Source organism: Ictidomys tridecemlineatus, chromosome 12, assembly GCF_052094955.1.
Source record: "Ictidomys tridecemlineatus isolate mIctTri1 chromosome 12, mIctTri1.hap1, whole genome shotgun sequence".
Classification (NCBI taxonomy): Eukaryota; Metazoa; Chordata; class Mammalia; order Rodentia; family Sciuridae; genus Ictidomys; species Ictidomys tridecemlineatus.
In genome coordinates this window covers 83,862,432-84,148,733 of record NC_135488.1, presented here as the reverse complement: position 1 = coordinate 84,148,733, position 286,302 = coordinate 83,862,432, and the positions used below count along the sequence as shown (strand labels likewise).

General features: G+C 47.6%; 4 protein-coding genes and 1 long non-coding RNA gene across 14 annotated transcripts; 1 reads left to right on the top strand and 4 right to left on the bottom strand.

Moving 5' to 3' along the window:
* Nucleotides 1-74,332: 74,332 nt before the first annotated feature.
* Nucleotides 74,333-83,671, bottom strand: Mcfd2 (multiple coagulation factor deficiency 2, ER cargo receptor complex subunit). 3 transcript variants are annotated; one of them, XM_005324491.5, is made up of 4 exons: nucleotides 83,554-83,671; nucleotides 77,972-78,132; nucleotides 77,135-77,294; nucleotides 74,333-75,827 (listed from the first exon to the last, which is right to left on the bottom strand). In XM_005324491.5, the coding sequence occupies exons 2-4, from the start codon at nucleotides 78,118-78,120 to the stop codon at nucleotides 75,696-75,698; spliced, it is 441 nt and encodes a 146-aa protein (XP_005324548.2). In that variant the 5' UTR covers nucleotides 78,121-78,132; nucleotides 83,554-83,671; the 3' UTR covers nucleotides 74,333-75,695. The 3 variants fall into 3 exon arrangements, with proteins under 3 accessions (XP_005324548.2, XP_021581509.2, XP_040126878.2); XM_021725834.3 differs by having other exon boundaries at nucleotides 83,446-83,565; XM_040270944.2 differs by lacking the exon at nucleotides 77,972-78,132 and having other exon boundaries at nucleotides 83,554-83,631.
* Nucleotides 83,672-104,147: 20,476 nt separating this feature from the next.
* Ttc7a (tetratricopeptide repeat domain 7A) lies at nucleotides 104,148-218,004 on the top strand. Of its 8 annotated transcripts, none has more exons than XM_078029248.1 (20): nucleotides 104,149-104,675; nucleotides 111,963-112,126; nucleotides 117,668-117,947; nucleotides 131,670-131,800; nucleotides 134,629-134,744; nucleotides 147,789-147,867; nucleotides 148,669-148,826; nucleotides 149,340-149,403; nucleotides 159,664-159,801; nucleotides 160,363-160,446; nucleotides 164,914-165,018; nucleotides 172,555-172,672; nucleotides 173,922-173,979; nucleotides 175,213-175,285; nucleotides 179,071-179,231; nucleotides 194,513-194,629; nucleotides 197,446-197,543; nucleotides 199,241-199,375; nucleotides 204,321-204,523; nucleotides 215,930-218,004. In XM_078029248.1, exons 1-20 carry the CDS (start codon nucleotides 104,489-104,491, stop codon nucleotides 216,149-216,151), a joined length of 2,691 nt encoding a protein of 896 aa, XP_077885374.1. In that variant the 5' UTR covers nucleotides 104,149-104,488; the 3' UTR covers nucleotides 216,152-218,004. The 8 variants fall into 8 exon arrangements, with proteins under 8 accessions (XP_077885377.1, XP_077885374.1, XP_077885376.1 ...); XM_005324494.5 differs by having other exon boundaries at nucleotides 104,150-104,675; nucleotides 117,668-117,836; XM_021725832.2 differs by lacking the exon at nucleotides 104,149-104,675 and adding an exon at nucleotides 119,422-119,479 and having other exon boundaries at nucleotides 111,986-112,126; nucleotides 117,668-117,836.
* Nucleotides 194,282-196,263, bottom strand: LOC144369382 (uncharacterized). Its single transcript, XR_013428993.1, has 2 exons — nucleotides 196,081-196,263; nucleotides 194,282-194,814 (listed from the first exon to the last, which is right to left on the bottom strand). It is a non-coding gene; the product is annotated as an uncharacterized LOC144369382 (long non-coding RNA).
* An 8,683-nt stretch (nucleotides 218,005-226,687) lies between the features above and the next one.
* On the bottom strand, nucleotides 226,688-269,913 carry Stpg4 (sperm-tail PG-rich repeat containing 4). Its single transcript, XM_005324490.3, has 7 exons — nucleotides 266,290-269,913; nucleotides 264,054-264,113; nucleotides 262,491-262,748; nucleotides 251,336-251,400; nucleotides 250,858-250,912; nucleotides 229,088-229,192; nucleotides 226,688-226,831 (listed from the first exon to the last, which is right to left on the bottom strand). The coding sequence occupies exons 1-7, from the start codon at nucleotides 266,383-266,385 to the stop codon at nucleotides 226,715-226,717; spliced, it is 756 nt and encodes a 251-aa protein (XP_005324547.2). The 5' UTR covers nucleotides 266,386-269,913; the 3' UTR covers nucleotides 226,688-226,714.
* Nucleotides 269,914-270,047: 134 nt separating this feature from the next.
* Nucleotides 270,048-285,855, bottom strand: Calm2 (calmodulin 2). Its single transcript, XM_005324489.5, has 6 exons — nucleotides 285,719-285,855; nucleotides 280,312-280,342; nucleotides 272,809-272,952; nucleotides 272,616-272,722; nucleotides 271,690-271,825; nucleotides 270,048-270,693 (listed from the first exon to the last, which is right to left on the bottom strand). The coding sequence occupies exons 1-6, from the start codon at nucleotides 285,719-285,721 to the stop codon at nucleotides 270,665-270,667; spliced, it is 450 nt and encodes a 149-aa protein (XP_005324546.1). The 5' UTR covers nucleotides 285,722-285,855; the 3' UTR covers nucleotides 270,048-270,664.
* Nucleotides 285,856-286,302: the final 447 nt, after the last annotated feature.

The following is a 286,302-nucleotide window of genomic DNA, read 5'->3' as shown; positions in this document are numbered from 1 at the left end:
ACATACAGAATGCCTAATACAGAGTGAGTGCTCACCAAATGGTGGCTGTCATGTGATTGTAATTTCTACCACAATCTGTTTGTTGGTCTTGCAGGAATTGTTGGAATTTGCCCCATTCTTTTGTCTCTGCTTTCCTCCACTCACCCACTCTCAATATGATGCTATACAGCCTGGAATCTCACTCAATGGGTTGTCTGAGGATCAGACCAAGGACAACTGGCTCATGCTGTAGCAGGAGGTTACATTCAGGCTAGAGCTGAATAAAGGCTGTCTGACATTGAAAGACCCGATGAAAAGAGGTGGAAACCTTTCCCCCAGAAAATCTGTTGGAATATAATAAATATTTTCACAAGCTTGGGCCAGCTCCAGAACTGGCCCATGAGGGGGAAAGTGAGACTTGGTGATCTTTCACTTGATGGCCTCTACAAGCCATGAGCAAGTCAAAGGGCATTTTGATGAGGCCAGTGTTCTCATCCAGATATGTTCTGGCATGATCGGCTCCACACTGACCCGCAGGCCTCCGAGGTCAACATGCTGCTGAAATGCATTCATGCTGCCTGAGAACAGAATGGAGAGAATTTGAGCCTTGCCTGGAACGTGGGTCTGACACAGGCAGTAGATAAGGGCCCCCAATAAGCCTTCCTCTCCAACCCTGGCTGACCCTGTTTCCTCTGCACCCTCCCACCCCTGCTTCTCCTTCCCGCTCCTCTTGGCCCTCACTCCTCCTTTCCCGTGGCAGTGACCTCCCAGGACTTTCTCCCAGGGCCTTCCTGGAGTGACCCTGCTGCACCCAGGGCTTCTGCTCTTACCACACAGTTGTGCCTTATGTCCTATTGACTCCCATTCTCCATTCGTTGTGTTATGCTGGGTCCCTTGCTCTGAACAATTGTAAACAGTACAAAGGAGAAACTTGTAATTTTTTGATGTCTTCCAGGTGCTGAGTTCAGTATTCAACAGATGCTCAACAAAAGCTTTGTGAATAAATGGCCAAAAGGCTCTTACACCACATCTTAAGATGCACCTTTTAAAAGTTATGTTACAATAAGTGTGCACACTCAACTTACACCTTAAGGGATATTACTGAGAAATTTGGTTTTTCTCTAACTCCAGGTTGATGGAGAGTGCAGGAGTGAGGACATTAGGACTATGCCCCAGCTCTACTACCAATCTGTGTATGATTGAGAATAAATCTTGTAACCTATTTCCATTTTCCTACCTGTGAAGCAAGTCGCTACTTAATCTTATACTGTGTTGTAAGCATAAAATGGGACTGTGTTTTTAAAGAGCTTTCATAAGTACTAGTAAATAAAGGAGATCCTTATTCTAAGGGTCTCATGACGATATGTTCAACAACCTTTATTGAAAATTCACTCTGCCTTAGCTCCTGTGATGCAAACATAAAGGTGACTGAGACCTTGTCCCCAAAACCAAGAAAACATTCAAATAGCAACAGATAAGCATGACTGTACAGTGCCAGGAGCAGAGGAAGGAGGAAGGAAAGCATTCCAACAGACCTTAAAAGGTCATCAGATGCTCCGGGAAGAGAGGAGGGTGTGCAGTGGGACATCCCTGACCATGAGCTGAAGGCCGAAGGTGTGGCCAGGCAATGAGTGGTACTTGTGGCTTCAGTGGAAATGATCAGGATGGGGAGCCTACAGCAAGGTCATCAGAGACCATGAAGGGGACAGCAGGCCATGAGTTCTGCTACGGGGTGGGGTTGGGGGTAAGGCAGGGGAAGGTGAGATGGAGCACATGGGGCTGGGGAGAATCTAGAACTCCTCTAAGACTCTGACCAGGTAAATGGATGGATGAGCAGGCAGACCAGATCCCTCAGGACACCTGCTGGTGATGCACAGGACACCAGGCCTGTTCCTTCCAACTCCTGAGGCACTGGAGAGGCAGGAGAGGATGGGTCCAGGGTGGAGGCAGGTCCTGCGGGCAGGGAGTAGATGGAGCCCAGGGCCAGGTTCTCCTGCTCCCCACATACATAAGGCTCTCCTCCCACCAGGCTGCAGGGCTTTCCCTCCCCCTCCAGTTTCCAGATTTGCATCAATTCTGTAGAGGCCCTCCTTGTCCCCAGGTCCTTGCCTCTATCCTCCACTCTCTGTCTCCCTCTCTCAAAGCACCTAATAGTTGTCAGTGGTTTTTCTGGTCCATCTTTCCTCACTAAAGTGTCAGTCCCATGAATGTGGGGACTTCATCTTCCATCCCAAGGTATCACCAGTTGTCCAGTGAATAGTGGGTGGCATACCAAAGGTGCTGAATTACTGAATCAGTAGTCTGGCTATGCAGCATGACCTCAAGAACATCGCACCTAAACACAGCGCCATTCCCAGGTTACAGCTGGGAGCAATATCTCCTCTGGCAGAGATCCAAAACTGGGGTCACATTGTAACTCTTGAAGACAAGTCACATTATTTTTGAGTCCCACCTCAAGTACTGAGCACCTAGGGTGGACCCAATCTTAAATCCAGCCTGGTCAATGGATACCCAGGCTTGCCCCCAAGAGCCCCTCATGGAAGCTCAGCTAGCTACAGAGAACGGAAAGAACAGGCTTCAATGGGCAAAAGCGACCATTTCTTTACTTAGCAACACACGTGTCCTCCTAAATAACAGATTTAAATAAGTAGAGCAAACTGTGAAAATCTGTGGTTAAAAATGAAATGGGAGGGGTGGCAACAGCAAATCTACCAGATGGCTGCTGTGCCTCCTGTGACAGGTGGGACAGAATCAGCTGCGTGAGCACATCTCGAAAGGTCTTTTTCATTGGCACATTTCTTGGCATACTGCAGGATGCGCTCTGCACACACACATGCTGCAGAGTCAGCCCGGCCCAGAGCAGCTCTGCAGAGGAAGACCTCCCGCCTGGCCACAGAACTGCCCCTCACCAAAAGGAGGAAAGGGAGAGAGGGTCGTTCACACCTGGTTAACAGCACGGAGTTCTGACTGTCAGTGAGGAAGGGGCCAGAAACCAGCTCTTGGAGTGGCTGAGTCAGCACCCCACATGCATGTCACCTCCCACCGCCCCTCAGCCTGCTCCCTGTCTGCTCTGCCCACTTACTTATGGCCCACTGCTCAACAGTCACTCTGCTCTCCACGGCCAGGACTGCATCTCTACGGGAAAGATCCCACCTGGCCCACTCCTTGGTTCATGTAGGAGTCTTCCATCGCCAGCCAGACTGTAACCCATTTGGAGGCAGGGTCTGGCCCATATCTTCCAGCATTCTAGGGTGTCCATGGGTCAGTGCCAATTGTACTTAGGCAAATTTCACATTTGGTTTGGGAACAGACCCCCTGGAGGGAGTTACTTGTCTCTCTGTGGTTCCCACTGCATGGCCCATTTGGGTCCCTCATTGGAGGGTGCCGAGGCTGGAAGGCCCATGTGGAGCTAGTGCTAAGTCCATGGGGTGTCTGTAAAGCCTGGGCGATGTGGGGAGCTCACCTGTGAAGCAAATCATCCCCTCCGGGCTGCCTGCCAGTTGTCAGTGCTTGTCTGGTCAGCCAAGATCTACCCTTCAGGTACCAAATCATATTAAATCCTTACGATCACACTATGAGGTAGTGGCATCTTCAAGATCTTCAAGTCTCACTTCATTGAGAAAATTGAGACACGGAAAAGACAAACAACTTTTCTAAGTTCACAGGATTAGCAATGGTTAGCCAAGGTTCAAACTCCACCAAGTCTAAACCCCAACAAACCATACTCATATAGCTTAGCTCACCCGACCTTGCCTGTCCCACAGTGTCACAGGCACCTGTGCAGAGGCCACGGGACAAGTGCAGGCCCCAGCAGGAGACTGTCTCTTGGCAGTAGGACTTAGTCAAATCATTGCCCCTCTAAGCCTCTGGCTTCTCATCAGTAATATAGATGGGTTTTTTTTTGTTTTGTTTTGTTTTGTTTTGCTTTGTTTTTGTCTGTTTGTTTTTTGTTTTTAACCCAGGGGAACTCAACCACTGAGCCACATCTCCAGCCCTTTTTATTTTATTTTTTTAAAATCATTTTTGAAACAGGGTCTCACTTAGTTACCTAGGGTCTCCTCCATAAGTTGCTGAGGCTGGCCTTGAACTTGTGATCCTCCTTCCTCAGCCACCCAAGGCTGTCAACCAGCTTAATATATAGAGTTTTTGATTAAAAACTGCCTCACTGGGTAATCGGGAGAATTAAAGTGCTAGAATTTGTAAAAGGCTTAGAATAGCACCTGGTCCTGGAAGCACTCAACAAACATGCCCCAAACATGGGGTCTGTCTAACCCGGTACCTTTCCAGGAGATTCATGTATTGACTTCCACCACGGGCTCTCTTTTATAATTTCTCTCTCCACCCCATTCTTCTATCTTCTCCTTCTAACCCTGCCTTTCCATTGAATCTGTTGAATTCATTCAAATGCTCAAAGCCCCAAATCCCTGAATGCAACAGATTGAGGGGGCGTGGGCGGGGGTGGAGATTGGAGGAGCTGGTAATAGGACATAAATAAACTTGCACATGCTTCTCTTCTTAAATTACAGTTTCTAACCCATCGTGGGGCAATTTTCTTTTTATCTTCTCTCGAATAAGTGGGAGGATGTTTTATTCGTGACGGTCTCCCAGAGCGCAGCCCAGTAGGGGCTCGGTGAGTAGGTGCGCCATGCAGTGCGGAGCGTGCAGGTGCGTGCACTTGGTCCAGCCTCCGCCTGACCAGGGAGGGGTCACACGCACTAACTCTTGAGTGCTCTGCTACTGCCTTCAAGTCCTGGTGCCTGGCAGATAATAAGAACTCCAATGTCCGGCTAGTGAAGGAAATGTGTTCTATTTCCACCCTCTTAGTGGATACGCGATTTTAACTCCCCAAACTCCATCTCTGAGGCTCATTATTATTCTCCCCTACTTCTGGCATCTTCTCGAAGGTTGAGGAAGGGGGCTTCACATAAATTTCCCGGAGTGAAGGGCAGAGGCTGAGCCCACATCTTGAGGGACAGAGATGTTTCCCTACAAGGTCTGATTGGAGCAATGCAGAGAAATCCCCTGCAAATCGCGGAGGCTTCACGCCTCCTGATCTGCCAGGGTCAGACTGGCCAGGCTCAGTCCTTGTCCTTGTCCTGATCAGGCAGGGCTGTGGGGAGCTCAGTGAGTGGGCGCCTTTTTCACCGACAGCTGGAAGGGCACAGGCCGTGGAGGAAAGAAGAATCTTAAGGGAGAAGAAAGGAAGGAAAGTTGCAGACTCAAAGAGCGCGTGGGACCCGGTGGGACAGTGTGGTGGGCGGAGGTTGGAAAGGGAGGGAGCCGTTTACCGGCACAGTCAACAAACAAGCACTGAGAGCACAGAGCCAGGCATTGTGCTAAATGCTGAGGAAGTAAGAAGGAATTTTTATTTATAATTTATACCCCCACCTACTTCCAAAGAGAATTTTGAAGGTGACTCACAATGAAAACCACATATGTAGGAAGATCACTAAACTAGAAATAGAAGAGCCAAACTCTATGGAAATGAAGAAAGGAAACCAACATTTCCCATCCCCTGTGTCAAATTCGCAAGCACGTGGTCTTTCAGCCCAACAAGCCCGTCTTACAGAGGAGGCAGTCAAGAGCAAAGAGGTCCCCCCCCCCCCCCGACAAGTGAAGGACAAGCAGTCCCCTTTGCACAAAGGGACAGGGAGATTTGCTGTCACTGTGCAGTTGGAAAGAGACCCTGGTGAGATGAGGAATTCTCAGCTTCACACAAACGATGTGGAGTGGGACACGCATATCTACTCTACAATGTTATTATGGGGAAAATGTAGTTTTAACTTTTTTTCTTTATAATTCATCTTTCTGATCAGCTCTGGGTGGGGGACCCCTACATGTTGCCCACTTTGGTAAATTTCCAGTCTGATGGAAGAATGAAAACCATCTTTCCTAGGTAGCTTGGATGACTCGGGCAAGTCTCAACCTTTGGAGACTGCTCTCTGTGTCTTCAATCCCAATGTGGCAGGTGATGACCAGATTCCTACAGCAGTCAGGGACAAGTCCATGCGTCCCTGTTGTGCACCCTGGATCCTCACTGCCCTCAGCTGCGGGGGGCTGACCTAACTTGCCCCCTGAACCTGAACTCTGGGTGGGATGGCCCCATCTTTCTTTCCCCGTCCCTGGAGCCCTGGTCCCTGCCAGCTGCCCCGGTGGCCACTTGTCCTGTCACCAGGTCTCTACCACCATTCTGCTGGTTCTTTTGGCAGCTGCTCAGGTGTTATCTCAGGCTCCTCTGCCTACCACTTCCTGCCCACCATGTGCCATTGTGTGGGTGATACCCCCAGACCCAGCATGCCTGGGTGAGAGCCCTTCTGGCCCAGATGCTCAAGGTCACCGTCATGCTTTGTATATTTCAAAAACTCCTAACTTTTTTTTTTTTTCAAAAGAGCTTAACACATTTTATTATTCTAATTCCTTGGTATAAATCAGTTGTTTTTTTTTTTTTTTCGTTGCCATTTGCTCAACACAAAAAATATCCCAAGATTTACTGGTTGTATACATTGATTGTATACTGATCGAATACTGATTGTATACATTGTTTTATTTAATTTTTAAATTTGTCCTAATTAGTTATTCATGACAGTAGAAAGAATTTTGACACATTACACAAATGGAGCACATCTTCTCATTCCTCTAGCTGTACACAGTACAGAGTCACACCAGTAGTGTAATCATACATGTATATAGGGTAATAGTGTCTGTCTCGTTCTTCCGTCCTTCCCATCCCCTTCCCCTCCCCTCAGTCCCCTCTGCACAATCCAAAGTTCCTTCATTCTTCCCTACCTTCCCCCCATTATGGATCAGCATCTGCTTCTCAGAGAAAACCTTCAGCCTTTGGTTTTTTGGGACTGGCTTATTTCACTTACCATGATAGTCTCTAGTTGCTTCCATTTACTTGCAAATATCATCAATTCATTCTTCTTTAAGGCTGAGAATATTCCATTGTGTTTATGTACCACATTTTCTTAGTCCATTCATCTGTTGAAGGGCATCTAGGTTAGTTCCACAGTTTAGCTATTGTGAATTGAGCTGCTATACACATTGATATGACTGCATCACTATAGTATGCTGATTTTAAGTCCTTAGAGTATAAACTGAGGAGTGAGATAGGTGGGTCAAATGGTGGTTCTGTTCCAAGAAAAACTCCTAACTTGCCAGGATGTGCTCTGACCTACCAATGGGGTAGGTGATAATGACAGTTCTCTCTTCCTCTTCCTTTTTTCTTTCCACATTCCACCAGGATATAAAGGACAGGCTTTTCCCTAATGCTGAGAGCTGCTTATCCAGGCCTAGCTTGTGTGTGTGTGTGTGTGTGTGTGTGTATGTGTGTGTGTGTGTGTGTGTGTGTGTGTGTGTGTGTGTGTTGATGCTGACTGACCAAGTGCTCTGCTTATTGAGCTACACCCCCAGTTCTTTTTAATTTTATATTGAGACAGGGTTTTGCTAAGTTACCCAGGCTGGTCTCAAATTTATGATCCTCCTGTCTTACCATCCCAAGGAGGGATTGCCACCGCACCTGGCTAAGGTCTAGTTCTTAACATGTTAAATGAGAATCAAAGTAATTTAGAAATCTTTTTCTTTCTTACATTTATAAGAAAACTCAGAAGGACAAAGTTTACAGGATATGAAAACTTATCTCAAAATAATTCCAAGAAATATAACCCCATTGCAGAAACATGTGAGTTCAACTAAACTGATGTTAAATTAAAAAAAAAATGTATTCTTTGGATTCTTGTGCAGGACACATTGAGTGGCATGATAAATGCTATCTTCAGTATTTACTTTGCAAACTTTCTTCCCTTATTGACATCAATGCTCTATAAAAACCAGGCTAGAACTTTAGGAATTTCTCTGATGAGGAGGCTAAACCTGGTGAGACCAGTCAGGCTGTAGCTGGTGTTTGTATGCCTGGATGGAGTTCAGACACCCAGGGAAACCAGCATAGAGCATAGCAAATGTCACTTCTTCCAGGCAGAGTTTGGATGTGGGACAAAAGGAGCCGTCCCTGTCTCCCACCCTGAGAAAGGTCAGGAAGCCTTTCAAAAAAGGGATATGAATAGTAATCTCCTAGTCATAAGAGTTCTTCTGAAGATCAGTCATGATTCAGACAGTGAACCAGAAATGGTTTGAGAGTTTGGGGAAGAATCAAGTTTGGGAAGGAAATGACTCAACAAATAGAAAATGTTGGAGCAATAAGACTCCAGGGTCTTCTAGATTCAGGCTGCAGACATAAAACTATCAAAAGTCATACAAATTATGATTCTTATCTTGAACCAGGAGGAAGATTCTAGAAAGCTTTGCCTGGAAAGTTTTCTTCCTTAACATAAAGGATGATCATGAGGAAAATCAAGAGCTTTGCATTGAAAGAGACTCAAGATCACCTTGTCCAATCTCTGTCTTTGAGATGTAGAACAAAACAAGTTTAGTTGTTATTGCTATTTCTGTCCTCATTGTTCTGGAGGTCCTGCTCATTTCAAAAAAAGAAAGAACATAGACATTAAGGGTAAAGACCAAGAAAAAGAAAATAAACTTTAAATATCTACAGCTATTATTGAGAGAATAGAAAATCCAAGAGTTTAGAAATATTATTAACCCAAGTAAGAGTTTAACAAGATTTCCAGGTATAAAATCAGCATGCAAAAAATAAGCTTATTTCAATATATGAACAGTAACCATTGAAAAAAATGAAAATTTTAAAAGTGATCATTTTCAACCAAAGATAAAGTATATGACAAAATTTTAGCTAGGGATCTATAAAAATTATTAAATTTTATTAAATGACACTAAAGGATGCGCTCATAAATAAAGAGGTATACTATATCCATGGATGCCTGAGTCAGTTTCCCAAAATTTGTCTATAGTTTCAATGCCTCTCAATAGAAATGGAGACTTATAGCATATTTAATGGCTTCAGGAACAGAACAATGCATTCTGTATTTTGAGTGTTCCATCACATCTCGGTCTAATTAAACTGTGGGGACCTGCCGGCCACACAGAGACTTCAACTTCCTTATAAAACTCTCAGGCGGGCACTGATTCCCTCTGTGTTGTGTAAACAGTGCCCCAGGAGCTGTGTGAAGAGTGTGTTCTGAACCCCCTTTGCCTGGAAGGCCGTAGGAGCAGTGGGCACAGCTTGACCTAGAAGTGTAGGTTGTGGGGAGGCACCGCATCTCCAGGCTGGTCCTCAATGAACACTCCCACTCCCCACCATGGAGAGTGAACACTCAGATGAGTGAAGACTGTTTTGGGAAACAGTTTTTCTTCCTCACTCTCTTTCCTTCCCTTTTCCTTTCTTTTTGACTGTTTTTCTCCCTCCCTTTCTCCTTCCCTCCTCTACGTTTTTCTCTCCCTTTTTGCCTCCCTTGCTTCTCCCCCAGCCTTCCTCTGTCCCTGCTCTTGTTCCTCTCTTCCTTAATCCCTCTCCTTCCCAACCCCTGTGCTTAGTAACTCTTTGGTCCTTATTTATATTTCTTCTTTTCCATCAGATGGGCCAGTGAAAAAAGAAATCGAAACATTCTGGTTGTCCTCCCCTTGTCTCCCTGCCCCAGGAGGCCAGCTCTGGTTGTGGTTTCTAGAAGACTGAGTTCCCCTCCAGACCTTCACCCCAAGGACCTTTATCCATGCACTGTCCACCCCGCTTACAGCCCACAGACCCCTTTGGGGGATGAGGAGACTGCTCCACTAGGTGACCACGAAGCCCCAGGCTGACCTAGGAGCCTCGACCAAAGCTGCAGCCAGAGACAGGTCCGACCTTTGACTTTGAAACTTATTCATCCTTAGCTCCACGAGCAAGCATTCCCCTGCCCCTCCCTAGACCCCACAATAGAAACACAGAGTTTGGCTGCCCTTCTTTTCACCCCAAGGAAGGGCTGCTTTTGCAATAAGGGGCATTAGAAGATTGTCGTCTGCCAGGAATGCATAGATTTTTTTTTTTCTTTCTCTCCAGTCTGGGCTGCTTTGACCTGATTGACAGGATTGATAGAGAATGTGGGAGGAGAGGGAGGGGAATGGGAAGGGGCTGCAGTAGGCGGAGGCTGAGAAAGTAGAAAGAGGCTGAGGGAGAAAGATCAAGTTCAAGAATTTTTAAACTGGAAAAGGAGAAGGAAGAGAACCCTAAAGGACCCAACACACACACACACGCGCGCACACACACACACACACACACACACACACCACTCATTTCTTAGAAGAGGAAACAGAGGCCTCAAGGACATCAAGCTCTTTGCTCCTGTCCTGAGTTGGTAATTGGCAGAGGCCAGGCTATCGGGCAGGTCTGACGCCAGCCCAGCCCATCGCCGCCTGCTGCCTTATCCAAGACAAAGTGACTTGACAGTCTTGGCAGCAAAATGAAACTTTTTGATTTACGAGGAATTCTGAGATATCTTCCAGTTGACAGTCTTTGGAGAATTGCACAAGCCCACACTTTTGTGGGGGCAGCACTTAATGAAACGAACACATGAGTTATTCATTTTTCATTAAGGATGACATGCAGAGTACATATCAGAATGAAAATTAGGTCTTCACCCCGGGCTCTGTGGTCCCATGGTCAGGAGCAAGCAGGAGAGTCAGGGAGCGTCCATCTCAAGGGGTGGGAAGGAGAGGAGGGAGAGGTGATACCTTCCAGACCCTGCCATGTTCATTGTCTTGTGTATTCTCACGGGGACTTGGAAAGCTACATACTATGGCTTCAGTGTTACAGATGAGAAAACCGAGGCTCAGAGAGAAAGCAAGTAACGTGCCTCGAGTCACCCAGCTAGCGAGTGACAAGTCCAGGATTCAAATCCCAGGATATTTTGGCTCAGCTTCAGTAGCTATCCATGCAGGAACAGGAGGCCAGCTGTGCAGAGCCTGAGGTCCTATGGTATAGAAGCTCAGAGTGGGGCCCAAGCTACAGGCACTTACTCCAGATGAATGTTCCAAAGACAGAGGAGCCCCAGGGTCTGGCAGTGGGAACCCTAGGCTTTAGCGGTCAGGCAGGTCTAGCTGGATCATGGCTGAGCCTATAAAGTCTCGGGAACAGTTGGGCCCTAAAAATGATGCCCAACTATCTCTGGTTTTGCTGCTTTTCCTGCTCCTCAGCCTAGAAGCAACCCTGTATCCATATTAAGAAGCCCTTTGAGGCCCCTTTTTTCAAATAAAGTGTGACAAGTGTGGGCCTGAGAGCTAGGCAGACCTGAGTTTGAATCCTGAGCCTGCTGCTGTTGAATGTCAGACCTTGAAAAGGGGCCTCGACCTCCCTTGAGCCTCAGTTTCCAAGGTTCATTTACATAACACTTACATTGTGCAACATTTACATAACAACACCAACCTCTCAGAAAGTCAGAAATATTTGAAAGATATTCTTATTAATTGCAGCTAAATAATAAGAATTAATGTATATCGAGTACATGTGTGTACCATGCATGTTAGGAGCCCTTTACCTACATACCTTATAAACAACCCTCAGAAAGTGCTACCGTTATCAGTTCCATTTAACCTACCAGAAACAGAAGGTCAGAGAAGTTATTCGCTTGCCCAGGACACACAGTTAAAGTGACAAGGTAAGAATTGGAACCCAGGTCACTAACACAACTTTATAGTAAAGTACAGAATGTGTAGCAAACTGTCAAAAAAAATGGGAGTGAGTGACATCTTTGTCCTTTAAAAGCCCAGGTTCTTGCAGAGCCCCATGGGATTTGCTTTCCAATTTGCCCACATGGAGTTTTCTGGAAATCAGGAGAAAGCTCTGAGGGTGCTCTCCGGATCCAGGACCCCTCCCCTCCCTCAGCCTGCCTTCCTTTTAGGGTTTGGCAAATGCAGCTTCACTCCAGGCCTCTTGTGGAGCTGGAAACAATGCAAGTTTATTTTGGCACCCGAGAGGGCCTGACTCCCCTCCTCTGGACGCCTCTGTGGGAAGAGCACTAGAGAATGTGGTCCTGGCTCTGTCTGTCCCCAGGACTCTCCCCAGCTTGTCCAGAACACAGTCATAGCTGACCAGGGAGCTCTGACAAGGAAATGAGATAAGAGCTTGCTTTCCACTTTGGGCAGATCAGAAGATTTGCCCCTCCCCTCTCCGTGCTCCCCTTCAAAAAGCAGGGGACCCGAGGCCACGTGCTGCAGTTAACCTGGGCGCTTTTTGCTGATCCCGCAGCCCCAGGAGGTGAGGGACCTCCTCATCTGGGTATTTGGCTTCCTGTGGCAGATACCACACAATCAGGGCCCACGTCCACCTGGAGTGGTGATTGAAGTCATAGACACGCAGAGTTGCAAGGACCAGTCAGAGCCTTCGGGTGCAGGTTTCCTCCTGGCTTAGATTCCTTCTGGCTTAGGTTCAGCCAGCTTCAAATGCCAACCCAGGGCCAAGGCTTCCCACCTTTTATTTCACAGTTCAGAATCCTCATGACCACCTCTTGAAAAAGGCCTCATTTTCCCGGTTTTACAAATGTGGCTCTGATGGCTCAGAGGTTAAGTAGTTGGTCAAGGTCAAGGAGGAAGGAAGGCAGCAGTAGAACCTGTACCTGGTCTTCCAGTTCTGAGAAGCTCTGTTCCCAGACACAGGAGGGGTCTCTTCAGCAACACTCTGAGCACAGGTTCATCTAGACTTGGTTTGATCCCTCTGGTGTTCCTGAATTCCAAGGAAAGTCTCATCTAAAATGGTTTTAGGGATCGAGCTAGAACTTACCTCCCTTTTACCCAGGGATTCCATAAGTCTTCAGTCTAATACCAGGCAAAGGGCAGAAATCTGGAACTCTGCCCTTGGCCAGGTCTGTTCTTCATCGAGGGGACAGTGGCCTCAGATGACCATTGGCCATCCCTGTTCCTATCTCCAGACTGGTGTGGTGCTCTTGAAGGCCTGATCCTGCCACTTCTTAGCCATGGGGCCATGGACACATCTCTTGGCTTCCACCAAATGGAGCTGATCATATCTACCTTGCTGGGTGGATCAGGGATTCAATGAGAGGACGTCTAAGGAGCCCTTCTCCCAGTGCCCTCCCATAATCAGCTCAGTCAATGGCAGCAACTATCATAGTTTTGTCATCAATATTATTCAACTTGCCAAGCTTCAGCGCCTCCTCTATGGGCTACTTCAGTTCCCCCAACAACCGTGGGTGTTCCTGTAGTGCCAGCTTCATGTGTTTGGGGGAGCAAGTGACCATACAGAGGAAGGGACACATGCATCAGTGGAGCTCGGGCACCCAGGTTCCCCTGCTCAGGATCCTGCCTCCTGACCTTCCAGTTCTTTCCCCAAGGTTTTCAGGGGTATTATGTTTCACTCTTACAAAGCATCTCTCTGGACCCCAGCCCCCTTTAATAACTTTTTTATGCTAAAGGAAAAAGAAAACGTTGGGGCCCAGAAAACAAGACACCAAAGTATGACAGCTTGGAAAGTCAAATGCTTTGCCCTGAAAAAGAACCAAGGTCTCTCTGACCTGCTGCCCCTATCTCTTGCCCCCCCTTTCCCTCCTGAAGCACAAGGAGGGGCTTTCTCTGAGGTTCCCTTACCTGACTAAGGAAAGTTCCTTCCATAGGAAGGAATTGTCATGGACCCTCTCCCTGGTATTGCATTCAACTCACAGGAAATGGAGACCAAGGATACCTCACCCAGAGACTCACCACAGGCCGCCATCTATTCTTATGAGGACAGCCTTTGTCCTTCTGGGCAGCATTTCCTCTCCTCACCCTCCCTTACCCTGTCACCACCTCCCCCCCAGATACCCAAGCCCCTGTTCCTTTCCAAAGCTCAGACTGCTATTTAAACTTCAGCCATCTGGCCCTTCTCTGAGCCTCATATTTTGTGACTTCTGTGCGCTAGCTCATTTGCTCATAATAAACTCATATGCCTTCTCTCCTGGGAACTGTCTGTTGTCAGTTTATTTCAGCAGACTCAATGTCAAACCTTCAGCCCGGGGGGAGGGGAAATGATCTTCACCCCTACATTAGGAGGGCATCTTTTGCCACTGCCCATTCCCTGGGGTCAGCTAGAGTCTCCCAACCTTCGTAATATTACAAGAGTGATTCAAACCTCCTGCCCTAGGGGTGGCAAAAGTGAAGAGACAGCTGAGGACGGAAGACGGGTGGCACACCTCTCAAAGACAGGCAAGCAGGGCTGGGGTGGTGGCTCAGTGGTAGAAGGCTTGCCTCGCATGCGTGAGGCACTGGGTTCTATGCTTAGCACTACATAAAAATAAACAAAGGTATTGTGTCCATCTACAATTGAAAAAAAATTAGGAAAAATAAACCAAGACAGACAAGAAGAGTAAGGCATGTGGGTGCAGGAAGGACTACCGGGGCCCACAGGGAATCCAGGGCTGCTGACCTGGAGGGCAGGGGCAAGGTGGGTGGGAGTCAGAGAGAAAGGTGGCCCATGCCTCAGCAGGGACACTCCTACTGGAGAGCAGAGGGTCTCTCAGCAAGCTGTGCACAGACACGTCCACTTGAAATCCAGGGAGAGGGTTTCAGGAGGCCAGAATTGGTGTCATTCTCCAAAGCTTTCACATTTCCCCCGTAGATTCTTTTCTGGAACAATCCAACAGGCCTGCATGTTTGGGAAGGAAATTAAGTGTGTCTTTCCTGAGCTCCTCAGCAGCACCAGCACTAATATTCTTGTGGCCATCTCATGAACCCTCCCAGCCCCACTCTGGGGCAGAGAAATCCTTCCTCAGGTTGGCAGGCGAGGAGACGAGGGCCTCGAGACAACTAGTTGGGGAGCAGAGCCAGGACATGCAAGCCTGGACTCCAATTCCGAATCCAGTTTCCTTTCTAAGCACCTTCTGCTATGGAAAGTTCAAATGGAGTGGAGAAGGCAGCAGCTGGGTCTACCCCGGGACCTGTGATGGGCAGGCTCAGCAAGGAAAATGATTCATTGATTGATGTCTTGATTGATGGATGGATGGACTGAATCATCAAGGCGTCATCCCTCTGAGCCTCATCAGGCCCTTCTGGGTTCTCCATCCTGGAACTCCAAGCCCCCTCCCACCCCGGGGAGGCAGGTGGAGCAGGCCAGGCAGCCTTCCACTGCCTCTTCCTCAGGGGACCCTTTGGATAGGAGGAGACCAGACCGCTGCAGCTCCTGCCCAGGGTGAGGTTGAAAAACTTACGGTTCCTATTTAAAACCGCGTCTCATTCATCATTTCAGCACCAACCAACAATTAAACCTGATTCAATCAAGCGCTGACAACACAATCGCCTGTCACTGGCTATTTAAAACTCTATCCCAGCCTCTGGGGCCTTCAGAACCAGGACTGTTTGTCCTGCCAAGAGCAAAGCCCCACCCGGGAGCCTGAAGACATGTGTAGGGTGTAGGGTCTGTCTAGCATCCCTGCTCAGAGCGTCTCTGGCTAGCTTCACTGCCTAGCTTCCTGGCTGAGGCAGGGGCTTGGGGAGGGGTGGGGGATGCCGGGATGAGGGAAGCAAAGACCAAAATCCACTTAGAAGGTCAAATGGGAGGTCAAGTGCACACACTTGTGGTGCTTTGTTTCACTTTCTTTGGGCTCTCAGCAAGTACCCAGCCTGAGGAGCGTCAAAAACAGGGCTGAGCCCTGATTGCAATCTATTTACTGGGTCTGTGACCTTGGCCAGGTCTCTTGACCTTTCTCGACCTTGCTTCCCTCATTAGTATAGTAAGAAGAACAAAAACAAAAGAAAACAAAACAGAAAACCTCTCCTCCAACCATCTGCCTCAGTGGTAAGTCGATCCCCAAATCCAGTGATTCCAGTAGAAGCATTTGGGAAACCATAAGTCCCAAAGCACAGGAGTCAGGAGCAGCATGAGCTAGGGGTGGGGGTGGTGCTGGGGGCTGTATGGCAGATGCCAGCCCCTGTCTGACATCCCCGTGGCTCTCTAGAACTGACAACACAGCAGAACAGTGCATGCCCACATTGCAGAATACAGGCGCCTCCAGGCTTCGGGCACCATGCGGACCCGTGTGGTCAGGGAGGCCTTCCTGCAGGCAGTGGACTTGAGCTAAGTTCGGAAGGCTGAGCAAGCCTGAGAGCCACTTAGAGCTAGAAAGAGCCCCCACAGCCATTTCCCATTTAACCCTCAATACCTTCTGGAAGGAAGAACATGTACAAAAGATACAGTTTGAGGCTGAGAGATTAGGGAGCAGATAAAGAAGAGGATGTGACAGTCACTCATCCTGTCACTGTGAAACCTGAACTGCCCTGACGGGTCTCCAAGCTCTCCATGGGCCAGAAGCACAAGTCACTGCTCTGTGGCTCCAGGGAGAGGAGTTAGGTCTGGGGAGGGAGGGAGGCAGCCCAACGCCATATTTGGGTGTATTCCTAGGGAACCTGGAGAACCGAGGGGTGGGCCTGCAAGGGGCTACCTCCCTCTAAAGTCCCCAAGGCTTCCTCCCCTGCATCCCTTCCTCCTGTGGTTTCCTGGGCCCTACAGTCAGGACTATCTGACTGCTAGGATTCCAGGGTCTCGCTGAAGCAACCAGATTGCAAGCCCCTCAAGGGCAGGAAGGGGGGCTGACTGGGGACTAACTTCTCCCTTACTGGCCATGTGATTTTAAGTCATCCAGTAACCTCCTTGAGAGTCCCCCTGCAACAAAGATAAAAATAGGACCTATCTCACAAGGCCACTGAGAAAAGTACAGGAGTTTATCAGAGAAGTGCTTAAGGAAAGTATCTCCACTTGGTGCTCCCAGAACACTCGCACCAGCCTCTGTATGTAGCAGGGGCCTGACTAAGTCTTTGATTAGAAGCTCAGGACATCAGGCACAACAGTGGGGACAGAGACCAGATGGGCAGCGAAGCTCCCTGATGGGAAGGGATGATGACAAAATGCAGGGCAGGAGTTATCTGGGAAATTTCCCTCCTGTGAGGCCGCAGGAACATGCCAGTCCCCTAATGCACCTTCCTGGGGATATCTGTGCCCCCATTAATCCTCAATACCTTCTGGAAGGAAGAACACATACGAAAGGTACAGTTCGGGTTTTTCCTGGGACTCCTTGGTCCCTGCCACATGGTTGTTGGGGGACAGGGGAACCAGGAACAAAGCCACTCTCCCCTGGCTGAAGTTTAGCAGACAAAACCCTGGGATGTGGGGCTGGGGATATAGCTCATTTGGTAGGAGTGCTTGCTTCGCATGCACAAGGCCCCGGGTTCAATCCCCAGCACCAAAACAAACAAACAAAATATATCTGCTTATTTGGGCTGGGGATGTGGCTCAAGCGGTAGCACGCTCGCCTGGCATGCGTGCGGCCTGGGTTGGATTCTCAGCACCACATACCAACAAAGATGTTGTGTCTGCCGATAAATGATAAATATTAAAATTCTCTCTCTCTCTCCCTCTCTCACTCTCTCTTTAAAATAAATAAATAAATAAAAAATAAAACTGTGAGCCCCCAAATAAACTTAAAAACCCTGGGATGAAGGTGGGTTTACTGGGTGGGCGATTGGGGGTGACAAGGTCTGGTGGGAGACATGGAAAGGAGAATGGAGGCCCTAATTCAGGACTCACAGAAGTTGAGTGAGGATTCAATAGGACACCCTAGATCAGCCACTGGGCACTCTTTGCATGCTTTCTGTGGCAAAGAACCATTTTAATGGTTAAAAGAACCAAAGAATCAATAAATTTTTAACCATTAAAAATTTTAATCATTTTTCTCAACAATCCTGCCAGGTTAGTTTGTCTAGTTTAAAATGAGACATCTCAACTCTGTAAGTTTCTAGAAAGAGCTAAGCAGCCCTGAGGGCTTTACAACAGCACCTCCCAAATACTGGTCTGCACCAATGTCTTTGTAAGAAAGCAGACTCCAACCCCACATCTGGATTTTGATTCCAGAAACCTGGGCCTTTCCCAGGCTTCCCAGATAGTTCTAAATCTTAACTGACTGGAGCATTACTCTCCTGGTGATGTGAGACCTGGAGTCTTACAGCCTGAGAGGGAACTCCAGAGAGCCCCAGGACAAGCCACCATGGGAAGGTACTTAGGAGGGAACTTAAGTAATCTGTGACATAGCCACATGATGGAATATTATGCAGCCCTTAAAGTATGGGGCATTTTTATAACATGGAAACGTACATATGTTAAGGAAACAGGTAGGTAAGAAAATCACACACATTTTTTTGTTTGTTTGTTTTGCAGTGCTGGGGATTAGACTCAGGGCTTTATGCATGCAAGGACAGTGCTCTACCACTGAGCTACATTCCTAGCCCCTTACCTGTACTGTTTTATCTCAACTATGTAACAAAACTAAAAGTAAATGTTTTTTTTTTAAAAAATGACTGGAGGAAACAAACACGAAATGTCTTATCGGTCATCTCCATATGAAGATTACATATGATTTCATTTTCCTTATTAAGACTTTCCTACACAGAGCATATATAACCTTTTAAAGTAGCAAAGCACTAAGCCATTTTTTTTTTCTAAAGAGAAAAGTCTGCCCTCCTCTCTGCCACCCCAGCCAGCATGAGCCGACTCTGACCCTGGGGTAGGCAGGTAGGCAGGCCTTGTGGGGACTATTTTTTTTTTCTCTGCTCTCAGGCAGGAAATAACCATTTCCCACCGGGTTTCCTGCAGGAATAGGGCCCAGAACAACTCTGGCTGGAGACTCCAGACAGGTATAAACACACAGGTTCCTTGGGAGTGGCTTTTGCTCTTCTCTGCAGCTTCATCCGACCCCCCGACCCCCAGATCCCCAATCACTTGCTCAGGTATTCCTTTCTAGAAAGTGCCTCTAGACCTTTCTCCAGCTGCACCTTTACCTGGAAGGCTCCTCCCAGCTTTCCCCTCAGGCAGCGTGGTAGGTGGTCGGGGGTCCTGTTCCACGAGGGTCTTCCCAGACACCACCCCCAGGAACTCCCAGACCCTCTTCTCCCTATAGAGCTCAAGTCATGGTTGACTAATCATGGGCTGCTTCTGTGCCACCTGTCAGCCACGAAACTCTTTGAGGGTTTGGACTCCTCATCCCCAGTTTCAAAAGAGCCTGGCACACAGCGGACACTCGATGGACGTTTACAGAGCGAACAAAGGAACCCTGCCTCAAGGTCCTGGTGGCCAGGCGTCACCCCATGGAATCTCCCAGAACCCTTCAGAGGCCCCAGTAGTTCTTCATGCATGAAACTGCTGTGGCTGGTGTCAGGAGATCAGCAGAGCCACCTCCAGGACCTGGTCCAGCAGATCAGAACAGGGACCAGGGCCCCAGTCAAGGGAGCTGGCAGGAACCTTCTTGGAAAGAGGGACCTCAAGGGATGTGCTGTCCTAAAGACCGCTGGGTTTCATTCAGGCTCTTGGGGGGAAGCAGAGCCCCTTCCACCTTCCCACGCCTGAGAACCCAGGGGCCCTCCATCTGTATCTTCTAGACAAATAAAGGGCCTGCATCAGAGTGGGGATGGCCATCAAGCTGTCACTCTGGCTACTCACTGGCCACCCTAACGGCCACTGTTCTCAGTCAGGGGCCTGGCCCAGCCAGCCATGCCCAGGTTTTAGGGCACCATGCCCAAGCTAGCACATTGGCAATGGCTGTTGAGTTCATTGCCCTGCTACCTTGTCCCCTGCCCCACTCCCTGTCCCCACAGCCCAAGGTGTGGAGACAAGGAAACTGTGACTGCCTCTCCCTCCCACGCAGGGTGTCTCCTGACGGAGAAAAGCATTTGGCATGTGGCGCACTCAGGGCAGCGGAGTGGGCTATCTAGGAGGAAGAGGAGGAGAGACACGTGGCTATTGGTGCCAAGACAGGAGCTTGGAAGCAGGGGTCCCAAGACGGCAAGGGAGGGCTTCTGGGGCCTACAAGGGGCTGTCCCATGCTTGTTGGCAGCAGTGACCTTCTAAAGCCAGCCCTTAGGACATTGGCAGTGGAGTTATCGTCCTCGTCCCCACCATCTTCTCCAACCCTCACCTCCTGTCCCCTCTTCGAGGATCCAGCGTTCTTGTGGCTCTGGCAGCCCCATGTTCCAGGACAACTCAGACTTAAAATATTCTCCCCCACATCAGACCACATGTCCCTGTTGGCATGGAAGGACCGTGCTTGCCACATCTGTCCACACTAAGGAATTGGGAGCTGAGGGTGGCTGGAGCGGAGGAGGGGGTGTAGATTAAACAGAGGAAAACGAGAGAGAGGACAAGAATCTCACACGGGTGGGTCAGTCCAGCCAGGGAGGCAGAGCAGGGGCTCCGCTCAGAGGTGACCTCCTCACCAACAGCAAGGCCTGCCTGGGGGAGGGAGGAAGGCCCTTGGCCACCATGCTTTGAAAAACAAGCTGCCCCATCGTGGCAGAGGTGGAGGGTCCTGAGCCCCGTCCATTCTAGCTCCTGCTCTCTCATCTCCATCTTCACTTAAAAAAAGTCGCCTTTATCTCCACACTTCTTGGGGGGACCTCTACCTCACTCCCAGGAGACCTCAGGGCCTGTGCAGGGGACCTTGCTGTGGACACTGACCTTCCTGAGCCCATGTGAAGGGGCCAGGCCTGCCCTGTCCCGTCCCCAAAGGTCTGCGAGTGGCTGCTTGCTTTCCTCCCCTCCCCTGGCTCCCCAGCTGTGGGTTTTCCTGTCCTCATCTCCCTGTGCCACATACACAAATACAGTGTCCCTTGCCCTGCCTGGTCCAGGACAAAGGTCCTCTAGGGCTGGGCTCCCTGGGTGCACGGAGAGGCACATAGAACTCCCTTTCCAGAAGAGCTGCCCCCTGCCCTCGGGCCAGCCTGGGATTTGCTCTCAGGGAAGCGTCTGGTGAGCACTTGGTTGGTGGGTAAGCAGGGTCCACGCCTCTGGCTCAGGAAGACTACGCTCCAGGAAAGGAGGGTGCCCGGAGCTGACCTTCTGACATTCTGAGGATGTGAGTGATTTCTGGGCCTTTATGCTCAGCCCTGTGGTCCTTGGTTTTGACCCCATTCCCTCCCTACAGCAGCACATCACTGTGACAGGCGCATCCAAAGTGTTAGGCAATGTGGCACTGCTGTCTGGTCAGCCTGGGGGATCCGAGGGGCCCCATCCCCAGCTTGTGGGGACCTTTGACCTGTCAGCTAGGACCTGGGGACCTGCCGCACTCTCCCTTGGCCCTGATCCCTGACCTAGAGGTGAGGAGAGGGCAGCCAGATAGGAATGTGGGCGACCCAGACACCAGTGGGTGGCTCTGCCCTGGTTCTGTGGTTCCTCCTCCCTTGGGGTGGCCTGGGATGGGACAAGAGGCCCCTGAGACAGGCAAGGCCTCTGTCTGCCTCCTGTCCCCCGCCCCTGGCTCCTGGCCTGGCTGCCTTGCTGCAGGGAGTCTCTGCTGCACTTTCTAGACCCCCTGGTCTCTCTGTCTCTCCCTAGGGATCCTCACTTGGGGCCCCTGTTTGCTGCCTCTGGCTTTGTCTTTTCCTGGGTCTACACTGTGTCCCCCTCTTCTTGCCACCCACTGCCCCCCTCCACGCTCTCCGCCCTGACCCTGACTCTCCTTACCCTCCCTGGATCTCCCTGGCACTCATCCCTGCGGGCTGTGGAACCCGCTTGGTAGTCTCCCCGGAGGTAACAGAGGGAAGAGAGGAGAGAAGAAGAAAAAAGAAAAGAATAGAAAAGTCATCATTTTTTTTTTCATCAGTGCAATGAAGCCCATGTGGCTTTAGAATGCAGCTGCAGGGTCATCCACCCTTCCATGGCATCCCCCCTCCTCCAGGACTGTCCCTGTGTACCCAGCAGAAGACAGGCCCCAGTGTAGCTTGTACCCAACTCTTCTATCAGGCCAGAGCAGAAGACTGCCAGCCACACTGAGTGCACAGGGACAGGACAGGGGCCAGAGCAAGTCTCAGATGGAGTCAGAAGTCTGCTGTGAGCTGCACAGTTGTGTCTCCCATCCCCTGGCGGGAGAGGATCTGGAGAGGCACCTTTGGGAGGTAATTAGGTTTAGATGAGAGTGGAGCCCACATGATGGGATTAGTGCCCTTATAAGGAGGGAGAAACCAGAGCACTCTCTGCCATACCACGTGAGGACACAGCCAGAAGGCAGCCATCTGCAAACCAGGAAGAGCTCTCACCAGAAACCGAATTAGCCAAACCACTATCTGGGAATTCCCATGTTGCAGAACCCTGAGGATGAATTCCATGCTGTTTAAGCCACCCGACCTGCAGTCTTTTGTTATAGCATCTGGAGCAGACTAAGACAGCCTTCCATCCACGTTGGCCCCTCTGTGGGGTGGCAGGCTGCACCATGGCTGACCCAGCCCTGCACTCTGCAGCCTTCCCTGCCAAGCCTTGGCCTGGGTCATGATGACAGATGCTTCTTGTCTTTTGGTGAGCATCTAAAGTGTGTGGGAAGGTACAGGTTACAAAGGGCTTTCTCTTGCTTCATCTCATGGAATCCTCGCTGTATGACTATTGCTCGGCACATCTTACAGAGGCCAAAACTGGATGTTAAATGAGTCCATGCTGACCACATGATCAGCACAGGACTGAGCCCACTGCCAGATTTAAGACTCAGCCAGCCTGTCTGACCAACACTGCTTGGTCAGGACACCCCAGTGGACTCTCATTGCTTCCTGTCTCAGAAGCTCTGTTCCCTCCCTGCCTGGAATGCCCTTGCCCAGTTCCTCTGCTTACTTAAACCTCACCCGTCTTTCCCAGCTTGGCTCATGCCCAATCTTCACTCAAGAGCCTCCCACTATAGGGCCATGAGGAAACAATCCATCGCATAGCCCATGTTGCACTTGTGATCAGCACTGCAAAGTTTAATAATCGTGGCAGGGTCTGTTACTCATTCCTCTCTAACAGGACCCTTGTATTGTAGTAGGTCACATGGTATCTACAGAAAAGCTTGTATTTTCCAGGTTTTTCGAATTAGATATAGTCAAATTCTGGCCCATGGGATATACACAATGTCATTTATGACTTTTGAGAAGTAGTAACCAAAGAAGAGAGACATCTTTCTCCTTCCATCCTTCTCTATTTTCTGACAGCTAGAATGTAAACATGATGGCTTGAGCTCAGGCAACCATCTTGGGCTATAAGGTGGATGCCATAGGTTAGGATGGCAGAGCAACAGGACTAAGGAACTCAAGACTCTGATGATCACGGAGCTGCCCTACCATCATTGGTCTGTTTACTTCCACATGCTGCTTACCTGAGGGAGTAGCCAACTTCTATCTTGTTTATGCCATTATTATATCAGCTCTTCTGTCACTTTAGCCAAGCACTATCCTCATTATCCTAATTGGTTAAAAAAAAAAAAAAAAAAAAAGGAAAGAACACAAAAACAATAAGTCAACATTGACAGTCCAGAAAGAGAAACAGACAAGTCAATGGAAATAATGCAATTTGATGATAACATTAACTGTGTCATTTTAAGAGGGTCATCAATTATAAAATGCACTGTTATTTTATGTACTATCAAGAAAAATAATACTGCCTTTAAACTGAGTCATAATGCCTTAAAAGCAGCCCCCCATGACACATGAACCAGTCACACCAATCTCTCATTAGTTTGAGATTATTTTACGGTTGATTCCAAGGGATTTCACAATGTCTCTGGCCTTCTTTGGCTGCCTTGCTGGCGACGTGACGGGCCACCTTTCAAAGCATATCTCAAAAACAAAACCCAGCACAGCTTCTTCCCCTTTCTTCTTCCTGTCCTGCCCCCACCAAGTGCTCTGGGTCGTTACTTTGAAGAAACGGATTCTGGTTACTCCTCTGATGACACATCGTTGCTTCACTCATGTCAAATCTGTGCCCTGCCACTCCATGTCCTGTGTGTCTTCAGATTTCTTCCCACTCAGTGGTTTGCCATTGCTCTGTTGAGTCTTGGCACCTCCAAGTCACTTCAGATGGCAACTAATGCCAAATGAGAGATGCCTCCCAGGGCACAGCGCTCAGCAGAAGGGGACCCCGAGGCTGCGCTCCCACACACAGGGCACCCTGGGCCGGCCACCTCAGAGATGCCATCACAGGATGCTTTTGAGGGCGAGTGCCTCTCCAGCCGTGAGAGGGGACCATGTGGTTTTGAAATGTCCTCCCGATTCTGGGAGAGGGAAGAATGGGGAATGACGGCTTCATGGGCCTGGGGTTTCCTTTTGAGATGATGAAAACCTTCTGGAACTAGATCATGGTAATGTCTGCATGGTATTGTAAATGCAATAAAGACCCCTTTTTAAAATGATTAAAACAGTACATTTAGTGTTATATGTATTTTATCCCAATTTTTAAAAATGTATGTTTTCTCTCTTTTTTATTTGTTCTTTTTAGATACACATGACAGTAGTGTATATCATACATATCATACATGCATGGAGTATGACTTCCTGTTCTTGTGGTTGCACAGATGTGGAGTTACATTGGTGGTGTATTCATATGAACACAGGAAAGTTATGTCTAGTTCATTCTACTGTCTTTCCCATTCCCATCCCCCTCCCTTCCCTTCATTCCCCTTTGTCTTTAAATTTGATGATTAAGATGGCTGTTTCTATTTAAAAATTGTTAAGTTTCAAGTGAAAGAAGCCACTCTATATAATGTTTGATTCCAACTATATGACATTTTGGAAAAGGCAAAGCCATAGAGACAGTAAAAAATCATTGGTTGCTGGGTTTGGAGAGGGGAAGGAGGGATTATAGGCAGAGAACAGAGGGTTTTTAGGTCTGTATAACTATTCGGGTTAATAATATAGTGGTGGACACAGGTTGTTTTATTTTTTAAAGCCCTAGAATACCCAACACTGAGAGCCGTAAGATAAACCATGAACTTTGGGCAGTTACCGCGTGTCAGTGTCCACCGGTCAAGTGTAATTACAGCCACTCTGATAGGGGATGTTGGTGATGGGGAAGCAGCTGGTGGTCTAGGCTGCCACCCCACAGAGGGGCTAACCGACATGCAACACTGTCTTAGCCTGGTGTTCCGTTCTTGTAAATACTGGGTTTCCAGTATTTTCATGATAGCAGCACAAACTAAGATATGCATATACCGCGTTTTTCTTATCCCCCATCCATTGATGGATGTTTGGATTGCTTTCACCTCTGGGCTGATGGGAATGCTGCTGCTATGAACATGAACTTATAAATATCTCTTCCAGACCCAGCTTTGGATTCTCTGGGGTTCATACCCAGAAATGGAACTACTGAATCTCGAGGTGATTATAAGTTGAGGATCCACTGTTTTACATAGTGATTGCACCATTTTATAGTCCCTAGTGCACAAGAAGTCCAATTCCTCTATATCTCTGCCCAAACTTGCTATTTTCTATTTTTTAATAGAAACCTTCCATATGGGTATGAGACGATATTTCATTGTGGTTTTGATGTGCATTTCTCTGATGATTAGTGATGAGCATCTTTTCATATGCTTTTGGCTATTTGTAATAGCATCTTCGGAGAAATGCATGGTTAAGTTCTTTGCCTGTTGTTTAATCAGGTTGATTTTTTTTCCTCATTGAGTTGGCTAGGAGCGATGAGAGCAGGCATCCTTGCCTTGTCCGGTGGGGGGAAAGCCTTCCTTCTCTCCCGTTAGCTGTGGGCTTTTCCTAAACGACCTTCATGAGGTTGAGGTAATTTCCTTGTGTTCCTAGTTTGTTAAATATTGTAAGCTCTGGGGGTTTTATTGTGCAATTTTGCATGGCACGGTGATTTCTAGGCATGCACATGTCACATTATAGCAGAATCGACTTCAAACAATGAGGCCATTTCCAAGTTAACTGGGAGGAAACAGTCACAGGGACGTTCAGCAGCTTGTTCAAGATCACACAGTCAGGGGAGGCCAGGCTCTGAACCCAGAGGCCACATTTTTTCCCACTTAAATCTGTTTTTCTTATACTAAAACCTAACCTTAAAGGTATAAATAAACTTAGGATCATCTAGCCAGAAATAAGTGGCCCCAGATATTCAGGACATGATGGGGATGGGAGGGACAGAGAGGAGGTGGGGGAGAAGAAGAAGAGGAGGAGGAGGAGGAAGAGGAGGAGGAGGGAGAGGGAGAGATACAAACAAACATAATTTAAAAGATCTCATGTTCTCCTGTCTTCTGTTTCTCTGTGGAGGGAGCTCCCCAGCCTCCCTGTCCCTTGCCCCTGGACAGAGTGCCCTCCTGACTGGTGAAGCACATTCTCTCCTTGCCTTTCTTCCTGAGCAGCCAGACTCACCTACCGGCAGCTCCTCTGCACCACACAAGGCTTAGGGAAGGCCTTGCCTCACTGCTGCCCAGGACAAGGTAAAGCTGGATGCACTGGCAGGTGCTTGGGAGCTTCTCAGGAGGCTGAGGCAGGAGGATTATTTGAGCCGAGGAATTTAGGGCCAGCATAATGAAACCCTGTCTCTTAAAAAAGATGAGGTGGGTAAACTTGATTTCTGGGTGGAGGACAGACACCAGCCCAGCTAATAGTCAGCCTTTAGCAGTAGCAAAGGTCACTTTCAAATCTCCCTTTTTCCTGCAGTTGACTGAACTCTGCACACTGTACACTTTGCAGTGGGAAAATGGTCAGTTCCAAGACAGTGACCAAGAGGTTGGAAAATCCCATGCTGGGACATAGGAGGAGCTGTGATACAAAGATGAGTCCCCCAGAAGGACCAAGAGGAGCAGGCAGGTCTTCCCAGAGGTACTGAGTGCCAGGTTGGATTCCACAGGGAGGGAAAGGATGGAGCCAGGGGTGGGGAGCCAGCAGAGGTTTCTCAGCCCCACTGCGTCTCACGGCTGCAATTACCGGTGGTCGAGCCCCTGATTCGGGGACTCCAGCTACCACCTCCAGGTCCTGGTTGACTCCCAAGCCCACACTCTCAAGGGACCCAAGCAGATGGGAGTATCTGGGATTGGGAGGAAAAGAGGATCCCAACATCCCTTGGCTGCACAGAACTTCAGCCACACTCCCCTTCCACGGAATGAGTGGCTGGCCACCCCACCCCTTCTACCATTTCTTGTTGCATTTTAGGCTCCAAGAACTAAAACCAAAGAAAGCTGCTAACAGAGGGGAAATGAGTGCTGAGGTCCCTTCCAGCTGAACTTTGTGATTCAACTCACCTTCTCTGTTTTAAATAGGGAGCTACTGTGCAGCTGAAGCTGAGGGTGAGCCTGTGCTGGCTCTAGGAGGGACAGCACCAGCACAGAGGAACATGTGGCAGTAGATCCTGAGCGGTGGGATCAGGCAGGCCTGGCTTCCTCTCTCTTTGACCACTTGCTTTGTGACTTTGTGACTTGATCCCTCTGCACCTCAGTTGTCTCATCTGCAAAATGGGGACACTGTACCTGCTTTCTGGTTGTCAAGGAGATCAGGTGAGGTCTCTCAGGCCCACACATGACTCTTGGGAATCATGACTTTGTTGGTCCCAGAATCCCTTCTCTCCATGTTGCCCCAGATAGAGCTATGTACTAGGAAACCCAACTCTGGTGAAATCACAAATAGGATGCCAGGCATGGTGGCACATCCCAGTGTCTCAGGAGGCTGAGGCAGGAGGATCCTGAGTTCAAAGCCAGCCTTAGCAAAAAGTGAGGAGTTAAGCAACTCAGTGAGACCCTGTCTCTAAATAGGGCTGGGGATGTGGCTCAGTAGTCAAGTGCCCCTGAGATAAAATCCCTGGTACCAAAAAAAGCGGGGGTGGGGGGGCCTGGGATTGTGGCTCAGCGGTAGAGCGCTTGCCTAGCACGGGCGGGACCCAGGTTCCATCCTCAGCACCACATAAAAATAAAGGCATTGTGTTCCCTTTTGGATAATGCAGCTTTGAAAAACACTGTTTCGGTCCCATGAAATAGCCAAAGCTTCCATTTCATTTGGAATTATAGCTCCTCTCCCGGCCCCCAGCTAACTGCTTGGCACCTGGGAAGAGGGGCACTGGCTTCCTCCCTCCCGCTTTCTTCCTCTCCGGCTCCCTAGCTATTGTTTGTGACTCCAGTGGGGAATGGGAACATGGGCAAGGAGGACAGATGGGGGGTCAGGATGATATGCAGTTGGCTGGCGCTATCCTCATGCTCTTTGGGCGCAGCAGATGGTTCCAATGACTTTCTCATGAGGGAGCTTTTATGGGCTCCCCTGGAGATGTCCCATCACTAGGGACCACAAATCCTTCCTAGGACCTGAGTAAATTGCCTTAAATACCACGCTCCTCCGCCCTCGGCCTCAAGGCATTTGGTGGCCCACTCTGGTTTCCGTCTGCTGAGGGTCTAGGGTGCTAACTCTCTGGGCAGCTGTATCAGACAGAAGCTGGACCTTGTCTGGCTTCCTAGAGGGGCTATAACAAGTGACCACAAACTGGGTGCTCAAAACAACAGAATCTGATTCAGTTCTGATTCAGTTCTGGAGGTGAGATGTCTTAAATTCAGGTGTCATGGGGCCACACTCCCTCTGACCACTGGAGGGAAGGAGGGTCCCTCTCTCCTCACTTCTGGTTTTGCTGGTGATTCTTGGCACTGGTTGGCTTGCAGCTGCTTCTGCTCCAGTCTCTGCTTCTATCATCACATGGACTCCTCCTCCATCTCTTTGTGTCCCTGTGTCTCCCAGTTCCCCTCTCCTTAAAAGGACACCCATCATGAATTTAGGGCCCACCCCAATCCAGCATGACTTCATCTTAATTTGACGGCATCCACAAGGACCATTTCCAGATGAGGTCCCATTCAAAGATACTGGGGATTGGGACTTGAACATGTCTTTTTCAGGATTGTTGTTTAACCCCCCTCAACAGACCTGCTCTGCTCTGTGGCTCTCGCCTGTCCATGGGATGCAGTCAGCCATCCTTCCTCCCAGAAGATTCGGCTTGATCTTAGTTCAGCCACTCCTCTTTCAGCTGGACGGCCATCTCTAGTCCTTAGATTGCTCCGGTAGGAGTCAGGCAGAAATCCCAGGACGTCATAGTACAGGGATCCTGTATTCAGTATTCATCTCAGAAGCTCCAACGAAACTCTCCTTGCAGGTTCACTGTGAGATTCGGGCACCTTCCACTCCTCTAAGGAAGCAGTGTACTATGGAGTGCTCAATGAATACATCCTTTCCCAGACCTTCTCCCATATCTCCACACCACCAACCCACAACTGCAAGAGCCGTAAGAGAAGAAAACCAGCTTTTAAATATTTCCTTATCACGTCTGCACCCTCTGGGAGCTGATATCTGTCATCTTAACATCTCAGTTGGTTAACACCTGCCATTCCCTTTCCTCAGGCCTGAGGAATCAGAGGCCAAATAGCCCTTTATAGATGACCTCTGCAGCTGGTCAAGTCAGGCTTTTTCTTCAAAAGAGACACCTGGGGGTGCCAGGTCCTGCCTGCTCTGGGACATTCCTGTTATAATGCTGAGTGGTGAGGAAGGGAGCCATGGACCTAGTGTATGGTCACTTTCTTGCTCTGTGACCTTATATAAGCCATTTACTTCACTAAGCTCCATTTTCCTCACCATAAAATGGAGATTCAAATGTGTGTGTGTATGTGCATCAGTCCCAATCTCCCAGGACCATGATCAGAATAAAATGTATTTTATTCATATTTCGATGCAAATGGATACAATGAAGTCATCTGGTTTCCAGAGAACAAGTGTCATTAAAGCCTCCCAGGCAACCCAGGGTTTCAGGGGAGAGAAAGTGTGGGTGTCTTGCCCTCAGGAGCTCACCCTCTACGTGGCAGATAACACGCACATGACTCAAAACAGAAATAGCCACTTCTATCACGTGACAGCCACAGGGGAGATTTCCAGGCTGGCCATAGACACCTTGTCAAACCAGAGGCCTCCTTGGACCTCCATGTGGATTTGGAGGAAATGAACAATCTTGACTCAGAGTGACTTCATAGAGGAGGTGGGCCTTGGGCCAGGACCGAAGACAGTAAGATTAGGCTACAGGAGATGGAGAAAGAGAGCAAAATCTCTCCCCATGGGTCTCCTGTTGAGACAGGGGCAAAGGACAGATACTCAGAGTAGATTATTTATTTGGAGACAATAAATGATTGGTCAGAATGATGGGGACTAATTCAAAGAAAAGAAAATGTTAGCACCTCTAGAGTACTCTCCCCCCCCCCTTCTACTAGTTACCAAGGTTACCAACACCTCCAGGGAATTGACCCTCTCAACCCAGGGAATTCTGATGGGTACCCCTGGGTGGCTCTTTTCCTGCCTTTTGGTCACTAAGCAAGAAAGGAAGAGGGTGGAAGGAAAGGAAACCTGGGATTTTTAAGGAACAAGACAGAGCCACTAGCATGAGCACCAGCTCTGGGTCCCCTTGTCTCTGAAGAAGTCTATCTCTGTTCTCTCCCTTAAATAAAACTTGCTTTCTGTGCTTTGCCTGGGTGTTTCTCGGGTGTTTAATCTCCGACACCTGGGGAACGAGGACCCGATCCTGATTTCTAAGACCAGTATCACAGTGAAGAAGGCCTGGACCCGTGTGCGTGGTGCACAGAATCACACATTCGATAGATTTTGGAGATTCTCAGCCTGGGCTTCTCAATTCAATCACTTGGGAGAGCTTTAAGAAATACTAATAGGGCTTGGGGTGTAGCTCAGTGGTAGAGTACTTGCCTACCATGCAAGGCCCTGAGTTAGATTTCCAGCACCACCAAGAAAGAATGAAAAGAAGGAGGGAAGGAGGGATGTAAGGAATGAAGGAAGGAAGGGAGGGAGGAAGGAAGAAAGGAAGGAAGGGAGGGAAGGAGGCAGGAAGACTGATGCCTGGGGCCTTCCCAAGAACTCCCAAGTCATTGGTTTGGGGTTTGGAAAAGCAGCCCAAGAGATTCCAATGGTTCTCAGGGTTGAGACCATTTTCACCTCTCAGATCTCAGCAGGAGCAGTATGGCCTCTTAAAAAAAATCACCTAAAAGAGAGAGCAACTTTATTTTTAAACACTAACTTGTCAGCAGCTTGGTGGCATCAGATCCCCCCACCAAATTTGCCCACCTCCAGCCGCTGCTCCCACATTCTTCCAGCTATTCAAGCTCTAATTCCACACACTTCTGCCCCCTCCCTGGGGAGTTCTGTTCCCAGGAAGCGCCCTTCTGACTGCAGGGGCATCCTGTTCTTAGGGCTCTGCCCTGAGTGTCAAAATGTTCTGATCCTCCAACACTAAGCAATTTTGCTCAAATGTCATCAGGTTGCAAAGAATTTTCCAGAAGGGTCAGAAGAGGCCTTCCCAAAAGGCCACTGCAGCAGCAGTGCTGGTCTTGGAGCCAGGATCCTCCACCCAAGTGTTGCTCACTGGCTCCCCACTCTGTGCCTTAACTTCCACATCTGTGAAATTGGGGCAGACCAGGTAACCTCTGGGGTTCCCCTTCTCCCTGGCTCTATGAGACGTTAGAAGCTGTTCCAAGCTGAACACAGCTGGGCCTGAGGTGGGGCTCACCTCCAAGACCCTGCTTCCTGGGGCCTCAGCCCAGCTCCAGGCTTCCTGCTGGGTGAGCCTGGGCACAAGGGGCCTTCACAGAGCCTCTGCTTGGTTTTCCTAAGGAGCAGGGGTGGGAGGAGCCAGCTAAGCTAACAGAGGCTTCGTCTGTGTCTGAGGCTGAGGGAGGAGTGGACTGACCACCCTGTGGGGACTCTACCTTGCCTCTGGGTTTTTCCATGGCTTTTTCAGAGCCTTTCATTTGATCATCAAATTAACCCCTCAGCAGCAGAAATAAACAAGGACAGTTAGTTCCGTTTTACACAGGAGGCGGATGAGGAGCTGGGGTGGGAGGGGTGGAGTACCTGCTACCCTGATGCTCAGCCTCAGTTTCTCACCTTAAAGAGTAGATATTGCACTTGACTGCTCGGGGAGGCCAGTCCATGTTCCATGGAGAGAGGGCCTCAGGGACGCCTTCAGGCACAAGGTGGGATCCAAGGGCCCTGTCAATGTGGAGGCAGGGCCTTGAGGGATCCATGATGGGCCAGGTACTGTTCTGGAACATTCTGTATAAGCTCACAACATTCTGCCCCGTTTGCAGAGGATCAGCTGGAGGCTGAGAGTTCACCTACAGTCAGGGCCCAAAGTCAGGCTCACAGGGGTCCCTCCCCTCCCATCACTCTCTGCTGCCTCCTTGGGTGTGGGGTTAACCCTGGAGGATTAAGAGGCAAGTTGTGATTCTGCATTAAATCCTCCTTCAGATGCCAGTGGGTCACCTTCGGGCTCCAGCCCCAGTCACTGGGACAGGCAAGGAAACGAACAAACAGAAACTGCAGAATTTGGGAAACTCCAGCTTTGAAATCATCCCCTTCCTCAGACCAGGGGCAGTTTTCTTGGAGAGATTTACGTGGATTAAAGCATTACATACTTTTAAAACACCAAGGCAAAACTAAGACATAGAACTGAGCATTCATCAGGTCTCTGGAGGGAGAATGCCTTGTATTAAACTTAGAAATGATTGATGAAATCACAAAAGGAAGATTAGCAGACCTGACCACAGGGAGATGCAAGTTTTCTGTATTAAAGAAAAAATTGCCTGAAAAAAGGGCAAGTGAGGTGAATAAATATCTGCATCATTTAAGATTGATCAAAAGTTATTATCTCTTTTTATTAATTTGCCTTCTGTCTCCTTCCTAAGAATTTTTGAGGGCAGAATATTATATCAGGAACTCATATAAACTGATAATTATAAGCAAAAAGCCTTGTTTATAATAGGAAAAGGGCATTATAAAGCAATTTACATAAAACAGATTATAACTAGTAAACAGATTTACAGAAAAATGTCTTACCTTGTTAATCACCAAAGTGCTTTTGAGTAGAAATGCTTCTACTCAAATGCAAATTTGAGTAGAAGCATTTCAACTGACACCCAGTGCTCATGCAGGTGTTATAAAATTGTTACAAATCTCAAGGAACGCAATATGGCAATAGATACTGAGAACTACAAAAATATTTGTTCTTAATAACAGAGTAATTTTGCCACTGAGAAATTTTGTCAAATATTTAAAACTGTGGAAAGAGATGTGCACAAAAATCGTCCTTGCTACATTTAAAAAACAAGGGAAGGATGTGAAAATTAAAAACAATATAAATGTCCTAAACTAGGGAGATGGTTAACTAAAGTTTGCCCTATCCACCCAATGGATAAAAGCAGCCTTTTAAAAAGTTTATAAAGACTTAATGGCAAATAAAAATGCCTGTGACAAAATGTTAACTTTTAAAAAGCAGGATATACAGTTGTAGGTTCCATGACCTATAACTCTTAGTATAATATAGCTATGCAAAAAAATACATGCATATAAATATGTGAGAGGTAGGCCTGTCCCTGGACACTCGCAGGGTACAGAGACCATGTGCCAAGTGCTTAAATATTACAAAGTAATAATTCAAGCTAACCAACTGTCAAATAAAATCCTTTATCCTCTTACCTTATGAGAAGATGCATATTGTAACCCCTAGAACAACCATTAGGAAAATAACAAATACAGTTTAAAAAGAAACAAAGAAGTTAAAATGGTTTGCTGGAAAAGTATCTGTCCCAAAGGAAGAAGGCAATAAAGAAACAACAAAGGAACAAAGTAGACGCCAGACATATCAAAATCGGGGCAAAATGGTAGGTATGAATCCAGTCATACCAGTGATCGCTGTTCAGGTGTGCATCTATGAATATGTAGCCGTGAGTTCCATCATTATGTACAACTATAATACAGCAATTTTAAAAATGCAGAAAAAAAATAGTTTCTGTTCAGGACTGAATGTTTGTGTCTCTCCCAAATTTGTATGTTGAGGCCCTAACTCCCAATGGTATGGTATTTGGAGTTGGGCCTCTGGGAGGTAAGTGGGTTTAGAAAAGGGTGAGGCTGCATGACACTATCAGTGACTTTATAAGGTGAGCAAGAAAGACCCCTTCAGTCTATTTCACCATGCGATACCAGAAAAAAGGACCTCACCAGAGTGAGGTCACTCAGTCCCAAATATGTTAGTCTTCACAATTAGGAATGAGCCAGGCATGGTGGCACAGTTCAAGGGAGGAGAAATAACTTCGCTTCTTGATGGAAAGAGGGACATGGCAAAGGGACACTTTGTGCAGGACAAACCATTCAGGCCATCTTCACAGAGGGTCTTCCCTGGTGACCTCAGGCTGAGGCACATGTAGAACACGGAATGTATGTCCTTGTTTTGGTCAAAGATCTTGTGACTCCCCAAAAAAGACTTTAAAAGTGCCTCAGGGAATGGGGTCTTCCTTTTTCAGGGTATGTATGCCATACGCTGCACCAAACAGGCTGCCAGGAATGAAGCAGTACCTGGGACCAAGCACTCTGTCTACAGGGCCTTATCATGGCATGTATTTCCTTCTACCAATTGGCTTCAAAAGCCTGCTTGCTCACAATTTCTGCTGGCCCTGAGCACCAACCGACAAAAACTTTTGCCTCCTGGCCCTGTTGCTAACTGGCTCGGGTTCTTTCTGTTTCCCGATCCGGGTTCCAGGAAACGACCCTGACAAGACCAGTTTATATGATCAATCTGGGCCACACTGCAGTTGGTGGGCCAGCCTATAGGTGGCTGTCCTGAGCTCAGGTGCCCACATCCCATCCAGTGACCTGGGAAGGTGTGTGTGAGGAGGCCACTGTAGGAGATCAAAGAGTGACCTCTAAAAAGATATATCCATATCCCGATCCCTAGAATCTGACATTGTGCCCTCATGTAGAAAAAGGGTCTTTGCAGATATAATTAAGGATATTGAAATGGATCTTTTGGATAACTAGGGTCCCTAGTGGGAGACAGGCAGAGAGAGACAGAGAAGGCCATGTATAAATAGAGGCCAAGGTGAGGACTATGAATATCTGGAGCCACCAGAAGCTGGAAGGAGGATTCTCCCCTAGAGATTTCAGAGGGAAACAGCCCAGCCAGATCTTGATTTCAGGCCTTTATCAGAACTGTAAGAGAATACATTTCTGTCTGAGGTCTCGATTTAATATATGTGTGCCCTACATAAAATTAACAATTTTTTAATGGCCTCTATTTTGTCTGGACATGTTATAAACCACCTCTTCTACTCTCTGTCCCTGGGCCCTTACCCTTCTTCTCTAAACGCAGTGGCTTTTGAGCTCCTTGTTCTTGCCAAATGCAGCTGAGGGCAGAGAAAAGGCCATTGTGCTGAGCAGCCTTGGAAACGGTGCACCAAAAGGCACACTGGCCCCAAGAAAGCAGGACTGGCAACATCCCCTCTTCGCCTCTGCGCATCCCTCTGCTTCCAGAGGGGAGCCCCGGGGTCTTGGTTTTCCTGCGTTCCTCTTCCTACATAGTTCTAAGTTAGATTCTGGCAATAGGAAGCTTTGCACAGGGTATGGAAGGCTGGGGACAAGGAGAAGCCCTTCTCTAAAGTGGCATGTGCAGAGTACTGTTACCCTGGAGGATGGATGAAATCAAGCAGAGCAGTGGCCCCAGCCCCAGATCGTGGAGAGCAGGAAGTAGTTTGCCCTTGCTGAAGGTCGTCTTGGTTACTTTGCTGCCTCTCCCTTCCTGACCCTCCTAAGCCTCCCCACCCCACTCTGGCATCCTATTCCCTCCAGTGACCCCTGGGTCACCCCCACTGCCTCAGTGCCCCTCCTTGTGTCCTGTGAAAAAGCATTTAGGTTGATGAGGTAGGGCAGGGACAGGAGTCTGGAACCTCCTACCTCACCCTGGTCATGTCCCTCTCTGTGTACATGGAAGGCCAGGCCAGAGTTGGGAGGACCCAGGGGTACCCATGGGAACTAGTCCCTATCTCATGACATCTTGGATTCCCAGAGCAGGGACAGAATCCTCAGAGTCCTGTCCAATCTCTTTACTCTACTAATAAGGAAACCAAGGGTCAAAGAGGTGAGGGCAGGAGCTCAAGGCCACAGTGTGCACATCGGCCCAGAGCCCCACACCCAGCCAGCAGCTCTCCCCCAGCCTCTGCCTGCCTGGCAGCGATGCATCTCCTGGCCCTGGCACCCAGCGAGCCAGCACCTCACATATGATTACAATTACCGTGGGCTTGGCCTGAGCCCAGCCACGCTACAAGCACATCCAGAGCCCATCCATGCTTGGTTGCCTGCCAAGTTTCCATCTTGGTAGAGAAATGAAAAGGTTCAAGGGATACATGTTAATCCCAAACACACCCGTGGGAAGAAGTGGGGTGAGAGGGAGGGGACAGCCATGATCTCTGAGGGCTGCTGCAGTCCACCTCCAGACCCATGCAGGAGGTAGAATGCCCCTGGGAGGGCAGGGAGTAGGCTGTTTTGTGGTAGTAACCCCTGCCCCGTCCAGGGCCCAAGTTCATACTCGGTTGTGAGAGTTGGCTGGTGGTCCCGGAAACTGTCACCTCCTCAGTCGGCTCCAGCCTAGTGCTATTTATTTTATTTTATTTTTTATAATCCTGTGTTTTGTTCTTTACTTCAGCATCACCATCTTCTTCCACAGAGAAGGGAATTGAGACCCAGAAATGAAGGGACTGGCCTGGGGTCAGGTGGCCATTAGGGAGCAGAGATGGGCTAGAACACAGGCCTTCCAGCCTGGCACACGGCCGCTCTCCTGATGATTTTTGGTTCCATGGAGCCGCTGGAGCTTTGCCTGAACCCTCCTGCTTCCTCCTCCCACCGCTGTGCCTGGTCTGATGAACCGACAAACTACCTCTGCCCTACAGAGCACACTGCAAGGCCCTGGTAGGATTTCCAGATTCCACCCAGGCTACCAACTTGTGCCCTGTGCTGTCAACATCTGACATCCTAAAGGCTACCAGACTAGTGGAGCGTCCTTCCTCTTCACACTCTCCCCTGGGCCCACGGATTAAGGTTCCTTCTCTTCTCCCAAACTCAAAACGTTCCTGAGTAATGCACCTTTTGAGCTTGCTGAGCTTCCAGGTACTCCAGGGACAGGCTGTGCTTGCAATGAGCATGTGCAACTTTGGGGCTTCATAGCAGCCTGGATAGGTATGAGGACAGCCACTGCTGTCTGCCTTGGGGGCAAGAGAGTTAACTTTTTTTTTTTTTTTTTTTTTTTTGCTGGAATTCCAACACCATGTGATGTGCTAAGAGTTCTATGGAGGACAGCAGCCATCAATTACATATCCAATCTCAGGTAGGGAAAGAGCTGATGGTTGATGCCCCTGGGGGGATACAGTTCCTCGGAAAATGAGGTCTGTCTGAGATAAATGTGCTTATTTACACCAGCTTCTAGCCTGGCTGAGGCCCGCCCATGGTCTGCAGCCAGGCATCTGAGCACCGGGGGTGAGTTCCAGAGTGCAGCTTCTTGCCGACTTGGGGATTTACAAGCTTCCTGGACAGGCTGAGCAGCCTCGGTTTCGAGGCCAGCAGCTGGAGCCAGGAGACTGGCCAAGGTTTTCTCAGAGGCTTTGCAAGCAGTTGGGTCCTTGGGGAAAATGCCTTTGAAACACAGGGGTGTTATCTCATCTCCCATCTCCTCTAGAGCCAAAGCCAAAGAGAGCATTTTCCTAACGGAGGGGAGCTGGGAACCATGGGGGTGGGAGTCAGAATGCGGAAATGAAGCATTATTCTCAAAAGGTCATCTCTCTCTTTCTGCCTTCAAAAGACCCAAATGATCACTTTGTGTTGAAGCCAATCCTGCTTTTTCAAAGGACCGAAGAAAGGAAAAGATATTTTTTTTTCCCCAGGTCTAATTACAAAAGCCATAGGCTGGAAAGATATGGAGAAAATATCTCCTGGCTCTGCTTCTAATATAAATGGACACCTGAGCCCCTGGGCAGGCATCCTCTGGTGAATAACCCCTGTGGGAGACTGTCAGCAGCCCAGCCTTCTCAAGACCTCCCCCCCCCCCAGCCCCAGCCTAGTTACTTCCCCGTTGCCTGAGTTAAAATCCAGTTCTTCCATTTAGCCTTCTTGGGAACTACTAAGTGGCCAAGAGACTAGAAGAGCCAGTGAGTTGGGTCCTCCTGGAATCTTAGAGGAAGCAGGGTGAATGAAGGTCTCTCGCCCAAGAGCACCCAGTTGTGCTGACTCAGCAGGGTGCTGGGGGTTCGGGGGTCTTCCTAAGCTGCCTGTCAGTTTTCTTGCTCTAACCAAATAAAAGAGAGTGAGTGTCCCTCCATGTCCTGTTTCAAGTAAGTGCCAGTTGGGGGAAGTTGGGGACTGGAAGAAGCCTCTGTTCCCTCCTCCACCTATCAAAACTACCAATCTCCTAGCCCCCAGGGTGAGGCAGAGGTGGCTGGGTGGTGGGCAGGGAGCAAAACTTCTGGCAGGAATGCTGGCCTCCAAGAGCCCCTCCAGGTCTGGCCAGCTATGAGTTGTGAAGGCAGGACGTGGGGGGACCCTGTCTCCTGTTGGAAACCTCTTCTCGCTTCCCTAGGTACTCACAGCCCTGACTGCTCAAGATGACATTTTCGAAACACTGGAGCCAGAGATAAGGAACAGATGGGGAGGGAGAAGGCTGGAAAGCTGGGAAAGGAGCTGGCCCCAGGAAGGACAGCTGTCTCCCTGCTTTACACTGCACAGAGTTGGGGATTCAACACAGTAACTAGAGCCTGACCCTTTGGCCCACTGGTCAGAACATGCACACCCTTGAGTGGTCCATTGCAGGTTCCTTCAGGCCCCTGACAACTGGATTTTAACTCCACATGGTCCAGAGAGGGAGTGTGGCAGAGCAGACTCTATTGACAGATTGAATAAAGCACCACACCTAGACCTGGCTGGCACAGGCCTTTGGGCACTTTCTGCAATGATTATCTGCAGAAAGAACTAAGCTCTGTACAACTCCTTTGGAAGTGAACTGAGTAGCTGGGACCAGGTCCCCAGGGATGGAATTTCAGAGGCAGCAAGGACAACCAGTTGTCCCTCAAAGTAAACACAGAGGGACTTGGTTAGGTGCAGGCAACTTACATGGACCAATGTGGAGAAGCTGAGCTCTACCTGTCTGGGATGCTGCCAGGAATGTCACCTCATGATCACAATAGCCATAACGGAGGTGCCACCAGTTCGCAAAGGAAGGGGAGGCTCTTCTGTCAGGGGCTCTGGAGAGTGGCTTTCAAGGTCACTTTTGGGGTTCCTTGGATCTCCAAAAAAATTATCAGACTAGCCTAGTGTGAGTCTCTGCATCCCAAAGCCCTTGAAAAGTACATCGGACCCCTCTTGAATGCCCACTTATGTAGGCAAATAGCTGGTGCCAGGATGATGGGCTTCCAGGAGACCCTTCTACCTCGCACATTCCAGGATGATCTCTGGTTCCCCTCTCAGCCTGGACAGAGTGAAATACAGCATCCGGCCGACACCCAGCTCAGCCATGCTGCTATCTTGGGGCAGAAACCTTGAAAGGAATCCCAGCTCCAGCCAAGAAAAACATGAGCCAAGTCAGGCTAAGCCAGGTGGCTTTTCTCTCCCCACCTTCCACCCCCACTTCCCCAACTCTGGAGCCAATGAATTGTTTGGGTAACCCCAAGACCCCACTCCCTCACAGCCTACAGCCAGCAAAGGCATGCCAACAGGGCTCTAGAGCCTTGCTCTGGCCTTGGGTCCCTGCCTTTGAAAGTGCAGGATGATCAGCCCAACTAGGGAGGGATACAACACTCACCGTGGCCCTCCTGCCTCCCACCTGCCCAGTTCTTCCCTGGGCACGATCCCTTTAGGGACAGTGATGGTGCAGGAACAGCACTGGATCCCTACCCCATGCATAAAGGAAGACATTTCCTGATCTCTTGCCACCCAGCCAGGGCCTTCTAATATCCCACCAGTTTAGCCCCAAACTAAAATGTTAATATGAAAAGCTGCTCCTGTCGTTGCTCCTGGACTATATTGAAAATTCTGTGTTCTCTGGCTCAAATGCTTCTCCACTCTCCTCCAGATGAACAGCATGAAGTCCCCCACCCAGGGGCCCAGGAGCTCATGGTTTTGATCATTCTAGTATGGTATATATAGCCTAAGTGTTTTACCTATGCAGATTAATATTTCCTAGCAGCCACATCTTGTAAAAAGTATAAAGAAAAATGTGCATTTAGTTTTAGTAATATTTCACTCAACCCAATATGTTTATATTAATGCAAATAAATATTATTGTTTTAACTCTTAATTCATATAAAAATTAATGAGATATTTTTTCATTTATTTTTTTAGAATGAATGTATGAGTCTCTGAAGACTGCTGTAACAAATGATCAAAACCTAGGTGAGTTACAAAAGTGACTATCTCGTTGTTCTGGAGGCTGGAAGTTAGAAATCAAGGTGTGAGCAGGGTTGTGTTCCTCTGAAGTCTCAGCAGAAGCAGCCTCAGGCCTCCTCCTAGCTTCTGCTGGCTGCTACAATCCATGTCATTCCTCTGGTTGTCACTTGGTCCCCCCAGTGTCTGCTTCTATCATCCCATGGCTTTCCTCCTGAGCATCTACCTTCACATGGCCTTCTTATAAGGACACCAGTCGCTGGATTGATAACCCAATCCAGTCCAGTAAAATCCCATCCCAACCAATTATACCTGCAAAGACCCTTTTTCCAAATAAGGTGTGACCTTATTTGGAAAGTGTTCTGAGGTTCCAGAGGGGCTTAGCTCAACCAGGTACACTGTTAGAACCAGCTTTGATCTGGGGTGAAGCCAGTGACCTCTCACACATCTGATTCTTGGCTCCAAGACTCTGTCATTTGTTCTCCTATTGCCTTTGTCCCTTTACTTCCATTTTGTGGGCTTCAGGGTGGGACCAATATAAAAAGAAGTGAGATTAATTTTAATAACATATATTTTATTTAGCCCCAATATAACTCAAAACTTATCACATCAACATGTAACCACTATAGAAAATTATGAATGATGTACTTTTACACTCTTTTCCATACTAAGCCTTCAAAGTCCCTTATTTTTTGACCCTTAGAGCCCATCCCAATTCAGAATGGCCAAATTTGAAATGCTCAGCAGCCACATGTGGCTAGTGGCTACCTTACTGGACAGCACTGCTCACTAAGTTAGAAAAAAGTGGGGCAAGTTTTCTGATGATGTTGGGGACACTCCTGGGGAGGCCAGTGGACCCCAGAGGGTGGCATTTACCCAACAGTTTCACCACACCACCTCCAGGGCCCCTCTGTATTATTTGTCATCTGGGACAGATGGTTGTCCTATGGAGTAGAGGGAGGGATTCACGAGAGTCACGCCCACAGGACTGCTGGATCAAACCAGAAGGTGGTTTTGTTCACACATAAGAAAGATGCTGAGGCTGGGGATGTGACTCAAGCGGTAGCGCGCTCGCCTGGCATGCGTGTGGCCTGGGTTCGATCCTCAGCACCACATACAAACAAAGATGTTGTGTCCGCCGAAAACTAAAAAATAAACCTTAAAAATTTCTCTCTCTCTCTCTCTCACTCTTTCTTTAAAAAAAAAAAAAAGAAAGAAAGATGCTAAGCAGGTGGCTCCTCTCTCATCTGTACCTGTAGTCCCCCTGTGTTGAGGCGCAGGCCTCAGAGAGCCAGACCTAGGCAGCCGGACTCAGAGAAAGGGCTTGTCCTGAGAAAGAGTGACAATCTCAGGCAGCAACTGTAAGGCACCTGCCTCCCCAGCAGACAGAGACCCCTTGCTGGAGGCGACAGCCAGCCTCACTGTCTGCAGTGTGGGATGTGTGTGTGTGGCCACCCGCCTGGGGACCAGCTCTTTTCTACACCTCCCTCGCAGACCTGGTCACTTTACACTGACATCTTTTCCCTTCAGGTACAGCCAGCCTGAGGCCCATTCTGTCCCTTTTGGGGATGACTTTGCCTCTGTCTGCTTTGATTTCAGTGTGTCAGTTTCATGACTGAACTCCAAAGAACAGCCTCGTTCCTCCAGGGAATGGGCTTCTGGAGGAATGCCCGCAAGTCTTTACTCTCCTGGACCCTGCTGGACATCTTCTGTGTTTTTTCTGAGAAAACCAGAAATAACCAGAACCAAACCCTGGCAGCTGGGCTCCAGACATGTCTTAGGCAGCCCTCAGGCTCTGGGACCTACATGCAAGAGAGGTGTAGCCCCCACACAGGAGATGCATTCTGGGAGAGGGACAGAAGCATCTCCACCCGCCTGCCTGTCCTCAGGCCTGAAGACAGTGTTCCTGAGCCAGGGCAGCAGGATGACAGATTAGGCTTGCACTCTGGATCAAGAAGTCACTGGATGGAAAATGAAGTAGGGAGAAAGAAGGAGCACGGGGGACGAGGAGTCTCTGATGTTGGTCCAGAGCTACCGCCAGTTCCTTAAAGCTGCAAATGACATGAATCAATCTCTCTCTCTCTCTGCATCTCTCCCTCTCCCATCTTGAGAGCCTTCCAATTTTTTATTTTTTCCTCTGCATGGACCTCACAAAAAAAATGACTCAGCCTTACATAAGAGATGGGAATCAGAGGGGGACCAAGAGCGAGATGACTCATTGCCTTGAAATTTCCAGTGGGTTACACATGTTTTCTTAGATGATTTTTAAAAAATTTATCTTTAATGGTTGTCAAAAAAAATGGTCTGGGAAGCAGATTGGGGTGAAGATACTGCATCAGAGCAGGAAAGAATATTTAGAATGAGTAGGACAGAGGAGGAGGCTGAGGGCAGGGCCTGTCAAGTCATGCCTTAGAAACTTCAACTGAGCATCCAGCAAGACCAGAGTTGACCCCACACCCAAAGCCCAGGCAAACCTTGTCGCCGGCTGTTGTCTGTTCTTTGGCCCCAGTCATCTCCCCTAAGAATCGTTTACTCTTCCTCTAAAATATCCTAGAGCCCCCACTTCCATCTCCCCTGTGAAAAGGGTATTTCAGGTTCAACCATCTGGCCTTTCTTTGAGTTTCACACTTCTGGCATCCTTGCATGTTAATAACTTTGTGTGCTTGTCCCCTGTTTATCTGTCTCTTGTTGACTTGTTTCAGCAGACTCCATTATCTCATTTTCAGAGGGTGAAAGGTAAGTGCCCTTAACCACTATACCTCATTAACCCAACCCTCTAGTTGATGCTCACATTTTTATCAGCGATTTTCCAAGGATGATAAAGCAAGAACCACCTTTGATCATCCTTTCTTCTCTCTCTGTTCAGAAGAGCTCTGTAGTTTTTAGAGTGTTGTTTCCTAAAGTCTATTCCATGAATCTCAAAGTTTCACGATATATTAATCAGTGTTATGCATTTTTTAAAAAAAGAAGTCTACTCAGGGGAAATACTAGATTTTAAAGATGAACATGCTTTTTTATTACATGATTCTAAGACTCTTCTGGAGGATACCAAGTAGTATATCAGGGCCCAGACTTTAGAAAATTCTGCCTTTGTTAGGCTCAGCCTAACAGAGGTTCTCACCATCCTGTTACCGGGGTTGTTAGACAGAAAGGTCTGTAAAGCAAACAGCAGCTGATGTCATGCTTGAAGACAAGGCTCTTCTGATGGTGATTCCTTACCATGGATTCCACATTCGGCAAGCCAGCTGGTTGTACTTTTCAGGTGAGCGCCAAGGTCTTAAGAGAGCTTTCCTGGTCCTCAGAAGTCCCTCTGAATGATGACGCTGTAGCCCTTGGGCATGTGCTACTCAAAATAAATCAGGAAAGTCAAAGCTTTCCATGTGAAAGGTGGTCAAAAACAGTACTTAAATCATCTCAGCATTCTAACGTCATGTAGCTTTTAAATGATTCCTAACACATAAATACAACAGGAGTGATTTGTTTTGATGTCACAAGAACATGAAATATATCCCCCCGCATCCCCACAAAACTGCACCTTTGTATCAGACCCCATGTGTGAGACTTGGAGGGATCGCCCTCTGGAAACTGTGACATCCCACTTCATCAGGCCCATCAGTGAGCACCTGGCCTCAACCACTGGACTTCAGAATACGCAGATACCTAGAAACTGACAGCCACTTTGAGAGCTTGGGCCACGGCAGGGCTGCACTCCACAGCCTCCCCGAAGCTCAGGCTTCAACAGGTCTGCACACTCTTATCTCTGAACATTGAAGTCTCACCCTCCAGCACAGGAACCATGCTTCAGCATGAGGGGACTTCACGAGTCCTCATCGAGTTCCCCGCTGTTGGATACTGTTTCTGCCAAGAGCTGCTCATATAAAAGAACAGCTCAGGCTTTAATTAGACTTTGATTTCCACAGAGGCCTGCTTCCATCCTAACTGAGCAACTAATAGTTTTGGAACTCACTGATGAATGTGACTAATGTACCTTGTCTATTGAGGAAAACTAAGGAAAACTCGTCTTTGCTTGGCAATAAATCATGCGATTTGCAAAAATCTCCCTTCATTGGCTCCTTTTTCTAACCATACACAACAACTGAGATCTGCGAGGTGAAGGAGAAAGGAATTGAGTCGAAAAATTTCGAAAAAAAGGAATTGAGTCGAAAAAAATGAACCATAAATGCCATGAATATTCAACAACAGGAACATGATCAAATAAAAAAAAAAAGGCACACTGCTTCCGAATACCGCGAGACTACTCGACACATGGAAACGTCATCATGACATAATAGGAGAAAAGAGGCCACATCGCAAAAAAAAGGGCTATTGTTATTTTACAAGATGGTGGTGGAGTATCCCAGAGAGAGCCTCCATCTGGCCTAGTACCAGGAAACCTCTTCAGTTTTTTATCTTTTGGTACCAGGGATTGAACCCAGGGGTGCTTAACCACGGAACCACATCCCCAGCCCTTTTTTTTTTTTTTTTTTTAGTGACAGGCCTCGCTCAGTGGCTGAGGCTGGCTTTGAACTTACAATCCTCCTTCCTCAGCCCTCTGAGTCCCTGGGATTACAAAGAGACCACGGGGCCTTCTTTGGATGTGAAATGTGAAGCCCCCAAGGGATGGCCTTGGGTGGACTGAAAGTAAAGACAAAACATGGGAGGGGGTCCTACAGAGTTGCACAGTACAAAAGAACTAGCAGGAATGTGCACATTGGGGCTGCGGGGAGCCGCGAAGTGGGGCCTCCAGGTGTTTCACTGATATCTGTGTTAAGGAATTGCCTTGGAGGATGCCCCAGCAGAGGACCGTAGAGGTGAGGAATATTCTGTCTAATCCTGTGCTGCATTGTCACATGAGTCATCCCCTTCTCCAGCCTCATGCCTTTAGTAAGTGACCAGGGCAAAGTTTTCCCTTGCAGGGAGCCAACCAGGAGTGGCTCCACCCCCACCTTGCAGAAATCCTCACCACAGTTGGATCTTTCACCAGTAGAAAACCATTCTCTCAAAATGGACCCTGTGAACTGTGAGTTGAATAAGGAAACTATTTACAAAGGCTTGGGAAAGCTGTGGAGGAAACCACAGAGGTCCATGGAACCCAGAGGCTGGGGACAGATCCCCACTAGAACCTCCACTGGGGCCTATGGGAAGAGAACAGGTTGCTAGCTGCTGGCCATAGTTGTGGGGGCTGAGTTAGTTCCCCAGATCCATACAGTGAAGCCTTAATCCCCAGCACTTTACAATGTGACCCAGACACACACAGAGACACCAATGTCAGTCTCCCTCTCTCCCTTTCCCTCTCCTTCTCTCGGTCTCTCTCTCTTTCATATGCGCGTGTACACACACACACACACACACACACACACACACACACACACACACAAAGGTGATGTAAGAAGTCAGCCATCTGCAAGCCAAGGAGAGATCTCAGAAGAAACCAATCCCACTGACACCTCGATCTTGGGCTTCCAGCCTTCAGAACTGTGTGAGATAGTGACTATCACACAAGCCCCCAGTCTGTGGCCCTCTGTTATGGCGGCACTAGCTGACAGACGTGAGTATCCAATCTCCCTCTCCCTCCCCCTCATTGCCCTTGTCTGCCCACATTGACTAAACTCCATCACAAGCCAGAGGGCATGGGGGTGAGTAGGTACAATCCATAAGGGTCAGCCTCTGAGGTCCAGAGCAGGCAGAAGGTAGAGAGGACCAGATGGGACCTGTCTGCACACCTGGGAGGGGCTTTGAGACAATTTAATGCAGCACAGGAGGGACAACGGAGGCTTTTGACACCAGGTTTACAAATAGGGCACAGGACAGCTTGGTGAAAGCAGGCCATCACTTCAGTCCAAGACTGGAAGAAAATAGGAACAATGACAACGGCTGGTAGGATTGTGGCCGATCCGGCCACCATACACACACACACACACACACACACACACACACACACACACACACACTTTTCTTTACCAATATGGTGATATTGTTTTTAGAGCGGAAGAGGCCATCAGCAGCAGACTTTTCTACAGCTTAATCCAGCTTGGGCAACAGCTCTGGGGGCAGGCAAGCTACAGGGGCAGAAGGGTGGTGATGAGGGCAGGTGGCTTCCCAGGGATATTTTCAGCCCAGCAGAAGAGAGGCACCCAAGCCTTCTGTGCACACTGGCCACTGGGTTCTCTCATAAAGGGTAAATAAATGTGACCTCTTGGGTGTGATGGGTGAAACTGTTATGCTCGACTTCGGGACCCCCAAAGACCACCAGAGACCCAAGATCGATGTAAGCAGCAAAGAGGTGTTTATTGCGAGCTAGCTCAGTCCTCCACGCACACACACAGCAACTGGTGACGCTGAGAGGCCCCGAGCCCAGGGTTTGCAGCAGTTTTATACATTCTTGGAAGAGGGCAGGGACTTCACATACATCATAGCAAATCATCACACACCTCAGGAAAATCAAATAACAACTCTAAAACATGATTAGCACATTCACTGGCGGGGTAGGGGTGATTGGTCAGTACAAAAGGGGTATTCATTTGAACTGATTGGTTTAAGCCAAGAGGGATGTACGTGCTGAACTACATGGTTTCCCAACATGTTATCAACCACCATAAACCACTGGGAGGGTTATCTGGCATCCCAGGTATTTCCCTGTCTCATGCTGATTGGTGGCTGCTAGGGGGTTGCTATGGGTCCCCACCTAGCCAGACTGAGTCAAGTACACCTGCCTCAGCACATCTCTCCTGTTATTTGTAGATAAACAACTTAGCAGGGTGGGAATGTGCTTAGGAGTGCTCTGTGGGTCTTTCCAAGGACAAAGGTCATGTCTCTTCCTTGGACAGGCTTTGCTCTGAGATAGAGGCTGGTTTTTCAATACCCCTAACCCTAGACCCCATCTCAACAGGGGGCAGTGCCCAGAGCACAGTTCAGTGAGTTAAAAAAAAAAAAAAAAGCTTGGGAGCTGCCCTAAGTGCCCCTGAGCCCTCATTTCTTCCCCAGAATCCTGGGACCTGCCCTCCATGGCTTTTCTCAGTGTTCCTGCCTTAGGTCCCCAGGCCCCATGGATTTCCTACCTACTGGGTGAAACAAGGGAGGCTGTCTGCCCTGGCCATCCTCCCTCTGCACAGCTGGAGCCCTTGTCTGAGTGCCCCACCATGGCCAGCCAGCCTGCTCTCAGACATAGCTGCTCAGCCCCAGGCTCTCCCAGCCTTGGTCTTCCAGCCTAGGAGGTGCTGGTTGTCCCCATCTGTTCTCATGGGGACCTCAGGCAGGGCAAGATGGGGAGGTTCTAAAAATACGAATCTCTGTGGGGACACATGTTCAGTTGCTCCCCAAACCTCCTCAACCTCTAGGAATCCATCAAATGGAAACTTTAGCACAATACCATCCACCTCACAAGGCCATTGAGAGTGAAGAATGAGAATGAGGCCTGGGGTCAGAAGTCATGGCAGGCAGGCAGAGCTGATGAACGAGGAGAGCTGTGTAGCCCTCAACACAACCAGATTACAGAGACCCCTGGGAGGTCTGATCATTGTGTGCAACGACACATGTCTGGTCCGAATGGTCTCCCTGTGTCCCCTCCTCTAACACTCCTGGCCACTCTGAGACACTGTGATTCTCTCTACTGTGTAGATGAGGAAACTGGTACACAGAGGGGTCACATAGCTAACCTCCAGCCACTCAAATAATAATGGTGCTGGACCTAGTGGCTCCCAGGGGAGTCTCTGTTTTATAACTAGTGGAAACGTGCCTTATTGCCTGTAGCAAAACACGATCTGTTACCATGAACAAGACGAAGCCCTCATGAGAACCACAGGACAGGTCATGTGAAGTTCAAGAGCTCTCTGCCCTCTCCTGGAAGTTCCACCTCTATCCACAAGCTGATGGAGAGAGCAGGTCTTTCTCACCTCACTGGGGCCCAGCTGGTCTCAGCGCTTCTGCAGCCCTATCTACCCCCAGAGAATCCCACATGCAAATTTAGCCTGGGCCTCATGAGCGCCCTAGAAGGAATTAATTGTGGGTAACAATAGAGACCATACATTTCTGACCTCCATGGGGGCTGTTTGAGTTGAGCTTTTTGACCTGCAAGATCCAAACAGAAGCCCACCTGTCCAGGGTGCATTGGTCAAACACAAGGCACAAGGTGGGAGTCCTCTGGGGCAGACAGGCACCCCTCCCTGACCAGTGCTGCACCCCTTCCCCAGCATCCTACATGGAAAAGGAATGGCTTCTCAATGGTCCCTGCTGTCTGACTTGGGAACAAAGTGGAGGAAGGTGCAAGCTTCCTCTTCTTAGCACCAGAAAGTTCCCTCTATTAATCAGTCCCTCATTATGCAGCCCATCCCCCAGTCAAAGAGCTGAGCTATGAGAATCCATTGTCCCTCCTTAGGAAGCCAAAGGACTCCAGCCAGGATCCGTAGAGTTCTCAGTCCTCATCTTATATACATCCAGGGAGCCCAGGACATTCCCAGGCAAACAGGACAGTGGGTACTTAATGCCTCACTAATGTTGACCAACATGGGTTTGCCTGAAAAAGAACTCATAATTCCAATTAATAGCATATAACGATGTGAGGCACTCATAAAACAAGCAGCAAGGGACATTTATCTAATAGGCACTTCCTAAGATTCTTTTTTGTTTTTAATCTTTTCCTATGCATTATCTTTTTAATTTATTCTATTTAGTTATACATGGCAGTAGAATGCATTTTGACACAGTGTACACAAATGCAGCACAACTTCTTCCTCTGGCTGAACATGGTGCAGAGTCACACCGGTAGTGTAATCATACATGTAGATGGGGTAATAATGTCTGTCTCATGCTGCTGTCTTTCCCATCCCCACACCCCCTCTCCTCCCCTCACTCCCCACTGCACAATCCAAAGTCCCTTCATTCTTCCCTACTCCCCCTCTCCTATGCATTATTGTTATACATCATATTGGGGTTTCAGTTTGCCTAAGATCTTTTTCTGTCGGCCTGAGACAAGAACAAACATACATACCATAAGGAGAAAACAGCGTGAGTCTTGGTCAGAAAGGCCAAGTGGTCGTTATGTGAGCCCCCTTGCCTGGCCATCCCAGGGACGTATTGCACCGGGGAAGGAAAGTCTTGCTACTTGGACAGTTAAGAGAGAATGACACCTCAGAGACCCAGCCAGCAGCTATGGGGACCCTTTTAGATGGAAGACAGAACATGCTTTTCCTGCCCTTTTTTCAGTGAACAAGAAAGAGTAGGGACACTTTAAGCTGCCATCAATAGAAAAAACAGATTCCATGTGGCCTAAACAGCAAGACAGTCATTATCTCACACAACAAGAAATGCAAGGCAGACCAGCTCCAGCGATTTAGCTTAAGGTTAATTTGGCAGCTTGGTGACATCACCAGGGACACAGGTTCTTCCCACTACTCTGCTCCGCTGTCCTTGGTGCTGTTGCCAACCTCAGGCCAGCAGTTGTCTGCCTACAGTGGTTCCATGCACCATACCCAGAGGTTTAAAGGGCCATTTCCTCCAGAGAGAGAAAGCCTCACCTGAGCACCCTGCTGGTCTGCAGCATGGCTGTGTTGGGGTCCTGGAAACGTTAAGAGGTGGGGCTACTGGAAGGTAGGTAAACCACTGGAGGTGCTGCTTTCAGGAGGGATTAAAGTAGTTCTCATGGGACTCAGCGAATTCATGTGAGACTGAGTTGTCATACAAATAGCAAGTCTGGCCTCTCTCCATTTTCTGGTTTGCTGCCTTCACCATGTGATTTATTCCATATATATTCTCACCAGTGAGATGCCATCTGCTCTGAGGCCTTCATCAAAGGCCAAACTGATGAGGCTGCCCAGTTTTGGACTTTCAGCCTCCAAAGTATAAGCTAAAAAAAATCTCTTTTTTAAAACAAAGTATCCCCTTCAGTGGATGAATGGATTAAAAATGTGGCATATACATACAATGGAATTTTACTTAGCAATAAAAGAGAATAAAATCATGGCATTTGCAGGTAAATGGATGGCTCTGAAGAAGATAATGGTAAGTGAAGTTAGCCAATCCCCAAAAAACAAATGCCAAATGTTTTCCCTGATATAAGGAGGCTGATTCATAATAGAGTAGGGACGGAGAGCATGGGAGGAATAGACAAATTCCAGATAGGGCAGAGGGGTGGGAGGGGCAGGGGATTAGCAAGGAGGGTGGAAAGTACATGTATGAAGACACGAATTGGTGTCAACATACTTTATATACAACCAGAGATATGAAAAAGTGTGGTATATATGTGTAATATATAAGAATTACATAATACATAAGAATTGTAATGCATTCCACTATCATTTATTTTTTTAAAAAAATCATTTAAAAAATAAAATAAAAAAATATTTTTCAATAAAAAAAACAAAGTATTTAACCTCTGATAACTTGTTATAGCAACAGAAAACAGACTAACACACACCCCTTATAAACTTCCTGTTATATCTCACAGGCCAGAGTGGGGTCATGTAACCATGCCAATCACAGGCAAGAAAAATGGGACCACTGTGATTAGCTTGAGCCAATCAGCATCTACCTTGAAGGGCTAGGGATAAAGAGATGGCTGGGAGAAGGTGGATGCCTGAACAAAATCAGGCTCTGTTAGTGAGAAGATGGTAAACTCTGGCTGAGCAGGCCAACCCTGGTGTTGGCTTATACCAGGCACCAGATCCACTAGTCATTTCCTAAAAGGTACAGAGCTTTAAGTACAGAGCTGGAACACAAATCCAGGGAGAGAACAAAGATGCTAAACATAAATTAGGGACAACACAGTTGTTATGTGAGCCCCCTTGATGGAGGGATCTCTTCTTCTGGGGAACTAGCTATTCTGTCATCCTGAAAGTGAAGGGACAAAGCAACAGCTTTCTGAGTCGGAGACCCCACACACTTTGTTGTGACCCCAAGGAATCTTGCCTCTGCCAACATCCAGTCAGCCTGGCGATCACATCACAGCTGCATTTTTCCACCTCTCCGTACAAAATAACTCCCCCAAGTTTGACAGTTTTTCCTCTGTCCACATTTGATTTATGACTGCAATTATAAGCTTGCCTTCACACAGTCTGCGTGCCAGCAGATGTCTTTTACAAGTCAGCAGTGCGCCATCCCAGCTGCTCACTCAAATCCCCAGCATGTTTACTATGGAGGACGCTTCTCTCCACACTCTCAGAGATGCCAGGCCCGGCCCCCTGTCCTACAACTTGGCTGGGCCAGGACTGCCTGGGGTGTATCAGAGTGGGCAAGAGGTTAATGCTCTGTCTCAACAGAGGCCCTGAAAGACAGGAGAGACCACTCCCTCCACTCAAAACCCATCTGGATGACTCTAACAGCACCATTGCAATTGGAAAGTGACTTGCCCTCCTAGGGCTTCCTCTCAAATGAGATATTTGCCATGTTTCAGCAGAGATTCCCATCCCTTAAGAAAGACCAACCTTGGGCCACATTTGATTATTACCCCAGTTTTACTTCTGCCCGTTTTTACTACTCTGTTCTAAAAGAACCACTGGAGGGTCAACAGTTCTGTGTTCAAATCCTGGCTCTACTCCTTGAAAAAGTTAATTCTCAGTGTCTCAAGTTCATTTTGTAAAATAGAGATGATGATCTACCTTGGTTTGGACTGCTGTAATAGAATACCATAGTCTGGTATTCAAAAAATGTCAATTTCTCACAGTTCTGGAGGCAGAAAGTCCGAGTTCAGAGTGCCAGCATGATTGGGTACTGGTGAGGGACCTCTTTCCGGTTGCAGACAGCTAGCTAACCTGACATGGTATCCCCAGTTGACAGAAAGAGAGCTAGCTAGAGCTCTGGTCTCTTCTTATAAGGGCACTAATTCCATTTGTGAGGATTCTACCTCCAGGACCTAATCACCTAATCCCAAAGCCCCTCCCCCACCCAATACCAGGAGTTAGGATTTCCACATGTAAATTCTGGGAAACCCAGACTTTAAGTCCATTACAGATAGTACCTACCCCATGAGGCTCTTCTGAGTTTTGTTTTGTTTTTTAAAAATATTTATTTTATTTAGTTGTAGTTGGGCATAATACCTTTATTCCATTCATTTACTTTTATGTGGTGCTGAGGATCGAACCCAGGGCCCCGTGCATGCTAGGCAAGCGCTCTACCGCTCAGCCACAGTTTTGGATGAGATTAATGCCTTAGCTTAAAATCTGGCATGTAGTTTGTACTCTCTCCATGCCCGTTTTTATTATTCCTAGCATTTCTTTTCTCATTGCCTCACACTGAGCATATAATGCCCACCCGTCACTTCGCCCAGTAGCTCAGTGATCCTCACAATTCAGGCTCAGGGATCCAGAGCCATGTCCAAGGTCTCACATGAGGAAGCAGGAAAGGGACACTGCAAGTCAGAGCTAGATATGGAGTGCACGTTCTTCACCATACCAACTGCCCGGCAAATTCTATGTAGAAATTAGGGGTACTCTCCGATGTGACAAAGGGGCACCACCAACCGGGACACAGTGCTATGATTCCAGAGCTCACCAGGCATCTGGGGCCTCCCCCAAGAAGGAAAACTGTTGTGGTTGGATCTGGAAGGTCCCCCAAAGGCTCATATGTTGAAGGCTCGGTCCCCAGAGCAGCAATGTTCAGAGGTAGGGCTTTGGGAAGTAAGTGGATCATTAGGGCTCTGACTTCACCAGTGGATTAATTCATTAAGGGCTTCATAATTGAGTGGACGATTGTGAAGTGGTGGAGACATTAGGAAGTGGGCCCTATTTGGAAAAGGTAGGTCACTGGGGTGCATGCACATGCACCTTTGAAGGTAATGTTTTGTCCTCAGCCCCTAGAATGTCCTCACTCCCCCCAGCTTTCTCTCTCTCCTTCCTGGATGCCATGAGATGAGCAGCCTTTCTGTACGACATCCTTCCTGTCCTCCTGTCCTGCCTCACCACAGGCCCAGAATCAACGCAGCTACGTGATCATGGACTGAACCCATGAGCCAAAATAAACCTTTCCCCCTCTAAGTTCCTTTTCTCAAGTATTTTGTCCCCAGTGATGGAAAGCTGACTACCACAGGGGGTGGGGACTGCAGAACCCTCACCACCTCCCTCAGCTGTGGCCTGTGCTGTCTTCTACCTGGTTATCTATAGTCACCCTAGGAAACCCCACAAAAAGAGAAAGGACCACAGGGCCACACACAAAAGCATGCTTCAGGAAAGGAGAAAAGCAGCCAGGTACGCCAGGGTGAGGAGGTGCCAGTGGGCCTCACAAGGAAAACAGTCCTGCCTCTTCCTGCTCTCCTCCGGGGCCAAACTGCCGATGTCAAGTGGCTCCCTGTGCAGCTCGGCAGGGTCACTTACCTATTTAAACCCCAGTGCACTTGGGCATGACGGTTTTCCGAATATGCCAAAGCCAGGCAGCACGTGGGACTGGCTCCTCAGCCTCACCTGCTTCGCCAGGTGCAGAGGGGAAAGGCCCAGGGAGCCTCTGCCTGAGAGCGGCCTGCCAGGGAACAGACTTGGCTTTACCTTGTCTGAACCCAGGTGGGCTTGGTGGGGGAAGAAGGTGGTACAAGAAAGAGATGACTAGGGCTACCTGCAGACCAAGGGAGAGGGACTCCCCTAGCAAAATACCTGCTCTGAGGCAGAGGCTCCCTGGGCCTTTCCCCTGTGGACCTGGCAAAGCAGGTGAGGCTGAGGAGCCAGTCCCACGTGCTGCCTGGCTTTGGCATGTTTGGAGAGTGGTCATGCCCAAGGGCACTGGGTTTTTAATAGGCACCGTGATCCTGCCCACTAGCACAGGGACCCACGTGACATCTGCAGTTTGGCTCAGGAGGAGAGCAGGCCCACACACTGGGACACCACTGCTTTCTGGTGCTTCTCTTTGCTCACCTGAGGCCCAGGTGTGTTCTCAGGAGGAAGAGGCTCTTTAGTCCAAGGCTCTGGGGCCTGAGTAGCTGAGGAGAAATGTGACCTGGAGCTGCTTCCTAGGCTTGGGGGCCAAGCCCCAGAGAGAGACAAGCTACTCTGCTTTGTATTTGGGTCTCCTGCAAGCTTGCCTTCGCTCATCTCTTCTTATGATTGGTTGAGGGTAGGAAAGATTTGAGTAGTTCTGGACATCTGGCCTAAGGGCCATCCTAAGGCCATCTTAGTGTCACCCCCAACACTGAAAGTACATGGGGGCAGCTACACTGAAGAGAAGGGAAAGGCAGGGCAGGGAAGAAGGGGACCACCTTGGGGTTTCCCTGATGGGCAGCCACTGACCCCAAAGCAGTTAATTAGTAAAGATCAAGAACAATGGAGCCACTGGGGGTTGGAGGACAGATGATAGAGAGGAGAATAGGGCAGGAGAAAGGCTGTGTCTTGTGCTGATGGAGCTAACAGCACAGGACTTAGACCTCTCACATCCTGTCACGCAGGCTCTGACAATACCAGGGAAGCTCCTGACAGGCTGCCTGTGTGTCACACAGAAGACTAGAACCTGGCTTCAGACCTCTGGTCTTTAAGGTGAGGCTGGGTTAGCCAAGGCCAAGGTCCAGCTGGCCGGTGGAAATGTGGGATACTGGGGATGCAAAGGTGGAAGCACAGACTAAGCAGCCAGCGATGGCTGACTGGCGGGCAGAGGGGCGGACCGGGCTCTAAGGGGAGAAGGGAGGGCACGTTGGCCTCCGGGAACACGGTGTGCTCAGGAAACAGCACTTCCTGTTCTGAGTGCTGGCTTCTTGCCCCTGACAGACTTCCTGACTCTCAATGGTAGGGCTGTCAGTGCTGCGCTCTCCTTGAGCAGAGTGTGGGGAGTGTGGGGGGGTGCCACCCATGTGGAAGCCTACTGTGTGTTGGCACCATGCTGTGCAGCACCACCCTGACCGCCCTGGGAGCAGAAGCTGTTGTCCCCTGTACATGGGAAGGTGAGAGCAGAGGCTGAGACTCCCCTCGGAGTGCCTCAGCTCAGGGCTGCCTCCCACAGTGCGCAGCAGAGTCGGAGCTGCAATAGCAGGGACCTGCCATCTTGTGCCAGTAGAGTCACTAATTTCCTGGGTGTGCTACAGCAGGGCCTGTCATTTTTTTTGGGGGGGGGTGCAGGGGAGATTCTCAATTTCCTTGCCTGCAAACAAGGATGTTGGATTGCAGAGGCTCCTTTTGACTTCAGGGTTCTAGAATTCCCCTTTTGGTGCCGTGTTAATAGTTTCCCACGTCTCCCTACACTGGGTTTCTATTTGGGTCTCCTGCGTGCACCCCTGGTCAGAAAGAGCAGCAGTTCTTCTCTGTAAATCAGGACCTACCTGAGCAGAGCCTCTGCCTTCCCTATGGCGGAATCTCCTTCTGCCTCCGACTCAGCTGACATTGACCAGGCCATCCCGGGAGCCTGGCTCTGTATGGTGTTACTGTGGTAGGCCCTCTAGGAATTCCTGGTCTAGTAGAGGAGATAATAAAGCCCCATGGAGAACAGGTCAGGGAAGGGGACAAGTCACCTATCAGAGGAGTCAAAGAAAGTTAAACAAAGGAGATGATTCCTAAGTTGAGTTTTGAAGGATGAACAGGAGCTAAATGCACCAGCAAGGCACAAATAACCCCCAACCCCCAGTTTGGCACTCTTCTGTGAATTGGGGACTCCGTGGCTCTTACAGAAACTTACCATGGTTGGCTCAGTCCCAGTCAGAGCACCGTGGTGCACTCTGGGCTGTTTCGGCCACAATCCAGTGGGTCCTCCCTGCCCTGTGACCTTTGGTGAGCTCCTTCCCTCTCTGTGCCCACTGCCCATTCTGCAAATGAGGTGGTAACCATAGGTTCGCCTGAGGAATCAGCTGTGACGTGCTCACAGCAGGGCCAAGCACTGGGTAAGAGGCAGTGGCCCTTGCTATTGGGTGTCTTCGAGCTTGCTTTTGAACCTGAGAATGCGAGTCCTGATCTTTGGCCCACCTGGGATCTGCTCAGGGCAGCCCCTTCCTGACTGGATCTCAGGCCAGCAACCCCACCCAAGGTGTTTGTTATGCCCACGGGAGGAGAGAAGTAGGGGACAGCTTTGCTGGCCAAAGCTTGCCTCCTCTCCCCCAGCCCATGCTCTGCTCTGAGGAAAGTCACAGTCCTTTGCTCCCAAACACACAGCTAGCTCTTCAGGGGTGAAAAATCTGGCCCTTGTGACTGGTCCACAGGGAAACCATGGAGCTCTCTGCCCAGTCCCTGGAGCCTGTCTCTGTCCCTCATGTCACTTTCCTCTTCCCCTGGTCCTCTTCCCCTCCTTAGCAGCATCATACCCCAGCCCCACTTGTGCCTCAAAAGCACCCACAATTTTCCGCCAGATTCTGGGGCAGAGGCTAGGCCTGGGTTGTGGTGGTCCTTACCTTCTCCTCTGACTGTGCTGTGTGTCTGAAACTCACTTCTCAGTCTCTTGCCACAAGTCTTCACTGGCAGACACAGGACTTCTGCCACCTGACACCAGAACTGTGATCTCTCCCCTACCTTCCATCAGTTTAACCCCAGGAAGCACTGGGTCCCTATTCTCTATCCTGCTCCTGGGCTTCCTTCCTTCCCCGCCTGCCCTCTCAAACCCCTAGCACAGCAATCTTCTTCTTGCTTCTCTTCCTTGCCTCTACTCTGTGGCTCCTGTTTTCTCCCGGAAGTTCCCTTGCAAGAGACTACCTGCTGTCAGGACATTGACTCTAATGCCCACTGGCTCCAGGGGAAGGGGAGGTCCAGTCTAGGTCACCCTAGGGTCCTTGACATCAAGTCTATGAATCTGTAGGCCAGGTTTTTGAATCATCTATTGTTAATGCTGCTTTTGTTAATTTAGCACTTTCTCATCAAAGGACTCATTTTATTCCTTGCAACAACCTGGCCTTTAGATGGGGATAAGGTTCCTCTGGAGTGACCCTGTTGGGAGGAGTGTGAAGTCCCCCCGACTCCTGCTCCCTGATGCCTCTGCCCATCTCAGCTACTGTTTCCAACATTAATTAATTACCATGAAGATTGGAAACAGGAAGGTGGATGAGAGACACCCTGAAGGCTTTCCTTAAAAATGTCTGAAAGGTAAGGACTATATCTCTTTCACAATGGGCCTTGACTTCCCTTCTCCCCTGACCCCCCTCAGTACTCAGTCCAGAGAATCTGAAGGAAAGAGCCTCAGTTGGTAATTTTTCTAGATGAATGACCAGGAGAGCCACGTAGGACTCATTTCCCCCCTCTGTCTCTTTCTCCCAGATAAATTTTTTTATTTGGTTCTGGGAATGGACTGACATTGGAGCCCCGGAGCCTCTCTGCTGGAAGAGAAAGTTATTGAGGGTCAGACAGCCCAGATACAAGACAAAGGTCAAGGGATCCCTGCCACGTCTCCTTTACTGGACACTCGAAAGCAACCACGAGAATTTTGATCTGAGCTTGACCCCAGTCCAGCCCTGCCTTTGTTCCCTGCCCACCATGATTCCTGGAGCTTGGAAGAGACCAGGGTCAGGAGAAGTAAGTGCAGAACTATTACTGCCACCAGACCTGGGCTCCTTAAAAAATATACTGTCTCCAGTGGGTCCCTCCAATCTCATCCTCCTCTGTCCACACTCATAGGTCTGAAGCTAGGCTGTCCTTTAAGGGTGACCTTGGACCCCACCTCCTCTAGGAAGATGTCCCTGAAGCCAGCTACAGTGCTGTTTCCCTTCTTAGAATTCCTGAGGTCAATAGAACGTACTAGAAACCTGCCACAAGCCATGTCCCCTGGTTGAGAGTGGACATTAGGGCAGTCCACAAATACTCTAACCCTCTCTCCTCCTGGGCACTTAAAGGGTGATTTCCTACTCATTTGATGTAGATGAGGCCATGTGTCTTACCTCTGTGACCCCTGGATTAGCCTAGGGTTCCTGGGAATACTGGATGAGCCCTCATGGCAGAGAAGGAATTCCCAGTTTTCTCACACAACTGCTGAGAAGCAGCTTCCTACAAGGATTCAAGGTCCACAGCACCCTCTTTCTGCAGTCTCCAGGCTGAGCCCAAGGCAAGGCAAAGAAGAAGGTGGGAGAGACCCAGAGGGGACAAAGGTTGGTGTTCATAAGACTGGCAATGCCACCGTGCCAGAGATGGTGGTGCACAGTGGCCTCAGATGTCTAGGACCTTTTGTGACATTTAAATTGGAAATTTCTGCTCCCTGCAAGGTATCCTCCCTCCCAAACTCCAACCTCATTCTCCATAGATTCCGGAAAAGATGCCGGGAGCTTGGATTTGGAAAATCATCCTCCATTCTGCGTGCCCAGCATGGAGTGCTTGTTGAAATGTCTTCTTCGGTAAATGCTTTCCTGTGCTGACAACCTAGATGCTGCCACCCCCATTTCCCGGACCGGTGAGTTCCTCTAGGACCCTCCCACATCTCTCCTCTTAGGTGAATGAGCTGCTCTAACTTGGGTGGAAGGTGCAGGCCAGGCCGGGAGACCCCCATCCAAGGATGTAAAGGGACAATAAGATGCTTGCCCTTCAGCAGCAGCACCTTAGGGCCTGCAGGCCTGTGAGTCACAGGCTATGAGTCATCAGCACCCGGTGATGGTACTCTTTAGCAGAAGCAGGGGGACTGCAGAAGATGACTTTCTCCTCTCACCCTGGGTACGCAAGTGTGCACACACTTACGCACACGCCTATGCTTGGGTGCTGGTGTCCCAAGTGTGGACGGGGAAGCATGTACCTGGAATTCGCTATTTCTTAACACAGTTGGTGCAAAAATAATTCAATCACTAGCTTGTGTCTCAAAGACACCAGGATCAGGGGCTGTGTAAGGGCATCAGCTGCAGCTGGAACCATCCCTTGGTGGTTGCCGTGAGGACTTAGGGGCTGTCCACTCAGCAGCTCCCCTCACTCCTGTAACCTGAGAACCACCCTCTGCCACTAACTCACCTGATTACAGCCCTGGGGACCTGAGGGCTTTATCCATACAGTGTGCCCTGCCCCTCATCTGGACATGGTTCACAAGGTCAGGAGTGGGGACAAAGCAATGGGAATGATTGGACTAAGATTCCTCCTCCCAGAGGAGCCTGCGGAAACTCTCTTCCTCCTCCTCTCTCCCTCCCTGCGGCTCACCCTGCTTCCCAGTCAAGTTCAGTGCAGGAGGAGGGGAAGCTCCCGGAGGAGGCCTTCCTCTACTTCCCCCTGGGTCCCTTCCTCTGTTCTTATGGAGGTTAGTTTTGTTTGCTGTCCCCCTAGACTGAGCTCCTTTTCTTGTACTCAGCAGGTGGCGTTGCCCAGAGCTGTGCTCTATGTCCCCAGGGGCTGATGACTCACTAGGCAGGGTCCCACTGCCAGGGTTGACCTTTCCCCTTTCTGCTTCCTGCCCAGATGGGAGGAAGGAGCGGGGTTCACCTGGGTCTCTCCTTCCTCTGTGGAAGCCTGAATTCCCCTGGCCTGGGGCAGTGAGGAAGCTGGTCAGAGGGAGGCAGGAGGGATCAGTGTTCTGCCCCAGGGATGTGGTGGTAGCCAGGGCAGCTCTCTGAGGAGCGTGGATGCTGCAAGCAGAGAGGCCTTTTCTCCCTCCATTGGTTGGCAGGTGTTTGAACACCAGTAACTAATGTCCCTGCAGCTGGTGTGAGGGGACTTGGCATGAGGGGACTTGGCGTGAGGGGACTTAGGGTCAGGAATCCAGGGAGTGTCTTAAACCAGGGATGAGGGCCTCAGAAACCTCCAGAACATTTTCTGTACAAATGTGGGTGTGTGTGAATTTGAAGTCACACTGTATGTTCCCTCATTTGGAACTGGGACTTTCACTCAACAATACATGCACACATTTTTCATGGTAATAGACCAAGATTTCCATTATGATGTGTGCTGGTCATCATTGGTACCAGCACACATCAGTAATAAAAATCTAGGTCTATTACCACTTTGCTCCTGGTTGTGATTCTGAGGGAAGGTCATGTCAGAGTTAGATGCAGGGGCCTGTGGTGGACATTTAGCTTGTCCCTTTTATAAGTAAGTAAGGCTGCGAGTGAGGGCTGCTGCACACATTTCCCCGCTGTCAGGTGAGTTATTTGCAATAGTATCTCTGAGTTAAAGAGTAGGCTTTGCTGTTGCTTTTAATTTTTTTTTTTTTGGTATATAATATCTCCAGGAAGAGACGGTGCTCAGGAAACCCCCTCTCCATTGGCTCAGGAACATGCACACTCCTCCACACCTTCATTGGGTTCTATGATCGTGCCAGTCAGAGTCAATTCATCAGTCAGAAGTCATACATGTTTCTTCTGCTGCTTAAAATATGGCTTCACAAGATAAAGTGCTTAGAGGCACCGACATCCACTGAACAGCAGGAGTCATGCTCACTCTCACTTAATGAGGCAGAGTTATTGTTCCCATTTTAAAGATGAGCAAGTAAACATTCAGAGAAATTGGGTGACTTGTCAAAGGTCACACAGGTAGGAAGTGGTCAGTCAGCTTCTGACCCTAGGTCAGGGCTCATAGACCTTCTCCATATGGCTTCTGGAGACAGAATAATGTGGCCCTAACCCCAGGTCTTCCCACCTCATTCATTCCTTGACCCAACTCCTCACCCACACCAATCCCTTTAGGGGTTACACCCTGTATTAGCATGGGCATTGCTAGATGGTGCATTCAGAGGATTTTGTTGTTGATGCTTATTTATATTTTCTGCTATAGCATTATTTTATTTATTTAATAGAGAAATAGAGGGTATATTTTTTAAAAAATTAAACCTCATTGCCAAGATTCTCTCAGGAGAAAAATCCCCTGGAGAGTTTCCCAAGTCCCCTCACATAGATGCATTGGGGCTGTGACAAATGAAGGCTGGTGGGCCACAGGTTATAAGAAGGAAGAAGCAGAGGACCTCAGGAACAACTCATGACCTTCTGAGGCCAGAAGGGGAGGCCAGGGCCAAGCTTGGCCTTCAAAGGACAATCACTTTGGAGATTGTCCCAGAGCTACTACTGCTCTCCGCCCCCCACCCACACACACACACAGTCCTGACCGCCCCCCACTCAGGTCAGCTGTCTCCAGCATAGACCCTCCACCAACCAGGCTCTGGGGAAATAGCTGGAACCAACCAGTGGCTACTGGCCTTCCAAAATAAACAAAGGAAAGCTGAGGGATCCAGGACAGCCAGAATCAACCAGGGAGTCAGCTGAGGGCGGCGAGATGGGAGCAGAGCCTGGGAACATGTTGCTTGCCAGGGCAGCAGTAGGGGCTGGTCTAAGAGAAGTCCTTTGGCAAAAGGGTGGACACTGGGAGATGAATGGAGGAAAGGGCATTCCACACATGTACAAAGGCACACACTCTTTTGGAACTTCTGCAATATACTTAAGGTTTAGAGGAAATGCAAACTATTTTGGAGGGATGGATGGGTGGATGAGTGGGCAAATGGGTGGATGGATGTGTGGGTGGGTAAATGGGTGGATGGATGGGAGGGTGGGTGGATGGATGGATAGACAAAGCATATGCTGATGGGTAATGAGTAAACATGCCTGGGTTTCTTTTAGGTCAATAATACCAAGGTAAATCAAGAGTCATAAATTCATGCTCATTGGGTCATCCATCCCATTCTTGTTCATTTGTCCAAGGAGATAATCCAAAGAAAGAAAAATTCTGGTTCTAGAAACTTCCAGTGGCTTTGCTTCCAGGACAGCAAAATCAGAGCAGCTTAAATGAGCCATGACCTGAGCTGCTGAATAAATTAGGGTAACATTTTATATTACATGGCTATTCAAGTGATGGCCAGTGTGGCAGAGTAGAAAAAAGTAGCCACATTTCTGAAATAATATTAAGTTAGAAAAGAACTTTAAAAAACCTATGTCGGTAGAGGTATATTAAAAAATCGAGTTTAAAGTATTCTGGTGTAAAGAGCACTGCAGGCTTGAATGTAAAAGGTTTGTCTTCTCTTGCATCGTGGAGAGGTTTTTTAGTGTTAGCCTTGCCTTCCACATCCCTGGGACAGGGACAATCGGCTACCTCCATCTCCAGGCTGGGAGGACTGGGTTAGCCCTTATGGGCAACGCTGCTTGGTAAACTGTAAAGTCCCACACAAATCAAATTAGGTAGCTCTGGGTTGAGATTAGAAGGAAAGTCAGAAAAATAAAGGGGGAAGTGTTAGCACTGGCATTCAGAGAAATTCAGATTAAAACAGAAATATTTCACCCGTATCAGAGAGACCAAACCACACAAAATAAACAAAGAGCACACACAGAATATCCTCAGTGCCTGACTGAATTAAGCCAGGACCCTGGCTTGGGCCGCATGACTGATGCCACCTACCTTGATCAGGCAGAGCTCAGTGTGGACATGGACCATGGGACAGGGAGGGGTCATCTGGAGGCAGAGGTCCCCTGCTCTGTGAAAAAGGACCAATAAATTCAAGTTCACTGAGAATGAGTACCATCCATTTGCCAGCCCGTTCGTGGATGTTAGGATGGTAGCAGACACACAGGTTTTGCCAGGAACTTCACAAATAATTTTTATGGATTAACTCAATTGTCATCAACCCACTGAGATAAAACTGCTATCCACATTTTACAGATGGGAGCACTGAGGCCCAAGATCACACAGCTGGTAACTGGTAGGCTTAGGAACCCTATCACCTGTGCCTGGTCCAACCTCCCACTGTGGTGGGTCCTCCTCACCTCTCTGCCTGACATGTCTACTTCAGTATCCTGAGATCACCAGCCTCCAGCAATCGCAACGCAGGCGTCTCTGCCTTCTCTCCAGGGCTCTTTCCAATGGACAAAAGCTACTTGTTTTGTTAGCATTCAGCCACTTATTCTTGGTGAGTAGGTGTCCTTACTACATTGAAGCAGTGGACCAGGCCTGGACTGACTCCAAGTCCTTGTGTCCTGTCCTCTCTCTCCCCAGGCACACAGCTCCCCCATCCCCAGTGGGGACATCAGAGCTCTGTACCCTGAAAAAGAGCTTCCTAGTATCTTATCTGACCCTGGAGAAGATGGTAGCATACCACTTCTGCACCCCCACCCCCGCCACTCCCGCAAACTCCACTCCGGGATGACCTCTCCAGGAGGCGTCCTCATCCTCCAGTGCAGAGGGCCTGGGAGCCAGGATCATCTGTTGAGCACTAAACACTGAGCCTGGGATAAATGCTTGGAAAAAACAACTAGCTCTGTGACCTTGAAAAATAGCTTGCCTTCTCTGATCCAGGTTTCTTTATCTGTCAGTAAGAAGAATAGATGTTTCATTACCGGGTCTAACTACTGCAGAGGAGGAAGGCAGCCTGGTGAATTACAAATGCCACTCAGCCTGCCACATGCAGGGATGCACCCTCAGGTGGGAGGAGGGGGCCACGCTTGCTCTGGTGGGTGCTGATGAGTGACCAAGGGTTTCTGGGCAGGCAAAGGAGATGGGCCTACATCCCACCACAGTCGTGATCTCAGGCCATAATTCACGCTGCTTGGAATTCAATTCCCAAGTATTTACTCATCTCCTGCTGCAGATAAAATTGTGCGTGGGTTTGGTTCCCCGTGGGGAAGGAGGAAGTGATGGAAACAGGAGGCAGCAGTCAGGTGACCCACTCTGCACCAGCCACTTCCCATCTATCACCTCATCTGACCCTCACGATAACCCGAGACATAAACAGGGGCACCCCCTTTTACAGACTGGACACAGGAGCCCTTTCCAGACTCTTCCTTCTGTTCCCCTGGACATAGCACGGTGAGCAAAGGGCTGGGTCTGGGAGGAGGAGACATGCACCAGGCACACAGGGGCCAGGCTGAGTCACCTGGCCTGGATGTCCATCTCATATCCTCCTTTACTCACTGACCAAGAATATGACTTAAATCCCCATGGGCCAAAGCCACTAAGCACATGAGGAAATGGATAATGACTGACGCAGAAGCTAAAAGCCTCAATTACCCTTCGTGACAGGAGCGTGGGACATTTTTATGAAGAGAGAAATTTTTGCCTCATAAATTATACTTGTGAGAAAGCAGCAGGCGCTGGCTGGTGACCATGGTTACATCTTCTGCAGCCAGAGGCAGCCTTCTTGACAGTCTGTGAGGGTCACTCCTGCTCACACCTGCCCGTGAAGCTCCAGGGAAGTGTTCGGGTGCCAGGGCTCAGGGCTTGGCCAGAGCTGGAAGGGTCCATGATCAGATAGATCCTGGCTCTCAGCCTGGGCTGCTCACAGGGAGCAACTAGGGCCAGGGACTGCAGAGAGGCCTTAGAAAGTGCAGTGGTCTGGGCTCCAACCCCAGAGAGTCTGATGTAATTAGTCTGGATCATGTGATTCCAACCCACAGCTAAGATGGAAAGCTAAAAGACCTTGCCCTGCTTGCCAATCTATCAAACAGCATGCTTTTAGCAAGTGGAAACTGATGGGAGAACCAGAAATAGGACACAGCTTCTGCTAGGAGGAGCTGATAATGTGGCTGATTTACATGGAGCCTGGTGGCTGACCCAAGTCCCCAAGGGTAACAGAGATCCTAGGAGGAAGTCAGGATGCAGGTGTGGTATCCTGGAGAGGCAGCCATACCTGATCCAAGCCCAGAGACCCTGAGGCACCCAGGATCCACCCTGGGGATCTTGTTTTCTGCTCACTGCCCTTGGTTTGATTCCGTTGAGATGATACCTGTTGGGTCACTAATTCATTTTTTGTTTTTTGGGTGTACTGGGGATTGAACTCAGGGACACTTGGCCACTGAGCCACATCCCCAGCCCTATTTTGTATTTTTTTTTTAGAGACAGGGTCTCACTGAGTTGCTTAGCACCTAGCTTTTGCTAAGGCTGGCTTTGAATTCATGATCCTCCTACCTCAGCCTCTCGAGCCACTGGGATTACAGAGCGCATCACCGCACCTGGCCACCAATCCGTTTTTGACCTTGCCCCTCTTTGTTCATTTCTCAATCACTTGTTCCCTTGCTGGGCTGTGTTCACTAATTCTAATATTCTTCACAGAAGTTAAATGTGATTGGAAGCTCCCACTGTTGCCCACGCTGTTGTCATCACAGGTACACAGGTCCTCTCGGTTTGTTTCTCTGTTGTGCACCACTGGTTCCAAAGACAACAGACCACCTGCCCGAGGATCCCGGTCATTCCATTTATAGACATGTGTAGATCACCTGGGGATGAGCAGCTGCTGGTGCAGGGCAATGTGCCCAGTAACTAGGGACATAGAAGCAAACAAGGCTCAGCCCATGCCCTCAAGGACAGGACTTTTCCCACCAAAACTGCAATACTGTCACAGTTGACCAGATAATCAAGACAGCTTCTAAGTGACTAATGAGTGAGTAGCATACACAGAGTGAATACACTGGACAGATGGATGATTTGTCTCTTGAAAACAGGACTGCATGAGATTTCACTGCACTATTCAGAGTGGCACTAAATCTCAAACTTAAGAATTGTTTACTTCTGGAATTCACCATTTAATATTTTTGGGTAACCAAAACTACTGAAATCAGAACCACAGATAAAGGCAGACCATTATGTGCTCCTTGTACAACAATTTATAAAACTTAGAAAAGCTTTCATTTTTTCATTTAGTAGATATGTTCCAAATACCTTCTGTGTACTTAAAGTGGATCTTAACGCTATTAACACATCAAGAAGTACATTAGCCATAGACCCTGTATTCTGCTTATAGGTCACCTGAGTATCATAGAGAAACTAATAACTATGATGACATGTGATTCAGAAAGATAAAAGAAACATGTCACCAATAATCTTTCAGCCCAGAAATGACCAGGGTTCACATTTTAGTATACAACTTCCCAGTATTATCACTATATAGCTTTACATTGTGAACATTCTCCTATATCAACAAATATTTTTAACAAAATGATTTTAGTATTTCAAAATGTGGAGGGATCAGAGCTGGGGTTATAGCTCAGTAGAGCACTTGTCTAGCATGTGTGAGGCACTGGGTTTGATCCTCAGCACCACATAAAAATAAAATAAAGGTATTGTGTCCATCTACTATAAAAAATGTGGAGGGATCATAAATAATCATAATTGTGTAATGTCAAAGACTGAGATCAAAGTCCTTACCTAGCTCCTATCCTGTCGGTGTGTAAGTGGGTAAAAAATTGGGGGGAATATGGGAACTTGAATTGCAGAGAGGTAGCTATCATGGTACCCACATCTGGGGGAGGGAAGGGATGGGAATGGCCGCTTCTACCTTTTCATAAAAGCCCAAGGTTGAGAGAATCCTCTTTCGTTTTTAAGGGGCAGTGTTGTCCCCAGCGGAGCTCAGGCTGGAGCCTTGAACACCTTCTTCATGTGAAGGCTGATTCTGGCTTCAACTCACTTTCCTCGAGGCAGCCAAGCTGCTGCTGAATTTCAACTTCATTTAAACTTTGGAAAGGACTGGTGCATGGTTTGAGTTGGGAGAGGATTTTTCCCCTCCCTTTTAATTAGCTCATAAGTCAATAAGCAGCTTGGGCAATAAAGTTCATACTTTGAGAAACCAAAGGCTAAATCACCATCTGCATTCACACCCAGGGTGGACAGTCTCAGCTCTCAAGAATTTAGTATTTGTCTTGGAGAAAACCGAGAGGCCAAGTGCAGCCTCAGGAATGAGAAAGAAATGCTGTTCAGCCCTGGGTGCTGCTCTCCCCACGCAGCTGCAGTGGGAGAGTGGGACATTGTGCAGTCTAGGGGTACAGGCAGGGGACATCTACATGGCCTTCTTGTTTGCAGTTCTTAAGATGATCTCCCATTGGTTGTGCAAGGAGTTCACCAACCCATCTGCGACGTCTATTTTCATTCTCCAGTGACTCCCTTGGGTGTGTTTAAGTTTTCCAACTAAACTTCAGGTTTTGGCTGAAAACCTTGTTGGGTTTGGGGATTTGGTGTGTTTTAACACCACCCACCACTCCAGGGCTGACCCTCATGCTCTGCTGTCAAAGATGGAATGAGATGGGGGCAGCAGGGGGCAACAAAAGTCTTTGTTCCTGCCTCACTTAAAAGACATCCGACTCCCAGCAAGTCAATTGCTTCTATAAGTCCTGGTTTCCTCATCTGAAAAATGGGGAGTGAAGTATGCAATGTAAGGCTAAGCCATATTAAATACAGCTTACAAGACTCTGAAAGGTTATTGTTATCCTTCTGCTAAATGCTAAGTATCCACATTGAGATTTGAATTACATCCAGAACCATATTCATGGGCTGAGGATAGCTTGATGACAGAGCACTTACCTAGTATGCCTAAGGCCCTGGGTTCAATCCCCGGCACCATAAATAAATAGAAAGAAAGAAAAGAAAAAGAAACAATCATTTCATTTCATTCTCTCCCTGGTAAGTCCCCAAGGAATTAACATTATAGGGAACTTCAGGAGCAAAGAAAAAGAATAAACTGCAAATTGATAGTCTTAGCACTGAACTTGATGCTTACTCATACTTTTTTTTTTTTTGGTACACGGATTGAACCCAGTGCTTAGCCACTGAGCCACATCCCCAGCCTTTTTTATGTTTTATTTAGAGACACGGTCTCACTGAGTTGCCTAGGGCCTCACTAAGTTGCTGAGGCTGGCTTTGAACTTGTGATCTTCCTGTCTCAGCCTCCTGAGTGGTGGAGATTATAGTCATGCACCACCGTGAATGGTTTCTCATATGTGAAGACTTATTTATTTTGTAATTCCATGAGATGAGAAATATAATTATTCCCCTTCATGTGGAAAAAACAGCTCTGAGTGGTTTTCAGTGATATCCTCAAGATCATTCAACTAAGGAAAATTCATGGTTGGTTGTATGCAGATACAATGGAGGCAAGGAAGGAGGGAAGGGAGGGAGGGAGGGAGGGGGCAATGAGGGAGGAGGAGCCTTGATTTGCAGGATTTGCCAATTGCTGTGGTGTAAATACAACCAGTACCACCCCTGTTGGCCAACCAGCACAAGCCAACTTCAGCACACAACTGGAGGAGTAGCCTCAGGATATAAATGCAGGTTTCCTGGTTTGGGGTCCAGATCATCTCTTAAGCCCAAATCCCCTCTTACTCAGGCCTAGGACTGGCTAAATCACCTAAGGTTACCTCCAGACCTACCCAACTAGATCCCCCAAGACAGATGAGCTCTAAGGACTTGCATTCTAGACATGGACCTGGATGTGCACTGGAATTTGGATACAGCCCAACCCTTGGCCACAGAAGTGTTTTGTCCAAACCAAAGCCCTTCCCACTGCTGTCGTCCCCAAAGGCAGTGGAGGAGCAGATGTATCCCAGGAAGAAATGATAGCATCTTAGGTCGCTGGTACCAGGCTTCTGGTTTTGAGCATCTTTGCAGGACTCAATTGTGATGGCGAGTGACGACTGTCTCTATGATTGCACTATCTTCATGACCATACTGTTCTTCACTGAATTCAATATTTTCACTGATTGTAAACCACATCATGATTTTTTTAACCACCAACAAAAAAAGTATTGCCAAATTCAAAGATGTTAAAATAGAAAAGTTCATTTTAGAACCCACAAAATATGATATGGGCTGGGTGTATATACATTCCTGATACTCCCAGTTTCACAATAGCTCATTAAGCATTCCATGAGGGCTGAGGTTGTCTCACTCATCTTTATTTATGTCTTCAGAGATCCAGAAGATTTGGTTGGCTGAGGACACACCCACAAGCATAGCAAAATAGACTATATATTGATTAGTCATCAATAAATACCTCAGGCTTTGCCCTAAGCACTTCACATATAATTTTCCCAACAATCCTATAAAGTGGGTACCAGATTATACCCATCTTGCATGGGAGGTAATTAAGGCTCCCAAAAGACATGAAACTAGTTAAGAACCCTTTCTGGAACTTGAACCTCAGGACTGACTCCATTCACAAAGTCCCTCTCCTTGGAGACGTTCAAACATGGTGGCCAAATCCAATTCTCCAGCACAACCACCTCAGGGCTCAATGATAAACACACCTGTTTGGTTTCTATATGGCACTCATGTTGCAAAAAGACTAATAACATTTTAAAGAGCAGAGTTACCTTATTTTCTCATATCTGCTGGGGTTTCAGCTTCCTCCCACTGGTGACCTCTGGAGGGCTTGCTAGAATCAAACTTTAAGGATCCGTGTTCCAATGGACACACAGGGTGCTGAGCCCTGACAAGCTCTCCCTGCCTCTCTCCTGGCTTTCTTAACCTCCCTAGCTTTCCCAATCCATGGAATCCTGTGCCTCTCCTCTGCCTGTACCTGTACTCACTGAAACCTCTGCACCCTGGAGAGGCATCCTAAAGAAAGGTTGGGGAAATCCTTCTGGAATCAGCTGTAGCCAGGTTGGGATTTGGGGAGGAAACTGAATGGATAAAAGAAAGCACAGGAGCACAGATGGCGGGGGCGGGGGGTGGGGGCAAAACAAGGTTTCCCTCTATACATCTCTATGTCTCCACTGGATGCTTTGGCAAGCTCAGGGTTCAGGGTCACAGAACCACTGTCACCTTCCCATTCTTGTGATGGCTTCCAAGGCTTGCAGAAAAAACTACTTCCCAGAAACTAGTACAATCTCAGCGTTTTTATTCTTTTCACATTCTAATGCCTTTTTGAGTACTTATGTAGTTAAAAGAGTGTGTGTGTGTTCGTGGTAAGGAATTTTTCAGGGGGTCGTTTGACATAGGAAAATGTGAAGAAAAGGCAGCCAATCTTTTTGCCCAGATGAAGGGTAGAGTGGCAGCCAGCGAAAACTGAGTTTGTGACTGGGCTCTGCTGCTCTGAGATACATGGGAGTTGAGATGTCAGCCAGTCTGCCTCTTGGATGAAAAGGTTAAACAGCTTTGATTTTTATCTTGAAGTAAATAAGACAGACAATCCCACATAAAGTATTGTGTTCCTGCCAATTTCAGTGACCTGAACACTACCTATAACGTGGTCTCTCACCAAACCTGATTTATCTAAGAATAGCATGCATAACAAATTTGAGGGCTAGCTTGAGGTTCATTTCTTACTGGAATCATGAATTACATATTTTTGTTTTCAAAATTAAATAATGGCAGTTTGATGGCCCCCTTTGTAAAACAAAGAATATTTTGAATAGATCATCATTCTTAACTGGGGATTGAACCCAGCGGCACTCAACCACTGAGCCACATCCTGAACCCTTTTTTGTATTTGATTCAGAGGCAGGATCTCACTGAGTTGCTTAGGGCCTCGCTAAGTTGCTGAGGCTGGGTTGGAACTCACTATCCTCCTGCCTCAGCCTCCCGAGCCACTGGGATTATAGGCTTATGCCACTAGGCCTGGCCTTAGACCATCATTCTTTACTCTCATGGAAGCTGCTGATTTCCTGTTGCATGCTACCTTTGAGATTTCACCCAATACATACTGCAGCTTCATTGCAGTTCTCGTGTCTGTTACAGGATCTCCAGTCAAAGACCACGGCCTACTTTCTTTGCCTTCATTTTTGGTAGATGGCTAATATCTGGGACATTGATGTATATTCTTTTACCTGAAGCATCTTATGAGATTGAACAAATAGTAAGTACTCAGTAAATTTAGGGAAGGAAATTAATTCTCCATGCAGACAAATCTGGACATTTTGAATGTGACCTTGGACCGTCCATCTATCTACCCACACTCTTCCGAAATTATGCACAGCCTCTCTATTGGAGGAAAAAACAAATGAAGTCATGAAATCCTTGTATTTCATGGTGGGTGGACAGATGGAGAGGGGAAATGAGCTTGGATTTTCCAGGAGTGAAATAGAAGTGACACTTCTAAAAAAAATTGACAGCTCCTGAATAGGATATACCAAGGACAGGAAAGGGCCATTTTGTGGGCCACTGCTGCCATCTAGTGGTGTATCTTCAAATGACAAGCTAGATATTAAGAGTCCTTATGAAGGGGTTTCAGGCATCAGGGTCTAAAATTAAAATCTCAGAATCTTAAAATGTTGGCAGTGTCACAAATGATTGACAATCACAAGCATTGACAACACATACTAAATGAGTACTCCTCCTGGGTTTATCCCTCTCCATGCTCTGGAGGAGGAGTGGTAGAGGTCCCAGGAACAAGAAGAGAGTCTAGTATAGAAACTCACCATCCCAGAGCAGTAAGAGTACAGGGGGAAGAATCACAGAGACTGGAATTTGCTATAATACACATCTATTTGGTTTACATTTTTATAAACATTTATTTATTTCAGTGATGAGTGAATTGTATGTTACTGACCATGTGCCCTCTGGGGCAAGGGTTCTGAACTTCAGGTCCACAACATTTTCTGGATACTGTTTGGGACCCATGAACATGGGTGAGTTAAAAAATAATTACATCTTTATTTTCATGAACTTCAACAAATTTAGTGTATTCTTGAATTATGAATGAGGTAAAAAGCCATGAGTGGAACCTGACTTCATCATTTGTAGAAATTATATTTTCAGAACATAGTATAGTTATTACAGATTCTGAAATCATTTAGTCATCACTACTTTGGAATTACAGGGATTATTATGCCCACTGCAGGATCTTACCATGCTAATTAAGAAGCACATATATTTCTAAATAACTCACTTTAAAAAAAAATATTTTGACACCTGTATTTCAATGATTCATCCCTTTGATGTCCTTTGTTTTTTATCTTGTGCATATGAAAACTATTCTGTAAGGGTTCCATGAGACTCAAAAGATTTAAGACCTCTGCTCTGGAAGTTCAAAGACAGGACAGATGACCATGGTCTGGACCAGGCAGTGAGAGCTTCACAGAGGAGAAGGGACAGAGTTATCTTTTCCACTTGATTAAAAGGAGTCTCTTGGAGCCATTGCAATACAAGCCTCATCTGAGGGAGCAGGGCCAGGCCTTGACTAAAGTGGAAAAATAAGAAGGTTTCTATGACTCTATGTTTAACTCAACAAGGGGTACTTTGGGGAAGAATCTGAGGAGTGACTTCATATAAAAAGTAAATGATTGGAAACAATTTCATTGCAGAAGGATTTTCATTTAACAAAGATTTTTCACTCCCAGCATTTATGAACACAAAAGTCTTACCTTCTGTGGGTGGCATACAGCTGGGGAAGCAAACCAGCTGACTTCAGTCAAGCTCAGCCTGCCTTGCGTCACAGTTCCCCCAACATGCCCAACTTGTCCATATGCATCGGTGAGGTCCTCTTGGATATAAACAACGTAGAAACCACACTGACCGGAGATATAAGAAAGAAATTCAATGGGAGACCACTGGACTCCAAGAAGGAGTAGAGCCATCTGTCAGATCAGCAGGAATGGGATTCTTAGGATTCTTAGCAATAGGTGCCTGGGGACTGTCTCTCTAGAGCAGTGCTTCTCATATCTAAATGAGCACACGAGTCACTGAGGACCTGTTGAAAAGTAGATTCGGACTGCACTGATCTTGGGTGGAGCGGGTGTTCACCATCACGTCTCTACCCCACACTTGAGCAGCAAGGGCATAGAACTGCTGCTTGCATTCCTCCACCCTGCATCTCCTTCCCCAGTCACCCAGTGAGAAGGTGGCTGGAAGTCCATGGACAGCAAATGCCCTGTGATGATTCTGCATAGGAACCTCATATGTCTGGACTTAACATTGCCCTTTTCTATGGGGACGTTTCAGCTTCTCCAGAAAAGGAGCTTCTGACCTCATTCCCATGGCTTGAGCGTCAGACCACAAGCCTTTGGGAGTCACGTGATCACAGGCAGTCCACGGCAGCTGTTTTCTGTGTGCTACTCTGTCCCCTACCCTCTGCTTAGTGTTCCAAGGCGAGAGCTTCTCTGGTCCTCCTCCTTCAGCGTTGACTTCCAGTGTTCTGAGGAGGCGGGGCTGGGTGTCTGGACACCCCTGTCCTGAGCTCCCTACTTCACATCCCTGCCTTGGCACTTGAGCCTTTTGGGAATTCAGGGAACAAAAGAGCCTACTTCCCTCAGGGGCCCCCTCTTCCCTAACTGCCAACCTGTCTACCACTTTTGGCCTGGTCCCCCCTCATGACTGGAGAACTGGGCCAAGGACATCTCTTGGCTACTGAAGACAGACAGGATTTTGTTCTTAAAGAATTTCTACAGCTGGGGATACAGATGTCCTTTTTCTGTCACCTAGTAGCTGCCATTGGTTTTAAAAATCTGTCTCTGTTGCTTTCTTAAACATGTTCAAAGCCCCGTTGGTGAGTGGTAGCAGAGTTAAAAAGCAAGTTCTGAAGCAGCTGTCCTTGGTGGCTCCATCCCAGAGTCTCACATGCTTTCTAGGCCCTCACCTTTCTTCCCCAGACCTTTTTAATGAGAGGACAAAGGTGCTACTACTGCTGGTGACCTTTTTAATGAGAGGACAAAGGTGCTACTGGGGCTGGTGATCGGGTGCTTTCTGTGGACTGACAAAGGGCTGTGGGAGAGAGCACAGCCTCTATAGGAGACTGACAGAAGGTGGCTCAGGAAAGCCAATTGTCAGGAAACCAGGTGAGGCAGAAACTCCCCAGTCTGGTTCCTACTGTAGTGCTCTCCTCACATCACACCTGACAAGTCTCTCAGTTTCTCCCTTGAAATTCACTCACTTAGCATATATATGATAGAAGCAGCAAAAACTCTTTGGTCCCTGCCCTAAAGCAGTCACCAATGTTGTTATATTCCCAGCCCCGACTCTTCAGTGAGGAAGGCAGGCTTTTCAGCCAGACTGAGGAATGACCAAGTAGTCAGCATTTGCTCTGTACAAGCACCACACTAAGTGCCTCAACTTTTTTTAAAAAATTATTTTGTTAATTCTCTTAGCTATTCCTTCTATTATCATTATTTTTTAGGTGAAAAACTAATTTAGAAATGTCACAGCTAAGGAATAGCAGGCCCAGGATTCCCCCTCAGGTCTGCCTGGGTCCTGGGAAGAGCTCACACTCTTCCCTGGGTACATTACTCTTACATAATGCGAGAATGTTCCTTACACATCCTGAAAACTTCTTGAAACAGGTTGTGAGAAAGGCGGCCAAGGCCTCACATAGGGGACACGAAGGAGTGAGCAGGTAAAGTCCCAGTTCCCTCTCCCATCAGAGGAACTATGTGTAGAAAAGGCAGCCAGACCAACAGGACCACAAAGCTAGCACAGAGCAAGTACCAACAGCAGCCAGCCATGGAGGAGGGAGGGGCTCCATCTTGCCTAATTAATAGGGTGGTTCTACCTTGAAAGGAACTCTTCCCCTCCCTCCCTTGCTGCCTCCTTCCCAGCCACCAGCAGTCTGGGGTCCCTCCAGCCATTAACCCATCTCGGAGAGGGGGCTCTGGATGAAGGCGGGCCATGCAAGGTTCAAGGTCTTAGAAGAGAGAGAAAAAAAAGTAATGGTAATTTCATTTCTAACAGGCAGAAGTGTGTCATTTCCAGAATGTCAGGGGAGTCTGTGCATCTATGCTTTAGCCTGAAATGTTTTCAATAAGGCTAATTATATTTTTTGGCAAAGTAAAAACAAAGACTCAATGGGAAAACACTATAAATTCTCCAACTAGAGAATGCTGTCCCAATCTGAATTTGGCTTAAGAATGAAGAACCAAAAGTGATTTCATTTGGAAGAAAAAAATGCCCGAGAGGGGAAAGGGCCTTTGAATACTGAGTCTCTGAATAAGGAGCAGAGAATAGCAGCGGTATTTTCAAACAGGCCTGTCGCATGGTGGAAAAGGCCTATATGGTCTATAAATAAAATCAACTGCACATTATTTTGTCCCATCGGTTTTATTTGCCATATATTCAGAATTCATTATATAAATCTTTCAAAATAATGAGATATTACAAGAATAGTTTACAAGTCAGCTCTGATTGCACAAATACTTGACACAGGAAATCATTTTTACAAATACATAAGTTTTCTTACAAGAATACTTTAATAAAGAAAATAAGTCTCTATACATCTTACAGCAAATTTTATGCATTTTCTTTCCCCCATTCAACCATCATTTTGGGTTTTCTATCACAGCATGTCTACCATATCCAACAAACCAAATTACAGTCTGCAGCTTCTTCTCACTTTCAAATACTGAGATTTCTCACACTGTTGAGGAATTTTTCAGCTTCCTTTTCTAATCTTTCCTGAAATTTAAGAATTCATCCATTCAGGCTAGAAGAGGTAATTTAAACAACATTCCTTTGAAATAGAACTTGGATCAGGTTAATCACTGGGTTTGATGAATGATCTTTTCACTTCCCACCTAGGCTTAAGGCCAGCCAATGGTTTAAACCTGCTGTACCAAGTCCTTACATTCCAAATAGTCCCAAAATTGCAAAAAGGAAACCCTGGAAACAAGAGTGAAATACAAATATTAAGAAAGCTAAAATATTTGCTATTGATTAGAGAGCACCTTTAAATTAAGGTTCCTCCCAAGTTGAAGACGACAGAAAGGAAGTATAAAGGTGTGGCAGTAGTTGTAGAAAATATTGAAAATCTGGAAAGGTTAATTGCTTAGGCCAGTTCTATCATTTCCAAAATGTGAGAGGATACAGAATCCTTGCCTCTGTAGCCAGCTGAACTCAATATCTGACATTCTTCTTAAGTTGTGGCTTTGATACAGCCTAACAAATAGCTGCTTACCCAGAGCAAGTCATCCTGTAGGCCAGGGGAACTTTAGAGAATACTGACCTTGTTTATCCGAAGAGATAGGACCCACCAGGGGAAACATGTGGCATTCACTCCATCCCTTCACTGTCACTGAAAAGTGTGTCCACTTGGCAAAGCTTATTGTCTTTTCAGGTAGCATGAATTAAGATCAAGAATGAGCAATATCCTACAGTTAAGTTCCTGAGTGCTCAGCTCCAATTATTCCATATACTTAAGAGGATTCTTTCATCAAGCCCTTGTCCATTGAGAGATTTAACAGCACTGAGGGACCACAAAATGTCCATTTCTCTTCTCTTTTATTTCTCTTGATTTCTCTTTTTCACCCCAGTGTAACAAATTGCTACAGGTTTTTACCAAAATGCCACAGCAGTAGTTAAAAATGAGTTGTTTTGCATTACCAAAAGTATTCAATCACATTATCACGGGTCACATTTGCATATAACTAGGAGATAGCCAAATAATATTTATTGCAGTGATTTTGCAAATTCAGCATAGTCAATGTATCCATCATTGTTCTTGTCATCATCTCTCAAGACACCATCTATTATGTTAATCAGTTCTTCTTCACTCATTAGTGGGGCCTGTTCACTCTCTTCCTACGAGACATAAATTAGACAGTAATGAGTTGCACATTTACTGGAAGAAGTGCCTAGTTATCTATCGTCCATGCTCACACACGTCTACAGACTCTTTCAACATCATAATACATGGCTACTTCTAGGAATCCACAAACTCATGTATCAATATTCAGTCAGTTTATCATAATCCAATTCAGGTATTATATATGCCAATTAAAAGAAAGATGCAGTCAAAGCAGGCCCTTGCCTATTCCCTCTTAAAGATTACCGTTTGCCCTTTTCTAATTACCAAAGCAATGCATGTTCTTAGAAGAAACCTGGGTCTAGCTTACAAAGAACTATGAGAGTCATAGATTCCACAACCTACACACCCATCCAAAAGAAAAGCTCACAGCCCAAATAAGCTAGCTTTGTGCACAATCTGCCTGTTAAAATGGAAACAGTGACATATTGAATAATACCTCAGGACCAGAACAAGAGGAAGAAGCACTGTCAACCAGCAGAACCTGTTATAACCTTTAGGAGAAAGTATGACTCTACTCCAGAAGCAAGTGCCACAAGGCTCACTGCTAGGTGCGAAGCTAAGGTCAGTCACACCCATGGCTGGTTCTCCCTTTGCCATATGTCCCGTACCTGCCCTTTCTTCTCTGCTTCCATCCACCAGTCTTTGTCCCTTGGCACAGGATCATCTCAAAATGATGCTCTTCTCCTGTGCAAAAAACTGCTAGTGCTCCTTGAGGGCTAACACAAGCTCATTCCTATCATCATGCCTACATCACCAACTTTGCCTCCCCTCTAGTGGCCTGGGGGCCAGAAGGGACAAAATTAGGGACAAAATTAAGTCTGGAGACACAAGATTTTGATTTCCATTTGCTCATCTAGAAGAAGGAAGTAATGCCAGTGCCTGGCCCTGCCTACTCCGCCTGTGGTAAAGAGCTAACTAGCTCTCTAATCTGCTTGAAAGTGCTTCGGGGCACTGTACTGTATCACAGGACACCTGACCTCTGCCACAGCCCTCCATCCCATGGTTCCCACTCACCCTTCTTCTCAAATGAAAACCTCTTCCACCCCCTGCTCTGCACTATGAATGTGGCCTATCTTTTCAGATACTGGCTTAAGATATGAATACCCAGCTCTGGGGCCTCTGATTCAGCAGGTCACCAAGGGAAGGACTGTGGAACAGGGAGAGGCACAACAGAGCAGCAAACAGAAAGGAGAAGCAGCACTATGGAGGCACAAAGATAGCACAGGGCACCAAGACTGGGGACTGAACTACCAGAGGGAGGATTTCCAGGACACACCCACTGAGCCACTGCCTGACCTACCTCCTTATGGACATGAGTGATGGCTGTAGAGAGCTCTAAGCCATCAAGTAAATTATTTCCATCATAATCGTGCATTTTGAAATAATGGAGCTGCAGTTCTTGTGGGGACATCTCCGCCTCTGGTTTGTTGATGACACCTTCCAGATGCTCCATGATATGCCTAAAAACCAACAAATCAGATCATGCTGAAACCTTAAGGGCTCTGAAAAGTTCAAGACCTGAAATCTCATCCAGCTCAGAAAAACAGTGGCAGACCACACTCAAGGCTGATCCACACAGACAGAGCCCGGCAAGGGGCAGGGACAACTTGTCTGTTATGCCTGCAAGATTATGCGTTTGTTTTCCTCTTTATCATTAGAATTTTGTTAGAACACTTTTGGCCCATCAATTTAAAAACATTTTTTAAAAACAATTCAAGGATAACCCAGTGTAATGTGTGAGGCCCACCAGCCCAAGACAAAAGCTGGGACAAATGACTCAACATCTGAATGTGTCAGTAAGAAAAAGCCTTGCCAGAGTCAAGAAACAATTATATTCTGGATTCTGCCACTACTATTGTGTGTGTCTATCTATGCATGTCTGTCTGTCTGCCTATCTGTTGTGAAAGAGAAAGACAGAATTCAGGCAAGTCATTTATCCTATTTGGCCTCAAAAGCTTCCACTTACAAATGAGGATGGAAATAGAACACCTAACAGGTGGCTCTAGAGAATAAACAGCATCCTTGACAAATTTTAAGGAGCCACATAAATAGGAGAAAGGAAAGAGGTGTGCCCTTGCAGCTGGCTGCAGCTGCAGATGTTGAAAGCCCTGGAACCCAGTCCTGGCCAAATACGTACTCTTGGTCGTGCACTGTGTTCTTATCGAGGCCCACGCTGCTGGGATGGGGGACATTGGCCCCGGGCTCCTCAGCCTTGGCACCTGGAGCACAAAAAGCCCAGAGCAGGCCATACAGGAAGGGGCCTCTGAGCAGCTGCAGGGATCTCATGGTCACCGGTACCTAGGAGGTGGGGAACATAGGAGATGAAGGCAGAGTACAGAGCCATGATTTTTCTCGAGACTTGACATAATAAACTTCTGGGAAACCTGGTGAGGCAGCCAGGCTGGGAAAGAGAGCATGTTAAACTGGGCCACACCAGCTCTGTCATTAGATTAGGAGATGACCTTGGGCTCTCCAGGTTCCCATCACTCAATTGGGGAGGGGAATCTGCCAAGATTCCTGATACACTTTCAGAAGGCTAAGCAGCTCCATAAGTGCTCAGGGGGATACAGAGATACATCCTGTCTACAGCCTTCCAGTCCTCCAAGAGAAACACTTGCAACTGGGAGTAGAACTAAGAAAGGCAGAGAGTGCAGTGTATTCAAGAAAGAAAACCCCCTGGGAGTACAGGGCACGAAGTTTCCTTAGATGAAGGAAAGCGAGATAAGGCTGACAGACATGGTGGCACTTCAACTGGGCCTGGAAGGTACAGGGAAGGAAGGGGAACGGTGGGAACAGGGGCAGACAAGTGAAAAAGAAACACAAGCAGCTTCCCATTTCGGGAAGACAGCACTGCAGATGGGGGCAAAGGCACAACAGGCCACACTGGAGGAGGCTTCACACACCAGGCCATGGGGGGTCGACATTTTCTGAGCAACAAATAGGGAAGAACTAATGATTCATGATGGAGAGATGAGATGAGAGTTAGCCTTCAGACTGACTCATCTGGCAGCCTCATGGAGAAGGTATAAAGTGGGGCAGACCAGAGACAGGAACCCTGAGGGCAACGAGGAGGAAGGTCCCCTCTGCAGCAGTGAACATGAGGAAGAGGATGTCAACTCCAGTCTCATCCACCTCCCAGGGCTGTGACTGAAGCAAATGACTTAACTACTATGAGAGAGCATTGAAAAGGAAAGTGAGAAAGTAGTTAGGATTCTGTCACATTCTCCACAGTCTCACTACAGTTGGGATTGTGGTCAACTAGACAACTCAGTCAGCCCTGAGGGCAGGGAGTACTTTATTTGAATCATTATTTCCCACCAAGGCTCCGAGAGGCCTTTGATAACTATTGCAACTGGAAGTACCCGTCCTTCCTGGGGTTAGATACTACCCTTAAAGAGGAAGGTAAAGGTCAGCCAGGAGCCAACCTATAAAAATGAAGAAAAGATCTGATCTAACAGTCAGTTACCAAAAGGCAGAGCCAATTCTGCTGGATAACAAAGGCCAGTTATTCCGAAGAGGCCAAATGCATCACAGCTCCAGATCTACAGCAGGGAAGATAAAACAGAAGGTTCTGGTCCCACCCTTATACACAGCACACTCAGCCTACAGCTCAGAAGCTGTCACTGTCTCCTCTCTGAGCCTGGGGCTGGGAAGGGGAGGTATCATAGCCCTTCATCCATCTTAAAAGATTTTGGGGATAGGACCCTGAAAGTATGCCCCTATGATTAGCAAAATTTCCCCAAACCATTCTGCCCATCATCCGCCAAGATCCTTCCCCTAAGGGAGACAACCATCGCTAGGATGTGCAACTCACAGGGTGCTAAAAAGCAGCATCTAGGCAGGCTTATTGCTCATCGACATTATAATGCAATCTCTCGTGCTATATAATAAGATGCTTAATACAGACTACATGAAAGAACAGGCTGCAAGTTTATAAAGAATAATTCTCTTCTGTCAAATAAAAATATGTATGTATATATACACACACTAAAAAATGACTAAAAAGTGTTAATAAAGACACTCTTGGCTGGGTGTGGTGGTGTACGCATATAATCCCACCTACTCAGGAGACTGAGGCAACCAGCCTCAGTAACTTAGCAAGACCTCATCTCAAAATAAACACAAACTAAAAAGGGCTAGATACTCAGCTCAGTGGTAGAGTGCCCCTGGATTCAACCCCAGTACTAGAAAGAAAGATAAAAAGAAAGAAAGAAGGGAGGGAAGGAGATTATTTAAATCATGAGATTAGAAGTGATTGTGATTTTCTTTTTACTTTCTATTGCTTTGAAATGATACTATAAACATCCTTTTCTTTACAAAAATGTCCTTAATGTAATTGCTCCCATAATTTTGTTCTAATATTAAATGGATAGGAGAGTTTCCAGTTAATACTTTAGTGTGTGTGTGTGTGTGTGTGTGTGTGTGCGCGCGCGCGTGCACACACGCTACGAAGGATTGAACATGGGTATTCTACCAGTAAACTACATCTCCAGCCCTTTTTAAAAACTTTTTTGAGACAGTCTCACTAAATTGCCAAGGCTGGTCTCAAACTTGCAATCTTCCTGCCTCAGACTCCCAAATTGTAGGAATTATAGGCATGTGCCATCACTCCCAACTTCCAGTTAATTCCTATCTCCATAAAATAATCCAGAAGCAACTAAAAACCATTCTTCCAACTTTACCTACTACAAGAGCCCAAACCCTGACAAGGCCACTACCATAGTACCTGGTACCAGAAAACAAGGTCTCAAGTTACTTCTGGCCACTAGCCACTATTGGTCACAGCAGAACAACTTGGGATTCAGTTCCTCCAGAGTCTTTCAGACTTATTTATGACCAACATCTTTTTTTCCCAGCAAGCCCTCTTCACCTCTAGTCTGGCTTAGGTTTTCTTCCCACAAGCTCCCTTCAGAAGGCACCTGTCCTTTGCTGATGACAGCTATGAACACATTCTTGGAAACTGCCTGATTACTTGTCAGTGCCCCTTCCTGGACTGGCTGTGAGAGGTCATTCTTGGCACTGGGCACAGCCTGGCACAAACTGGTGGTTCTTAGCCTGTGTGCCATGGTCCTTGAGAGACTGTGATCCCACCTTTACAGACACAATGCTAAGTTTTGATGTCAATGTAATTGAGGATAAGACTTTGGAGTTACCTATCAGACAGTTAAGCTGAGTAATCACTGAACCCCTGGCACACTTTCTTCTAACTACATGGTTGGATACTTAGTATGTAACATTGGGGTATGTGTATGCATGTGTGGTGGTGGTGGTGTTTTCTATTTAGGCAACACCAAAAAGCAACAAAGGGATTCATAACACAGAAACTAGAGGTCCAAATTATCCCTTCTTCAAGGAAGCATAAAAGCCAAGAACCATTTATTTTGAACTTGTCTTATTTTGGTTTGCTGTTTCAAACCATCAAAACACAAAACAAACTCAAATCTATTAACTTATAAAAGAACAATCTTCAAGTGCTACAATAAGAACAGGGAATCTGGCTGCCACCTAAACAAATTAAATGGCTCACTGTCAAAAGGAAACAAACTATTCTGTTCTGCCCAAAGAACATATTGCATCATCTATACTCCAACTACTTAGCTCAAGGCTATGGGCAAACAGCCTGAAAGATAATGCCCAGGCTGGAAAAAAATCCAAAAAGAGGAGAGAGTTCTGAAGAGACTGCAGAACAAAACCCATGCCTGACATTCCACAAGAGGAGCAGCCTCAGTCCTGGGAGGGAGGTGCTGGACAATTATCAGTAGTGCTGTGACTTGAACCAAGGTCCCCTCACTGTTCTAGCAGCCTCTTCCTGTCCCACTGGCTTTGTTCCAGTGGTTCCATCTGTCCATTCCTTCTTCCTTCTATCCAGGTCTTGTTCAAATGTCACCTGGGGATTCTTCCAGCCAACAACATTTGCTACCTCCTCTCACAACAATCTGCAGCCTCTCCACCCACTTAACCTTAGCATATAGTCACATATTGTTCTTATTTCCATTTTTTTTTCTTTTCCTCCTTCTCTAAGGGTCAGGACCCTATCTTCTTTGTCTCTTGTTTATCCTGCTGAACTGATATGGGGGTGGCATATCTCAATCAGGGCAATACATTTTGCACCTAGGCATGTGATTCCTCATTGCAAAGCTCTCATCTATGCAGGAACTTCTCTATTTAGTCCTCCCACCTCTGGTTTGTGCCTGGTCCACCCTTCCTTCTCATTGTGTCATTAGTCCTATCAGCACATGAGAGTCTGAAGCCAGACTTCCTCCTAGCAGCTGTTGGCAGCTTTACTTTCATGATGGGGGGATGGAGGGCATTCAGCTAAGAATTCACCCTCAAAGCAGTCACTCTTACCAACATCCAGACATCCTGTGCACAGAGTCAATGCTAAAGAAAATTCTGACCAGTATTTTCCCCATTATCACTGCCATGGTCTTAGAAAATAACCAATTTCCTAGGCTAAAGAAAGCTTTGTATGGGCTGAGGGTTGAGAATTGGTTCTGAAAAAATTGGCATTTAATAGTTTGATCTGTTTGTTCATTTGGAGAGTCCAAGGAGCAACCATGCTTCATTTGTACATTTAACTAACATACTAACATCCTGGTAACATATGAACAGGACTGAGGACTGTGACCCAGATCTTTACACAGATCACAGCCAGCTGGGAAGGAGAAGCCAGTAAATAGACCCATTGGGTTCCACAGGAGTCCCAACTCTCACCTGTAATAAAACAGGAATCATGAAAAGGATTATTTCAATCAAAGGATAGTGCCTCAAGCAGAAGGAACAAACTGTAATGAACACTTAAACCCAGAAAGAACTTGGTCCAATCTAGGAACTAAGATTCAATACAGTTGAAGACACAGTATTAAGGAAATGGTTGAGTCTTGAGTAAAGTACCAAGAGGACAGGTCACAGAGGTGCCTGTAAACCTGTGTAAGAACTTGGAAGAGCAATGGAAATTCTAAGAAGGGTAAGGGAATGGGGGAAAGAATCAGTTGATATGTGAGATTTCTGTTCTAAAACCACAGCTTTAGGTTCCTTGTATTGAACAACCTGCAGAGTATCAAGGAGGGATGCAAGGGATCAGTTGGGAGGATGAGGTAGTCCAGAGCAGCGATGGCGGCCTGAACCAGCTAGGGCAGCAGGATGGACTGGAAAAGTGACGTATCCAAAGAGAACTTTGGATGAATTCTATGTGGGTGGGTCAAGGAGTGGTGGTGAGAACTGCGCCCAAGTTTCTGCTCGGGACATCTGCGTGGAAAGCAATGCCAGAGAACTAAAACAAGGAAAATCAGTTTCCCCAGCTTTCCCACTCCGCCTCGGCTCAGCCTAGCCAACCCCTGGGCCCACCAGGACCTGTGCGGGAACCAGGGCAGTCAGAGTAACGCCTCCTGTCCTCCTGCTTTCGGGCTGGCCAGAGACAGTGTCTATCCGTCACAGGTGGCCCCACAGTCAGGTCCTCGGGCCCTCAGGGGTCAGGCAAGAGCACGGAAATCGACCAGACCAAAGCTTCAAAGCCCGGGACAGAAACACAGGTTTCCGCAACGGGAGACAGGCCCTGCAAAGCGTCCAGAGATGGCACCGGAGCCAAGCCCCCCACTCAGCTACTCCTACCTTGATCCTAGGTCCCAGGTCCCGATCCCGCCCCGCTGCTAACGCCTGAGCGTCTCCCACTGACCTCCGACCAAGGGGTCAGGCCTCCGACCCTCCGGGTTCACTCACCCTCACTGTGCCCGCCGCAGACGCGAACCCCTCCAGCGTGAGCCTCGCCAGCCCCCGTCCCGAGAACGCTCTCTTTCGGCCCGCCCCCGGCCAGTTTGCGCACGCGCGCTCCCTCCCACCCGTCCCTTGCGCCACGAGCCACGCCCATGCGTCGGGCCACACCCCCTGTCCACGGATAGCCGCGCGCACTGCTTACGTGAGTCCACGTGTAACGAACAGCGGACGCAGCGCTCTCGTCTTTCTGACGGCGACACCCAGCTCCAGCCCGATTGGGGCCTATGGGAGCTCCAGGTGCCTGGCAAATTGCAAATTAACCCCGAGAGCCCCCAGGAACCTGGTTCGGCGTGGGAACTAGGCTAGCGGATCTGGGCGCGGCGCACTCTACAGCTGGCTCCCAACGCCAACACCTCATCTTTGGAGTCCCCGGGTTCCTCCGACTACAAGTTGAAAAGAAAAATAATAGGAAACCTAATTCCTTTCCTAAGAATCGGCGAGAAGACGCTAGTGCTGGCCTTGAGTCCAGCGTTTCCCAGATTGGCCTACTTTCAGGTTCTGCTTGCTATCCCACAAGCCGCGACAGCCTCAACACCAACTCACATGTCCCACCAAGACTTTATGGGCAACCCAGATCAAATGCTGCTTTTATAATTCTAGAGAAGACAAAATACTTGGAGAAATCAATAGGTATTCATGTGCAATCCTGCCCTTAACATTTTTGCTCCCATACAAGATTGTCTTCAGCGAATATCTATAGGCCAGATGGATAAAAGAATATAGACTCTCGCTTTTTAAGACCCTTGTCCCACTTGTGCCCAGAAAGATACATAATCGGTTTTTCATAGGAGCCTGGATCCAAAATAGGAGAGACAAAAACAAATTAGATAGGTGGAAGATCCCACAACTCCCCTGCAGCCTGCTTTAATAGATCAATTCCTTGAAAGTTGGCCAACGCCAACTGTCAGTGAATGCCTCATTCTCACACCTTTATCTGAGATCCAAATCTGTCAACCTTATCCCAGAGAAAAATTCCAGGATCCTAAAGAGACCTTTTAGTGCCCCTTTTCCTTACTCTGAAGTTTGAGTTAGTTTGATCTAGTTTATTCCAGGTACCCTGTACACACCAGTCATCCATATATCTATCATTCAGCCACCCTTCCATCTACTCATTTATTGATTAATTCAATAACAGGTCTGAGTATCTTCTAAGCACAAGGCACTGTACTAGGAGCTACCAGAGATACAAATAAGACATGACATTTTCCTTTAAGAAGTTCAGTATCTGGAGGAGAGAGGAAAGGGAACTGATGATAGCCAAATTATATTGTTATATTGTGTGCATATGTGAATATGTAACAACAAATCCCATCATTATATACAATTATAATGCACCAATAAAAATGTGAAGGTAAAAAAGAAGAAATTCGGGCTGGGGATGTGGCTCAAGCGGTAGCGTGCTCGCCTGGCATGCGTGCGGCCCGGGTTCGATCCTCAGCACCACATACCAACAAAGATGTTGTGTCCGCCAAAAACTAAAATAAATAAATAAATATTAAAAATTCTCTCTCTTTAAAAAAAAAAAAGAAGAAATTCATTATCTAATAGATGTATAATGTCCTCATTCCATTAAACCGATGCTTCCACTTTTTCTATGGGTATTATTATCCTGTCACTGCTCTTTTGATTCAACAAATGGTCTCTACCAGATCATTGCCATCCTAATAAAAGCTTGTTCTCTAGTTTCTTCCTACCAGTCATTGAAATTGCAGTCTCCATGCAAATCTAGTGGTCTCTTCTTTGATCTTTGTTTTTATTTTTCTTTCTGTTTCAATGCTATTGATCAGGCAGCCATTCCTACTCTGAAAAATTCTCTTTTTTTCTGACACCATACTCTCTTGGTCTTCCTCTTGTCTCACTGGTTATTCTCTCTCAGACTAGAGTTTGCTGGCTTCCCCTGCTCACCATATAAATAAATAAATATACACACACACATAGGGTTCTTTACCTTTCTGTATCTACCCACTCTCCCTATGTAACATCTATTCCTAAGCTTTATATACCATTTAAATATAGGTGACTCCAATATATATTTCTCTAGGGACAAATCCTCCCTGTAAGTGCTAACTCTTTTAAATAACTGCCTACCTGACATCGAAAACTGGTATCTTAGACTTAACATAGTCCCCTCCCCAAATCTGAGTTTTTACCCTTGAACCTGTACCTCTGTCAGTCTCGTCCATTTTAGTAAATGTCACTACTATTCACCCAGTTGTTTAAGATAAAATTCTAGGAGCTCTTCTTGTTTTTTTAAATCCCCTTACCTTTATAATTAATCTTTCAGCAAATTGTCTTCATGCTACCAAAATACATCCTAAGTCCTTTACTTCTTTCAACCTCTACTATCCTACTACTGTTCTATCCAAGGAACTACCTACCATCTGATATAGAACTACTTGAGATAGAACTTCCCAATCTCTCTGCTTCCATTCCTGCCCAAATCTGGTCTGGAAGTGAGGAGCCACCTTTAAGTCACTTAAGGGGGGGTGCTCTATAACTTATAGCTGAACCCATTCCTAATAAGCAAATAATTTGGTACCAGAAATACGGTGCTAAAAAGAGCAACTAAAATGTGAAATTGGCTAATGGGAGGATAAGGTAGCCAATGGCAATACTCTATTCCAAACTGCAAAATCAGTAGTGAAACTGTCAAATGGCTGTCACTTGTTGGACCTTGGATACAGACCATATGCCAACCAAAGTTGTACTCTAGGAGAAATTTCAGGAACTATATAGAACATGAGTGATTGTTGTCTTTTTTTTTTTTTTAGTAGCTTTCAGCAAACTCCTTCAAAAGCATGGGAAATCTACATTAGAAAAATGATTTGAAAGCACTGATTAAAGAAAGTAAAAGACTTGATAAAAGGGTTCTCTTTATCTGCAACCTACAATCCAGATTGTCCAAGAGTCCCACGACTCGCGGCCTTGTTGGTTTGAAATGACCAATTTACTTTGCGTACCCAACCTGAAACCAGAACAAGTGGAGACAGAAGCAGCAGCTGTATCAGGAAATAGGACGAGAGCCACAGGTAGCAAGATGGATTGTAGGTGACATCTTTTTTCTTCAGCTATTATTTTAATTGCTTCAAAACAATGTTTTGCCTATAAAGAAGATTCCAGTGTGAATTTGCCAAATGCCAATGTCTCGGCTTGGCACAGAATCATGAGCCACCACACAGCTTTGTAGGTTCAAACAACAATTCTTTATTCCCGATCTCACACCGCCTCCACACAGGTTCAGGGGCAAATCCCCATCCCCCGCACAATTCACGTCCTAAATACTTTCTCTCCACCAGAACTCTGCAGGAACTCAGGCAGCAGGCATGCCCTACTCCCAGCAGGAATAATCTTCAACCTCCAACTTTTCTAAAACTCCTATTGTCACGCCCTAAACCCAAGGACGGGATAATTCCAGCAGGATACACCCTAATCCTGGATCCACCCTGGTCATTGAGCAGGGTCACCTTTCTCAAACACACAAGCAAGGTCGCAGCAAATTTCCAAGGCAAGTCCATTTAACATGGGGTACGCTGGCAAGGATTACGATGCGTCATTCCTACTTGGTAATGGCTCTCAGCATGAATCAGAACAGGGGTTTCTGACAAGACTGAAAATTTTTATGTTTTAGTATTGCTTTGATTATATGATAATATATTACTTATTTGGAAAAAATAAGTTGGAAATAATAAAAACAACTTAAAAGACTCTAGATAAATTATTTGATTGCAATTCCTCATTCATGGAATTGACCAGACAGTTAACAAATGACTGAGGAAATCCTGTGTCACCAACAGTCTGTTGCTCTTCAACCTATGACAATCCCTGGACCCCAAATTCCCTCTAATAGGCACTGGGATGCAAAAGGTGTGCATTTTGCAAAACTGAAGGACAGAAAAAGAGTGGGGCTTCCAAATGCTCCAACTTTGGATATGGTTTGCTGGCCAGGATATAGCAGGTTTTTGTTGTTGTTGTTCCCTGAATGGAAGTTCTTATTTTTCTTCACATTTTACATTTAAAATGTGTTTCCTTGTAGCTTACACACACCCATATTTTGTTAATGTATAATACTTATAAAGAAAAGTGTATATGTAGAAAAGTATACAACTCAATAAATTTTCAGAATTGAACATGACTATTTAACCAGCACCCAGATCAAGAACTGAAACAATACCCGTATTCTGCCTCACAAACATCATCTCTCCCCCAAAGGTATCTATCATCCTGACACCACAGAGCAATGTCTTTCTCAGGAGAACAGGTTAAGTTTTTTTGGAGGGGTACTGGGGATTGAACTCAGGGGCACTAGACCGCTGAGCCACATCCCCAGCCCTATTTTGTATTTATTTAGAGACAGGGTCTCACTGAGTTGCTTAACACCTCGTTTTTGCTCAGGCTGGCTTTGAACTCACTATCTTCAGCTTCCCAAGCTGCTGGGATTACAGGTGTGGGCCACCGTGCCTGGGCTGGATTCATTAACACAAAAGCTGGTATTATAAAGGTCAGCTCTCATGTTATACTTCTTTCATATGTGCCTGCTTGTCCTCTGCTTTCTGCCATGAGTCAAAGCAATATGAGGCCCTTAGTGATAACAGACTCTTGGACTTTACATAGGCTCCAGGACCAAACCAAAATAAGTCTCTTTCCTTTATAAATTACCATCTGGAGTATTTTGTTATAGTAACAGAAAATGGACTACCAACACCCCAGGAGCTCCCTGTATTCTGCCTCACAAACAAGAAGCCTGCACACCACACAAAGTACTAAGACTCCTAATCGTATATAGGAATTGCTGAGATTTTAGGGTTATCTCCTTTGTGGGTGAGTTAGTACATTTCATGCAAAATGTGTACATATAAAATAAAGATATACCTGAATTTCAGGAACTAAAGAGCTATATAAATCATATGCTGGTCATTATATTGGGTGGTACCCCAGTTTCCATTTTCAAGCCCCTTCTCTCCTTTCCATCTCCAAAAATAAATAGAAGCTGAAAAAATGAAGCCCTCACTATCCCAACTTATTTTGTGTGTGCACCTAAATAGCCATGTGACACAGTTCTAGGCATGAGACATAGGAGAATTTGAGAAATTTTTTGCTTTTCTGATAAAAGGGTTAGTGACTGGTGCAGACTTTTCCCTTCTGAATGGAGATGTAATAACAGTCAACCTCCAACCATGAAGGAAAGTTTAGAGAATTTCATAAAGGTTGTCTCACTGCCATGGAGCTGCCAAGCTAGCAAGAGCAGCTGCTTACCTCTTGTCATGTGGGGAGAACTCCTTCCTATTTGTTTAAGCCACTCTAAAACAGTTACTTGCACTCCAAAGCATTCCTAAGTGATACAGAGGACAAGAAAGATGTGGACTCTAACATGAATTTAACTTATGAATCTGAGGTCATAGGGTGAGAGAGGGGGCTGAGAGAGCAGTTTATGTAGAGAGCCTGCATTGACTTATAATCAGGAAAATAATGTTTCATCCTGACATAAATATTACCAAGTACAACAAGATGTTAAATTTGAAATTTTGATGAAAATGCTGAGATAGGATAGTTACTGAGTTATGAAAGTAAGGTATGAAGCAGACCACAAAAAAGGTAGATTTTTTTCAAAGGAAAGTTTAGAAACCTGAATACCTGTCTCTTCATCTCATCAGGAAATCTCCCACCCAGACAGAGGAAATAAGACACACACACACACTCACACACACACATACACACACACACACACACACACACACACACACACCTGACTGACCATATGGTCTCTGTTGCTAGGCACACACACTAGTCTGGATCTGAGAAAAGTGAGCAGCCTTGGAAGAAAGAAAGAGACCCTGAGCATGAACTACTTGACTTTCCAAGTGCAGGCCAAGTGAGAGACATATCCTGGGGACCAGATAAAGAGGGGGCCAACATGCACCACCTGTGGCCTGATCAAGATGGTGGACTATGAGGACAAGATGATCCAGGGATAGAGGCTGGGTGGTGTGCACTGGCTCCTGCTGGGGAAAGAGGAGTACAATGAAGGAGAGGGAGCTGAGTCAGAGGAGTTCCAAAAGACAGGTGTGTGTGTGTGTGTGTGTTTCAGGACCCTACAAGACCCTCTGTGCATCATCCTGGGGAACTAGAGGTCTTCAGGTGTAGGACCATAAAAACTATTTTAATAGGAATCTTTCTCTCTTCCCTCTCCTCCTTGCCCCATATGTCAACGTTGTAGAAGAAGCAGGAAGATGAGGAGGAAGTAGAAAGAGAAGAGGCTGAACAGAGTCCCACATGGCAACCTTATCTTTGAATGGCGATTTAAATATTGATTAATATATTAGACTGGACCCTTAATTAAGCTTGCATTTGGAACTTAAAGTTTACCTACAGGTGCCCCCCACCAAGTGCAGATGTGCTCGAAAGAATTTTGTATCCATGGCCAGAGAAAGGACCCATCATCCATATTCACACTGAAAGGGATTAAAAATCAATGGCAACCGGGCACAGTGGCACATGCCTGTAATCCTAGCAGTTGGGCTCAGGAGATTGATGCAGGAGGACAGTGAGTTTAAAGCCAGCCTCAGCCATTTAGCAAGGCCCTAAGCAACTTAGTGAGATCCTGTCTCAAAATAAAAAAATAGGGCTGGGGATGTGGCTCAGTGGTTCAATTGAACCTAGCACCCCTGGGTTCAATCCCTGGTATCAAAAAAAAAAAATGTCAATGGAAGATACAACGTGGCTTTTGTGGATACAACTCCCAGGTCCTACGCATACCAGTTATACAAAATTCCTTTCTTAGAAACCATTCTGCCTTGGGCTGGGATGTGGTTCAGTACTAGAGCACCTGGCCGACCATATGCTCATATGCCAGGTCCTGGGTTCAATCCCCAATACTTAAGAAAGAAAACAGAAAGAAACCATTCTGTCAAGTTCCTAGATACTGTACAAAAGTAACACCCAGATGTCATCAAAGAGCCCCTCATTACCTGGAAGTTCAGGTATGATCCTATCAGACCTAGCCAATTCCATAGCCTGGAAGTCTAAGCTTGTCCCATAATTCCTGCTCATTCCCAGTAATTAATCACTCATCCACTCATCAACCAGCTAGGCACAGTGTCACAAGCCTATAATCCCTATGACTCCGGAGGCTGATGCAGGAGGATCACAAGTTCAAGGTCAGCCTTAGCAATTTAGTGAGAGCCTGTTTCAAAATTTAAAAAACGAAAGGGCTAAAGAGGTAGTTCAGTGACAAAGCATCCCTGGGTTCAATCCCCAATACTCTACCCCCCAATCAACATAACATCTCTTAGCATTCTACTCACAGAAGACTCATGCTCACAGAAGACTCATCTCCCACTGAGCATATGTGAGCAAGAAGAGACTTTACTGAAGATTTATCATCTCAGACTGGGGCAATGCTAGATGGCCAGTGTAGCTCCGCAACATTTACTGAGTACCTGCTTTTGCCCAGGTACTGTGTTAAACTCTTTTGTAGGTTCCCAAGCACCTACAGAAAGCAATGGAGATAGAGTAAATGACATCTAAAATCCTCAAGGTTCTTATAGCGTAATTGGGAAGAGAATGTAATATAACAGGTAAATGCTTGTTAAAGACCAGGTTGTGTGGGGGGGTGCTGGGGTTGTGGCTCAGTGGTAGAGAGCTTGCCTAGCACGTAGGAGGCACTGGGTTAGATTCTCAGCACTACATAAAAAAATAAAATAAAATAAAGGTTATTGTGTCCACCGACAACTAAAACAAATATTAAAAAAGAAAAATACCACAGGACATTGAACCTGTGGTGAGGATGAAGGGGTCAAAGAAGACTTCCCCTCTGTGATAAACTAGAGGAGTGCATAGATGAGTTTTCTCCTAAACAATCGTCCAGTTTCAATTTGCCTGGGTTGCACAGAAAACCTCAAGCCCTGATTTTTAGAATAAGGTGATATATGATTGCTAGAGTTCCTAAGCACCTACAAAAAGCAGTGGTTGAAATCCTCACAGAGAAAGATAAAATCATCCTAAGTTTCAAATTTTTTTTTTTTGGGGGGGTACCAGGGACTCGACCACTGAGACACATCACCAGCCCCATTTTGTATTTTATTTAGAGACAGGGTCTCACTGAGTTGCTTAGTGCCTCACTGTTGCTGAGGCTGGCTTTGAACTCTGATCCTCCTGCCTAGATCCGCTGGGATTCTAGGTGTGTGTCACCGAGCCTGGCTTCAAATGAGTTCTAAAATAATTTTTGAAATGCAATGTCCTGTGCAATCAAAGACAACTAGACAAAAGGAAAGGAGAGAGCATGGAAAAAACTAGAAGAAAGAACAATTAATAGATTGCAGCTTGAGAAACAATTATCAGACAGTTTATGAAAACAAATTCTGCTTATTATCTTCAAAAAAAAAAAAGCCAGGTTTGAAAATTTTGACAAGTAGCTAAAAATTATAAAAGGTAACATAGTATATTTAAAAATGGAGTCAAGTTGAAATTTGTGAACTGAAAAATATAATAAGATGTTAAAAACTCAAGGGATGGATTTAACAACAATTTAGGCATATAAAAGGTGAGAATCAGTGAATTTGAAAATATAACCAAAAACCCCTATCTAGAATGAAGTAAAGAGAGACGTAGAAAAGTGAGGGTGAGAGTCACAGAGAATAGAGTGAGAAGGCCCCACTAATGTTGGAGTCTTGCGAGGACAGGAAAGAAGGAATAGACAGTATTTGAAGAGATACTGGCTAAGAATAAGCCCCCAATCAAGAAGAGTGACAAATACTAAGCAAAGTTAATTAAAATAAATCTCTTGGCTGGGATTGTGGCTCAGTGATGGAGCGCTTTCCTCACATGTGTGAGGCCCTGGGTTCGATTCTCAGCACCTCATATAAATAAATGAATAAAATAAAGGTCCATTAACAACTAAAAAAAATATTTTTAAAAAAGAAATCTTTGCTAGGCACATTAAAATAAATCTGTAGAGAATCAAAGAAAAAGAAAACTATTAAAAATGGGAGGGAGAATTTTCAAAGACGTAATAATAGCTGACTTCTTCATAGTAACAATGGAAGTCAGAAAACAGTGTAATATGGCCAAAGTATAAAAGAAAACTGCCGGCTTAAAAAACTATGTCCTGCTAAAATATATTTCAAGAATAAACATGAGTTTTTATTTTGTTTTGTTTGTTTTTGTTTTGTTTGTCTTTTGTTTGTTTTTTTTTGTTTTGTTTTTGTTTTTTTGGTAAAACCCATGGGCTCCATCATTGAGCTTCATTTCCAGAGTTTTTATTTCTTATTTTGAGACAAGGTCTCACAAGATTGCTGAGATTGACCTTGAATTTGTAATCCTCCTGCTCAATCTCTTGAGTAGTTGGGATTATAAGAATAGGCCACCATGCTGGGCCATGAGATATCATTAGATAAACTAAATTTGAGAGATTTGTCTATCAGCAGAAACACTTGATTAATTTTCTGTTTCTGCATAATAAATTACTACAAAGTAAATGGTTTAAGCCAACACTCATTTATTATCTGATGGTTCTATAGATCGGAATTACAGGTAGGGATCAACTAGGTTCTCTGCGCGGTGTATCACAAGTTGAAATCAAGGTGCTAACTGGGGTTGGTGTCTCATCTGAGGCTCAATGTCCCCTTCCAAGATCATGTGGTTGAATGAAGTATCTAAAAAATAGTTAAGGTTTGAAACCAGACAAAGTATATTTTCTGTACAACGCAACTACACTAGGAAAAAAAAAAACCCAACTAAAAACCTCTGAATTTATGATGAAATTAAGAAACACTCTAAATAACACATCAAATAATATATCACAAAGGGAAATTTAACTTTCCTGAGCCAGGCATGGTGACATACATCTATAATACCAGCTACTCAGGAGGCTGAGGCAGGCAGATCACAAGTTTAAGGCCAGGCTTTGAGACCCTGTCTCAAAAGAAAAATTAAAAAGTTTGAGGGCTGGCCATAGTGGTGCATAACCTGTAATCCCAGCGGCTCAGGAGGAGGAGGCAGGAGAATCATGAGTTCAAAGCCAGCCTCAGCAAAAAGCAAGGCGCTAAACAACTCAGTGTATAACCTGTCTCTAAATAAAATACAAAAAATAGGGCTGGGAATGTGGCTCAGGGTAGAATGACCCTGAATTCAATCCCCAGTACCCCCCGCCCCCAAAAAAGTTTGAGGACATAATTCAGTGGTAGCATATTCAAGGCCCTAGATTCAATCCCCAGTACTGTGAAAAAAAAAAAACATTTTGAATTGCATGTTAGCAAAAAATTTATATGTATTAATAATTATGGGATATAACTAGTAAGAAATTTAGAGGCTTAAATAAATATATTTAAAAAATAAAGTCTGAAAATTGGGGCTGTGGATGTGGCTCAAGCGGTAGCATGCTTTCCTGGCATGCATGAGACCTGGGTTTGATCCTCAGCACCACATACAAACAAAGATGTTGTGTCCGCTGAAAACTAAAAATAAATATTAAAATTTCTTCTCTCTCTCTTTTTCTCTCTTAAAAAAAAGAGAAAGTTTGAAAATTAATGAGCTAAGATACAATTTCAAAGAATTAGAAAAAGATATGGGTTATTATTTTATTAGTCACAAAGATTCACTGCCAATTTCTGAGTATTGGAATTAGACTTAGTCATATTTCTTGGTTTGGTTAATGGACTATGCACAGAAGTGCTGGGTCACTAGGCAGAAATTTTAAGAGTCAAAATATATTAAACCATACCATCTCTTTTCCCTCTGTCATAATGAATATCCATGTTCTAGACAATGGCCACTTTATTATGAGTTTGAGCCCTAGAGTGAAGAAAATTTGGAGAACCAGCCAAACTGGGTACCACAGATAGCAAGGGTGAGAAATAAACTATATTGTTGAAAACCCGAGACATGGGGGGATTGTTTGTTACTGCAGCATAACCTATTCTTTCCTGTTACAGAAACACAGAAGAAACTCAAACACAATAAAATAAACAAAATAAAGATATCAGAAGAAATAATGAAATGGAAAATAACATATGCTAGAGAAGATCAACAAAAACAAAATTTGGCCAGGTGCATTGGTGTACACCTGTAATCCCAGTGGCTCGAGAGGCTGAGGCAGAAGGATTACAAGTTCAAAGCCAGCCTCTGCAACTTAACAAGATCCTAAGCAACTCAATAAGACCCTGTCTCTAAATAAAATACAAAAAAAGGGCTGGGGATGTGGCTCAGTGGTTAAGTGCCTCTGGGTTCAATTTCTAGTACCAAAAAAAAAAAAAAAAAAAGAAATGGTTCTTTGGAAAGACCAATAAAATTGATAAATCCCTGGTAAGTTATCATGAAAAATTTAAAGAGAAAAGTAAAATAACATCAGAAATGAAAATTCAGATAGAACTACCAATTCTATAAGCATTAAAAAAATAATAAGAGGATAGTATTAACTTCACATCTAAAATGTGAAAAGCAGATGCAATGGATCTATGCCTAAAAAATATACAACTTACCAAAAAAAAAAAAAAAGACTGACCAAGGAAGAAATAAAAATTTGAAGTTCTATAATTCTTAAAGAAATTTAATAAATATTTTAAAAGTTTAAAATTTTAAAAAATTCCATAAAGGGAAAATAATGCTTACCACATACAAACTCTTCAAAGAATGGAGGGGGTATACTTTCTATTTAAAAAGCTAGCATGAGGGGTTGGGGATGTGGCTCAAGTGGTAGCGTGCTCACCTGGCATGCGTGTGGCCCGGGTTCGATCCTCAGCACCACATACAAACAAAGATGTTGTGTCCACCGAAAAAAGATTATCATTTTAAAAAAAAAAAAGCTAGCATGAATTTGATATCAAAGTCCAATAAGCTGGGGGTAGAGTTCTTGCCTAGCACATAGAAGGCACTGAGTTCAATCCTCAGCACCACATAAAATAAACAAACAAATAAAGGTATTATGTCCATCTATAACTTAAAAAAAAAAAAAGTTTGATCAGTCCGTCCCAGATGAGAAAATTTAGCAATGTCTTATTCATGGACAAAAATTCTAAACAAAATATTGTATGGGTGAATCAAATCAAACAACATATAAAAGAAAAATACAGTGTGACTATTGTAACAAATGGAATAAAGCCTCCAAAGATGTTCATGTCCTAAGTACTAAAATTTTTGAATATTATTTTATATGGAAAAGGAACTTTGAAGAGGTGATGAACTTAAGGACCTTGACATGGGGCAATTATCCTGGATTTTCCCCATGAACCCAGTTACAGAGACCCCAAGAAACAGAAGGAAAGGGATGGTGAGAAGGTCAAGTTCATGTTGTGAAGTGTTGGGAATGATAGGTTATGCTCCAGTAACAAACAATCCCTCCAAATCTCAGGAGTGGGTAGGGATAAAAGACTCCAGATCAGGGCTGGGGATGTGGCTCAAGTGGTATCGCGCTTGCCTGGCATGCGTGCTGCCCAGGTTCGATCCTCAGCACCATGTACACACCATGTACAAACAAAGATGTTGTGTCTGCTGAAAACTAAAAAATAAAATATTAAAAAGTTTTTCCTCTCTCTATTATCTTTTTAAAGAGAGAGAGTCTTTTTTATTTTTTTTAAAAAAAGACTCCAGAGCTCTTATCTCCCAGGCTTGAGAAAACCTACAAAATTCTAGATTCTAAAAGTAACATAACAAATAACTTACTGAGTGCCCCCTCTGCACAAACACAAATAATCCACGATTGTGAAGCTTTTCTGTATAGGGCTTTATCACTCAGTCAAATGATTACACGCAGTTTTCCTGGCACTTGTCAAAGCAAAAGGCTGACCATCCAACCAGACCCTGGTAGAGTTTTAATGTCAACATTTGAAAAGGCTGATTCAGTATTAATAAGTAAAGAAAAACTATGAACCACCAAAGGTAAGAAATACTATAGTCACTAATCATGGTAATCCGTAAGAGTTGGTTTCCAAATGTAAGCATTGCAGACCATGCATCTAGATTGGAAAGGCAGTTTGTCATTCTGTGTTATATCACATGTACTGATGATCTGAGTGGATGAAATGACTGTTGACCCTAGTTACTGTTTGGATTTGAAGCATCCCTGAAAAATTCATGTGTTGGAAACATGATGTCCTATGTAGCAATGTTTAAAGGTGAAATGATTGTATTATGAGAGCTGTAATCTCATCAGTGGATTAATCCATTTGGTGGATTAATATTTGAATGGCCCACTAGGTAGTAACTGTAGGCAGATGGGGTATGGCTGGAGGAAGTAGGTCATTGCTGACCTTGGCCCCTGCCCTAAACCTCTGATCTCCAGCTTCGATGAGTGAGCAGCTTTCCTCTGCCACGCTCTTCTGCCATGATGTTCTGCTCATCTCAAGCCCAGAGCAATGGATCCAGCTAACCATGGACTGAACCTCTGAGACCATGGGCCCCAAATAAAGTTTTCCACCTCTCAGTCGTTCTTGTCAGGTATTTTGATCAGAGTGATGAAAAGTTAATCTAACCCAACCATGAAGAAAGGTGAAAATCACATACAAATTTGGAATTTTTAGGGTGACAGCAAGCCAGGGTATCTATCATGAAAAGCAGAGTAGTGGTCAGAAATCTAGTGTGTGCTGAAAACACAGATTTCTACAGGATCCCAAATGACAAATATGATGGCTCCAAATGACAAGTAGAAAAGAAGAGGCCAGAGTAGAAGGTAGGGAAGACAACTCCTCAGTGTTATTGTTCTTTTTCTGAGTGATTGGGAACATCTGGTGGCCTTCAGCCTAACTACTCACAGCCACCATGACCTCTAGTGTAAGAGTGGTTTGCATCTGGTACAGTGGCTCATGTCTCTAATCTCAGAGACTCAGGAGGCAGAGGCAGGAGGATCACAAGTTCAAGGCCAGCCTCATCAATTTAGGGAGACCGTCAGCAACTTGGTGAGATCCTGTCTCAAAATTAAAAAGTAAAATAAAAGGCCTGGGAGTGTAGCTCAATGGTTAAGTGCCCCTTGGGTTCAATCCCCAGTACCCCTCCTCCCCCCAAAAGTGGTTTGATGCAGGCAAGGAAAATGTTGTAATACTCATACATAAAAAAAAACTAATCTTTAAGTTGCTACACGAGAAGAACAGAAACTGTCTACACCCAAACAGCTTACTGTTGACATTGACATAGTTTTACTATTACAGGAAACTCTTGCCCAGAATGATGAAAGTTGTAAATTTTATTGTTTTCTGTACAAGTTTCAAAATGAAACCATTTAAATGAACTTTGAAAGTTTTCAATAGATAGCATCCAACCATGGCTTATTCTTTGGAAGCCTCCTCTCAAAGCCCTTGCCTTGCCCTGTCCGACAATCCTAAACTATTGTATCATGATTCTTGCTCAATCCTAATCAACCCCCTCTTTGGAAGAGCTGCCTTAAAAGAGTCCCAATACATTGTAAATATCCCAGTTTTGCCTCCCCTTTCTAGAAGCTGCTGACTGTCTCAGCAAACTCAGCTTTGAATTATTATGACAAAGTTGTCTTGATGGTATTTTCAGGGAGCCAACATTCAATTACTGAGGAGCAATTATTGACATCCAATTAAGACCTCCTGGCCACTGCAGCCTGGGTTCCCTGATTCAAAGACAAAGTGCCCCTCTGAGGTCCTTGAGAGCCTCCTGCCTGGGGCTTTTCATGAGAACTTTGCTTAGACTTGTTTGGAGCAGCTCTCCAAACTCTCCTGCTGGGAACTCCAAGTTCATCGAGGTTATAGTTGAAAAGAGACAAACTGCAAAGCTGGGGCCCCTGAGCCATAGGAGGCGCAAGTAATTCTTGCCTCTTCATTCCTAGGCTCTCAAGGGCTTGTCTCAGTATAAGCCACAGGCTGGACTTCTGCTTCTTACATGGGCTATTTGGATATAGATCCAACCCTCCACAGCTTTCTAAGTAGCATCATTCCAGGATCCAATAGTTTTAAGATTGTAGTTTAGAATTATTGTGGCCACTATGAGGAATTTTTAATATGAACAAAATTGTTCATTTGAGAGGTATTTTAGAACAAAGAGGGAACAGAATTCCAAACATCCAAGGGTCTTCATTTTTTTTTTTGAGAATTTTTAATATTTATTTTTCAGTTCTCGGCGGACACAACATCTTTGTTGGTATGTGGTGCTGAGGATCGAACCCAGGTCGCATGCATGTCAGGCGAGCGCGCTACCACTTGAGCCACATCCCCAGCCCCTTCATTTTTTTGTTAGCATGAGAAAGCATCCAAAAGAAATCTGATTCAAAGTTACATCCTTAACAGATCCCTTGGCCAAAGCAAAAAAAAAAAAAAAAAAAAATGTTAACAACTTGCTCAAACCTCTTCCCCCATCCAATATATTTCCATTTCTCTCTGCCCCACCTCTCCCCCTGGCCCATGCCCTTTTCTTTCTGGACTGACAGATACGTCAAAGTTCACTTACCCCTGCCCCCCCCTCCTTTGGATATTTCGGATTGAACCCAGAAGCACTTTACCATTTAGCTAAATCCGCAGACCTCATTTTTTATTTTGAGACAGGATCTCACTAAGTTGCTCAGGCTGGCTTCAAACTTGTGATTGTCCTGCCTCAGCCTCCAAGTCACTGGAATTACAGGCATTGAAGTGGCACCCCCTTTCTCCACAGAAAAGCCCTCTTTACCATAGCTGATTTTAGGACTGTCAGCAAAAGAATCTCTGCGAAAGAGTCCAAGGTAGATAAACTTCCTATTTTCGTGTTGCCCTGTTTACTTGGCCACTGGCCGAGAAGATACCAGCACTCCAGGTTCTGGACACCCCCTAGTTTTTCACAAACATATCCAGTATAGTACTTTGTAGAAATGTGCAAACAAGGCCTCTGGCCTTGAGCTGGGGTTTTACAGAGAAGTCTACATTTTTAAGATAAGTTGCAAATGGGCTCCATGGTAATAGCTGGCAGGAGGAGGAAAGAGAGGGGAGAAGCAGCTCTCCTCTTCTCAGGTGTTGTCCTTGAAGAGTTAACTTGCCCAGAACAGTGAAAGAAAAAGCTGCTTTTATGTGAACTTCTGCAGACTGTGAACTTCTGAGCCCCTCCCCTTACATGCTGGGTATAAAACTCACTGAAACTCAGGGGACTGATTGATTACAGCAAAGGCTGTGCCCTCTGAACCTGGCTGCAGCCAAATTAAACTGTTTCCTGCTGTCTTGGGTGCCTTGCCTCGTTTGTCCCTACAACAGCATGATCCATCATGTCCGGCTTGCTTATCTCTGCTAAATCTCATTCAGAAAAAAATCATCTATGATTGATTTTAAGCCCTAGTTTCATTCTCAGCTGAAAATTATTGTCTAAGACTCTTTGAGGTGTAGATAAGGAAGATTACCACAGAGAATCTGAAATTGTTTTAGGAACCTATATTCCAGAGCAAAAGATATGACAATTGATTCATATGCTAATAGGAGCCTCAGATTCAAAAAGTTCAGTGAAAAAGTCAGAATAGGAAGACCCTCAACAGTGACTGAAAAGATCTTAGAATACATAGGAAATCAAAGGGTTTAGAAAAGTACATGTGTTGGTCAAAGTCTTGAGGAGGTATTCTCAGTCTTCCCTGTGCAAATAGATTGTGCTCTGATTCAGTTTGTCAAGATCACAGTCGGACCCACACTTTGGTAATAGGCAGTTTAGTACCTAGTGACAGTGTTCAGTAGTATTTGATCCTGAAGCAGATGTGCCAGGCTCTCTTCTCTTTTTGTGAATGGCCTTAAGCTAGAAACAGGGGATTTAATACTAGATAGAGTTCTAAATAATAATAGCTAGAGTTCTAAAACCTGGCCAAATATTTTGAAAAGCTCTAGAACTAAGAAACTAAAGAAAAAAATAAGTGAAAAGCAAGTCCCCAGTGAAATCGTGTTCAATTTCCCATTCTACCCACAAACCCACAAGGCGGGGCTGGGGTGTGGCTCAGCAGTAGAGTGCTCGCCTAGCACATTCGAGGCCTTGGGTTTGATCCTCAGCACCACATAAAAATAAATAAATAAAGATATTGTGTCCAACTAAAAAAAAAAAAAAAACCCACAAGGGAATATTTCTCTAGAAATTAAAGGACAACCTTACAAATTTCTGATTGATATGGGTACAATAATATCAATATTATCAATAATATCAACAGTAACAATAATAATAATATCAATAGTAATTCTTTTTCCTTCTCCTGAGTACCAAACTTAAATACTAATCTACGTTTGGGGTCTCAGTGTTTAACAATAAATCTGTGAGGCACTTTCTTTGGTGTCTTTTTAGATCAAACTAATCAATACACTTATTTGACTTCTCTAAGGAAATCAACAATCTACATGGCTGCTGTGCTTTGGAGTTCAGTAAGGACTGAGGTGTAGTCCTACTTTTCTTTTTTTTGGTACTAGGGACTGAACCCAGGGGCACTTAACCACTGAGCCACATCCTCATCCCCCCCCTCCTTTTTTTCTGTTTGTTTTTTAATTTTGAGACAACATTTTTCTAAGTTTATGAGGGCCTCCCTAAGTTGCTAAGGCTGGTTTTGAACTTGCAATCCTCCTGCCTCAGCCTTCCTACTTTCTACAAGTACTCAACCAGGACCCCAAAGGCAGTTAAGTGCCTTATTCTTATTCAACATCTGGATGACTTTTTCTTGTGTCCCACAGGAAAAAGTTCCCACGGTGAACTCCAAGACTAACATCCACCTGCTTACTCTTTTAGCTCAGAGGGGGCCTAAAAATTCCATGGACAAGTTATCAACTTGTCAAAGGAAAAAAAAAATTATCCCATGGAGGTATGTCCCTTACTCTAGACAACCACATGTGCAAAATGTTCCCAGCAATAAAGACAAGTATGAAGATTTCTGGGTCTCACTGGCCACTGTAGGCACTGTGCCCCCAACTTTTCTGAAATTTCCATGCCATTGCTTGATTTAACCGAGACCTTGGTAACCTTATCCCTGAAATGTGAATAGGCTAATCTTGAGCTAAAATTTGCTCTTCAGCACTGTGTTTTTCTGGGCCTACCTACATATTATAAACTTTTCAACCTGTAAATATATTTGAGAGCTCACCAAGCCCTTAACATGAGAATCATCAAGATCAATAGCTTACCATATCCTTTCTCATGGTCCTATGGCAAAAACCTCTCCAACTTGTCTTCTGCTGACTTGATTTTTAGGGTCTGCTTTAAACCAGATGGTGTCTCATGCCGTACAGTGGTTGTTGCTTGCTAAAAATACACATTTCTCAGCAGCTGCACTTGTCTTCTGTGAATTTCATTATGTTCTCGGAGACATTAAAAAAAAAACCTATCATGGCCAAGATCCTTCATCTCTGTTGTAAGCAATAAATTGAGTTTGGTTTCTCACCACACAGCTTTGGTAGCACCTTCAGATCTGGTAGTAGCAATCTTCATCAGAATTTGTCCTAAGCACTCATCTGAGAAGACTTCAGATTATTAAACAATAACAACCATACTTTTTATTTGTACCCACCCCCCACAACTAAGATTGAACCCAGGGAGGTCTACTACTGGGCTACATCCTCAGCCCTTTTTTTAAATATTTATTTTTCAGTTTTAGGTGGACACAATATCTTTATTTTTCATTTATGTGGTACTGAGGATCGAACCCAGTGCCTCACACATGCCAGGTGAGCGCGCTACCACTGAGCCACAACCCCAACCCCAATCCTCAGCTCTTTTTACATCTTATTTGGAGACAGGGTCTTGCTGAATTGCCCAGGCTGGCCTGGAATTTATCATCCTCCTGCCTCAGCCTCTCCAGTAGCTGGGATTATAGGCTAGTGTTCCTGTGCCAGTTTTATTTGCCTTTTTATATTAGCAAATGTTATGGATGCAATCACAGCTGCTGTTTGTCCTTTTCCTAAAATCTCTCACTCCCCTGAAAAATGTTGGTCCCTATAGATCCAGGGTCTTGTCCCTCCTGGAAAAAAAGCTGAGAAGAGGTCAAGTATGTTGAGGAACAGCTTGTTATAAATCTAAAGCAGAAAGGCTGGGTGATGTGGTCAAAGAAACAGGCAGTGATTTCCTCTGTAGTCAGTTCCCTGGTGTTCTGCAATATAGGAAGGGTCTGGCAAAGGAGTGGGGAGAAAAGAGAAGAGGTTTAAAGTTGACTCTCTTTTATCAAACCTGTGATTCATTCCTGCTCCAGGACTGACTCCCAGGAATGCCAGGCCAGGGGCAAATCACAGTGTGTTCTCAGGCTACTCTAATCCAACCTCTCTCCAAGTGAAATTCAGTTCTGGTGACCATCAGGGGCAGCCAAAGGATAACAAAAAAACAGCTTGACAGGAGTAGGCCAAGAGGGGTTTATGAGCTGATTGAGTAAATTGTCTCTAAATTCCAACTGCCAGAGCTGTCCCAATTTTCTTCCATCTATCTCCTGGCTCCTAGGGGTTGAGAGCAGGGCCCAGGATTAGGAAATTCTGCTCCCCAAGCAAGGAATGGAGCTGTACTTGGAACCCTGAGAACAAGGGTTCCTATAGGGTATCTATAGGGGAGCTGGGGCTATAAGTAGGGACAGGAAGACTGTCACCAACTGACAACTCTCTAGAAGCAAAGGGCCCTGTGGTGCTAGATACCAGGAGTCTGGGCTCCCCTTGATAGAACCACCTTCCCACTGTTACAGTTGTCCGGAAACGCGAAGCAGAGAAAGTTTTCTGGTGTTGGAATGTACTCCCAAGAGAGGCGTGGTGAAGATTTCCGAGTGGGGTAGGAAACGGTCACTTTCTAAGTCCTTGGAGGCTGAGCTTAAAAGCTTGCCGTGACTTGTCTTGTGGACACTTCAGAATGGGCCCTACAACATGCGATTTAAGTACAGGTGTTTGGGTTCTTTGGTTCCTGCTGTGGTTACTTGATTGATGTCCTCCATCCCTGCGCTGGACTGTGAGCCCTGGGCGCAAGGTAACCAGTGTTCTTTAGTAATCCTTTGAATTTCCGGGCTCTCCTGGTCGCCGGGCTAAGCCCTGCTAAGGGTTCCACGCAGCTCTGACCACAGTCTTTCGACACCACCATGAAGAATTAAGTAAATATCAGGTTGGAGAAATCCAGGGCAACAGAGATTCAAGGCAGTCTGCTAGTGTAGTGGAGTTCAATCGGAAAAGAGGAACTCCGCAGTTCAGAAAGAAAAAAACTCTCTCGGGGGTCAGAACCGAGCACCACCCGAGCTGCGCGACAGGCCCGCGCGTTCCACAGGGCCCGGCGGGCGTGCGCCAGGCCTGCTCCCGGGGAGGCTCGCTCTCTGGGTTGGGGCAGGCCAACCGGCCTCTCCCAGGATTTGTGACGTGCCGGGGGCAGCAGCGGTGACGGGGCCACCACACAAAGCCAGCACTCTCCCAGACCAAGAGCCCCGACGGGAGGGGGAGGGGGCGGGGAGCGAGGCGCCCCCCGGCGCCCGGGCTCCGCGCAGCATTAAAGTGAGCTCCGACTCCGCGGCGGCGGGGGGCGGGCGCCGGGGAGGCCGGGAGCGCCCGTCGCGCGCCTGGCTGCTGTGGCCGCGCTGGCCGTCCGCGCGCCCGGCTCTCCGGGGCCGCACCACGCCCCCTCGGGGGTGGAGCCTTGGCCAGGGGCGGGTCCGCAGCTGGCGGCGCCCGGGCCCGGGGCGGGGGTTGTGGCAGCAGCTGCAGCATCGGAGGCGAGAGCGGCGCCGGGAGTTGCTGCAGCGGAGGCGGAGGCTCCTCCAGGACGCGTCCGGACCGCGCAGCCGGAGCCCCAGCCCGGAGGCGCCGGGCGGTGCACTCGGTGCTGCTGCTGTCGCTGCTCTCCCGCAGCCACCAGGTCCCCCGCTGCCACCAGGGCCCCGGCTGCCTTCAGAGCCTCCGTCGACCCCGCCGTCGTGTGCGCCCCAGCCGGGACGCCGCCCCCGGCCGGGTCTCCACTTCTCAGCCGCACCTTCCATGACAGCGCCCGCGCGAAGATGGCTGCGAAGGGCGCGCACGGCACCCACCTGAAGGTGGAGAGCGAACTGGAGCGCTGCCGCGCCGAGGGCCACTGGGACCGCATGCCTGAGCTGGTCCGGCAGCTGCAGACGCTGGGCATGCCTGGCGGCAGCGGAACCAACCGACGATCCAGCCCGAGCTCCAGGATCGGCTCTCTGGACACGGGTGAGTGAGGGAAAGGACTGGTTAGAACCAGCAGCACGCGCGCGAAAAGCACCGCCTCCTCCAGGAAGAGCGCCTTGACTGTCCTGGCATGCAGCCTGGCAGTTAGGAAGGTTCTGGTACCCCAGGAGAAAAATCACCTGCATATTAGGTGTTTGGAGAGAAGGGAGATAAACGGCTTTTGCTCTCTGCCCTTTAGGATCGGCGAGTAGTTCTTATCTACAATGAAATGGTGGTAGCTGCGCACATCCTTCCTGTCAGTGCGTGGACAGGACTCTAGTCTCCCCAAACTCTTATCTGGTGAAGGCTGTGTCTGCCCCTCTTTGCCCTCCCCTTTAAACACAGCTCGCTCCACCGCAGACAGGAGTGGAGGCTTATTGAGCACCAGTAGTTTTGTGAAGTGAGGAAGAGGCTGGCGAACCTCAGTTTCCTCATCTGTGGTGAACTCGGACCCTATCCAGCCCAGGCAGTTGGTGGCTTTAGCAGTAGGGCTGGTTTGACTGGGCTGGGCTCTCTTGCTGGGGCGGGAAAGCACCCTGATGGGGTGGCGGGAACACCCCGCCCAGTATCTAACCCTAGATCCTGTTCCCTCTCAGGCCGAGAGCTCTCCCTGAGTCCCCTTCGTGTGTGCAGCCACCTGGGAGCTGTTGATGAAGGAGACAGAGAGTAAAAACAGATATAAAGAGTTTTTAAAGATTGCCCAGCCTGGAGAATTTTCTGTGGAGGAGACAGGATGATAATAATAATGGTTAACATTGATGTGATGCTGTGTGCCAGCCGCTGACCTAAAGACTTTTCAGTCAAATCATTACTTTTCAAGGCAACCCCAGGAGACGTTACTCCTGTTTGCCCCACTTTACAGATGAAGAAACTGAGGCCCAGAGAAGTTAAATAACTCGATCATCCAGCCAGTAAGTTAAGGGAACAAGATTTGAACCCAGGTTCAAAGTACAACCTAATCATTTGCATTATCACCTCTTAAAAATACATAATGCAGAATTCCTACCCTCAAAGAACTTCCAAAGTGGATGGGAATCAAGGAAGTGATGGGTGATTGTGTGTAGGATTGTAGAGCTCAGAGGAGGGTAGACGGTTTTAAGGAAGCAGCAGGACTTGTACTGGCCCCTGTGTTTGGGAAGGGAAGGGTGTGTTTACCCAAGGAGGAAGGATGGGAGGGTCCTGAGGAGCTTAGTGACAATCTGTTTGAGGCTTTGAAGTTGGTTTAAACCTACTTACGCATGAAACTGAGGGCTGGTGGGCAGAGCTGCAGATGTGCTTTGGGAGAAGCTGGTAAGCTCCCCCCTCCAGGGCAGAGTGGATAAGTTACAGGGGCCTCTGTCCCCTCTGTGGGGGGGGGAAGATGAGAATGGGACCTTGACTCCTGGGTGAGGTGTGTGAATCTGAGTGAGGGTGGCACCCCAGAGAAATGTGTAAGGTCCAAGACAGGAACTGGGGCCTCCTTGCATTCACATGGGCCAGTATTTCTAAGCTGTTCCTTAGAGGTCTCAATGAGGTTGCATATTTCATTAATTGGTGTCCCACAAGAAAAGGGTTTAGGGAGCCAACAAGCTGAGAAATTGGAAGAAAATAATTCAATGATGGGGCTGGGATTGTGGCTCAGCCGTAGAGCGTTCGCCTAACACGGGCGGGACCTGGGTTCGATCCTCAGCACCACATAAAAATAAAGACATTGTGTTGTGTCCATCTACACCTAAAAAATAAATATTAAAAAAAAAAAGAATTCAATGATGTTAAACAGACAAAAAAAAAACCAAACAAAAACCCAGCAACAACTGCAGAACCTTAATGTGTCCACCTGCATGTGATGTGAAAGACAAGGCTAGAGGATAAACACATTTCTCAATCTTCGGTTGACCATATTCTATGGATCATCATTGGGAAACACTGGTACAACATAAGCAGTAGATAATATGGTATAAAGAGCTGTCTCTATTTTTAAAATTCTTGTAAACCACTGGGCATGGTGGCGCATACCTGTACTCCTAGTGCTCCGGAGGCTGAGACGGGAGGTTTGCAATTTGCAAAGCCAGCTTAAGCAATTTAGTGAGAGTCTGTCTCAAAATAAATAAAAAGGGCCGGGATGTGGCTCAATGGTTAATCACCTCAGGGTTCAATCCTTGCTACCAAAACAAAACAAAATTCTTGGAAACAGCCCTATGAGGGGGGCTAAGATTTGTCTCTGTCTTAGATGTAGGAACAACAAGGCCCAGAGAGGTCACAGCGTGTCTATGTGGTGAAGACGGTGCCCACACCTGAGTTTCTGCCAGCAGACGAACCTGGGCTGGTGTCACTGTGAGAACGGACCAGTTTAAGGAGGGACACGGAGAGGCAGTGGGGTTTCTCCTCCCAACTTCTGGGTTTGGTTCTGAGTGACTTTTCTCGCACTGTTCAACCCAGATGCACAATCCCCAGCACACGTGCACGCACATACACATGTGCACACATGCAGGTCCACATACACGTGAATGTGAGGAATGAAAACAAATAACTCCCAAAGCCCACGCACAGCGCATTTTTAGGTTGATGGGTATTTGCTTCTCTCTCTTAGGGTTTCTTGGCCGCTCAAGATAATGTGAGCCTATTCTTTTTATTTTTTGGGGGGGGGGGTGTTGGCACTGTCCAGAAGGGAGATTCTTAAAGTCCTTCCTGACCTGTTGGACTCTGTCAGTGGCCTGAAGCTTCAACAGAGTGGGAGGGGCAGAAGGCCCAGAGGGGGAGAGCTGACTCCCATGGAGCCCAGGTCCTGTTAGAGGTTTCTACAGAAACTAAAAGTAGCTTCCAGAACATAGATCCCACTCCAGGGAAGAGGAGAGAATGGAGCCTGGGGGGCCCTGTCGATTGGTATAAAAAATATGAGGAGACACTGAAACAGAACAGTGTCATCCTTTTCCTATCTGAGGAGCAGCTCCTCACCACCCCCCTGGGAGAGGGGAGTTACTACTCTTTTGCAGTGTCTTCAAACTCACATCCCATTTAGATTTGGTTTGATTGGGGCAGGAGAACCCCCAAAATGTGGCCGGTGGTTCTGGGGTTTGTTCACATAAAAACAAAGAGCCCATCTAAGTGGTTTTTTTTTTAACTTTATTATTATAAACAGTTGCCAAAACATTTTAAAGAAGACTGAACCCCACGCATCATCAGCCAGCTTTAGTGATCACGAACTCAGACACAATCTTGTTTGAGCAAAACCTCAGCCCATCTTTCTCCCACACGTCAATATTTCAGTATGTATTTATTAAATAAGAACTCTTTTTAAAAAATCCACCGTGCCATTGCTACCTTTCCAAAAACTCTAGCAATGACATTTCCCAATCTGTTAGGATCCAAGGAAGGCCACACATTGTGTGTGGCTGTTGGATTGTCCCATCCTCACAGCATTTTACAAGAAAATTTGGAACATACAGCAAAGGTCAAAATTTTACAGGGAACACTTGCAACCGCCCCCCACCCCCTGGATTCTGTCATTCACCTTTCACAGCTTGCTTTGTCGTGTCTGCTCCTCTTGTTACCTCATCTGTAGTCACCCCATATTTTTGTTTCGTTTTTTAGCTGGATGATTTCTTTCTCTCCTCCTCCTCCTCTTCCTCCTCCTCCTTCTTCTTAAACTGGAGATTGTTCTGAACATTTCTGCAGTTGAAGTTGGGAGAGGTGTTGGGGGCAGGTGGCCTCTCTTGAGTTTCTGCCTTTTCCTCCCCTGGTTGTGGTTGGAAGGCCCCAGCCCTGTGTGGGGAGCAGCTGCCGAAACCACCATGCTCTGTTTAACTGAAGGGGAAGGGCCTGATCTGAACCCTCCTTCCTGGATGGACTCACATTTCCTAATAACAGATTGGCAGGCTTTGTGGGGGAGACAGTGTGTTTTAAATGAGGTCTGAGCAGGAGACAGGTGGTCTCCAAGTTGGTCCTATGACCTGGCACCCTGAGAGAGGCTGCAAGGGGCTGGGACTGAGAGGACTTAAGGAGAGTAGCTGCCAGAAGCTTCAAAAGGAGAGTAAGGAAATGGGTGGCCATGAAGTCAGACCCCCTCTAGGCTTCTGCTGGAGCCCTTGACCTACACCCAGCAGGGAGTAGGTCTCAGACTGAAAGGATGTTCCAAAGCAATTCCCTTAGCTTTGGGGAGACAAGGATTCCTTTATCCAGCTGGATTCTTATTTTAACAACGGAAATTTAGAATGTTTAATTCCAAAATATCTTTTTGTTCCACCGAGGGGCAAATGCAATGGAAAGAAGAGGGGAAAGGGATCGAGGGGTGGGGCCGGGAGAAGGAGAAAGGAGCAAGGGGACAAAAGTGAATTTCTGATACCCACTGAGAGTCTGCTAAACAAAAAACAAGACTGAGTGGGGAGATTGCAGAGAGGGCACAGACTCCCGGAGAAGGACCTGAAGTGTTCATAAACAAATATTCCGACACTCACAGGTGCATGAAAGTGAGAACAATTCTTCTCCCTGCCCTAGAATTTACTATTAGTTTTTAACCAACTCTTTGCAGCTTGGAGACTGTTATTTATTTTTAAATTACCAGAAGCTCTGCTCTGGTTGGGATGCAGGACAGATGATATTTTGCTTGTATTATATTATTATCGATAGTGACCCTAAGGATATTGTTATCTTTATCATCATCTACAAAGTGGAAATAATATCTACCTCTTAGGGTTGTACAGGTTAAATAAAACTATAATAAAGTGCCTGGCACTTAGTAAGCCTTCATCAAATATTAGTTCCTCTTTTGCAGTAAAAGACACTCTTATGGTTTAGAGCAGTGCTTCTCAAATGGTTTGTGGTGAGCGATTAATATTGTTTAAATCTCCAATCTGCTGTGCTCTGATACTTTTCATAAAATACAATATAAATAAAAATACAAGAAGAAAAACACATAAAGTTTTTTTTAGCATTAGATTTAACAAACTCAAAATGACTCTGTCAGATTTCCACACATGCACTCTATGTTTTGCACCTGTCTGATGCCACCGGGGTTGTATTACTAGCAATAAGCCTGTACCAGCCCAGGGCCTTACTGGGCAGCACCGGTTCAGAAGGCACTCCCCATTATTTTGGGAAAAGGGGTGTGCTGGGAGGGGAGCAGGTTTCTTTTGACTTGAAAGCACTGAGCTAAGGGGCTCTGGGAGTGCTGGGTCTGGCAGGTGAGTGGCGGGCAGGGTGGCCTGGTTGCTGAGCCAGTGCAGAGGCTCCTCCTGGCAGAGGGGTGTGGACACGCCCAGGGGTGGAGCCTGGGGAGGAGCGCATTTCTCTCCAGTTTTGCCAAAGTGAAGCCTATTGGATGGGTGAACCACTTGCCCAGAGGCCCTCAGCTCAGGATGCCACTGGAGACTGGCACTTGCCACACACTGATGGGTAGCCCGCCCTCCTCCTGGCTGAGATTTGGGAATGAAGATTAGCTTTTAGTCCTGGGTTGACTGAAAATTTACTTTTGACTGTGTAATATTTTCATATGCTACAACATGCCCAAAGTACCAGCAAGCGAAGAACAGAAAAACTTCGCCGCGTCTTTGCACCCTGTCGGTCAGCCAGCAAGGTTTTCAGTGTGTGTGTGTGTGTGCGTGTGTGTGTGTGTGTGTGTGTGTGTGGTGTGTGTGCGTGCGCCCTGTCACCAATTTGTATGCGTAAACACATAGTAGCATACGACAGGCACTCCTGTACACTGTTTTCTTACCAGTTTATCTTGCAGTTCATTCCGTAACAGCATACAGAGCATCCTCGTATCTTTGGCTGTATGGTGTCCCTTGTGGACATAATCATACTTTAGCCTCCTGTTTGGACATAAAAGCTGTCTCTACTTTTCTGCTAGTATAAGTAATGCTCAGGAATTATCTTATGCATAGTTCATTTTATACGTGTGCAAGGGTGTCTCTAAGAGTGGAATTGCTGGTGCAATGGGGTTATACAAAAATGATTTTGATATACATTACCAAAATGGTTCTTTATTAGAGGTTCCACCAACCTGGGCCCCCTCCTGTGGATGACTGTTTTACCCAAATACCTTTTTGACCATTTCCTCAAATAGTAATTTTTTTAAAAAATCATGAGGTAAGTAGCAAAGGATCCAGTAGCAGGTGTTCCCAGAGCAAAAGCCTCCCAGGATTTTGGGTCTGAGACTGCTCTCTACAAGGAGTTGTCCCTTAGGAAGTGAGACTCCTCTCTAGAGCCTGTAATTGTGGACTTCTGGCTTTGAGACTGAGCAAACAACAGGAGTGACCCTGAGAGTGAGGAGGGAGTGGGTCCCCTGGGTAGGTCCAAAGACAGCATCATGGCAACAGAAAGAGGACTCCAAAAAGATGGGACTGAGAGCCTGCATTCCTAAAGACATTTGTTGGGTTGGCACTTAACTCCCAGAACCTGATGGCTTCTTCTCTGGGAAGTTGAGAGAATGTGATTGACAAGATTTATTAGGCACTGACATTGAGTGGCAGGTCTAGTCCTATCTCTGGGAGAGGGACACTGAGCATAGCTACTTTAGGTTGCAGTGAAACTCAAACTCTACACAGAGTGAATGTATATATATACCTGGCTTTCATGCCCAAGTCATCTCTGCTGCAGGTAGTGGGAATATGGTGGTCACAAGACTGGAGTTTCCAGTGTGGTAGGGAGAGACAGCAAATTCAACCAAGCGGTCAGGTATGCAAATGAGCTACCCTGTGAGTGACAACTCCTGAAAATGCAAGTATTAAGCATAAGGATTTGCCTTGCTACACAAGTAAATGTGCTTCCCTCTTGAACTCTGCCTTGACTGCTAGGTTATCCCTAGGCCACATTAAAATACCTTAAAAATGGAGAAAACCAATTATGTTTACACAGAAATTAGAAGCATGTGAAAATGAGTTATTAAACCACCTCACATACTTTTCTTCAGTCCTTTGAGATGATTCCTACTTGATTTAAGAACTTAGTACCACATCAGGGCGTGATTTTAGCCTTCATTTTAAATTCTGAAATTCTGAAAATTTGTCTGCAAGTCTTGAGAACTCTGCTGCCTTCTCAACTGCTTAAACCTGGCAGGAAATAAACCCAAAGGGGAGATTTGTGTTGTGATCATGGTAGTATGCACCCCACCACCGCCGCCGCCGTCTTAAAGTCTGTTTAAGTTTATGGCAAATGTGTCTTTATTTTCTCAGACCTGAGCTGTTCCTGTCCTGGGTGGTGTCCTTGGGTGGTGTCCTTGGGTGGGGGGGGGGTCCAGGAGTACCATATCCACATCTGCTTTGTTTAAGGGTTGTGGCCCTCACTACCCACTCTGATCCCTGGCTTGTTTTTCAGATGACTTTGGGAAATTGCTGCTGGCAGAGGCCCTCCTGGAGCAATGTTTGAAGGACAATCACGCCAAAATAAAAGACTCCATCCCTTTGTTAGAAAAGACTGATAGCAGAATGAATGAAGCCAAAGATTACCTGAGCAGCATCCTTAACCACGGGAAGCTGCCGGTGAGTTGTCAACCACAAGCTTGGGCCTCCTTGCCTGGCCTGTTCTTTCTTGTCTCCCATCTGCTGTCCAGACTCCCTGAGTCATTGGGTCACCTGAATAGCAAGTCTCTCTTGAGGTTTCAGTACAAGGGTCACAAGCCACATGTGTTCTTGAGCACTTGCGATGTGACTTGTCCAGACTGAGATGTGTGTGAGTGTAGAACACGTACTGCAAGTCCATTATATAGTACTAAACAAGGAACATAAAAGAGGTCACTCACTTTTTATATTAATTAATTGCTTACATGTTCAAATGAGAATCTTAGACATATTAGGTTAAAGAAAACATTAAAATTAATTTTACTTGTTACTACCTTTTAACATGTGAATGAAAATTTTACTAGAAATTTTTGAATTACACATACAGCTCACACTTGTGACTTAAGTTATATTTCAATTGGACAGTACTTGGTTGATCTAATATGTGCCTGGCGGTTTGGGCTTCTTAAAGGGTTCTTGGGGGAAAAAAATATCTCAGCCTGTGATCTACTTAGAAACAGCAAATAGACAGAGCTGAATAGCAAGAGAAGGCTTCAGAGTAGAGCAAGCCAGATTAAGTCTATGTGCATTTATGAGTGCCTATTATATGCAAGGCACTGAAGAAAGGTGGCAGAGGGGTCATAGCTTTGTATAGACCTTTGCTTTTCAAAGTGTGATCCACCCACCAGCAATGTGGGTATCACTGGGGAAATGGGTGGAAATGCAAGATGTGAATTAGAATCTGTGTTAATAAGAGTTCTCAATGATTCACGTATACATCGAAGTTTGAGACTGTTCTAGATTAATATGTATCCTAAGTTATAATAGGGGTATGCGTATGTCATTAGACTTAAAGAAGAAGTGATTTTTCAAGAGGTATTCCAAAGTAATATATTTACTTTCTTTAGCATTTATTGCGGTGTGCTATGTACAATGTGTTATGCATGCTGAGGGCAATCCAGAAGAATCTAGCATGGACCTTCAAGAAGGTTTCAGGTCTACGGGGAAAATAAGTTTTATGGGTAAATAAGTAGCCTTTGTCCCAGGTGGACTGTGATATATGCTACAGGAGTGTTACACATGAAGAGACAAGTATAAGGGGGACTCTTCCCTGGTATGAGGTAAAGAGCAGACTTCAGATGATGATGGTACTAGAATTGGACCTTCCTAGAAGCTGATCTGGAATAGGAGTCTGGGGTATGGATAAATAGATAGGGCTGAGCATTTTAGCCTAAGGAAACAATTTGTAATTGAAGGGTTCCTGTTATAAAGAATCTCATCAAAGTTGTGAGTTTAGCAAAAATGAAGAAGCATGGTGGGTAATTAGATTGTAAAGGCATATCCAGGATGGAGAGGTTACTAGAGCACCAACTAAGACAGGTGGGGCTTATTTTGTAAGTAGTAGAGGGCTAGAGGTGGAGGGAGAGGGGAGACTGTTGCAAGTTCCCAGTTTCTGCTTCTAGGCAGTAGGAGGTTTGCACTAGGTTAATATAATTTCTTGACCCTGAGCTTAATTTTTGTACAAATGGTTTCATCTAAATTCTATTTTTGTTGTTACTGTTTTAAAAATAGCTTTTTTTTTTTAAATAGAGAGTTGGTGGGGGGGAGAGAGAGAACCTTCCAATATTTATTTTTCAGTCTTTGGCGGACACAACATTCCCGTTTGTATGTGGTGCTGAGGATCGAACCCGGGCCGCACGCATGCCAGGCGAGCGCGCCACCGCTTGAGCCACATCCCCAGCCCTTAAAAATAGCTTTTTAATTTTTTAAAAAAGTTAATATGTGCATTACAGGAAAAATAAGAACACAAGCGAAGAACAAAGTCATCCAGTCAAGCAGCCTAGTTGGACATGCCCCTCTAGGTCATGCATTTACATACACAACATCCCATTTATTAAATGCAAATCTAACTATGTTTTATTAAACAAAGACATACATAGGCACCAGTAACATGGAGGAATTTTCTGTTTTCCAGGTCAAAAACTTGATATTGATTTAAGTAAACTAAAATATTAAAAGCAGTCTGTGGGGAGAGAGGAGGAAGATGGTGGAATGAGATAGACATTATTATCCCTGTGTATGAGTATGATTGCACGAATGGTGTGACCCTATATCATGTACAGCCAGAGAAATGAAAAGTTGTGTTCCATTTGTGTAAAAATTTTTTTTTTTGAAAAATTGGGCTGGAGTTGTAGCTAAGTGGTAGACTACTTAACTAGCAAACGTGAAGCACTGGGTTCGAGCCTCAGAACCACATTAAAAAAAATAAGTAAAATAAAGGTATCATGTCCATCTACAACTAAAAAATTTTTTAAAATTAATTTTTAAAAAAGCAATCTGGGGAATCTCTGTCTTATTCTCAAAGATAAGGTGATTTCTCCATGTGGATTTCCTTGCACCCCAAATAGCTGTGATGAATGAGAAGGGGTGTGGTCCTGAGGCACCTCCACTTTGGATCATCTTTAAGATCCTGTCCAGCAGGCACTGTAGTGCGCACCTGTAATCTCAGCAGCTCAGGAGGCAGAGGCAGGAGGATTTCGAATTCAAAGCCAGCCTCAGCAACAGCGAGGAGCTAAGCAATTCAGTGAGACTCTGTCTCTAAATAAAATACAAAACAGGCCTGGGGATGTGGCTTAGTGGATGAGTGCCCCTGAGTTCAATCCTCAGTTACCCCACTCCCCTCGCTCCGCGTGTCCCCCAAAAAGATCCTGTTCAGCTCATTTGTATCCAAGTAGGTGAAAACATGCCACTTGCTAGATTTCTGTTGCCCACTGAGCTCCAGGCATTGTGGCATCCTATTGAGGCTTCCCGATCACCTTCTGCAATGGTATTTACTTTTGCCCCAGTTCTGAGCCCCAGGAAAGGTGATCCCTACACCAAGGACCACGCTAGCCTAGTAGGTACAGGACTGGAACCGAGGCCCATCTGTTCTGTCTCTGCATCCCAAGCTCCAGTGCTCTCTGTGCCTCCTTGGTGCTGCCTCCCAAAGTATTGGAATAGAAATAAAATAATTACTTAATTTAAGGATTAATTTAAGGATGATGATAGCCCTCCTGCTTTAATAGGTCCCATGTTAGGAAGTATTTCCTCATCTGTTCTTTCCCCCGTGTTGCTGTCTCCATGAAGTCATTCTTCCTTTCATATGGACAGGGAGGATGAGGCACAAATAGAATAGGTGACTGATGATCCATCACACAGCAAGGGACCCCCCCCCCCCCACAAGCTGAGCACTTGCTGACGGCTGCCTAGCCTCCTTCCACTGGACCAGGTTTATGGTTGAGTAACTTTTTTTGGGGGGGCTGGGGGGAGCAGTAAGGAGATTGAACTCAGAGGCACTCAACCACTAAAGCCAGTGTCCCAGCCCTATTTTGCATTTTATTTGCTTAGCGCCTTGTTGTTGCTGAGGCTGGCTTTGAACTCTTGATCCTCCTGCCTCAGCCTCCCGAGCCGCTGGGATTACAGGCATGCACCACTGTGCCCGGCTAAGAGTAGCTTTTTAAGTAGCACACGTTCAGCTTTATGAAACAGTCACTGCATCGCTCCTAATTTTTCCCCAGCTTGGTGGAAGCTCTATTGTAAACTGTCATTGGTCCACTAGGAGCCACCACTAGGCACACCCCGTCATCATGCCCTGAAATGTGTCCTTGTGAGCCTCGCTGTCCCTTCCCCATGTTCAACAGAAGTAGGTAATCATAATAATTACTCATACCCTGTATTTATCTAGCTCCTTTCTCAGGAACAATTCAAAGTCTTCTGGACTTTGCCCTATTAATGCTCTTAGCATGGCTGCCATGGGGTGTGGGGAGTGGGTGCCCTTGCCTCTCCCTCACCAGTGAGGACAGTTAGGACTGAGCAAGGAGGAAATGAGCCCGTGGCTGGAGACCAGTACACAGAATGGCAGAGTCATCGCCTGGCTCAGAAGTGCTGTAGGCTGCACCCTTCTGGGGATGTGTCATCTGTGGCCCTGGCCCAGGAAGTGGGTGGCCTCTTTGGGAAATAAATTCTATGTCAAATGCCCTTGAAAAATTCAGCCTTTGAGAGTTAGCCAGGAGTCAGGGCAGACCAGGGGAGCAGGGGCTGATCGAGCCTAACCTGAAGACGTGTAGTAGGGGTTCAGCAGAAGGGTGTCCTCTGGTGCTTATGTAAGCTTCCCCAAGGGGGTGGGCCTGAGCAAGGCCCAAAGATGGAAGAGGATCTGGGCAGGCTGAGAGGAAGGAGCCCTGAGTGAGCAAAAGCAACAGAGGAATATGTTTACAAAAACCAGAAACCAATAAGGGAAGGAGACTTCGGCCTCCCCGGGGCCTGGCTCTGCCTCTGTTTTCCTTCTCTTTGTTGGCTTCTTGGAGGCAGTAGAGGATGGGAAGTGCTCGAGGCTCCCCTGGGGCCACAGGTATCCCAGCTCATAACTCCTCATAGGGAAACAAGGGAAGGACCTTCCTACCAGTGACAGAGGCCAGGGGTTGGGGCCAGAGCTGTATCTCCAGGGAGCTTTGTGGACAGATTGGTGCCCTTGTGGCAGGGATACTGGCCAGAGCCTAACCCAAAGGGATTATGGGTTGGCTGAGCAGAGGGATAGAGGGAGGGGCTGCAGCAGATGCCTCACGAGGTGGGGGACCTCGGAGTGGGACTGGGCTCATGGCCAAAGCCAGAACCCAGTGCCAGAAGTGGTCCAGCTCCAGGCTGGCTCAGCCTCCCTCAGCCAGCAGCACTGGGCGCTCTCTCTGGCTGTGAACACAGCCTGCACGAGGGAAGGTGTGGTCGAGGCAGACCAGACCTCCTGAGGCCCTTTGGGGCCCTGAGAGTCCTGTAGGGTGGAGGTTTGGGTGCAGGCCCCTCTTGAGAAAGTTTGAGAAAGAAAGCAGGTTTGAATCCAGGTACTTTTGGCCTCCTGGGCTCTGCACTTTGTTCCACTTCTGATAACAGCAACCTGGCAGGCCCTCTCCTGTCTTCTGTCCCACACTGCTGATATGGCTGTTCCTCTTCTAGAAGATCCTGCTGCTGTGGATGTAGGTGTCAGCTTCAAGGGTCCTCGTGGCTCTTTCTGAGGCCTTTTCACCCAATTATACACTTGCATATGTATTTGTATATGTATATAAAGAGGACCCCCAAAATTATAAGCTTCAGGCAGGCCCCACAAAACTTGGCTCAGTCTCTGTGCGCCCTCCCCTCCCCCACTTGTATTCAAGATAAGTGCCTGGATTCCTAAGTGCCAGATCTGGGCTGGAACCTTTGGGTGCTTCAGGAGAGGGAGGACAGGGCCCTGTCTATAGTTGCCTGGAGTCTAGACAGTCCTCTAGCATTAAGGACTCATAATCATTTCCTTAAGAGCCACATTGTGCACAGTGGCTCACAGTCTGGAGGGAGGGGACTGTGGTCATCAGGGAAGGCTCCCTGGAGGAGATGGGGAGTTCTGAGCAGGGCATGAGGCTATAGCTCAATGGAGAATCTTCATCCTAAGATACCTGGTGGGGAAGGGGTGGAAGCTTTGGGGCAGAGCCTGCTAACGTGTCCTTGTCCTTACAGCCACAGTACATGAGCGAGGCCATGCTGATCCTGGGCAAGCTGCATTATGTGGAGGGCTCCTACCGAGATGCCATCAGCATGTATGCTCGGGCTGGGATCGATGACATGTCTGTGGAGAACAAGCCCCTGTATCAGATGCGACTGCTGTCGGAGGCATTTGTCATCAAAGGTAGCTCTGAGCACTGGCTTGGGCTCCCCATCACCATGCCCAGCCCATTCCACTCTGGCCCCCAGGTGTCTGGAGCAGGTGGCAGCTCTAGGGCAGTGGCTACAGTCTCGGGTAGGTCTGCGGGGCACTTTCCAGGTACTGACCCCTGGGTAATGCCCAGACACTGCTGTCCAGGCTGGGCACTGCTGATGGCAGCTGCTGTCCAAGTGGGATATCAGAGAACTCAGGTTCTCATCCTGCCTCTGTTGACAACCAGTTACCCAGTTGTGTGCCCTTGGGCAAACCACCTCTTGACCTTTCTTGGCCTCAGTTTATGTGTCTGTAAGACAAGTTGTTGATACCTGCCTCCCAGGGTTCCTGTGACCAGGAAGAATCAACTGAGTTGTGCAACCAGGTTCAGAAAGGCTAAAAATTGTGCCATTGTGTACCAGGCTGGCTTTAGTGACTGACACTGGCTATACATGGGTGCTCAAGAGTGTAGAGGAGTCTCGTTCTTCAGGTGTTGGACATCTGTTAGGAGCCGCCCAGGGAGGGGTTGCTGGGATCCCGTGATAAACAGTTCCTGCTCTGGAGGTACTCATAGTTTTCCCAGGGCAAAGGGCAGCCTGAAGGGAACTTAGGGACACCAGGTCGATGATACAGGAATTTCATGAGAGGGATTGTGGACAGCCCAGTCAGGGAAGTCATGCCATTGGACAGGCTTGAATGTGCTAAAACTTGCCTGCCTTCAACTTCTAGCCTCCTTCTTCCCCAGATCCATAAGCCCTGGGTTGGGCGTGAAGGTGGGCCTTGGTGACAGTGAGGTCTTAGGAGCCTCACTGCCTAGACTGTTGTCAGGAATCTTGGAGGTTTGATCATCCCCCTATTTCAGCACAAACCAATCCCCAGAGAAAAGTCTAAAAAACCCACCAGTGGTCCTGTGGGGATTTGGGACCTGGCATGGGTAGAGCAGGTGTTACCCTCTTTCTATCATAGGTAGAAACATGTTTTCTATCTTACAGAGGAAAACTGAGGCCCAGAGAGGATATGTACTTTGCCCAAAGGTACCCCGATTTATGGTGGAGCCAGGACTGGAACTTCCATTCTCTGATGCTGGCTTTGGAATATGTGCACCCTGTCCCTGCCCCAACACACCCATTCACTTGTCTCCTTTGGGTCCCAGTAGGCGTGACAGTGACATCTGTGGAGGACACATCCTCCTGGAGGGGCTTTCCTGAACGTTGTTTGTCCACCCTGGGTGCCTCTGTCCCTTCCCCCCTGAGTCCACACTGTCCCAGGAAACCTATCGAGTCAGTCCTGTGGGCAGACCCAGCACCAGCTTGCGGGAGGGAAGGGGCCCTTCCGGGAGGGCCTAGCCTGTGGGGGTCTTCTCCCTTTGCTCACCCATCCCCCTCGCTGTGCCTCTGGCACAGGCCAGTCTTGGGGATGATCTTCTGTTGGCATTGGGTCCTTTGGTCTCTTGGAAACCACTTCTGCCATGGATACCCTGAAGCGAAACCCTCCCTTGGGTGTCCCTTTGGTCCTTCCTCCTGTCAACCTGGCTCAGTACATACGGCTCCTGTCTCCTGCTCTCTACTCTTTCTAGCATGCCTCCAGCTTCTTGGGGGAACACAGTCCTGGTGGTCAGAGGTCCTGCCGGGGAGGTAAGGAGCCGGCGCTGCTGGCAGGGGCTGCTGGATGGCGGGCTGTGCTGACTTCCATCCCTCAGTGACTGCACGTGGCCCCCTTGCCTGCCTCCTCTCTACCTGTCCTCCCTGTCCTGTTGCAGTGACTGCACCTGCTGCTTGGCATGCTAAGGCTCACCTGACCCTGCGTGTGCCTGAGACCATGCACCAGGCCACCAGGGTGTGCATGACGTTGACTTTCCTGGGTTGGGGAGGGTCTGATAGATGTCTCCATGAAGAGAGTGAAAGGCCACATGCAAAAGGGGATGAGGAGAACTGGTCATCGGACTGGCTTTGTTTGAGAGCAGTGACTGCAGAAGGTTCCTAAGCTCAGGAATAATATCCATTAGGCCCTCACTCCAGGCCATGTGTGCCCCCACTGAATCCCCATAGTCGGTGTCCCCTGCATTCCATTCCACAGTAGGGATAGGTGGCTTCTGTGACATCTCATGGGAACACCGGAAGTGGCAGAGCCCATATTTAAATCTAGGCAGCCAGAGCTCATAGACATCCTGTGGTGGTGCTGCTCAGAATTCTAGGCTGAAGGCATTCAGAAGTGAGTAGGCCCCCCTCAGGGTACAGAGGAAGAAACCCGGTGAAGTGCGACTTACCTGGGAGATGGATTGGCTTGCTTTTGGACTGGAATCCTCCAGGTCCAGGCAGCCTCTTAGTGATGGCTCTGGATGGCCTCCACAGGAGCCTCCCTGGCCTCCCAGCGCTCCTGGTCTGGCCATTATAACATGGCTTTGAGACCGTTTTGTGTTGGGTTCTGTTCATGGTTCCATTTGATGCCACCCAGAGGGGTGAAGAGCTTGAGTTTGGGACCCACCTGGATGGAGGGAGAAGACAGGGCCCATGTGCCCTGGGAGAGCGTGAGCGGGCCAGGTGGGGAGGCTCTGTGGGGCCCAAATATGGGCGTCTCCAACTTGGAGTTGTTGTTCTTGTTCCAGGAAATCAGGATCAGGCTCTGCATACCTGCCCCACCTTCAAAAGACACCCTCACCCTTTTTCCCCTTTAGAGCAGACAGACTTGGCAGTGTGACCCTCTAAGCATCACTGATAAGGACTCAGTCTTTTGGGGCAGTGGGGAGTGATGCGCATCCTTGTTAGATCCAAGGAGCTCTCTGACTCTCTGGGAGGCTTCGGATGCCAACCAGGGAGCTTGAGCACTGCAGCAGTCTTGAGATGTACATGTGTAGGTCTGTGGGCTGGAGAGCACACAGTGGGTAGGTTGAGTCCACCCGGTGAAAGGAGTTAGTGTCCATATCACGTTTGTTTAGAAACAACAGAAAACCACGTTCCCCCCAGTAAGATAGAAAAAATAAAATGCCTTTGTGGGAAGACCTGTCATTTCCACATCTGAGTGGTCTGTGTTTAGCACCCACCCCCATTCCCTGTCCCCAAGATTTTAGTCACACCTGGGCTCAGAATGACCAGTTCTTGCCAGGAGTAGAAGGCTAGGTTAGGGCCTCTCTATGGCCCCTGGAGGTGGACTGGGCCCTGTCAGAGGCTTTGGCTTTGGAGGAAACCTGGCTCTTTTCTAGGTCCTGCCTCTAGCACTTCCCAGCTGCTAAATTGTCTGTCACTTAATAATGGGTCCATCCTGTGGCCAGTGGTTCCTAAGTCATCTGCAGGCCTGGGACAGAACGGAGGCCCCTCTACTGCCTGTCACCATCCCATGTTCAATCCTTCACTCCCCAAGTATCAATTTCCCAAGTCCCTTGGGTATATCTGATCTTTGGTGGCATTTCCAGCAACACGAGTCGCAGACTCTTCCCACTGGAAGGATCCTCGGGTGTGCCTGGGGGTGGGTTGCCAGGGACAGGATTAGCACATGTGCTCCACCAAGGAGCATGTTAGAAATGTAGACTGTCAGCCCCACTCAGACATGCCAAATGAGAACCCATACTTCACACCATCCCTCGTGATGTGCATGCACATATGGTTGGGAAACACCACCCGAGACAAGTTTAATGAATGCTTGTTGACTAACCTTCATCCCCACTGTGAGACGAGAGGAGGTTATTGTGCCCTTTATGGACAAAGACACTGAAGCTTGCCTGTAAGTAGTATTGGTGGCCAGATGGATGTCTCCAGAGCTGGGTGCTGTGTGTAACCCAGGAGCCTACCAGCAGGTGATGGGAGAAGATTGCAGTTTCCTCCTAAATAGGCTTGTGCCAATGAAGGCCTTCTCCCCTGCACCTTCTTCAGCCCTGGGGGGAGCAGAAACTGAAGGGATGAAGCTCTGTACCACTTCCCCAGGGTCTGCTTTCCTGAGAGGCGTGTGCTGGTGGGTGAGTTGTTCAGAAAATCTCCTTTTCTGTTCCAATGTAACTCTTGCCATCTTGGGCCAATGTGGAAGCTTCCTGCCTCCTGCCCCATTCCTCAGACCCAGCTGTGGCCCCATTGTTACTTCTGCCACTCCATTGTCCCCTCACCAAATATGTCAGACCAAGAGAAGGCCCTGGGAAAGAAAATATCTCTGGGCTAATTCCAGGAATGGGTTACTGCTGAGGGCCATTTGTGATCTTGTGCCAAGCCGAGACATTGGCATTTGGCAGGTTACAGGAACATATTTTGGATGGAGCAGCCCTACTGTGGTCCTGGTATGTTTGGGAACAGGGAACATCTTTCATTTACTCTGAAATACTTGGGGTTCAGGGCCCTTTCAGGAGAGCCTGTTGGCAGCACACCTAGTTCTTGTGAAGCCCTTGACTGAGCCCTGGGTTCTCAGTTGCAAGTGCCCATGACTGTCAGCCCTGAATTCCTCTGAATTCCTTGAGGACAGCTAGTCATTTCTGCACCCTCAACCAATCTCCTCTCTCCTTTCTCCCCTCCTAGAGCCCCACATGTCCTCCAGACGAGATCTGCTCCTGGTTCCCAACATAATCTGTGGGGTCTTGGCCCTTCTTTTTGTCTTAAGCCATTGTCCTTAATGAGCCTGTCCTTTTTTATTTTGCTCTGCACGTGAATCATGATGTCCCAACTTCCAGTTCAGACCCCTCTGCACCAGCAGCTCCCCTTTCTCGTACCATAGCATCTCTCCCTCCTCCAAGCCCACTTGGACTGGGTACGGTATGTGCATCCCTATTCTTCGCAGTCAGGGGTTAGTGGGCTTCTTCTTCCAGAGGTCTGGCTTCTTGTGTTCTTTCCAATGAGGTCCCTGGCCCAGTTCCCATGGAGAGAGTACAGTTCACAAATAGTCAATTCAGCAAGCACCTGCCGGGTTTTCAAGATGAACAATTAGGGTCCCTTCCCTTGAAGGAACAGCAGGCAGGTGACCAAAACCTGTCGCTTTGTGGAGTTGCTCCTGGAGAAGCAGCTCTTTGGGTGGAGGAGCTAAGCATGTAGTAACTGTGGGCAGAACTTGTGTGGCACTCAAACTTTCTGATGCCACTCTTTCCAATCCAGCCCTTGCATCGATGGACAGGTCTTAGCATCAGTGAGGTCTGTTGTTTGGAAAAAGCTGGAAAATGAAACACCTGAGTGTGTTGCTTTGTAGCATATTACTGTGGGCTGCTGGGCAGGATGTAGCTGTGCTGTGTTGGCCTGCTGACTGCCCCCAGTTTGCTTTATTGCAGGCTCTCAGCGTTTTGTCCACCTGACAGGGGCATTTGTGAAGCGTTCCCTGTGGGCTTCTGCTCCTGGGCAGCCCACCTCTTAGTGGAAGTAGACCACTGGAGATAACTTTGGAGTTGAAAGTTTAAGGCCCTATTTGTAGCTCCCAAGAGCTCCTAGCTGTAGGCCTTTGGGAGCTGAAGACTATTACTCAAAGTCCTTGGCTCTAGATCCAGACCTGAGCATTCTGCCCTCAGTGGGAGGCCTCTTGCCTCCTCTCTGTCTCCAGCCCCCCATTTAATGGGTAGGCCACTGGCTGGGCTGGCGGGGCTGGGGGCACATGCCCTTTCCCTGAGAGCTGCATTTTGTTCCTGCCACACACTGAGAGCCACAGCAGGAGGTCCTTATGAGGTCCTGGGGAGGTGGTCAGGCCTTCCCCAGGCCCAGCCTATCTCCTATTAGGGTCCTGTCTCTCTGTCTTTCTGGCACTCCCTCTAGCAGGGGTAGGGGATTTCCAGTTCCAAAGATCTGATTTGACCTTCAACCGTCTTGGATTGTTGCACCTGGGCGAAAGGGCTCCTAATCCACATCACCAGGCTTTTTAAATTTTTTATTTTGAGACAGGATCTCCCTAAGTTGCTTAGGGTCTTGCTAAGTTGCTGAAGCTGGCTTTGAACTGCGATCCTCCTGCCTCTGCCTCCTAAGCCTCTGGGATCACAGACATGTGCCACCTCACCTGGCTCTCAGGTGTCCTTTGACTGATGTCCTAAAAGTTTGGTCCCCGTTTGCTTCCCCATGAAGTGTTGCACAACCCGTTTCTTGCTCAAATAGGGCTCACCTGGTTGTCAACATGTCTTAGGATCTGGGCCCTAGACCAAGGCTAAGCAACAAATTATCCTCTTTGTTTTCGTGAAAGCACCAGGGGATAGCCCAGCTTTGACAGGCATCCAGGATGCTGCAAGGCCTGCTCTTTCAACATGGCGAGCCTTAACTGGATCAGTCCCAGAAAGCCATGGTGCCACCGTCCACCTCTGAGGGCTGTTCCATGGCAAACGGCTTCCTTCCCCTCCCCTCATGCCTGTGTCCCTTCTGCTTCTCTGACACTTGCTTAGTATGCTGACAATCTGGAGAATGACCTCCACTTCTCCCCACAAGTTCCGCTGTGAGCCTTTCAGGCCTTAGACATCGATGCCTAGTTTGGGGCTTACTGTGGCTCCACAAATGGGCCACATTGGGAAGCAGCCATGCCCTGATTCAGCCTTAGCTGTGAAGAAACACAACCCCAGGTCACAAAAAGTACCGCAAGGAATGCTGGGTGGTGGAACTGCTGTGCACGGTGATGGTGATAAAAGCCAAGTGCTCAGCCGCAGTGGAGATTGTCATGTGTAAATTCCTTTCTCCCCACCCATCAAGGCTTTTTTGCTGTTTTGTTGTTACTCTGTTCTCTATTGGTCAGTGCGACCCTAAGGTATTCTGTTCTCACCTGGGATTTTATGGCTTATTGAGATTTTTAAAAATAAGAACACCAGGCTGCTCCCAGGGCAGGAGGGTGGTGTATTTGGTTTCCATTTTATTTTGTTTTGTTTTTAAGCCCTGGTATGACAGGAATGAGCTGTTGATCTTTCTCAAGGGGTACAGACTGTCTGCCTTGTAGTGAAAGGGTACGGCCTTGGTGTTGCTGCTCTGGCCCCAGAGGCGCTGACCTGCAGCTGGAGAAAGGAGTGGGTCAAAGTTGGGGCAGCTCAGGAGGAGGCTGGGTGTGTTCGTGTGTGCTCACCAGCCTTCACTGGGTGTCCTGGACTGAGGGTTACCAAACAGGACAAGATGCATCTTCTACCAGCCGGGCACTGGAGGCAAGGTGGTAAACAGAGCCACAGGAGGGAGGCCATGGGGCTGGACAGGCAGAGGGCATATGGTCTCCCTGCCTCTCGTGCTGGCAGCCCTCACCTCCGTTGTTGGAGGCTACACGAAAGTGGTCAGGGGAAGTGAAAGGTGCACAGGGGTTTGAGGAGCACATCAGAGAAGCCAGCATCAAGACCACCCATCGCCTGGTCGGGTAGATACCTCTGACTCAGCCTTGGATGTTTACATGAAAGTAAAGAGCCTGACTTTTGGGGACCTCTGTGGGTCTCTAAGGATAAAGGAAGATACCTGGGAGTCTGGGCTTTGTGTCAAAGCCAGAGGACCTGAATCCCATCTTCCCTCTGGCACTCTTAGCTAACGGGTCATTCATTCATTCCAAGAATGAATCTGTTCTCCCTGAGACAGCGCTCTCATCCAGAGCCCTGGGGAAGGTTCAGCCCCTACCTAAGCATTGTGAGTGCATCATGAGCATCAGCAGAATTGTTTTCTAAAATCATGTATTATCTTTGTCATATTTCATTTGATCTAATTTTCATGGCTGCAGTACAAGCTAGGCATTGTTAGTGATCTCATTTTTTGTTTGGGCACACTGAGACTTAGTTCTCTGTAAACATTCTGAAATGTTTCTTTCCAGTCTTTTTTTTCTTTTTCTATAGGTTTATATGGGCTTTTTAAAATAAAAATAAGTTCATAGCCAGTCATAGTGGTGCACACCTGTAATTTCAGCTACTCATGAGGCTGAGGCAGGAGGATCACAAGTTTGAGGCAACCTGGACAATTTAGTGAGATCCTTTCTCAAAATAAAATTAAAAGAAAAAAAATAAAAAGGTCTGGGGATGTAATTCAGTGGTAGAGCACTGGCTTAGCATGTGTAAGGCCCTGATTTAATCCCCAGTATTACAAATAATAATTATAATCACAATAGTTCATATGTTCATGTTTTACCATTTGCTTTTTAAAAAATTTTTTTTAATTGTTGGTGAACATTTATTTATTTGTATGTGGTGCTGAGAATCGAACCCTGTGCCTCACGCATGCTTGGCAAGCATGTTATCACTGAGCTATGACCTCAGCCCGTTACCATTTGCTTTTTAAAGTTAATATTTTATGACTCATTTTTCATGTCTGTATCAGTGTAAGCAACTTCAGAGCATTTCATTGTAAGGATTCATCATGGTTTTGCAAACTGTCCTGTCTTTGGATCTATATACTATATCTCTCTATATCTCTCTCTTTCTCCTTTTTTTTTTTTTTTTGGTACCAGGAATTGCACTCAGGGGCACTCAACCACTAAGTCACATCCCTAGCCCTATTTTGTATTTTATTTAGAGACAGGGTCTCACTGAGTTGCTTTGCCATTGCCGAGGCTGGCTTTTAATTCGTGATCCTCTTATCTCAGCCTCCGGAGGAGCGGCAGCTGGGATTACAGGTGTGGGCCCAGTTTAATCTCTTTTTTTTTTTTACCATCATAAAGGATGCTGCAGTGGCTCTCCTGGAAGCTAAATTTTTGCATTCATTCAAGAAATACAATTACTGGATCAAAGAGTAACATTTTTTGGAAACTTGAATACAGAAGCCAAATTGTCTGCCTTTTTTTTTAAAATTTATTTAAGAAATTGTGTTAAAATATAGATATCAGGGCTGAGGGTGTAGCTTAGAGGTAGGGAGCCATACTTAGCATGTGCCAGACCAGGAATTTGTGTGTTTGTGTGTAAATGTTAAGTGTACAAGTTCACGAAGAACATTATTATGCAACCAACCTCTAGAACTCTTTAATGTTCACATTGTTATGCAACCAATCTCCAGAACCCTTCTTGTCTTGCAAAATGGAAAGTGTGTCCCCATGAAATAACAACTCCTTATTCCCTCCTCCCCCATCCTCTTTTATTTTGGTAACCACCCTTTTATTTTCTGATTCTGTGAATCTGGCTTCATATAAGTAGAATCATACAGTGTTTGCCTTTCCAGTGTCTGGCTTATTTCTCTAAGCATAATATTCTCAAAGTTTATCTGTACTGTAGCGTGTGTTAGAATTTCCTTCCTTTTTAAAGGTGAAGAACACCACATTGGATGTGTATACCATTTGATTTTGTCCATTCACCTGTCTGAGAGCCTCTGGCCTGTTCTACTTTTTTGGCTGTTTGGAGATGCCACTGTGAATATGGATACTCAACTCTCTCTCCAAGACCCTCCTCTCCATCCTTTTGAATCTGTAATGGAGATGGGGTTGCTGGGTCATGTAACTCTTATTTTTTTCCTGTTCTGAGGAGCCGCCATATTGCCCACTTTTGAACATGATCTGTGAGGGTTCCTCCCTCCCTGGCCTTAAGGCTCCCTCCTTGAGGGCTGAAGAACGAATTGTATTTCTTTCCTTCTTCCCTTCACTTGAGGGGCCCAGCTCTGGGTTTAATTCTCTCTTGGGAGCTGGCTGGGGCAGGGCGGGGGAGTGTGTCCCCCACGTGGAAAGTGCAGTTTCTACAGCACAGGAAGATATGTGGCTCCAGGCTCCCAGGCTCCCAGGGCAGGCCTTCTTGGAAGGCAGCTGCCGGGATGGGATGAGTCATCTCTGTCTGAAGAAGCTGGGACCAGCCTGGTGCTGGGCCCTGACGGTGCCAGGATCAGATTGCCTACAAACTGAAAGTGCAGAGTTCATGAAAAAGAGGGGCCTCCTCTTGAAAGGGCCTCTCGTTTCTCATAGGCTTGTTAATCTGGGTGACCACACAAAAAGGCCTCTTTCACAGGTGGGAATCAGTAGGCCATGTGGGAACTTCCTGGCAGCCTGGGCTTACTGCCCACCCCACAGGACTGTGCCACAATTGCTGGGATCCTTGCGAGCCAGGCTCAGGAGGGAGTCTCCACTGTGGACCTGGTGATGTTGCAATACGGCCTCCAGTGCAGGAGTGCTCACGGGGCAGAGGCATAGAAACCCTGGGTATGTGTCCAGTCAGACATTTGTGGGCAAGAGAATGAGCCTTCATAGCAGTCAGAGAAAAAGTCTCAGGTAAAAATGCCTCTCTCTATGGGCAGAACTAGGTGATTGGTGGTGATCCTACTGAGGAAAAGCCCTTGCCATCTTTGGGAACCCTTTTGGTCTTGGGTATGTTGGAATTTATTTTGCAGAGGACCATTCAATGGATATATCCTCTTGACATTGATCTTTTATTTCTCTGGATCACAAACGCTTCCTTTAAAAAAGGCGTTATCTGCCAGGCACAGTGATACACGCCTGTAGTCTCCCAGCTACTCTAGAGCTGAGGCAGAAGGATTGTGAGTTCAAGACCAGCCTTGGCAACTGTGCCAAACTTTGTCTCAAGAAGAAAAAAGGACTGGGGACGTAGCTCAGGTAGAGTGCTCCTGGGTTCAATGCCCCAGTATTATAAAAATAAATAAATAAATAAAGGCATTGTTTTCAGATGAGTTTTCATACAGTGAGATGTGTGCAAATCTTAAGTATTTAATTTGATGAGTTGGCCTAGTGTAGAAACCCAGAGTCCACAGTCTAATAAGGATGTAGGACATTTCTGTCACCCTAGAAAGTTCCCTGAGGCCCCTTTTCGCCACCTCCACCCCCCACCCCAATCACTGATTATTTTCCATTAATATATGTTAATTTGCCTTTTTCTGAAGGTCATGTAAATGAAATTACATAGCATGTACTTTTTACATCTCGCTTCTTTTGCACAATTTCTCAGGAATCCATCCATTTTATGTGTGTATAAGACACACTTATATGCTGCTTTTTTAAAAAAACTGAGTATATAGCCAGGCACAGTGGCACACACCTGTAATCCCAGCGACTCGGGAGTCTGAGACAGGAGGATCACAAGTTCAAAGCCAGCCTCAGCAATGGGTGAGGTACTGAACAACTCAGTGAGACCCTGTCTCTAAATAAAATACAAAATAGGGCTGGGATGTGACATGCTCAGTGGTTGAGGGCTCCTGAGATAAAATTCCTGGTACAAAAATAAATAAATAAATCTGAGTATAATTCTATGGTGAAAATACACCCCACTGTGTGACTTCTCTAAGAACTGCTTTTTAGGGAGAGAGAGGAACTCCACTGGGTTCTACACTCAAGCTTGCCCAAATCTGCCCATTCATCTGGGTTTCTAATCCCTGCCCTTCCTGAACATCCAGTGGTAGAGCACTTGCCTGGTGGGCACCAGGCCCTGGGTTCAATCGGCAGCACTGGGAAGAAGAAAAATGGGCAGGTAGGAGATGCAGCTAATGTGTTCTGCTGCATCAGAAGCAGGGAAATTTGACCAGGGAGGGCTTCAGAGAGGAGGTAGTTTTGCTCTGAGCTTTCCGGAAGAGCGGGCTTAGAATTCTTGGAGATGCATCTTAGTAATAATCCCCAGCAGAGTGGAAGGAACAGTTGAAGTACAAGAAGGCGGGGCCCACAGGCAGGTGTTCCTCACCACTTCACATCTGGGGGAGGCTGGGCCAGCTGCTGGAACCTGCGGGTAGCCTGCATCATCCATCCCCGTGCTGGGCCAGAGGTGGGGCAGGAAGGAACCCAGCCACAGCACCTCTTTCTGAGGACCACTGGACTACTGTGTTAAGCACATCCACTTTACACCTCTTAGAATCAGTTGTGTCCTGCCACCTGCAATTGGTCCAGGCCAGGCCTCCCTACAGGTTGTACAGGCCTCATGTCTGGAGGGGAGGCACTGGGACAGCCCTAGAAGAGAGCAAGAGGGGACTGACCTCCTCCTTGCCTTCTCTGTTCCTCCTCCCTGTTGAGTCCTCTGGAGTGAGGAGCTTTTCCCTCCTAGTTGTGAGTCACTTGGCAGCGGGCACATGGACACTCAGTGACCCAGGTAGCTGAGTCCTTGGGTTGAGCAGTGGCCTTCACATTTTGTGCCTCCCTTTGCCCAGGCCAAGGTGTCCTGACCTTTGGACTTAGTCACACCCCAGCCTGGCCAAGGGCAAGGTCACTGAATCTGTATGAGTTGAAATGGAGCCAAGAAAAGCAGAGATAATTCCTTCCCTGTGTTTGCAGAGCACTTTGTACTTTGTCAGACATGATCAAGCTTGTTTTTTTTTTTTTTTAAATGACAATATAAGTCAATATTGTCCAGTGCCCACTATGTGCCTGGTGGGAGAAGAGTAAACACCGTAAGACCGATGCCTTGAAGGAGCCTGCAGTCTGGTTGAGGAGACATGAGAATAATAAGTGTAAGAACTAGTGAGACAGGAATATGTACAGACCAGGGATCACAGGAGGGAATCGTTGGTTGTACCAGGGTGAATCAGGAAGGGCTTCATAGAGGAGGTATCATTCGGTGGGTCAGAAGGTGAGCAGTACTTTTGGGTGAACTTGGTGGATAGTGCATTTTAGGCAGAAGGAGAAACTGGAGCAAGTCAGGAAGCCATCTCTCAACCAGCAGTCAGGAGCAGGAAGTTGGATGTGGATGTGGTCGGCAGGGTGGGAAATTAGAGGTGACAGGGAATTGGTCTTGGAAGGCCTGGAATGGAGCATCGGAGTTTGGACCTCACAGACAGCAGTATGGGGAGACTTCTACAAAAAGCCCCATGGGGAGCAGTGTGCAGATTGGGTTAGACTGGAGTGAGACTGGAGGCAGGGAGGTCAGTTAGGAGGCCAGTATAGTCATCCACTCAAGAAATATTGCCAAAAATGAGGCAGTAGGAGAAAGGGGAGGGGAGATTGAAAATGATGATGACTTGGATTAACAGTTGGCGCTTGGGGCTGGTAGGGCAGGAAATAATGGAGGATTGCATTTTTAGCATTCCTTTATTAAGTTATCTTGAATATCTGTTGCGTGTAAGGTAGTGTGTGGGGCACAGAGATGAGAAAGACATGGGTTCTGCCCATTGGGAAGTGATAGCCCTGGAAGCATTTTCTAGTCAGGCCTCCATTAACTTCAAGTGACAGAAACAATTCAAATTAACAAAAAGAAAACAAAAAATGTTGGTGGGGGGGAGCGGTATTGCCTCATATACCGGAAAGTTCAGCAGGCTTTCTCTAACACTTCCAGGCTGACCTCTGGTACTAGCTCAACAACCCCAGTGGAGAAGAGTAGCAGTTCCACGATGAGTTCTTATTGGTCTCGACTGGGCCATGTGCTTACTCTTAGCTAGTCATTGTGTCCCTCATCTTTGGCTTAGACCACAGGAGGGGTGGTCGGAGGGAAAGCAAGTGTCATCAATGAGAGACGGGATGTGAATGTCTTTGAGGCGCAAAAGGAGCAGGTGTCCACTACAAGCAGATAGGACCTGGACAAGGGAACCTGTGCAAGGTAGAGACATGGGAAGGGCACATGCAGAGGGCTGTGTGACCTGAGTACCTGCTCGTGGGCGCAGGCTGGGGATCGTGGTGGTCTAGGAAGACTTCAGTTTGCCCACACAGGGCTTTCAGCCAGTGGGGGAGGACAGAGCTGGCCACGGTGACCACTGTACAGCGTAGAAAGATCGGAGCATCTGCAGGGTGGTGGTTTTCTTCTATTCACTGGAAGGAGGCACAGGAGTGGCTTCCTGGGGAGTCGACCTGCAAGGATGGACAGGAGTTGGACTGAGGGTGACAGTGTGAGTCCCCATGCTGGGCCTGGGGGGCCTTCTCCGCCCGTTGCTTGCTCCCTGCTGCTGCTAATACCACCAAGGCTTTAGCTTCTCTCCCCTCCGCAGACCTCCACCTCCCACTGGCTGCTCCAGAGCATATGTCCCCTCGGGCGAGCCCAGCCTGGGCCCGTGGAAGGGGCAGGTCTCAGGGGCTCTCTTCCTCCCGCAGGCCTCTCCCTGGAACGCCTGCCCAACTCCATCGCCTCCCACTACCGCCTGACCGAGCGGGAGGAGGAAGTGGTCGCCTGTTTCGAGAGGGCCTCCCGGGTGGCTCAGGTGTTCCTGCAGGAACTGGACAAGGTGAGCTGGGGGTCACAGCACCAGGCAGTAGCTGCTCTCTGTGGAGCCCCTGTATCTGCAGGCCCACGCTAAGCCCAGAGGTCACCCTGTGCGAATGAGAACAAAGTATCTCCCTGCCCCTCAGGGCAGTCAGCCACCTCGGTTGGAAAATGTAGCATCAAACTTCTATTAGAGTGAGACTCTCGACTGCCGTAAAGTAGGTTGAATAAATAAATGGGTCTCTGTCAGCTGTAAGAGAACTCTGGCAAACTCAACTTTTAGGAGCAAATCTACTTTATCTGGTTCACCCCTATGAAGAGGTCTTCTATTGATCCCTGTTTAGTGGATGAGGTTTAGAGATAAATCAATTGCTTGCCACTGTCCCCTTGGAAGGAGCAGTGTCAGGTTGGATCTTGCAGTTAGATGTCCTTCCCTGCTCTCGGGTGCTGAGAATCACCTTGCCCATCCCCAAGGCTTTCAGAGGTGGGCAAAGAGCTGACTAGCAGGGTGCTGGCAGTGCACAGGCCCTGGGTTCCCAGCTCCCCTGTGGTGGGCCTGTCTTGACTGTCTGCAGGTGGTACATTCCAGCTGATGGAGCATCCAACCCTTCCCCTGCTGAGGGGCTCTGGTTTGGGTTGATGGAGGAGAGGGGAGGCAGGCAGGGAAGAGAGACAGACCCTGCTAACATAAACCACCACTCCTGAGGACCTAACACGCATTCCTTAATTTGACCCTCCTACTGACTGGATGAAGTAGGTGCTGCTGTTATTTCCATTTTACAGATCAGGAAAATAAATCTTAGAGAGGAGTTAAACAGCTTCTGAAAGTTCATGGCAGTGAGTGAGTGGCATTGGCAGGAACACTGAGGCACGTGGCCCTGGCACCTGTGGGAGAGGGGTGGGGTGTGCTGGGCACTCTGCCTCCCGGAGACTTAGATGGTAGATGGCAGATGCTCTGCAGGGTAGGTTAGGATTGGTGCCCCCGAGGAGGAGGTGGTCCTGAGCCGAGAGACACCTGAGCCTCCCCTGCTGTGAGGAATGGCAGGAGGTCAGCCCAGGGGTTTTGGTGATGGTCCTTGGAGGAGTCCACCTCAGGCCAGACTTCCCCATAGCACTGCTGGGCCCATCCCTTGCTATGGGGGCTGCCCTGTGTGTTGTAGGTTCTGGCAGCATCCCTGGCCTCTACCACCAGGTGTCAGCAGCACACACCCCCGATTGTGACAACCGGAATGTCTCTGAAGACTGCTAAATGTCCTCCGAGGGTCAGATCACCCTCTGTTGAGAGCCACTGGCCTGATTCCCTGCCTGATTGGACTTCAGGAGGAAAAGAGGTGGCTGCACATACAGGCCCCTGCATCAGCAGAGGCCTCTTGAAGACTGGGCCTCCACGTGAACTCCTTAAGGTCATCGGGTCACCACTAGACAGCAGTGTTTTAGGGGCTCTTTACGTTTGCATGTGTTTCCAAGGACACTTTCATGAAAAAGATGTATTGCCCTCAGCTGGCTTTGGTCTTTTTAAAGTTGGTGAGCTATGCAGCTGTCTAGGGCTGAAGTCACCACCTGGTGACAGTGAATGGACAAGCAGGCCTCAATAATTGGTATCTCAAGTTCACAGAGGGCCATAGAACTGTGCTTCTCAGAAATGCCTCCTGTCTTCCCGAGACCCAGTCCTGACTTCTGAGATCTTAAGGAACGCTCTTAAATCTACTTTGATTTCTGAGAGCTAAGTTAAAGAAGGGCTTGTTTTCTTTTTTTTTAAGTTATAGATCAAGAAAGGTGGCATACTGAAGGCCTGTCTCGGCAGGACTGGGTGACCCTGTCAGAGCTGAGTCTTGAGTGACACTCAGTTAATAATGTCATTAATCCTGAACCAGGGTCTCAGCCCTGGCATGCGCTGGCATGCCATGGTGTATAGCAGGGACGGTGCAGTGCCAGGCAGGTGGCTGGCACTCCCAGGTGGGATGAATTAACCAATAAGAAGTAAGTGGCCTGAACTCTAGAGCTGGCCAAATTTGAGTTTGAAGTCCAGGCTCACACAGCTGTGTGACCACGGGCATTTTCTCGGCCTGGGTTTCCTCATCTAGTGAAGAACACAGACCCATCCATGGACGACTATCATAAGGCTTAAGTGAGGCTTGTGGTGGCTGTTCCCCTGGTTTCCTTTCCCCCTCTTTTTTTACTTGGGTTCAGGAGACAACCCCTGAAGAGCACGGACCCAGGTGGAGCGACCTCTCTACCTCTGCTCAGGCAGTGGTGCTTGCTCACTGTGGAAGGGGGCCGTCTCTGCCCAGCCAGGAACAGATAGGGGTATCTGCGAGTAGTGAGAGGAGAAGTGTGGGGTCTGAGCCTGACTGCCTGGCTCTGCCACCCACAGGCCGAGTGACTGGGCAGGAGGAGCATCACATCATGCCTCAACGTTCTCACCTTTGAAATGGGACTGAGACAGTTCCAACCCTGGAGCATGGCTCTGAAGATGAAACGAGTTAATGAATTTAAAGCTCTGTGACTGTTGAACAAATCATGTTAGACATGGGGCTTGTGGGCTTCCAGCATATGGATAAGGGGAGGAAACTTGAGACATGTTGGTTTTGTATTTTTGTGGTGTCAGGGATTAAACCCAGGGCCTTGCACGTGCTCAGCAAGTGCTCCACCCCTGAGCTGCGTTCCCACCCTTAGACGCACTTTCAATCTAAGTGAGTTGGGTTGAGTTTTATCTGAGCATTGCATAATGTGCCCTGTAGGCAGCTGGGACTGGGGTAGGGCCACTTCCTCCAGCTGGGCTGTCGTTCCCCAGACCCCTTTGCCTCTGAACTGTGAGACAGCGGCTCTCCCTCTCTGTTCTCTTCTTAGACCACAAACAACAGCACGTCACGGCATCTGAAAGGCTCTCACCCGGTCGACTATGAGCTCACCTACTTTCTGGAAGCTGCCCTCCAGAGCGCCTACGTGAAAAACCTGAAGAAGGGGTAGGTCGTTGCTGCGGCTGAGCAGAACCTGGACCTTTCTCCTTGGCCAGTGCTTTTGATGCTGCCTCAGCTCTGGTCTGACCTCTGTGTGTGTGTGTGTGTGTGTGTGTGTGTGTGTGTGTGTGTATGTGTGTGTGCATGCACACTCTCCAGAGAGGATGGAGCCGGGCTGGCACATGTCACATCTTGTCAGACAAGGCTGTGCAGAAGGGCCGAGCTTCAGAAGGCTGCACGCCCTGGGGGACACCACTGAGAAGGAGGGCAGGAGTGACTGTCTTCAGAGGGGGGAGGGGAGCCAGGCCTAGAAGGTGGTGTTGAGGGCACAGAGGGAGGGAGTCGCTTGGCACTGGCCTGCTATCATCCCTTGTCACCGAGGTATAGGCAAAGCCATTTTACTTCTCTGATCTCAGGTTCCCCAGAAACCAATTGGGAAGGCTGATTCTTGCTCATTCTAGCTTCCAGAGAACAGCAAGGGGAATCATGGTGAAAATAACAAGCCTGGCATCATTTTGGGGTGCCACTGTGGGTGAGGGAGCAGGAAGCTCGCTGCCTGTGTGGTGTAGTAAGGGCACCTTGTTCTTCCCGGCCCCAGTTCCATGGTGCCTGGGATGCCTGCCTTGGTAGTTTGCTGCTGGGTGAAGCAGGAACCTCTCAGTGAATAGCCAGGGGGTGGCTGGAGTCGGGTGCCAGGCTGGGAGTGGTGGTATGTGGTGTGTGGGGGGTGGCAGTGGCGAGGGAGGGAGAAGCTCCAGAATTAGGAGGGTGCTTTGTAGGCAGGCATATCTCTGAGGCCACCCTGCCTGCTGCAAGTTCTCTCTCCAGGCAGGCCAGGGGCTCCTGTCTGTCCCTGCTGCAGGGATTTGCATCCTCCACAGTCACTGCTGGAGGGTGTCACTATCAAGAGGGGGAGACATGCTGAACGTGCCTGTCTCCCTGGGAGGATAAACTTGTCATAGGCCTGAGCTCTCATCATTCAGCCCTCATTCGCAGGGAGGCAGGGTGACCAGGAGGTAGGGTGACCCAGGACATCTGCAATGTCCTTTTCACTGACTGCTTGGAGGTCTTAGAAACCTGGTGGTCATTTTGTTAAATTTCACTTGATCCATTCTTATTGAACCTGCTTTTGAGTTGATGATTCTTATACATGGTTATCTGTGTAGTTGGAAAAAAGAAACTTACTATTTTCTCCTACTCTGTATTCCCAACAGACCCCTCTGTGGCCTGTGGGTTCCCCCTTGCCCACAACCTGTTCTCCAGCACCAGCTAGGAGGGTCCCTACAATTCAGTTTAGTTCCTACACCAACCAGCATTAGCTCAGGTCCCACAGGCTGTCCCACCAGACCGCCCCCCTACTTCCGATGCCAGTTGCCAGGAGCAGGTTACAACCCATGACTTCTGTTTGACTTGGCTACAAATTAGAGGTTTCCACAACTCCTTCTCAGACTCCCTAATTTGCTAGACCAGTTTACAGAACGAGGAAAACAGTTCCCTTCTGAGGTCACTGGGTTCTTACAGATGGTCACAGCTCAGGAACAGCCAGGTGGAAGGCACACATAGCATGGAGGAAGGGGCGCGGAGCTTCCTAGCCACCTTCCCCAAGTTCAGCAAGAAGCCGGAAGCTCTCCAGACCCCATGCTGTGCAGTTTTTATGGAGGCTCCATTAGGTAGGCTTGGTTGATTGAACCATTGGCCAGCAGTGACCAGCTCAGCCTTCAGCCCCTCTGGCTCTCTCCTCTGGATAATCATTATAACCACTTTGATGTTTATCTTTCATATTTCTTCTTGTCTAGTTTTTATTTTTTCAAAAAAAAAAAAAAACCAACAATAAAAAATAGGACATGTTGCTTGTAGCCTGCCCTCTCCTCTGGGGCGTGCTGTGGTCCTCTGGTGACCCTGCCTACTCCATTTCCGCTGGCAGCAGGAGGGCCTGAGCTCACTCCTGAAAGCCATCAGAGGGCTGGCTAGGCCCAGACACACAATAGAAGGTCAAGTTTGAGCTGGGCCCTGGTGTGGTGAGCCACAGGAATCAGGGAGGGGCAGAGGAGTGGGTAAGGACGAGGCATCTGGGTGGGCTGGGATCTGCAGGAGGGGAGGGCCCCTAGCTAAAGAAGCTTGGGAAGCAGGGGGTTGATGCCTGACTCTTTAGAACAGTAACCTGGGAGTGAGGGAAGGTAGCACATCTCTGGGAGGAGCAGGGGCTAGGCATTCGCTAGACTTTGACCTCCTTTGGGGGTGTTTCTAGATGGGCAGGTGCTCCGAGCACAGCAGTCTGACCAGAACCAGGGGTGAGCATTTCCATCCAGTGGGCACCCTGTCCCACCCAGCAGCCTACCCATCAGAGCTGCATCCCTTTAGAGCTGTTGGGGCACACAGAGTTTAAGCCTTCAGCTCCCTGGAAGAGAAGGAAGTGGAGTGTCTTGCCCAGAATTTGGAGCAAACTGTGGTGAGGCCACTCTGGGAGGCAGAGGAGGCTGCAGTGCTGTGGGTAGGCAGGTGGCCTTGGTGGGCCTGTGCCCTATTCATCTCTCTGTTTCTCTAACAGCCCTTATTAGAGGAGGGCTGGAAGGTATGGGGCATGGCACCAGCTGGGATCTTCCAGATGGGAGGCCAGGCATGGTGGCACACCCCTGTAATGCCAGGGGCTCGGGAGGCTGAGGCAGGAGGATTGTGAGTTCAAAGCCAGCCTCAGCAACTTAGGGAGGCCCTCAGCAAGTTAGGGAGACCCTATCTCAAAAAATAAAAAGGGCTGAGGATGTGGTTCAGTGGTTAAGCACTCCTGGGTCCAATCCCTGGTATAATAATAATAATAATAATGTGAGAGGGTCCAACCCTGAAGCAGGCTGCCTTTGCACTTCCCTCCTACCTGGCCAATGAAGAAAGGGAGAAGTGCAGCTCTGGAGCCACCTCTGAGGGTGAATCCCAGTTCTGCTGCTGGAGCCCAAGTCACTGTGGGCAAGTCCCTTGAACTCTGAACCCAGTACCCTCAACTGTGAAGTGGGGCAAGGCCTACTTGGATTGAATCACATGTGAACACCCCCCAGAGCACCTGATATGTCATAACTGCTGAGAACATCAGAACCAGTGGTACTGTCATTTGTTTTTATTATTCTCATGCAGTCCATGACTGGGCAGGCTACAGGCCCGGACACGAACTTTATACCTTTTGCTTTTTAAAAAAAAGTTTTCAAGTGTGATGCTGGCGAGCATTGGTGTCCTTGTTTAGGACCAACCAATGGATTCAGGGGCCCAGGTAGCCAAGGTGGATGAGATTGGCCACAGCCCTGGCTCCTCAGACCACCTACAGCTATGGAAGGACATGGGGCCCAAGGAGCCCTGCCCACATCCAACAAAGCAGGTGATCTTTGTTTAGTTACTGAGCCCCCGTTTCAGACACAGTGGCCCAGCAAAAACAGGATTCCTATTTTTACTGCCCAGGCAGCTCTAGCTGGAACTCTTCATTGCCCTCATCTTGATGTGCCCAGGCGGGAACCCCTCTGTCTGCCAGTTGTGAGCTCCCAGGGATGAATCTGGGGAACACAGATGTGGCCCTCAGCTCCCGCTCTGCAGAGGTTTGGAGGAAGAACCAGGCTGGACCCTGTGAGGCTGTCAGTGCCCTTGGAAACCCACTGTGACCTGTACAAGCTGAACTTGAGCAGTAAGCGTGGCTGCCCTTGTTTTTGTAAATAAACCTTTATTAGAACACAGTCACGCCCATTTACTCACAGATTGTCTTATGGTAGAGTTGAGTGGTTGCAATTGGGATCTTATGGCAAAAGCTATAATATTTGGTCTCTTTATTTTCCCTTTATGGAAAACAATTTGCTGACCCCTGCACTATAGAGCTTAGAAGTCCTCCCTCCCCAGAAAGCACTAGGGGGTGACCATGTATATGGGAACCTTGTGGAGGAGTGTTCGTGGGGAGGGGACCGTTCTAATCTCAATGCTCTGTCCATGCATCTGCTGACTATTTCATATAATAATTCATGCTAAATGAAGTATTATTAAATACTAAATACAAGACACTTGTGAAGTGTTTGCTTGTGTTAGTTCTCCCTGTGAGGTAGGTGGAAAACTGAGGCATAGAGAACAAATGTGAACTGGCCTGGGTGGAGCCAGGATTATGCATGCAGGGCCTGGTTGGCTTTTGGAGGTGGTGCTAAACACTGGGCAGCATTGCCCACAGCAGAAGTCCTCTTACAAGATCTTGCTCTACCCTCGAGGTGCACCCAGCTTAGGCCAGCTTCCTCAAATGTGCTTGTGCTTGGTAGGTGCTTGGCAGGTGCTCCAAGCTTCTGGTGTGAAAAATTGGATGGTTGCCCCTTTACAGCTAGAGGAAGAGAGGGCAGGGCCTTGGAGTTGGAGGCTACTCTGTGACCCTGAGCAAATTCCTCCTCTACAACACTAGCCCAATCCTGTACCAGTCCTGCATGGTGGGGGTTCTGCATGGTGCGGGATGGGTCCAGTGAGAGGAAAGGGATGGAAGTCAGCCTGGGAAGGTACTTCTGTTAACCACCCCCTCTGCTGAAGGTGTTCCCCCCCTCCACCTGTTCCATGGTCTGCAGGTGTAGTGAGGTTAAGGTGAACATCAAGGTCAGCCAGGAGGGAAGGAAGGAGTGGCATGGTGGGTTATCAGGTACCTGCTGGGCGCCAGGCTGAACCAGTGCCCGGTGCACAGTGCTCTGTGAAGAAGGTCGTGTGGTCCTGCTTCACTCACAAGGGGACAGAGAAGTTTGAAGAGTCACTGGCCCAAGCTCACCCACCCTGGCTCCAGCTGTAGGTCTGGACAGCCTTGAAATCCCTTCCAACGTTTTGGGTTTGGAAGGGAAGTTTGGCCAGCCTGAGGGGTGTGTGGGGAGAGACAGGGCCTATGAATGGATCTTTGGGACACAGGCTCCATTCTCTCTTTGCCTCTGCGACCCTGAGTCACCTGAGGCTCCTCTGCCTGCCCTCCCTCCTAGACACCGCCTGTTTCCTCTTGATTCATTCTGTGCACACACACACACACACACACACACACACACACACACACACACACACTTGAGGTGCCAGCCGTGGGCAGGGGCATTAACCAATGCCCCTATAAAAGCCTAAGTAATTTCAGTTGCTTTTCTGTTCCTATGACTCTGCCCCGCCCCTTCATCCTTTTTCTTCCTCAAGCACACATTTCAGGCTTGAAAGCCAAGAAACCGGCTCCACCCCACCCACCACAACCGCAGCACATACAGAGGAATGGAAATTAATCATCATTTCTTTCCAAGTAAACAGCCCAAACATTTAAAGTCTCTGAATGTGAGTGGCAGTCCCCAGGACACGTGGCAGTAATTCAGCCCTTCTGTCTGTTTCCTGTGGTCCCATCCAGCCCACAGGTGGGCCCAGAATGTGACGGATATATAAAACAGGGGTTGCAAGGCCCTGTGCTGCCTGGCTAGGCTGTAAATAGTTTCTCTGAACCCTTTCCTCATAATAGTAGCTAATGTTTGTGGAGTACTTTCTGCAGTGCTTTTCTTGGTAGTTCTATGAGGCAGGATCTGATACAGTCCCTATTTGACTGAGGAAAGGAGAAATGGAGTAATTTACTCAAAATCGCAGAGCCAGGGAGCCAGGCACTGGATCTGGGTCTGTCCAGCCCTGTGACCCAAGGCCTTGCTCACTACGTAGACCTGGCCCAGCCTACTACCTGCTCCCAGTAGGGCTACATCAGTGAGCTCTTGTAATGGCATGTTATTGTCCTGGGGTGAAAGTTATATCTTCCCAGTGGAATCACCAGTTCTGGTATTTTTCTTCCACATTTGTTGTTACTAGGAAGTTAAGAAATAATATAAAGTCTCCTTAGACCGGAGCTTCTCAGCCTCAGCACTGTTGGTATTTCCAGCCTGATAACTCTTCATGCAGGGCTGTCCTAGCCACTGTAGGTTCTGTCAACATCTCTGACCCTCATCCATCAGATGCAGAGCACCCTGACCTCCAAGCGTGATAACCAAAAGTGTCTCCAGACACTGACAAATGTCCTGGCATCAGAGGGACTGCACTGTCTCAGCTTCTAGAAGCAGACATTGAGGGGTAGGCTGAGTCCCAGATACCTGACCTCTCCAGGGCAGCCCTGGCAAGACTTTTAAAGGCTGCGGTGTCACTTCCTGCTGGTTTAATTGCACCCCTGCCCATCTGGGCTCTTGGGGTATTTGAGAAGGTGAAAGAAAGCCCTCCCGCAGTGGGAGCTTACAGCCCGTGGGAGATGAGGACTGAAGGGAGAAAGGCCAGAGGACAGCCGAGCAGTTCCCTCCCCAGTAGCCCCAAGTGCCCGCCTTGTGCCCAGCCCCATCCTTACTTGTGGTGGAACAGGATAGGTCCCAGGGGGGCCTACAGCAAAGAAGTTCAGACAGGGGAAGAAAAGAAGGCAGGGAGGGGGAGGTGTACCTGGGACTGGGTGGGCCCCAGAGGTGGCTTGGATTCACCTGGGGAGCCAGACAAGGTGGAGATGGGGCTAAGGTGCTGCTAAGGGAAGGGAGATGGTGGAGCCTCAGCTCATTCCCCAGGTGTCTGGTGGGCCCACGGTGGGGCCTGCAGGCCACCAGCAGTGTCTGCCCCAGCATCCAGCCATGGCCCTCCTGTGGAGGATTTGACAGAATTTCAAGAGCATGGTCTTGTCCCTCGTGCAGAGTGGGTGACATGTGCCTGAGCCACACAGCTTCCCTTGTAGTCTGAGCTCCCCTCACGCTGGCTAAGTCAGGGGCTGCTGCCCCGTGGCTCAGTCAGTGTGACTGAGGGCTATTAACTTCTTCCAGGGGCCTTGCGCTATCGATCCAGCAGTTAATTTCCGCAGATGACTCCTACCCACTACTCTGTGGGTGATGACAGGGTTCCTAACTGAGTTAAATCTCAAAGGGCTGACCTGAAGGGACAGTCAGGAATTGGGAGGCCCTCATGCAAAGGGTGGGGGTTGGGACACCTGGAGGGTTCACTTTCCCTTGCTGCCACTAGAGGGCAGCCATGGACTCCGGTTGGAACCTCACTCCAGGCAGTTCTGTGGGCAGGACTGACAGGAGGGAGTACCCTTCTGTTGTGTGGCGAGGCAGGGGGACACCGGGGTAATGGCAGCTGGACCCATCTTGGTTCACCTGCATGAAACAGCTCCAGGGGTAGGGCAGCAGGGGGCTGGGAGGGGAAGGAGGGATGTGCCATAGTGAAATGCCAGGGAGGTAGTTTATCCTGTCAGTGACTCTGACCTCACTAGGACTGAATGCCTGGGCATCTGCCAAGAACAGGGCCGTGAGCTGAGTCTGCTCCTTCACCCATCCTAGGCAAAGGGCCCTTTCTCCATTTTTTCCCCTCCCTCCTGCCTACACCCATTCTCTGCAGGGTTGTGGTGCGCGTGGGCCGTGTCGTGTGCCTTAAACCAGGTAGGCAGTATGTTTTATGCTTGTTCTTTAAAAAAAAAAAAAAAAAAAAACTTTTTTTTTTTTTTTTTTTTTAATTAGTAAAGCAACATGTGCTCACTGTACCCAAACCAAACAACAGAGAAGGGAGTGAATGTGTTTTCTAAGGCAGCTTCCTGGGACTAGCAGTTGAACATTCTTCCTTTCCCTGGTGTGTGTGTGTGTGTGTGTGTGTGTGTGTGTGTGTGTGTCTGTGTATGCACGCGTGCATGAGCTTGTACCTTCTGCCCTTGGCAATGAGTGGGAAAGTGGGGAAGCATGTTTGGAAACCCAGCCTGCTGTTTGGTGGACCCCCGTGAGAGTGTGTTCAATAAACAGTAATTTGTCTTATTCTCAGCAGCCACCAGTGCATGCAGGGCCAGGGGAGGGCAGGAGATGGACTGTTCTCAGGGGAGTTAAGGACAAGAATCACCCAACAGTGAAACCTGTGCTGAGTCCCTGTGTTCTGTACCGTGCTGAGGGTCGTAGGGAGACCTCCAGGGCCCATCCCAACCTCTCTTAATGCACACTCTTTACTTATGGTTTGCAGCCACCTGACCCTAACTGCTGCCCATCCCCCACCTCACTGGGAAGGAAGAGCCCATTGCCTGGGCCTCCTCAGTCCTGGGCATCCTCCATCCTGGGCTCATCCTGAGCACATCCTTATTCTAGGGCTAGAGCTAAAGAATTTTAATTTTTGAAAAAAGTGATTTAGATCTCTGGCAGAAGTGTACAACTTGCTAACCATTGAACTTCACCTAACCTTGTCTCGAAGTTCAACCTTCCAGCTTTTGGGATCTGCCAACTGGCTATGCTCACTCTTCTGGGTCTTTGACCAGAAACCTCTTACACATGATCCAGTCCTGAAATGCTGACTTCTGGTAGGGGCATCTGGTTGGGGTCATGTACACCAGCATCTGTTTAGATTCCTTTCAGTGATTAATTCCATGTCATTTCTCCTCTGTTTCAAATCAAAGCAATCCCCTTCAGCAAAACTTCATCAGGCACTCACTGTGTGCAAAACCCTTTGCTGAGCTCCAGGTAAATCAGGAGCATGGCCAACTTAACAAGACTGTGGGCTGCTGGCATGCAAGGCCACACACAAGATATTCATCCACTCGTTCACTCTTAATTTATTCCACAAGTATTTACTGACTGCCTCTTGCCAACGGGGCTGATGAACAGGTACTGGGTATGCAGTGGGCACTTTTTAAAGTAGAGTAAGTTAAGTCCCAGGAGTTCTGGAGTTCAATGGCCAGGAAGGGAGAGTGGAAAGGTTCCAGGTAGAAACACGTTTCAGGTGGAAACACGTTTCAGGGGTTTCCAGGTTGAAAAGAAGGAAAATCTGAGCCCTTGGTGGCTGCTGTAAGCCCATCACTGCCATTGCCAAAGGTGGTGACCTGTGAAGGAGGCACTGTCCTCGATTCACTTTCCCCACTGGGATAGGGGATTTGTTTATTCAGCCATAATTTCTTGGAGGCCTTCTTTATACCAAAACCTTTTGCACTTGTGCTGGAATAATGGGGCCTGCTGGCCTCTCTCACTTCAAAAGAAACCACAAAGACTAAACAAGGGGAAGGGCTTTGGAAAATGCACACCACCACCTGCTGCTGGCCACAGGACTGGAGGAGTGGGCCACCCCCTTGCAGTCCCACCTGGAAGTCTCCCTGAACTGTTGTCCTTGATCCATCACCGCATATACCTATCTCTTTCTCTCTCTCTCTCTCTCTCTCTCTCTCTCTCTCTCTCTCTCTCTGCTCTGAGCAGTCAGGCTTTACTTTAGTTGGAATAAACGGCTTCCTGGCTTCTCCCCACGCAGCCTGTTTCTGGGCCAGGATTTGTTTGAGGCCCTGTTTGGATATTGTTAAAAGTGGGCAGCTTGGCTCAGAAAGGTCAGCGGGAGAGACAAGAACAAAGAGATCTTTCAAGCTGCCCTCTCACGAGGCAGCCAGAAATGCTCGGAAAAGCCCTGGCTCCACCTGGCACAGGCAGCTTTAGGCCTGGGCTGGGATTGCTCAGGCTGGTGGCCATCTGGGGTGCTTGAGAAGCCCCTTCTGGTTTCTTGTTTCTCAGAGGGGTAAGCTGAGGCAGGGCACATTCCCAGTGTTGCAGAACAGGGCCGTGTGAGCTGGGATCTCGCATCTCCCCCATGCAGCCCTGGCCATCGGAACCTCTGTGTGTGTGTGTGTGTGTGTGTGTGTGTTTTCTCTTTAAGGCTATTCAACAAAAACTGGGATTTGCTCAAAACATGCCCCAGGGTGATGGTTTGCTTTGCTGTAGAATTCTCGGGAGCTTATTTAGATGCCAAAATCCCTTGTAAGTTTAAAAATAATGAGACACAACTTTTGGGAAACAGGATCTTGTGCATTTTGAAAGGGAGTCAGCATCCCCTCCCTCAGCCCCCAGGTGGTGCCAATCTGCTGGTACAGGGGAGAGGCTGGTGTAAGGACTAAGGCTGAGATCTCCTGGTAGTGGCCGAGAGAAGCTGGTCCTTGCAGTAGAGCGGGAAGAAGAGGCTGTATCACCCTTGGCTCCAGTCTCCGGTAGCAGCCTGGGCCAGGCTGCCAAGGAGGAGGCTGGCAGGTAGCCCACAGAGTGGAAAATCACCCGAGGGCCAGGGAACTGCCGGCGTCTTCTGGACCACAGGGCCCTGGGCAGCTTCAGGGACAGTCCGCCTCAGCCCGTGGCTATTTGACCCAGTTGCCTGGCGTTGCTATCCTGTGGACTGGGTTCCCATGACCAGCCGTTTTCCCTCTTGGCTGGGAGCTTCTGCAGTCTGTCTTTATTCTTTCCCCTTGTGGTGGCTAGTGCCACCCTGTCCCTACAGCTGACTAGGCCTGGCCTGTGGCCTACTGTCCATCTCTGGCTTCTGGGACTGATGGCCTCCATGGGGTTGAAGGACCTCTACTGCCAACTTGTCCTCTTCGGGCTTGTGGGGGCCCCCAGGCCTGTCCCTGCTCTTGGTTCATCTACCAGGGAATCCTCTTATGGTCCCCTATGGGGCCAGGACTAGTAGGAGACAGATGGACACACAGCTGGGGGATTCCCTCAGGAACCAGGCACTTCCCCACCCACATGGCAGTCATTAGCTCCCGAGCTTCCTGGAAAAATAATAAAAGTTAAAACATCCATAATATAATCTTTAAAATACAAATTAGGAGAAAGGAAAATAATATTTAGTGAGCCCCTCCCACATGCTTGCGGGCGCTGGGGCTTTGCATTCATCATCTTCCTGACATTTTTCTATGAGGAAATGGGGAATCCTCCCACAGACAGGATCTAGGACTCAGAGAAGCCACTTCATGTCTCTAAGAGTGGAGATGTGGCATCTGGCTGCAAAGCTCAGGTTTCCCGTCAGATTGTCCCTTCTGAAAACTGGCTTCTTAGACAAGGAGAACTAGAGGACACTGGGAATCATCTAAGCCAGTGGTTCTCAAACTTGAGTGTCCCATCAGAACCCCCTGGAGACTTGATAGACCCCAAGTTGCTTTTCCAACAAGATCCTGGGACATTACTAATGTTGTTAGTCCAGGGACCACACTTTGAGAACCTCTTATGTAAACTTTCTCAGAGTGTGGGACAGGTACCGCTGATGATTTTAAGTGATAGACACTAACTTTTAAAAAACAGCTCTGTAGGGTCGGGGATGTAAGTTAGTGGTAGAGCCCTTGCTTAGAATGCATGAGGCCCTGGGTTCGATCCCCAGTAATTTCTGTACTTTAATATCTATTGGGGATTGAACCTAGGGCCTCATAAATATATAAAAACCAGTACAACAAAGTCATGATTTCAGGTATTTTTGGTTAAGGTGAAATATATATTCTGAAGTAAAAAGAAAGAAGGTATAAAGTATTACATAAATGATACGAGTGATGAACAGATAATGGGAAAATTGTGACTGCGGAGGCATGCAGACAGCAGAAGTCCTTGTTTTCTAGACAGGGAGACTGAAGCCCCCAGACGCCGACCCGCTCCCTGGGCCACACAGCTGTCTGTAGCAGCACATGGTCGTGAGCTGTTTCTAAGGTTAATGTCCCCTTTCCTGCTCACCTCTCCTGGTTCTTCAGAGCATGGGGCAGTTTGGGTAAGATCATGACCCTGCCCCTGCCCCTGCCCCTGCCCCTGCCCCTGCCCCTGCCCCAGGGCTCATCGTATCCATTCTCAGTCCTAAAAATAAGGCTGAGAATAGAGACATTTATCATGTTAGTCGTTTGCATATTTTTTTCTTGTGTGAAGCCAGAGCTTCCCTGAAGGCAAAGGGCTTGGATCTGCAAACTTACCCTTCTATAGTTCCTAGACCCCAAGCCCCTCAGGAACCTGAGAGAGTTGAGGGGCTCGCCCCAACTGTGAGCAGCTTTGGCTCTGTGATCTTCCCTGTTTGCTGGACTGGCAGCCCTTGCTTTCCCTTTGTGGTGTGATCAGGGAACCCTCTGAGCAGGTGAGCAGGGTCATGCTTCTCCCACCTGCGCACAGGCTTCGAGCAGGGGTTCTGACAGAGCTGGACCTCAGGACCTCATGGGACCCAGACGCCACCCTCAGGAGGCCACAGTGTGCCAGGGTCAGACCTGCAATGACCTCAGGGTTCTGTAGTTACTTCGGAAGAGGAATTAACAGCCAGGCGATGCAGGCTTGGGGAGCAACCTGGGAGGCCTTGGTGGGAGGAAGTGATTCTGGAACTAGTTTCTGAAGGCTCATGTAGGGAAAGGCTGTGGAAGGCTGTGGAGAAGCCATTGCCAACACTTGACGTTGAGAACTGCGGTGGGAGCTGAGGTGGGGAAGATGGGAGGGGTGCCCTGACAGTCCCAGGAGGCTGTGTTGAAGGCCTAGACTGGGGACTGCAGAGGAGGCTAGCCAGAGGAGGAGGCAGATGGCCTCTGTGTACCATCCAGATACTCCAGGGGTGCTGGGAGGCGTTTTTCAAACTGCAGGACACAACACATTGGTGGTTTGCAAGGTGGACAGGTGTGGAATGCAGCCAACAGTTTAAAAAGCAGAGTGGGGATGGGGGTAAAATAGAAGATATCACAGTCGACTGCGCATAGAGGAGATAGGTGTGGTGCCGAGGAACTTCAGTGTCAAGCGAAGAAAGCCTGTGGGAACACAAGACTGCGATGAGAGGTGTCCTTCTCACTGTGGGTCACACTGTTAAACCCTAAAAACCATGTCAGGGCAGGAGGGCTGAACAGAGGGAGTGTCCTGGCTGGCGTGGCTATCAGGCCCAAGGTGAGATGGGCTAGCCTGGGCCTGGTGATGGAGATGCAGAAGTGAAGACAGGTTGTAGCGTGGACAAGATACAGCAGGTAGAGATGCAGAATTGAGTCTGACAATCCAAAGGCACCTGGGCCAAGGTGACACCTTGTTTGTAGTACTCAGCCTTGGAATCCTTTTGGTGGTGAACCAGAACCCCGAGTTTCTGGGGGCTTCGGGAGAGAAGGAACCTCTTTCCTCTTTGCTCGTTGATGTCCAAGGCCTCCAGGGGCCTAGAGTTCCAACTCTGACCTTTCGTGCCAGTAACTGGAGGTACTCAAAGGGAACTCAAGCAGGTAGGCTCCTCCCTGGATCTATAGGCTTGATGAGAATATCCGAGGGACTGAGGCTGGTTATGACCCTGCTTCTGTCTCCCTCTCCCCAGGAACATTGTGAAGGGCATGAGGGAACTCCGGGAGGTTCTGCGGACTGTGGAGACCAAAGCAACGCAGAACTTCAAAGTGGTAACGTGGCTGCTGGCTCTGGCTGTTTTTTTCCAGGGGTCAGTTTCAGTGGGAGACAACAGAAGTGCTAGCAGGCAGCCCCTGAACCAGGGATGGCAGTGTGTCATGTGCAAGGTGCCTACCTGCCCCTGCTCATGGCAGACATTATTAATCAATCTCATCCTCTTCCCACTGAGCCCGAGAAGCACCTCCCTATCCTCTCACCAGAGCCGGGTGATAGCCCGAGCACTGAATGAGAGTTAAAATCTAGTGCCATGCCACCCCCGGTAAAACTCTCCTAGCAAGGCCATATTAGTAATTCTTAGGAATTTGTGTCCTAACAAATGTCCTTGACTTTGCTTTCTTGCCCTGACTCAGGCCTGCCTTCTTTGGCCTTAATCCCTCTAAAGTCATAACCACAGCTGCTCCACTAAAATGTTTGATCACCTGTCAGAATCACAGCCTGGCTTCTAGTAGAGAGGCTGCCTGAACCTGGGGCCTCCTATCCTTCTCCACCTCTTGTAAGGGCTTCCAGGGTGCTCAGAGCTGCACTCGGCTCCCTGGGGTCAGAAGAAGGAGAAAACGAACACCTAGTCTAGGAGAGGAGAGAAAAGATGCAGGAGAGGTACCCAAAGCCAAAGGAAGGGGTGGAGACAGCCTCAGTGCTGGAGGGACTGACCCAAGCCAGGGGACCCCTGAGGAGTGGAGGGGCAGCGCACTGCAAGTCGGGCAGATTGGCTGGACGGTGGGCGGAGGGCCATCGAGGTGAGCCAAGGGAGAGCCCATCATGTGCCCAGGTCTGAGTTCCTTCCTTTCTGCCAGATGGCGGCCAAGCACCTGGCGGGGGTCTTGCTGCACTCCCTGAGTGAGGAGTGCTACTGGAGCCCCCTGTCCCACCCTCTGCCTGAGTTCATGAGCAAGGAGGAGAATTCCTTCGTCACACAGACCCTGCGGAAACCTCACCTCTATGAAGGGGACAAGTGAGTTCCACTCCCCTGCTGGACCACACCACTCTCCCACTGTGCACAGGGTCTGTTTGCACTGGCAGCTCTTCACTCTGCCCTGCTCCCTCCCAGCCTCTCCCCTGCACAGGGCCAGGCAGGCTCTTTAGAGACATGGGTGGATGCAGGGAGAATCTAGATGGCCCAGAAGCCAAACACATGATCTGCCTTCCTGATACTCTTGCTTTTGACACGTGCCTTTCTTATTTGTGCCAATATAGATGGGGTCTGGGGCCAATAGGAAGAGCTTCTTCCTCTCCCAGCTGCTTCAGGCAGTGCAGTGCCGGGGGCTGGAAGGGCCAGGTCTCCTGTGGTCTTTCAGATCCATAACTGGGGCACGTTAAAGAGCTGCACGTGGTATCTGGTTCCTGTGAATTATGCAGGAGAGGGTCACCTTACCAGGCTGGTGCTCACTCAGGGCAGAAGGTTGCATGGTGGGCCAGACCATTGGTGAGGACTGGGCTGGAGCCAGGACTGCTGTTTATCTTTCAGCCTCTACTGCCCCAAGGATAACATCGAGGAGGCCCTCCTGTTGCTGCTCATCAGTGAGTCCATGGTAAGCCCCGGGCACCTCTTGGGGCCTCTGATCCTGGGGTGGGCCTCATGGAGCTTAGGCACAGGCCACCCATGACCTGGCCAAGCTCTGCCTCCCAGGGATGCATCTATGAGGGAGCGTCTTGGCCCTGCTCCCCCGTAAGGAATCTGAGTCTAGCTTCTTAGGCTTAGGTTTGGCCGCACAGGCTGCATTGGGAGGCCTGTCCCCAAAGGGGTAGGGACTAAGTGCACTTCCCCTCCTCTGGGTTTGCAAAAGGTGATTATTACACTCAGCAGGGCGCTGAGTGCTATGACAGACACAGGAGCGATGCAGGCGGGAGCAGGAGGAGCATGTGCCTTGGAGGCAGGAAGCCTGGGTTCAGGTTCCAGCTCTGTCCTTGTTAACTGAGGGCCAGGGGCAAATCTCTCTCTTTCTCAGCCTCTTCCCTATAAGATAGATGACAGTAACTCAGAGGTAAGTGTGGCCTTAACTCATGTGTTCATGCAACAATTCTTGATTACTTGCCTTGTGCCTAGATACCAGAGTTGTTGCAACAACCAAAAGAGAGAAAAGTCAGTGCCCCCATGGGAGCTTACGTTTTAATGATGGGGAGAGGACAGAAGTTAATAATTCCAGCATCCAGGGTATCTGTGTATGCATGCTCTGGAAAAATAAGTCAATGCTTGCAGGGCTTCACAAAGGAGAGTGCATCATAGTTGGATGATTAGGAAGGGGTGAGATGAAGGATGGACTGGACAGGTCTAAGGAGAATTGGAAGGGTGAAACAGGGATCCCAAAAGCCAAATATAGAGATGTATGTCCCCATGGCTGGCTGGAGTCAAGTCCTCCAACTGGGTCTATCAGAGCTGGTGAGGCAGGACCACCAGATTGAGGAATAGGTCTTCTAAGACAATGCATCTGAAAGCAGTGTGCAGAAATGGAAGTTAAGTCGGGCTCAGTGGCACACACCTGTAATCCCAGCAGCTTTGGAGGCTGAGATAGGAGGCTCATGAGTTCAAAGCCAGCCTCAGCAACTTAGCCAGGCCCTAAGCAACTTAGTGAGACCCTGTCTCAAATTAAAAAATAAAAAAGGGCTGGGGATGTGGCTCAGTGGGCATCCCTGGGTTCAATCCCTGGTACCAAAAAAAGAGAGGTGGAGGTTAAGAAACCAAGACCCCTTGATCTGGGTCCCCGAACAACCAGAAATTAATGTTCCTTTGGACATCCGGGAGGGGCGATGCCAGGGCTTGTTTAGGAAACTTGGATGATGAGTTGTGTCTGGTTCCACAGCTCTCCTGGCAGGTAGGTGGCAGGAGGGTTGATGGACCATGGGGCAAAGACACTCCTTCCTCTATCAGGCTGGTCCACTTTGGGTATAGAAGTCCTCATGTAGGGGCATTTTTTTGGGTATTTGATGTGGAGTGTCAGCTGGCCAGCCATCCTGTAGGGTATGCTGGAGGTGTGCTTGTGAGGTGGGTAGGTGCTGCTTAGGGGAGGGAGCCTAGCTGGTTAGCCAGATATGTGGGGATGGAGTTGCCAAGTGCCAGGTCTGATGTTCACAGGAGAGCAGTGTGTCCTTCACAGGAAACATTCAGTTTAATACCAGTATGTTCCCATTTTACAGATGAGAAAATTAAGTGCCTGGGCAGGTATATTTCTTGGTCTTGGCCACATATTAATAAGCTTGTGGTCATGATCCAAACCACATCCATCTCCCTAAATGCCTTATAAAAGTGCAGGTCCTGAGTGAGCTCCTGGATTTCAGTCTTGATTCTATCTCTTGCTACCTGCTCTGATCCTTGTTTTTTTTTTTTTTTTTTTTCATCTATAAAAGGTCCAGAGAGGTAATTTTGAAGATTGAATGCATCGAGTCTTTAGTGAGGGCTTTGTAACAGGGACATGCCATTGTCAGTGTAACCATGGCTATCATTTCTCCAAGGCAAGGCTCTGTCACAACGACCCACTTTCTGTAGATTTGACTTGATCAGGGCTCCCGGGACCAGATCCCTTAAGGTTATTTTGCCCCCTTACCTAAAGCTGCCTCAATTTTCCCAAGTGTAGAGCGGCCTTCTTGGTAAAATATGGCCCACGCTTGAAGCCAGGTGAATGCTTCTGAATAGCTGCTTCCCTCCAAGCAGTTCTTTTCCAGTATTGCAATAGGGAACATGTTTGGCCGAGGTGGCCAGGAGACTCAGGGGTCACAGCTGGTGCTGTCCTGGGAAATGGCTGCAGCAGTTTGCAGGGTGATGGGAGGAGGCACTGACACAGGTTTGTTTCCTCTGGCCCACACCCAGCCTGTCAGGCATGTGGAATTTGGGGGCAGAGCATTGGCAATGGACTTAGCTTTAGTATCTCGCCTACAAAAGCCTTTCTTCTGTTCTAAATCTGGCATCTGTGGCCCAGAGCTTTTTCTCAGAGACCAGACTTGCCTTCCCTCCTGCCTTTGTTTAACATCATCCTTCCCTCCAGTCTCATTCTTGATCAGCCAGAGAGCTAGGTGTGGGTTCCACTCCAACAGCCCCCTCCCCAGGCTCCTGCGCTGACCACCCCCCACCTGTGCTCCGTGCACCTTCAGTCTGGCCTCATGTGCCTGTGGGATTTTCCTCATCTCTCTTTGAAGCTGGCTGGGTTTGGTTGCAGATGACAGGCTTGGGGAGAAACCTCTAGAAAAGCAGTTGGCATCCTTGGCTGCTACTTGGGTTCTGCCAATGATGCAGAATTCCTTTCACTGCAGTGAAAGCTGTTCCCGCAGAGCCAGCTCATAATTGTCATCACTTCCCCACTTCCAGGATGACCAGAGCAGCTGCTCCAGGGGAGGGTGTTTGCAGGCTTCTTGGGCAAGCACCCTAGTTTGTGGTTTGGGACTCAGAGGAGTAACTGTGTGGGATATGGACGTAGGTCTGGTGCCTTGGATATGGTTTTTGTTACGCATAAATATGTGATCAGAATGAATGAGGAAGCTCTTGAGAGACAAAATAAATAGAAACTACAAATGTAGTGGCAGTAATCCCAGCAGCTTGGGAAACTGAGGCAGAGGAGCACAAGCTCAAAGCCAGCCTCAGCAACTTACCAAGGCCCTAAGCAACTTAGCCAGACCCTATTCCTAGATAAGATATATTTTTTAAAGGGGTTGGGGATGTGGTTTAGTGGTTGAGTGCTCCTGGGTTCAATAACTAGTACCAAAAATTAAAAAAAAAAAAAAAAAAGAAAGAAACTGCAAATGCTTTCACAGAAGTGCAGGGATATGAGTTATAACTGATTCAAGGTTTGTGTTTTGGACTTAGTTTTGTGAACATTTTAAAATTCATTTACCCACTATTAATTAATCTACCGTTCTACCCACTCATCTATACATACATACATACATACATACATATGTACACACATATGTACATACATATACCCACCTACTATTCATCTATCCATCAACCCACCCACCCATTCGCCATTTATCCATCTTTAAGCAGCTATCACAACCTGAACCATGCTCAGCACTATAGATAACAATGATGATCCATTCTCGGTCCTGTCCCCAGGATCTTCCCATCTAGTGCAGACTAGAATTACCCCATCAGCTAAACCCCAAATGCAAATGATGGTGGTTTTTTGTTTATTTTTGTAATACTGGGGATTGAACACAGGGCCTCACTCATGGTAGGCAAGTGCTGTTCCACTGAATTACATCCCTAACCCTTTTTATTTTTGTTTTATTTGGACAGGGTCTCGCTTAGTTGCTCAGGCTGGCCCTTTCAATCCTTCTGCCTCAGCTTCCTGAGTAACTAGGATTATAGACATGCACCACCATGCCCAGTTTTTGCAAGAACTATATATCAAACCAGTCTGATTTTCTTTTAATAATTTTTTTAGTTATACATGGACACAATATCTTTATTTTGTTAATTTATTTTTATGTGCTGCTGAGGATCGAACCCAGGGTCTCTCACACATGCGAGGCGAGTGCTCTACTGCTGAGCCACAACCCCAGCCCCAAACCAGTCTGATCTTCTTGGACAGTTGGAGAACCAGGAGATAGGGCAACCTTTGTCTTTTCCAAAATACTGATTCAGAGCTTAAAAATATGTGCCGAAGCAAACTGAATCCTTGGTCCCTTGTTCTCATTCAGCTGGGGAAGAAGTCACTGCTTGTTTGCTCTCTCCGAAACAGAAAGGGCACAGAGGCCTGGTGGCATGGAGCGAGGGTGGGTAGATAGATACAGCCCTGGGGACTGGGACTCTGCCAGGCTTTATGCCATACCCATTGCTGGGTGTCTGTCTGTCTGTTTGATCTTGAATTTGCCATTCATATCCTATGCAGTCTGGGAAAGTTCCTTACCTCCCTGAATTTCAGTTATCTCATTGATAAAGGGGAGCTAACCAGCCTCTCTATCAGGAGTTTGGTCGGATCAAGTTAGAAAATGAACACAAAGATGCCTGGTCCATACATACGTACACACATTGTTTGATATGTGTATTTGTCCTGAAAAGTACTTGGTTCCAATTTAGTTATTTTTTTAGAACATATATGTTCTGATATGGTTGAAATACTGAGGATTCCATTCAATTTGTGGAATTTTCTTTATTTGTGGGATTTTCTTTATTTGGGGGGATTTTCTTGTGTGTGTGTGTGTGTGTGTGTGTTTGTGTGTGTGTGTGTGTGTGGTGTGTATGTGTGTTGTTTGGGATCAAACCCAGGACCTTGCACATCTAGCCAAGTGCACTACCACTGAGCTATACCCCCAGCCTGTGTGTGTGTGGGTGTGTTTAAGGACTTCCTGGGCTTGGTTCCATTTGGGACTCAGAAGATGAGACAGATTGTTCCAAGTGTTGGCGTCTGGTCTGCTGTAGCACAGGCCTTGCTCTGCTGAAGGCTGCGATGGTGAAGGGGCTGATTGGGTAGCAGTGGGAGAGCCTTGATTCCATAGCAGTGGGAGAGTCTCTCATTGGCTGCCAGGAAGAGCTATGATCTCTGCCATGGGAGCCCGCTGCGGCAGGCACATGGGGGCTGGCATGGGCCTGGCCCAGGTCGCTGGGTAGATGGAACACGTCACAGAGCATGTTATTTCTTGGCCCTGTGAAAGCCGGTAGTTATTATGTCTGCTGGTGGGGGACAATAGCAGGAGCGGAAAATGACAGCAACCTCTAAGGAGGGGGAGGCACTGGGCAGGGATGCTGCTGGGCGGCTTCTATCTAGGGTGATTGCTGGGCATGTCAGCAGGAGGTCCTGAGGCTCGCTCCTTGCCTGTGGAGAGCTGTCTCTGAGAATAGGGTTGAGCAGGGCCTTCCACACACTGCCCCAGGAGCATCTTTTCAGAGAAGCAGCGCCTGAGGCCTGACTGGCGCCTTGTCCGCCTGTTTTGCTTTCATTCTTTCTCCCCACGGCCCCCGAATACTGGTGAAGAATCTGGGGCCTTGCACAGGCCAGGCAAGCGTGCTACCCGGAGCTACCTTCTCAGCCTTGCTTTTGTTCTTTCTTAAGCAGAGCCAACCTGGTGACATGAGGGAAGCTATTGGACACTGTCCCGGAGACACCTGGTGGCAGGGAATGTCTGAGTTCTAATCTGGGTCACCACTACCTATCTGTGTGCATTGGTTGTTTTGAGAATGATAGGATGACATTTAGAAGGTTTTCCCCTGTCCTTCTCTTAGACTGGAGCCCTGTCTCAGTCTAGGATTAGAAAGGAGAAACAGGGCTGGGCAGAGGCAAAGGTCAGTGTCGTCTGAGCCCTGCAGCCAGCAGAGGCTAGGAACTGAGCTTACACCTTGCCAGGTCAGAAGGAACAGATGGAAGAGCAAGGGGCAGCTAGGGCTCAGGTAAGTAGCAGGTCTTGGACTGGCCATCAGAGATTGGAACTCAGCGTCCTCATCTGGGAATAGGGGAGCTGTGGCTTTATTGCTAACCCTTTCATGGAATTACTGTGAGGCCAGATACGATGATGGGCATGAGAATTCAGCTTCTAATAGAGTAACATCTAACACAAGCCTGTTTGAACTTGAGTGGCATATGCCTTAGGTTTCAGGTGGGCTGGCCTGGGGAAATGGAGATTCCCGTATTTGTCCCATGAATACTTGTCCAAAGAGCAGATGTGCATCCAGGTGGCAGTGTAAGCTATTGGATCAAGGGGTTTGTGAGGAGGAGCATTGGCTTTCCCTCCTGGGGCCACCAGAAGCTGTAGGAGAGAGTTCTTCCCTGGGAGAACTGTCAAAGGGACAAAGGCTAGGGGCAGGGACAACCGTGGAAGCCCTGCTTGGGGTTAACTGCACAGATTAAAGTAGAGCATTCCCAGAGACAGGGAGCCCGGGTCTGGGCCCCGAGGTCGGGCAGTCAGTGCCAGGTAGGGGAGGAGGCAGGGAGAAACCCCAAGAGCCGAGTGGAGGAAGGTGGTGGGAAGGCAGTTGAGTGGCCATGTATTACTTTAAGGGTGCCAGGCGCACTCATGCGTGACTGCCTTTGATATGGAGGATCTCCCAGTGCAAGCCGGAATCTGAGGCCTTGTGAATAAATGGTGGAAGGGAAGAACCGCAGGAGGAGGCGGGCACGCATTCTGTGCAGGCTGTTGCTGAAGCCTGGGGTCTGTGTGGCGTAAGGGCAGTGAGCCGAGGGAGGAGGAAGTGGGACAACTGGGGACTCTGAGGCCCTGGCAGCTGAGTCTTGCTCCGGGCTGCTGAGCTGCACATGAATTCCTACTCCTTGGTGGCTTCACCCACCAGCCCCCACAACTTCCTCCTTTCTGCCCGTTTCCCCCACCCCACCCCGTTACCATGGTTACATACACAGGCGCTGCCTGGCAACCACAGTGTTTCAAGGCAGCCCTGCCCCAAAGCCATAGTAACCTCCTGGCAAACCTCTGCTTCTGGCTGTCCCCCGGGGAGGCACGCTTCCCTCTTGGCACAGGTGCTGGTTTGCGTAAGATCTGAGGACGCCCAAGAGCCTGCCTTCCCTACTGGCCCCAGAAACCAGGAGGAGGATTTGCTCTGTTGTACTCCTCTTTTCTGTTCCTATTAGTCTGACCTAATTAATGCCCAGTTCTGCAAATCCACCCCTCCCTCCAGCAGCGTGCCCTCAGCGGCCTGTTCTCCTCTAGGCCAAGGTCTAGGGTGGGTGGGGTTTGAATCTTCCTCGCTGGGGAGTTGCTCACTCTACGAAGGTGTATTAGTGAGGTTCTGTGTCGGAGGCTGTGCTAGGGGCTCAGACTCTAGACAGCCATGTCACAAGGGCTGATGAACCAGTCAGGGATGCACAGGGCTCACCCCTGTGCTGGTGAGGGTGGGAGCCCTGGCTTCCGCGGCGAGATGCATTGACTGTAGGAAGGGGCCACCTTGATGGTGTTGTGAGGAACCAGAAGGCGTTCCAGTTGACAGGGAACTGCAGCGTAACTAAATTAGGGCCTTAGTGACAACAGGGAGCTTCAAGGAGCTTCCTGTGGCTGAAGAGGAGCTGCTGGGTGAGCAGTTACGGAAAGGCAGTAGTGGCAGCTGGCTGCTCACAGTCCCCTGGACATGGCAGATCTGCAGAGGTGGATGCATAGGCCCTGGATGTTCCCAGACAGACTTCACACCCCCACCCCCACAAAAAGCCACCCCTAATCAGATATAGTGGCGGTGCCTATAATCCCAGCTCCTCAAGACACTGAGGCAGGAGGGTCACAAGTTCAAGACCAGCTTCAGCAACTTAGTAAGACCCCGTCTCAAAAGAAAATGAAAAATAGGGGGTAGGGCTGGGGATGTAGCTCAGTGGTAGAGTACTTACCTGGCATGTACCAGGCCTCAGTTTCAACCCCTAGTGCTGGGGATAAAATGAAAAAAACAAAACAAGAAAAGCAAAGCCAGGCACAGTGGCACACCCCTGTAATCCCAGCAGCTCTGGAGGGTGAGGCAGGAGGAACACAAGTTCCAAGCCAGCCTCAGCAACTTAGCGAGGCTCTCAGTAACTTAATGAGACCCTGTCTCTAAATAAAAAGTATAAAAGAGGACTGGGGATATGGCTCGGTGGTTGAGTGGTGGCTGAGCGCCCCTGGGTTCAATCCCCTGTACTAAAAAAAGAGAAAGAAAAGCAAAAAGCCACCCAGCCTCTCCCCTTCCATCCTGACTTCTCCATCCCACCAAAATTCTGGTCCGGTTGCACTCAGCATGTGCACGCGGTAGCCCCCTCCCTGGGTCTCCCTAGGGCTCCGTCTCTGTTCCCCATCTTCTCATTGCCTCCCCCCTGGTCGAGGCCCCCTCCCTGGGCTCCGCTCCAGCTGCGAGTGGAGCTGCTGGAGGAGGAGCAGGAGGTCCATTGCTGGGGGTGAGAGGAGGGCTGTGTTTCTTCTCAGCTCCTGGAAAACCTCTCCCCAGAATCCTTGTAGGTGGCTGCGTTGTGGTGTCACTGGGAGGGAGGGGGTTTCTTGGCCCTTTCCTTCCCCACCCTGTCTCCTGATCAGTTCTTATTAACCAGGCTGGCTCCAGTGACCAGCCTTTCTGGGGAATTCCTGGCATTCCATACTCTCCTAGGCATTCTCTGCTGGGCCCCATGTCCCTGGGGAAATGCACAACTCTCACTGAATTTGGCTTGACCGGGCAGCTGTCAGCTCCCCTAGGCACTTGTCTGTCCCCCTGCTGGAAATGCCCCCGTGAATGAGCTGCCTCCTTGGGGCTGGGACTTATGTTGGCTTCCAGGGGCCTCCAGGAGAGCACGCTTCAGCCCAGCATGCCAGTCATGGCCGGAACCAGCAGGCCATGGGGTTTCTGTCTCCCCAGCCACTTGCTCCTGGGAGTCTCGGCCCTGGATCTGTAGGAGTGAGAGGCAGGACCACCTGGGGATGGATGGGAGAGTCCTGTGGATCTGATGATGGAGGCCCAGGGGTTTCGGGGCCTGGAGCTCCTTCCTGTTCTGTCAGGAAGGTGAATCCTTGTTCTTGAGGTGGGGGTGCAGACAAAGGGAGGGAGATGCTGGATAGGACAGAGATCCCTTTGGCATAGAGGAGAGGGCCAGCGAAGGAGGCTGGGAGCAGCCTGCAGGAGCTTCTGGCCAGAGCTCAGCTTTGCATGCATGTGTTTTTGGTGGGGGACACGTGGGGTGGATGTCTTTTCAGACCCCAGAATGTCCTCAGCCTAGTCCCTGCCCTGTTGCTGCTCAGAGCCCCCAATGACTGTGGCCGTTTAGCTGCTCCCTTTCCACCCTCTCTTCTGCCCCTGGGTATGGAGGTGGGCAGGATGTGGGACCACATGCCCGAGACCACAGAAGAAGAATCTCCCCTCCATGATGGGGTTTCAGGCCTGGTGACAAGGAATGCCTTCTGAATTCACTGAACCACGGATTCAAAACACACTTTCCCTCCTCCCCTCCTGGGCAGCCATCTGGCAATGCCAGGAGCCGCTGAAATCTGCAGGCTGGAGGCCAGCAGCAGAGCCCTTGGTGTGGGGAAGCTCACTCTGGGGTGGGACGAGAGGAGCCAGGGGTCGTCTGGACTAGACACAGGAGAGATAGGAAGAGGTGGGGTTGGAGAGGGGAGAAGAGGATATTGAGAGGCCACAGCCCCTAGCTCTCCTCCCAGGAGTGGAGCAGCAGAGCCCCCACACCCAAACTGGATGGTCCCCATGTTATCTGAAGCTCATGCTATGGTTGGGGAGAATTGCAAATTCTAGAAACGGCTCCATACTCATCAACGCCAGTGCCGTGAAAGAGAGGCTGAGGGGGCTCTTCCAGATGAAAGAAGGCTAATGAGCATGGCACCTGGGCAGGGTCCAGGATTGGATCCTGAATTGAGAAGAAGTAAACTCGTACAAAGGACAGTGGCTAAGTGTAACAATGGGTGCATTGAGATGACAGCTGTATGGTTGTGGCACTTTTTTTTTTTTTTTTTTATACTGGGGATTGAACCCAGGGGCGCTTAACCACTGATATATCCCCAACCCATTTTACTTTTTATTCAGAGATGGGGTCTTGCCACATTGCTTTTTCTTGCTAATTTACTGAAGCTGGCTTTGAACTTGCGATCCCCCTGCCTCAGCCTCCTGAGCTGCGGGATTACAGGCGTGTGCCATCGCACCGGCTATAGGTTTGAATTTTTGCAGAACTGCAGATTGCATCCCAGTCCCACCTGGGACTAAGGTGGCATTTCTCTATCTCTGGACCCCTTCATGGGAGTGGGACAAGGTTGCTTCTGGGAGTATGGCTATTTGCTTAGCCTGGGGTGGTGACAAAAGGTGATAGTGCTTGGGCTTGCAAGGTGGGGACCCTGTGGGGACAAGCACCTGCTTATCTCCTGTCCTCACTCATTCCCAAACCACATTCCATCCACAGGCAACTCGGGACGTGGTGCTGAGCCGGGCCCCTGAGCAGGCAGAGGACCGGATGGTGAGCCTACAGAACGCTGCGGCCATCTATGACCTCCTGAGCATCACGCTGGGCAGGAGGGGGCAGTACGACATGCTTTCTGAGGTACGGCTGCCCATGCAGCCCACTGCACTCCCGGAGTCAGACAGTACATCAGGAAATCTGATGATGCCACCGTTTATCCCCACCCCACCCCCACTTGTCACTCTCCTGCCAGGCTGCTGTGCCTTTTTTAGCCCTGTGACCTTGGCAAGTCCTATCAACCCCAGCTTCCTCATCTGTGAAATGGGGGTTGTTGGGGAGAATAAATGAGTTCCTGCATGTAAAAAGATATGAATACTGTCATACATAATAAAAACAGCTGTTATTTTTATTGAATGTATACATTTTGAAAGCATTTTTTGCAAACTTTATTTTATTTGCTCTTCATCATGGCCCTGTGAAATCATTCACAGGTTATGGAAATGGGAACTAAGGACCAGAGAGGTTGAGTTACTTTGTAGGGTCACATAGCATGCCAGTTTCCCCTGGTTTTCCTACAGGAACCAAGTATAGGCGTCCTGCAGCCTCCCAAAGGCAGTGACCTTGAGTAGTGGTTACTCTGAAAGTGGGTGGAAAGGGGAGAGGACAGTGATGGAGAAATGCTGACCATCTCCCCCTCCCCAGTGCCTGGAACGAGCCATGAAGTTTGCGTTTGGAGAATTTCACCTTTGGTACCAAGTGGCCCTCTCCATGGTGGCTTGTGGGAAGGTAAGGCCCAGGGATGCTGGGCACTGCACAGGAGCTCTGTGTTCCTCTGGTCCCTGCCAGAGGTGGAGAGCTGGGGAGCTTCTCTGGAGCCAGGTGCACAGGGAGAAGGTGGGTGGTTGGGAACTGTTCTCCAGCAACTGTCTGAATCTCCAGGAGTGTGGGTGGGGAGGACAGATAAGGGCCCTGAGTGACTCCCACATCCACCTGCAAGTCACAGTGTGCCTGCCCTACATGCAGGTGTGAGTCGGGTGCTTTTCTGAGTGTGGTGTGTGGGGGCTTCGCGGCACTTGTGCTGGTGACTTGGGCATGACTGTGTGGGATGGGCGTGGGGTGTGGCTCCAGGTGAGGGGAACCGTTCCAGCCCACTGGACGAGGCATCAGGAAAGGGCCTGCCTGCGAGTTGGGAACTTGCCTAGGAGAAAAGATGGGAGGGTGAGTGGAGCAGGGCCCCCCCATAGGGAGCCCCAAGGGAGAAGTGTGTGGTCCATGTGGCCAGGAGAGCTGGTGGGCGGGGAGAGGCTGCCCGGAGCAAGGGGCACTGGGGCGGACACTCGGCCCCCGTGCACCCAGCCCCCGTGCCAGCACTCCTCATTTTTCCTGCGATCAGAATTACACTTATATAAGCTTCTATTTTAAGCAATGACATGAAAGGAAAACCTTTCCGGAGATGGGTGCTGAGGGTGTTGGGGCTGAGGATGCTACAAATGCAGGAAGTAAGGTGGCATGAGTCGCAGATGGTTCCAGGAGCTCTAAATACCCAGAGCCCTTTCATGGGGCTGAGGGAATCCCTCGCCCCCCAGCCCATCTGTGCCGCGTTCCATTTCTAGCCCCGTGGCTGTCTCCGAGGAGGGCCCTCCCAGTGTGCCAGCACCGCCTCCACCAATGGAGGGCTGCCAGGCATCTCTGGGCCTCAGGAGAGAGGCCGCCAGGACCTGGCAGGGAGGGGGAAGGAGACCGGGCGCCATGGCCTGGCGCACGGGGTGAGGCTGGAGGCACAGCCCAGGTCAGTGCTGGATGTCATCCTCCTCACCCGCCCTCCCCACAGGGGCCAGAGCATCTTGAAGTCACGTGATCTCTTGGCTGTGGCTTAGCAGGAAGTATTCAGAGCACAGACAAGTCACAGCCACAGGAGTCGAGGTAGGGGGACTGGAAAGATGAGCCCTCTGCCTGGGGGGCTCTGGAGGTCCCCCAGGCTCAAGGAAAGTTCCATGATGGCCCTGGAAGTAAGGGGCTTCCTACCTTCCTCTGGAGAAGCAATGGGCACAGGGAGGTCCAGACACAGCCTGGCACCCTCCCGGCCCGGCCCCTTCATGAACCAGCAGGTGGGCACAGGAAGGAATGAGCTCACAGGCAGGGACTTGGGGTGACCAGTTAATTCCTCATGAGGGAGACTCCACTGGCTAGAGACACGAAGCTGTCCCCACCCATCACTCAGGGCAGTAGGAGATTGTTCTGGAAGGCACTCTCTACCCCCCTTGGGAATCCTGGATACCAAATCAGTCAGCCCAACTGTCCCAGGCAGCTTTCAGAGGAGTGACCCGAACTTGCCTTTGCCAAGGGCCCCTGGTGGGAATCCAGGTTCTGTACCTTCCAGAAGGTGAGACTGGGCAGATATAAATATACCTGGCATTTGAACCCGCAGGAATAACAGATGAGTTGTGTGGCATGATTTAGGTCGTTCCTTCTCTTGGTCTCCATGCGGCAATTGCATTGGCTGCGTTGCTAGGTAACCAGCATGACAAAAAAAAGAAAGAAAGAAAAAGAGCCAAGAGCCGGCTGCAGCCGAGTCCTCGGATGGCTCCTTAAATAGCAGCGTTTTCTGGTCTGCGTGGGGGTGGGGTGGGAAGGGGTGGGGTGGAATGTGGAGGGTCAGTGTTAGAGAGTCCTCCATTGCAAAGACCCAAAGGTCAGCCACCCAGAGGAGGCTGAGCAGCAGCCTGAGGCTGGCCTGGCGCATGGGGTGAGGCTAGAGGCAGAAAGGACCTTGGTGAGGGGCTTGCAGAGGAGGTGGGGCCTGACAGCTTTTTCAAGCCCCTCCCACAGCCTCCCTTGCTGCAGCCCACACTGGTTCCCAGTCTGCAGGAGCCAGTCATTTGTCAGTACCTTCTTGAGCTTGGCCTCCTACACTCTTGTCTCTGAGAGACCAATAGTGGAGGGTAGCATTTTTCTTCTTGCCCTCCCTCTGCCTTTTTGTGAGCTCATTAGAGGCAAGAGCCATTTGTGTCCCTTCTCACAGTGACTCCACAACCCCTAGCCCAGCACTGGACCCAAGGTAGGCCCTCAACAAAGGCACTGCAATTGACCCTAAAAGTCTGAGTGTATGAGTCTGTTTTCTGTTACTGTAATGAAATACCTGAGGCTGGTAAAAATGAAAACAAAAGAGGTTTTTTTAGCTCTTTATTTTGGAGCTCAAAGACATGAAGCCAGCATAGGCTCAGCTCTGGTAAGGACCTCATAGTAGATTATCATCATGGCAGGAATGTGTGTATGTGGGGAAAATCACATGGCAAGACAAGAAGCTTGACAGAGGGGAGGGACCAGCCTTGCTCTTTTTATAACTACCTTCTCCTGAGAACTAAGTAGGGTTCTATGAAAACTAGCTCCATCCTTCTGAGGGCGTGGCCCCAAGGCCCTAGCCACTCCTACTCAGCCCCACCTCTTAAAGGTCCCATCATCTCAGTGCCACCACCTGAAGGACCCAATCCCTCCAGCACGTAAGCCCTTCGGGAACACACTCCAGCCATATCCAAGCCACAGCACTTAAGCCAGAGCCCAGTGAAATCTGTGACAGCTGAGTGGAGAAAAGCTCTTCCTTTGTTAAGTGGTGGGAGGTGGGGGGTCTGGGGTGAGCAAGGCCAGTTTGGTCCCAGCTGGGCATCTGCCAGTCGGCCACACTGTGCTCTGAGCAGGTCAGTCTCCCAGAGCACTTTCTTCAGTGGCATCCCCAGAGTTGCTTGGAATAAAGAGAAGCTAAGTAACAGTGGATAGCTTGGCCACAGTCGTACTTGGCCCCAGCATATGGGAATTGTCCTTGTCACCCACACAGGCACCACCTACCTGAGGTCACATATGTACAGGAGTATACACACCAGGAGGGTAACTGCTGAGCTCCCTGGAGAAGTGTTGGACTCGGAAAGTTCCAGCTCTGAAGGGGGGCGGGGGAGAGAGAGATTGATTGATTGTATGTTAGGGAAACAGGCTTCCTCTCTGGTCTGTAGTGGCCATCTGAGTCATCTGAGGTCATCACCTAGAACCTGCATGAGGTAGTGGTTAAGAGAATTTAGAGCCAATCTTCTTGCCAGGTGCGGTAGTGCACATCTGTAATTCCAGCAGCTCAGGAGGCTGAGGCAGGAGGATTGCAAGTTCAAAGTCAGCCTCAGCAATGGCAAGGTGCTGGGCAACTCGGTGAGACCCTGTGTCTAAACAAAATACAAAATAGGGCTGGGGATGTGGCTCAATGATTGAGTGCTCCTGAGTACAATCCCCAGTACCCGCCTCCAAAATAAAAAATTTGGAGCCAGACTGTGTGTAAACCTCAGCTCAGTCACAGGCTGTGTGGCTTGAATCAAGCTCTTTACCATCTCAGCATTTCACTTTTGACAATTGGTCATAGTTCTTGCCTCATAGGACTATTGTGAAAATTAAATGGCTTCATATGTCTAAAGCACATAAAAAAGGGTGTCAGCAAACTTTTTCTGTAAAGGGTCAGGTAGGGCCATTTTTGACTTTGCAGGCCAATCTCTCTCAAGTATCTCATTCTGTCATTGTATCATGCAAATAGCCACACACACAGGACATAAGGTGCAGGCATGACTGAGTTCCAATTCAACTTTATTTACAAAAACAGGCAGAGGGCCAGAATTGGCCTGTGGGCTGTGACTTCTGAGCCCTGACTCAGAACAATGCCTGGCCCAGAGTGAGATCTGGAGAAGTATTAGCTGCTGTTTCTATCCGTAACATCCTGCTCTCCCCTCCTGGCCCTCCCTCCACAGGTGGCCACCGTCAGCAGGTCCAGGCTGCATCCCTGGATCCCTGGGGAATCCCAGATTCCTGCCTGGAGGTGGTCTCCAGCCCTGTTGGCTTGGCTTCTCCCCTTCTTCCTGCCAGCCTCTGGGTCTCCCTAATCCTGCCACCCACCCTGCCTCCAACTGCCCGTTTAGGGAGCCCTTTTCTACCTCTGAAATTTCTGGGGTTCAGATTTGAATTCCTTTTGCTGTGCTTCCATCTGTTGCCATGTTAGCTCTTGTCTTGTCCCCCAAGGGCAAGGTCGTCCTCACCTCCATTTTTCAGATGAGGAAACTAAGGCCCAGGGAGGGACTTGCCTGGCAGCACCACCAGGCCCCGCTCTGGACCCTCTGCCTGGCTCTTGGGAGGAAAGGAGCAGGGACTGGTGTCTGGGGTGGGAGACACCCTATCTGTGGAGACCCATGTGGCCAGTGATGATGTCCCCTGCTCTTGCTCCTGCAGTCAGCCTACGCCGTGTCCCTGCTACGGGAGTGTATGAAGCTGCGGCCCTCGGACCCCACTGTGCCCTTGATGGCTGCCAAGGTCTGCATCGGGCCCCTTCACTGGGTAAGTGAGCCTGGGTCTCGGGCAGGCAGGGCCCAGGTCCCTTGGCATGGAAGGGAGGGTGTGGAGCCGGAGGAAGACGCATGAGGACCCATGAGCTTCAGGCTTCGACAGCAGTCCCCTCCTCAGGATGGGGTTCCGTTTGCGGTTGAGCCTTGAAATGTGGTCAAGAGTCCAGTGGAGGGAAAGAAGAGGTGCCCCCCAACCTGCCCAGCAGCGGGGGTGCTGGGCGAGACCCTGGAGTTGCCTGGATCCACTTGGCAGTTTAGAAGCCTTGCATGACCTCATATCCAGCATGAAAGGGCGTATGTGATGCTGAGGGTCAGAGTCAGTCCTAGCCCTTGGCAGAGGGGAGGGCAGCTCCTCTGCAGCTGCTCTCCTTCCTCGGCTCCAGCCCTTGGGCCTGGCCTGGGCTCTGCTGCCTGCTCTCTGCCCTCTGCTGAAGCAGCTCAGCTGCTAGGAGGCTGCAGCTCAAGGGGTGCCCTCTCCCCAGCTGGTGGCCTTTACCACAGTCTCCTGGAAACCAGGGCATCAGCAGCTTGGAGCAGTGGGAGAGTACAGGGCCAGGAGCCCGGAGCCCCAGTCCAGGGCTGCTTGTCTCTAGGGCCGGGGCCGCTGGCCCTGGGTGAAGTGCCTCTGCGAGGATGTCTGCTCCCTGGGAGCTCACTTCCAGACGCTCTTGGCATTCGTAAGTCCCATTTAGCCTCCTGATGTCAGGGGTGGTCCTGTTTCTACCCTCTGAGTGACAGAGCAAGTGTCTCATTCCTCCCACATGCTGGCTCCAGTCCCACCTCTCCTCCCTTTCAGAATAAGTGTCCCCAGTTCCTTCATCTGTTCTCCAGGCCCAGGGTCTGCCAAAATGGGTGCTCTGCCTGGGCACGGCCATCCCTGACTTCTGGTAGTCCTAACACCCCCAACCCACCCCCTCACCGTCATGGGTCCAGTTTGTTCAAAGACACCCGGGGCCAGCCGCCATGGGCCTCCCGCAGGTGCCAATAATTAGCACCCTGGACAACTGCCTCCTCCTGCCACTCTCCCCTCCTTGAGCATCCAGCAGTCAAATCACTGGCCTTGCAAAAGGAGGTGATAAGCTCCCTGTGAATTCCACATCCTAACACTGTTCCAGTACAGGAAACGGGCCCTGGCCCTCCCTCGGGTCCCCACCTCACCATCCCCATGAGCTCTGCTTTCTCTCTACTGCAAGGAGGGTGGACAGCAGGGGTGAGGGGACAAGGTAGCCCTTGCCCTTTTACTTTCCGGTGCTCAGATCCTTGTGTCTGAAATGCTGATGCTGGGCCGCACTGTGGGGAGAATGACGTCAGAACCACCCTGTAATGGGTTTTAGGCTTTTAGAAGGCACAGAATGGTGAGGTGGTCAAGAGTTTTTGCTGCCCACCCATTGGGTGCTCTTGAGTAAGGCACGTAACCTTGCTGTGCCTCCATTTTCTCATCCATAAAATGGAAACAATAACAGTCTCTTCCTTGGGCGTTGACATAAATGATATAAAGTCTGGCAAGGGCTGGATGGGCTCGGGAGGCTTCATGGAGGAGGCGGCCTTGAATAGGACTTGGAGGGTAGGGAGGATCCAGGTGGGCCAGCAGCAAGGCCTTCCACTACAATTTGCTTTCCCTGGCCTTGTGAATATCAGGGAACCCTCATGCTCCCCACATCTTTTGGGGAAGGCTGTTGACATCTTATTCCCTAGAGTTAGGGTGCCCTGATGAGCAAGCACTTGGATATGGGTGGCAGAGATTTAGCAGGAGCTGAAGGGTGCAGAGCGAGTGGGCTCCTGACCGTCAGTTCAGACCCCTGTTTGTTCCAGGGCTTCTGAGGGGGGCCTCAAACGTCCCTGCAATGAAGCCCAGAATACCCATGTCTCCGAGGGTGGGGCGGGGGAGGGCATCTGTGCTCCCGAAGGCTGCCAGCTCCAAGGGAGCTGTGGTCCACCCAGCCAACGGCACCCTTGCCAGGAAGCCCTAAATTTAGGTCTTCCCACCACAGAGGAGCTGTTTCCCTCTACAGCATAATTACAGTAATTATGTGCATTCAGATTACATGGTAATAAAATTAGGATCAAATCAGTCCAAATTGAAATCAGATGAGTTAGGAGCAAAGTAATCAATGACAACATAAATAGAAAAGCCCAGAAGGAAGCTTAAACACGTAGACTTGTCATTGGATCAGGGAGAAAGAAGGGCGAGCTGTTGAACCTGGGCTGAGCATGTTGAGCGTTGGGGCGGCTTGGAAGCGGGGTTTAAATCAGGCCCAGCCAGCACAAGACCCTGGTGGGCCAGGGGTGGGCCACTGGCAGCCTCCCTAGTCTGGAAGCCAACTCCTGTATCCCCCAAAACCTTGCTTGCACCTGCCTTGGACATGGATTGCACTGCATTGCGATCTGGTGTTTCTTGGGGCAGGACTGCCTCTCTCACTTCTGAAACGCCACCCACAGTTCAGTGGGTGGTGCTGGTGGGTGGACCTTCCTTGCCCATGAGCACAGCTGTCTCTTCACAAGGAATTCTGCCTTGGATGGCCCTTGTCTTCCCAATTAGATGGGGATCTTCTTTGCTCACGATGTTTTGCACTCTGAACCCCTCTCCCTGCAGAAAATGGTACAAACGGTGGGCGTTACTTCTAATTTATATCAGACTAAGCATGGCCCAGCAAGCCAGGAGGGGCCCAAGTGTTCTGCACTTGGCTCAGTAGTTTCTCCTGCCCTTTGGCTAGTTCTTGCTGCCTGGTTGGCACAGGGCAGGGAGCAGGCTGTGGGGTAGCCAAGGGCAGCCTGTTCTCCGAGGAAGCCAGGAGATGAGCAGCCTTGTGCTCTCTGTTCCCAAGGCTGCAGCAATGGAGGATGGTCTGACGGCGGCAGGGGCCTAGTTGCATGAGACAGCACGCATCCTGAGACGCGACTGACGCCCCTCCGTCTCCTGCCTTCACAGCCTTCTGGCTCACGTCAGCCCCCAGCAGGCCCAGCCATCTTCCAGCCAAGCCCCAAGAGCAGGGGACAGAAATCTGGGGGTGGACCATTTGGCCTGGGTTGCAGGAAAGGAGGCTGAAACTGGGACATTAGGAAAACAAGTTGTGCTAGGCAGGACCAGCCTGGGTGGCCACATGCCCAAAGGGCGGAGCACCTGCTGTCCCTGCATCCTGTCCTCATGTCCAAAGCCAGTGTGGGATGCCCCAGGCCAAGTCTGGGTCTGAGAGCAAGGTTGCCCCCAAGTGGGGGCCGGCAAAGGGACTTGCATGGTCCTGTGCTGGTTGCTGGCTAACGGAGGACTTTGTGACGGGGTAGGAGTTTGCAGGGAGGACTGAGGCTGAGGTTGGTTAAGGACTTTCCCCGGCACAAAACCAGAGAGGCCTGCATGATGTCCTCTGCCTGGGCTTGGCCAGCCTCTTGCCAGGGACCCTACTTTTATTTATTTATTTATTTATTTTTAAAATATTTATTTATTTTTTAGTATTTGGCGGACACAACATCTTTGTTTGTATGTGGTGCTGGAGGATCGAACCCGGGCTGCACGCATGCCAGGCGAGCGCGCTACCGCTTGAGCCACATCCCCAGCCCCAGGGACCCTACTTTTAGAAAAGGAGGAGAAAGGGAGATGTGGATATTTTTTAGTATCCCTCCAAACACAAGTATTTAAAATCCATGTAATTTTAAAAGTTGAAACATTTGTAGGAGGCAAAGAGGACAGGGTGTGCGTGAGTGGTATGTGTCACACAGACAACAGAGGAGGCTGTGGAGTGGAAACGCGGGTGTGCTCACCTCAGGAAGGTATGTGATGTGTCTCCCACAGGGGACACCCATCCCCTGAGGGGCCGTGGGTGTGGCAGAAAGCGCTGGGGTTCAAGTCCCCACCTACCCACACTTCACTAGCTTGTGGCTTTGAAGCAGTCATTTACTTCCCAGGGCCTCAGTTTCCTCATCTGTAATCTGAGAACTGTCACATCCGCTGTGACGGGGAGGCTGTGAACATGAGTGGAGATGGAGCCTGTCCCTGCCTGTCCCTGCTGGTCCCTGGTAAATGCTCAGCATGGCTGTTCTAGCCCCTTCAAGAGCAGGCACTCAGAAAGGATGCACCTTTATTTACATTTTTGCCTTCATTTTTCAAATTTAGGGGTGGGCAGAGCCAGGAAGATGGATTAAGTGTTGACGGCAGGGAGAAGCGAGCACCAGCTCTCCTGCCACCGCCTTATAGAAATGAGAAAGTGTCTTCCCAGGAAGAAAAAAGTGGGTTTTCCACAGAGCAGTGACCAGTAGGCTCCGGGTCCTATGGGAAGGAACTAAGGAGAAACTGGAGATCTCTTTAAACATAGCCCCGCAGGCTCAGAAATGGGCTTTTTCTAGTCCCTAGGAAGAGGGGAGACTCCCAGGGTGAAACCTCTTTGGCCTGCTGCAGAGAGAAGTCAGCCCAGGAAGAGCGAGGCGGTCAGCAAGGAGCGCTGGGGAAAGGAGAACTTGCAAGATCGCAGGAACCTTTCCTTTGCTCATGAAAGCAGAGCATCAAAGCATTATACCCTTCAGTTCATTCTTTTTCTAAAGTGTCAGAGAGGAGAAAAATGAAAAGCTACAGAGGGCAGCCTGAGGTCAGGGGTCCTGGGATGAAAACTCAGTTTTGTTCTTTCTGAGCCTAGGTCATGCAAGTCCCCTGTGCCTCAGAACCTCCAGCTGTTCCACCAGGTGGCCATGGTGCTGTGACATGCAGGGTCCAGGTGGGGGGTTCAGTCTCTGTAGAACCACAGGAGGACTGAGGACTTTCTCAGGTTTTTTTTTTTTTTTTTTTTTTGACAAGGTTATGTGTCTGCCCTGGGTACAAGAGCATTGCATCATGGGGAGGAAGGTTGGCAGGAACACTGGAGACTCCTCACTGGGAAGTATCATGACCAGCAGGCAGGACCCAGAGCCACGCCTGAGCTGTCGCAGAAGCAGTGTTCCCCACAGAGCTGACAGTTGTTAACTTTGGAGGCTGGGGGAGGAAGTGTCTGGAGTTGGGGAAGTATACCTGAGGCACCAAGCAGAGAAGACCAGGGCAGGTGGCAGAAGCTCAGGCACCTGGCAGCTCACACTGTCGGGTTAGAACAGCATTTGCAGACCGCACAGGTGGAGACCCATTCATGGGCTGTGGGCTAGAACACTTAAAAAATTAAAATAGACTCTCAGGATAGGATGGGAAATATTCCAGTGCATAACCCATGGAGGGGGTGAGTTTTGTGACAATGACTGGGTCTACTGATTATGGGAATGTGTGTTCTGGACCAGGGTGGGGTCAGATAACTTGAACAACCTGGCAGAGCAGACTGAGCAGGGCTGCAGAGTCACCAGCTTATCCTTGTGTGGTCACTCCTCCTAACTAAGGGTCAGGCCAAGAGACTGTAATGTCCCCTCTCTGGATTCTAGAGGGCTTTTGATGCCACTTCCTAATTTGTCAGTGAGATCATGTGTATGTACAATACACACACACACACACACACACATATACACATAAATATATATATACATGAGTGCATAGTTGCATTCATATGTGTGTGTGTGTGTGTGTGTGTGTGTGTGTGTAAATAATACTGGTTTGGGAATGTAGCCCATAGTAGAGCAGCCTAGCATGTATGAGGCACTGGGTTCGATATCACACATACAATAAGTAAATAGATAGATAGATAGATAGGCAGGCAAATGAATGCTTACTACAAAATTGTATTTGCTATCTGGTCACACACTGCCCTGAGCATTACCATGTGACCCATTCGGTCCTCCCAGCAGCCCCCTGAGTGACACTGCTGTTATCTTCATTATACAGAATCGGGGAACTGAGGCACAGCAAGAGCAAGTGACCAAACCACGACTCGAGTCCCAACAGCATGGCCCCACTGCTCTGTCCTTGTCACCGGGCTGCCCTGCCTCTTTGCAGAAAGCTAATTGGCGAGTCAGCTGGCTTGGGGTTGAGCGTAATTCTAGCAGGACAGAGCGAAGGCTGGCAGAGTCAGCGTCCAGGGATTCAGGACTCCACTCTTGCTAGTTGAAGGGACTTAAGTGTTATAAAGCATTTCGTTTTTAGTTCTTGCTGCGACAGCATTCTACTCTTTGGCTAACTAGTTAGAGCACCTACAGATGCGGTGTGCTGTTGAATTGTGTATTGTTTGTTTTAATAGAATTAATAATAATATTTTCCTTTATAAGCACTGCAGTGACTGCACATGCAGAAAGCCTATTTTGTGGGGTGGCAGTAGAAATCACAATAGCATCGGCCATGTAGGAACATGGTACATGGCAGCCTTGTGAATTTTATCTCCTTCCTTTCTGCACAATGGTCCCTCTGCTCCTTCAGGGTTTTTTGTTTTACTTTGGTTTTGATTTTCAGTTTTGCACAGAGCTTACCAAAACTGTGCCCAACTCATCTCTTCGTGGCTAATGGTCTCTGTCTCAGGATCCTAATTCCAAACTCTAGGGACAGAGACTCCACCAGATGTGGCCAGTGGTTAAGCCACAGGACACAGAGCTGCCTCTCTTCTGCTGGGGCTGGACCTAAGCAGGGACAGGGCAGGGGCAGCTCTGGCTGTGGTGCCTAAAGCAGCTTAAGTGTGAGTCTGGTCTCCCAGTTGACTGACTTTGCGAGCCCCTGGCTGGGGGAGACACCTGAGGTTAGGGGATGTTGACCTGGGTGGCACTAGAGGGCTTGGGTGTGATATGTTCTGCCCCTTGCTGTGGGCTGGCATGAATCTCAGGGACGGAGGGAGCATCTCTGCCCTCTCTGGAAGCTCATTTTCTCAGAGATGGGAACACAGACATGCTGCTGTGAGAGGGAGGAAGTGTTTTTTGGACGCGTGTGGGCAAGAGTGGGCATGCGGTAGCCCCTGGCTGGGGTGTGCCCTGCCACCTCAGTCTCTGTGGTGGGTGTCCCAGGGTGTCTATGAGGCCTGTCTCATGGACTCTCTCTTCATCTGTGGGTATGTGATGGTCTGTGCATGTGTGACCCCTGCTAGTTGGTCCTTTTCCAACTTGAACAGTCCCCCTGCTGTGTGAGGGACAAAAACAGCCCTAGGCCTTTTTCCACTGCTCAGGGAAGGAGCAGGCCCTGGACTTAGCCAGAGTGGCAGCCTGCCTACCCTGTGGGGCTGCATGTCCAGCATGCCTAGCCCTGGCTCCCCTGTGTCTGCAGAGCAGGGCAGGCGCAGAGGCCACACAGGCAAGGAAGAGCACCCACGGGCCTGCCTTGGGTTCCTGCTCCTGGCAGAGCAAGCTTTGGGGAGCTAGATCTCTGGGGCAAGGGAAGCTTCTCCCAGGAAGAAATGGCATCCTGTGACCAGGAGCACAAGCCCCCTTGGAGGGGGAACAGGTCCAGAGAGTCACTCTCCAGTAAAGGAAACAGCCAGTTCTTCTGCTCAATGCTTGTGTGGCCTGGACAAGCCTCCTGATCTCTAGTCATGGGGCCCATATGTGAGGAATCGCTGTTCTCGTCTGCACAGCAGCGTCCCAGGCTTGTGACTGTGGGTTGCCTGTCATGTCCAGAGCCCTCCCCTGACTCTACCTCTCCTCTCTACAGCTGGAGGAGGCCGAGCACTTTGCTAAGGTGGTGGTCAGCCTCGGTGAGGAAGCTGGGGATTTCCTCCCCAAGGGCTACCTGGCCCTGGGTCTCACCTACAGCCTGCAGGCCACTGATGGTGAGTGCCAGGCCCTGTGAGAGGACATCTCAGGCTTCCTAACTGCCTCCAAGGTGTCTTTTCCCACCAGTACCCCCACTGCACCACTCCCCACAGACACTATTCACATTCTTCTGCATGGCACACGCACACACGCACACAGATACAGATACATGCCTCTCAGTTCCATTTCCACTCTTTGGTTCAGACCGCCTTCATACCCAGCTCTTCCCACACTCCAGTTCTTCCCACCTTCTAGGCCCTGCCCCAGCTCCAACAAAGCCCAGTCTGATCTCCGTGGAGCTTTTGGTACTTTCTATCTGGGGTGCCCAGTATCAGCCCTCCACCCCACGGTGCCTTCATTCTGGTTCTCACAGACTGCTGTGATCTTCTGAGGTCTTTTAAATCCTCCATCACATATGCATGGTGCTGGGCATACAACAGGTGCTTCATAAGTACTCGTGCTTAGTTGATAGGTTCCACTCCTTCCTGCCCAGGCCTGGTGCTCTCTCCCTAGTGCCAACTTTCCCCCATTGATCAGGCAGCTACCCTCCTGTTCTTGCAGCATGAAGGGAAGGGAGTAACAGACCCCTCCCCAGGCCTAACCTGGACTGGGATCTACCTTCACCCACCTCTCCCTAGTGCCAGGCTGTGGGAACAGGGCTGTGCACACCTGGTCTCAGAGGCCCTGTGCAGCCTAGCTTGTCCAAAGAAGAGAAGAAGCTGCCTACGAGAGCCTAGTGCAGAGCCACCTCCTACTGCTCAAGGCATGTGGCTGCAATGTCTTCAGGCCTCTGTGCCCTCCACATGGTCTAGAGGAAGTCCTCAGTCCCTTGGTCACAGTAGGCTTTGATCAAAAGAGCCTCCTAGCCTTCCGATCCTGCCCTGGTAGGGAGTGTTCCTGAAACTTTCAAGGTGAGGAGCTCTGCTGGCTCTCAGTGCAGACCCTGGGGTGGGGCCTGCACAGTCATGCTCACACCACACCAAGGCTCAGGACACCTGCCCTGCTGTGTGTAAAGTTGGATGCAGTTCACCAGAAAGGTGCTCAGCTTGGGGTTCCAGCAGCAGTGTGGAAGCCCACCACAGGCAGTGACCTTTCTCAAGGCTTGGGCCTTTGAGAGTTAAGTTGGTCCAGGGGGCAGAGAAGCCAATGGAGTAAAAGGAACCTGTGTGCCAAGAAACGTGCTAGGAGGCCAGGGCAGCAGAGAGCGTCATCAGGGCTGCTGGCCTCGAGGCCCCTGATGTCTCAGAATCCATCTATCTCCTGCAGCCACCCTGAAGTCCAAGAAAGATGAATTGCACCGGAAGGCACTGCAGACGCTGGAGAGGTGAGGAGATGTCCGCTGGCCTCAGGGGCCCTTTGGGGTATTCTTCCCCTCCATGTTTACCTCCAAGGTGTTCACCCTTATGAAATGGAGGTTTCTATTTCCACTTTATGGATGAAGAAACTAAAACTCTGGGAGGTGACACAGCAAGCAGGGTCAGGCCAGGGGGTTGGGTACACAGCGAGCCCTGCCCTCAGCTCCAGGCCTCTGGCCTTCAATGCTGGTGGAGCCCCGGGGTCAGCTAGGAGCTGGGACTATGGCAGCTACCAGGCTCAGCCCCTGGGGCTCAGGGCTCTAAAATGGAATAATAGCACACTGCTGGGTGACAGTTACACGAGATGAAGCAGGAGGCGCATCTGGTTGCCATGTCCTGCCTTTATCAGGGAGTCAGGAATGGCGATGTCTCCTTTCAGGCTCTCCCAGCCACCGCACGGCTGTGAGGACCTCCCACCTTCCCACAGCCCTCGCAGAGATTTCCTAGCAGCCTGGGGTCAGGGGACAGAGAGGACCCTCTCCCAGGAGCTCTGCTGCCTCAGGCCCACCCTTGCCCAGCCTCTCCTCTGCACCACAGCCCCACCCACCTGCCTCCCTCCTCCCTTCTCCCTCGGCCCTCCCCTGCATCTTCTCCCTCTGAGCCTCCCTCCCGAGCACTGAGGTGGCTGTGTTGTTGGCTAGGGCCCTGCTGGGCCTCCACTTGCCAGCTTTGTTGAAACATCTGCCCCCCTCTGGGCAGATTGTACTCCTACCCAGGGATGCAGCTCCAGGGGGTTCTGGAGCTCCAGGAATAGGAGACTCTTCCCCACCAGCTCTTCATTCTTGCCAGAGAGGCCATTCTAGGTCCTCCACCCTCAGGGAGCCTCTGTCCTTCTGCGGGGAGGTGGAGGCTCTGGCCAGCTGACAGATGCTCAGAGGCGAAGGCCAGGCTGCTGGGTATGGATATACACACTCTCTCCCCTCCCCCTGTTCACTCAGGTCTGTCACCTCAGGGCCACATTGCAGATGGTCCCTACCTCAGCTAGTGCCAGCCCTCCGGAGCAGCTGTCCCCTGCCTTGGGGACTTCTGCCTAAGCCATCATCTTCCAACTGGATGTGCCTCCAAGACAGGGCCTGGCCAAATCCCCCATCCCCACTGTGTGGCCCCACAGCACCCGGCTTAGGGCTGGCAAGCTGGGGTCCAGCTCATATGCTATTGCTCAATCATTGATGACTGACTTGTCACTTCCTCTCCCCATACAGAGCCCTGGAGTTGGCACCTGGTGACCCCCAGGTCATCCTTTATGTCTCCCTGCAGCTGGCCCTCGTCCGACAGGTGGGTTGTCACAGTTCCTAGGCCCCAGATCCCTGGGGAGTGCTGACCCCTTCCTGGCCATTCTGCTGACTAGCTGTGTGACCCTCTGCAAGTGACTGGGCCTCTCTAAGCCTCTGCGTCCTTATCTGTTGTGAGCACCTTTGTGCCCCTCCTTGGAGAGTCCGAGTGAGGATGAAGTCAGTTAATGGGGTGCAGCCCTGGCCCATGGGGGGCAGAGAGGAAGGGAGTATCTCTTGCCCTCACTTACCCTACAACATTTCAGTCTTCTGAGGTGATGAGTGATCACAACAGCATTTGCTTGTGTCCTGCCTCCCACCAACCTTTCCCTGAGAGTCTGGGGGAATGTGGCACCTGGAGCAGTTTCCGGGTGGGCTTTCTGTGTTACCCAAAGCCTTTCCCTGAGCCTCGGCCTTGGCTTCTGGGACCCTCTAGGGGCCTCCTGTCAGCCAACTGCCTTCACCATGCTGGGACCACTGCCATCATCTGCAGCTCTCCAGGTGGACCTACCTTTCCCCAAGCTGAGCAGCTGAGCTGTGAGCTGTCAAGAGGACAGTGGCTATCTAGGCACCTCCCCACCCCAAGCCCTGGAGAATCTCCCTTGCTTCACACACACTACAGACTGGTGCTCTGGGCACACATGCAGCCTCCAAAGCAGGACCTCTCTGGTGGCCTTGGCCTACTGCATATGGACCGTGACACCCACTGACTGCTCAGGCACCGCAGACAAGCCCATTTTCCAGCAGCTCTCGTCTCCTGTGCCTCCGGGAAGCAGGCTGAGCTCCAGACTGCTGGAGCGCTGGACTCGGGTCTCCAGTACAAAGCCCTCCCTGCTCCAGTTAAGAAAACCCGTAGTCCATCCAGGGATGGGTATGGCACCTCATTCCTGGCCAGGAGGCTGGTCTTGCTGTCATGCCTGGACATCGGTAGTTGAGTGGACTTTTTCTCCTGACTCCAGGCTGGTGGGGTTCTGTACTCTCTGCCTCCATCACCCTCCCCTGGAACATGTGTTGGCCTGGCTCCTCTTGTCACTGCATGGTGGTTCTCATTATTGGATCTCTTCCTTCTCACCCCATGCCTGGACCCTTTTCTTGGGTCCAGTGACCTGTCACTGTCACTCTGAGTCCTTCTGTCTCCCTCTCTCTGTCCTTCTATCTCAGCCATTTTCTCCCCTTGGCCCTGCCATCATTCCTGCTGTCCTCCGCTGCTTTTCTCGCTTCCTCTTTTATCCCCTCCCCCGTGAATCACCCCGTCCCTCCTCCACCTCCACCCACCTCCAGCTGTGCCCACGCTCCTGACTTCCAGGCCTTGAACCAGGCACTGGGTCCTTCTGTCTCTCTCTCCAAGAGCATCACTCTCCTCCCAGGAACACAGATGGAAAGATACCTGAGACTGCTTTATTTTTAGCCTTCTGTAAAAGAACCTGGTGCTTTTCTTGCCAATCAAGTTAATGATAAACCTTTGGTGATGCATTTTTTAATCTCTTTAATTATTCACCCATCTCAGATGAACAGGGCCATCCTTCAAGAGAGATGGCCAGCCAGGCCATTGCAGCCTGGTGCCTAGTTTCCCTGGGGACACCGGGTCTCATCAGCCTCAGGGATTTGAGGGCCTCTGAGTGGACTCTAAGCCAGAGCCCTCACCTGCCTCATTCTCTGAGGCTTGGAGCCATCCCATCCTACCCAGAGCACGTCTTCCTGCTCCAACAGTGATGGTTAGGGACATGGGTGCCTAGCCCAGGGTAATGGGATGTGTCGTGGCAGAATTACCTTGGCAGGAACAGCCTTGGGGAGGCACAGACAAGCCAACGTGGTAGCCACAGTGATCAAGGGGGTAACAGCCTCATGCTAAGAGTTGCAACTGGATGAAGCAACAGTTGGAGGGTGGGGTAGAGGAGGTTTGTGTGTCCTGGGGAACTGGGCCAGGATGGAGATACCAACATTTGGGAGGTGAGGAGGACATAGTAGTTAGCTGGATGCCTGCCACAACCCTGGCCCATCCTGGCTGGCCTGGACCTGGGAAGAGCTGAGTGTGGGCCTTTGGCTCACCCAGCAGGGGCTTAGCAGCTTGTGGGAGGCCCAGCTCTGTTGCTAAATAGCTCCACAGGGCTGGACCTCTTAGGGTGAGGACATTTGAAAAGATCAAGGGATGGAAGATAAACATGCATTTTCATTTGCAGAGTTAGTTCATTTAACCCTTCTGAAGTAAGGCATGTGTCTAATTTGCAGATAAGGAAACTAAATTCAGAGAGACTGGAGCTCCAGGATATGGCTAGAACCATTTTTCCCCAAAAATTCACTGCTCTTTCTGCAACACGCCAACAAGCCCAAAAGAGCGTGATCAGTGGATTCAGATGGCACTGCCCCAGCCAGGACTGGAGCAGTTGGCTCGCATGTGTTTGCTAAGAAGGAGGAGATGGTGTAAGGGGCGCAGGTCACATGAAATTGTTCGAGAGCTGCCGCAGGCACCAGGATGATGGGCATCTTTTGAAGAAGACTGTTTACATTGGTGACTGCCAGAATTCTTTTTACTCCTGGATGTTTGTGGAAACTTTGCCCAGCCCCTGCTAAGGGTGTACAGGCCTGGCCACATGGGTGGGGGTTGGGAGGAGCTTTGCTCCCTGACTGAGCAGCAGATGGGTGCAGATACTAAGAGGTGGAATGGGATGCAGGAGATGAGCCTGCAGATGAACCTTGGAACCGATCCTGGGGAGTGTTGTGCTGAGAATGATTTCTTCAGGAGAGAGGAGTTCCCGGAACCACCCATATCCTCCCCAAGGCCAGCTAGACGCAGGGAGCCATCCTGGCAAGGTGGTGGCAGGCAGGCATAAGGTCTTAGCCCCGCACAGTCTCCCTTTGGGTGTGCTAGGAAGTTAACCCCACGACCCTGTTGCTACTTGCAGATGGGGCATGACCACAGCTGCAAATCATGAGTCCCTCAGCAGCTAGATCTGGTAGGGTGTTAGGGTCCCACTCAGATGGGACAATAGAAGTTGCCCTTCCCCGCTGCACCTGCCTCTCCTCACCAATAGGCCTCCCAGAGCCACCAGGGCCTGGCCTCTTTCACATAGAGCTCCAAGAAGAGAAGCAAATCAGGGTTCATCAGCTGGGAATCATGTGGCCCTGGGTGTCTCCACTGTCTTCCAGAAGACCATGGGCCGAGTTCACAGCATTCCTGGGGGCATCCGCAAGGGGCTTCCCAGACCCTCCACGTGACTTTCTTCACCCTGCATGATCTGGCCTCCTCCTACCTGTCCAGTCTTACTTCTGTATAGAACCAGGCTTGAAAATCACTTATTGAGTCGTAAAACAAAACACAAGACTAGAATCTGGCTAGACCCCCCGAATGCCTGCATTAGAAAGCAGTCTTCCCCTCTTCTCACACTAACCTCTGCTGCGTCCTTGTCTTTGGTCAGCTTTTCTCCTGCCTGGAACACCCCTTCTATCACCTTACACTGAGAACCCCGTTTCCATCTGCTGACCCCTGTTGACAGTGCTCTAGGAAAAGGCTTCTGCACCTGATCAGGCTGCCTCTTCCTAGAACTTCCACACTTCCATTTAGGAAGTGCTTCCCAGTGTCTACCAAAATCCTTCATGCTGCACCATGAACCTGCTGCCCTCTACTCCCCACAGGGACAGCAGGTCCCTCCTTGCTGGGCTATCTGGGGGACGTGTTTTCTTGTTGTACAATCCCCATCCCCCAAGGCCCAGGGCTCGCTCACTTCTTGGCTGACACCTGGCCCCCAGAGCCCTGGGGAAGGTCCCTAAGCTGGCCATTTGCTTTGGCAGATCTCTAGTGCCATGGAGCAGCTGCAGGAGGCGCTGCTGGTGTGCAGGGACGATGCCAATGCACTCCACCTGCTGGCACTGCTCTTCTCCGCCCAGAAGCACTATCAGCACGCCCTGGATGTCATCAACATGGCCATCACCGAGTACCCTGAGAACTTCAAGTGAGTTTCCTGGGGACCCTGTCTGGTGGGGGGTGACTGGCCACTGGCAAAGGCACCTGTGCACACACACACACATCCTTATTGCCAGCCACGCACATGGAGTAAGCTCCTATTGCATGCATGCTCCCAGGTGGAGACAGGGTGAAGGGCAGTCAGTGACCCCAGGGCTCTGTACTGGGGTGCCACACAGGGACTAGTGAGCCTGTGCTGCTGCTCAACTTTGGAGGGCAGGGACCGTGGACATGCAGAAGAGGGTGTGGCGAGTTGGGCTGCATGCAGGTGTACCGCTCAGGTACCACCCTGCATGAGCATCCTCGGGGCATGTGACTTAATCATGACCCTCATACAACCAGCCAAGGATGGGATTCTATCACTGGCTGACCTGGAAGAGGCCAAAGGAGCCATTCCCCTGCCTCCAAGCAGCCATTCTACTTACGTCCTCTCGCTGGCCCTTGGGAGGGAGTAGTTATCTTTCTCTAGGGTGGTCCTTTCTGCTCCTCTGTTTACTGCCCCAGCCAGGTGCCCTTCTTGTTGAAGCAGAGTTCACGCTTCACTTGGCCCAGGCAGTGGTGGGTGGGGCAGGACTAGCTCTTCCTACCCTCACCTATAACACAGGAACTACTGCCACCAAACCAGAACATGGGAACAAGAGCCACCCAGCTGAGGCAGGAGCCTGGCTGCTCTGTGGGAGGAAACCAGGGGGAAGACATCTTTTGATTTCTGCCTTCTTCCCCTCAGGGACAGGTGACACTGGGTACAATAGTCTTTGTTTTTCTGAATCCTATAATCCCAGAATGAGGGGCCCCTGAGCTCCCTGACTCCCACTCGGTTCCACCTTGGGGACTGAAGGAAGGCCATTTAGAACCAACCTGAAGCTGTCCCACTGTAGACAGCCAGGAAGAACCTGGGGTCCTGGTCACCCTGATCACTGTGACTCCTGCTGGCAGCATCAATGAGAATTGGCAATGTTATGGAGAATTAGGGAAAATCAGTGGGTACTTCAGTGGTGATGGGTGATAAGGGAAGCCGCAATGTCCCAGCTTGGGAGGTTCTCCTCACAGGGAGACCTGGGCTTCCACCTCTGTCCCATCAGAAACAGGACTGACCACAGGGGTCATGCTTGGCCTTCCCAGTATCCTTGGCCTCCTTCAGAGAATGCTGCAGCTGATTCACTTGTGGCCTCTGCTAGGGTGCTGAGGACTACTGTGGATGGGGTCCTCCTCACCAAGGCTAAAGAGGGGTGCCCCAGGCATGGTGGGGTTTCCTAAACCAAACATCACAGTGGGCCTTGCAAAGAGGGGCCCACCATGAATGAGGCCCAGGGCTGTCAATGCCTTGCCAGTTAGCCTGCTCTGCAGTCCCAGGACCCTGGAGTCTTGCTCTGCCTACCCTCATCCAGATGGACCCCCACCTGCAGGACCCAGGTGGGTCCCAGCTGCTCTCAGGTGTGAGTAGAGCATGTGGCCATCTCAACAAAGGCCCATCCTTGTGTTTAAGGGATGGCCCTGATTCTGAGCCTTGACCCAGCTTTTGAGAACCTGTTAAAATTCTGACCACGTCACTTTATAAGGCAGGTCACTTAGGGGATTCTAAAACACAGATAAATCCGTTTGGACAAGGGATTAGATACCTTATCTCAGTTAATGGCAAATATTATACAGGTTGATAACATTTATGGGTTTTTAAAAATTTATTTATAATGAAAATACACAAAGACAAAAGTTTCTCCAATCCTAGTGCTGCTACCTTTCTCTTTCCAACTCCATCCTCCCATCTACCAGGCCCTGACTCACTGTGGCTGGTGTGCATGTGATCCGTGTGCCTGTGCCTGTGTGTACCTGCACGAGCATGTGTATGTCTGTGTGTGCATTCACTCTTGTCAGTTAGGCCTCAGTGGAGACAGAAATGGCTAAGAAGATCTAGAATCCTCTGGGGTGGTGGGGGTGGAGGCAGCGTGGTGGCACACGCCTGTAATCCCAGCAGCTCAGGAGGCTGGGGCAGGAGGATCACAAGTTCAAGGCCAGCCTCAGCAGCTTAACAAGACTCTGTCTCAAAATAAAATTAAAACAGCTGAGGGCATAGCGCAGGGCAGAGTGCTGGCTTGCCTAGCTGGTTCAAGGCCCTGGGTTCAATCCCCAGTATAAAATCAAAAATAAAACAAAACAAAAAAAAGCAGAATCTTAGGGTGAGAAAGGGGAAGAGACTCCTCAGCAGCTACCCCTGGGGCTGGGCCGTGTGCACCACGGATGCCAGGCAAGGCTCAAGGCAGACAGTATTTTATCAGCAAGTCCTTTTCCAAGTGAATCTCACATGGAAACTGAGAATATGAAGCAGACAGCTGCTCTGACAGGGCTTCAGGAAGACTCAGAGCCAGCCCAGGAGTCCTGCCTTGCACCTCTAGTTCCAGCAAAGGAGGCCATTCCATTCCAGCCGCAGGTGGGCCGGTGGCTCAGTGTGTCTTCCTAACTTCTGAGCTGAGTGCTCCAGCAGGCACCCACTCTCCGTCACGTGACCACCTCCCCAAGTTGAAAGTCTGAAGTCCAAGCTGTGTGAGGTGCAGCAGTGCATGGGGGTCTCTCAGTGTGGGGACCATCCCTTGGCCCCCGCCCCCTGTCAGCTTCCCTGGCCCACCTTGGGCAGGTGCCTCCTGCAGGCACCACCTCCTCCACTTTCCTGGGCTCTGGGTTGGGCTGGAAAGGCTTCCTCACAGCAGGGTGTGAGCCCGCTGCTGCCCTTCCCCAGCTGCACTCTTCACCACCTTCCTCCCACCCCACCAGGACACGCCCCCTCACTCTGAGTGTGTCTTCCTTCATGGGCAGAGGGTCCTGGCCTTGAGCTTGCTGCTTCCTGGGGACATGAGTGGGGACTGTGCTTGCGTGCATGTGGGGAGATGGCTTTCATCAGATTCTTAGAGGGGCCTTGCCACAGAAAGGTGGAGGAGCTCTGGTACAGACAGATGGCTGCTGTCAGTGTGCAGCCTAAGTCCTGGGCTTCCCCGCACCCCCAGCAGTGTCCCCGCTTGTGCAGGCGGGAGCCTTAAGGGGGCAGCCTCTGCTGTGGGAACAACTCACCCATACAGAGGACGCACTGTGACTGACTCAGGGGCATCAGGAACTCAGGGGGCCGAGACCCTGCATCCCCTTTCGTTGCCTGTAGTGTGCAGAGCAGCGTGCTGCAGGGCCGCCCTGAGTAGCACCCGGCCTCTGCCCATCTGCTCAGGGGTCAGCAGGGGAGGAGAAGCAGTTTTTATCTTGAGCCACTCTGAGCCCCTCCCCTGCCAGACCGGGAGGAGCTCTGTTTTCATGTGAGCTAGTCCTTAAAGGGTACAAACTAGGCTGGGTGTAGCTCAGTGGTAGAGTGAGCGCTTGCTTTGTTATGTGTGAGGCCCTGGGTTCCATCCCCAGCACTGGAGAAAAAAACTCTTAACTGAAAAAAAAATATGTAGGGCTTTCTGGCCTCCAGAACTGTGAGGGAATAAACTTCTTCTATTAAAATATATATATATATATTATGTTTTAAATATATATACACGTGTATATATGTGGCTGGGGAAGCTGCCTTCCTTCCACCTCTGTTGAGTGACCATAAGGTAATGACCATGTCACTTTGCAAATAAGTCATTCTGTTCCTCACAGCAGAAAGCCCAGAGTACAGAAACCCAGGGATTAGCAGGAAATGTCATTGAGTCCATTACGGGTCAGGGATCTCTGCAAAATGTCATTGCTCCTGGATTGACACCGCGTCCTGCTCCTCCAGCTGCTCCCTGCACTGGGAACAAGCACAGTGGCTCCAGCTGTTGCCAAGATAGTTAATTAAACAACTGGTCCAGTAAAATATCACTCGGCAAAACAACATGAACCAAACCTCCTCAGCCCTGACCTCACTGTCGCCAACAAACTCTGTTTTCAGGGGACATCCACAGGCCTATGGTGGTCTCTCTTCTACCAAACACAGGCACAGCTGTCTGGGGGTTGATGCCTCCTGGAACTTGTCTTTCCTGCAGCAACCATCAGAGCAGCGGGTGCCAGAGCCTGCCCCAGGGAGGGGAGAAGTGGCAGGCCAGTGTTGGCATGGGCGCTTTGCCTGTCATTGTTTGAGAGAAGCCTGGTGCAGGGGAGGAAGCCAGTGGGTAGATGGACCCCCAGTCCACTCGAGGTGATCCTCAGGTGAGAGCCATAGTGAGGTCCCTGCCCTTGAGTTAGCTCTGACACTAGCCCATGCCATCTGCAGCAACTTGCTTTTTGAAAAGTCAGTCAACATCGGTCCTGGCTTCCTGGGGTCTGCTTTGAGACTCAGACTAAAGGAGGTCATGTAGCTGATGGACAGCCATGTCTGAGGTGGCAGTGTGGAGGGTCGAGGGGCTGCCCACAGAGTCACACTGGTATCTGGGACCTGAGGGCAGCTGTGGATACAGGGACCAGGAGTTGGAGTAAGGAGGTGGTGCCCTGTGGGTCCTTCCCAGGAGGCCAGCTCTGGGAAGAGCGTTGTAATGTCACCACCCCCATACAGCCAGTGTCAAGCTCCCAGAGCAACACCTAGCTTTCGTAGAGTCGAACTTTAGAAAATCCTTCAGAATTCAGGGATTAGAAAGCGAAGCAAAGAGGATCTTTATTTCCATGCTGCGGGATGACCTTTAGTTAGCAGAGCTCAGGTTTAAAAAGGCAGGAACGTGACGAGGCAGAGACTGATGGTCCCTCAGGGACAGTGTGAACCTGGCACGATGGGAACCAGACACCCGGGGCGGCTTCCTGAAATCCTGTGGGCTTCCGACTAAGCCCTGGACACATGTGCTGGCCAGGCTGTCCCTGACCACCAGCCAGGAGGCCCAGGCCTTCAGGGGGCAGCAGTGTCCCTGTTTGGTATGTGAGAAGCTCCTGCCATCCCTGGAGATGCCTTTCTTCTAAATTGGGGTGGGGGAGGCAGCTGGGCGCCTGACCAGGGAGGGGCACGAATATGGGGTCAAGGGGAACAGGTCACTGATAAGCGTCCTTCCTAAAGCCATGGCACTGTCAGGCAATGGTTTTAGGTAACAGATTCTTTGCGCTTTAGTCAGACCCTTGTAGTGAAGGTCACCATAGCAACCAAACAAAGTTCCCGGACTAATGATGGGAGCTTTCCAATAACCAGCCTGTCAGTCACTGTTCCCACCCAGCCCTGGAAGCCTGCCAGGCCGGCTACGAAGGCCCAAGCCATACCTAGATCAGCAATGGAGCAAATGGTTCTTCTTCCCGCTCCACAAGGGGCAAGACCGCATCCTCCCACCCTCCAATCCTCAGTTGGTCAGAGTAGGTCCTCCGAGGAGTTCCTGCTGGCCCAGACCCAGTCCTAAGGGAGTTGGAAAATCCTGGGGGAAGGTATGTCATAGCCCCAGAAGGCCCTTCCCATCAGGGGAACAATATGGCCCTCTCCACAAGCCTGAGCTCGCCTGGGGTAAACAAATGAACCGCCCAAGCCATCTGCCCCAGGAAACCTAGATTGTTTTGGAAAATGTTTGAGCTGATAACTAGGCATGAGCCAAGGCGGACCTCGCCTGGATCCAGTTCAGGCTGAAGCTGAACTGAGCCTCTGGGGCACTTCTCTCATCCACCTGACCTGCCTCACCTATTTTCTCAGATTGCCGGCGACAAATTTCTCTCGTGGCGCATTCCACGGAGCAGAAGGGATCAGAGTCCTGGGGCTTCTGTTTTCTGCCTTTAAACCCAGTGTGTTTGATTGTCCTTATTAAGGACTTGTAGTACATCAAAAGGATGCTTAAAATACCAACACTCCAGCGAGGGGGTTGGAATCAAAGGTATTAGTACAGTTTATCACTTTTGCTGGGTTCATGAAACCTGTTTGGCTGCCCCAGCGCCTGAGGAGGACACCAGCCACGGGATGAACTTGCCGGCCGGCCCGGGGGGCCGAGGGAAGTGTTAAGCCAGGCGTAATCACTGGCAGCATGGGATCCTTCCCAAAGGTCAGTTCCTCCTCAGCTAAGCTAGGTTGACATTCAGCATTTCCCCTCATTGGTTGTCCCCTGAGCACCTCTGATCTCACTTTGTGTCCCGCCTATGAATCGTAAGGTACAGCCCTGGGTCTCCAGGTAGTGGGCAGCTTACATTTGACCTTAGGAGATAGATGACACGGGTTGTTTTGTTTGTCTCGGGAAGAGAGGAAGGAAGACAGATATTTGCAGGTTTTTCTCAAAGGAATTCTACATTTGTCTTCAAAGGGGGTTCTAGCCCGTGGCTTCTGATGCTCGTTGATCTCCCTGCTGTCACCTGGGCCTAGGACACATGGTTCTCTGTAGCAGAGACAAAGTCTGTCTGCCCCTGGAAGAGGGCCCTGCCCACAAAGCAGGGCTGATCTCCCTCCGCAGGGGGAGGTCTTCAAGTACCTGAAGGTCTCACTGAGTAGAAGTGACAGACGGAGAGCAAGGCCATACCTGCTGGGAACCTACCTTTGTTCTACATGAGGGCCTTTCTGGAAGGTCTTCTGCCCAGAATGGTTATGAAAAGGCTCTGTGTGGTTTCCATTCAGTCCTGCCAAGGTCGTGAATTGATGTCTAGGGGGCATCTGGAAGTAACTGGAGGTGGTCCACAGCAGAGGGAAGCTGAGCCCAGAGGCCAGTGGGATCAGCCATCAGTCAGCACAGAACACAGCTGAGAATGGTGCACCCGGGCTGGGGGCCACCCTCAGGGCAACCTGCTTGCTCACCAGGTAGAGGAGGCCTTTGAAGGAAGGAAGAGCTACTTCAGAAAGTAGATGTTTTTTTCAGACCCTTGCTTTTTAAAGTGTCTCAGTCAGATCATGTTAAATGAATCAACTAAGAAGTGAAGAATCATCAGGAGCCTTCAAAGACTGAGGGACATGAGTCAGCGGGGCCCAGTGCCCACGTCTGTCATCCCATCTATATGAGAAGCTGAAATAGAAGGATCACAAGTTCAAGGCCAGCCGAGGCAACTTGACAAGACCCTGCCTCAAACTAAAAAATAAAAAGATCAGGGATGTAACTCAGTGGTAGAGAGCCATTGGTTCACTCCCCAGTACCCCCCCCCCACCAAAAAAAAAATTAGGAGACATGGATCTGTGGAATCCTCCAATTCCCAAGGGAAAAAAATCTCTGCTTTAGGGTTCAGAGCTGCTAAAAGGGGTCCCTCCTGTGTTGGAAAGGTAATTGAGCTGGAATGACCTTCCTCCTTTCAGGGAGGCCCCTGGTCCTGTTGAGAGTCCCTGTAAAAACCACACCCTTGAAAGAGCTGTGTGAGTTAAATTAGGCTCCTACCTGGTGGAGTTTTTCCCAGAGCCAGGGAATTTGGAGGAATCTGGGAGACCTGTGTGGCTCAACGTGTCCCTGGCATCCTAGCCCGCCCCCTGAGATCCAGGTGATCAGAAGCTGAAGGGGGCCAGCGGCAGGCTGGGGAGGACTTGCTCCTCTCCTCCTCCCACCATCCTGTCACATGGGTGGGGCCACTGTGCCTGGCCAGGAGACAGCATGTCCCCACTCCATGCCTTTATCCTTGCCCTCCCAGTCCCCCTGACCCTGCCCAGGTGCCCTCGTCACCCCACTGCATCCAGATCTCGATGGTGGCCAGGGACTCTCCCAGGCCCCACTTTGTTCTGAGAACCTGCGTGCTCCAAAGCCAAGCCACTCAATGGAGTGACCGATGTGTTTTGGTTTTTTGTTGTTGTTGTTTCCTAATTGCTTCTGATGAGTTTGAAAGCCCCTTTTAGGCAGGGACTGTGACCTCTCCTCTGGGAACCCAGGGCTGGGCACCCTGTACACCTCTGGAGGCCCTCAGACTGGTAGACTAGGAGAGTTGTGTTGGCTTTTTTTTGGAAGGAAAGAGGAGAACAAATGAGGATTTTGGCATCTCGCAGGCCTCCCCCGTTTGTTGTGGTTTGGTTTGATGTCTGTTGGTTGGTCTGTACAATACTCCTGTTATAAAGGTGAGAAGCTAATGGAAGAGCTGGGTGATATCTCAAAATCAAATGGCTGGTGAGTGGCAGAGTAGGGACTAGAATCCAAGGAGCTGATGGCTGGACAGCCACCGTCGTGAACCCTGAGCACCCGACTGCAGCAGGACACCCCGTGCTTGCTAAACAAAAACTCACTGTGAGTTCATGTGAGTTCCCACGTGGATTCACATGATCCTCTCAGCAACCCTTGGAGGGGTAGGAACTACTGTTATTCCCATTTTACAGATGAGGAAACAGGTGCAGAAGGGCTAAGTTAGCAACTGTGTGTAATAGGAGCTGAGTAAATGAGAGTGACAGGAGTCGGACCCTTCATGAAGTGCCAGCCTCTTGGCTGGGCCTTTTATGTGTGTTATTTTCACACAGCCACCTTCAGGCAAATAGAATCTGTCCTTCCCATTTTACAAACAAGAAACAGACTTTAATAAGTTTAAGTGAGCGAGGTGCTAAGCCACTCAGTGAGACTCTGTCTCTAAATAATATACAAAATAGGGCTAGGGATGTGGTTCAGTGGTCCAGTGCCCCTGAATTCAATCCCTGGTGCCCTACACCACCCCTACCAACTCCCAAAAAAAGAAGTAGTTAAGTGAGCCAGGCGTGATGGCGTAGGCCTATAATCCCAGCGGATTAGGAGACTGAGGCAGGAGGATCACATCAATTTAGTGAGGCCCTAAGCAACTCAGTGAGACCCTGTCTCTAAATAAAATACAAAAAAGGACTGGGGATGTGGCTCAGTGGTTAAGCACCCCTGGGTTCAAGCCCCTGTAACAAAAAGGGGGAAAAAAAAGTTCAAGTGACTTGTCCCAGGTAACATGGTTAGAAGAAGGGACACATGCATCACCAGATGGGGGCCCCTTGCTGTGCACAGATTCTGGCCTCCTGGCCAAAGAGTTATTTGCAGAGGCGTGGCCACCTGACTCAGAGAATAGCCTGCTTTTTCACTCAATTATGTGTTTTCTATAAAAATAGAACTCTTCATTAAAACAGCCCGGCTAAGCCATCAGTTGGAATTACTAATTACTGTCCTTTAAAGAGATAATATCCCCTTTTGTGCATTCAACACACCTGCCACCACCCTTGGCCTCATCTCAGAGGGCTCCCAGGATGGCCAGGAGCCAGTGGCAGCAGGAAGAGGCACCCAGGTCCCTGAGAGCACAGCTGGGGCCGGTGGGGCCCGGGAGAAGGGAGCATCCCCCAGGCTGCTCCGCAGCCACACTTCCTTATAGTTGCTCTGGTCCTGGGAACACCCACAGCTTTCCAGGCCTGCAGAAGTCCTCGTGACTCAGCTTCCTGCTTCCGTGCCTCAGCACTGGTTGAGTGGTGTGAAGGAAAGGCAGTGGGGATATAAAGATAAGAATGACTTGGTCCCTGCCCAGACAAACACAGGACCTGCTAGGAAGACAGGCCTGAGAATGACAGCTACTTTTTCTCAAGGGGTAACTATATCCCGGACAACGGCTTCATGGGCTCTCCTTCCTCCCATTCTCCCAACGACCTATTTCGTTGCCCTCCCTGCTTTGCACATGAAAATTATGTTCAGAGAGGTTGAGGCAATTTTTAGCAAGTGGCAGAGCCTGGAAGTATAGAGTATCTCAACATAGCGGGGAGTAAGCTAGGGACCCTTGGTGTCTGCCACAGTTACCAAGATCCAGAGTTTATTGCAGGTGCTGAGTAATCCTAGGGAGCTGCTTTCAGGATCCCCCCACCCACAAGAGTCGACAGCCATGATGAGCAGCTGGAAAGGGGACACAGGGAGGGTCAGAGGATTGGAACCCCAGGTCAGGAGATGGAGAGATTGACCTCTGACCCTAAGACAGTGCTTGCTAAAGCAGAAATGTCACAAAAATATCCCCTCTTTATAAAATAATTTTTTAAAGCTTTTGGACTAACCATCCCAAAATCTTTTCTCTTTATGGCAGTGAAGGAAATTGTTTGCCCTTGCCTCAAATGGGAAGAGCTCCAAGCCTTAATCCTTTTGACAAATAATTAGCAGCTTGATCCTGCCCCAGGAGTGCAGGCCAGGGAGGGCCAGGGAGAGAGGGAGGATAGGAGGCGAATGCCAACATCCTCAGCCCCTGGCCAGAGCAGTTGGAAAGATGGGCAAAGCTGGTGACCGGTGATAATAGCCAGTTTATACCAGGGAGCAGAGACACTGACTTCTCCCCGGGAGGAGGACTGCGGAGACTGAGTCTCCTGTGGGGCGGAGCCGTTTCACAGTTGAGCAGGGGCTGGCTCTGCTCAGGTCAGCTGAGCACCTGTCTGTGACCCCCACCCAGGAGCTGAAGGGTGTGGGTGATGTGGCAGGTCCCTGTCCTCAAGCAGATCACAGTGGGAGCTGAGGGTGGCAGTTCAGCTAGTGTCAGAGGGAGTCTGAGCCCCGCACTTGGGAGATCTGGAGTGGGCCGCTGAGGGCTCTGGCAGACACTCAGGAGAACCGAGCTCCTTGACAGTGAGCAGGCTTCTCTCTGCACTCAGCCTCCCTGCTGGGATCAGGGTGCACTTGCCACAAGATTTGGACAGGGCCACAGAGTGGAGTGGCGGGAATGAGGAGACTCAGGACCCAGCAGCGGGACAGTGTGTTTACACTGGCCCCTGCTCCTTCCCTCCCCAGAGAGAACACTCACTTTCACATCAGCCTTCAGAGGCCGAGGGCGTGGCAAGGGCCTGAGCCTTAAAAGACCTCAGAGTCCCTTCCACATGGTCTGCTCCACTTTCATAAACAGGAAAGTGCTTGCAAGAGAGCATCACAGCCGAGAGCACTTTGCCCAGGACTTGGTCCTGGAGCCATGGGGAGGATCTCCTGCCCTGCTGACCAGGTGGGAAGCTCGGGGGCTTTCTTTTTTCTTTTTTTTTTTTAAGATTTTTTTTTAATATTCATTTTTTTAGTTGTAGTTGGCCACAATATCTTTATTTTATTTATTTTTATGTGGTGCTGAGGATCGAACCCAGGGCCTCATATGTGCTAGGCAAGCGCTCTACCGCTGAGCCATAACCCCAGTCCTCAAGGGCTTTCTGAAGCTTTCCGAGGCACCCGGCCTGGAACCCTGATCTGCCAATGTGGGAGGCCTGCAGTTCAAAGCGGCTTCCCTTCCCAAGCATCGGGCAGGCCCATGTTGGAGAGTTGAGGGCTGCTGTGGGGTTTCTCCGCTGCTGCTCATAGGTGACCAAGGTTCAGCCTCATGGGAGCCTGTAGTCAGTGCCTTCACTCCTGTTTTACAGATGTGGAACATGTGACCTGCCCATCTGGGTGGCTGAAGAGCCAGGACTTTGGCATGGGTTTCTGACTCCTCAGTCGGTGTCTCTTCACTCTGAGTGACATTGCAGTGCAGGGTTTGAGGACAATAATGTAACTTTGGAGCTATTACTGTGGGCTGCTTGGAGGTTTTTTACTTCTCTGTTGTAGACTTTGCTTCTAAAATTTCTCCCGGAATGACTCTTGTCTGAGTGCCCGTATATTGGAAGGTCGCTAGATTACAGAGTTCCTATCTTAGAGACCCTCCTTAGTTATACTTTTAGCCTCACTCTATGACTGTCTCTTGGGATAAAGATCTCTCTTCCAAGTAGGATGAGACAGACCCCTGCACACCATCTCGGGAGCGTGCTATTCATCATAGGCCCTGTCTTGTGTGTAGTGGAACTTGGCTTGTGGACTGTTTGGATTGAAATTGGTGGTGCTCTGCGTCAGCTGTGTGAGTCCAGCCCACGCTAAAACGTGAGGAGTCAAGTGACCAGACAGACTCCAGCTCTAGGCAGACACTGGGTGCTCAGCACAGGGGCTGGGCACCGCAGAGCACCACAGATCCCTGTCCCACAGGTACACACCCTCCAGGTGGGCATGCCTGGAAGACAGTGAGAGAGAAAAATTAAGTGCTAACTGAATGCAGTCCCCAGGCACTTAGAGAAAAGGGATGGTGGTCATTTGAGGCTTTCTAAGAGGACTTAGGGTTAAAATAGTGTTTTGGTTTTGGTTTTTAAATCTCAGAGTCCCTTGTTCAGGGTTGTCTTAGACTCCTTCTGTATTAAGACAGATAAGGAGGAGCTGATGCTTGAAGAGGGTGGAGAGCCTGACTTGCCCACTCTGCCCCTATTTCCTGGCCATGGCTCTAACTGCCTGGTGTCACCTACCAAACATCATGGCACTCCAGGGTGCTCTCTGGAAAACTGGGCCCAGAATATGTACGTGGATGGCAGCCACCCATCCCAGTGGACGGGAGGGAAAGGGAACTTATGTCCCAAGGCTGGGTTTGGTTGTCTTAGAGCCAGAGTGGAATGGATTGCTGGTCCCTGTCCCCTACGGGACAAGAGCTCAGCAGTGAATTGGAAGCAAGCCAGCAGGTGTGCACACATCCAAGCCACGCCCATAGTGAAGGCTGTCCTGGAGGCGGGGTCTACAGCCCCCAAGGGGATACACAAAGAAAGTCAGAGGGTACCATCTGGATAGGATGTCTGAGGGGGAAGGGTGACTCCCAGCAGAGGCCACGACGTGGAGCATAGCACACACAAGTCCCAGAGCCTGTGCTGAGGCTCAGGGAGCTGCTGACTCCCATGTGAGGAGTCCAAGGTCATTGTGGGGGGAGGAGCCAAAGGGAATGGAAGGTGGAGCCAAGCTGGAAGGCCTCAATGTACCCTCAGAGAAGCTTAGGCTGGTGGCACAGACAGTGGCAGGGCTTGGTGAAGTAGGTCCCTTTGGCATCTCAGCTACCAGACCAAGGAAGTCTCCTTAGAGCTAATCTGGAGCCTCAGTATGCGGGAGTGAAAACCAGACGAGAGGGTGGCTGTTGGAGCCCGTGCCTGGCCCAGAGAGGATGTGGTTGGGTTGAGAAATTCCACTCGGGGTCACTCATGCTAATGGAATGTCAGCGACGATTGGGGGTGCAGCCTGTGTTGATAGAAGCTGCCGCGCTGACAGCTCAGCTTTCCACCCCTTCTGTGCCAGGCACGTGGTGCAGACAGGTCTGCCAGGGACCCGTCTTTCCTTCGGTTGCAGGAGCAGGCGTGGGAAGAGGGCTCTGGAAAAAAGAAGCTTCTAGGGAGATATGTGGGTGGCGGAGAGTGAGGGAATGCTGCATGGCCTGTCTGCCCAGGAACTGTCCCAGCCTAGCCCAGGTCCTGTTGAAGTCACCTGCCCAGGGAAGTTGCTGTGGCTGCCCAAGGGGAGGTGTGGTCTGGGCCTGGGCCTGAGCCAGGGAGGGGCTTTCCCTCCTCAGCCTTTAGGACACAGAAGTCTGCTCCAACCTTCCCCTTCTTCCTCCTTACTCCAAACCTCTCTCCCCGACTCCAGCCACATCCCACCCCACCCTCCTTTTCATCCAACACCAGTTCCAGCAAGACCCCTTCTCTTTTTTTTTTTTTTTTTTCTTTGCTGAGTCTGAGCGAAAAATACAGCATCTGGTTCTCTGGACAGTTTGACATTTTTAGCACTGTAATTATTACCTTGAAGACAGAATTTGTGTCTTCTACTTCATATTTCCCAAAACAAAGGCACCTAGAGCTGGGCCCCTTGAAAGTCTGGGAAAGAAGAATGGGGCAGCAGGGTCAGTTCTCCTCAACAGCTGCCCACAGGATGCCAAGAGCTGTTCTTTGGGGATGTGCCCATAGGGAGGCTACAACATGAAAACCCCAGGTTCTGCCCTCAGGACCCCAGAGGCCAGTGGCTGGTCATGAGTTAATGTTCAAAAAGGGTACCAAAGATTGGGAAAAGTTTCAAAGTCAGGCTTGGGAGGTGGATGGAAATGGAGAGGAGAGGCCATGTCGGGGACCTGTGTCCAGGGACAGGAAAAGCATCTTTGAGGAAAAGTGAGGAAAAAAATAATACATGCCAGAACCCCCAAACTCTTCTTCCAAAAGGACAATGGGGAAAAATTTCACCCCCCTCCTTCTCTATCAACAACTCACAGTCTAAGATGGGGTGAGAAGAAAGGCTCAGAATGAGCCATGGAGCCCTGGCCTCATTGCAGAGGAAGAGGAGGCCAAGACCCCAATTGAGGGGGTAGGTGGGAGGGCCAGCACCCAGAGAGAGGCCAGCCTTCCCTGGTAGGGCTGCCCCTTCTGCAGCCTGGGAGCTCTGGGGTGCAGGCGCTCCATGCACCGCCGGAGTTGGGCTGTGCTTCTGCATGGGTGTGATCAGATTCCAGGCCTCGCAGTCATGTGCTTCACTCAGTGGCCATGCTGTGCATAACGGGGCCTCCCTGCTGACCTCTGAGAACCAGGAGTGACAGCCTTGTCTGGGCCTCAGTGGCTCAGCCAGACTCTCCGCAGGCTGCCCAGACAGTGGGAATGCATCAGTACTGCTGGCTCTGCCGGTGGTAGAAGTATTGCTGGACTCCCTGTCTGGGTACCTCCTCCAGCACCCTCAGACTCCTCAACAACAGAAAGGCCGACACCTGCCAAGTCAGGGCCTCCAGGGCTCCTTCCAGCTCTTGGTGAGGAAGGAGTCTGACCAATCTGGGTTCAGTGTTCTTGCTTTCCCTGCTGTGCCCAGGGCAGAGGGGAAGCTGTCCACCCCTCCTGCCCTCTCACCATTCTAAGGGGTATATCCTTTGCTCATCTTGCCTCAGAGGACTTCAGCTTTTCAGGGAGAAAGTCTGAAAGCTGCTGCCATGATGCAGCAACTGTCCCTAAATAGTGGTTGAAAGGGGGTTTCATGTCACCTTAATCCCATGTAAGGGGGTCTAGCTATCTTAGGAAATCCAAGGAAGAATTTTGTGATGCAGAGTCCCCAGGACCTTCCCAGCATATCCAGGGTCGGGAATCAGTTCCCAGTTCCACTTAGAAGATGTTAATTGGGCAGCTATTGTGTGCTGGCAAGGTAGAAGGCAGAACTGTGCCCTAAGGTGACCTTTGTTCCACCAGTTTCTTGCTTAGCCTCACTGAGTCATAGCTGCTTTCCCTTATCTAAGGCCCTATCCGGGGCCCCGTAGGGCACAAAAGTCTAAAACATGTGTCAGTGGCATGCTGGGAACCGTTCAGCTGAGGATCTGGGGAGGCAGAGCAAACTGCCAGGCTGGAACTCATACCTAACAACACTTTAGAGCGTGGGCAAGATGGCTTGTGATCAGGGGACAGGCAGAAAGAGCACAACAGGCACTGACAGATGCAGAAGAGAGTCTCATGCTTTGACCACACACATGGGGAGAAACAGTCACAGAAAGAAAGAGGCCCGGGGGTATAGTGGAGGCTGCCACCCTCCCATGCATTCTGTCTCTTGTGGCTGGGAGGTGGGCAGATGGAGGCTGCCCTGGTGGGGCAGAAACCCATGGGGTCCCACTCTTGTGGGAAAGCCTTGCGTGGGCCCTCTGACTGCCGCTCGCTCTCTCTCCCTGCAGCCTGATGTTCACCAAGGTGAAGCTGGAGCAGGTACTAAAAGGCCCAGAGGAAGCCCTGGTGACCTGCAGACAAATGCTGCAGCTATGGCAGACACTATACAGCTTCTCCCAGCTGGGGTGAGTGGCTGTCGTCATCCCTTGGGTTGCCAGAGGGTGGAGGGCCCAGTCGACAGGCAGTGGTTGCCAGGACAACGGTCCTCAGCTGAGTGTCTGCAGTGCCTGGATGAAAGTATGGAACTTAGCACTCACGGGGCTTTGTACATCTGTGGTCCAGCTTTAACCTCCTGGTAGTCCTCGGTGACCTGCATAAAGACCCAGATTTTGAAATCAAAGCTGAGAGTGGTAAGAAAATAGAGAAATGAGTATTGAACACCTGATCCAGGTGCTGGGCTTGCCACTTCATCTGACACCTCAGCTGCTTCTATCCTACCACATTATTTGATTTTATCTTCAGCCCAGCAAGGAAACTGACTCAGAGACCCTGTGTAATAAGGGCCACTCACCTGGCTAGTGGTAGGGATGGAACTTGAACCTGGGCCTCCTGAGTCCCAGCCCATGGAGTCTGTCACTTCTTTCCTGGGTCTTTTTGGTAGTTGGAAGAAGAGGAGGAGGAGGAAGCTAAGGCCAGAGAGCCACTCACACCTCCCCAGTCACCAACAGTCCCCATGTACCCTGTCTCCTGCAGTAGGTAGGCCCCAGCCTAGGCTCTGAGGTTTTCCAGGGCCACATAAGGCTCTCTTGACCTGGTTGAATCTGTGAAAGTCTGCTCAAACCCTCTGTCCAGCCTGTGCAGCCCAAAGGACTTCCTGTAGGGCAGGTGCACTGCCTCTTCCTGTTCCACTGGACCCCACCCTTCCCCTTCTCTGGAATGGTTCCCTGTGTCATTCCCCTAAGGACTCAAGGGACCCTACTCTGGAGGGTATTTGCATTTTCACAGGAATTCTGGGCCCCACAAGGCCTCCAAACTCCCCAGGTGACGTTTACGGAGGTGACCAGGTGGAGTGTAAAACCTCGGGCAGGGCCAGTCTTACCTCCACAGGCCTTGTAGCCTAGGAGATGCCAGAGCAGAGCAAGACCAATGCATAGAAGCTTCCAGAAGGAGACTGTGGAGTGAGGGACTTAAGGAAAGGGTTGGGAAGCCACCTGGAAGCTGGGTGATGTAAGGACGAGGGCCAGGCTCCTGTGCCGGGGACCTAGCATTCAGGGCTTCCTTCCTCCGGGCGCTGTGGCAGCTGGGGCGGGTGCACAGCATGGCTCCTTTTCTGCAGAGGAGCTCCTTTGCCTTATCTGAGTCCTTATCTAGATGACTGCTTCCCTGCTCATTCAGGTGGCCAGTCTCCTTGGGGCACTTCTGGTTGGCAGCCTTGTCTTATTTAAGGCCCAACCTTCAATTTAAGGCCTGTACTTCCTTAAAGGCATACAGGATTGCTAAGTGCTCTCACAGGGGCCAGGGGTAGTAGGGTTTGCCTGAGGTCACTTCAAGTCTCCACCCACAATGCAACTCCTCACAACAGGAAACCCCTAGGGAACCTCCCCCAGACCCCCACCAAGGATAGGGCATGGCTTACCTAGGCCATCTGCCTGGACCAGGGGCCTGAATCCAGGACCTGCTTGGCTCTCCCAATCTGGGTGTGGAGTTCTTCAAGTTAGGGAGCATGATACACACGGCAAGTAGTTCCCAAATATGGAGTGATCTGCAGCCCTAGGAGAGGTCCCTTGGGATGGAAGAAACAGGAGACAGGAAACTGTTCCTGCAGATCAGTACCTGGACAGGAAGCCAGAAATATGCAAGGCGCCTGCCGGGACTGTCTGACTTCCCCTCACAAAAGCCCCGTGAAGTGGATGTCGTCATGCTCGGTTCCGAGAGAGAAATTTCATGAGAAAGGTCAAGTAACTTCACTGAGGGTCACACAACCAAGAAGGGGTGGCCCCAATGGTTTTAACCTAGTGTCTCTGGCCTACACTTGGATGCCCCCAGGGAACGGGAAGAGGGTGGGAGAAGACCACCAGACCTGAACCGCTCACTGTGCTGTGAGGGGTGGGGTCCTCTAATACCCAGTAAGGTGATTGCATCCACAGGCCCAGGTTGGGGCCAGCATGAGCCTGAGTTTGGATGGCAGAGACGCCTTGGATCCTGGCATTTTGCAGGACCATCGTCTAGGCATCCCTTAGAAGGGAAGATACCTTCTGACCTTTTGGCCCAGGCTGGGCTGCTTCTCTCCGACCCTTCCTGCTGCAGCCCTCCGCTAAGTGTCCCCAGCCCACGGGTTCCAGGGTCGTGGGCTTCCTCGGCAGTGGGACGGGCCCACCAGGCTCGTATGCCTTTCTGAGCTGGCGGCTCCTTCCTGGCTTCCCCAACTGAGAAAACTGTACGGGAGCTGTAGGGACCTGGGGCATTGAGTGGGGGGCAAGAAAGGGTCACCATGCTTCTTTCTATCCCCCCAGGGGCCCCCATGGCTCCCCTGGGACTGCCCTGGCAGCTGGAGGTAGGGGATCCTATGGCAGGATTCACGGGATCAGCTGGGCCCTCCTTCCCCAGGGCAGGCCGGGGCACTTCTGGTGCCTGTGAAGACCAGGCAGGCTTTCCTAAGAAGCCAGTCCGGGTTCCCGGCACTGAAGGAGGAAGGGTAGAAAAGGCCTCAAGTGACCTAGGGGACTTCTAGCCCCCGCTGCCTCAGAGGGGGGCGTAGGCAGTGTGGGAGGGTTTCCAGTCCTTGGCCTGTGTGATGTGGGACCCGCGCCTGACCCTCTACGTCTCCGGTTGTCTTGATCCTTCCTTGTCTTTTCAAGGACTTGGGCTCTGTTTCTGGGACATGAGTTCTCAGTCCCAGAGTCTGTCTGAAGTGAGGCCCCTCCCCCTCCCTGTGCTCCCAGCTATCCCTGGGGGACACCAGCCTCTGCCTCACCAGGTCCTGCCTTCCCTTGCTTTCCAGAGGCCTGGAAAAGGATGGCAGCTTAGGTGAGGGCCACACGATAAAGAAGCAGAGTGGCATGCACCTGACCCTGCCTGATGCCCACGATGCAGATTCTGGTAAGAATGTGCCCTGTGGGCAGCTCTTCACGTGGAACCAAAGCTCACTGTCCCAGCCTGAGAGGACCAAGGGAGGGGGGCATCTGGGCAGCCTGGCCAAACCCATCGCTGCTCCTTGCTGCTGCTTCCCAATGGTCTGGATGCTCAGGGGTGGCCCCCAGACACCTTTCAGGCTGATCTTGACTCGGGGTAGGACTGACTGCTGGCCCTGGGTGGGTGGTGGGCAGCTGAGTGGGCAGGGGTCAGGCCCAGCCTTTGGGGTAGTTAAAGAGAGAGAAGACTCGGTTGGAAAGACAGCCCGGAGCAGAGACGACTTCCCCTAAGGCCAATGCCAGCCGCCAGCGGCTGCCTCATGCCCCAGTAGATGAGTCAAATAGAAAGGAATGAGCAGAGCTCTTCAATTCTACGCTCAAAGCTGACTCTTTTCCTGGAAAAACTCATCCTGAAACCCAGGGCTTGTGATATTCAAATGCATTGGGAACTACAAACCTACCATGTTTAAGCTGAGGACCTGATTAAAGCAAAACACCTTCCTCAAAAACACAAGAAGAGTTAGTCATGGGAATGAAAGTGTGAGTGGAATTGTATTTAGTGGAACTGCTCATTTTTTTTTTCACTTCTGCGAACTGGAGCCAAGGTGCAAGTGATGGGGTTGATTTCGGCAGCCTAACGTTGCACCCGAATTTAGGGCCCATCCCAGGGGTGCTTGGCAGCTTGTGGAGGGACTGGTTAAGGGGGTGGGGCAACTCCCATGCAATTAAAGAGGTAAGAACCATGCTCAGAGTTATTAGGACTCCATGTACACTTGTCCCATAAACTGACATCATCTGTGGTGTGCCTGAGGTCTCCTGAGTTTATTGGAACCTTTATTGCCTCTCCGAGAGGGAGAAAGTGCTCGCATTTCACCTGCATGGGAATTATAAATGTCAACAGCTTATATATCCTGAGCAGGGCCCGCACCACCCAGAACTGACACGGGAGAGGTTCTCCAAGGGCACAGTCTGACTCAAGCTGCTCCCCAATTATCCCTCAGGTCTCAGCCATGAATGGGACCTTTACACACACGAAATGATAATGTGCTCTTGTAAAAATAGCCAAAGGAGAAAGAGAAAAGTCATTTCTCATTTCACCACCCAGACCTCAATAAATAAATGGCCCTTCAGAATTTTTTCCATGCATGTCCATATTGATTTTTCAAAAATATGATTTATTTTCTTCTGTTCCTTGCTTTTTTTGCACCTGTGTAATTAATGTGAACCTCTTTTGGCATCCGTATCCACATGTATACATTATCATTTAATGACTGCAGGCTTTGGTGATTATACCCTCACTTGTTTTTAATTATCCCGATTATTGAACATTTGAGTAGTTCCTGTTGTTTTCAGATAACAGGCAGGAGTCGAATGAGCATCTTTGCTGACATTTATGATTGTTCTCCTCAGGGATAGATTCCCAGTGGGATTTACGCCTGATTATCCCTTAAAAATCTCCTCTTTCCATTTGTGGCTGAGAGTAGGTGGTGGGCCCTCCCTAGTGGATCTGAGAGCTTGTCAGATTTCTGGCTGCCAGGCTGTGCCACCCTGCCCTGACCCAGGCGCCCTGTCTGCCCGTTGGAGCTGGGCTCTGACTGCCCCGGGGACCTGCAGCACGGGGCACCCTGACTCTGCTGCTCAGCTCTGTGCCCTCCTTCTCTGCAGGCTCTCGGCGGGCATCATCCATTGCAGCTTCGAGGCTTGAGGAGGCCATGTCAGAGCTGACCATGTCCACCTCGGTCCTGAAGCAGGGTCCCATGCAGCTGTGGACCACGCTGGAACAGATCTGGCTCCAGGCTGGTGAGTATCCCCAGTCCCAGCCTGGGAACTGGGGCTCAGGGATACTCCCATACCTGGCTGAAGCCACCCAGATGTTCAGAGCCCTGCCCTGTCCTGGAGCGGGGAGGTGGAGGCTCTTGATGAGGCTCAAATGGGCTACAGAGTGCTCGCAGGTTCAGGAACCTGGTCTAGTTCCAGCTGTTTCCTCCTCGCTTGCCCCAAGCAAGTCACTTAATCTGTCTGGCTATGGGTTTCCTCTTTGCCCAATAGGAAGGGTGCCCGCCTCCCTACCTGGGAGAGGTTCTCTATGGCAGATCCAAATGAGAGAGGTTCTGAGGTCAGGAGAGGCCACACAAATGGATAGGCCAGAGGGCTGGTAAGGTGGAAATTGCTGTCCAGTTGGCAGTCCCTCTGGGTCACCAGGCAGCACCACTGCCACTGAAGAGTCTGCAGACCAGTGAGTGCTGGGGAGGCAGCCTTCAGGGAGGCCCAGCTTCAGTCACACAGACCTGGGTTCTGATGCCAGCTCACAACTAGCCAGCCCTGATCTCAAATGAGCTTATGTGTGAAGAAGTTACTGCAGCACATAGTAGGTGCTCAGCAAATGGTGTTTGGCTTCTGTTGTGCCAGTTACAGTTGTGACGGAGCCAGAAGCCACGTGGTGCCACAGACTGAGTGTCCTTGTGCTTGGGAATGCTGAGGAGGGACTCCGAGGAAAGTGTTTGACAACTTGACCTGACCGTGGTGCAAGAGGTGGATTAGAGTGAAGAGACAGGGAATCGAGGCCAGAGAGGACAAGTGTCTGAATAGAATACAATGGCAGCGCAGAAGAATAGAGGAAGATGAGAGACAAGTGGAATCCTGAACCTGCCCAGGCCCAGCATGGCCTCAGTCCAGAACTGCCCGAGGGAAACTGTGGGTGCAGGGACGCCTCCTCACCCTTGTTCTGCCTACCCTCCTCTCTGCTCTGACCCACTACAGGGATGGGGCTGCAGCCCCCAAGGAGACATGGAAAAGAAATCAACCAAAAGTAGATGATCAGTTACCAGGACATGCAGCTTTGGCAAGTCATCCTTAGAACGTGCTTGTTAGCTGAGAATCTAGGGTTTCCTGTGGCGTGTTTTCCACATATGGACGCATTAGCATGCAGCACGCCTCCGCTCTCCCTATCATAGGTTCTGACTATGAAAAAAGAATTGGACCAGGATTCACAGAAAGGCTAAGAGATGGGAGCATTTTAATAATGCAAATATTGCCCCAGTTAGCATCTCAGGGTCCTTCGGATGCTAGGGATGTGGGAGGTGTGTTCCACAGCTGTTGGGTCTTAAGTAGGAAGAGGAATGTTCAAGAATGCAGAGGAATAATACCCAGGCTTCCTCCTGAGCAAAGATCCTCCTGTCCTATTCTGAGACATGGAGCGCCGTATCGCTGTCACAAAAGCTAGATGCTTATTTCTTATTTCTTTCTCATGTAACAATTCGGAGATGACAGCTTCAACTGGGATGGCAGCTTTGCTGTCCCTAGGGTGTGGCTCTCAACTATGTGGTCCAGGATGGTTCTCTGCTACAATTGACATTCCAAGGCGTAAGATAAATGTGGAAGAGAGAAAGAAGACATCCCGTCCCCATAAGGACACACCTGGAACTGGTTCACATCACCGTTCCTCATGGTCCATTAGCCTAAACTCCATGATTTGTCTAGCCCAACTGCAAGGGACTCTGCTCCATGGGGAATGATGCTTATTTCCTTTGGGGTCACCAAACTGCCCCCATGGCAGGGGGGGCTAGGCTAGCCAAGGTGGGTTCCTTTTAGGGTCTAATCTGTTTCTTTCCCACCTCCAAGCCAACATGGTGTCCTCCTTTTCTTTCTCTTTTTTTCTCCCTCCCTTTTCTGAGGTCTTGGGGCAGATTCTCTGTAGGAAGCCCAGCTCACCTCTCCAGGTGAGGGCTCTCAGCACCCCGCTTCTCGGCACAGCGTCAACCTGAGGGTGTGGAAATGGGCCTGCGGCAGAGAGCCTGGGCTTCAGCAGGAAGATGGGAGCCAGCTCTAGGTGCAGGGTTAGACCAGGATGCCTCTGAAAAAAATAATAAAAGGGACTCTTGCAAAGCTCCAGGGAACAGATGTTTTCCATTTGTAGCCTGCGGAGAGAAAGCAAAGAAGAGGGGGTGGGGAGAGAGGGAGCAAAGAGGAAAAAAACCAACCAGAGACAGATGGGCAAGAGAGGAGGTCAAGAGGTCGACAGGGAGGATGATGAGACGGAAGGGACAGGAAGGAAGAAAGTCAAGTCGTTGAGGGAGGTCCAGGGCGCCCTTTGACACTCAGAGAGCAGCAAGGCCCTGCCACCGGGGTGACACATCAATAAGGAAAAGCCGTAACAGTGAGTGCTCATCCAGCCCCAGCCAGGGGAGGCCAGGATGGGTGTGGGCACCGCAGGCCTGGCAGCCAGGCTGGGAGCGGGAGGAGCCAGGCTGTGGTGGGCACAGTGCCACGGGTCTCCTGCTGCAGCCTCTTCTGGCTGGCTGGCTGGCTGGCCGGCTGGCTGGGAGCACCATGTTTGGTAAAACTGTGAGCAGGAGCCAGGGGCATCTGCCTAGGGACACTGAGGCTAGGAAGAGGGGGGCACTGCAGCCCCCAGACCTGTGGGCCCACCTGCCAGTCAGAAGCCCTGTCCTGGAGGCCCGGCCTATGAGGCTGTCTGCAATGTGGCCTGAAGCCCTCGGGAGACCTCGCCTCCCTGGCCCTGTTCTGTGTCATCTGCTTTCCTGCCTAAGTGGTGATGAAGCCCGTCGGAGTGAAGCAGCCCGACCCATTTTCAGGGCCTGTTCCCTGATGTGTGGCCCACAACCAGGCCTGAGGCCTAGAAAGCCCCAGGGCCCCAGCACTCCCTCTAAGTGAAATCTGTTGATGTGAACGCACTAGGAAGAGTTCCCAAGGGGGGACTGGGGACAGCCTCCTGAGGGCTTGGGAGACAGGACCTCAAGTTGTAAACAGCTTAATGAGTCAGGCTGGGGCCAAGTGGGCCCAACCTGGAGTGGGACTGCTGGGGAACGGTCTGGGCATGGAAGGCCAGACCCCTGGGCCCCCAGCTAAACTGAGCTTCAGGCCCCAACTCAAATGTTACTTCCTCTAGAAAGACCTCCCTGACCACAGTGCTGACTTGATCCATCCTGAGTGTCTATGATACCCAGAATTGGCACTTATCACTTCACTGCCCTGGGTCTCTCAAGTTCTTAAGTGGCTCAGTTTCCCCACCCCACCCCTGCTTTTTCTCCTTCTCATGGGAGGACTGGGTATACAGTCAGTGCTCAATAGTTGTATATTAGAAACTCAGTTATAAAGGTAACCGGTTCAAAGGCCCTGGCAGTGGCTCAATAGCAGAGTGGAGAAGGAAAGCTGACACTGATCAGAGTCAAATCCCCAGCCACTGGGCATCCCTCTCTGCAAGGCCCTGGGCTCAAAGCCCCGTCTCCCGGCCTCACCTTCCTATGCTATGCCTTGGGAATCTCAGACGTCTCTGGGGACAGGAGCCTGAATCTCTCGTTTTTATTCTAGCATGAGAACCTGGCTTCTTTGTGTTCACTTCTCTCATTCTCCCAGTTCTCTCTTCTCTAATCCAGAAAGAGTCCCCTTGCTCCAGAGCCCTCTGTAACATTTCAGATGTGCAGCTGCTTGGATTGCACAATGAGCCTTACACAATGTTCATGCTGAGGACCCCAGTGCTGTGTGTTGCAGTTAAGGCCTTAGTTAGGTCTCCTTCCTGCTGCTTATGGGGTCAGGCAGGTGGGGAGCCTGGTCCCAGTTTATCAACCTCTTTCTGGGAGTCCCCCACCCTAGACATGCTCTAAACCTGCGTAACCTCAGCTCCCAGCCCTTGCTAGGAAAAGCTCTTGGCAGAGTCACAAGCCAGACTCTGCTGGCCTCCCGCGCTCCCCATCTGTGTTGCCATCCTTCTGTGACTTCCGCATGGGCAACAGCCCTAGGAGGGGGCAGCAGAGTCTGGGGGCTGCTTTGAAAGGAAGGCAGAGTGGGCTGTGGGGCCCGCCGACAGGCAGCGTTTCTAAAAGTGCCTGCGGTGGGCGTGGGCCTGGGCCTCAGCTGCGTGGGACCAAAATGCACATTTCTGTGGCAGGCCCAGGATTGGAGCAGTGGCCCCTTTTCCCACTGATCTGCTTCTGGGGCAGATCTGATCCTGCTTGCTGCCAAAGTCTGCTCTAGAGGGAGGCCCAGGGGCTGCTGGGGAGGCTGGCCCTAGCTCTGCCCTTTCACACAGTGGGGCAGGATCATGGTGGAGATCCTGATGGTACCCACCTCCCTCCAAGACTGGCTGTGAGAATTATGGAGAAAGAATGTTTTGTGAAGATGCAGCTTGGCCCACAGTCAGCTCCCAGAAGTTCAGGTGGTGGCTTTTGTCACTGTTGTCACCACCACTTCTCCCTCTTTCTCCCACCCCCATCCTTAGTGGAACTCTTGGCTCCCCCTTGGGCTCTGAGCCCGTGCCCACCAAGTCCTGAGCACAGTGGGGGAGTTAACTTCAGCCAGCCCCCAGGTGCGGCCTCCAGGAGCTGCTTCCGTCCTATCCGTCCAACTGCACAATGCATCCATGAAGTGAAGGGACCCTGAAACGGAAAGCAGAGCTACCCGGGCAAGCATTCAGCTGTGTAATCACACAACCCAACAAAAAGCCTGGCTTCGTCCCATGGCCTTGGGCAATGCCTTAACCTCTCTGTGCCCAGGTTCCTCATCTCTAAAGTGGGGTGACGAAGCACTGGTCCCCAGGGTTTTGTGAGCATTGACTGAGATGATCTGTGGAGCACCTAGCGTGACCCCTGCATCCCACAGTAAGTTCTCCCCGTGCTGTGACTTGGTGGGCAGCGTCCGGCTCCCCTGCTCTGGGGATGCGGGTGCCACCTGCATCTTGTGTGTCTTCCCACCACTCACACCTCTCACGGCCCCTCTGGTTTCACAGCCGAGCTGTTCATGGAGCAGAGACACCTCAAGGAAGCAGGTTTCTGCATCCAGGAGGCGGCCGGCCTCTTTCCCACCTCGCACTCGGTGCTCTACATGCGGGGTCGCTTGGCCGAGGCGAAGGGCAACCTGGAGGAGGCCAAGCAGCTGTACCAAGAGGCGCTCACGGTGAACCCCGATGGCGTGGACATCATGCACAGCCTGGTGAGCCAGCGCCCCCTCCTGCCACCTCCCTCCGGAGACCCCAGACCTTCTCCCCACTGTCCCTCCTACCCGCCCCCCCACTGTGTGCCAGCGCCTTGCTGCTGCTGGTCCCTGGCGTCTGGGAGAGAGGCTTCCTCCCTGATGGGAGCAGCAGCAGTGTGTTTCTTGGAGGTAGGGGCTCTGCTCCCATCAGGGTCTGCATTCATGAAAAAAACCTAGAAGGGCTGGTGGGTATTTTTTGGTGACTTTTTGCCATCAGGTGATCTAACCCCAAAGAGCTTTGGTGGTTGTTGACTGGATCCTGGTCCTGGAGGCCAGTCCAGACTCTAGGCAGTTCCCAGAATGTTCTTCCCTCTGCGGGACTCCAGACCTTCCCCAGTCATTGGGCTTCCTTCTCCATGTCTCTAGGTCTCCTGGGTGGGATGCAGTGGGCTCCCTGGGGTGGGCTGCTATGTTGGGCCTGATGGGAACACACATTTAGAATGGCCTGAGGTAGTAAGAGGGTTCAGCAGCCCCCTTCCCAGGGCACAGACTTGGGACTCAGGTGCCCAGGTCCCTGGGCCTCCTGGTGGGAAGGTTTGAAGACTGGGAAGCAGAACCCAGGTGCTCTTGGTCTCCCCCTTGGGTGACGATGGGCAAGTGAACTGCCTTCTCTGAACAGCGATTTTACTCATTCATCCAATGGGGCTTCTCATCCAGGAAACATTTATTGAGTAGTTGCTCTGACAGATGGTACAGTAGGTCCTGGAGGTAGCCATTTTTCCCCTGCCTTCCTTAGCTCCTTCCAGAGAGCAGTTTTCAGGACAAATATAGCGTTCTGAAAGTGAATGAGCCCGCAGATGCCCTGGTGTCTGTGAAGGATCATTTAGGAACCACAGTTAGCAACAGTCTTTCCCGGTGGGGGTCTGGGCTCCGCCTTGGATGTCCCTCTGTGAGAGCACTCCGAGAATGGCCATTAGGATATCCCTGACATCTGCCACGTGAAGATCACAGAAGGATCAGGAGAAAGGCTCCAGATGGCTGAAGGGTTCTCATTGCCAGAATGGGTCTGGCTGGCCCATGAGCCCAAGCTGCAAGGAATTGGATTGCAAGTTATCACTTAGTCTGGGCGCGTACTCCGGAATCATCTCATGAGGATGTTGCTGAGAGAACAGAAACCTTACTGGGGGTTGGGGGAGCAGTGGCTGGACAGAGCCATCTTTACAAGGTCCTTTCCGACCCCTAGAGTCCTTAAAAATGGAATAGAACAGATATTCCCAGCTCAGCTCCTATTCCTGCTGCCTGACGTCTCGAAGATTTCTAGCTTAGCCTGTGTGAGTGTTCAGCCCTGTGCCACCAAATCACTCCTCACTGTGCTCTTTCAAATGGATTCCTGTCGCCCTCCAGTCATCAGCAAATGTTTGTTCTGTTTATTTTTATTTATTTATTTACTTTTTTTTTTGCAAAGCGCATCCTCCTTCCTTTCAAAATTCAGACATTAGCGTCTCTGATAAATGCCTCACCGGAGGTCACGTCCAGAAATCTGATTAGAGAGTCAGGAGGGAGGATGTGGGCAGGCATTAGGCCTGCAGCCAGGCAGAGACATCTGCCTTCCACTGCGTTTGTGGATCCGAGCCTGCAGTCACAGCCCCTAAGACCCGACAAAATCCAATAACGAGTACAATTTTGAAGTAACGGTGTACCATTTTTCATTTATGCTTATTATTGTTTGTAGCTATTTTCCTGAAATTAAAGCAGTTTCCAAGGGTCGGTTTCCACGGAAACCGAATAGCTGTCCAGAGTGGCTCCCTGCAGATGTGACGAAAATGGTCCTTTTTCTCTTCCTGGGGTGTCTCGCTGATTTGATGAAATTGGAGCAAGTCAGAGAGCTAGACCTGCCCCCTTTTAAAGTTCCCAGCAACCAGAGGGGCAGTCGACTTCTGTGTGGGCAGCCCATTCCCCTTTCCACACACTCTGTTCCTGCCAGCTTCCCACACATATGCATAAAGAATAGCAAATTGCAAGCCTGGAGAAGATTTACCAAGCATATTTGCCTAAAGACATGGGAACACTTTGGCATGTTGATCTCAAAAGTGTTCCCCAGTCTCAGTGCCTTCCCCATATTGGGGGACTGATGTCCTTGGCACTCAGGACATCTGGGATCCAATCCTGACTCTGGCTCTGATTCACTTGGGCCACTTGGGAAAAGTCTTAACTTTCATCCTCCTGATGTAAGTAGATAATAATCTTCATTGGTCCTAGAGCATGCCGTGTTGTTCTCATCCAATGAGGTGTGCACATAAAAGTCTCCAGTGCAAGTCTCAAGGAAGACACACAGCATATACTATCCTCCCTTCCCTCCCCAGTGACAGACATGGCTAGTCAATCACAGTACTTTTTTCCAGTCAGACAGTACTTTCTCCCCACTAAGCATGGGGCCTTGCAGTCTTTTCCAACATGATAAACGGTCAATCTAAGTCAGCCTGACGTTTACGTAAGCTAGTCATCGTAAAATAGTCAGTAGAGAAGACGAGAGACACATCCGTTGTCAGTCCTTCGTGAAACTGAAGGTTGGTCCATCCTTGGAGACTTATCCAGGGAGAGGCACATAGTGGAGAATGGGTATCCCCTCATGGAATCTTTGCCAAGGCAGTGTCCCAGGTAGGACATCTTGGCTTTCCCATACCACTGAGGCTTTTTGAGGACATTGACCTCTGATAGGTTTAAGGGGAAAGAGAACCCCTTCTCCCCTGGGAGCCTGGCCACTCAAAACCCTGGGCTGGAAGAGCTCCCCTCTCACTAGCCCTCTGAGGTCATGGGTGAGTCCCGCTCCCTGGGATCTGGAAAGAAGAGGGTGAGAGATTCCTGCCATGCTGCGTGGATACCAGGTTTGACCCTATAGTCCACAGGGTGGAGTGGCAAACACCCGGATGCTGAGGAAAGCCCACTGGGAGTGGAAGCTTGGCTTTCAGGAGCCAAGCTTCAGGCATTTCTAAGAATATAAACTTTGGCCCAGGAGCGGGTTCTGTGCCCTACTGCCCTCCCTGGCCCCGGATACAATGGGAGAGATGTTTTCCAAGTTCTGGCTCCTGGCTCCTCCCTGGGTGCAGCTTAGGCTTTTCCACCAGACCAGGCGAGGAGGAGTCATCTCCTTGGCGGTTCCCCGCCAGGGAAGACTGTCCACTGTGCCCACAGTAGTGTCCAGAGAAGGTGGTCCATTGAGGCTCAGTGGCTGGGGACCTTCTGGAGACTGGAGAAAAAGGCAGGCGTGGTCTCTGCAGAGAAGGCCAATCACAGGAGGAGGTCCGGACAGTCTCTGCCAATCACGCCTGGCCCTCACTCCAGGCACCAGGAAGTCCCCCTCAGCCGGGGTACCCGGGTCTCAGCTCCCCAGCAGAGGAATCTAGTTAAGAGAGGGGAAGCAGGGTCCTTCCCAAGGTGAGCAGTGGTGTCTCCCTGATAACTGCTCCTCAGAGAAGGCTCCGGGGGCTTGTTCAAAAAGGGACCCCAGGCAGCCCACACGCCTCTGTCTGAGGCTTTCTGCCTCAGAGGCCAGGACCCCTTTAATACCAGCCACCTCCAAGTGGCAAGTCAGGGAACTCGACAAGGTAGGGTGTTCCTATGAGGTCACCTGAACACGGTGGAGGGGTGTCACAGGTGTCACAGGCTGGGATGAGAGAACCCCATGGGATCGCTGGCTTGACTCGGTTTCCTAGTGTAGGGAAAGAAAAAATACTTCTCCCTCTACTTTTCTGTGTCCTTGACCAGGACCCCTGTAACAAAAGGTAGATAAACAAGAGGAAATCAAGTGTTTCTGTGTGGCAGCCTCATGGACAAAGGCCAGGTGGTGAGGCCAGCTGGATAGATTGATTCCTCTGGTGCTGTCCCTGGGCTGCTAAGGTCTAAGCGTCAAATGTTGTCCTCTGTGGGCCACCTTTGTCCTCCTTGGTGGGGGAGAGAGGAAGGACACCTTTGTGAACTTATTTCCTACTTTTGGGCAGATTGGGGCAGGCAGAGAGCTTTTCTTGTACCTGCTTTATTTCAGTTTCCTTTGCCTCAACACAGTGGTGTGTTTCGGGGTGACGGTGTCTGCTACCCTTTAGCTCCACAGAAGGAAGCCCGAGTCCTGGCTGCAGACAGGCCCACCCCTGCTGCCCTCGGCTTGGCCAGAGCACGTGGCTGCGTCGGGGTGGCTGGTCTGCACTGCAGGAGACGGCCTGGAACCCTCCCCATGAGACCAGGAGTGGGCAGGAGAGGGTTTGTGGGTGGCACCTGCCCTCCTTCCAGTGGCAGGCTCCAGAGGGACAGTTTTGTGCTTTCTTCTTGAAGACAGAGCTGCAGACTGTCTCAGAGCCTTTTCTCTGGCATCCCTGGCTGCAGCAGGGGACTACTCTGCGAGAGCTTTGCCTCCTGTGATATAATTCCTGAGAAGGCCATTTCTGAAGCTTAGTGCTCCTCCCACATGCCTGGAAGGGCAGGGAGTCAGCTTCAGTTACTTTCTCCTCTTGATGACAGTGTGGTGATGAACCATTCCCCTTCATCTTCTCCTTCTCCTTCCCAGCCTGAAATGGCTGCCTTGTTCTTGAAGTGGGTCTAGGGGACCAGAGTATGGCTACGGCCCTAGAACCTCCCAGCGCGTTCCCTGAAGCTCCTGTGCCACCGTACCCTGCTGCTCCACGGGGTCCTGGACTGGGCCTGTCAGGTGCTCTGGGGACCTACCAGGACAGCCCTGGTCCCTAAGGCCAGCAAGGTGGAGCCTAGCCGCAGTGCCTTGTCCTGCACCCCAGCCAGCCCTCACCAGTCCTAGAGGGAGGGACCAAGGGTGACAAACCTCTGTCAGCCCTGCTTGCCCTCAAGTTATAGGGGCTCTTGGGCATTACGTCTCTTACTGGGCTTGTTTTTTCTTCTTTCATGTGGGATCATTTAGGCCCTTGTGACCTCAAAGAAAAGTTTTAGGGCTTAGATGAGCTGAAAGCTATAAAAAGAAAAGTCACTGTTGGGCAATTTTGTTGCCTTTTACGCAGAAAGCATGGTGACAAGTGGCCTGAACCCGAGTTCTACCTTTGACCAGGTGGGTTTCCTTGGGCCATACTCTGAGGTGAGGATCTTCAGCCCATCCTGCCTTGTGCTTTCAGGGTGGCCAGTGCATTCAATAGTAGGTGCTGAGGGGCAGGGAGGAGATGCTGGGCAGGGACAGGGACCTGAGGGCTGCCTTAGGGTGCGTTGTCCATGGTGATTTTTAAGACCCAGGTACCAGAGCTGACACTTGAGTCCCAGGTTGCCTTTACTCCCTGTTTAACCTTGGCCAAGTTCCCTAGGCTCTCAGAGGCTCAGTGTTCTGTCTATAAAATGGGGATTGCTATGCCAGGTGGCTAGGACTACTATTAGAATTAGGTTAAATAATTTTGTGAGCTAATCGGCTAGTAGTAGGGGTTATTTTGCCTTCTTCACTTTGAAGTGTGGCTCCCAGGCCAAGTCAGAGGCTCTTGGTTGATAGAGGGAAGTGGAAGCCAAGCCCCAGAGGCTCACTGCGGCAAAGCCGCCCAGGCCTCCCCGAGTCAGCCAGACCAGACGTGCAGGATGCAGACCCCAGCTGCCTGGTGGACGGGACTGGAGTGTACACTGCACAGGGCCAGGCTGACCTTAGCATGGGCGAGGGGAGGGCAGCCTGCAGGTGGTGGGGGGGAGCAGGGGTCTGAGTGGATGGAGGAGGGATCTGAGACTTGTCTTGCATCTCTTGTGTTGGTTAATCCGGGGCAGCCAGGGAGGTTGTGGTGGCAGGCTCAGGGGCCGCGTTCCGCTGGCCTGTGGTCACGCCAAGCTGCTTCACCGTCTGCTTCCTGCCTCTCAGGAGGAAAGGCATCCTGAGCATCTGAGAAGTGAAACTCAGTGCCTGCATTCTGAGGCTCCCTGATGCTGGATTGGGCTCAGTACTGAGCAAAAGGTCTCTGGTTCCTGGGCCCAAAGGTTGTGACATGACCCTCCCCCATGTCTCAGGGTCCAGTGGCTGCTCCACCTCTAGGCTGCTCCCACTCTGTTCATTTGCTGAGCTATAGCAGGTCGCTTAGAGGGGTCCAGGCCTGAGGGAGTAGAAGGACCCAGAAGCCTTGCCATCTGTGTGCGTGTGTGTGTGTGTGTGTGTGTGTGTGTGTGAGAAAGAGAGAGAGAGATTGAGAGAGAGAGAGGTGTTCCTGAGCACCTGCTCCAGCAGACCTGGGATATTGCTTCTGTTTGGCAGCTAGTTCAATAGAAGTGTCATGGCCATTTGACCTCGTACTGAGGTCAGCTCTCTTCCAACACTGCCTTAGGTAATCCTGCCTCAGGCCACAGTCCCAATTGCACCTGGAGATACAGGAGGAGGTGGAGGGTTCTATAGGCTGGAGGTAGGGGCTGAGACTTGTCCCCCAGTATCCAGTATTGGTCTGGCTGAGTCCAGAGGCCCCTCCCTACCTCACCTTACCGCTGGGCTGGCACTACCCCCAGTGTGCACCCAGAGCCCGGGCCCTGGACCTGGCCCTGGCTCCCGTCTCCTGGGAAACCTTAGCCTGCTGTGTGAGCTTGTGACGTCCATCTGCTCTGCTGAGGAAGTGGAGGGGGTGCTGTTTGTAAGCCTGTCATAGGTTCAGATCAGAATGATAGTTGAGCACTGTGGCTTAATTTAGCTCCAGAATCCACTTTGTCACCAAAGTAGTGGGATCTCTGTATGTAGAGCGTCTTGGCCGTTGGACCTCTTTCTGAGGTCAGCTCACGGTATACAGAAGGTGCTGTATAGTGTGGCCGTTCAGCCCCTTGTTGAGTAGGCCACCCAACCCCAAAACTTTCATCACTACCCTCTAGACTCAGCCTCCTGCCCAGAGAGGGGAGCTTCAGGACCAGGGCCACCTCGTCACTCCCCAGCACCGGGAGGTTCCCTTCTAGAACCCAGAATCCTGAGGCCCAGCTAACCTCAAGGGTCCAAAGCCAGCTCCACCCAAACCAGACCCAAGCCCAAGGGGTCAAAGCCCAGCCCTGCCTGGAAGTGGGCTGGCAAAGGAGCCCCCTTCCTGGTGGGTCTGCAGGCTCTGCAGATCCCGAGGATGTGACCGTCCTCTGGTCAAGCCGGTACTTCAGCCTCTCAGCCCAGCTCCTGGCCCTTAGACGCCCCAGCAGAGAGGCCAGCTGGTATCCTTGGCCATCTCACCTCTCTAGGACCCAGGATAAGAAAGGGACAGGCATGGGTACAGCAGCATAGACAGCATGGCCTCCTGTCCCAGGAGACTCCCAGGCTGGGCTCCCAGTGAGTCTGGGAACTTCTCAGCAGAGGCCTCTTTGGGAGCCTGGTGAACTTAGGGGTACTCATGTTAGTCAGGAATAGATGGGGACTAGAAGGATTTGTGCCCCTTCCCCCAACCAGGAAGTAGGACCAGCCTGTGACCTGCTGGGAGGGATGTGTGATGGGGGTGGGGAAGGAGGTCCCCAGGCTGGTTGGACAGGTTGACACACCTCAGAGAATGGAGAGAGCCTGGTCTCTGCAGTGCTCCAGGGTGTGGGGGAGGCAACCTTGCTGCAGAGGGGCTTCTCTTCCCAGCCCCAGGGTCCCCAAAGGTTGGGAAGGGCAGGGCTCCAGGGACCAGAAGGCTGCAGAGGTCTCCAGCTGATTCCCAGCTTCCCAGCTGGAAAGGCTGTTACAGAATCCCAGGAATGTGCCTTGAGCTCAGAAAGAAAATTCCCAAAATAACTTCTATAAATACTTGAGGGCGGGTGGGGAGGAGAGCTCAGCCTGGCCTGCAGCTGGCCTAGCTCTAGGGCTGCTCCCCCCAAAAGAGGGAAAAGGCACACATACCCCCAGACCTTCCTGCTGTCCCCCCTCTCTGGGGAACCTCACCAGGCACTAAATTTCTGGGATAGTAGTGTTCAGTGGCAAGACCCTTTTTCTTCTCCCCCATCCCGGCTTATAGTCCCTGATCCCACCCTGCACCTCCACAGAGAGCCTGGCTCCTGACAGGGAGGTTTCCCACTCAGAGTCTCCACACAGTCTTGGGGATCAAATCCCAACAGGATCCGGGCCCCTCAGACTGCCCGCCTTTGTCGCCCTGAGAGACAGGGCTTGCTGAACCGCCAGGGACAGCATGCCTACCAGCAAATCCAAGTCAGGAAGCACGGATTTGATGCTGGGACACCTCTGGTGTCCCTAGCTTTGTGTCCAGGACTCTTGCACCCCAGCCCCGTTGATCTGTTGCCCTGTGGGGTACAGACGAGAAGGCAGGAGACAGAGGCCCTCACCGTCTCAGCCTGGGAGGCAGGACAGGGTTGGCATACAAGAGCCCCTCGGTAAATAAGGGCACCCTTGAGGTGGTTGTGTGGGCAAGGGACTGTGTCCTCAGGGAAAGCTTCCTGGGAGTCCAGGCCCCTGCAGATGAGATGGGCCAGACCCCTCTTCCTTAAAATCCAGGAAGGGAGGGAAGAAGGCATGGAGGGACGTAGGAATGTCTGGGGACTACCTCAAGATTTTGTCCTTCCCTGAAACCATGTTGGTGGCTATAGCCAGGCCATGTGTCCCTTTGGAGGTACAATGCTCAGTCACCACAAACAGCTTGCACATGGCCATCTAATCCCTGAGGGTGGGCAGCCTGGCTCTGGCATCTCCCAGGGGAGCCTCTGCAGATTTGGTCTCCTGAGTGGATGAGGAACAGGGAGGGTTCAGAGGGGACATTTAGGTGGAACCAAGATTCCAGTTCTGTATTCCCACCCTCTCCCTGAAGACCTCTTCTCCGGGCAAGTGGCGTGCCAGGAGGGTGTCAGTGAACCCTGGGCTAACGATGGGCTGGGGGCAGAGCAGATGAGACCTCCCATCTCCCTGGGGCTGGGTCCAGGCTGGGACCCACCCAGTTGTCAGGCAGCAAACAACTCCGAGTTGCTACCAAACACTAATGCGGCTGGTGTCAGGGGCAGGTGGCAGCGGATTCTGTTACAGGCCCTGGGCTTCTGGGCCCCAGCCTGACCTGGGCCTTGGTGTCTCCTTTCAGGCTCTAAGGTCAGCGCCCCAGGGTGCGGGAATGTGAGCCAACCCCACCACAGCCCATAGTCCTCCTCTGGCATAGAACTACTGAACCCTCTCCAGCTTCTAGAAAAATCAGTGATACCACCTGTCCCTACCCTGAAAGACCCTCAGCTCATCTTGGGGATGCTGCATGTGCCACCTAGTGCCCTGGATGCAATTTTTCAGATTCATCCTAGTGCCCTGGATGTACTTTTTCAGAATCCTGACAAGGATGGACTCTCCCGTCCCCTGGTTTACAGATAAGGAAACCTCAGAGGAGGTCTGCTACTTGCCCGTGGTCACGGTCCTTGTCAGTGGCAGAGCTGGGATTCCAACCCAACCAGAGCTTCTGACTGACCTTTTTTCTCTCTCTGGGCGTGCGGAGGAGCCCAGACTGACAGCAGGACTCACACACACACTGTTCGGCCTGCAGGCACCTCTGGCCCCTTCCCAGACACCCCCATACTCCAGGAAATTGGGGGTTTCAGACCCCTTCACAGCCTTGGAGCCCTTCTTTCCAACAAAATCTCTGTGGAAGGAAGCTCCGTAAGGAAGACTTAGAGTGCAGAAGAGGCACCCTGGGCTACCCTCCCTGGGAGGCCCTGCCGGCCACTCTGTCCTCTGTTGCTCCCTTGGGCAGGCTCACGGCCCTCAAACCTTCCATTTTTGGTGCTTAATTTTGGTGTCTGGCGGCTGGCGGCTCGCCTTCCTTCCCTCCTCCCTGAGGGCCCGGTTCCACTGTGAGCTGCTTGGGGACTGGCGTCCCAGCCCTGTGGGCAGGACAGCTTGGCCTGGAGCCCTACTGGCCAGATGGACACTGCCCTAGTCCCAGGCAGCCCTGAGTCAGCAGCACTTGCATCTGGCCAGAGCTGGGGCCCTGCCCGAGACTCCACCCTGCCCACGGCAACCTGCCCTGCCCCAAGCTCCACAGCCTCAGCCACGTGTGGTTCCTTGGGTGTGGCTGTGCCCTAGGTCGATCTGGGGCACTGTGAGTACAGTTCCTCTCCCCCACCCCCTGCCACAGGGCCTCAAGCAAGTGCTTCCGGGGAGGGGGGCTTTTCCTGGGCTTCCTGAGCACCCGTCTCTCTCTCTTGCCTAATTGGTCGTGTTCCAGGCTCTTGGAGGACTTTATGAAATCAGGCATATGCATCTTCCCAGTGTCTCCATAGCAACACAAGACCTAACTCTGGGGAATTCATGGAGAAGGAAAATGATCCAGCTAAAAATGTATGTGGCTGTCAGTGGGTGGAGAGGGGGCTCCAGGCACAGACGGCAGTGCGCGCGCGCGCACACACACACACACACACACACACACACACACCCCAGCAATACCTAGGGAGTTGATATTAGAGCTTTCCCTCCTATCTTAAAACAAGAAAAAGACCCCCTGACACCCACCGCCTTCTCGTGGGATCTTCTAGGGCTGAAACACACAATGGTGGGACGGCGCGAAGCAGCCTTTCTGAGACCTGGGTCTCTCCTCCTTTCCACCTTGTCCCCCTGCTTCCTTCCAAGTGTGGGTGGAAGAGGATGTGGAGGGTATACCATGCCAATTTCACTTCCCAGCCCCTTTTTTGTGGGACAATTCCCGTCACTTCCTCTAGCTGTCTGGCAAGAGTGTTTCAGCCAAACTGCAGGGACATTTCCTGCCTGCTCCTGGCAGACACCCCAGGGCCTTGCCTCCCTGAGCCCATCCAGCCTTTCCCCTGGACCACCCCCGCCTGGTCCTTTCCCTGCCGTCTGACTGTCTCCCATGACCCTCACCTGCCAGACTGGGTCAGCAGCGGACCCCAGAGCACCAAGCTGCTTGACACAGGCAAAGGAGGGGCACCCTCCGACCCTCTGACCCTTCCTCCCTCCTACAAGCGTGAGTTTTTCCGGATGCAGTTCCTGTAATGGACAATGGACATCCCCCCTCCATCTTGATGCTGCAGGCAGCAAGGACTAGAAAATGAGTCCCCTTTAGCAGGGGCTCACTTGTGCCAGGAACTCCTGGCCTGCGTCACATTCGCTGACTCATTTCACCTTCGGGGCAACCCTAGGGGAAGTTGCTGTGATTTCCCGTTTGCGTTTGCGGAGGAGGAAACAGGGCTGGAGGACTCACCCAGGACCCCCAGATGGGGCAACTCCAAGCCGGGTCTGGATTTGCAGGCCTGACCCTGGGGACTAAAAGGGACAGAGCTCCTGCTGGTCCAGGACCTGAGGTTGAAGCAGGGAGGACTTGGGTGGGGACAGATAGGTTTTCAAGCATCAAGGGCAGGGACACCTGACAGTGCCCAACCCAGGCACAGAATCTTCTCTGGTGACCGACAAGTGAGCTGCTCTTGCCTTCCTGCCTTTTGTCCCGATTGCCAAGATGCCCTTCCCCCAGGTACTCTCACTCATTGTCCCCTCTGCTTGGTCTCCAGGGTCTGATGCTGAGTCGGCTGGGCCACAAGAGCCTGGCCCAAAAGGTACTGCGGGACGCCGTGGAGAGGCAGAGCACCTGCCACGAGGCGTGGCAGGGCCTGGGCGAGGTGCTGCAGGCCCAGGGCCAGAACGAGGCTGCCGTCGACTGCTTCCTCACCGCCCTGGAGTTGGAGGCCAGCAGCCCCGTGTTGCCCTTCTCCATCATCCCCAGGGAACTCTGAGCGGCACTGCAGCAGCAGGGGGCTGCCAGCACAGGCCCAGGGAGGCAGGGGCAGGCAGGGACAGGCAGGGAGCTGGGGTCAGGGAGGGACGGTGGCATTCAAGTGTGGGGCTTAGGGAATACATCGCTAGTGAACATTTCCGCAGGCTGCAGCCCCAGTTCTGGCCCACGCCTCCCCGCTCCCCTCCGGGGCCAGCGGGGGCTGGAGCTGGGTGGACAGGATTTGCATTGGAAGCAAATCTCTTGCTCCCTGGGACTCAGACATGTTATGAGCAGGGAGCTGGGTGGCATCTCCACAAGGCCGCCCCTCCCTCTGTGCCTGTGCATCATCTGAAGATGCCCGAAGGGTGTCAAGCCCCCATCCTTAGAAATTCCTGACAGCTGTATTTTGGGGCTTTGGACAAACTTTAGTCTCAAGCCTCTGCACCACCAGAGAGGAGCCCCCGGAGCTGCCTCTGGCTGGACCAGGCTGTCCTGGATTCCTTTCTCAGTGCCTTGGGAGACAGACTGGCTTGAACTTTAAGTGACTTTGCAGAATGTGGTGACCTGACAACTCAGAGTGGGGAGCCTCACAGCTGTGCCTTACCCCCACCCATGCCTCTGCCTTGGGGTCTGGGGTCCCCACTCACTGAATCTTGCTCCCCCGTCTCAGGACAGGGCAGGTCTTGCCCTGGTAGTCCCAGCTTGACGCTGCGGGCTGGGTGAGCACGACAGCACTTCTGGGTTCCTCTCTCAGACGTTAGCAGAGGATGCCTGGCATTGTCCTCCTTTGTCCAGGGGGGTCAAATGGGCCCTTTGTGCTCTTCCTCTCTGCCACCAAGTGCCTTTGGGCCTCTGGTGTATGGCCCTGAACAGCGGCCCTAACCAACCCTTCCATTTCTACCCATCTCTCTGGAAACGTACCCTAGCCTAAGTGGCCCCTAGAGCGGACCTTAGGGACAAAAATATGACTCTGGACCCAGCTGTTTCTAACACCCTGAGTCAACACATTCCTGCAAGCCTTTCCCTGGGATGCAGGTCCCTCCAGGGCTACTAATACAGAGGGAGACAGCCTGTAGGACTGTCCCCAGTATGTCTCATCTCCTACAGCCCTCGGGCTTTCATGGGTGACCCAAACCCCACCCTGACCATGTGGGTCCCCTTGCCTGGGACTCCAGGTGCTATGGTAGGAGACGGAGGAGACCAAGCCTGCCCCTCCTTTCCATGATGAAGCAGGCCTCCATGTCCAGGACACATCCTGTCTGCAGAGTCGGGAGCTGCTGGGCAGATGTCTCCTCCCTGTTGGCTCCGTGGTCTGCTACTTCCATCCTCAGAACCCTTCCCCAGGAAGTCATTCCCAGGGCCGGGGCAGGCAGAGTTCCTCCCTGATCTGCCACAGGTTCCAGTCGTGAACGTTTCCTGGGCACAGCTCCCATTTTGAGATTCATGGGAAGGTTGGTGAGGGCCACCCTGGTGTATCCTAGCTGCAACTTTCCCCAAGGGGGACAGCTCAGCACTGCAGAGAGTGGGGGCCTCCTGGTCACCTGCACCAGACCAAGGGGCACCTCAAAGGACATGTGATCCTTTGCCTCTTGGTTGAAGGATCTCTCTGTATGTGTATGTATGTATATAAATATTGATATATATATATATATGATAGAGATCTATTTTTTTCTGGAATTCTATTAGAAAAAAATAAGCAAATGCCACTGATGTGCCTTGGGGTGTGCAAGGATATTGGTAGTCACCTTTTGGTAGTAGGAAATGGCATCAAATGCATTCTGACAAGCGTGCCCTCTCTGGAAGCCACAGAGAGCTGGGCCAAGTTGCTGACAGTGACTTTGGAAATTGAATAAAGAGACTCTTGAAGGGGAAGCCGGATTGCCTTGTGCTCATTTAGTGTGTTCATTCCCCCATGAGCCGAGCCCTGGAGAGAAGGGAGGCAGATGGAGGGGAGGGCACTGAGAAGGTCGGGGTATCATCTGGAGAATGTTGCCAGGTGGGAGTGGGCGAGAGGAGAGGCTTGGGGAGAATGCGCAGCCGGAGCTGAGGCAGGTAAGAGGCAGAAGAGTCCATCGGGCGGGCTCTGGCCTCTGACCTGTCCTTTCAGTGAACCCTGTGCTGCCTCCAGGGCACAGTTACAATTGAGCAGGAGACACTGGCCCCAGCACTGCAGATGAAGCACCTTCAGCTGTGGAGGAGGAGCATCAGGATGGGGGTTGACCCAGGCCACATTGGGATTAGCCACCTCTGCTGAGAAGCCCATACCAGTGCATCTGAAGAGAGCGGTTACTCCTCATACCTGTGTGCATTGCCTAATAGAAGACCTGCACCACGTATTTTAAAGAATGATATAAACTTACACAGAAGTTCTACTCTTGGGGTAGAGGGGATAGCAGGGATTGGGCCTCACACACGTTAGACACACGCTGTGTCACTGAGCTTCATCCCCTGCCCTTTTAATTTTGAGACGGGGGTCTCACTAAGTTGCCCAGGCCAGCCTTGAACTTGTGATCCTCCTGCCTCAGCCTCCCGAGTCACTGGGATTATGTATGTGAGCCACCACACCCAGCCATGAACCCCAAAGGGTCACCTGCTGTACCCACAGCTATAGCCACCCCACTGTGCAAAGAGCCACCCTGAGTCTCCCCCTGGAACTCGGGGTCCATCTAGATGGAGCCTTGTGCTTCCTGTGTTTCCCTGTGGCTGGGCGGCCTCCATCCCCGTGGTCATCTAGTACTGGCCATTGCTGGCACAGAGGGGCAGGGCTTCACTCGAAGCCAGGAGCACTCTGCTTCTCTTTCGCTATGATCCCTTTTTCAGGTCACACACACTTTAGTGACTGATGACTGGTATCAAACTCTGCTGGCTCTGGCCCTTAGCTCGTGGCTCCTGGGGGAGTTAAAGGCCACCTCCAGCCACAGGTAGTGTTATGGTGTCTGCCAGCCTGAGAGACAGAGAAAGAAAGCTCATTCTCCAGGGAAGAGGATGGAATGACTGTGGAGGCCCAGCCTCCCTGTTCACGTTGAGGTTGTTGCCAGGCTGCCCTTGAGCTGGTCACATGGTGGAAAGCCGGGTGGAGGATCCCCGCTGGGCCCAAGAACCTCCCGACACCCATTCCAGTGGCAGATCTTGTGTTCACACATGGACCCTCATCAGAGAGCAAGGAAGCCATGTTTAAACCAATCATGCCAGAACAAGGGTTTGAGCCTGGGGACAAGACCTGTGGCTGCCCGGTCATCCCTGCGGACCTCCAGCCCACCCACCACTGTCCAGGACCTAGCCTCCCAGCCTTGTGCACCCTGGTATTAATAGGGTTTATCTGCAGGCACAAATATGAAGGGGATTTCAGCCACCACCACCCGGACTCCTTGCTGGTAGGTAGCACAGTGCTCATTGCTGCGCTGGCCCCCCAACCAGAGGCTCAGATGTCGTCACTGTGCAAATATTCCTTAGCTTTGAGAAGCCTCCAGCTAAATAAGCCTCCCCATTTTCCCAGGACATGCTGCTGGTTCACGATGACAGCCTCCAATCAGGGCGCCTCCTGTGTGAGCAGCCAGAGGAACCAACCCCATGGCAGGGAGCTAGGGAGCCAAGGACTCTATTGGCCCGAAACGGCTAGCCTGGGAAGTACCCACTGTCCCCTGCCAGAGATCCCTTCAAATTTTTATCAGAAACCCTCTAAAGGTGACACAAGAGATAAGAGAGTCCCTTGGAGTCCTAGGGTAGGAACTGTACCACACAGGCCTGAGGCCAAAGCAGCCACACAGCCATTGACCTGACCTGATGGAGATAGCAGGGTGACAGTGCAGATACCACCCAAGCTGGAAGACACAGCTTTATTATTGACTGGAGTTGTGGCCTTAAGCAAGGTGCTTAACCTCTCTGTTCCTGTTTCCTTGTTTTTAAAATAATAGTAGAATAGTGTCTGCTTTATGGACCATGATATTTATGTGATAAAAAAAAGGTGTCGAGAGCCTAGAACAGCACCTGGCCTGTGGTACATGCTCTACACGTGTGCACAATTCTTTTCTCTCTTTCTGCCTGTCCCATTTTCCTCTCCCTTCTGGTTTTCCTTGCTCACTCAAAGGTGTTGCTGTCCTGGGACTCTGGTTGACACTACCTTGACCCTCCAGCATCACCCCTGTTTGACCTACTACCACCTACAGAGCTGTGGCCACTGGCCTCTGAACAACTGATTGTTGAACAAAAGGATCCCTTTGGTCTCCGATTTTTGCAGGGGCCCTTGGGCAGCCTGTACACTGCCTTTCCTTGGGGTGGTGCCCTGCCCCATCTGGTCAGCTGTGACCAGAAGGCAGGGACCTCAGAACATGAAATAGGGCCACTTACTCACCATTACTAAGAACATGGCAGGACCTGGGAACACATGCCTACAGGACCTGTCTACTGCCACCCTCTGAGGACACTGCACAGTGCCAGCTCCCCAGCTCTGGGGACAGTTGAGATGCTTCTCATCATCACAACCTAGAGACCCCCCTGGGCTCCGTGAACTTGCACCAGCTGGAGAGCTTCTGGGGGGGGAGGGGTTCACCCAGAGCCAGAGACCTCTTGCTTGGACGCCCTCGGCCACCAGCTGGGGTAAAGGGGAGGGGATGGCGCTCTGAGCTGCCCAGCACTCAACGATTCTGCACCTGCAGTGGAGTTTCCTTAAGCGGAGGCCACTCAAGACCCCGAGAGTCCCCAGATAGCAGTGGTTTTCAGAAGATGCTCAGCAGCCAGAAGCCCAGGCAGGAAGCATGGAGCTGTGTTGGGTTGCAGTGCTCCAGGGCCTCGACCACCTGCCGACTGGCCCAGGATGACCCCCAGAACCAGCTGTGTCCTCCGTGCTCTGGCTTATAGCCTAGGGACAGTGCGGTACCCTATGCAGGGGCATCTTTACGGCGGTTGAGGGGACTGTCCTTGTTTGCTATTGTTCTAGCTCAGTCTCCATCTCTCTCTCTCTTCCTCTCTTAACTATGACTTTGGAATTTGGCAAGAAGATAAGTAAGTCATTATAGATTTCTTTCTTTTTTTCTCTGGAGTGCTGGGGATCTAATTCAGGATCTCACACATTCTACCACTGAGCTGCCATCTGAGTCCTTTTTATTTTGGCTAAGTTGCCAAGGCTGGCCTCAAACTTATGATCCTCCTGCCTCAGCCCCCCGGAGTTCTGGGATTGTAGGTGCGTGCCGCCGCGCCTGGCCTTCAGTAGCTTTTCACCAAGAACTAAAGCTCTTCTCTTACCCAACCACAGCACTGTCAGCAGATGGGGACTGTAACCTTGACACAACGCTCTCAGATGATCTTCCATGCACCCCTCCGACTTTGTCACTAATGTTTGTAGCCCCAGTTTCCTGCGACCAGGGTCTCACATTCCATTTAGTTGCCGTGTCTCTCTAGTCTCCTTTATTCTGGAGAGTTCTTCCTCCTCTCTGCTTTTCATAGCGTGGACATTGCCAGAGGCTGCAGAGGTCTTGCCTCCCAGTGTGATGGTGAGACAGACAGACAGCTGGGGCTGAGAGCAGAGGGCAAAAGCAGCCCAAGCTGAGGGCCAGAGAGAACAGCCAATTGGATGGAGCTGCAAGATAAAAGCAAAAATGGCCAAGGTAGCTAGGCATGGTTGAGCACACCTGTCATCCCAGCAGCTTGGGAGGCAAAGACAGGAGGATTGCAAGTCTGAGGCTAGCCTTAGTAATTTATCAGGGATCTAAGCAACTTAATGAGTCCCTGTCTCAAAAAGTACAAAGGGCTGGGGATGTGGCTCAGTGATAAAGCACCTCTGTGTTCAATCCCCAGTACCAAAAATAAAAAAAAGAAATGGCCAGTCTGGCACATGCCTGTAATCCCAGCTATTCCAGAGGCTGAGGCTGGAAGATTAAAAATTTAAGGTCAGCCTGAGCAATTTAGCAAGACCCTTTTTCAGAAAAGGTGGGAGTAGCAGGGGGAACCTGGTACCAGCATGGGCCTAGCATACATGAGTCTCTAGGTTCAATCCCCAGTACCACAAAAACAATAGAAAGAGAGAGTGAAGAACAGGTGAATTTCAGCAAGGCAGAGCTTCCAAATCCAGAGAATTGACTGCCCACTTTTCAAGGGCAACAAGGTGACAGATGCTCTAGAGCTCCATTCTGTCCTGATGACCTCTCCAACTCCAGCAGCCTGTTGTGGGTCCAACTACTTAATCCTAACTTGATCCCAACGACTAAGAAGGCTGAGGCAGGAAGATGCAAGTTCAAGGGCAGCCTCAGCAACTTAGCAAGACCCTGTCTAAAAAAAAAAAAAAAAGATTTTTTTTAAGGACTAGGGATATATCTCATTGGTAAAGCACCCCTGGGTTCAATTCCTAGTATAAACAAAATCAACTCAATGTGGATCAAAGACTTCAATGTATGCCCTAAAATAATAAAACCCTTAGAAGAAACATAGGCCCGAAGCTTTAAGACATTTGAGTTGGCAGTGATTTCTTGTGTGATAACAAAGGCACCAGAAACAAAAGAAAAATAAAGAAACTGGACTTCATGAATATTTTAAAATTGTATGCAGCAGAAGATGCTGTCCACAGTACAAGAAGGCAGCCGAGGGGCTGGGTTGAGGCTCAGTGGTGGGCGCTTGCCTAGCAGGTGTGAGGCACTGGGCTCCATTCTCAGCACCACATACAAATAAATAAAACAAAAGTCCATTGACAACTAAAAAAAATTTTTTTCTCTAAAAAAGGCAGCCTACAGAATAGGATAAAATACACAAACCATATGTCTGATGAGAAATTAATATCCAGAATATATTGCAAACTAGAGATCAACAACAACAATAAATACCACTGGATTAAAAAACAGACAAAGGACTTGAACAGACATTCTTCACAGTGTTTGTTTCGCCCTCACAGTCTGTTTCACTGGGCCAAAAATTGCATGAAAAGGTTCTCAGCATCACTATCAGGGAAACAAATCCAAACTATAAGGCACCACCTTACACCCATTAGGACAGCTACTACCCAGAAAACAGAAGTGATGTTGGCAAGCAGTGGAGAGACTGGAGCCCCTGGGTGCCATTGGTGGGAATGTAAAATGGCTTAGCACCTGTGGAAAACAGTGTGGTGGTTTCTCAAAAAAATCAAAACCAGACCACTCTGGAAAGCAGTCTACAGATTCCTCAGAAAACTTGGAATGGAAGCACCATTTTACTCAGCTATCCCACAAACCTTGGTTTATACCCATAGGACTTAAAATCAGGATACTATAGTGATGCGACCACATCAATGTTTATAGCAGTTCAATTCACAATAGCTAAGCTATGGAACCAACCTAGTTGCCTTTCAACAGATGAAAGGATAAAGAAAATGTGGTATGTATACACCGTGGAATATTACTCAGCATTAAAGAAGAATAAAATTATGGCATTTGCCAGTAAAGAAATGGAACTGGAGACTATCATGTAAAGTGAAATAAACCAATCCCAAAATCCCAAAGGCCGAATGTTCTCTCTGATATGCTAACATTCAATAAGAAGAGGGGAGGCAAGAATAGAATTTCATTGGATTAGACAAAGGGGAATGAAGGGAAAGGAGAGGGGTTGAGAATAGGAAAGACAGTAGAATGAACTGACATAATTTTCCTGTGTTCATATATGAATACACCACCAATGTAACTCTACATTGTGTACAACTACAAGAATGGGAAGTTGTACTCCATGTATATACAATATGTCAAAATGACTCTACTGTCATGTATTTCTAAAAAGAACAAATGATTTTTTTTTAAATGAAAAACAGAGCCACCCCATGATCCTGCAATTCTATAGGCTATAAGTCCAAAAGAACTGAAAGCAGGGTCCTGGAGAGACATCTGGACACATACAGCCACAGCAGTATTGTTCACAGTAGCTAAAACACAGATGCCACCCAACATCTCCATCGTGAGATCCTTGGATGAAGCCAAATGCAGCGGAAACATACAATGGGGTATTCACCCTCAAAAAGGAAGGAAGTTCGAACGCATGCTGCAACACGGGCAGATCCCGAGGACAGAGCTAAATAAAATACGCCACTCACCAAAAGACAAATATCGTCTGCTTCCACTTACACCGGGTACTTAGAGTCCAAATCATGGAGACGGGGAGCAGGATGATACTTGCCAGAGATGGAGGAGGGGGTGAGGAGCTGTTGTTTAATGGGTGCAGAGTTTCCGTTTTGCAAGAGGAAAAGAGCTGTGATCATTGCATCTAACACCACTGGACTGTATACTTCCACAACTGCACACTCATAGTATGTGTATTTTATCTCAATAAAAAAGTAAGAAAAAGGAACCACTGATTCTGAACTTGTAGGTTTGGAACTTTCTTTTCTTTTCTTTTTTCTTTCAAGATAATAGGGTTTTCAAAGTAGTCCTAGGCCGGGAGACCAGGCAGCTCCGTGCCTTAGGGGACATCAAGTACATTAGAGGTGATGCTAGACGCGGGGCAGGTCACCTAAGCAACCCGAGGTCCTCAGCCTCAAAGCCTGTGCCTGCCTCTCTCCAGCACTGGAAGGTGTCCCCTCTAGGCCCAGAGAGAGTGAGGAGGCGGGAGTGGGGAAGGATGGAAAGCAGAGGAAGGGAGGAGGAGGAGGACAAGCTGTCCCCGGTGACTTCTGACATGCTCTGACTTAATGGAAAGGAAACTTCACATGGAAACAACACAAAATATCTGTAGCCGAGAAGAAGCCTTCCCTTGGGTTGGAGCCAAATTCAGAAAGCATTTGGAAAAGTGGGGTGGGGGTAGAGGGGCAGAGGGATGCCCAGTGGAACCAGGGTAGGGACCTAGAGAAGCCAGTATCACGGAAGCTAACGGGGAGGGAGGCCGAGAGAGCTGTGGGGTCCTGAGGGAGTCCCTTGGGGACCTAAGATGGAGGGCGGTGGGGGGGACAAGGCCACAAACACCATCATCCCCTTTCACCCGTGACACTCTATGGCTTTGCCAAGTCCTCTCGGGCATGTCATCTGATTCGCACAGCAGCCCTAGCCGCTAGGTGTTAGGTGTTCCAACCTCAGAGCTGAAGTTCAGTGTCAACCCTGGTCCGTCCAGCCTCTCCTCTTCCATCCTGGAATCATTGTCCCAGGTTTGGACTCAAGGAGGGGAAGAGTCATTCGGTCCCTCTGCTCTTTCTGGAAAAGTCTTTCCCAAACTGAATGAAACGCGGTTTAATAAAAATATTGGAATATGTCAAAGAGGAAAAGTAAAACCTGTTTTTGCCACCAACTCCCAGAAGCCCCTGTGCTAAACCCTGGGGCAGAGTCTCGGTCACCTCATCCTGAAGAGCAAAGCAGGGTGAAGGCAAGACAGGTCTGAGGCCAGGCACCGCAACCCCAGAAAGGAAACTCGGCCCACAGTCAGGGAGGCCAAGGCAGAGCCTAGTGAACACCCCAGGGGGGCACAGAACTCAGGGTAGCCCAAGCGGCTCTGCAGAATATTCCCCAGAGGTTCCTCTGGGTGAAATCCCTGCTGGCCTCCCAGATCCCCTTCCTGCAGGCTGGTCACATCGCCCTGCCCTTCTTACTCCAAAAGGGTCCTCATTCTCCTAGGACAATGGGAAACTGCCCTCCACCCTAGTGACACACCTCTCATACACACAACTGGGCACCTGCAGGTACATCTGTACTATCTGTAGCTCCTGGCCAGAGCCGATGGCGTGAGCACAGAACCTGTTCAGCCACAGACTTGTTTTTTCTAAGTAGAAGTGACACACTCTAAAATAACAATAAAAATGGGCTGGGGTGTAGCTCAGTGGTAGAGTGAATGTTTAGCATGTTCAAGATCCTCCATTCGGTTCCCAGAACCAAAAAAAAAAAAGTCTAATAAATATCCCAGGTAACGGTAAGGGAGAGAAAACAAATGTACAGTAAATATATTAACCAGTATCACACGTTGTTTATTTTTGTTATCAAGCGTTACACACTGTGCATAGTTGTATGTGCCTTAGGTTTGCTTACACCAGTGTCACCATGAACACGTGAGTGACGTTTTATACTACAAGGTTATTAGGCAATAGGAATTTTTCTGCTCCATGTTGCAGGGTTCACAGTTACACGTGGAGCCCATCATTGACCAGACTGTTAGTTGACGCCTGACTGTACTCATCAAGTGGAATCAATATTGTTCTTTTCAGGGAGTTGACAAAGAGAAAGTGCCACCTTTTGGGGTCCTGTGGCCTTGGTTGAATGCCAATGATCCAGGGAAGTCATCAAGGGGACCTGGAGGTCTTTCAACATTAATGCTGTTAAGGTAGAAGGACCAAGGCCACACAGCCTGGATATGTGGGGCATCTGTGTGACTGCAAGAGCACCCTGGTGCCCAGTCTCTGGGGACACGCTCTTGGGTAATAGGTAGAGCAGCACAGGATCGATTTTTCACACCAGGCCCCTTTTGAGAAGTGAGTTAATAATTAAGCTGCAACTATCAAAGACAAACAGGAAAGATGGCGATTCCTCATGTCCTGAGGCCAAGGCCCTCTACCGAACAGGCAAAGCACGCTTCCCTAAACACCAAGAACTTGCTAAAAAAAACAAAACACAACAAAACTCCAAAGTGGTTTGGCACCAATATCAACTTTATTTTAATAGCCAATCGTGTTATTGAAGAAAAGGCTGTGTTCTCGGCCCATCTTGGCTATGGTTGGGTTCTGCTTAGGGAACTGTCTGGAAGATACATAGGCTCCTGGGCCTGGGGTTTTCTGAAACCAGAAAAGAAAATAAGGACTGATGAGGCAGTGACACCGAAACCTGGCTGCTGGGTTGGATGTGGATGGTGGATGAGTCCCCTGTGCAGGGACACAGGACCATACCAGCCTGCGGGGTCTTTGAATTGGAGCGTAGGTGCCCTCGGAGCTGAGGTGGCTCCTGTCAGCACCACCGTGTGGCTGGAGAGGGCCGGAGACAAGGGCAGGACCATCCAGGGCCCACGGGAACCTGCTAGGGAAACAGGGTCACACCCCACCATACCTCAAGGCCCTCCACCTGCACAGCTCCCGTCCCAGGGAATGCCACCTGCCCTGCTCCACTAGAAACAAGCGGCTGGAGAGACCTGATTCTGAATCTGGATGGTCTAATTCCAGAGCCCAGACCACCTCCAAGATATGGCTGAGTTTTTATCACTAACCCAGTGTGAAAACGCTAGGTGTTTGTCAAGTGGGGTCTGTGGCCCCAGGGCCCAAAGTGTTCCCAAGGGATCTACGAGCTCTTGTTTGTAACCATCAGGTTCCCATTTTGAAGAGACAGCATAATGACGGAGGACAAGCGTTTCAGAGTCCAACAGGCCTGGGTTTGAGTCCTAGTCCTACCTCCACTGGCTCAGTGTGACCCTGGGCCATCAATCAGGGCACAGTGCTTGCTGAAAGGAGGGGATAGGGCTCACTGGAGTCCCTTCAAAACAGTCTGTACTTGGCAGGGCCCGTAACAAGCCTCCCACGCTCACCGCCCCCCATTCTCTATTACCACCTACTGGTCATTTCCATCCTTCCTCACAGTTGGCTGTCTCTCCCGGAGACCAGTGAGGGTACAGACAGTGTTTGCCTGAGAGGGGAATGGAGCGGTCAGCCTGGTCAGCCCCAGAGGATGAGATCAGCTGCCTACAGAAGCCGCCCTCAATGACAGCGTGTTTCCTTGCCAAGAGCAGAGCAGCAGCCTGGAAATCTAATCAAGTCTTGGCCACACGTCAAAGGAAGCGGAAGCCTTTATTAGTGCGATTAATGAGGACGCAACATGTGCGTGGAGTCCTGGGCGGCCAGGCCACAGAACCGGAGGTTCAGCAGGCCTGTGCCAGCAGGGCCACCCTGCAGGAGGCTGCCAGTTGTGGCTCATCCACCCTGAAAACACCCAGCTCGCCGCCCCGTGCCCTGATTTCACTGTTACCAAGTGACCTTCTGTGGTCCTTGGCTTCCAAGAATATTTCCTGTAAGAGAGCACAGGAGGCCCCCCTGGGTGGATGCTTCTAAATTAATGCTACACATGATGGTGTGTTGCTCAGTATCCTGGGAGTCTGGTTAGCACGACTCAACTCTTCCTGAGAATGCTCAGTCCTATGGGCCCTGACAAACATCTGTTTGGGGGTCATGGTGATGTCACTAGGTGATCCTCTAGACCCCTGTTGTGGGTCTGTCTGCGATTTTACTGGTTGAGCCTCCCCAGTACACCTCCAAAGAAAGGTCACACTGCAGTCCAGCCGGCTACAGTCTAGCCCATCCTGCCCAATGTCCCAGCTTCTCCCCATCCCCTTGAATCTTTAGAGAAGCCCCTCTCGTATAAGCAGAATTTATATTTCTGTCCCCACAGTCATCTCAAATGAGTTTTCAAACTGGGGCTCAGGCTGGGCGGCAATAAGACCATGGGAATTAAAATGGTCTTTTGGCATCAAAAAATATTTTTAAAAGCCACAGTTGATAATGCTTTTGTAATCATTCTTGGTCTCCTCGGGGCCTTGGAGACCCTGCACATCCCCAGAACCTGCTTTCTCCACAGAATCGAGCCTCTTCCTTTCTGTCCTCTGTGAGTCCTTGGAGCAGGGTGATGGCTCATGTCTTAAAGGTCCCCTTTGGTTCGGCAATGTTTCTGCTGCAACGTTTTGCTTCCCTGAGCTCCAGGAAGCCACCCACAAAGAACATCAGTTCTGGATGGCTGGAGGCGGCCATGCACACTGCTCACTGCAGTCCATTAACAGTGCCCTCTCAAAGCATCCAGGTCACAGCACCAGTGGCTGACGACCATGCTGGCTATTTTCAACCAACCCATAATTCAGCTACAGTCTTGGGGCCTAGATCTGAGGCTGGCTGAGGCTTGCAGATGCTGGAGCTCCACGCTCCTTCCTGCCTGATGGGCCACACTCGAGGACTGTAGGTGATTGTAGTCCCTGTCCCCCACCTTCCACACCCAGGGAGTCTTGAGACACCCCCCCAGCCACACCTCTGGGGGTGTCTGTCTTTTAGAATACTCACTGAATAGCTGGGCTTGAACCGGGGTACTCTGGATTGAAAACAAGAAGTAATGGAACTTGGTGAAGGTATTTTTACATTATAGTGACCTGGTCCTGGGCCTTCACGCTGGAGGACATAAAAAAATAAAAATAAAAACTAAGAAAATTTCACTATTACTAATGCTTGATATATTTTATATATATGTAATAAATAAATATATATATATATCTTATGTTATATATATATATTATATATCTTATATAAAATCTCAAGCCTTTTACAAATAAATACATGAGTTCATATGATATGGTTTTAAAAAAAAATTCCCAGATTTGGGCTTGAGAGATCACACTGAGGTATAACCTGGAAAATGGGAAGTGGGAATAACACCTGAGAGACCCTCCTCAGCTGCCTCATGCATAATGTGAGGCTGGAGAAGACAAAGTGACCTTATCCCTTTGGCCCTGTCAGGGGAACCACCTTCCCACACACAGGCCCCTGTTCCCATCCACGGTCCTCCCGCCACGCTTGCTGCTCTGAGCCGTTTGCTTCATAAAGCACACTTATTCCTTCATATAAATGCAATCTCTGTTTTATGAGTCCTAAAAAGTATTCACAGCAATTCACTGAAATAAGCTATGAGATTAACATAAATGAATGAACACAACTAAAAAGACAAACACTCCAATAGAAAAATCAGCGTAAGGCAACTCACAGAGACAAAACACAGATGTTCAATGAGCGCGCTGCGGGGAAGAGGGCTTCCACCACATTAATCACCAAGTAAGGTCTAATTAGGACAGTGACATTCTCTTTTTGGAAGACAGCATCTAGAACATGAACAAAGGCTAAGGAAGAAAGGAGAGAAAGAGAAAGGAAGGAAGAGACGCAGGGGAGGGAGGGAGAGAGAAGGAAGCAGGGGAGGAAGGAACCCAAAGATTTAACAACAAGCTCAGGCCAGGCTACAGATGCTGGCGGAGTATAAATCCAATCAACCTTTTCCGCAGTGCAATCTGGAAAGATGTGAAATGGTTTCAAAATGAACTTGCCCATGCAGAGGGAGGGAGGCAAAGAAGGAAGGAACGATCACCAGGGTGCTGCAGGGTCCCGGAGAAAAATTATGAGTCCTGAGCCTAGATAAAGGAGGGTGGGGACTGGAGAAGGCAGGGAGAGGACAGGGGAGGGAAGAGGCGAGGGACCCCCCAAACACCACACTGCATGATGCTGACGTGGTGACAGCCTTTTCCTTTTCCCCAGTAATTCACTTTTTTCCTCTCCCATTTTCAAGTAGCCAGAGTTCACTGTCTCAGGGGTGGGACCCCGCAAAACCCAGAAATGAGCCCTTCTGGCATGATGTCTTGGATCTGTTTCTAAATAATGCAGGAATTTGGGGGAACAGGTGGGAGAACAGATGGGGTAAAAAATGGCCAGGGGTTGACCATTGTGGAATGGGCACATGAAGCTGTAACATAGTGTTCTATACTATTATATATTTATTTATTTGTTTGTTTATGGTAGCAGGGATTGAACACAGGAGCACCTAACCACTGAACCACATCTCCAGCCTATTTTTATTTTTAATTTTGAGACAGGGTCTCGCTAAGTTGCTTAGGGCCTTGCTAAGTTGCCGAGGCTGGCTTTGAACTTGCCATCCTCCTGCCTCAGCCTCCCGAGATGCTGAGATTACAGGCCTGCGCCACCATGCCCAGCTATGTATGTGTTTTTAAAGTTTTCACAGTACAAAGTTTAAAACAATGTATATTTATTATTTTGACCCAGCTATTCCACTTTTAGACATTCATCCTAAGAAATAATTGAGAAATGTTTACAAATATGCACCCACCAAGACATTCAGTGTAACATTACTTTAAAAGTTTAGAAATAAACTAAATGACCTGTGATGGATGCCTGGTTAAACAGATTGATTCTTCCATCCAGCTGTCCAGTGTTGATGAAACTTTATAGGCATAAAAGGATTCCCAAATATCATTAAGTGAAAAATGTAACCTTAAAATGTGTTTATAAAAATATTTCAGGGGCTGGGGTTGTAGCTTAGTGGTAGAGCGCTTGCCTAGCAAGTGCAAGGCCTGGGTTCGATCCTCAGCACCATATAAAAATAAGTAAATAAAATAAAGGCATTGTGTCCAACTACACCTAAAAATTAAATATTAAAAAAATTCATAGCTTGGGTTGTGGCTCAGTGGCAGAGTGCTTGCCTCACACATATGAGGCACTGGGATCGATCCTTAGCACCGAATAAAAATAAATAAACAAAATAAAGATATTGTGTCCATGTATAACTAAAAAATATTTTTAAAAATTTTCAAATGACTTATACATGGATGGTAGCTTTCTCCAGGTGATGGCATGTTAAGTTAAAAAGGGGAAAAAAAAATTTTCTGCTTATCTGCCTTTTGGGGCAGGGGATAGGGGATAGATACCGGGATTGAACTCAGGGGCACTCGACCACTGAGCCACATCCCCAGCCCTATTTTGTATTTTATTTAGAGACAGGGTCTCACTGAGTTACTTAGTGCCTCACTTTTGCTGAGGTTGACTTTGAACTCACGATCCTCCTTTCTCAGCCTCAAGCTGCTGGGATTACAGGCGTGCATCAACACAACACACCCAGCTTGCTTATCTACATTTTAAAAATTTTCTGCAATGAATCTGAGTGTTCTTGAAAAATGAAAAAAATACTAATGTATAAAAAGGGAATATGGAAATTGGGTAAATAAAAATAAGGAATTAAAAAAAAATAAAGATAAAGCCAACAGTAAGGTTAGAACAGAGCCATATATTGGGTACCATCCTTCTGGTAACTGAGGCTGGTCACAGATGAGCCCTGGGGGCCAGGGGGTAGCAGAACAAACACTGGTATAGACCTCCTGCAAGATTTAAGAGCCAGGCTTTCCTGTTTGCTCTAGCTAGTAGCACAGAAATGTAATTAGGACTGCCACTCTCAATTATTCTACCATGAATGGAATATGTTATTAACAGACATGCACAAGCCTAATAAATCAAGGGACAGATGCACCTCCTTGTTCTATACCTCATGACAGAGAGATGAAAGGGGTAACGTTTTCAAACTATGCATATATGTGACAAAGGTCCCTATCGGGGTGAGGGTCTCTGGTGTGCACTCTGCACCAACATTGAAGAAATCATAAACACAAGGAAGCATAAGCCCCGGGAATCCAGTTGTGAAACCTCCGACTGTAACAGCGCAGCTCTGAGCTGGATGGGTAGCTGGCCAAAGATGCCTCTGTGTGCACCATCAGTTCCACACCTACGACTGCCTTGCCCCTGCTCCCAAGCCTAAGGTGGCTTTCTTTCTGAGCTTCCAGATCACGGGTCCCTTAGAAGTCTGAGTGTCAAGTGCAATGAAGCACTGATGAGGTCCCATGCCGTCCAGCAGCTGTCCTGCATGGGCTGGGTCACCTGATTCAAAGGAACTGGGTCATGGAACAGAAAGAAATTACTGCCACTTGTGGCAGATGGAATCCTTAAGAGGGAAACATTAGGGAAATGGGTCCAGACCCAAGTACATATTTCAAAAGCCACAGGAATGCTGCGGCAGAGCCTTGATGGCTCTGAGACTGGTCACTCAAGGGTCCTGCAATAGCCAGGAAGCAGCTCTGGCAGAGTCCTGCCTGCAACCCCACCTGAGGGCGTTGTAACTGGGCAGAGGCTTGGGACGTATCTTTTCTGGACCCGGTTCAATGGGAGGGTGTTTACAACAAGGAGGACATTTGTAGTAGGTCTGTTTGGAAGTTGAGCACTCTGCTCCCTGGTGTACCAGGGATCACTGAGGGTGATCCGGGCTTTAGTCCCACACCGTGTGATGTGCACGGGAAGGGAGGCCTCCGGGTTCAGCTAAGCCCTCGGCACCTCTCACACAATCCCATGGCCCATTCCCTACACCTTGCTTTTGTCAGCGCTTGGCTGTGGCAACTCGGAGTTTTCCAAAGCCAAACCTCTCAGAGGAGAACAGAATAGCCACCAATTAAAGTCCCAGGACTTGACGCCAAGGGAAACTTCAGGAAAGGTTTTCATGGGACCCTCCCTCTGCTTTGGGGGCCTAATTCCAGCTCAACCCTACTGCTACCTGGTAGTGCATCGTCTTCCCTTTGAGAAAGTCCCATTTAACTACTAGTTTCTTTCTTTCTTTCCTCCTTCCTTCCTTCCTTCCTTCCTTCCTTCCTTCCTTCCTTCCTTCCTTCCTTCCTTCCTTCCTTCCTTCCTTCTTTCTTTCTTTCTTTCTTTCTTTCTTTCTTTCTTTCTTTCTTTCTTTCTTTCTTTCTTTCTGCCAGGGATTGAATCCAGAGATGCTTAACCAGTAAACCACATCCCCAGCCCTTTTTATATTTTATTTTGAGACAGGGTCTTGCTAAGTTGCTGAGGCTGGCTTTGAACTTGCCATCCTCCTGCCTCAGCTATGTGAGGCACTGAGATTACAGGAGTGCACCACCGTACCCAGCTGGTGCCCATTTTTTAAATACTTTTATTTTATTTTTATGTGGTGCTGAGGATTGAACCCAGTGCCTCACACTTGCAAGGCACGTACTCTACCATTGAGCCACAACTGCAGCCCCACTGGTGCCCATTTTTTAAAAGAGAAAATTTAGACAGACAGACAGACAGACAGACACACACACACACACACACACACACACACACACACACACAGCCACATGAAAGCAAAAGGAGAGTTCTACAAACTGAGGAATGACAAATGTTCCAGCAAAGGACCACCATCTAGGAGAGACACATGGAGCAAATTGTCTCTCATTGTACCCAGAAGAAACCAATGAGGACTGATCTAGGACTTCTGACCTTCAGAACTGTGAGACAACAAATTTCTGTTGTACTGGTGTGAATACCCAATTTGTGGGACTCTGTTACAGCAGCCAAACAAATACATGAGTGTTCAGCTCATTTCTTCATCCAACTGACATACGATGTTCCGGGTAGTAGGCTGGAAGCTGGGCATATGATTGTCTTCCCAGAATAGTTTCAATCTCCCAGCCTCCCTGGCATCCAGGTGTGGCCACACGACTCATTTCAGACCAATAGGAGGGAGGTGGAAGAGGTGTGTGCAATTCCAAGGAGCATCCTTAAGGAGATGCACGGTGCCCCTTCCTCACCCTCCTTCCTGTCAGCTGGTCCTGCGTCCTCCACTCTCTGCGACCATAGGAACAAAAGCTATGCTCAGCACAGCAGCATGGAGGAGAAGGGTGCTATGGCCTCGCCACACCAGCCCACTACAGGGGGTTTACAGAAGATAAATAAATTCCTACATTATGGATAATGTTATTACCAAGGTCCTCTGTTCCTAGCAGCAGAACTAATGGACAAGATGAGCATGCATTCCCTATTTTCATGGGTTTATACTTACAAAAATATATATATAATCACAAGCATGTGGAGTGTCACACAAAGGGATGGTAGGATGCAAAAGGGTACACTGATATGATCCCTGGTCTTCAAGAATCCCCTCGAGAACTGCATCTGAGCTGAGACTAAAAGAAAAATGAGGAAGACTTTGTAGGGCAAGAAGACTGGAGGAAGGGTTGGTGTAGGAAGCCTCGGTAGGGAAGTTAGCAGGGGACAAAATGGACAAGGTCTTGAGAACAAGCCTAAAGAGAGGGACATTATTCATTTGAACCCTGCTGGACAAATGTGCTGCATTACAAAAGTCAAATAGTAAGTGCTCACTGGCCTGTTCTGATTTAATTAGCAGAAAGACCAAAAAAAGCAAAGGATTAGTGGTCCAGGGATAGCTTAATATGTATGCAAGCTAACAGTGGGACTTCTCCTCCATTCAACCTTCTGAACCCTGAATGTCCCAGGGGGTTAGGGACTGCTGCTGGGTTGAATATGTCAAATCCCAGTCCAACAAAGCCTGATACTCAAGCCCACAAACATTCACTGAAACCTGCTGTGTGCCAGGTATGTATGCCAGGGTTTCTGGCAGAGGTGAAAAACATTTGGTCTAAGATCATTGCCTTCAGGGTGCCTGAAATCTAGTTGTGAACACAAGAACAAAATTTTCAGTAAAAGGAACAAGAATTAAAGAACAACAATAAAACAAATGCTGGTGGAACAGAACTAAATGTTAAATGAGAGGTATGAGCTAGGACTTAGGATGAGTTTGCAGTGAGAAGAGGCCACAGAGGGAGAAGGCTTGGTAGAAAGGGCTGGAGAGCTGCCCCTTGAAGAAAGGCATGAGGTTGATGGACAAGGAGGGTAGGATAGCTGAGGGCAGGGCCACAGGTCAGTCAGGCAGAGACCAGTGTCACGGGATGGGATGTGGTACACCCTTGTCAATATTCAAGAAGAAACTTTTATTCAATGCTGAGGATCACATGCTGGGCAAGCACTCTGCCACTAAGCCACATTCCTGGCTACTCAAGAAGGGACTTCTGCCTGGTGCGGTGGTGCACCCCTGTAATCCCCTGGGCTGGAGAGGCTGAGGCAGGAGGATCGCTAGTTCAAGGCCAACTCTCAGAAATATTCGAGGCACTAAGCAACTCAGTGAGACCCTATCTCTAAAAAAAAAAAAATACAAAATAGGGCTGGGGATGTGGCTCAGTGGTCGAGTGCCCCTGAGATCAATCCCTAGTATCAAAAAATAGAAGGGACTTCTAATCATCCCAGTTTGCCCTATTTCCACAGGTTCCTCATTCATGCACTCAACCAACCAAGGACCAAAAATATATTTCTTTTTGTTGTTGTTGTTGTTGTTGTTTAATGTGTCTGGAAGCCAGGCACGGTAGCACAGACATGTGACCTCAGCTACATGCAAGACGGTACACTGAAGCTACTGAAGCTGAGGCAGGAGGATTGCAAGTTCAAGGACAGCCTCAGCAATTTAACAAAACTGCCTGTCTCCAAGTGAAATCTAGCCAGGCGTGGTAGTGCACACCTGTAATCCCAGCGGCTCAGGAGGTTGAGATAATAGGACCGTGAGTTCAAAGGTGAGGCTCTAAGCAACTCAGTGAGATCCTGTTTCTAAATTTAAAAAATACAAAATAGGTTGGGGATGTGGCTTAGTGGTTGAGTGCTCCTGAGTTCAATCTCTAGTAACCCCCTCCCCAATAAAAGGTAAAATCTTAAGAGGCTAGGGATGTAGCTCAGTGGTAGAGCACCCCTGGGTTCAAATCCCCAGTTTTTTTTTAAAGTGGTTTTTTCCTAGATTTTTTTCTTATTATGATTCCCTAAACAAGATAGCATAATAAGTATCTATACAGCATTTATATTGTATTAGATATTATAAAGAATCTAGAAATTATATGCAGTATACATGAGAAGGAACATAGGTTATATGCAAACTCTGCTGTTACATATAAGGGACATGAGCATCCATGGCTTTTGGTATTCAAAGGGTTCCTGGAATCAATCCTTAATGGATAATGAGGTATAACTGTATTATACTGCAAAATTTGAGCTTATATAAACACATGGGGAAAAAAGTCATACAGCAAAACTTTTATCCTAAGATATATGACCTAAATGTTACTTCACAGTAACCAACTTGAACTGCTAAATCTATTTTTATAACATCATCTTTCTCCAGAAAATACACACATTCCATATCTCAGGTGAAGAATCTCTTTGCACCAATTCACAGATATATGTCAACAGATGTTTGCATAGGCTCCTCTCAGAAAAAAATGCAGTGAGGGACTTGACATTCAACTTTCTCAACAGTTACTTAGTTGCTTTTTACATGTGTAGTAAATTTAGAAAGGATTTCCACAATTTCATTGCAGAGTTAAACTTTTCAATGTCCCTATGCATTTCCAGTCTTTGCAAGTCCTTGTCATAGTGAGGCATCTGCAGGCAAGTGCTTGTCTTCCGGGCTCCTCTCCAGCCTGCTCCAGCAGACAGGCTCCTGGCTGCCCATGGCTGCAGCCATCTCTAGCTGGCAGAGTCGCCCAGTCACCTGTTCTCATCTCTTCCTCATGAAGCCTGGTGTGGGAGGCCTCGGAGGCTCAGCAAGATTAGAACCAGTGACTTATCACCTTAGCCAGTCACTGGCCTTCCTGCTCAGGGCTGCAAGTAACAGTCCTCATTCTAAGTTTTGTTTCTTTAAAATCCTAATGTTAATGGGAACCTCGAAAGACCACAGAGTCCATTCCCATTTATCCTGGGCATAGCTTTCGGCTGATCATACTGAAGAAAGGGTTGGAAATACATTTATGGTCCAAAATATTCATAAATAATATGTCTAAAGCACAAGAAGCAGCAGAACTGAATTTATTCTATGAGGTGGTAAAAAAAAATGATATCCCCCAAATTTGGTGTATGTGATAATCAGGAACATCCTGCCCAGAAAGGAAAAAGGTGTCCGAGCAAGGAGGCCAGAATCCCCTCTTACCAGCTCATGGAGAGGTCAGGTCCAAAGGATGGAGGAAGATAAAACACCCAAGGGCTGCACCACAGCACCAATAAATGCTGTGGTTTAAATGTCTGTCCCCTTTGAAACTCCATGTTGAGATTTCTGCCCTATAGGGAGGTATTAAGACGGTGGAAACTTGATCTGACTATGGTACTTAGAGGTGGGAGCTCTGGGAGGTAATTAAGGTTAATAGAGGCCATAAAGGTGGGGTCCAAAATCCAATGGAACTGTGGCTTTTCAAGAAGAGGAAGAGACTCCTGAGATAGGAGGCTTTTACCATATGATGCCTGTGCCACCTGAGTACGACACAGTCTATTGCCAGCAAGGATCCCATCATATGTGCCACCCAACCTCAAACTTCCCAGCCTTCACCACCATGAGCAGAATAGACCTCTTTTCTGTATAACTTTCTAAGTCTGAGGTGCTCAGTTACAGCAACTGATAACAGACTAAGATACCACCCCCACCTTTATGTTTTTGATTTTTTGCTTAAGCTGATTTTGAATGGGTTCATGTCATTTGCCATGAAGGGGGGGGGGAGTCCTATTTCATTTTTTAAAATTTCCAGTCAAGACACTATTATAAGGGCTGGGGATGTGGCTCAGTGATACAGCACTTGCCTAGCATGTGTGAGGCATTGGGTTCGACCCCTGGCCCCACATAAAAATAAAACAAATAAAATAAAGGTATTATGTCCATCTACAACTAAACTATCTTTTTTTTTAAAAAAGATACTATTATAAGAAAGAAGTTCAGGAGATGTTTTACTCACATCTGGACAGTAAAACATCATTCTGCTGATGTTAATGCCATTGCAAATGTTGCACAGATTTTTTTTTAAGAAGAAAATTTTCCAGGATTAGATATCTTTTCCTGAAAACTCTAGCATATCTGTAGCTTTATTTGAAATGCTATATTTTTCTAAAAATACTACCTACAAGTGAAATTCATCTTTAAGAAGATTGATACTGGAAACTGTTGTAATCATTTTGACTCCCACATTCCATTCAAGCAGAAACCAATTTTCTGCTTTACTCAGTCTGACCGTGTTTATTAGTTATTTTTCTGCTCCCCATGGAATTTCAGACTGTCTGCTTAGTTTTTGATGTTGTTGTTTGTTTTTGTGATGCTGGGGATTGAACCCAGGGCCTTATGAATGCCAGGCAAGCACTCTACCAACTGAGCTATGTCCCCAGCCCTCTGCTTAGTTTTTAATTGAACTAATTTCTTAAATGCAAAAACAGCGGGAATGATCCTGCAATCTCTTCTAATGCTGGTCGTAATGCACAGTATACGCCACAGGTCCAATACCCACTTTGAGCACTCCTTCTATTAAATGTGAACCAAAATAGACAAATCACATAACCGTCATTTGTGTCTGTACAGACTCCTGTTTTTCTAATCTCTTTCTTATTCTTCATAGACCTGTCATGTTTCAAGAAACACAGAAATATTTCTGACATCAAACAAAAGAAACCAGTTTTCATTTGACATTGTAAGATTTGTCAGGAAAGATGAGTGCATCTTGCCCTTTATTTTATATAAACTATGAGAAATTGTAATTGTAAAGAATCTTCTTCGCAAACATCAGGATGAATGACTGGGTCCTAATTACGTAGTAGTAAGTGAGACTATTTTTATTTAAGAAACAGAACATTTTCCCGTTGACAATTTTAACGGCACTTTTCCCCAAACGCTGTTTATTTTTTGCTTTCAAAAATTATATTTAGAAAAATAATGAAGGCAGAGGAAGAGAAAGGAAATAAACAACCACTCTTAGTCACAGTACCTTAGCATAGCCAGTACAAGATTTCTGGTTCATTTCCTATTTTGTATGTATGATCTCTCTTACCTTATTTTAATCATAACATATGCATCAATCTGGGGGGAGGTTACTGGGGATTGAAATCAGGGGCACTTCAATGAGCCACATCCCCAGCCCTATTTTGATTTTACTTAGAGACAGGGTCTCACTGAGTTGCTTAGCACCCTCAATTTTGCTGAGGCTGGCTTTGAACTCTTGATCCTCCTGCCTCAGCCCCTCTGCCCCCTCATTTTTTTTTAAAGTTAATATGTGCGTTATAGGAAAAATAATAATATAAACAAAAAACAAAATCACCCAGTCACAAGCAGCTTAGTTGGACATGCCCCTCCAGGTTACAGATGCATTGGGTTTTTTTGTTTTGTTTTGTTTTTAAGATTTCTTTTTTTAAAACCTTTATTTTTATGTTTACATGGTGCTAAGAATGGGACCCAGTGCCTCATAAATGCCAGGCAAACGCTCTGCCACTGAGCCACAGCCCCAAACCTGCAGACATATCATTTTTTTCCTGCTTTTTCCACTACATATTAGATTATAAAAGTTTGGGATGCTATTTTATACTTTTTATAATAATTGTTTAAATGACTGCAAAATATTTCTTTGGGTGGATATGTAATATTCTTTAAAGATTCTTTAAAGATTATTTCCCTCAACCAGATAGTAAAGTGTTACAATTATTATCTTGCAATTACAAACAATTTCTTGATGACACTTTTGTATAGATGAATATTTCTGTGCTTAAGATGATTACTTTGGAGGGGGATTCTCAAAGTAGAATTAGTGAATTAAAAGGTATAAGAAAAATTCATAGCTTAATATATATTGCTAAACTGCTTTTCAAGGGGTTGGATTGATGTCTACTCCCACCAGCAATAAATAAGAAAAGCACTGAGTCTCTAGTTCACATGCCAAGCAGATATTGGGGCAGGAGGAAGATTCAGAAAAATAAAATCTTCCTGACTTCATGTCACCTTAACAGGAGGATTAAATAAAGCCATCAATAGCCCCCATGTGTTCACAAAAGCTGGGCGGAATAACTGATATTCTTTTTTAAAATATATTTTTTTAGTTGTAGATGGACACAATACCTTTTTATTTTGTTTACATATCTTTATGTGGTGCTGAAGTTCGAGCCCAGTACCTCACATGTGTGAGGCAAGTGCTCTACCACTGAGCCACAACCCCAGCCCCATAACTGATATTCTTTTTTTTTTTAAGTTGTTGATGGACCTTTGTTTTATTCATTTATTTATATGTGGTGCTGAGAATCGAACCCAGTGCCTCACGCATGCTAGGCAAGCGCTCTACCACTGAGCCACAACCCCAGCCATAACTGATATTCTTTATGCCCATATTTTGAAACACAATTCAGGAGGAAATAAACCATGCAATATTTCTGAACATCAAGAGACTTATTTAAGTCACTTATAACAACAAGAAAACCAGTACTGAGAGGGATGAGAGGAGAAGAAACTACAAATGATAAATTTTGCCTTGTTCAAGTCCATTGGATGAAAATGACTAGGATTTGTTGCAGTCTATTTATTTTTTATTCTTCTTTAAAAGCATCTTGGTACAAATGACTTGCATCTTTTGGGCTTGGGATATGTAAGGCCTGGTCTTATTAAGTGCTAAAAGCATTCGGTGGCTGGTAGAAGTTTTCAATACAATATTTTTCTGTGGGTGAAAAAAGGCATCTTATGGTAGAACATGTCCTCTGGCATCTACCTAAAAATGACACATACTCTGTCACTGTCTTTACTGGACAAAAAAAACTATCCACTATCAATCATTAAGTCAACAATGACTAAAAGAGCCAATAAGTATAGAACTTTATGTTGATCATTTGAAAGTTAAAAATCATTTTCCAGTCAGGCAAACTCCTTACTTCTCCTGTGGGCCACTAACACTTTGGGGATAAAATGTAATTCACAGATTGAATCTCTGACACTGGGAACCAGAAGTCTGCAAAGTTTTGTTTATTTTAAAACAAGTAAGAGTGGTTCCTCCACACTTGAGAGGACTTTGGGTACATGAGATCGAGAGGATTTTTCGAGTTCAAAGTTGTTGAGGTTTTTTTGGTTGCTGTATTGTTTTGTGTGTGTGTGTGTGTGTGTGTGTGTGTGTGTGTGTATGTGTGTGTGTGTGTTTTGGTTTTCTTGCATTGAGTGGGGCGGAACCCAGAGCACTCCCATGCTTGGCAAGTGCTCTAGCACTGAGCTAGTCCTCAGCCCCTTTGTGTATTTTTTATAACTAAACACACACACACACACACACACACACACACGCATTTAAAAAAAAACACAGTAATCTACTCTGCCCTCATACAGTCACTAATGATTTTTTAATAGAGATTGTAGTGCATTACTGATTAACAAATGTCAATGAGCTTCTTCTCATAGGTCACACAAAGAAAGGAGGAGAAATGGTTACCTGTATGTATCTTTTATAACTAGGCTTGTACTCAAAAGGGGTAAGAGGGACCTGGCAACTGTCTGTAGGTCTGGACTCCATTGCACCAGATCTGCAGGTCAGGTTTCCAATGATTGCAGGTTTCATGTATACCAACAAAGAGGCAACCTGTCCTGAGTCAACAGGCTCAGATGACACTGTGACCGCACCATGCAACCAAATACAAAACACACTTCAGAAGAATTAGAGTTAAGGGTATTTTAAAAATCAGGATTAAAAGCTAGAGGAAATTAAAGAGACTATCATGGCTGTAGAGGAAATATTCTAAGCAGTAGAGGAAATAAAAAAGGAAAAGATACATGAATTTCACTCATTCATTCAACATTTTGGGGGCATTGTGTGAAGTGCTGGTTGTTGATGAATAAGTCATATGCCTTAACTTCTTTCATGGGACTTATTTCAGAAGGTGAAGACAAATTACCTAATATGATGATAGATATTTTACTTTTTAACTTTATTAATAAAACCAAAAGTATAAAAGTCAAAGACTCTGTAAAACTTAAGCAAACAAAAAAAAATGTTAAGATTCTTTTTTTTTTTTTTTTTACTGATTGAACTCAGGGATGCTCCACCACTGAAGCCACATCCTCAACCTTATTTTATATTTTATTTAGAGACAGGGTCTTGCTGAGTTGCTTAGTGCCTAGCTTTTGCTGAGGCTGGCTTTAAACTTGATTCTCCTGCCTCAGCCTCCCGAGCCGCTGGGATTATAGGTATATGTCACTGCACTGGGAAATATTCTTTGACTATAGAGTTTATACAAATCAACAGCAACAGCAAAAGATTACCTAAACTCGACCCAATAAACAACTGAGCAAAGACTGTGACCAGAGTATTAGAAAAGACTCACAGGGAAGTGGTTAAGAAATAATTAGAATGTGGAGCTTCAGATCAGTCAGGCATATTAAGTTAAAATAATAAAATACCTTTATTTTTTACTATCAAATTAATATTTTTGAAATACTTTAAAAAATAACAATAAACAAGATTTACACAGGCTTAAAGAAATCACATTCTCTTCTTTGCTGATGCAATATGTGTCAAGCTCTTATATATAAGCTCTATCTAATAAATCCTGTTTGTGACAATCCATAAAAAATGATTTATAAATTTAGAAAAAACTGGGCATTGAGTCTCTGTACAATTAGGCCTTTCATCTAAGTATTTAGTATCAATGTTCTTGCATAACAAAGTTGTACATATAAGCAAAACTTGTCATAACATGAAAGAGTTCTTCAATGAACAACCACATATAAAAACCACACCCTATTCAAATATCTACCCTGCTTAACACTGGCATCCATCATCACTGATAGATTGGACTCTTTCAGTCAGTTTTCTTCCTCCATTTTTTTTTTCCACTCAGTATTAGGGATTGAACCCAGGGGCACTCTACCACTAAGTTATATCCTCAGACCTCTCTATTTTTGTTATTTTGAGACAGGGTCTTACCAAATTGCCTAGGCTGGCCTTGAATTTGTGATCCTTTTGCCTCAGCGTCCTGAGGAGCTGGGATTACAGGCATGCACCATCACATGGGGCTCTCCCTCATTTTAAAATGATCATTCAACAAACCAGGTGTGGTGGAGTTTGTCTACAATCGCAGTGGCTTGAGAGGCTGAGGCAGGAGGATCCCAAGTTCAAAGTGAGCCTCAGCAATGTAGTGAGGCCCTAAGCAACTCAGTGAGACCCTGTCTCTAATAAAATACAAAAAAAAAAAAAAGGGTCAGGGATGTGGCTCAGTGGTGAAGCGCTCCTGGGTTCAACCCACAATTCCAAAAGAAAGAAAGAAAGAAAACTAGAAATCTGGTCCCATCCTTCCCCAATTTCATTCCCCAAGACAACACTTTTTTCCCTAAGAGCGTGTAGCATGCTGTACAGAACAGTGAACACAGCATTTCACTGAAATAACACTTGACAGCTTCATTCATGCAACCAGCACTCTTCGAAACACTTTTTTACATGTGTCTCTTTAGAGAATCCCAAACAACTCTTTTCAGCTCTTAGGTGTTCTTCTGGCGGTTATCTTATTACTATGTTCCTACCGCTATTTCCTAATTTATATTTTAGAAATCATCTATTGACTGCTTCCTGGAATAAATGAGAATGTGGCTCTCTTGCTCTACCTACCACTCCTCTTGCCTCATTTACTCAAAATAGAATTGTTTACTAAATAAATATCACTTCTTGCCAAGCCGAGATGTATATATAATGTTTTTCGTGGATAGCCTTCTGTCTTGCCTGGAGTTAGTGCCTATTGCACATTTTGCTCTACTTATTTTCTCAGTTTCTCCCCATGATACCAGCGGTTCTTGAGCCCCTTTTCCTTAGAGTCATTCCTCTGGAATTCTCTTCTTTCTTTCTCAATATGATTGGTTTTGTCTCAATCTGCTATCCAGTGCTCCAACTGGGACAGCTCTCCATTATTCGCTCAGATGGATCCACTCTCTCCTGGATCCCATACCTTCCTATTTCTGGATTTGTTCCCTTGTTTTGCTGTATTTTTAAAAAATAACTTGGAGCATCTTTAAAAAAAAAAAACTTAGCAGGTAATTTTTATTTATTCTATTTTGAAAATGTTTCTGTTTTGATTTTACAATTAATGATGGTTTGGCTGAACATAGAATCCTAAATTGAAAATCATTTTTCCTTTCTCATTTCTCTGTGGATTCTAAATGTATTAAAACAACACCAACAACTTCCCCTTCCATAACTTCCCCTTCTTCTCACTGAATTCTATTTTCAACTAGGTGTCCATTCTGTCTATCTCCAATTCTACTTCATGTTAAAAGTTTTTATAGCTGTATATGTTGGGATCAGGCAACTGAATGGAAATCCAATTTGTTTGTTTGATTCCCCTGGGGTATTCTAAGTGTCAGGATGTGGTACTCTTTTCTCTGAATCACTGAGATCTTCCAGAGGATAAACTCCACTCCTGTGTGTGTGTGTGTGTGTGTGTGTGTGCATGCCTGCGCTTCACTAGAGATTGAGCCCAAGGTATCTCACATGCCAGATAAGCACTCTACCACTGAGCTATATCCCCAGCTCCCAACATATACATTTTTGGGGGATGAGTCTCACTATGTCGCCCACGTTGGCCTTAAACACCTGGGCTCAAGCAATCCTTCTGATTCAGCCTTCCAAGTAACTGGGACTAGAAGCATGTGCCACTGTGCCAACTCTACCAATCTTTTGCCCAAGGGGCAAATACTAGATGGCCAGCATTCCACATGAGGAGAATGGGGTGGGGGCCTCCAGACCCTATCATTCTGTATACAGCTTTAATTAAATCCCTGGTTTTGAGCTGTATGCCTCACTTTACCTTCCCTCCAAGCCCCCAGCCTTGCTGTGGTCGTAAGGGACAAATGGGCAGCCTCAAGCAGTTACTTTGGCGCCACATCAACTTCTTAACACCTACAGACATTAAGCAAGTGGTTTTTTGATGCCCACTCCCTAGGTAGGACTGCACGGAGCCCAGGTTTCAAGGTCACTATGGACCGGGCATAAGTCCTAACTCTGCCTCTTAATAACCATGTGATCTCAGGCAATTAAACGAGACGGTTTGTGTCACTCACTGAGCATTATATTATGCCTGGCACCAGAGGACACTCAATAAATGGTAGTCAAAATCACTATCAAAGTTGACCCCAAGAGAATAACAGATTTATGTAGTTCCTTCCTGTTCTAAGAGTCCCTAACAGTTCCATGACTGTGATGTTAATTTCTAGAACAATTAAACTGAATGATAAAATCAACCAAATAAGTTTTTCAGATAAATGCTGCTTGGCACAATGAGCATTAATGAATTTTATGGCCAGAGGGTTGAAGACCTTCTTCTAGTAAGCTTCACCATGCTAACACAGCAGTCCACCATCTCCCACTGCTGGGATCAAGAGGGCTTGCTCTCTGCAGTTTACAATTTTATGGATCTAAACCAAAACCACAAGTCTGCTCTGGTTTCCCTGTGCCTGAGTAGGACAGTCACAAAGAACAGCCCGGGGCTCGTTCTTTGTGTTGAAACATTTTCCATGGAAGTTTTTTTTTTTTTCCTCTTTCTTGAAGGTCAGGATATTCCAAATCAGTGAATCACTTTTATATATCAAATGGAATGGATGGGGTGATAAGAGAGAAAATGATAGAGTAAGAAACCCACCAAATCTTCTCCATAAAAGCACAAGAACACTAGCAAAACACATCAGAATCTACCACCTTGTGCTATTTTACACGCCAGAATGCTCGCCCTACAGGACACCAACCTGAACTAGAAGAAAATTATTATTGTTGTTTTGTTTTGTTTTGCTTTTGAGACAGGGGTCTCATGATGCTGCCCAGGCTGGTTTTGAATTCTTGGACTCAAGCAATTCTCCTGTCCTAACTTTTTGGGTAGCTGGGACTACAGGCCTGTGCCACCATGCCCAGCTCAAAGTAGATAAATAAATAAAATTATTCTTAATTGTGTTTTCCAGTACCTGGGTCTCCAAAATCCAGATCTCTGGTTTCTCCAGAAACCAAACCTCTGTCTCCCATAGGGAGGTGGGAAGGGAAGTTGCTTAGCAGCAGGGGCCAAGGTGGGGTTAGGACCTGCAGTGAAACTGGTCAGCCAGATCTCCTGCCGCCAGCTCCCTACCACCTACAGGTGCCCAGTGCCTCAGATTCCTCAGCTTTTTCATCAGCAGGCTGGTGTTCCACAGAATCCAGGAAAAGCTCAGAAGACTTCACCAGAGAGCTGGACTCGGAGACACCAGCACTGTGAGTACAGGGGCCTTGCAACACAGCAAACTTCTGCACATGAATGGTGAGCTCCCAGGCTCCTTCCCCCACTCAGCACCCAGATCACTGGTGACTGGCTTACACCGCAGGGGAGACCCACAAGTCCTTCTGAAGCAACTGAAGTGTCCTAGAGACCTACAGGTACAGATGTCCATGGACCACCAAAGGAAAAGCCACATGGTCATCCCATCCATTCCCCTGAAACTCACCTGCCGATAATCCCCACCTGTATTTATTTCTTATGGCTGTTGTAACTAATGACTATCCATTTGATGGCTTAAAACCACAGCCTCAAAACCTATCATAGTTCTGGAGGATGATGTCTGCAGTCAGTTTCACTGGGCTAAAGTCAAGACATCAGCAGGGCCATGCTCACTCAGGAGACTCTGGAAGACTATCTCATGCCTCTTCCAACTTCTGTGGCTGCCAACATTTCTTGGCTTGTAGCTACACCATGGCAATCTCTGATTCTATATTTGTACTGCCTGCTGTGCACTCTCGTGTGTGACATCTCCCCATCTCTCTTAAAAAGACCCTTGTGATTGCATTTAGACCCCACCCAGATAATCCAGGATAATCTCTCCATCTCAGAATCTTTAACTGAATGGCATCTGCAAAATCTTTGCCATCTGAGGTAACACTCATAGGACCTAGGAATTAGGCCATGGGTACATATTTGGGGGCCATTACCTAGCCTATCACACCACCTGCATACAATTTCCACTAAGCTTTTTAGTTTTTCACACTGATATATTGAAATCAAAAGGTTTTTTCCCCACCTTTATTGGATATCTGAATTTCTTAATATGAATTCTCTACTCCTGGCCTTTTTATCTGTTATACTCTTTCATTGATGTTTTTCCTACAGATTGTTAAGGGAGTTTTATAGATAAAGCCATTCACCCTTTATCTACCTTTTTTTTTTCTTTCCTGTTTTTTTTTTTTTTTTGTGATGCTTGGGCCTACGCTGTACCACTGAGTCACTCCACCTGCTATCTGCCAAGTGAAAATACATTTCCTAATTTGCATCCGCCTATTTACTTTGCTTACAGTTTGTTTCCTGATATAGAAGAAATTTTAAATGTTCTGAAGTCAAATGTGATATTTACTTTCCTTTGAAATTTCTTTCATTGCTACTATCTCAGAAAGTCTGACTTACCCTTAGATATATATTCACATATTTTCTCCTGGTTTATGATTTTCAAAAGTATCTGATTCTTTAATCAGTATGAAGCTTATCTTAATATATGGTATGAAAAATATAACTTATTTTTTTCTACTTAATCAGTTTTTCAAAATATTTTTTTAGTTGTAGATGGACACCATATCTTTATTTTATTTATTTATTTTTTTAATGTGATGCTGATGATCAAACCTAGTGCCTCACATGTGCTAGGCAAGAGCTTTACCACTGAGCTTAATCAGTTTTTTAGCATAAAACATTTTTCCCTTTTTCTACTGACTTGTCATATCAACCAAGCATAAAAATCTTGAATATTCTAGGGTTTGTTTTTGAGCTCTGTTCAGTTACCTCAATTTCTTTGTGAAATGTTTACTTTCTGGTCTTTTTGGATCCCAAGTTTGTAATATAACTATAGTCCATCAAACTACCTTAAAATAATGTTTTATTTTTCACTTTCAGATTGCTTATATCACTATTCATTTTTTGATATCCTATTGATTAATTCCTTATCTTAAAAAATCTCATTTTTATCATAACTCATGTACTTGCATTTGGAAATTTTTTTTGGGGGGGGAGGGACCAGGGACGCTTAATCTCTGAGCCACATCCTTATCCCCTTTTTTATATATTATTAGAGACAGGGTCTTGCTGAGTTGTTTAGAGCCTCACTAAATTGCTGAGGCTGGCTTTGCACTTGCCATCCTCCTGCCTCAGCTTCCCGAGCTGCTGGGATTACAGGCGTGCGCCACCTCATCCAGCTTGGAAATATTTTAAAACAGAAAGGTTATTTCATCTTTTCAAAGAAAAGAGACTAGATATTCTTCCTCTCTATTGTTAATACAATGATGAACTGAACAGCTCTGATGGTTTTTTAATTACTTAAGTCAACAAAACACATAGGCAGTCACTTTCTGGGAGCTAGGAATACAGGACAAGAGCAGATAGAAATCCCTGCCTTTGTGAAGCTTGCTATCCTTGTCCAGAAGAAACATACAAACAGGATAGGTTGATTTTAAAAGGCAGTGTATCAGACAGTGAAGAATGCTTTGGGGAAACAAGAAACCTAGGAAGGGGTGGTGGGAATCCTGAGTAGGTGACTAGGGAAGACCTCCCGGTAAAGATGATTTTAGTCAAGACCTAAAGAAAGCAGAGGAGCAAATCTCTGGGGGGGGGGGGGCTTTTTGACCAAGGCTGCCCTCATCCTCTGAGCTTCCACAGAAATTTTAATATAAAAACAACATTAGCAGCCACCATGGGCTGAGCTCCTATTCTACACCAGACATGCGGCTGGGCTGCTTCTTTATAAAGACATTGCTGATCCTCATAGTGATCCTACAGACCCTGGGGGAGTTGAAGGTAGTTGCCTTGTCACATGTCCCCAAAACCTCCTTTTGTGTAGATCCCTGGAGGGTCTGCTCTATGCCTCTGACCTAGGTTCCTGCTTTTATTCCCCCCCCCACAAGGAACCCCTGCATCAAAGAAGGAGCCAACACCAAGTCTGAAGGAGGGACCACTGGAGAACATGTCCTACCAAAATGGTGGCCTATACCAAGAACTTTCCAAGAGAACAGTGAAGGCATGTCCCAAGGACACTGTGCATCAAACTAGAAAGTATTCGGTTCCTTTGGGGCATGGTGGAGCAGGCCTGTAACCTAGCAGCTGGGGAGACTGAGAAGGAAGCATCACAAGTTCAAGGCCAGCCTTAGCAATTCAGTGAGACCTCATGTTAAAAATACAACATAAAAGGACTGGGGATGTATTTAAGTTGTTAATTACCCCTTGGTACAATCCCCAGTACATTTTAAAAGCAACCAGCTCAGATTGCAGGATGATGACAGAATGTTCCAGGAGGGATATCTCCAAAGGAGAAAAAAAGAAAAGCAACTGATAAATTATCTGATGCACATCATCATTCCTGAGAATTTATAGTTCTTTAGAGAACTTGGGTCTTTAACAAACTAAGCAAACCAAAGTAAAGTGTGTGTGTGTGTGTGTGTGTGTGTGTGTGTGTGTGTGTGTGTGTATGCATGTGTGTATGTGTACACAGTTCTTGGGATTGAATCCAGGGCCTCTTACATGCTAGGCAAGTACTGTACCACTAGCTACATCTCTAGACCAAGTAAATAAAGCCATGAACTCCAAGAAAATAAAAAGTTCAAGAAATTCAATTTAATATACTATGTGAGTCCACAGGAAGTAAAATTAAAATGTATCAGATATAAAAAATGTGATAATTATTGTAAGGAAGGACTTTTGTGGGAAAGATTTGAGAGCAGTTGGCTTATATTCCATGCAGAGAATTAAGAAATAAAGCCTCAAATTCAAGAGAATAAAGTAGTAGTTGTATAAGGTTGTCATTTGAAAATATTGATGAAAATACTAGGAGTAATGGCTAAGAGTTGAAGGTGGCTGCCCTCAAAAGACGGAATGGGTGGTGGGAAGCAGAGCGGAGGACTGCCATGTGTGATATCTACAGTACCAACTGACATTTAACCATGTATTGGTATTTTGTTGGTGATAACAAAAATATTTTAAGGGTCTGGGGATATATAGCTCAGGGGTAGAACACTTACCTAGCATGTGCAAGGCCCTGGGTTCAATCCCACCACCACAAAAATAGATAAGCAAAATTAAGAAATCATGTTTGATCCTTTTTTGTGTTTTTTCAGTCTGATGCCTACTGAGGCACTGATGCTATACAAGGAGCAAATTATTGAAATTGAGAAATAAAAATTATAATCTGTGTATTATGTATATATGCTGGAGTGGCTAAATAAAGTTAATTAACATATGCATCATCTCACATACCATTTTTTGTATGAGAACACTTAAAGCCTACTTTATGGAGGATTTTCAACAGTAAATATATTTTAGTAACAGTAGTCACCATGTTGTACAGTATGTATTTTGAACTTCAGAAAGTTAAGGGACTGGACATTTTCTTCTGTAATTTGTCATGAATGGGTTATTTACATTGAAATTCCCAGTGTATCTTCAGATGTAGTTAAAGTACAGCTTAAATTAATTGCATTAATCATTCATATCTTATGACAATGAGCAAAATGTTAATATATTAAAAGGAATCACTGTAAATTTAAACATCAAATTCATCATGAATTAATTGTCTGCATTATACTTACAGGAGTAAAGTAGATTGTTGGGAATCTTTGAACTGTAGAACGGAATACAAAGCTCCTGTATTTAAAAAAAAAAAAAAAAGGAAAAAAATGGTTTCTAAATCTATTTTCTTTTTTTGGTACTGGGTATTAGACCCAGGGTGCTCAACCACTAAGCCACATGCCCAGTCTTTTTGTTGTTGTTGTTTTTGTTTTGAGACAGGGTCTCACTAAGTTGCTGAGGTTGGCCTCAAACTTGTGATTCTCCTGCTTCAGCCTCCCAAGTTGCTGGGAATTACAGGTGTGCTCCAACTCACCAGCTTCTAAATTTATTTCTAAAGTGAAGGTCTTTGTTAACTTACTCCCTATGTATCATTTAATATTTTAAAATGCTAATCTGAATATGAGGTGCATAAATGAAGTTTAAATCATAAGTATTGGTATGTAAATATGTCTGTAAATAGGCATGAATGAGATGATTAAAAGTAACTTCGTTGATTACCTGGAAGCGTACTTGGGAACTGGTGTAGGAAGAATCTCGTATTGCCCTGGGTAAAGGTGGAGTGACTACATGGAAGGAACAAGGACACAATAATAGATTAATAGAGGTTATAAACTCACTTGATTATCTCTTATTCAATAATCCTTTATTTTATGACCACTCAACATTTCATCATTTATTCTCTGCTTTAATAGTAGGAAAGGTATACCTCTCCAAAGGTTGAGCTCCCAAACATTCATTATGTATTCATTTTCCATGGTGAATTTTATAGACAATCTGCCTGAGATGTTGCGTGGGAAAATGCTGCCTCATTAATCACATTTTGAATTGCTGGAGTCAAAAAATCACTTGGACCATTTATTACAGGGCTGGTGGTGGGAAATACAGTGGTGAGACATGGCCCCTGACAGCAGGGGTGAGAGGCACCTTCAGGAATGATTCTAACACTATAGTCAATGCTGAAATAGATTGACAACCAGGGCAGGAATGGGGGCGGAGAGTAAACCCAATGGGGTGATCTAAAGACAGCAAAGAGGAGGAGATTTGAGGGGGGCATTTAAGAAAGGGAGGACTTCCTCAAGCCGAGCCAGGAGGGATTTCAAGAAGAGACTTCCAAGTGAAACTGTCTTTCTGCCCTATGTCAAAATAGCTGCAGACTACCTAGGTGGCCCCGTTGTCCCTGTATCTGTGGATGCCCAGAGGATGAGGAACAAGGGAGTTCATGAGGGAGAAGAGGATATGTGAAGGGAGGAAGGAGAATGAGGAACAGGAGGGAACAAGGGCCGGAGCTCCAGACCCTGTTGCAGGAGCCGCCAGGCAGGAGCTGGATCAGAAACTCCTCGGGAGGCTGAGGAGAACCATCTCCCTCCATCTCCTGGTATTTTTTTATATAGAATTTTGAGAAATGATGCTGCCTTTGTTGAAAATGAAGCATCCTCATCCTGGCCTAGCTGTCATCTGGAAGTTCAGCTATTATATTTCACCCTGCAGCTGTTTTTCCCATGATAGCACACAATTTTGATTGCAGAGGCAGCTTTTTGTGATACAGTGATAACAGTATATATGAATTTATGATGAAATACACATGCTGTCCCGACGCACCTGTGCTTTACTAATTGCCCACTTGACATAATAAATACAGAGGAAACAAAGGGATTGCATCATACTACAGAAGCAGAGAAACAAATTTTAAGCAAAAGGCTTTCTTGGGGGCCAACAATATCCTATTTCTTGATTTTGGATATGGTTCATGTATGTTTTCTATTTACCTTAAACTGTGCTTACATGCGCATGCTCGCTAGCTCTCTCTCTCTCTCTCTCTCTCTCTCTCTCTCTCTCTCTCTCTCTCTCTCTCCACACACACACACACACACACACACACACACACACACACACGGAGAAAGAAGAAAGAGAATTGAAAGGAAAGGACCCTTAAAAAGCAAGGTGCTCCATTCATCTATTGAAGGGCATCTAGGTTGGCTCCACAGTTTAGCTATTGTGAATTGAGCTGCTATAAACATTGACGTGGCTGCATCACTGTAGTATGCTGTTTTTAAGTCCCTTGAGTATAAAATGAGGAATGGGATAGCTGGGTGAAATGGTGGTTCCGTTCCAAGTTTTCTAAAGAATCTCCATACTGCTCTCCAGATTGGCTGCACAAATTTGCAGCAATTTAAGAGTGTGCCTTTTCCCCCACATCCTTGTCAACACTTATTGTTGCTTGTATTCTTAATAACTGTCATTCTGACTGGAGTGAGATGAAATCTTAGAGTAGTTTTGATTTGCATTTCTCTAATTGATAGAGATATTATACATTTTTTCATATATTTGTTGATTGATTGTGTATCTTCTTCTGAGAAGTATCTGTTCAGTTCCTTGGCCCATTTATTAACTGGGGATTGAATGCAGGGACCCCAGGGCTTGGTGCATGTTGGCAAACAATCTACCACTGAGCTACACCTCCAGAATATTTTGAGACAGGGTCTTGCTAGTTCCGCTGGATGAACTTGAATTAGTGATCCTCCTGCCTCAGCCTCCTAAATAGCTGGTATTATAGAAAATTACCACCACTCCTGGCTCCTGAGGGATTTTTTTTAAATGGTATTCTGTTTTAAACTTCAAATTCCACTTGTTCATTGCTGGTATGTAGGTGAATAATTGACTTTTGTAGGAGTTTTTTTGGGGGGGGATGTATTATTTTGGATTATTTACATAGTCAATCATGTCATTTATGAATAGGGACAATATTTTTATTTTATTTTATATTTTTATTCCTTCCTTTTCTTGACATATTGCATTAGAGGGATATCCTTGCCTTGTTCCTCATCTCGGTAGAAAACCCTCTAGTTTCCTACCCTTATTGTTACCTATGATATTAGCTGTAGGGTTTTTAAAAAATAGATATTCTTTATGAGGTTGAGGAAGTTCCCTTATATTCCTAGTTTACTAAGAATTTTTTTTATCATGAATGGGTGTTGTCGATTTTGACAAATGCTTTTTCCACATCTACTGATATGCTTGAGTGACTTTTCTTCTTTAGTAATTGATCAGATTAGATTTATGAACCAGCTTTTCATACTTGGAATAAATTCCACCTGGTTGTGATATGTAGTTACTTTTGTATTTTGTTGAGGATTTTTCTAACTATGTTCATGAACGACATGGGAGTGGTTTGTTATTTTCTTTTCTCGTGATGTTTTTATCTGTTTTTGGTGTAAGGGTGATGCAAGCCTCGTAGAATGAGTTAGACAGGTTGTGCTCTATTTCTATCTTCCGGAAGGGATTATAAAGAATTAATATGATATCTTCCTTAAATGATTGGTAGAATTCATCTATAAACCCATGTGGGCCTGACATTTTCTGTTTGGGAAGGTTGCTATTATTTCAATTTATTTAATAGCTATAGACCAATTCAGAATGTCTATTTCTTCTTGTATGAGTTTTGGCAGACTGTGTCTTTCAAGGAATTCGTTGGTCCATTTCATTTAGGTTATTAAATTTGTGGTCATAGTATTGTTCATAACATTCCTTTATCATCCTTTTAGTGTGTATGAGATTTAGTGATATCCCCTCTGTTCTAATATTAGTCATTTGTATCCTCTTTTTTTTCCTTAGTTAATCTAGGTCAATTTTATCAATCTATTGAATAAAACATTTATTTAACTGATTTTCTCTACTGCCATTTTTAATTTCATTGATTTATGCTCTAATTTTTATTTCTTCTGCTTACTTTGGATTTACTTAATTCTTCTTTTTCTATTTTCCTAAGGAGGAAACTTAGGTGCTTGATTGTCGATCTTCTTTTCTAATATAAGCATTCAACATTACCAGTTTCCCTCTATGCTCTGACTTCACAATATCCCACATATTTTGTTGAAATGTGTTCTCATTTTTATTTAGTTCAAAGTATCATGTAATTGATCCATGTGTTATTTAGAAGCATGTTGCTTAGTATCTGCATATTTGGGGATTTTCAATTATCTTTCTATTATTGATTTTTAATTTAATGACACTGTGACATGAGAGCCCACTTTTTGATATTTCTTAAGGAGTGTTTAATGGTCCAGAATATGGTCTATCTTTTTTTTAAATTATTATTATTTTTTTGTTGTAGATGGACACAGTACCTTTATTTTGTTTATTTAGGTTTTTTATGTGGTGCTGGGGATTGAACCCAGTTCCTCATGCATGCTAGGCAAGTGCTCTACTACTGAGCCATAACCCTATCCCCAATATGGTCTATCTTATAGTGAATATTCCATGTGAGCCTGAGAAGATTTTTTTTCTGCTGTTCCTAGATGAAGTAGTCTATAGACATCAATTATAGCAGTTGATTGATGGTGTTATTCAGTAACTATATCCTTGCTGATTTTTTGTGCTTTTGATAAAGGGTTGTGTAAGTCTCCAACTATAATCATCTGTTTATCTTTGTAATCCCATCTGCTTTGCCTCACATGTTTTAATGGTCTGTTGCTAGGCACACACATATTGCCTAACATATTTTTATATCTTCTTGGAGTATTGAACCCTTTATTTATATAACGCCCTCTATCTCTGATATGTTTCCTTGCTCTCTTAAATCAATATAGCTTGTCCTGCTTTCTTTCTCTTTTTCTTTTCCTCCTTTCTTTTTTTGGGGGGGTTTGGTGGTGGGGGTGGGGACAAACCCAAGGTCTTATGCAGAAGAATCACAAGTCTAAGACCAGCTTGGGCAACTTAGACTCTGTCTCAAAAGAAAAAATTAAAAGCTCAGTGTTAGGGTGCCTCTGGGTCCAATCCCAGCACTTCAAAATAAAATTTAAAAAAAAATGAAAGTTTGATTTTTTACCTTCACTTATTCCTTCTTCAAAGGCTCTTCATTTCTGACCTGTATTAACTTCTTTTTCTTTAATGAAGTTCTTTGAAGATTTCTTGCAAAGCTGATCTACTGGTAACAAATTTCTTCAACTTTTGTTTGTCCAAGAAAGTCTCTATTTCTGCTTCACTTTTTTTTTTGTCGGGGGGCGGGGTACTAGGGATTGAACTCAGGGGAACTCAACCACTGAGCCACATCCCCAGACCTATTTTGTATTTTCTTTAGAAACAGGGTCTCACTGAGTTGCTTAGCACCATTTGCTGAGGCTGGCTTTGAACTATCGATCCTCCTGCCTCAGCCTCCCCAGCCGCTGGGATTACAGGTGTACAACACCACACCTGGCATCTGCTTCATTTTTGAAAGAGTTTCACAGGGTACAGATTTCTAAGCTGGTGTGATTTTCCTTTCAATATTTTAAATACTTTATTTCAGGCTCTTTCTGTTTGTGAGATTTTGGAAGAGAAGTTGGAGGCAATGCTTATCTCGGTCCCTCTACAGGTGTCTCTTCACCCACTCAGAATTTTTTTTTCTGTCTCTAATTTTCCGGGGTTTGAAAGTGATATATTTAATTATGGCTGTGTTTTGTTCTGGCCTTTATCCTGCTTGGTGTTCACTGAGCTTCCCAGATCTATGGTTCGGTATCTGACATTTAATTTGGGAAATTCTCAGTCAATATTTTTTCAAATATTTCTCTTCCTTTCTCCCCTGCTTTTGTATTTATATAAATATTATATACATATATATATAATATACGATATATATATTTATATATAATATATAATATATAAATATTATATATATATATATATAAAACACACTGTGTAGTTGTCCCACAGTTATTGAATATTATGGTTTTTTCAGTCTTCGTTCTCTTTATTTTTCTGTTGTGGAGGCTGAGACTGAACTATCTCAGGCTCAGAGATTCTCTCCTCAGTCATGTCTAGTATACTTTAAGACTCTCAAATACATCCTTCATTTCTGTTGCAGTGTTGTTGATCTCTAGCATTTCTTTTTGATTCTTTCTTAGGATTTCCATATCTCTGCCTACATTGACCATCTTCTCTTTTTGCTTCTTCTATTATTATTATTTTATTTTATTTTATTTTTTGGCAGTACTGGAGATGGAATCCAGGGCCTTGTCCATGCTGGACAGGTACTCCACTGAGAAAGCTACATCCCCAGCTCCTTCCCATCTGTTGTTCCCTGTTGTCTACTTTATTGCTAGAGTCTCTAGCATAGTCAGTATAGTTGCTTCAAATCACTACTCTGATGATTCCAACAGCCTTGCCATGCCTGATTGTGATGCTTGCTCTGTCTCTTCAAACTGTTTTTGCCTCTCAGTGTGCCATGTCATTTTTTTTCTTGATAGCTAGGCAAGACTACTGGGTGAAAAGAGCTGCTATAAATAGACAGTTAGCAATGCGGTGGTCAGAGGTGGGATGGGGGTTAGGTCCCGTCTTTTAGTGAACCTGTGCCTCTCTCTGGATGGCTTTTGCAAGCTCTTCTCAACGACTGTCCTCTTAGGTGGGATAGGCTGACCAGAGCTGGCTGGAGCTGGGCATTTCCCTTCCCCGTTGGTCAGTCTCTGAGAAAACCCTAGCAATCCAGGCAAGGTTGATAGTTCCTAAGGCACACCTGTTGAGAACAGAGTCTTTTGATGGGTTTCAAACAGTTTCTTTTCCCATGTGAATATTTTTTTTTTTTAATTTTACATGTACTGTGAGAACCTGGTTGAGCTCCTGGCGTTAAGCATGGGAAACCTATGGCCTAATGGGTCCTCCCAGTGCTTTTAACTCTCAGGCTTGCCCACACCAAGCCTCCAGCAGTTCATCAGTTACAGTTCAAGGGTTCTAACAGGAGTTGATTTTTCAGTTTGTTTAGTTTTAAACTTGCTGTTAGGGTGGGACTGCAACTTCTAAGCTACTTACACACAGGACTAGAAACCAGAAATCATTGTGACCCTGTTTAGGGAACTCAGACTTGAGAAGCCACCATCAGAATCATTATAAGGTGAACAGAGCTAAAGAGCCAGCAGGTGCAGCATTTCCAGGTGCTAATGGTAGAAATTTCATTCTCTTTTCTTGGAGAAGTCTCTTGGGCTTTCTTCATCCATGTGGAAACATAAGTGACTCACTGCTCAGATGTTTTAAGGTCTGAGAAACAGACACATAGGACTTCTTAAAAAAGCAGCATGCCTCATTATAGCAATCATATTGTTGTTAATTTTATCATTAGCTTGCTGGGTGTGGTGGCACACACCTGAAATCCCAGTGACTCAGGAGGCTAAGGCAGGAAGATTACAAGTTCTAGGCCTTGGGGAATGTTCTTGAAATATAAAATTTCAAGAACGATAAGTGACACCCAGTCAGAGATACTCACATGCAGACAACATGACTTGACTTATATATGGAAAAAATTTAAAGACTCTACTAAATAATTGTTAGAATAGGAAAATAAATTCAGTCAAGATGCAGGATACAAAATCAACATACCCCCCCCCCAAAAAAAGTAGCAGTTTTATACACAAATAGTTGAATTTGCTGAGAAAGAAATCCCATTCACCATAGGCCTGTCGACCCTGAGAAAAACCACTTAGAGATCACATCCACCACAATACTGCCTTAACTTCAGTGTTGTCACCTAGGAGCATTTTTACATCAGTGGACATTTGGCAACGTCTCGTAATATTTTGGGGTATTACAATTGGGAAGGGAGACCGGTATCTAGTGAGTAGAGGCCAGGAAAACTGTTACACACCCTACAAAGCACAGAACAGCTCCCCACATGAAGATTTATCCTATCAAAGTATCAATAGTGCTGAGGCTGAAAAACCCTGGATTAGACTTGGAAGTAGAGATGTTGAAAAGGCAGAGGGACTTCAAAGGAGAAGTCTAGACAGGAGATAAGTATTTGGTAATCACCAAAATAGATGGTGTTCGTAGCCTTAAGATTGGACAAGATCAGCATCCCAGGGGACAATGCAGATGGAGAAGAGGTCTGAAAGCCTGGGGGCACTCCCAGGTCAACAGTTTTTTTGGGGAAATAACAAAGACAGCAAAGGCCAAAAAGTCAAGATCAAGGAGATGTTAGAGGTTTGAAAAGACACAGGCCACCCAGGAAAGTGGGAAAGTTAACAAACTAAGGAAGTCCTTTCAGTGCCCAATGGAGGTGAAGGGTTTAAGATGATGCTAGGCATTTAGCCACAGAAATTCAGGTGTAATGTGTGCAATGAAATTTAACCAGGGTGCGGCTTTGCCAAATGAGGGAGAGAGGAATAGTCAGGGCCAAGGGAACTATAGTGCACTGTCAATTAAATATCATGGGAAGCAACTATGATGATTAATTAGGAAATTCAAGCTTTGTGAGGAAGAGAGAACATCAGGGTTTTCGGGGAAGTGAAAAGATAGGAAAATCAATGGGCTATACAGGGGGATGAAGAAATTGTTGGGGTTAGTATACTAGGTTAGCACCAGAGAACTGCCTTCATGTAACTGAGATTATGGAGAAGTGAAATTACAGCTCTTACAAAAAATCTAAGGGGCTTGGATTGTGGCTCAGTGGTAGAGTGCTTGCTTAGCATGTAGGAGGCACTGGGTATGATTCTCACATATAAATAAATAAAGGTCCATAAACAACTAATTAAATATTTTTTAAAAAATCTAAGAAGTAGCTGGGCACAGTGGTGCAAGCCTGTAATCCCAATGGTGTGGGAGACTTAGGCAGGAGGACCACTAATTCAAAGCCAGCCTCAGCAATAGCAAGGCACTATGCAACTCAGTGAGACCCTGTCTCTAAATAAAATACAAAATAGGGCTGGAGATGTGGCTCAAAAAGGAATATATATATATATATATATATATATATATATATATATATATATATATATATAAGAAGTAAGCGGCAGAGGTGGAGGAGAGGTCAAGAAACCAAGTTGTTGGAAGATCCTCCACTTGTGTATTGAAATCATGACAGGTGTAGGGAAAGGTGTGTCCATGAGGTAAGGGAGCTAAAAATCATCAAAAAGCAAAGGGATTAGGTAACTCTGAGGCCAGTGGATAATTGTGACACCAAGAAAAAGGAAGCCACAAACTGTGTATATTCTCTACAATGAAAACATATTATTTCTCTGACATAAAAAAAGCTATTGTAAACATTGTGAGACCACCTCAAATCCTCTTTGGAAAGGGCCAGATATAGATAAGCATATGCATGCATACGCAAACACACACACACCCTCACATACTCACACTTAATAAGACTCCTCGAGGGCTGGGGCTATAGCTCAGTGGTAGAGCGCTTGCCTAGCACGTGTGAGGCACTGGGTTCCATCCTCAACACCACATAAAAATAAAGATATTGTGTCCAACTACAACTAAAAAAATATTTAACAAAAATAAATAAAAGTAAATAAATTAAATAAAGGTATTGTGTCCAACTACACCTAAAAAATAAATATTAAAAAAAAGACTTGATAGAGATTGTCCAGTTGAGTTACATACATACTTCAGAACAAAGGTACAAAAATAGTAAAAAAAAACCCACATCTTTCTTTTCATGTGTATTGGGGCAAGCAGGAAAGAACTCAGGGCCTGGAGCATGCTAGGCAAGCACTCTACCAGTCCTTTTTACAAAACAAAGTCTTGCTAAGTGACTCAGGCTGAACTTGTGATCTTCCTGCCCCAGACTCTCAGAGAACTGGGATTATAGGCATGCACCACTGAGCCAGGAAAAACTTTCTTAGGAATAAAAATGTAGCCTTGATGAAGTATAAAGTGAATATTTCTATTAAAAAGGATAGAACATAAGAATGTTGTCCTGTCTTAGTAGCAACACTAATTTCTATAATATCTACCCCAAATCCAAATTATTCTGAATTCTGCTATTAAAACACCAGACTTTTTACTTTTATAGGTGGGTATACAAAGTTATATATAAATATCACTCCCTTTGTGAATATATTCTCAAATACCTTTGAAATAGAAAATTAGGAAAAACATTGGATATTTCTAGTTCTTGGAGCTTAATCTTTTGTGAGAGGTGGGGAGGAAAGACAAGAGAAAAAAAAAACAGAAGAAGTGTTTTCAGAAAGTTTGTTCATCCTTCTAGGTAAGCTGAATTTATTTGGTCTTATAAGTTTTACCTAATAACAAACTTCTCCGTTTTCTCCTTTCCACGATGGGCCTTTGAGCCAATGCTTAGAGACCCATAGGAGCAAGAAAAAAATGGAACAGAAAGGAGAGAAATGGTAGGAGAGAGAATAATAGGATGCCTTTGTGTTTGGAGTACTCAGAGCACGGTCACATGTGGCTTGGTTACCTGATAACAAGTCATAAAAGTCCAAAGATAACTTAGTGTTTATATTTATCCATTAAAGCAAATAGAATAAGATTTACCCAATGAACATTTATCATTCTGTTCTGTTTTACTGTTATAATTCATACAGCGGTAAGAAGGGTCTACACATGTGCTCATCCTGCTGAAAATTCTAGTCCACTTGGCAATCGCACTTCCTTGTTTTTAAGTCAGACATTTGTTGCCGTGGACTTCTTAGATTATGATAATAATATTCTAATAAAGTGAAGATTGATACTATTAGTGTCTCCTTTCCAGTCAATGGACATTAGGGCACAGAGAACAGAGACAAGTGCCCAGAGTCCAAGTCACAGCTCTGTCACTGGAACAGGGCCTGCTGCTGCCACTTGGATGCCTTGAACAAGGTGAGATTCCCCACTGCAGGGGCCTCCTTGGGATTCTACCTGTCAAAACCTTGCCCCTCATTCAAGGTGGGGGACAGGTGGTAGATTGGAAAGAAGACTGAATCTGGGTTAAAAAGCCCTCAGTGAGTGGTCCTTACCTCTTATTTATCAAATTATGTGTCTTAGAACAAGTTACTAAGTCTCTATTTGCACAGCTTTGTTGCAAGTAGAGGAGATGATATCTGTTCAAGCTACTTCAGAAGATGAAGAAGCAACTAAGAGAATATGCATGGAAGGGTCAAGGTCCAGCTAAATCCTACTTAATCCAGGGAGCTTTCCAGCCTTTCAGTCCAGCCTACCTTGAGCTTTCCCTTGGCATTTCCTGCAGCATTATTCATCTCAGCACTTGATATATTTTGTCTTATATTGTTACTTAAATATTTCTAATTCAGGAACTTGTTCCCCCCAAGGTCATATTACAAGGCTGTAAGTAAAGCAGTGCTTATATTATCAATGCTATGAATGAACGGGTGGAGCTGAGTAGAATCTGACCTTTCTGTAACCACAGGCTCATTCCTACATGAAAAATATTTATCTATCTATCTATTTATTTATTTATTGGTGCCGGAATTGAACCCAGGACCTCATGCATGTTCTACCACTGAGCTACACCTCAGCCAAGAAAATATTTTAAAATCTTCTTGAAGTAGATAGTTCTATGCATGTTCTAATAGGAATACTCACCCAGATCCAGGGTTTTCTCTTTGAACGAAGAGGGTTCACCATATCAACTGCTTGAAGAAGCTAGAACATGGCTTAAACATAGATAAGATCCCAGAGGGGAACCCTGATAAGAGTGACCCCAGAGGGGAAAATTTCCCCCCAAAGTTCTATCCTTAGGTTTAGAATACCTCATGAGGAAAAAAATCTTTCTGGATTCATTTGCAAGCCAGGCAGTTCTGGCTGTCTCACTATAAGAAGTGAGACAACCTAGAGGTTTGCCATTTTTCCCTTGTGTGTGGAGCGGGGTACATAATACAGAATCTCTTCCTCTGGAGCTTTTAGTAGCTTTCCCACAAAACCCAATCTGCTAGTAGAACTTTACCTTATCTTTGTAAACTAGTGTGCTGGGGCTGGGCCGGGGCTTGTCTTTGAAGGAGTAACTGGCTGATTGCTTCTTTAACAGGTCCAGGAAGTCAGGAGGCATGTACAGAGGAAGATCATTTAAGACTGGATTGTTTCTTTGCACAAGAGGTGGCTTTTTCCTTCCTTCATTTTTAAAATTGTAGGTTGCTGCTACTGGATTTAATAGGGATTCTTCAATAAAAGTTTTCAAGTGATAAGTGCCAGGTATAGGAGTATTCTGTGGAAAATTGACAGCAGTTTTAAGATCACTGTAAACCTTTAACTTTCCCCAAAGCACCATTCCTAGAAGAGTCATTCCTAAGTAGCATTCTACTTTATTTTTAAATTTAATGAAGTTCTATCACATATAATACTCTTTTTTTTTTCTTTTCTTTTTTCTTTTTTTGGTGTTGGGACTGAACTCAGGGGCACTCAACCACTGAGCCACATCCTCAGGCCTATTTTGTATTTTATTTAGAGACAGGGTCTCACTGAGTTGCTTAGTGCCTTGCCATTGCTGAGGCTGCCTTTGAACTCACAATCCTCTTGTCTCAGTCTCCCAAGACATTGGGATTACAGGCGTGCGCCACTGTGCCGGTACATATAAAACTCTTGACAGAACAGTATTTCAAGAGAATCGTGATTATTTCTTTTCCGAAACAAATCCTGAATTAACACAAATGGGTAATAGTTAAAATTTAATTTTTTAAAAAGGTAACTTCAGGCATATACTTATATTTGCCAATTGAATTTTGAGTATATATTTCAGGCCTCTAGTGAGATTACTCTAGAGAGCTTCTTGGTCAACTAAAAGCTATCCTACTTTTATGTTTCAACTAGCCTCAGGTGAGAAGCTACCACATAATAACATGAGCCTGAGGATGAACTGGCAGAGCATATGGTCTACATAGTTCCAAAAGAAGTTTGGTACCTTCAAATCACAACCACAGTGTGGCTCAATGGCCAGATTGGAACTGCTGTTCTGCAGCCACTTTTTCCAATGAGCTGAGCCATTAAAATTAGATCAATTCCAAGAAGGCTTTGACCCATGGAGCTTCATTACAAATGATCTTCATTACAAGTGATCTTTTGGTCATTTTTCTTTCATATATTACCATCTTGTTCTTAAACATTTTGTATACACTGATCATGTTAAGTGTTATCATAGGTTCTGTACCATCTATGAGAAAATCTGAAGCCAAGTCGCCTTTCTGGAATAGATGCTTTTTCTTTCTTGTCCAGTGTCACCAAGATCAGAAGATCAAAAGTTCACTTTATTTAGATATTTTGTAAAGCACATGGATTCCTAGAGTTGTTTTACTTCATAAGTTTCCATTACATTCAAAATTTAAAGTGAATTTCTCATTTGTATGCTAATATTAAAATTATAAGCATGAAATGAGGCCCATGTAGACCTACATGATAACTGTTGTTTTTTTTTTTTTTTTTACAATTAAGTGTTACTGATTTAAAGGGTAAGAATGATTAAAATTTTAAAGGGAACAAAAATAATTTGAAGAGGAAAGACCAAAAATATACACACTGTTAATGCTATTCTCCACCAGCTTTCTCTTTGAAAAGAGGAACTCTTCTGGCTTGGTTTCTATTAACAAATACAAAATATGCTTATTCATTTGAGAGGTAATTCCCCTGAAATTAAATTTATAAAACATTACTTGAAGAAATTAATACCTGCATCAAACTGTCATTAAAATAAAAGCTAGAGAATGATAAATTTTGCCCATGACATTTCCTTAAATTGCTCTTTTATGATTTTAAATGCTTTTAAATATCTAAATTCCTTTTGATAAAATTAGAGTAATAAATATTTTCAACTCACTGAGGTGCTGGAAGAATATTAGATGTAACAAAATTTGATGTTCTTCTGAGGAATAGGGTGGGGTTTGAACTGCGGCTCCCTCATGTAACAGCTAAGTACACTGGGCAAGTTACTCAATCCTCGCGTGCACTGCTTTCTCACTTTCTCACTTGAGTATAAAACTGAGATACTGCTGACATGGCATGAGAATATGGTATAGTACACATAAAGACTTGCACCTACAACCAGTGTTCAATAAATGATTGATAGCTTTCATTTTCAGAGGGTGGGTACTGGGGATTAAACTTGGGGCATTCAACCACTGAGCCACATCCCCAGCCCTATTTTGTGTTTTATTTAGAGACAGGTCTCACTGAGTTGCTTAGCACTTTGCTGTTACTGAGGCTGGCTTTGAACTTGATCTTCCTGCCTCAGCTTCCTGAGAAGCTGGGATTACAGGTGTGTGCCACTGCACCTGGATAGCTTTCAGTTTTAACACTTCCTCTGCCAAACTAGGAAGCAGGTTATTTTGGTATCCTCAATTTTCAAAAAAAGTGTCTTCCATAGTTAAGTGCTCTTATTGATTATTACTCCACATTTGTTTTAACCTCACTGCCCACAATTGTTTAGTTTTACTCTTTTGTATTATTTCTAGTAGGTAAAAATAGTTAAAATATTGAGTTGTACTCCCCACCCCCCAGTACTGGGGATTGAACTCTGGGGCTGTCTACTATATCCCCAGCACTTTAAAAATTTTTTTTATTTTGATAGGGGGTCTTGCTGAGTTGCAAGACCTGATCCTTCTGCCTTAGCCTCTGAGTACTTGGGATTATAGGCATGTGCCACCACATCCAGCTCATTTCATTTTATAATATATTTGTTATTACTATGAAATATGGGTTATCTCAAGCAAGAATGCATTAAAAATAATTTAATCAGGGGCTGGGGATGTGGCTCAAGTGGTAGCGGTGTTCTCCTGGCATGTATGAGGTACTGGGCTCAATCCTCAGCACCACATTAAAATAAAGATTTAAAAAAAAAATAATGTAATCAGTAAAAAGAACCTGACATAATTCTTTTTGTCTTATAACTGAAATCCACTCTACTTATGAATATCACAGGGCTTTAGTTTTACTATGAAATATGTGCATTTCTCTAAAAACAAACAAAAGCAAAACAAACAAAAAACAGTTTCATACACAATATGAAGCCTGAACTTCTTTTTAAACATTCCTTTGTTAAATATGTGTGTTGAATCTCCTGTAGCACATTTAATAGTTACAGAAGGAAAACTTTCTCAGGAAGATCAAGGCAGGTCTCCCATCTCCACCCAAAAGCAGAGAAATGAAGTAGAAAGATTAGAGAGGTAAGCATGATAAATCCAAAGGAAGCTAACAGAAGCTGATGTTTTGTTTGGCCCCAGGCAGGTAATCTAAATTCCACCCATCTACTGTTTTAAATTCACGTCAAAGGGAAAAGATAAAACTCCCCTCACTCAAATTTATTTAAAAACTAAACAAAGGCAATTTCAAACATTTTTGTAGGTACTAAAGTAAGAGACAGGGGAAAAAGTGATGGACTAAGGAAGGAAATTTTTCCATTCTCTCAATCCCCAGCACCACCACAGGGACGGGCAAGGCAGGGAATCGAGTCTCTGAAAAGGGGAAGAAATCTAATCACTCTACTGATGTATTTTCCCAGAGCAATTAGTAATGGGCAATGAGGGAAATGTGGAAAACAAAGGATAAAGGGGAGAATAAGAGAGGCAGTAAGGGAAAAGGAAATACGAAGAAATAATGACAGGAAGAAAGGACTGCAGTGTAAGCGTGAAGGCAGGAAGAGAACCACAGGGAGAGGGAGCGCCTAGGGGCGCCAGAGCCTGCGAGTAGAGAGACTGGGAAAAGGACAGGGGTCCAGAGAGGGGTACGGTGGTGGGGCGGCCAGAGGAGTACCACCGTACCGGGGGCTTGACAAACACTATCGGTTCTCCGCGCCCGAGATCTTCTAATGCTGCGCTGGAGGCTTCGGTGACAACTGCTTGGTCCATTGAGGCCATTCCTCTCCCTAGGCGTCGGGTTGCTAGGAGGCGCCGAGCGGCTTCGGCTCCGGAGCGTGCGCAGAGCACCGCCAGGTTTGTCTCCAGTGGTGGGGGAAGGGATGCGGGCGCTCACAGCGAGGCGCCCAGCGAAGCCAGCGAAGCCAACGCAGAGGAAATCCCTCCAGACCATCATGCACTTGTGATAAGAAAATCTAGCCGGCTCTGGAGTCGCCAGAGTGTCCAGGGTGAGTATCTGCGTCAAAGGAGTGTTACCGGGAGGTAACTCCGCAGTCTCCAGCAGCCCCTTCCAGATCACTTGGGAGGCATACTTAGCGCTAAAGGAATACTTTGCTTGAGCATACACTGTGTGTATTCATCCAAGTCGACATTCTGGCGTCACTTCTCCTTTGAGAAGGGAGCACCAGACAGCAGGTTTCACCAGTTGTGAAACCACAGATCAATCCCTCCCTCTCCCTATAGACTCTTCATTTTGGGCCTCAATCTAGAATTCAACTAAATTCATTTTGGGTTTCTCAATCTAGAAAAATTCTTTTTACAAACCAACCATCCCTCAACCTTAATTTCATTTTACAGAGTACCTACCATGTTCCAGGGACTTCACATACATTAATCTCATTTAATCCTCAAAACCACCCTGCAACGGCTTTATGAAAGATGATTTTATGAAAAATCTTAAGTCCTAATCTGAGGCTTCCTTGGACAATTTACCATTTGACTCAGCATCACACAAAGTGGCAGAGCCATCCAAATACAGATTTGACTCCACTGCCCGTCATACCATGAAATTTCTGCTTCCCTAATGTGGACCTACTACCTGATCCTTTCCTTTTTTGGGTACTTTCCTAACTATTTTAATGTAACATACACACACACCTTTTAACTTAAAATTGAAATTGCTAAACCTGCCAGTGATCTGATAAATCCAGTGGGGATTTTCAGCTCTTATCTAAGGAAGCCTTAATTTGTCATTAATGCATCAATTACTCCCTCATTCTTGAATCCCTCTCCTCCCTTGACTACCAGGATTTGAACACTGACTTGCATTTGCTTCTGTGCTTCTTTCCTATCCTCTATAGAGGATAATAAAGTAATACCTGCTACATTGGCTACTGTTTGGAACCATGTCTGTGACACACTATTCACAAAGTGTGGACAAAAACAAAGTTTACAATCCAAGCTCTCACCTCTTTTCTCCCTCATTACAACTTCATGCTCTCTGTAAACCCCAAATGTGGGATCTTCACATCTACAGTCTCAATATATGCTAACCCTCCTGTATGAAATACTATTCCCTTCTTTGACACCTAGAAAACTCAAGAGTCAATTCCTAGATGTAACCTGCCATGTCCCAAAGGACTGTTTATCTTTATTGAAGGAATAATTGAAAAATCATTTGTCTTCTAACTTTAAAATTTGTAACATAGCATGCCTGTAATCCCAGTGGCTTGAGAGGTTGAAACAGAATCACAAGTTCAAAACCAGCCTCAGGGGCTGGGGTTGTGGCTCACCAGTAGTGCACTTGCCTAGCACATGCCAGGTCTTGGGTTCCATTCTCAGCACCATATAAAAATAAAGGTATTGGGTCCAACTACAACTAAAATATTAAAACAAAACAAAAACAACAAAAAAACCCCACAGCCTCAGTAAATTGCTAATTTATAACATGGTTTCTTTATTTTGAACCTTTGGAACACAGGAAAGTTAATATTTTGTTGAATAAAGTGCCAGTTTTCTCCTCTAAACAAAACTATAGATTACAGCTGTGCCTTTGAAACACTGATGTTCACATAAAACATCTGGCCGCAGTGTTAAAATGAAGACTGAGCCTAGTTCCAGAACAGGGACTCATATATATGTACTTTTTTGTTGTGCCCAGGTGTTAGACAAGTACTCTACCATTAAGCTACATCACCAGCCCAGATTTTATATTTCTAGTAATTCTAACACAATTCTGTGAGCTTTTGAGAAGGCAATAGGACTTCAATTCTTTTAAAATACTGGAATCCTAAATTCACTTTTAAAAAAGAACCAGGCACTAGGTTTAAAATCAAATTAGGGCCAAGAAGGAAGTAAACAGGAGTACTTATAAATTTAATAGATTAATCAGGTTCATCCCTTTGCCTCATTTCATTTTCTTATTTTGGCTGAGTCTATAAAACTGGCTCAGCAGACGAGGGACTGGGACCCTAGAGACTAAAAGAATGAGAAGTCCAGAAATCCATACAAGGTGTGAAATTGAACAGAAGGAACATCTTGATGAGAAAATAGTTTTATGTATCTCAAAAATAGAAACAGGATGGGTCAATGATTTCAAGGACTTTATCCATAAACCAGATTAAGCATGTAGGATAAACAAAATGTTCTCTTTAAGAAAACAATGTCTTTGTATAGTTATCACTAAGCCTTATTTTCAGGGTAAGAGTTAAGGAGGAATTTCCTTTAAAAAAAAAAAAAACAAGACTGCAATATTAGAGCCCCACATCATTTCTGCTGTCAGACTTAAAAAATTTTTTTTTACCCTTTCCTAGAAACTCCAAGGAAAACATATTATACCTGAGGATTAACTTCAACTCCAATAGCAAAGTTTTACTGGAAGAAACATCTGAGAGCCAAAATGCTATGGAGAATATTGTGGGAAATATTACCAACTATGCTAACACACAACAACATGGTTAAGATGTGAAAGTGATACATTATTTTTTATTTCTTAGTTGTAGTTGGACACAATATCTTTATTTTGTTGATTTATTTTTTGGGGGGTACTGAGGATCCAACCCAGGGCCTCGCACGTTAGGCCAGTGTTCTAACGCTCAGCCCCAGCCCAAGCCCGAAAATGACTTTTTAAAGTCATAGTTCTTGGTTCAGAAACAATTACATTGTTAGGAATCAGTTTACGAAACTATACCCATTTTAGGTAAGATAACTGAAACTTGAATAGACCTCTTCAGTGTTACACGGTGATAATCTGAACACTGCACTGCAATAAAATTCAAAAAGTCCAAAATACCCTAGAGAAAATTACCTCATTGGGAAACAGAAAAGCAAGCTTTTATTCCACTACCTTGTAAGATTTTTAACTAAAACTGTTACATCTAATACAGAAAACACTGGTATAGTAGACATCCCATCTTAATTCTTCCTATTTAATCTGTCAACTGCAATAAAGTAACATTCCCACTAGGATTATCAAGGCCTATAACTTCCCTTGACTTAAATAGATAGGCATGACTTGTCAAATCTGCCAATTCAAAACATTGAGGGCTACAATAAGCCGCTAACAACTATATATAATATTTTAGGCTTGTATTTGTAATTTTAAAAAAGTATTTAAAAGGTAGTTTAAAAAAAGATAACTAAGCAAACATTTAAAAATTCATTTTATGGTTCAAGTCAAAATGGACAAATGGATTGCAGTTTAAAAGTACAATTAAAAGGTATAAAACAGCAAGCATCAACTTTATGCTGATTCCCACGATACATATGCTTAAGATTTGTTAATGTTTCATTTAAACCTTTTTAAGATGTTTTATCCTAATTTATGAGGTACAATCTTGAGTGAAAAGCAAAAACATCTGAATTATAACAAGGACAAACCAATTCTGTATTTTATTCTTTAAATTAAACTTCACCAGTTAAATGACTCAGATTCAGAGCAACAGTTGGGTAAATTGTAATTTTTTTATTGGAAAACAAATATACAACTTGGAATGGATTTGAGGCAAATTGTGCCATAAGCAGATTTTCTTTAAGTGGCTAAACAAAGTTTAAAAAGCAAGTAACAATAAAAGAAAATGTTTCTGGTACAAGACCAGCAGTACAAAAAAATAGTGTACGAGTACCTGGATAATACACCCGTTTTGCAATAGTGCAACTTTTAAGTACATATTGTTGACTGTCCATAGTCCACGCAGAGTTACAACTCCACACTTCAACAACAACATGCTGACAAGTCCTAAAGAAAACTACTTTTAAAAAAGGCATAACCCAGATGTTCCCTCATTTGACCAACTCCATCTAAAGTTTGGATGTGCAGAAGGGCTTAGATATATCCAGAGTAAGCCACATGCAACATGTTACTTGATCAATTTTCTAAAATAAGGTATCAGGACAATGACAGTAAGATAAGGGAAGAAAACATGGAGGAATGAAGTCCTAATTACTATACATGCATATTTTTTTGACAGTAGGGGGAAACCTTTTACAGATAAGTTACAAACAAAGAAAAGGCAAATAAACAATTTTGTACAAGAAATTTAACACATTCTGTACAATGTCTTCACTTTGCTGTCATCATTTGTACAAACTCTGAAAAGAAAAAACATAACAGGTTCAGTCACATACACTCAGTCATAAAGTAGTAGTCTCTATTTCCCTTCTTTCCTTGAAATTACCACAAAGTATAGACGAAAGTTAGTTTACTGCCAAGGCTATCACTTCATAAACTGCAATTATTCAAGATTATTAATGTATAAGACTAATGTTTTATATAAGCTGTATTTTTTAAAAAGCAGCATTTGGGGGGGGGGTTTGTGGCTCAGCAGTAGAACCGCTCTCCTAGCATGTGTGAGGACCTGGGTTTGACAAAAAACAAAGGTATTCAACTACAACTTAAAAAAAAAAAAAAAAAAAAAAAGGCAGCAATTTGGTTTTTTGATTTAGACTGGGTTACCAGTGAACAACACTTCAGAGCAATGAACCAGATTTAATCTTTAGAATTAATTTTATGCTGTTTTCTAGGTTGAGTAGTTACATCAAAATACAAGTGAGAAAATATAAGGCAAATGTTTGTGGAAAATTTTAAATTTCTGAAGGCCTTGCTTTCTACAATGGCCATCCTGAAGCTTAAAGATGCATCTGATTTTAAATTCAAGCATATGTAAACAGCTTTAGATTTAAAGTCAATTAGAGGGAATAAAGAAAAGGCAGTAAGAGAAATAAAGTTCCTTAATTTCACATAGGGAATTGAAAGCTTTTTGAATTGCCTCACACAATCCTTAATACAATAAATTGTACAGTGCTTCTCAAACTTTAATGTACTGTGAATCACATAATCATCCATAAATGCAAATTCTAAGTATGGATGCAAAACTGATCTTTCTAAAAAGTTTTTAAGTGACAGTGACATTGCCTAGACTGAAGATAACATTTGGAATAGCAAAAAAAGGTTAGCAAATATTTACTATTTTAGCATCCTAATTTTTTGAGGGGAAAAAAATCTGTATTGCTAGTTTTGACCTGAGATAACCAACTTACTTTTAATTAAAAAAAAAAAAAAAAGCACAGCATGAGACCATGATTTACCTTCATAGTTTACTTGACCATCACCATCAATATCTGCTTCCCTGATCATTTCATCAACCTCTTCATCTGTTAACTTCTCTCCAAGGTTTGTCATCACATGGCGAAGTTCTGCTGCACTAATATAGCCATTGCCATCCTAGCGAAAAATTTAGCATAATGTATGAGTAAATTAGAATTATAATGGAAATTTAATTAAATTAAAATTAGAAATCCATACAAACTACAGAATCTACAAATAACTGAGCTGATCTATCACCTTTGGAATGTCACTAAGCAGGATGTCCTATGTTTAAAGCCACTATTCCACTGGATGCAGTGGTGCATGCCTATAATCCCAGTGGTTCGGGAAGCTGAGGCAAGAGAAGTTCAAAGCCAGCCTCAACAAAAGTGAGGCCTTAAGCAACTTGGTGAGAACCTGTCTCTAAATAAAATACAAAAGAGGGCTGGGGATGTGGCTCAGTGGTAGAGTGCTCCCAAGTTCAATCTCAGGTTACTAACACCCATCCCCCTCCACAAAAAACAATAGAACCACGATTCCCTCATTCCAAAGTCCCGTGATTGATTATCTTTTGTTCCAGAAGATCAATGAAATACATGTTATCAGGAAATCTAAGTTTATACAAAACAACTTTCCTTCTGTACTGGCAACCACTGAGCCACATCCTTAGTCCTTTTTATTTTCTATTTTGAGACATGGTTTTTCACTACAAGGCTGAGGCTGACCTCAAATTTGCTTTTCTCCTGCTTCAGCCTCCTATGTAGATGGGATTATAGGCATGGACTAGCACATTGGATTTAAAAAGCTCTTATTGACATTTAAATTATGTTGGTAAATCATCAGAAGCATGTCTTCAAAAACTTAGGTCTTGCATCTTCACTTCATCCTCAAATTAAAATTTGACTTTATCCAGTCCTTGAATACCCACCTTATCAAACACACGGAATGCTTCTCTAATTTCTTCTTCACTGTCTGTGTCTTTCATTTTTCTTGCCATCATTGTCAGAAATTCAGGGAAGTCAATTGTGCCATTACCTAAAATAGTTTGTTTAGTTAAAATATTAAGTAGAACATAAATACCTCTTCTTTGATCCTATTCCCTCCAAATTAAAAAGACTTACCATCAGCATCTACTTCATTAATCATGTCCTGTAACTCTGCTTCTGTGGGATTCTGCCCAAGAGACCTCATTACAGTTCCCAATTCCTTTGTTGTTATAGTTCCATCACCATCCTTGTCAAATAGTGAAAAAGCTTCTTTGAATTCTGTTTGAAAGACCACAATCCAAATATACAGGTTAACAACAACAAAAACCAATTCACCAAAAAATGTTAAAAATGTACTCACTCATTCTTAATAAAGCAAAGATATATTTAAATACAGCATCTAAAATGGATTTCTAACAAAATAGGTGGGAAAACAACATTTCAAATATTTTTTGGCCAATCACACCCCAGTATAGGCTTCACACTGAGCTACCAGGGAGTTTTACATTTAAAATCTCACAGGGAAATTAGTTATCTAGACCAGATTAAAAAAATACATGTATTCCAGGCTGAAAGAGGAAAAGAACCAAAGCCCCAACTAAATGAATTTGCCACTGAAACTGTTTCATGGAACATAATTCAACATTACAGATCTAACCTACACTGACAATAGAAAAATAAAATTACTGGTATCAAATAAATATTTCCAGAGTAATTATACTGTTTATTAGTGCATTAAGAATTTGCTTCAAAGGTGAAAACTGTCTAAATCAATTGCCTACCATATTCAAAACCAAATAATTTTAAACTTCAATATATACAATAGGCTAGTTTTCTTTTATAGGAAAGTATACAGGACTATCCACCAAATAATTTATAATGATGGCAAAAAGGGGCTGAAAGATTATGTCAAGTTTTAACCAAGTGCTCAATTATTGAGAACAAAGACAATTTAGACTTTTCTTTCACACATAAAACTCCAAGCTTATAAGGAATAAAATAAATTATCTCTCAAGATCCTATGAAATTGTGTTCTTCTATCTTTTCTTTGAACTCAACTACTACTTTACTGATTTCGACCATTGACACATAAACATCTTCAAGTCTCTCAGCCTAAAACTAAAGTCACAGCTAAGTTATGTTATGTTTTCTTTTTAAGTGCTTGACTTATCCCTTCCCAAATTTTGGAAGGCACCACTACTTAAACAATCCATTATTAAAAACCACTTTCAGCTCCATCTTTGGGCAGGGGTGTGTGAAATATGTTAATCAATAAGCCCTTAGCTGCCTGATTAGCCAGGACATGTTTTGATATGCAGAGGCCATATGGCACAGAAGCTAACAGGAGGGTTGAACCTGACTTCCTGAGTACAACATCTCAGCTTTGCTACTTACCAGCAAAGTAAAAAGGGCAAAAAACTCAATCTGCTTCACTATCATTTTTCTTTTTTAAAAAAAGGGGGGGAGGGGGTGTCTGGGGTTGTAACCCAGTGGTAGAGCACTTGCCTTGCATGTGTGAGGAACCAAGTCTGATCTTCAGCACCACATAAAATAAAGGTATTGTGTCCATTTACAACTAAAAATATGTTGTAAATGGACAACTATCTTTTACATAACTGATAGTTTTAAGGGACTTTTTATGTTTAAAAAAAGGGGGTGGGGTAGGAGGGCTAACTGTACCTACCTTCCCAAGTTTGATTTATGTAAACACTTAGAACTACTGCACTGAAAAACTCAAAATTCTCTTGGTTTACCTCCCACTTTACACTGCACCAAACAAAAGGTCCTTGGCTCTTATTTCAATCTGTAGAGTGACCAATTTTACCACTTTCTCTCTCTGGCCATTTCATCTACACTACTTGAAACAAAAACTTCTTAATTAACAAGTTTTGTTGAAATCTACCATTTTAATATTACTTGATTCTTTTTCTACCTCTACAACCAATACTTTGGTTTTAAGTGTCATTGTCTTTTGCTAGGACTATTACCATTGCAATCCTCCTGCCTCAGCCTCCGGAAGACATTGGGATTACAGGTATGTGACATAACACCTCCCCCCACCCATGGGATTCTTTACAATCACCCACACATCAGCCTGGATCTATTATCTCTTTGGATCACATACCATGTTACTTTTTTCTGCTTAAAATTATTTTAACTGCTTAGCTTTATTTAGATATCATTGACTAGTTGTAGTAGCTTGCCACATTCAGTAGTATTATAATAGTTCCATTCATTTATATCACTTGTTTCCAGAGGAACTCATTTCAAATCAGAAGCTTAGTGCCACACTAATAACAGCTTTTATGACAATACTATAGCACTAAACTACATCAATCTAATGACAAAAATAGATTAGGAATTCCCTACCTATAAAGAAAAGGATTTGACAAAGGTATTTCCACTTTATTAAAGGCTTAAAAAAAAAAAAAAGACGTACTCATTACCTAGAAACATATAAACCATTATAATTCATACACTCACAATCTATCACCTAATAACTTAGGTTACAAAAACCACAAATATTTAGAGATGCATATTTGTTTACATTGCTTTCTCTGCTATGGAACATCTAGCTATGGGCATTACTTAATGCCATCATTAAGCACATACTTTCCCAATGTTAAAGCAGCAATAATTAAATGATTTAACTATTAACTAAATTATGAAAGAGGAATGGTTTAAGTTTATATATTTGTGCTTTAAATTTCAAGAAGTTAAAAAATCCAATGAGCCTTTAAATGTTGCTAAATTAAATGAGAATTAAACACAATGCTATAACTACTATTTACTTTATGAATGCAAGAAAATGATGATAGGGCTGGGTTACAGCTCAGTGATAGAGCATTTGCCTAATTTGCCTAGTATGCACAGGCCCTGGATTCAATCCTCAGCATTGAAAAAAAGTCAGATTTTTAGAGCTAGAACACACCTATAATCCCAGTAATTTAGGAGGCTAAGGCAGGATGATTGCAAGTATGAGGCCAGCCTCAGTAACTTAGTGTGACCCCATCTCAAAAAATTAAAAAATAAATAAAGGGTGAGGGCGTAGCCCGATGGCAAAGCACCCCTGGGTTCAAGCAGCTCCAGTACCAAAAGCAAACAAAGGAAGGGGAGGAAGCCAAGTTTTATTCCAAAGTTCTGCTTGAAATGAGAATAAAATAATAAACTCCAAAGTACAATTTAAATTCACTTGTCTTTTCAGAACTAGTATAACCTTTATGTACAGAAGCATTTAACTCTGCACAAGGGAAATCCCTAAAATGACCTAATATATCCAGGAGTTAAAACCTAAATACACAATAAAGAACAGGTCCTGAATGTCAGAACAGCTATTTTCTACATAACTGATAGTTTTAAGGAACTTCCCAAAATTTATTTGAGCTATGCCTAAGTTGAAATTTTCTGAAAAGTCACCAAGTTTTACTACTTCTTCATTAGCAACCTCAGGACCCTTTCCTAATTAGTTCATTACACATATCTATAATTCTGTTAAAATAGGTTGTAATATTCCTTTTAAAGGTCTATTGTATGAAAAATACATTGTCATATGTAATTGTTGCTAAAAACTATATAAGGTTAATGTTTTTTCAAATGTGGGCCTTCAACATTTAATAAAGTCTCATGGAAGTGAGGGAAGGAAATTTCTTGTGTATCTTGTCCTTTGAGTGTCTAAAATGCAACTGAAGGTATCATGTCACAAACAAAATTATCTTGTTAATGATACCACAACAGGCTGGAGTGTTCTTTAAGACCTAGTAATATAACAAGTAAGTTTAGTAACCTTACCTCAATAAGATTAAGTTATTTGCTGTTAGTGGAATTTTTTCTTTCTTTTCTTTTTTTTTTTTTTGGTAACAGCGACTGAACCCAGGAACCCAGGGCTACAAAACCACTAAGTCACATCCTCAGCCCTTTTTTGAGTCAGGATCTTGCTCAGTTGCTGAGGCTGGCTTTGACTTATAATCCTCTTGCCCCAGCCTCCCCAGTGCTGGGATTATAGATATGCACTACCACACCTGGCTTATTAGAATTTCTTTCTTTTTAAATATTTTTTTTAGTTGTAGACTGACACAATATCTTTACTTATTTATGTAGTGCTAAGGATGGAACCCAGTGCCTTATGCATGCAAGGCAAGCATTCTACCACTGAAGTACAACCCTAACCCTGGCTTATTAGAATTTCTGAACAAAGATTTAGTAATGATCATTACATGTCAATAAAAATAGTTTCAAAGTATGTTGGCATACTCGATGTTACATTACTTATCGGGCTTGATAACATCTGTTCTGAGAACAAGTAGATGATAGACTTTTTAAGTTGGACAATATTTTTATGTGGTGCTGGGGATCGAACCCAGGGCCTTGAGCATGCTAGGCAAGCACTCTTACTGAGCCATAACTCCAGCCCAAGACTCTTTTAAGATGTTATTGATCACCAGTAATTTACCAGTTAAATGAAAAAAAACCCATCTTTACCTCAAAGGTAAACATTGAAATAAACAAAAATTTGGGACAAAGGACGTGGGCATATAATAGGATGATAGTATACTGACTTTTTTTAAAAAATATTTTTTAGTTGTTGATGTACTTTTATTTTTTGTCTATTATACGTGGTGCAGAGGATTGAACCCAGTGCCTCACACATGCTAGGCAAGTGCTCTGCCACTGAGCCACAACCCCAGCCCCCCCCCCACCCAATACTGACTTTTTTTTGTGACACCCATCTCTGAGAATCTACTTAAGAAATACTTATTCAGGGTAGGGATATAGCTCAGTGATAGAGCACTTGCTTAGCATGGGAGAAGCCTGAATTCCATGCTCAGTATTGCCAAAGGAAAAAAAAAAAGTTCTTATTCAGTGCTTACTATTGTGGCTGGTACTGGGGCTACAAGTACAAGATCCCTGACTGCACACAGCTTTTGTTTTAATAGCATAAAAGTTTTAGTTCCTCTACCTTAAAGGTTTACTATAACCTGGAGTTAAAGAATGGCTTTAAAGAAATCTGTGGTATAGAAAAAACAGGATAGGGAGAAAACCTAAAAACAGACTTTTTCTTACTCTCAAAGCTCAAAAATCCAGTCATTGAAAATTGGATTCTCTTATATTCAAAAGATAAGCTTTAAGAGTTTTGTGGTTAAGAGAATAGTAATGAATATCAACCAGGTGACTTTCACTTGGGGTAACATTTTCCATACTGAAGTGAATGTTATATATTAGATACACAAAGAGACACAATTACCTGACTGGAAATGTTAAATGAAAAACAAATATATTTACAGGTCAAGAGTTTAAGACTGGAAATACTAAAGGCCATCTCTCCTATAGAGAGATGGTCTTTGTCAGCTTTGAGAAATAAACTCTCATGTGTATCTCTGCAAAGAAAAAAAGATTTGGAAACATTAAATTATCTATCTCCTGAACGAAACATTATATAAAAACAATTTCACACCAGGCATGCTGGTGCATGCCTGTAATCCTACCGTCTCAGGAGACAGATGCAGGAGGACTACAAGTTTGAAGATAGCCTCAGCATCTTGGCAAGGCCCTAAGCAACAGGGAGACCCTGTCTTAAAATATAAAAGGTCTGGGGATATAGCTCAGTGGTAAAGTATCCCTGGGTTAAATCCCCAGTACCAATATATAAATGTAAGTAGATTTCATATAATATTTTATTAATTGTTTGAGGAGACTTAACTCTTTCTGTAAACTCATGGGGTGGAAGACTTGCTTAAAAAAAAACAAAAAACTATTTTTTGTTGTAGATGGACACAATACTTTTATTTACTTATTATGTGGTGCTAAAGATCAAACCCAGTGCCTCACACATGCTAAAAAAGCACACTACCACTGAGCTACAACCCCAGCCTTTGCTTTAAGCTTTTATTGAGATCCATAGTTGAGTTCCATGTGGGTTTTAGAAAATGTTCAGGTGCTTCTAAGCACTTATTGAACTCTTCCTGACTGAGAAATTTGAAATTAAATTACTTGGTGCTTGTGCTAAATAAAGTCTATTGAAAGCAAATGAACAGGTTGAAAAACATTCTGCAATTAATTAACTGCAATTAATTTTTTTTTTAATATTTACTTTTTAGTATTTGGCGGACACAACATCTTAGTTTGTATGTGGTGCTGAGGATCAAACCTGGGCTGCACGCATTCCAGGAGAGCCCGCTACCACTTGAGCCACATTCCCAGCCCCTGCAATTAATTTTTAAAATACAAAAATTGGGGAGGTCCCCCCAACATTCTACCCATCTCAAAGTCTGTATTAGAATAAAAATTTAAAAAGTATTAATGTTTAAATGATATAGTACAAAGAAAACAGGATATTGGGTTTTATATAATAATTTCACATGTTTCCATAGCAAACCACATATTTTAAAAACTTCATTTCGATAGCTGTCACTACTTTTTAGGTCAAAATTCAGTGACATTTATAAACTTCTTTTCTAGAGAAAATAATTACTCACCAATACAGAATTCACAGGTTGAGTATTCCTTATATAAAATGCTTGGTATCAGAAATGTTTCAGATTTTAAAGTATTTATGAATTTATAACTCACCCTGTAAATGGATCCCAAGTCTAAACACAAAATTCATTTGTTTTCTATTCACCTTAATATACCCAAGCTCACAAGGTAATTTTATCTTTAGTATCTGAGCGTTCTGACTTCAATCCATCAAATGAAGCTGGGTATGTAATTTTCCACTGATGATGTCATGTCAGCCCTCATTAAGTTTCTGATTTTGGGACATTTCAGATTTTCACATTAAGGAGGTCCAACCTATATATGCAATTCTAAATTTAAAATACTAATTTAAGCCAGAGTAAATTCAGTGTTTCTTCCTTAGAATTAATTTCTTCCTTCCTTCTCCTCTTTCTTTCATGGTCCTGGGGATTTTTAAATTTTATTTTGTACCGGGGATTGAACTCAGAGGCACCTAACACCACTTAGCCAAATCCCCAGACCCCTTATTTATTTTTTTTATTTTGAGACAGGGTCTAAGTTGCTGGTGCTAACTTTTGAATATTCAATCCTCCTGCCTCAACCTCTGGAGCCCAGCTCATAGTACTGGAGACTTAACCCAGCAGTGCTCTACCACTTAGCTATGCCCCCAGCCAGTTTTTAGGGTCCCCACTAAGTCGCCAAGGCTGGCCTTTACTTTTGATCCTCCTGCCTTAGCCTCTGAGTTGCTGGGATTACAGGGGTACACCATCTCACTAAGCTCAATATTCATTTCCTAATTCTACATTTCAAATTATCTTAAGTCACTACTTGGCTCGTTTTCTTGTGGATACTGATTTGGAGCTTCAATGTTTACTAGCCCAGAATTCATGTTTTATGGTAAGGTAATCTTCAAAATACAAAGACCACCACTGAGCTCTTAAGCATATCCACACAGACTAAAATACATTGCTTTAAGCAACAGACGCAAGCATCTTTCACAGGAAATGTTTACTTCCTCACTTGTCCAAGCAGGCTGAATTACTATATTAACATTCCATCCAGTTGTTACCATCTCTGACATACAACAAAGCCAATTATTTCATATAAGTACCTATTTTGAGGTTGTCTATTCAGTTAATTTGTTAAAAAAAAAAATCCGATGGGCATAATCTAGCAATTTCTCACCTGCAATCTGCTCTTCAGTCAGTTGGTCAGCCTACAAAGAAATAAAAAAGGTAGATGAGTGATTTAGAAGTTATGTAAATTAACAGTTGCAGTTTCAAGGTTCATTTTACATCATGAACTTAAATTAGTTCAACATTTCTTAGTATCAGGAAAACACAGATCTGGTTTACCGACTCAATGTTTAGGATATACATATTTCAGAATACTTTTGAAAGTTTATTATCCACAACTGAAAATCTGTTATACAATTTCTTCAGGAATTGTTCTTCTAAAGCACAGAACCCAATAAAAATGGTGTTTTCTTTTTCAAGGTGAGAATACCAAAATTTAAGCTGACCCATGGCAGATACAAGCCATTACTACTAGAAATTGCCACTGAGAGCAAATATTTAAGAATCCCAAATTGAAAGTTATTACCATGAATGATTTGAAACGCCATTCTTACATGAAAAAGTGATTTCCCAAAAATAAAAAGAAGCACTGCCAGTTTTTAGTACTTCTCATCTGGCAGGCAAATGCAAAAAATCCAGAGTTCTGACCATCTGAACTACAATATTTACCAAATCTAAGTCCTGCCATCTATTTTCTTTTCTTTTTGAAATCCCAAAGCCAGCCTAAAGTTTGTAATGGGCGTGGAGATGAGGGAGAGGAAGGATATGGGGAAGGACTGGGAACTGAACCCAGGGGAACTTTACCACTGCACAATACCCCCAGCCCTTTTTATTTTGACACAGGGTCTCACTACTAAGTTGCCTGAAGCTGGTCATGAACTTTGGATCCTTTTGCCTCAGTCTCCCAAGTAGATGTGCCACTGCACCCAGCTGGTTTGTGATGTTTTTACAGCATATATAGAAGAGTTCCTGGAGGCTCTGTGTTGTTGTTCTTTAATTTCAGGGTCAGGTTTAATTTAGGTGGGTTAAGGTAAAACAAAATTAGTAACAGAGCCACAATTAAGACTCAAAAGTGTCACACATACCTTGTACCTTGAATTTCAGAGCACCATAATAACATTTGCAAAATATACACTTTTTTTGTTGTTCTTGTGGCATTCATTTTTCATCTTTCACTGCTTATTAGTACATACATCCATAAAACAACAGCATGGTATTGAGGAGTGCTACCAAGAGAGACTATCTAAAATGCCTACTAATGTGAAAGTGTACCCTGATTAATCCATTCACTTACTTGTTGGGAGAAGAAAAATAAACACTGCCTGGCTTCACTCTTTACAAATGAACACACCCTGAAGAAGGCTAACCTTAATGTGGAATTGGCCTCAAATTTCTCAATGGTACATATGAGAAAATTTTAAAATGAACCCAGTAAAAAGTTTCTTTCCCTGCTCAGTAATTCTAATTTGACCATGATAAGAAATGAATGTTTCTATTAAAGAAAGAAAGAAAAAAACCCAAAAGAAATTAGCAATTAAGTTCCAATGCAAAAGTTTCCCAAGATAAACTCTTTCTCCAACAAGTCCCAATCCTCCACTAACAAATATTTGGTGTTAATATTAGGTCAAGCAGTTTTACCTAGCAGTAACTTAAAATCCAGGGAATCCACTGAGAATGTTTATTTATTTATAACAGAAGCTACAGAAAATTTACTTCTAGTCAGATTGCATTTTGCAGGTCTCTTGAAGGAAGAGCCACAGGGACAGTATAGAAATAAGTACAGTGTTTGGAATCATATTGGAGCTGGTTCCCAAATCTGCCACTTAATTAGCTGTGTGACCCTGGACAGGTTACTCAACCTCTCAGAGTCAACTCCATCTGCAACACAATACCCTTGTGAGGGTTGTTGTACAGAGCAAAACTATTAAGGAGATAGTCTAAAGGTCAAGTTAATGGTAACTATTAATTTACATAAATTAATTAACCTATAATGTTAAATATAAACCTGACTAGCCCAATTTTCACAAAGGTGGTAAATATGCATGGCATTATAAAGCCCTTTTCAGCAAAGGTACCATTTTCTGTGTCAATTTTGTTTAAGGGTAGAAAACAAAAAATCACAAGGTTCAACAGATGTGGCAGATGAAATCAGCTGAAAACTAAAAAATGTTAAGCTAAATGTCTGGCAGGCACTGCATTATAGGTGAAAGCTAAAGGAATTAGTGCTATATACCGGGAGGCATGGGTATGTTCTCTCATACCACATGCTGGGGGCGGGTTCACAAATATGAAAGATGAGAAGGCCTGAAGATGCTAGCTATAAAAAGAAATTTTGAAATCGTCAAATTTGCTTGCAATGTCAAAATTTTAACATTCTCTAGCTCTAGATCTCCATGCAAACTGCAACCTTAGAAATGATTAAAAAAAATGAATTGGAAATAACTAAGCACAATAGAGACTAAATTATATAACATGAAACCTTTCAATTTTGCTCAGAAGGTTTCAAGAAGTTTTTTTGTATATACTATTTACCTAAGTTAAAAATTTTAAAATAAACTTTGCCAGCAACATTCAGGTTGTAACCTCTTGAAAGCAAGACTATCAATCAGACTTCCTAACACTAACTTTTCCAAATAAATTTTATTCTTCATTCTGTCCATGGAGAGTGCCATTTTCTTATTTTGAAGAATAAGAATTATACTTCTGGGAAAACACAAGCTCATTAACATGTGTTTATCTCAGTAAAGTGAAGACTAATTCACTAGAGATGACTAGTTCTTACTCTTATTTTTTCAACTGCTGACATAATTCTTCATACGGCTTTTGTCAATCCAAAGCAGACTTCCAGACATTAGTATACTCTCAGGTTCCACCCCAACCTACTGAACCCAATGTGCATTTTAGAGAACCAACTAACCTGCACTACTGCTTGCCCTTAAGTGAATACATTATGTACCTATTAAATGAAATGGCACTCAAAAGTAGGTACCCATAATGTGTGAAGTTTCTGTGGGGAAAAGTGGTTTAGAAAATCTGAAGGTCTTATCTGAGTTCACAGGCTCAAAAGGAAATACAAATTGCTACCCTCTGTCCATTTCTATCTGTTCATTCCACCCAACTGTTACTTAAGCTATAAAGGCTTCAATAGCTAACATTTTTTCCTATAAATAAGCCAGGCTATTTTTTTGCCTTTATCAAAATCAGTCTAAATTATTTCAGTAGATACTTTAATTCTGACAGATCAGCAATTATTATATAGCATCTTGAACCAAAACAGAAACTACTGGAACAAAATCACTTCATAAAAATTAGCATCTTTTAGTAAAAGGTCTAATTTCGAGCCAAAGCTAGAATTTTCTGTAATACAGCCAAAGCAAATTATTTGATTTTCTGGTCTAACAGAAACAGACCTTACAGTATGATTGAATAACAATTATTTAAACTGAAGTGACAAAATTTTCTGGCTTTTCACTTTTTCAACTTATAACACTGCTCAATTCTTCTTGAATCAATCCTCTCTCAATAAACATGTACAGACTACAATATCTATAAGCGATCTTATTATGTACTTTTAAAAAATACATACGGAATAATTTTTAATTCTTGATGGAGTCCTAATTTTGAAAAAAATCTCAAAATATTATATTATGAAATTAGTTGAGAACAATTTTTAAACTAATTTATTACTTGAGGATGACTGCCAATTTAAAAAAAAAAACAAAAACCCAATACAGCAATGACGCAAACACTAACTACAAAAGCTTATCATTGGCAAAGGACCACAGCGTGATTTAGACACAAACTATACTTCCCCAAGAAAATCTATTTAAATAGATTATGAGACTGGATTAGAAAATACCTATTCCTTAATTAAAAATGTATATATCCTGCATATTTTGAAATTATTATTACATCCCTATAATGTAATCCTCTTTTGCTTAAAGAATAAATTAGGCCAGCATATTTGAATTAAAAATAATGTAAAATATCAGATGGGAAGAATCCATCAAACTTATATGAACGCTGGTTTTTACCATGGTGAACTCTCCCCACACCCATACAGGCTGTAGGTTTCACTTGGCAAGGATTCCAAACTCCTGTTTAAGATGTCACCTTGCCTCTTGGACACACCCATCGCCATTAACCACTTGGCAGAACGAACCACAAAATAAGTATTGCAAATTATCACCCGCAATTTTTTTTTTTAAACAGGAAGGAATGGGAGGTCCAAGAGTCCTTGGTAACAGAAAAATGCTTTCTAAAATCCCCTGCCCTCCCCGTACACTCTTCTACCAGTACAGTATTTGACAGCCCTTATTGTATAAATGAATTGTACGTTAAGATCAGCTGGCAACTTCTACACGGAAATAAGAGTCATTTTCAAGGCATGTTGTGTGGTCGTGGTTTTTTACCATTAAGAGTGCACGAGTACTCAAGAACAGGACAGTGGCCCCTTTCAAAGGGACCCGTGCAATTATTATATGAAGATAAGATCGATTACATGAAGACCGACTTTCACAACAGAATGGCAATCACCCTGGCTCAGTGAATATAAAACACCTTTCAGACCGCAGCCAGAGCCGAACGCTCTTCCTAACAGGATAGGTCTTTCGAGAGGCGTTAAAATTAAAGGCATAAAATTCATTTCCTTCAAAGGTAAAGCCACTTAAAACGTTTTTTTCTTAATCCAGCCTGGTTGTTGGAAGACGGCCCTAAGGTTCGGATGGAATAGAAATAACAGGGTGGCCAGCTGGGTGGGAAAGTGACGAGGTTCCCTCCTCCGCCAGCCGGCCCCGCAGAGCAGCGGGCCGCTGAAACCTCCGCAGTCCTGCAGGTGCCAACGCAGCAGCTGGAGCGCGAGCGAAGCCGAGCGGGCGGCGGCTCCCGGCCCCGCGCGGCACCCGCCCGCCCCGCCCCCACCGGCCGCTCCCTGCGCCGCGCGGGCTCGGCCCACACAGCGCGCCGCCCGCTCGCGCGCCCCCCGGACCCCGGCACGCGGGGGCTAACGGCGGCGCCAGCGCTCGCCCCGGGGCCCCGCGCGCTCCTCCCCCCCCAGGCGCATGGCGGCCGCCAGCGGACAAAGGCGCTTCCTGGCGCCCGCTCTAACCGTCCGTTGGGTGTTTGAATCTGGCCACTGGGTTGACCTTTCAAGGCGTCCGACAGAAAGAACTCTTCGCTCCCTCGCCCCCTTTTCTCCTCCTCTCCCCCATGTGCCAGTCTGCCCCGCACCCCAGACCCATCCTTCCCTAGCCGAGCTCCCGCAGAAGCTTCCCAGCCTCAGGGGCTGTGAGCCCGGCCCTCCAACTGACTAGAAAGAAGCCCCCCTGTGGAGTAGGGGGGATGGGGGAGAACCTGCGACACTACCGTCACGGGTGCCCCCGGCCTCTTTTGCGCCATCCCTCTGGGGAAAGCTACTCCTTGAGGGTGGAAATGAGGCGAAATCCCTTTCTTTAGCTTATCTGTTTCAGCCTTTCCCCGCCACAGGTCAAGCGCCAGCAGCTCAGCGACGCACTCACCATGCTGCAAGCGCTACCGGTTTCCGAGACACGACCACACAACCACTCGGCTCACTCGCTCCACTCGGACTAATTCTCCTCCTCCGCCCCCAGTGCCTCATAAACACCTCCCTCCGCTAGATCCCTCCGCCGTACGCCAGATAACGGAACATCGCAAACGAGTCCCGGCCAGCCCCCTCCCCTCAAACTCTCCTCGAGACCCCTTTATCCACAGTTATTTGATCGACGAGGCAAGAGATAAAGGGAAATGGGGGAACGGATGACGTAAGTGACTTTCGTTCAACAGTGAGCCGTTAAAAGGCCGGTGGAGTCGCGCCTGTGGAGCGCTATTTTGCGGCGCGGAGGAGCATCTCAGGGGCGACGCGCACTACGATAGTCGTTGAAACGGCCTCTGATTGGCTGATTCGTACCTGCAATGCGTCACTCGGACTCGCAGCCGCCGCCGAGACGCGGTGCGGCTTCTGCCGTTGCTGCACGGGCCGCGCTGTCCTAGCAACTGCGCCAGGAGGCAGAGTCGCTTCTCTTGCGCTTGTCCGGAGAACCTTCCAGCTCCATCTCTCTTTCCCTGCCACATTCACACAAAC

Bases quoted from the DNA above. Each gene is read 5' to 3' on its own strand.
- Ttc7a (XM_078029248.1), top strand. From the start codon at position 104,489: ATGGCTGCGAAGGGCGCGCACGGCACCCACCTGAAGGTGGAGAGCGAA. The intron at 148,827-149,339 runs GTGAGTTCCACT...TTTATCTTTCAG, and splicing joins CACCTCTATGAAGGGGACAA to CCTCTACTGCCCCAAGGATA. The intron at 160,447-164,913 runs GTAAGGCCCAGG...TTGCTCCTGCAG, and splicing joins CCATGGTGGCTTGTGGGAAG to TCAGCCTACGCCGTGTCCCT.
- Mcfd2 (XM_005324491.5), bottom strand. From the start codon at position 78,120: ATGAGATCCCTGCAGCTGCTCAGAGGCCCCTTCCTGTATGGCCTGCTC. The intron at 77,295-77,971 runs GTACGTATTTGG...GTTGGTTTTTAG, and splicing joins AACACAGTGCACGACCAAGA to GCATATCATGGAGCATCTGG. The intron at 75,828-77,134 runs GTAGGTCAGGCA...TATGTCTCGTAG, and splicing joins TCACTCATGTCCATAAGGAG to GAAGAGAGTGAACAGGCCCC.
- Calm2 (XM_005324489.5), bottom strand. The intron at 272,953-280,311 runs GTGAGAAATTGC...TCTTTCAAACAG, and splicing joins GACTGAAGAGCAGATTGCAG to AATTCAAAGAAGCTTTTTCA. The intron at 271,826-272,615 runs GTGGGTATTCAA...ATTTTTCGCTAG, and splicing joins CATTCCGTGTGTTTGATAAG to GATGGCAATGGCTATATTAG.
- Stpg4 (XM_005324490.3), bottom strand. From the start codon at position 266,385: ATGGCCTCAATGGACCAAGCAGTTGTCACCGAAGCCTCCAGCGCAGCA. The intron at 264,114-266,289 runs GTACGGTGGTAC...ATTTGTTAATAG, and splicing joins TAGTGTTTGTCAAGCCCCCG to AAACCAAGCCAGAAGAGTTC. The intron at 262,749-264,053 runs GTGTGTATATTT...AATTTTCCACAG, and splicing joins GGTGGAGAATAGCATTAACA to AATACTCCTATACCTGGCAC.